The sequence below is a fragment of the Meleagris gallopavo genome, chromosome Z, assembly GCF_905368555.1.
Source record: "Meleagris gallopavo chromosome Z, MGAL_WU_HG_1.1, whole genome shotgun sequence".
NCBI classification, from domain to species: Eukaryota; Metazoa; Chordata; class Aves; order Galliformes; family Phasianidae; genus Meleagris; species Meleagris gallopavo.
This window is the reverse complement of record NC_139435.1, coordinates 25,159,038-25,425,595: the sequence shown is the minus strand read 5'-3', so window position 1 is coordinate 25,425,595 and position 266,558 is coordinate 25,159,038. Positions and strand designations below refer to the sequence as shown.

The following is a 266,558-nucleotide window of genomic DNA, read 5'->3' as shown; positions in this document are numbered from 1 at the left end:
TCATACTGACTTTCATTTATTTTGTCAGATTAGAAAATGTTAGAATATAAGAAAATTTTATACAACTATCATTGTCTCATGAGTCATGGTATGATCAGAGTATTCTCACAACTGTGTGCTTGTGCAACTAAATTTAACTCTTTCATCTAAATCCTTCTGATATTTTTCTATCAGGTAGCATATAATCAACATTTTAATGAGCATTTAGTATTTGTAGACTATAACCACACTGTTTGTTGCTCTGGAGAGAGAAAATGGAAATATGAATTAAGAACAGTTTAAAGAAGAGGCCTTTCCTGGTAGTAACTATCTTACTATAATTTGAAGTGGCCTATATAACTCATCCTAGGCAAACTCATTTCTGATAAATGACACAGTCTGAAGTCATCTGAAGAATTGCTTATCTTCTACCTTGTTTGTAAGCATCACATCTACTCTTATTAAGACATTATAATCAAAAACCATTTTAAAATAAGATAGTATGATAAAGAGCATGTGTTTGCGTCTTCTAGCATGCGTAAATTTATGTGAGCAGGACTGCAAGCATTCTTCAGGTCAGAGGTAGATGAGAATTTGACTCTGGTCTATATGTCTGTATTGGGTGTCGCATCAACAAAAGCATAATGTGGAAAGATGTCAAAGAATCTACCAAATTTTTTGGTAGTTCCTCAAAGCTGGCCATTTATCCACAGTATAAAGCTGCATTCTATCTTTATTTATACTGGGAAGTAAATACAGTCCTTCCTGGTGTTACTACTTTTTTAAGAATGTTCATGTACTCTCATGTCCACTAAGTATAATGTAACACCTGAAACTACCTCACGTGTTTACAAACCTGAAATGCAGAAAATATGTTGGCCTTTGGAAACTTCAGAAAATAATGAGAAATAGATGGTTAATATGTTTTTCAAGTGATGCTTCTTGCCTTGTTAGCTCCTGTAATACATGATTTCTTCCAGAAGCCTGGCAGTACATTTCAAAATGAATTTGAGAAAAATTCGAATTTATCTTTTTATAATCACTCTGCAATTGTATTCCTTTTTATTTCAGGTATTTCAGTCACCAAACTTGGCTGACATATGCTCTTTAGCTTATATGAAGTAAAATAGTAGTAATGATTTTTGAAATACGCTTCTGTCCCTTAGTTTTTGATATTTTTCCCAACTATTCAGTCTTGGTCAGATTTTGCTAAAGCTGAAGTTCTGTGGGCATTTCAAAAAGGTCATTTCTGGTAGCAAAATAGAGACACTGAAAACCCAACACTACCGTTACCATGGAGTATATGTGTGATCTATAGCTGCTGGTCTGTGGATCCAGAAAGGCTCTTGGGAAAACTGCACTGCACATCTGCATGAATAATGATAAATTGCATCTCTAAGTCTTTTACTCTTTCTGTTCCTAAGAGAAAGAAAGAAAAATTACTTCAATCTGTGTTTAGGTTGGGGGTTGTTTTTTTTTTATTTTTTTTTTGCTTGCTTCTTTGGGATTTCTTGTATTTCACGGTTTGTTTTGCTCCCTGGCACCAGAGAAATACCAGGCAGATCAAACGCTGTGCTCCTGCAATCCTTGTTCATTGCTCCTGCTGACTGCTTAAGATTTCCTCATAGCTAGAGATAATTGTGTTAGGTCCCACATGCATTAAGGGTTATTGTCAGAAGTCAATGCAAACAAATTGACTGAATGTGACATAGCATTGGGACTGACACATGAGCAGACACACAAAGTATTTATCAGTTACTAAAAAGTGAGTGTTAAAACATCTAACCAAGCATAATTAGGGGAAAATAAAAGCAGAGCTCTTAGATCTGTTTGATTTCCTCTGATCTTCAAAAAGTTTAAAAGAGTTCTGGTTTTAGTTCATTCTTTTTTATTTTATTTTAGCTGAGATTGCTATTGTTTTGTAGAAAAGCATTTGTTTATAACTAAAAGAGCAGGAAAAAACCCCATTTACAGGAAAAACCTCAGACTACACTAGAAATTTTGCCACTGGGATTTCTTCAGCTGTGCATTTCCCTTTTGCTCATCAGGACTGCTCACTTTGGTTCATACACCAAAAGCAAACCCTGTACACACATAACGCCAGAATATCCCTGCTGAGATGTTATTACTCAGTAAACAGTGTTGCATGGTTCTGGAATATTTCTGGATAAATGATGTGTGTGTGTTTGTAGTGACTGACATCCAGTCATTCTGGGGGAATTTTAATATTTTTTTAAAGTAGGTGAGGTTTTTTTTTGATTAGCAACATGTGGTGCCAGCGTTATTAAAAAGGTGGACGGAAGAAAAAATGGAGCAGAACTGAGGACTGTGATTACAGAATAAGCATTACATCTGGACTGTTAGGCTTTCAAGATTGTGCTTTCTGTGGATTTTTGTCTCCTGTCAACTATGTAGACTTGAATGCTGAACATCTTCTCTTACTGATTGAGGTAGAGCACTGGAAATGGACTGTAATTAGAAGTGCTGTTCAAAGCGATCCTCTCCATACTCTTTGCTGCCTTTTGCTGTCATCCTCAAAAAAAGAAGTACTTCATAAAATATGCTGTTAGGTCTGATTTCTTTATGCTGTTACAAGACCTCTAACTTGGCTAGCTCATTCTTATTAATGCATTAAACCATTTTTCCATTTTCATAGGGATAGATTAGCCCACTGTCACATAATCTCTGGTGCTGCGTGGCTTCCTCTTCACTGGACCACTGAGAGACTTTCTCAGCACTGCAAACTCAGTCTAAAATTCTTTGGAGTAAAATGTCCAATCGTACTTTCCTTTCTTGTACTTTGTTTTTGGTGGTGCTTGGTTAGTTGTGTGTTGATTTGTGGAACTGAAGTTTCAGGTAAAGAATCAATCTAGCCCCCACATCCAGCTGTGTAGGCTTCTCCCCAGTCCTGACACACTCTGCCTGCATTCCTTTCCTGAGCAGGTGCAAGATCCAACCACACAGCAGAACAATGAATCCAGCCCTGGACAGAAATTCAGAATCAGTAGGCATTAGCCTATGGAAAATTACCTGGAGGCTGAACATTCTGTCTAGAGACAATGTTGGCCTTTTCAGTTTGTAATATAGCATCTGACAGTGAGTAGGTTAATAAGCTGGAGAAAGAGAAAAGAAACTCAAATGAGCTCCTGAGTCATCCCTTAGCGTGGGGAAACCATCAGACAAGCCTGTTGTTCCATTCTCAGACATGCTGTTTGTCTTTCTTCTATTTGTCTCAAACCACCTACACTGCAGAGATTGGTAGCTTGCATAATGAGGCAACCTACATTTGCCAGGCTGTGAGCATGAGAGGAGGAGGAGAAATGGTGTGTTCTCTGCTTGGCAGCTGTCCCATCCACAGAGGTATATCTGCACAGTGTGTGCCTAAGTGCTTCCAAATCAGATGGTTAAGAAGAAGCAATAGCATGAGCAACTGGTTTCTTCTCTGTTCTTTTCTTAATAATTATAATGCCACAGATCAGGTTGTAGGAGTGAATCAGCACTCTCAAGACAATTCTGTAAATAGCTGTCAACAGGGTGCAACTGGTAGTCAAATTATCCTCGCACTTGGTGCAATATTGCTTTTGTTAATTTTCCACATGTAAAGTTATATTGTGGATTATGATTTTTATAATTCATGGCAAGATTCATTCCAGCCTGCCCTATATAACTGTGAAGCTGATCTTAATCTCTTATATCAGCATGAATCCTTTGAAGTCAACTGAAGTATTTTGGATTTACTGAGTATTTTGGGATTTATTGTGCTACTAGAGAATTGCAAAAGCCATCACCAATTGTTTTTCTTGTAATTATCGTTTCTTTCTACATCTCAAGAAGATAAAACCTCAGATTTTAAAAATTATTTTATATGGCAAAAATAACATGACAAGAAATTCAGGTTTTCGCTGGCTCTTGACCTGACTGCTTTTTAATAGGGATTTTTTGGATCACTTATGAAATTGTTCATTTTTATTATTTCAGTCTTTAAGTATACGATGAGCAAAAATGTAAGTTTAAATTGCTAAAACATAAAGATTTAAAACTTCAGGGTTGTTATACAGACTTTGCCTCCTAAATTATGTGCATTTCCAACCAACAGCCTGAGCTTTGATTTTGTGCATGAAAGAGGGATGTGTGGCCACTCTGGAAGTCAATTTTTCTCAGTCATTGAGCTTACTGAAAAGCTCTGTGCGCTGCTCAGCAACTTCTAGCTTGTCTGTATGCTGGGACGCAGAGCAATACACCCAGTCTTCCTGACTGCTCACCCACTCAGAGATCACATTCAGGATGAAACCAAATCAGAAGCAAAATGCCTGATTCTGGTTCTGTCTCAGTTTTCTTCACTCTTACGTAAACAGAATGAAAAAACCTGGAGCTTGAAAGGTTCAAGATGAAGAAGAGGGGAGGTCATGAGGGGAGCACACAGTTCTTGCTGATAACAGAGATACAAAGCAATATTGTTCAGAGAGGGTTTGATTCTCTTTCAGAATCTAGGAAACAGCTTTGGCTGAAAAATGTCACAGAGCAACAAGCAAAAGCAGGGAACCCTAAGTCTGAGTAAAAGGGAACAAGGTCAAAATTAATTTCCCACAATGTCTGCATAGCCACTGGATCAGTGGAGCACAAGAAAAATATCAGAGGATAATCAGAATTTAAATCTGTTACAATCTGAGACATTCTGTGAGGTGGGAGAAGGAGCAAAGTGCAGGCAAGGCTTTGTAGAGGAAAGAGGGACTGTCTTTGCAAAAGCATGTGATTTTCAGCTCTTTCCATAGAATGGCGTTTTCAGGAACACATATTGAATGTGATTCAGGATTAAAACAACAAAACAAGAGCAACAAACCAAACATGCTTAAAAAGAAGTCAATGTTTTTTTTCCAGTGTTCAGAATCATTGCGCCGAACAATGTGAGAAGTGGAGAATTGCAGTCTTTGAGGGATAGCTGCCCATGATGATTTCTTGTATCCACACAATACAAAGGCTGACCCACTCCCTTACTGTCTGTCATGGCCAGCCGTGGGAATTAGCACATGCTCAGACACCGTAAGGATGCCATGGTGTGTCTATGTAAATGAGGGTCCCAACTCAGTAGCAAGGGGCAGTCAGGCACCCCAGGCACTTTCAGAGGAAGTTTGGTTAGCCATTTTTACACCAGCAGAGCCAGGAGTACATGATTACTGAATTTCAGTTGTATTTTTTTCAAGTCCATATACTTTTCATTGTTTCTCATGTTAGATTAACATTTATCTTCATTTATTTCAGAAGTATTAGATTAATTAGGTACACTATGCTTATGAATCAGGTTTTGTGTCATGTATTAGTTCTTACAAAATCCAAAGCAAAAATCACCTTTCGGTGTCATATTCATCTGCAAAATATTTCAATAATCTTTAGGTTTTATAAACTTTTATGTTATTGCTTTAAGAGAAATAAAATTTGGATTTGAAGTACCCATCAATTACTTTCAACATTTTTATTGTGACTAGCAAATAGAACGCTCCTATTACTTCTTTATTGCACTAATAAAAAAAAACAACCTACAAAATATGAAGACATTTTTCTTTCCTACTCACTCCCACACAGCTGAAATACAGATTCTTTTTCCATGTTCTTTGCTAGCAGCTGACACTAAAACAAATACATGCAGAGATCAGCCACACAAAGATCCTCTCTGTGCGAGTGTTAATAATTTGCTCCCATAATCCACAAAGCAAAGAGTTGTCTTAGTCTCAGGTGTGTCCCATCATTTTCACAAGCTGCAAAAAATGCAGTGTCACTACAGGACAAGATTTTAAGCACCCTACACTCATAAAAGGGAGAATCACAGACTTGTAGAAACTAGCATGGTTTGGATTGGAAGGAATCTCAAGAATCATCTAGTTACAAAGTACTGCCATGAGTAGGGTTGGTGACTGCAAGATCAAACACTAGATCAGGCTGGCTAGGGCCTCTTCCAACCTGGCTTTGAACACTTCCAGGGATGAGGCATCTACAACCTCTCTAGGCAATGTGTTCCAGCAACTCACCACTCTCTCAGTGAAAAATTTCCCCCCAACTTTTAACCTAAATTTCCTCTCCTTTAGTTTAGAACCAGTCCCCCCTGTCCTATCATTATCTACCTGTGTAAAAAGTTGATTTCCTCCCTGTTCATAGTCTCCTTTTAAATACTGGAAGGTCATAATGAGGTCATCCTGCAGCCCTCTCTTCCACAGGCTAAACAAGCCCAGTTCCTTCAGCCTGTCTTCATAGGAGAGCTGCTTCAGTCCTCTGATCATCTTTGTGGCCCTCATCTGGACCCATTCCAAAAGCTCCACATCTTTCCTGCATTGAGAATCCTAGACCTGGACACAGTACTTCAGATGGGGCCTTACAAGGGCAGAGCAGAGGGGGAAAATCACCTCCATCTCCCTGCTGGACATCCTTCTTTTGATGATGCCCAGGATACTATTGGCCTTCTGGGCTGCAAGAGCACACTGCTGGCTCATGTCAAGCTTTTCATCACTGGACCCACAAGTTCTTCTCTGTAGGGCTGTTCTCTGTCAGTTCTTCTGAAGACATATCTGGGATTGCCCTGACCCTAGTGCAACACCTTGCACTTGGCTTTGTTGAACTTCATTAGATTTACATGGGCCCACCATTCAAATTTGTCAATGTCCCTCTGGATGGTATTCCTTCCTCCTGCCATCTCAACTGCACCATTCAGCTTGGTGCTGTCTGCAAATCTGCTGAGAGTGCACTCAATCCCATCAACTATGTAAATGATAAAGATGTCAGTGAGTACCAGACCCAAGATGGACTCCTGGGCGACACCACTTGTCACCAGCCTCCACCTAGACATAAACTCATTGACCACAACACTTTGATTGTCACCAGTTTCTTATGCACCACATAATCCACCCTTTGAACCCACATCTCTCCAATTCAGAGAAAAAGATGTGGTGTGGGACCATGTCAACAGTCTCGCAGAAGTCCAATTAGATGATATCAGTTGCCTTCCCTTTGTCCAACAGTGCCATCATGCCAGTGCAGGCCACCAGATTGGTGAGGCATGATCACATTCTTGGATATATCACATCCTATTAGAGAATGAAGCAGAATCTAAGCACTTCATAAATACATCACCCATTGCTGGTGTGCAGGTCTTACTTTTGTACTTTCTTTGCCTTTGCTACAGCAGTCTCATGAGTCCCTATGCTCCCTCCTTCTCATGGTAGGGATTGGAACATCGGGATGGAGAACACCAGATCTTTTCTATACACACACAAAGTTTCCCAGCATGATTCCCTCTGCTTGCAATCATTCTCCTAGGGTAGTGGACTGCACACATTCTGCAGGGCAGAAAGAGTCCCACAGGCAGTGCTGAGATACCAAGACTGAATTACACAGTTCCACTCAGTGAGTCAGCTATCCCAAGGGGGGAGAGTAGTGGTCTGTGTTTGTTGGTCACCTGGAAACAGCAGCATCGCCATGCAGCACCCAAAGGGAGGAGGTACACTTGCTTTTTCCACCCAAGATGAAATAGTCAGCTATATTTTACACTGTTACAAACGGGAAAGAAAAGACAAAGCAATGAAACATAATGTTATGCCTACCTGACCAAATGCCAGAGTCTGACACAAGGGAAGTGACAGGAACATGGGAGGAGGGAAAGCACAGAGCCACTTCTGCCAAGGCTAGCATCACCTTGGATCAGCCAAAAACTTCACCTCCACGAGGAGTTATCCTCTTCCCCCCTGTACCATCTGCAGTTGCCAGCTTAGGGTTTTCTCCATGGGTCTTCTCAGCTGTCTAATCCAAGGTCAGTCGTGGTGTTCTGCTATCTGCACTGGCACATCTCATAGAAATGCAGGGAATTCCCCTCTCTGACAGCTCAGCTTTTCTTTGTTTTCATACCCATTGTATTTCTTAATTATTTTAGATTCCTGCTACCTTCTTGTGCTTTCTTACAAGCAAAACAGATTTAAATTCCATACTATATTTAGTATGATGCATATTCAGAAAAAGATGGGGGAAAGGGACAAGAATTGGTGGATATTCACCTTAACATCTGTAGTTTTGTCCAAATGACAGCTAAACAGGATATCTGGAAATGACAGAAGAAAACAACCTGAGGATGCTGGGCTTCAGCCTCTGTAACACTGCTCTCATATCAAAGCCGTATGGCAGGAGCTTTACAGTCTGGAAATTCTGCTTCAAAACCTCTTCACTGCACCTCACCAAATTACAGCTCTCTCTGCTCAACCCATTTGGAAAACTCTTTGCTTTTACAGTAGCCATAACATTGCAAATTCACAGCAATAACTCAAATTAATTATTTTAATATATTCGTTCTTTTCATCGTGTCTCTTCTTTATTATGTTGTTGGCTCAAAGATATTAAAATATGATTTTTATTTGTTATTGCAGAGCAGTAAGCACTCTGCCAACATTAAACAAATAGTTTTGATGATTACATTTTGAAAAACACGTCCTTTAATGAACACTCTCATAATCACATATTGCAGTTTTTCCATTTATATGCTTGTTTGCCAAAGTAAAATGAACATATTTTGTCAAGACGTACCAGGGGTGCACTGTGCATTATGGTACATTCCCTAATGAATCAGTAAATTGTGTTAATGTGCTTTAGATAAAACCCTAGCTAAGCAGGCTGCAGAAATGGCCCTAGTGCTTACTCTATCAAAAAACACAAATTTAATTCTGTTTAATCAGTTCTCCAGCTACAATTTTCTAGAGGAGTGTTTTCTTTACTTTGCAGCTGATTACAGTAAAAGATGACACTGAATATTACCCAGTTCTCACCAAGTGGTGAATTCCCCAATCCCTACTGAAAAGAAGAAGTGAGGATGTTCAGACACTTCTTTGATAGGAGCCTCTGCAACTCCCGAACAAGGAAACTGTTACTTGAAGAGTCATCCGATGGATTCAGTACCCAGACATGATCTGCTGTCTTCATATCCACAGCAAATGCCCCTGCTTAAGGTTTTGCATAGTCTGGTTCCCAAAAAAAGTCCCACTTAACAGCCTTCAAAAGATGTCCAGTTTGTGATTTGACAAGTGCTATTCACATGATTGTTTATCAGAATACAGTAACATATTACGTACAGATGTTTTTGTATGACTCTTGTGCCTGTTCTTCCAGCCTCCAGCCTGCCTCTGATCACTTGCCCCATCTGCCTTATTTTAATGCGTCACTTTGCTCTACTCTAGATGAGGCAGGTTGAGGAGCAGGCCTTCCAACTGTGGCTCTCAGCTGGAGCAGCACCCAGCCAGCCCTACGCTCTGTGAGCAGGGTCTGTGCTCCATCTCCCATCCTGAGACATACACCTTGCTGCAGCGTGCTCCCAGATCAAACTTTCATGGCTATGATGAGCTGGGAGAGATTGCTACCCCATTCTCCCCATGTGCCAATTGCTTGGAGCTATTCCACTTCTCCATGCCCTGCTATATGCAGTGTTTGCCAGGGCTCTGCGTCGTGCACTGCTTTTCTTTGCTGTAGCACAAAGAATCATAACTGTAAACAATGTTCTGTCATCCCCTGTACAGATCTATGTTTCAGCAGTCTATATTTGAACTATGCCTATATACTTCTATGTCAATAGAATTTGTTTGTTCATTTGTTTCATGCAAAATATCTTGAAGTTTAATCACTTCACCAGTTACTTCACTGATTCACAATCAAAGCATTATATACTAGCAATATTGCACAACTGTTCTTTAGAAGGGAAATGAAAGACAACACACTCAGCTTGAAACTACAGGAGAGCTAAATGTCAGTCCAAGAGAGGTAAATCAGAACTTAAACAGGATAAAAAGAACAATCTTTTGTTATTGCCAGAAGTGCCAAATCTACAAATTCAGTGGCTCTTATCATCACACCTGATCATTATTTCCTATTTTGAGAGGTAACTTACTATTACTAAAGCCTTGGAGTAACTTGCTAAACACTTAAAAAACAGATAGAGCAGTCAATCAATAATACAAGAAGCCCCACAAAACAGTGGGAATAGTTAAAGATGACTACATTTTCAGAAAAAGATGTCACACCGTATCTTTAACATGGAATAGCACTAACTGTTCTTAAAAAAGCTTTAAGGTAGTGAAAATCCACTCTGCCTTCTATTTGTCTTGAGCTGCTTATTTGTTTTCAGTTCTGTTTCACGTTTTCTACGGCATCTGCATTCAAACGAAGTGCACATATCACATATATTCATCATTTCATGTTTGAAGTGAGGATTTTTAGACAGTTACGTGGTTCTGCATTTATCACACAGCGCAAGGATACATTTGGGTTCCTGTCTCTTTTCTCAGCCTCAGTCCTCAATCTGGCTTTGGCTGTGGGAAGGAATTATTTACATTTAATTAGAAATAATGAGATGAAATTAAGAGAAGGAAATTTTAGGATGAATGTCAGGAAAACCTTCTTGACAGCAAGATGTTTTAAATTGTGAAATAGTCTCCTAAAGGAAATGGTGGAAACTCCAGTACTTAGGATGTTTAAAGGTGACTGGACAAAGCAGTGGAAACTATAATGTAGGAAACAAGCAAGCCATGCAGACAGAAGGGGATTAGGCATGACCAAAACTTATCCTCTAGTAATAATATTTCATTGTTGAGATCTCCAGTAGCACAATGAAACATGCCAGCTCCAAACCAAAACAATGAGGATCCATCAGAACGTGAGCATAAGAAATCTGCAGCTGTAAAGGCTTCATTACATAGCTGGGGCTAGTGCCGATGCAGAAACATCAGCCAGACCATCTCCATTGTTTCTTGATCACCATATAAACCAACAGGTCTCTCTTCACATTGTCAGACCCGTACTTCCACAAAAACACATATTTCCTGTAGTCTTTTTCTGCCATGTAGAAATGACAAAAAAAGTGTTATGCTACACCTATTCCACACAGTGTCATTATCTGGTCTCCTGGATGTCTCCCAGGAGTAATGTCCAGGTGCTTTGTTGAAGTCAGCTCTATTTTATAGAGACTTTAGTCGCTGAAAGTTAAAAAAAAAATGTGTTAGTAGACAGAAGCTTAGTAAGACAACTGGTGTTACTGTCCCTAAATCAGGTCCTAAACGAACTTTGTGCATTTCCCAAGATCATCTTGACTCAACAACAGAAGTATTGTGCCCCACTCTTCCTCCCATGGAATTGGTGGGGCACTGAAAATATAAGAGGGACCGGTCATGTACCCTGAAAGGTCTGTGCAGGAAAGTTCTCCTCTAGGGAAAAGATAGTGCTATTCTAGTGCTGCGAGCATGTTTTGAGCCTTCCTATCTTGTTTCTGAACTCAAAGTGGAAGTACAATAATACAGGAGCCAACCCAGCTCTCCAGAGCAAGCCAGCATTTGCACTGTATACTACTAAAATCACTCCTGTTCTTCTGTGAATTGTTAAACCTTCATAAATCACTGGTGAGAGTGCATGGTTATTTTTTCTTCTGGATGAGTTCTATAATATGTCAGTGGTTATCTAAATATGACCCCTAGTGTTCAACCTCGATGACAATAATTTAAAAAAATTAAAGCCCTTGCTAGACTTCCCTTAAGCAGAAGGCTATCTTTTCTGGTTATCCTCATAATCTCTCTTTCAAAAACACAAATCAAACAAAACAAGCCAACAATCCAACCAAACAAACATGGTTGTTCTTGCCTGTGGAGGAAAATCTGCTGAAAGCACACTGTATTCAAGGCATAAATGAAAACAACAAAGAATCACATGGGATTATAGAGGCAATTATTACAGGCAGAGAATAATCTACATAGAAAAATTTTATTTTAATATTACCCTGTCTTCAGAAAATGAAGATGTTAAGCAATGAAGCTATTAATAGCAGAGCATCAGTGTAAGCAATCATACACTGCTATGCATTACATTAAAAAGCCAGTGATGATGACTGGTACAATGGCTGATACAAGAAATGGTGAGATAGGGATATTTATTTTTGTTCCATTCCTGATTTTCTACTAATTTTCTGATATACTTTTGAGGAAACCATTTAATTTCTCTCTTATTTTGCTTCCATCTTGACAAAATTCAGGGAGACTTTTTCATTGGAAGGTTCTGAGGTTTAAAAGCCATCTACAAAGTTGTGTCAAATGCTGGATAAAACGCACACACACACAAAAAGAATTTCCACCAGATTTTTTTTTTTTTTTTTTAAGTATAGGACAGGGCATAGAGACAATCCACAAATATTTTATTTGGTATAAATTATTAGAGACATGGTCTGGCACAGTCTGTAGCAGTGCACAGGCTATCACGTAACACTTCAAGTTACATGATGCTAAGGGAAGAAGTGCAGTGCCTCAGCTGCAGAGGACTGCAGATGTCTAGCTCTAATTCTACTTCAAGAAAGAATGAGCCTAATTAAGCTAATGCTTTGGCTGTGTATCTTTATTCCTGTTTTGATACTTGCTACATTGCCACATTTTTTTAAAACAAACAATAGCAATATAGACCAAAATGTGGTCACTAGAAGTTTAGAGAATTAGCAGTGACAAGTTGGTGTAGAATGCAATCTATCACTGATTATTTTAAGGTATGTCAAACTGTGGATATAAACTAGTGATTTATCACATCATGGTATAAAGCAATACATATGGCATGTATTGTGTAAACACAAAATACAGGGCCTTCTACTTCCTGGTAGTGTTCGTTAGCTAGGTATGCACATGTATCTTGCAAACTTAACATCTTGTTCAGTTACTGAATAGCTCCCATAGACCCATTTCTTCTCTCATCTCAATGCCTTAAGCATTAGCACGTAACTCAGATGAGCTTGCATAGCCCTGAGGTTTATTAACCTGAGTAATGGTATCACAAGAAAAATATCACTGGCACTTTAGCTATGGCCTGCAGACCTCTTTTACCTTACACTGCATCTTACTCTCTTGTTGCGAAAATGTTTTATTGAGCTTATTTTCATTTACCTTACCTGTTGAATAGAATGCATCTCTAGGAGGCAGAAATCTGACATTATTTCTAATTTCAGTGTCACATTCCATATAATGCTTTCAAGATTAACAACAGAGCACTACCAGTTTCCGTTTCTTCCAACATAATTGCCCTTGCCAATGAGACAGGAACCAGGTCCAGCCTGCTACTCTGAGAACAGTTTGTCCCTGTAAGCTGGTAGACGATGCAGAGGGATTCTTCTTTACTCACCTTTACAACTTCCTTCTAGATTGCTCCTGCAAGAAGTATGGAAGTAACATAGGAGCATTCAAATGGCTTGTGTATCATTGTGTGTATGTTTATGCTTACCATCAGAAATGGTACAGCACCCAAGGCTGAAGTTTATTTCCCCAGTCAGAATAACCAGTGTCATTTTTGTCCAAAGGTAAAACTCATCCCAGAAGTGCATGGCATGGAAATTGTGCAACTGAAGGAGCACATCTCCTTCAGCACACATGGAAGGAAAGAAAATTACTAGGAATAATCAGTGTGGGTTCCCCAAGGAGAAATGATGCATGACCTATCTGGTCGCCTTCTACTCCGCCATGACTGGGTGGTTAGATGAGGGGAGAGTGCTGGAGTTTCCTCTAGAGATATTCAAAATCCACCTGGACACTTTCCTGTATGACCTGCTGCAGGGAACCTGCTTTAGCAGGGGGTTGGATTAAATGGTGTGCAGAGGTCCCTTCAACCTTTATGATACTGTGGTCCTGTGTGATCTCTTACACTGCTATTAATGGCACCAGAGCAGGGACCTGTCACCAAGGACACTACTTTTGGTAGCTTTCCCTGCAAGGCAACTCTATGCTACAGGAGCAGTGTTAAGAGGACTGCAGGGAAGACAGTCCAGCCTGGTGATTTCTTTTGACCTGACAACATATTAACACAACCAGTGTTGGTACCCCCGTGTGAGAATGAAGGTACAGTGCCACAGACAACAAAGAGGGTATTGCCACCAATGCAACATGTTCTCTGTAGGGAGTGACAATGGGCGAAGGAGTACCATTTGCTTCAGTACCAGCTCCAAAACCAAAAGCTGTCCTTATGGAGCCACTCAATTCTTTCTGGCAGCCATGACTCAGATCCAGCACTTCAGGGAAAAGTTGGCCAGCTGCAGAAACACAAAATCGTTTGGTCAGGTACAGATCCTGCTGGGTGGCTGTTGAAGGGAAACCTGCTGTAGCCTTCACTTCGAAAAGCAGGAAAAGGCCCCTCTTGTCTGTCTCTTTGGATAAGGATGATGAAAAACACCCAAAGACCAGCAAAATCAACATATTTAGAGAATAACAGCAGAATGCGCCACTCTGCATACCTGCTCCTGGGCAGGCTGGCAGCCAGCCAGCAGGGGTTTTCTGCAGACTGAACACTCCCAGACATCGTGGAAAAAATCTTCCCATCCTTTCTTTTTCCATAGGTGCTTTCTTTCCAAAGGATCGTTGTGTGTCTGCTGGGGTGTGGGCAGCCCCATTTGTGCCATAAGCTCTGCAAAGTGATAGGAAAGCTATTTTAAGTCCAGAGATCCAGGTTTTACTTTCTCTTTCTTCAGAACTTTCACTGTCAGTTGTTGAATGCATTGTGGGTATACTTATTTGCAAAAGGTCCCAGCTAGGTGCTTCTGTATAGAAACGCTGAGCTTTGATCTTTCCCAGTTTGCTATACAGCTTAGAGTTCGGGAATTTTCTGAACATACATGTGTTACTTACCTCTTACTTGTCTGCACCTTTCTCCTAGTGCTGAGCCGTCCTAAGGTTCTTATCTCACCCTTTCATGAACAGTATGATCACAGCATCTGTATTCTGCTCATCTTTGCTAATCATGGGACCACAGAACAGTTTGGCTTGGAAGGGACCTTAAAATCCAGAACCTTTGCCGTGGGCAAGGACATGCCTGATAATGCCTGATAACAACCATAGCTGTCACTCTACATAATTTTAAGGCACAGTGAAAAAATTTACAGCAAAAACAAAAACAGAACACCTTAAGTACCTACCAAAAGCCTTGTACTCTCTTTCTTGTCAAATGACTGGGACTGCATCTAGCATTGACTCAATGTTTAGGCCATCTCTATCTTCAGATATATGCCTTTTATGCACCTTTTTTTGGAGACTTGTGCTAGGCCCATAAGAAAATACCATGGAGGCAGAACAGGTACTTCATTGTGACATCCTGCCCTCAAAGAAAAACAAAGGGAATTGTTACATACAGACTGCTGCAGATGCTTTAACAACCTCAGGTATCTGAACAGAAATTATACAACAAAGCAAGAAAGCTTGTCGTTGTACTAGTGAAAGAGCCAAGAGATGACTGTTCTTTGAGTCCAATCAAATATCCATTTTCACATATATAAGAGAGTGAGCTTAAACACCAACAAGCAGAAATACTCAGCACATACATGAGTTTTTGGGAAGACCTGGAGATTAATATTGTGCTAAAAACAATTTAATGTGTATAGGCAGGCAGAACATAGTAATTCATATTTAAGATATATGAGAACTTCTTTTAAAAAGAAATGTTTTGCTTTTTTTGTTTGCTTGCTTTTTGTTCACACTCTTAGAGGCTGGAATACAACTTCCAAAATCTGCACTTTGGTTCTGAAACTAGAAAGGAACGCTCATTTGGCTGGATGAATTTGTTATTTCAAATTTGATCAAAAGACTCTACTGATGTCAGTTAAACTGTGCTGACTTATACCAGCAGAATACTTGGCCCAGTAATTTAGTATAGCATCACAGATGGCATATTATCTCTGGTTTGACAGTAGCTTGCAATTCCATTACAGTGTGAACCACAGTTCATTAAATAAGACATAAAACCTACATTTTTCTCAAGTTCCAGAAAAATGAACAGATGAATTCAGAAAATAATGACTACAAAATCAAAGTGGCTATGCTTGGCATTAATAATGATAAAAAAGATTTGTACAGTCCCTTAAGCATAGCTTCTGTATGTCTTCCTACTAGAGACTGATGGTACAGATAAAATTTAATGTCACACAGAGCAGGATTTCCTCAAGGGATACAAACGTAGAAGATATGTTATTAGCACTGCACTGCATTTAGTCAGAAGGTCAAGCTCAGTGTAATGTTTTCCATTAAATGATACCAGAAGTCGTATTGTCCCAAGCCTGTACATTTCACAAACAACTTTAAGTTCCACTGGCACATGTTACCTTGCGTCTCTTTATAATGTAAACACTTCCCATAGGCCAAATACAGATCTGAGGAAGCCAGAGGACTTAGTAGTGAAGACATCTGAGATGCCATCAAAATCTAGGTCTGAGCCCAGCTGTTAAGTGCCATAGACTAGGGGAACATAGGTTTGTAAAGGGACTGCAGAAGCTGGGGACCAGGCAGCAGGAATTCAAGTGAAGATTGGGACCCATTCCTACAGTTAATCGCTTTCTTGTACTTAAATCTAACATGAAACCTCATTACTAATACTGGGAAAATGCAGCAGAGGAGTTCAGGTTGGTGAAACTTCAAGATGTGGTTGCCCACATCTCCCAGAAGGTCACAGCCTTATATAAGCAATGTTGGCAGAAGCTCAACCTCTTCATACAGAGAAAAAAGAGGCTACTTCTTATGTGTCTGGCTATCACTGTCCCTGCCCCAGCAGTGGTTATAGTAACTATAATTACTGCCATGCAGGCCACAACAGACCTCCCCTTTCTCGCCTAGGTGACACTTTGGTCAAAGTCTCTCTTCACAGAAATACAGACACACACTGCAGTGGATGTGGGGGAGGAAGAATGTCTTCTGTTTCAGATCAAAATGAGATGCAGGGAAACATATGCTAGAAAGTGAAGGCTAGGTTAATGTTTTCCTTGACAAAGAAGCAACAACAGTAATCAGGAATTTTTTTTTTCCACTGGAATGTCTTGGGTAACACATTCTTCTGTTACATTGGAGCACGTTCAGCATAAGTCCATTTAAAACAACAGTATTTATTATTCTCTGATTCTCTGATTGGGAGGGGGAAAATTGTCCTTGTTCTTTTCTTTTCACTGCTTGCTTTTTCTTTACTTTTCTATATGCTCCTTTCTTCAGTGCTGTCTAGTCTGATGTGAATCCTTCAGATCATTTTTTCCTTTATTCTCCCACTTTCTCATTTTCAGTATTATTTCTACAAGAATGTCAATAAATGTCTAAGAGACACACATCACTTTTCCTTCTTGATTTTCAAACTTTGCCATCTTCTCACAGTACCTGCACATAGCCATAGGATTTGCAGGTTAGATGAAGTCCTGTATTGACTTCAATGAGTGTTGCATTGTGTCAAGTCCGAAACTTAATCCTTTGATAGATGGACTCTCAAGTTCAGTTTTAGGCAACTCTGAGTTAGAAAAAAAAAAAAAAAAACAACAAAAAAAACCATGTTGGATTATTTTTCATTTATCTTGAGACTGAAGTGAAAAGAAGGAATGGGAACACATATGAGGAGTGCAAGAATTGGGTGAGTCCACATTTTCCCTTCCTACCTCTAAATGTCTGACATTTCCATGGAATTCACTTATCCTGTGGAGGACCCAAATAAGCAGCATCTTCCCAAGAATATCTGCTTCCAGTTTTCTCTCTTCTTGCCTGGGAATGGCACTTAGGCCATCAGAGGCAATGTCTGCAAGCAGTCTTGGGAAAAAAAAAAACCTTCTGATTTATTATCTGATTGTCTTAATGAAGCATTTTGATAAGGGTTTTGTTTTGATTTGGCTCCCAGTGTTCAAGTGAGGAAAACTTATTTAGGTGTTAAAAAAGAAAACCAAGAGTCAGGATGTTAGGGTTCTGCTTCCCAATCAGCCACTATCCCAACTCACATAATTGATATCACTCTTCACATTTCAGTTTCTTCCATAGAGCATTATTTTACTTACTTCCAGGCTGTGTCTGTAATGCTTAATTAATTCATGTCCATGAAACCCTAAAATATCATGAAACAAAGGGGGATTTATTGCTGTGTGTTACTGATATTTTTCTTATTAATTATTTATTATTCGTCCTAACTGAGGATGGAAGGCTGAACAAGTTTGCTGAAAATTTCAATGTTAGGTTTAAATTGCATTGCTAAAGAAGACAAGAAATGTATTTCTAAAACCATCATTTCAAGGTTAGCTATCCTGTTTTAATACGAAGAAAAGATTTGATTTATAAAATTAGGGCCTGACTTAGTCAGTCTTCCCACATGTGGGTAAATTTAGTGTGATTGGATAGCTACATAGATGAGGAAGGGACTCCTTCAGAATCAGAACCTTAATATTTTTACTTGTAATTGCCTGCAGTAGGGTTTACATTTCAATAAGTTACATTAATTTAAATGTCTTGCAGAGCTTCTCTTTGAAGCATACATAAATAGGTGTTAATGAAACCTGAGAGCTCACACCACGAAGATACTACAGGCTCTTATCTTTGCTTCTAATGTTTCATTTCAGTATGATTTCCCATTAAAGAGTAGTATATTATATGTTTAATCTAACCACACTGTTTGTACAAGAATATATTATTGATTCTCATGTAAAATTTCTCTGATTGCCAACCATTCCTATTCTGGGAGTTTGATGAAGAGTGGCTGTTAGAGTCATGCAAGATTCACATCAAAAGGTATGATGGATATGTTGAGAAATTGTTATCAAGTTTAGACTAAATAGTATGTTTTATCTGAAAAGTTATCTGTATTTGACAGTAGAGGAAGAATTTAACTAGAGCTGTTTTATTTTGGAGGAAGGAAAAGGCAGGAAGATTTCTGGTATCTACTATGTATCTTCCCAAGCTGATCTGATGTCTCTTAAACTGCAAGCTTATTGAGTGTTGTTACCAAAAAAATAGAAGAAACAAATAGCCATTAATATGGTGGTGGGTCCATGCCCTGAAGGTAAAAGGGAAAGGTAAGGAGGCTGAGACTGTGGTCTGAATAGGAAATTTTGCTGAGTTTGTATTTGGAACCAGACACCTTTTGTTCTTTGTCTCTAGCAGTGCTGAAAAAGGACTTGACAGTTTCTGGAAAAAGGCCTCCAAAACACATGACCCAGAAACAGATATGCTACTATGACAGGACCTTCTCTAGTAAACTGGTCCAAAGATGTTTTCCATGTGCTTTCTCCTACAAGACAGCTACAGTTGAGGGCGGGTGCTTTGCATCTCTTTTCCTCCCATTTAGTGAGTCTGTCACATATAACTGCAATTCTGCAGTGAAATTGAGGAATCTTTCCTTCACATCTTCATTTGAAATATTTGATTGGCTTTTTGTTTTGATTATTCAGTGTATATGAAATGTTGCTGTGGTATGAACCTAAATGTTTTTTTGTATGTTGCTTTAACTAAGAAGCAGAAAAAGGTTGAAATGTGAACTGTAAGTACATGGACAACAGCTTCCCACCAAGGCATTTTAACCATATCATTCTGCTGGCATCTCCCCCTCTACCATCTAGAACATAAGTTGCCCATCTTTCTTTTCACAGGACTTCTATATCCTTCCTCTCTCCTTTTCGGTATAAGATCAGCTGCCTTATCTGCGATTTGATCAATCACAGTGACGTCTTACATTTCTCCCATGCTGACTCTTGGGCTTTATATTTTTTTGCTCCATTCGTTGTTCCATTTTCCAGGTGTCCTCTTGCTCTGCTACAGATCAGACTAATAAACCATCTTCTTAACTCTGTTATCCACCAGAACATCTGCCTTCCTTAGAGCTAAGTTCCTTTTGCTCATCAAGCTGTTTTTTGGGATGTTGTTTCTTTTTTTGTTGTTTTGTTTTGTTTTTTTTTTGCTTGTAGTTCTCTCTCTATCTATATCCATCTGTTTCATTTGTGTCCCACTAAGTATTGCTTTATGGATATTGAATCTCACTGTTTGTATTGCAGCTAGCTGAAGGTTTTGGATCATCTGCTTAGTTTTAGTTCCCTAAACAGGAACATTAGTCACAGGAACATTACCTATAAGCAAAAGAACTGGAGTACCAAGGTGTAACACGTGTCATAGGCATTATTTACTGCAAAAACATGTGGTGAGACTTTAGGAAAATATGTGATATGTGAGTACACTGAGAGCTGCAAAGGAAAGAGGGGCATGAGAATGAAAGAAAGAGAGACAAAAGGGTGAAATAGAACAGAGGTGAATAAGGAAGAATGCAGGAGAAGTGAAGAGAGAAAATACAGATATGGGAAGCTGGGGGCCTGAAAATGAAGAACTAGAAAGAGAATGGGGAAGGAGCCTCTAAGATCTCTGGCTGCTTATTTTACTGATATATTTGAATGCCTGCCACTGGGTTAAGTCAGGCTTATGCATAAATTAGATTTCCTGCCACCTTTTCCTCTTCCTTGTAAAGATACAGAAAACTATTTCTGTCCACACAAGAGTATTTTTCCGATCAGTTCAGTCTGGATCTTGGAGCTGAAAGCATCACGTCCTGGTGCTGAAAGCCAGGTCCTTTGAAGAACTACTGTGTTCTATCATCACATGCATTTCTTGGCATTGCAAAGTTATTTTTTAAGAGATTTTGTAGTTCAGATGTTCCCATTCTTTCTTCCCCCTTTTTTTTTTTTTTTTTTTTTTCTGTACAAACAACAGATTGCATTGCATCTGACGTGTCAGTTTGATCTACAAAGGGAAAAACAAACCAATAATGCTGCTTTTCTGTTCCTTCTGTCAGGCCACCTATGCCTCCCCCTTTTCCCAGATGTTTATTCTTGGACTTCCGCCTGAAGTTTTCTGTTTCGTTTTCTGTACAATTATTTAACTTGTCATTCTGTCATCTGTCCATGTTTTAGCACTTCTACAGGTCCTTACAAATACCCTGCTAATTCTGCCACTCTCTTTAGACCACAGAGATATTACTCTCATTTCACATACAGGAAAAAATGAAGGAGAGGGGCTATGAAGTTCATGGAAAGTACTCTGCTTGCACCCAGACCACAAAACCACAGAATATTCTCTTACTTATGCTCTAACCAATTCTGTGTTTACCTCTCATTCCCAAATTTCCCCTTCTGAGTAATATGGACTCAAAGACTGCAACGCCTAGGTACTGTGGTCACGAACAGCTTAGTCTTAGCACAGTGATCTTTGCAGGTCTGGAGGGACTGTAATGAATCTCCTTCTGCCTGGCAATGCAGCTACAAAAGCAGAAACTACAAGTAGCATGCCCAGGGGAACAGAATACAGGCTTCTCTCTGCTTCTTTGCTACAGCCTTGCAATCTTGGAAGTTATAGTAGATTCTTCTTTTGTTTTGTTTCTTTGTTTTCTCTTCCTATTTTTCCTTCTACCAAAATGGAAGCAGAAAGAGTTTTCAAGAAACACGATGAGAGAGCAAAAGCTGCTACTTCAGCTTTAAACACTTGCACCTAGAGCTAATTCTGGAGAAGATAATTGGAAGCGCTAACTCATAAGGCAATATGCTTTTGCAGGTCAAGTAATGCACTTGCTTTTTGCCAAATCTTGTTCCAAAATGCTATTGTAGCTATTACAAGATTACTTTGCTCTCATCTTTCTAAACGCTCCCTCTCCTCTCACAATACAGGAGGAGGCAAAAAACAAAAAATCATACCTAAAAAAAAAAAAAGAAAAAAAAGAAAAAAATCAACTACATTTTTATTTGAACCAAACTGAAAACGTACCTTTGTTTACACATGGATAAATTTATCTTTATATGTGCTATTCTCTTTGTATGTGAGATTGCTTTTGGTGTGCTTAACAAAAAACAGAATCTTATGGCTGGTATCAGAAAGGCTCTCTCAGCTGTGAACAAAAAAACAGCTAATGCTACGACTATATAATTCATAACAACTAAGAAAAATGGTTAAGATTTAACTTGCTTCTGTGTGATCCCTAAATCAAATACCACAAACTAGAATTGAATAAACAAGTCTGAGAAAAAAGCATTCCTGAACATTTCAGAAAAAAAAAAAAAAAAAATTCTCTGACTAAATTGCTTGGTCTTATAGGTCCTATACTAATATGTATTCAGAAAAATCCTCCTATATGGAAAAGTACACAATTCTTATTCTACTCACAGTCATGCACATTCCATCCTTCTCTTCTAACTACATGCAGAGAAAAAATACTTGCCCTACTGAAGTACTATTTTTTAAAGTGAGGATTTTTAATTTTTTTTTCAATATTCAGTGCTGCATCATGGTAGAAAAGACTCCTTTGCATCCAGAAACAGTACAAACACTTTGAACAGCAGGTGATTTGATCTGATGACCACTACCAAAGCAATAAGTCATAGATAAAGATGATTTTTCTCAGTAGTTGCTCATTCCACCTTAATCAACAGCACCTGGTTTTGCATTATTATGCAAATAAGTTCCATTTATCATATACCTAACAATATATGATTGAATTAGTTCTGTAGTAAAATCGCCATTAATACTGATAGTCAGTGAAAAATCCTTCTAAATAATAATGATGAGTGCATTTTCATTCATCACATCTAATCACAGTATGTATTTGCTGACTCATCTGGGCTCTAGGAACATTTGTATCCTCAAAATATAGATCTTCTTTTTCCATGTTGTGTAAGTTGAATTTATAAAATACACACGCATAAAATAGTGTCAGATCCAACCACCTGAATTGGGAGCACATCCCTCTAATGCAGCTCTGCAATGTATCAGTGTACAGAATGCTCAGAGACCTCAAGTAACTGTTTTTGGCTGTAGGAGTGTACTGACCTGAAATCTCTGTAGTTTGCAGAGATTTCACAAGATTAGGTAAATTGAAACAAGAAAATAGTGTGTTTTCTAAGTGAACATATCATTTCAAAGATTCAACAAACTAGCAGAAGGACTTGGAATCCTGCAGCATTCCCTGTCTTCTCTGCTACAAATGCATCTAGTTTTCCATCTGTTCCCATCACTGTTATTGTATCCGTTATTCCAGAGGACTGTATAGTTAATGCATTTCAAGCTGATATTTTCTGTGGGGATGTTTTAATTAAATTTAGCACTGAGGATTTTCCTCTGTATTTAAATCTTACCATATTGTTAGCTGAAAATTCAGCGCCTTATTGCCATCTTCCAATAATTTCCACATCAAAAGAGCTTTTGCAAATTTCCACCAACAGTTTGACTGCATAGCAATCTGTACACTTTTACCTACCTTTGTTCATGCAATTATCTCTACCTACACTCATGCAAAAGAGTGAAATTCTCTAATGTTATTGCCCTGAAATCTGATGGCATTTATCACCCTGCTACGTCTCCAATTGAGTTATATCCTCAGAATGCTCAAAGCCACAGTAATTCTTGCCCAGACCACTAATGTGTTGAAGCTGGTACTACAAACAGCATAAAGTCTGTTAGGCTAGGTTATCCATGAAATATTTGTTTTGGTCTCCACAAATCTGAAGTTTCATTCCTTGATGCAGATGGTTATCTTCCACATTTTATTTTACTTAAATTTAAAAATTCTCGCAATTGTTTGGAAATGAGGCTGTACTTCATACTAAGATGCTGTGTTGCTCAAGTGTTTTGTACTGATGAGCCAAAGTGAAATTCTGGCTGTTGTTTTGTGGTATGTGTAGTAGATCTCCACGTGGGTCAGCTGCTTCAAAGTGGAAAGGGACCAGCATGGCCATGGTGCCTGGGTGGGTAATGGCTTCACCATGATAAGATGATGAATGATATTTAGAAGGTGGCAGTAATGCGCCTGCCTTTCCAGTCCTTTCTCAGTTAACTGTCTTCTGAGCACATCTGAAAAAGAGGACATCAAAATTTTTCCTGGTTGTTATTTCCTTCTTTTTATTTCCCAAAAGCTAATGAACCTGTTGGGATCTGCAGCAGGATCCCCATGGATAAATAACTTACTGTGTAGAGTGCCTATGTTGAAGTATCCCCAGAGATCCAAATGCATGCTAGCCAAAATGTTTAATTAAAGACCAACATCTATCTATTTATTTATTCATTTTTGTGAATCCTAGGAAGGTTGCTGGAGTGAAGCTTTTATGTCTCTGTGCAAAGCTCTTCTTCCTCATCATCAGGCTTCCCCTTTCTAAGCCCTCTGGCTGTTATTCTATTTATTATTTACAAAGTGGCTAAAGTGTCTGAATCATCTCTCAAACAAATGGAGACATAGCTGCTCACATGAGGAATTCACAGTCTAAATAATGAAGCCTTGGGGCCAAATCCATTGCTGACATAGGCAGACAGAGTTCCACTGAGTTCAACTGAGTTGTGCTTGAGTATTTGAGTACCAAAAGATTAATCTTGTGTTTGCAAAATCAGATGTTGCTACTGAAACAATTTTGATGAATTTGATCAAGCAATTTTATAGTAAGATGCAACGACTGCTGTACCGTGTAATTTTCCTTGCATATTTGAATGGAGTTTGACAATTAGTATATGAAACAGAGAGCTAAAAACCTGAACAATTAGGAATTCACACCAAGAGGGTTATGTAACACAAAAAAATTATTTATATTATTATGATTTTTAATTTGAAAAGTGAGGTTCGGAGATGTAAGGTAAAAAATAGTGAAGATAGAAAAGTGTAGTCTATCACTTCAGGTGAGTCTGTGAATCAAAGAGCACTGTGCAATGATTTAGATCATTCATTTTTCCTGAGCAGCTCCAACCATCTTGATACATCTTTCAGTATCATAGAATAGAGTCATAGAATTGCCAGTGTTGGAAAAGACCTCCATGATCATCCAGTCCAATTGTCCACCTATCAACAATATTTTCTCACTAAACCATGTCCCTTAGTACCATATCTAAACATTTTTTTAACACTTTCAGGTGCAATGATTCCACCACCTTCCTGGGCAGCCCATTCCAGCACCTGACCACTCTTTCAGAAAATAAATTTTTCCTAACGTTTGACCTGACCATCTCCAGGTGCAACTTGAGGCCATTCCCTCTAGTCCTATTGTTAGTTATGTGGGAAAAGCAAACCCCCACCTCATAACCTCCTTTCAGGTAGTTGTAGGGAGCGATAAAGTCTTTCCAGAGCCTCCTCTTCTCCAGACTGAACAATCCCAGTTCCATCAGCCATTCTTCATAATACTTGTGCTCCAGACCCCTCACCAGTTTTGTTGCCCTTCTCTGCATATGGTCCAGGGCTTCAATGTCTTTTTTGAAGTAACAAGCCCAAAACTGAACATAGTACTCAAAGTGTGACCTCACCAGTGTTGAGCACAGGGGGACAATCACTTCACTGCTCCTGCTGGCAACGCTATTTCTGATACAAGACAGGATGCCATTGGCCTTCTTGGCCACCTGGGCATGCTGCTGGCTCATGTTCAGCCGTTCATACAGAGTCTTCCAGCCACTCTACCCCAAGCCTGTAGCATTTCCTGGGGTGGTTGTGGCTGAAGTGCAGGCCCTAACACTTCGTGTTGTTGAACTTCATCCCACTGGCCTCAGCCCAGCTACTCAGCCTGTCCAGACTCCTCTGTAGGGCCTTCCTAACCCTAAGCAGATTGACACTTCCCTCCAGCTTGGTGTCATCTACAAAATTACTGAGTGTACACTCAATGCCCTCGTCCAGATCATCAATAAAGATATTGAACAGGACAGGCCCCAGTACTGAACCCTGGGGAACAACACACAAGACCAGGTACCAGCTGGATTTAACTCCATTCACCACCACAGCATATCCTTCTGTCATTAACCAGACAAATGTAAAAGCACTTTTGGTTCCTTATTACCCATCTATTATTGCTGCACCTTTAGTACTGCAACCATAAGCATTAAACTTTGAAATATGTTGAGAGTTGTAGATATGAATCTCTTCTAAGTATCTATACAACTGAAAAATAATAGATTTTAGGTATTTCTTATTTGTAGTGGAAATGTATAACCATAAGTTTCAGAACTACCGTCTACTTGTGAAAAACAGAATGAAGACCATGTATTTTTTAGATAAAATCTTTGCTGTTTGACAAAAACTCTTCGACCGTTTTGGACAGTTACAGTGCTTGCTTTGTTCATAAGCACAGCCTTTGTCTTGACAGCAGATTTTATTTTTTCTCTCTGCATCAGATTTTGTACTAAATTCACATGCAAAAGGAAATCTAAGTCAAGTCTAACCTGAACTATTAACTAGGTTTTTAAGAATAACTATCATCATCTACTTCACTGTAGTATAATGGCTTGGCTCTCTGAAGAGACATTTGGGAAATCAGGTGGAGAGGGGGAGCCCAGGGTCAGACATAGTGCTGGGATGGGCAGGCAGGGCCTTGGGGACAGAGGTAGCTGGAGCTGGTCAGGGTGGGCACTCATGTCAAGTGCGGGGCTCAGGAACGTGCATGCCACTGAGAGGCAGTTGGGTAGTGAGCAGAGAGATGTTGCTTGGAACAAAGGAAAGCACTCTTACTTAAAACTCACCTTTTTATAATTAATACGTTTTGAATAATTTTGTTGTAGAACAATGGCAGAACCAAAACCACACGGCAATCTGAGTTCAAGGGATGGAGATTTTTACCTGAGAAATCTGAACTACAAAATCAAATTTAATGCTTCTACATAACATGCAGTATTTTCAGGTATCTTTCAGGCTGCTGATATTCTAAGCATACAGACATTGGGTCCTTTCTTTAGTAGTTACATATGAAATCAAGAGTGACAAATGTAACCTCCAAGTTACTTCAGATTCATCTATCATTACTACCCCCATGATTTTTGTTATTTTTTCACTAAGCATGAAAGTATGAGACTAATTATGTAATGCAGCACAATACACTAAGCTAAGTTAAAAACACCACTAACAGCAATTTTTGTTCATTGTTTTTAATTACAAAGAGCACAAATTTATTATTCCGTGATCCACCATTTACATTCTGTCAGCTGTTACAACTGGAGACTTAACCAGACCACACAATTTCAGAGCCTTGTGCTGGTGCAAACACTCCCAGCTGCCCAGTGGCTGTGCAAGTGGCAGCTGGGCTGCCTAGCCGGCAGGCAGGACTGCCTCCCCACCAAGCTGTGCTGCACTGGGAGGTGTGCGGAGCTCACGGCTCAAAGGAGTGCCCTTCTACATTATCCATCCATTGAACTTAACAAAATGGAAGCTCGAGGTGGGGTTACTAAGTCCAGGCAAGTTCAGCAAAAACTTCTCTAAACAAGCACTGCATCATTGAGTACATTCATCACAGACCTTTCTGCATCTCCAAGGAATGAGTTCGCCTTGTAGAAACTCCATCTGCCAAAATCGGTCCTGTGCTCCCTCACACAGTGTGAACTTGGCCCACAGTCACGTTCTTGTTTTGTCATAAAGCACAGATTTCTACATCTGCAGCTGAGCACAGACTATCCCACGGGTTGATGAAATCATCACATTCCGGACAAGTTTTTATATCATTTCTTTTCAAAGGTTTAACATACTTGGCATCTCAGCCGCTGCAATTGGTGTTGTTTTGTTTTTTTTTTTCCCCAGTGTTGAATTTAGAGATTAACTACTGCCAGCATGATATCATTTAGACTAGAATCTCATCTATTGCACCATCATGTCTCCAGAGTAATTCTAAGTGAGCTCAGGGGGCTTAAAACTGTGCAAAACATGCGTATGGAAGAACATTTATATACATTCTGATGAACATGCATTTAAATCATATTAGAATTCAATTCTCTTACTTGCATTCATAACGTGGCTTGTGGATGCAGTACATAATTAGAATTTTATTTCAGGTTTCTCTTTGATCTGTAAATTCCTTCTCCTGCAAATTAGATCAAAGCTAGAAGGATATTAAAAAAAAAAAAAAAAAAAAAGTAGAAAAAGTGGACTGATTTTGCTAAGATTTTTCCATTATTGTTTCTACAGTAAATTTATTTGAAGAAATGGGGAGATGTGGATTGCATACACAAACAATGTATAGATCCAACTTACTCATAATTAATCGTGGTAGAATCTGGTCCATGAAGCCAAGGAAAACAGCAACACGTAAAGATATGTCTTTTATTTTATGAGTAACATGTTGTACTTTCTGTTCACTCCTAAGGAAACAAATACTGTTTTCCTGCAGAAATCTTGATGGACTGGAAAAACAATGGAGGGATGATCAGAAAAGCAAACAAATTCCACAAAGTGGATGTTGATTTTACCTCTCTCTGAACTGTGTCCAGGAATTAAATAACTGAATCATGATGTTACAGCAAGTAGCTGGAACTCCTGGTAACCTACGGTCATAAATTAAAATGAATGAATAAATGCAGTTGTTCACAGCAATGAATTTGTTATTTTTTCTAGCAATACTTTCAATCCATAGTCAGTGGACTCTGGGGATCTGTGGGGCTATTTCCAGATTTCTTGAGATAAGGATTGAAAGATGGCCACTCTGCAGTTTGTAGGTTTATAATCTGTCAGCGTTCCCTGGGAAATTGTCTATGGATCCTGAAGCTGCACCCAGCTGAACCGTAACTCTCTATTTTATGCTATTCTAGAATGAACGTATCCAGAAAGTCCAGAAGTTTTTTTTTGTTACTTACCAGAAGTAAGTAACAAAATAATTATCATTTGGAGTATGGGAGTGTTAGGGAAGTTTGTGTGTTTCCTTTTTCTAAGAAAGGATGCTCAGATCAACGTGCCCAGCCCTAGGGCAGGTTGCACAGCAGTATGAAATGCCAACATCCTTACACAACCCCTACTTACTGGCGGCAGGCTGCACGCCACTGCTGCACATGCTGCCGGCTCCTCCACACAGCCAGCTGCAGCCCAGAGCTCTATGGGCCTTCCTCAGCACATCAGAAAGGAGAAAGTTTCAGCTTGCTGGCTGTTGCTGAGGTGTTGATTCACGTGTTATGAATCCAGAGGTTAATTGGGTTGCAGATCTAGCTCTGTTGATGTATGTGGTGCAGGGATGCCTGCTGTGGAGAGAGAAATCCTCTCGTGCGTGTCTGAAGCATATGACTTCTGTGTTCTGCTGCAGCTCAGAGATGCGTGGCCTGGCCAAATGTCAGAGAACAGTGTATAAACAAATGCGCAGATGAAGGGTTTTTTTCTCTTGCAAGGGAGAACTGCAACAGCTGTGTTCATATTTGCTTAGTACATGTATGACAGGGCTGCAGTGGCTTGACATTTGGGGGGTTGGTTCCTTCTTTTGCTGTTCTTTCCTTTTCTTCAATAAAAAGCTAACTGCAGTTTTAACTTTCCCTCTATACTAATGCTTATCATGCATTACCATTAGATTTTTAAGCCTCTTTACACACGCCATCAGATTTCTAAGAAAATAGCATTGTTAGAACTGCATATTTTCCCAAAACACAAAGGGTTTCACAGCATCGAAGCATGGGATCAGTGTCTTGAAAAAATAATGCTTTCAGAGTCATCCACTGAAATGGAAGGAGAGCATTCTGTTGCACACATATAGTGCTCACACACTACTGGCTTCATGGTACTACTTTTTAATCACTTGCTTGTTACACTCCATTAGCTTTTCTTAATGCTGAAAGTGAAAGAGAAACCCATGCTACTCACATTCTGTCACAGAAATATTAAGCCGTTCCCAAAAGTCCTGTTGTCTATGTTGCTCATTTTTCTTGCATTGGAGTTAATACACAGAATACCACCGAGGAACAGGCATTAGCTGAGAAAAGTAATGGAATTCCCAATTAAGTGAGTCATTTTATGGTAAACTTCAGTCTCCCCTGAGGACGATGCTGTAGAATGTAACACCAGCCTGGACAACAAAGCTGTGTAGAAAGTCAGCCCCATGAAGCACAGTAAAATTCAGTTGACTCAGGTGCATCACCACCCTCTCATCACATCTTTATCTTTAAAGAAAAAGAAAGCTTTTGCATACTGAGCTCCCTCATGGGAACCATGCAGCTGGCATCTCCTCTCTGAGTGTATATTTTTTTTTACCATTCCCATAAAGAGAAGATTGTAGAGATCCATTTTTTTTTAATTAATTATGACCTAAACTGAACTCCTGCTGCTTTATGTTTCTGAAGTATTCTCATTCACAGTGGAATCTCTTTAGTCTATATTTACCTTATCAGCAATAACTTGATAATTTCAGTGAATTTTCAGATCAGGTCATATATTTGATCCCAGCTAAGAATTAAGTTCAAGAAGGTTAGGCGGGCAAAATAATTAGTATCTGCTCCTAGAGGGCTTCTTTGAAAAAGAAGTTCAGTTGTTCAGGTAGCCTATGTATATTCTTTAAATTAATTTCTAATGACATGTCTGGAGCAATTGTCCGAAGTATTTCTATTCCATCAACAATTCCAGAAAGAATTTACTTAGAGAATGTTATTTGAAAGTCATAGCATTTAAATAACATCACCTTGTGCATGATAAGTGAGTGACACAGGAACAGTAGCATCAGTGCCTTCTATTTATTCCAGTGTCTGGAAGGTTTTGCCCTCCATGTCTTATTTAGCACGGGTACCTGCAAAGAATATTCACAACGTAATCTGATCAAATAGAAGAGGTCTCAGTACTACAGAATCCACACAGATATATATGAAATTGATAACTATTTCATTTGGCTATCACACACACACACACAAGAATGTTTCTGAAATCATGTAAGATTCATTGGATCACTTTGTAGAGATTACTTTAACTCTCATTATTAAAAGGATGTACTTAAAACTCACAGGAAAAAAGACCTTTACAGACCTAAAAACAGAAAATGTTTCAACTAAAGGAGGGAATAATTTTCTTACTGTAGAAAGGAAATGCAGTATTTTGAAGGAAACTGATCAACTCATGAAAAATAAAGCCTGCAACTACAAAATGTGTGTCTCGAAATCAGTAATGAGTTTATTTAAGGGGAAATTATATTAGCAAAGTTCATAAAGTGGCTTACAAGGTGAAAGTCACTGTACATGTAGTATTCCAGAAAATCTGGGCAGTGGCAATTGGAATGATGCTTGGGAGACTATTGCAGTATTCTGAGTTATAACATCTATGATCTACTTGTGACTTATTTATGTATTAATTTACAGGGGTTAGGTGTATGTGTTATCAAGGAGCTTATATCAAATTCTTGTGGAAGTGATTTGTGTTATCAGTAAGACTCTACTTAGAAGCCCAAGTATTTGCATATTTGCGATCTTTCTTTTAAATTATAAAGACTGGTAATAAAACTCAGTCTGTCTGACTAAATGCTCAGCCTCCGGACTGTTGCTGTGGCTTTTTCTCAGTACAAGGGTGCTTCCTTAACTTCTCTGGCAAAATTAAACCACGTAATGTTACCCTTGATGTAACACAAATGTGACCACAAGGGGAGCCCAAGCACAAAAACCGTGGCACCACTCATTCTGGACAATTTTCTTTAGCAAGGCGCCTGACTGATGCATACAGTGCTGCAAGGCAGTGCAGCAGCAATGCTGTAGTTCAAAAGGTAAGACCAAAAGGAGATGAGCAGGGCTCCGCAAAGTGGAGTTTTGCTGAGCCAAAAGCATTCCCAGAGAATGAAATGGGAAATAGGATCTGTCAGCTGAGGCGAGGGACTTACATCCCCAGTCACCCATGGAGGAACTTGAAGGAGCTGTGGACTTATTGCCGGTGGCTCACATTCCAGCCCACTTATTTCTGTGATGCAAAGGGCTATGGCACTGTGTGATTCCTGTTAGGGTCTGTTGTCTAACAATTTTTGCTGGTAAGTCTCCAAGATACGAGTGCACAGAAAGCTGTAGGTCTCCTTCTGTGCCAAATTTGTGTAGTCCTACAGTCCAGTCTGAACTTGACATAATCCCCTTGTGGTATTTTTGGGCAATGAAGAAAAAATTCTCACTGGCCTATAAATGGTATTTATACTGTCAAAATACTGCAAAGATGGAATCTTTATGGGGGTAGAGAAGATGAAGAATGACAGTGCAGAAGGTTCCAATCTTAGGAAGAATGTGAAGATAACTCAATACCATCTTTATCAGGGTGATTTCAGCAGTTCGTGCCACCACTTCTGCTCTTCAGCAGGGGAAGGACTTCTGCAACTAAGGCACTTCATTAGGCCTTGCTAGTGTTGGCCCAGCAAAGCTGAGCAGAGATTCTTTCGTAACACTCAGATGATTTACAGCAGCAGCAGTTATGACTAAACTGGACCAAATCCAGAAAGCAGTTCTGAAACCACCCAGTGTAAACGGCAGCCAAATTCCACATAGCAGTTAGAAAATTCACACAACACAGTGATCATCCAAGTGCTTAACTTGAGTGTTCTGATACTGACAAATATATTCAATTATTCCACTTTAATTTGCTACAAAATCTTGGCAGAGCTTGAAATATATTCACTTCTAGTCTCAGAGTCACTACAGCCTGAGGTATACAGCAGATTATGCTCTGCTCACGGGGTACATTTCAACACCATCTATATATTATCTTGAGTTGTGAAGATATAACTTGACTATAGTCTGAGAATAACTTGTTGTTTCTGATTTTTAATGTACTGTTTATTCTGTCTGGAATAAGACAGATTCTCTGCTCTTACTTAACTGTTTTCATGACTTATGTATAAATATATGTCTAATATGTGTATATATTTTGTATGTATATCTATACGTAAATATATGTTCTATTCTAATAATACTCTATGATTCTATGTTACTGTTACAAAAGTAACTTCATCAGAATTTCACCATTGTTAACACCTGAACTTTTAATTCATTGATTACCAGACAATTATTTTAGACTAGAAGCACGATATAACTTGTGCAGTGTTCATGTCATGCAATTACAGAGAGCTCTGAAGCTGTGATATGCACTTGTTCTCTGCAGGAGTACTCGCAGCACTTGTACTTCCCTTTTCATTACTATGAAAGGAATTTTTATTATTTCCATGTCTTATTGTCCACGCAGTCTCAGATTCAATGTACATAGCATTATTCATTTCAAACAGACTCTGTGTGTAGACTAATTCAAAAGAGAAAAAGATTTAATTTTTGTCAGACTTTTGTATGCCAGCCAATCCAGAGGCCTCATTACATCTTCATACTTGTTCAAATGGGTAGGAATGACTTCTATGGAGTTGTGTGCTTGTGAACTAGTGTGTTTAAACATTAACTCAGATATAACCATTTAAATCTGCAGTCAACAAATTCATAAAATGAGCACCTTCTTGTCCTTTTTTACTGTGCAGCTAACAGGGAGTGCACTTACATAGATTTACAAGCCTCATTTAAGAGGCCTGCATGGAATGTTGACATTGGAACCATATTCTGATGGCTGTCCAGGTGTGGCACGATGGCTGTGATTGCAAGACCTATTACATTACAACAAAATTGAGCTATATTCATAGTTGCGTATGCATTTACCTACTATTATATGAATACATATATGTGTTAATATTTTTAAACAAAAAATGCCATCCTCGTAATTCCTTAGTTAAAAAAATTAAAGTTTGGTAAGGGCCATTAGAGTAAGAGAGACTGTTGAAATGGAAGGGATTTGCTTAAAGATCGAGCAACTTTTTGATCTAGTTTCCCAAAAGGCAACAATCACACACTGAGCTATTTTGAAAATTGGGCTCCATTACATAAGATCTACTCTAGTAGGCTGTAGAAGTCTTTGCAGGTTTACTTCATGCAGTGAGCGAGTGCAGACATACCAGCATTTATTTCCCAAGTCAAGAGATTTGCTTGAGAGATGTGAAAGTCAGGATGCCTCTGCTGTCTCACGGCATGGGTGGAAGTGTGCTTCTTGTCCAACCCTCTGCTCATTAGAGGGTCACCTGCAGCAGGCTGCTCAGGGCCACATACATTCATACTTTGAATGTCTCCAAAGATGGAGACCCCACAAGCCATCTGGGCCACCTGTTCACTGATCTGCACCTCCCCTACAGGCTTTTTTTCTGTCTAGAGGTTCCACTGTTGTCACTAGTGTATTTACCCATAATTCCCACTGACGTGAGGCAGAAAATTGTGCTGACGGCAAGCTGTCTGCATTAATGCACACTAGCTGGAGAAATGGAATAATCATACATAGTCATACATATTGATACTAGATTTTGGGAACCAATCTCAGATATTAAATGCTTAATATTAGAAAGGTTTTTATAGAGGCTGAGTGGGAAGGTACCTTTGTAACATATAAATGTAAAGTACACTGTTACTATCATTGCTTTTTATTGGCATTTATTGACAATTATCTATATCACTAGCTTTAACTATTTATTTTCTGATGTTCTTAATCTTTTCCAATCTGTTTCATCCACTGTCCAGCTAATTCTTGATTAGCTGGAAAAAAACTGCAAGCCTGTTCTCTACTAAGAAGCATATAATATGCGATCTCAACATTTAGTCTGCTTCTATACCTTCAGCTTCTTCAGCTTTAATGGCTATCAAAGCAATTTTCTGGACAGGGCAAGTGGTACTGTTGTTAAACACACTGTCCTTAAAAGCTTTTCAAAACCAATTTTCTCTGTTATCGAAGTCCTGAATTTCACAGTGCTTTGCAATGCCAACTATGCTCTACCCATATTCTCAGCCCCATAAAGGAAAGTTTCATAGTCCATCGCTATAACTCCCGATAATAGCAGCTTAGTAGAAAACACCAACTCCTTCTAGATATGTAGTGCTTATCGATTTTAAATGCAGTGATTTTTAAGAGTCATTAAAGTTGAGATTCTGTCTTTTCTGTCAGCTTTTAATGTCAGTATTTTGTGTCACTGCTAGGAACGTTCAGCTTCAAGTGCAGCCAAGTACTTCTGATAAAGCTGTTTTAAAATAAAATTTAAACAAAATATGAATAACCAGAAAGGAATCCCTTTTTAATAAAATGGATTGTTTTTCTTGTGAGTAACAAGAAAGGGATAATTCTCTGAATTCTTTTGTGTAAAATTATGTGTGAGCTGACTTCTTCTAGTTAAGAAAAGAAAACAAAAAAAACTGAGATAATATTCTGAAGTGGCTAAGCTGGTTATATTTTCTGAATATGAAAAAAGAGTAACAGCATAATGGAGAACAACTTTCCTTTTTAGTGGCAAGACGTAATGGTGGTATTTTTTTCCAAATGGAGATGTACTTGGATATATACACCCATACTGAGACTGCTGTTCACAGCACAAATGTGTCTCTACAGTAAGAAAACAACTTTCACATTTTCAATTTCACTAAAAATAGGATCAAAACACAGTCTTCTGCTCAGCTATCGCAGCTTCTTGTAAAATGTCTGCTGATACCTGCAGATCTGAGCTCTCTGGAGCAGAGCAGCAGTATTCCAAAAGAAGAAGTAACTACCGTGGCATAAATCACACTTAATAAGTCCAGATAGCAGGAGTATGATTGTATTTTGAACTAAATTTCCAGCCCTTGAGGGGAAAATCCAAAGTTTTGAAGTTTGTTTTTATGGAGGCATAGTATTCAAACTTAGCTTTTCTAACTAAAGCTTCAGTGTTCACATCCAATGTAATCATTTATGGACAATCGCTATTACTTTGTAGGTCATTTTTTTTTTTGTAGCTTTGGAATATGGTGAGGTGTCAACCTTAATTTTTCTCACAGCTCCTTCGTGCCAGTGGTGTGCAGTTAGAAGAGCTATTGGCCTGAATCATTATGCTACTCTCAACATCAAAATGTACAAAGTGCTGTAAGGGATCCTCCTCTTCAAGCAAATTACAAGTATTTCTGAGAAATGCAAAATGGAATGCTTCAGCAGCACTGAGTGCCACAAAGTTCATGGTTGTTGTGTTTTATACTGGCAGAGGTATTTTGTGACAACTGCTTGTAGAATTTATCAAAAGTTAAAGTCCCATTGCAATGAAAGAGGAATGTGAGCCACACATGACTTGTTGTTGACAACGACGTGTAAGCTTTGAAAACAGTTTTGGCAGATATTGGTGACTCCATTGTGCAGGCAGTTTTAGGGCTTTCATCCAAATTATGGTACTTCCGAGCTGCAGCTGATGGAAGGCCAAACTGCAGGAATCTGCAATGTCTGTGTGCGCATGTGAGCTCTCCTCAGGGATTAGCAGAGAATCAGGCACGGGGCTGCCACACAGTGCCACTGCTGATTGCTGGGACAGTGACCTGGCCTTGCACAGCTGCATCCCCTCCTCTCACCAGCACTTGCCACCTTAACACCTCTGTGTGGAGAGGGGGAAGCCACAGGCAGGTACAAATGACAGTGAATGTCTCAAGCCTAAGGAAAGCTGAGGGGAAGAGTGAGAGGTTGGGGTGAGAAATCATGGTGGGAGGAGGAATGTTGTTACTCCTTTGGTATGCAGATTTTAGGTGCATTTAGTATATCAAGAAGCAATTTTTAAGTTGGCTTCAAATACTACATTTTCATCTGCATTGAAAGAGAGAAAGAAAGAGAGAAAGAGAGAAAGAGAGAAAGGAAGAGAGAAAGGAAGAGAGAAAGAGAGAAAGGAAGAGAGGAAGAGAGGAAGGAAGGAAGAGAGAAAGAGAGAAAGGAAGAGAGGAAGAGAGAAAGAGAGAAAGGAAGAGAGGAAGAGAGGAAGGAAGGAAGAGAGGAAGGAAGGAAGGAAGGAAGGAAGGAAGGAAGGAGAGGAAGGAAGGAAGGAAGGAAGGAAGGAAGGAAGGAAGGAAGGAAGGAAGGAAGGAAGGAAGGAAGGAAGGAAGGAAGGAAGGAAGGAAGGAAGGAAGGAAGAGAGGAAGGAAGAGAGGAAGGAAGGAAGGGAGGAAGGAGAGAGGAGGAAGGAAGGAAGGGAAGGAAGGAAGGAAGGAAGGAAGGAAGGAAGGAAGGAAGGAAGGAAGGAAGGAAGGAAGGAAGGAAGGAAGGAAGGGAAGGAAGAAGGAAGGAAGGAAGGAAGGAAGAAAAATGTAAATAATGTAAACTAATTCATTGTCATCTCATACCAAATGCCTCTCAGGTGCTGGCTGAGTAACCAGAATAGAGGATTTCAATCTCTTCTGATTGTCCTAAAATGCTGTGTATTGTAACTCTCATGCCATCAATTACACATGTAAATGGTCAATATATTTTAAAACTGCATGAATTATGAATTCAGTTTTATGTAACAGAGAAAATATATATTGAGATTTTAAGGTATTTATTATTGAAATACACAGACAGATACATTACTTCTTTACCATTTTCAAGAATGCTAAAATGGGAGTTTCTGTATTCACACAGCTGTGTATCTTGGCAAGTGCAGCATCACAAACTCTTCTTGTAAATAATTGCAAGTATTAGTGTTTAACCTATGTAGCACTGTTCAATAAAAATACAGAGAAAGATCCTGTTTCTAGGGGATAGCACCAAGACTCTTAAAATGCTCTTAAAATGCTACTGCTTTGAGTGCTTTTTTCCTTATTACTTTGTAGACAGAAAGACAGATGAAGTTACTGGAGCAGAAAATAAACAAGAAATAGAAAAGTTTAAAAGGTAATATGCTATATTCTCAAAAGAAATAGTAAACACATAGCTTTTTTACATGAAAATCAAACTCCATGGGCAAAGAATTTGATCTACGCAAGAAAGTATTTAAAAATTTGTATGGGAATATGTTGGTATGTGTCTACATGGACACACAGTCACGAACATAAACCACATGTAGAAGCTTTTCACTTGATGAGATGCAATTTGACCCGCTTATCTTGATGAGATAATGTGCTGTGGTATAACCAATAGTAGAAGGAAATTCAGCTTTTCATTCCTGGCCCTGCTCCAACACACTTCAAAAATTACTATGTTTTCTTCTTAGCCCTTGTTTTCTGTGAAAATAATAATGTAAATTGCAAGCTTTCGAAAGAGCATGCTGCATATCTGCAGAATCTGAGGGATCTCAAGCTAGTTGAAATTTCTAGGCTTTGATGTAATAACAAGAGCAAATAAACCCATAATATAATTTTCGTAAATGCAAGCATATTTTCAAGAACTAAAAGTCATACTTTCCAGAGTGCTTTGCAGATGAGCTGCAGAATACTACCAAATTTAGCCTTATGTGAAACTGTAGATCCATACAAGACTGCAAATAAAATCTGGCACAACCTGCAGTAGGTTAGAAGAAAGGCTGAACCAAATGGCCAAGCTCATACCTCAGGTGATGGATTTCTGAAGACTTGTAAAATAAATGATTTAGACTGTTGCCTTTGGATCCAGTTTTTGCTACTTCCTTTTACAAAATTTTCACTGGAACCAACAACAGAGCTATAGAGAGCAACATATCATAGAATCATAGAATCATAGAATCATAGAATCTTAGAATAGCCTGGGTTGAAAGGGACCTCAAGGATCATGAATCTCCAACCTCCCCGCCACAGGCAGGACCACCAACTTCCCCACTTAATACTAGACCAGGCTGCCCAGGGCCCCATCCAATCTGACCTTGAACATCTCTAGGGATGGGGCGTCCACAGGTTCTCTGGACAGCTGTTCCAGCACCACACCACTCTCATAGTAAAGAACTTCCCCCTGACATCTAACCTAAATCTTCCCTCCTTCAACTTAAAACCATTTCCCCTTTATCCTGCTGTTATCTACCCTTTCAAAGAGTTGATTTCCCTCCTGTCTGTAGTCTGTAGGCTCCCTTTAGGTACTGAAAGGCTGCAATAAGGTCACCCCACAGCCTTCTTTTCTCCAGGCTGAACAAGCCCAGCTCCCTCAGCCTGTCTTCGTAGGGGAGGTGCTCCAGCCCCCCGATCATGCTTGTGGCTCTTCTCTGGACCCTCTCCAACAGCTCCCTGTCTTTCTTTTACTGGGGGCTCCAGACCTGGACACATTACTCCAGATGGGGCCTCACAAGAGCAGAGTAGAGAGAGACAATCATGTCCCTGTCCCTGCTGGCCACCCCTCTTCTGATGGAGTTCTTTGTGGTTCCCTTGATGGCTGTGGAGTCATGGGTTTCCACCAGGAATCAAGCAAGCAGCAGCAGTGTGGGGCCTGTCCCTGGTTGGACACAGAGGATGAAGACTTCTTCCCATCTCAGACTTAAAAGAGGGAAAGAAAGCTGTTGGTGATACAGCCAGAAAATTCCTCCTGGGAAGTGTAACCTGAGCTACAAGTTAAGCAACTGGATGTAAACATACAGTCAATGATTAAGGTTTAAAAAGAACTTTTAAGGCCTACTGATGACAGTAGGCATATGTTAAGAAAGCAGTCTTTTCTCGTGAAGGTTGGTTGCAAATGGAGTCACTTAAGGAAACCAGTGACACAGACATGTACAGGAAATAAAGGAAGCACAGTAAAACTCTGGTCTGTTGTAGATGACAGCACACCACATCTTTGAAGCAAGTATCACAGACAGTGAAGGCCTGGAGGAGAGATCATAAAGAGATTCAGTTGATGAACCACAACAAAGCCTGGCTCAACAGGTCACTGGAACAACTGTAGGAAGCAGAATGGAGGCCTTCATACCAGGTGAACTATTTAACAAAATGCAACTTATATCTCAATGATATTCTCCCACCAAAGTTAGTAAGTATAATGATAAAGGTAAAACTGATACTCTGAACAGATTTCCTTGACTTGGGCATTTCATTCTCTGAGCTAATAGTGAAGGATATGTGTCTTCTGAAATGCCTATTGCCCTTAACTGGCCACGTGGGGGGCGAAACAAGGCAATATGATTAAAATGCAGACTCAATATAATTAAACCAAATGAAATTAACTGATGAAATGAGGGGAAAAGAAAAGGCAATAGGAAAAATTCTTCAATGCCTGGATTTGCATATTCAGAGCCTTAACTGAGGTGGTAAATCCTTAACAGCTTTTGTGTAGCATCCTGGACAGAGTTGGAGAAAAGTTCTGTAAAGGAGACATTCAATACATTCAGAAACAGATTGTCTAAGAACAAAATCCAAATGTATAACTCAGTAACCTCAAAGTAATTGCCTTCTTTTCCACCTCACACAAAATTTAACAAAATTGGTTTATTTAGATTGTTTGAAAAATATCTTCACTACTGGTGTCACTACATTATTAGATTTGACATCTTGTCTCCAAACCAACCAAGATTTAAGGAGTTTGCATTTACATCTTCTCTTTGCATGGGTTTTCCCAGTGAGAAAAAAAAATACCCTTGTCTAAGTGTTTAATACAACTTCAGCTTGTGGGTGTTCTTATTTGGGTGAGGGCCGGGAAAGCTAACTCACAGCTTTCTCACAGAAAAATGCATTTTCAAAGGCAATGTGAATAACTACATTTGCAGAAGAAAGAGGAAGAAATACTGGAGGAAACTGTTCCATATGCTGGCTTTAATGTGAGACTTGTGTCATATTGCAGTCATTGGCCACTGCACAGCTTGACAATTCATTCTTAGTCTTCCTGTCTAATGCCACATCCGACTGTAGACATCAGGATAGAAAGATCTAACAGTTCATTGCACATTGCTGTCTCTACTTTAAGATTTGTTTCATTCACAACTCAAAATAAAGCAGGACACAAGTGTGCCTTCTTGTGAAGGCAACTACAGGGTTGAGTAGCCTCAATCTGTAAAGTCCCTATAGGCATAAGATGGGATCTAACTGATGTACCCAGTACTCTGGCCTCCAACCAGGGCACCGTGCATGTGTCACTGTTCAAATGAGGGGAATTTTGTGAAATGCCATGGAGCACAGCTTCTCACTGACATGTTGTTTTGTAATTCTGCAGGAGTTACTCTCAAAGAGCACTGTGTTGCACAGTGTGCCTTCCCCAAAGGGCTGTGAGTACATGCAGATCAGGCACATTAAAACCACCCTTTGCATTTCACTTGTTTCCATCTTTCTTTCTCTGAGTGGCTATTCTGTTTTATCCATTTAATTATGTGGAAGTTCCCCATGCAGATGTAATCTGCTGCTCCATAAAGCTCAGGCCAAGATTTAAGCTATGCAATGCATACGTTCCAAATGCAGTGAATTTCTCTGTTGGCCTCAGAAGTTCAGGGGTCTGGCATATGTGCACAGATAGGCAGTGGGAAACACCAGGCACTAGGAATTAGATATAGGCCAGTTGAGCAACGAATTAAAGCAAATTTTAGCTGGTGAGTGTGGCCAGAGCTCCTGCAGTGATTTGGCTGTACCATGTATTAGTGACAGAACTAAATTGAGAAAAAAATGTTTATTTGAGTAATTTGTCACTAAGTCGTAATGTTACTAACTTCACTGCCACTTCAGTACCAGGTAATTGATTCATCATTTAGGCTATGAGCAAATGGCTTTTTGATCTATTCGTTCCAGTTGTCAGAGAGCCAGCTGCTTTGGTAGGCATGCTGTAGTCTCTGTCTCCTAGAACAGCACAATGCCCTTTGAGGTTATGGCTGGAATATAATGAGAACAACCAATGCTAAATGAGCCCCAATTACAGATTACTTTCCATTAAATTTTAACATGCAGCCTAGAGGAGGCTAATCCTCAATAGCACCTTGTTTGGTGTGGGAGTCTTTTATCAGACATGAATAGCATTTCAAGACAAAATTAAAGAGAAAAATGAAGAACTGGGTAAAGCCTTGTCTCTGGGCTGATGAAATGCGAGACATTTCCATTCTCAAAGCTCTACTGGGCTGACCGTTCTCTTGATCTGTTACTGCTGACGCTGAGACAGGCTTGGCCTTCAGAACAACATAGCCCACTGTAAACGCTATTCTGCAAGTTGATTGTGGCGTTGGAGCAGCTGAGTGGCTGCCATAAAACCTACATCTCTACAACTGTTGTGCATGTGTTAGAAGTTTTAGGATCGACCAGACAAACTGTTTATTGCTTTCATCCACATGTTACTCAAATTAAGTAGCAGTTTATTCTGCTGTTTTCAAGGGGCTAGTTATGAGGTAACTGCTACTCGCAATGAGTAACACTGGTTTGGTATTCTATATTGAGTGACATTTTGCAGCTTTAGTCTTAATAAAGTAATTCCTTATAGTTAAGCTATGCATTTTTAGCATGACTTCACTGTGTGGGTATTAAAGAACTCAACATTAAAGCAACAACATCCAAAATTCTCCATGAGCACCTTGACTAAGAACTCCATCTCACAATGTAAAACCAAAAATATTTAAAAGAATATTCCCCCAGGATGTTTGAAAAATTCATCTTTAGATTCTTACCACATATGTTTTATGAGTTATTTTATTCAGCTGCTTCTTGTACAAGTTTTGACAGACATGTGAAGAAATTTGCGTTTCTGCCCAGAATGCAAAATAAGTCCCAGCTCTTCGACTGGGTTTCTGTGACGACTTGAAGTTTTTTCTCTTTGTGACTGCTGTTACAGTACCACATCACAACTTTTTATGTGTATATGTAATTTATTTTAAGGAAGGTCTTTACAAACTACTGGTTAAACTACTGGTCTGCTTCTAGACAAATTGAACATGTGTACTATTGTTGATGGATTTTTAGTGTTTTCCTCTCTCCTCAAAACTTGTGTCGCTGACTCTTGCTGTTATGTTCCTGGACGGCTCTCTATAGCACAACATAATATCCTACCAGTATAAATTTTGGAGTACTTAGAAGCTGCCAGAAAAGGAGAGCACAAGAGCTCCTACAAGGAAGATGTGTATTTTGTTGTAGATCTATGAGCAGAATGGAAGTAATTCCTTACTCCTTCCAAACAGAACTTCAACAGATGATTGATTTCACAGAAAGGTTTCACAACCTTTTTTTTTAATGTTATAAATTTTTTAATTAATTAATGTGGCCTAAAGGATACTGTAAACTGACGTTCTGCTCACTTAATTACAGGAAATTAGGTTTAAAGAGAAGCATTAACACAGTTAATAAACAAAACAGAAGATAGATAAATAGACAGATAGATAGATAGAAAGATAGATAGATAGATACATACATACATACATACATACCTACCTACCTACATACATAGACAGACAGACAGACAGACAGAAAATTGCAACACTTGCAGTGGAAGACTCAAATTAATTCTTAGTATTTGCAGGGACAATTGAGGTGTAAAATGCAAGATTTCTGATGAAAATTCATGTGCAAGGTACCTTTGCATAGGTCTAGATTTTGCTGAAGATATATAAAATGGTATAACATTCTATCCAATTCAAAATGTCAAGTTCATGCATTGGTTCTTCCTGTATACACTGATGTCAGGGTATATATCATGACTGTAGGATTTTAGGTCTCTATTTTGATCTTTGGAGGACAAGTCCAGAAATAATATGTAACAATTCACTTAAAGAAATTCTGTAAAAGAATGGGACTGAAGAACAACATTTTGTGCGTGGCATACTGAGAAATTTGATTCCTATGCCCAGTCTATCTCTGATTTGTTGGATATGAGCAGAGACTATTTGATTGAGCCTCTAAGCACTGCGTTATCACAAATAGACAAGACTAGCAGCTGGCGCTGTCTGTTCTCTTTATGTGCTTCAGGAATAAACATGATATTCAGAAAGCTTTTTTGTGCTAGTCAGATACCTTAGTATGCCTAGAGCCAGAGCAGAAAGCACTTACCAGCAGCTCAGAGAAAACCATGAAATCATGGCAATGGAGGGTCAATTTTACTCTCCTACCAGATGAAGTGAGAAGCAATAAGGAAGAACATTCCCAGATGTCTTCTCAATCTTTTCTGCCTCATTCTTACTGTTGAATTTCAAAACCATCTATCATAGTTGGAGCTTCTGGAACATTTTTTGTCTTTCGAAGAATTTCATTTAAATTCTCCTGAAATTTTTGATATGTCTTCAGCTTAATCAGTGAGCCGAGAAATGATCATCAGACAGTACTCCAGTCTAGTCCAAGATTCAAACACAATTCTAGTACATCTCTAGACTACACTGGCAAAAATGTGATGGGATGCCTGGGTGTGCAGATGTGGCATGGACTAATGCACTGAAGCCTGGAGGTGGAGGAGACATAGTAACTTTCAAAAAGCAAACAGACTTCAAAGGACACGAACAAACTACAGCTTGGGAGACAGATTTCCTGAGTGCATTAATAACTTCTGTTTGTTTCCCCCACCACAATATTTCTTATTATACCTCTATGGAAAAAATAAATAAATAAATAAATAGTTTTCTACCTCATATTGAATTTTGTTATTCACCGCATCCATGTGCTGCTGTTGGATACACAATTACAGATGACTTTTATTCCCTTCTCCAATTCTCTGTCTCTCTTGTGACGTGCCGCCTTCTTCTTCTTCTATTTAGATCTCTTCCTGAGACCTAGTTTATCTGTGATCTCACAGACACATTAATCAGCTGTCTTCACCACCCACACATTTGAGATGAAGCAAGTGGTGACATTTTGTATGGGAGTGTAAGAATATCCTACCTTTCTTGCATTTATTTCTTAAATAGTTCAGACAGAGAGACTTGAGTCTGTGTGTCTGCTACCTAACAGTATGTAAAGATAAGTAATAGTAACTGAGTTGCTGCTTAATTCAGAAAGTTCTAAAAGTATGTTAGCATGTCAACAATATGCATATTCTATTCATCTATGTTGAATACATACATATTCCTATGTACGTTCCTATTCATATACGTATTTATGCATACCTATCCTGTGAATATACAAAGGAATACTTATAAAGAAGCTACCAGCCTCAGAGAGCTTATAGTGTGAGACTTGTAGGACTTCTTAATTATTATTATTCCCTTACATTATTGAAGGGAATAAAATCCATAGCTTTAACACCAGCCTACCAAGGTTGGTTGGTTCTCTTTCTTTTTTTTTCTTCTGAGAAATAGGAGCACTGGGCTGGCTGAGGCAGCAGAGACTTTGTTATCTAATCACTTTGAGAGTCTGAGAACCTCTGAGCACTCAATGCCTGCAAGTCAGAGTAACTTTCTAAGAAGAGGGCAAAATTTGACTCTTTCCAGAGAACATTATCATCATTTCTCAGAACCTGCTGACAAGATTACTGCTAGTAAGTAAACCAGTTCACTATAATTCCTGCTCCAAGATAAGTCATCATCCTACTTTTCTACCTGTTGGGGATGGCACGTGCCCTTTGGAGCCAGGCATTTCTGATGACAATGCAGAAGATCATTGATTTCTAGCATCTCCTATTTCAACAACTCCAGTAAGAATGAAAAAGCAAGGCAAACAAAGCAGCTGCACATAAAAATCTTAAAACATGCAGTTGAAAATACTGTAACTTACTTGGAAAGCTCTTTCTATTATGGCAAGAACTTAATGTTCTATTCTGGGAAATAGCTGCTTCCCCAAAGTGTTCTTGTTTGCCTAATGCACTCGCTGAAGGATAGGACATTATCTGCCTACGCATAAAATGCAGTAGCAGTGTTATTTCTCCAATTTGCATTATTCATCCAGAACAAAAAAGCTTTTCTTGTCAAGAGGAGTCTTGTTGGGCTGGCTTGCTCTGCCTATTATTATTAAATAACTGAAACACCCACCATTTTAGTCATCTAAACATAGAACAACGTGTTTTGTTCATTTAAAAGCTAGAGTGAATTGAATAACTAAAAGTCAATTTTGGTAGAAAAATGCAGTAAATTCTACAAATGAGGAAGTTTGTGACAACACATTTTCACGTGCAGAAAGGCAAGGGGAATAAAAAGAAAGATGAAGGGCAACAACAAAGTGCTACCTCTGTTTAGAGCACTGAATCAATACTTCCAGAAAACAGCCTTTGTGGAAACAGTAGGGCTTGAAAGGCTGACAGGAGAAGAACAGGATCAAGCCAAGATAGGAGTAGAGCCAGGTGATCAACTGCAGAGTAGGCTCTCAATTATTCATTGTCACATCCCTAATGCTGGAATCCAGCAACAGCTGGATCCCAAGCAGTTCAGTACACCATAAAAGATTGCAACATTTGGCACTGGGCTTAATATGCAGAGTGTAATTTTTACATTGTTCAGAAACAGAAATCAGTGATATTACTCAGCCTGCTACAAAAACTAATTACACAGAATTTAAATGCTTTCCTTTCTGGCGCTACATTTTAACACAATTTTGGTATTCTTTACCTAATTAATTCAGAGCTAAAGCTTGAAGGTGTGGGAAGAAACCTTCTGAAATATAAAATGCAACTCTTCTTCAACATTAACTGTGGCTTTGCTGGTAGTCAAAAGAGACTAGTGAGGCTTTTATGCTTTCACTTGGACCCATTTACATGACATAACCTTTCCAGCACAGCTGCAAGAGTCACAACTGTAACACAAATTTCTTGAAGTGAAGGAAGAACTGGACTATTTCTATCAGCAGTGGTACTGGCTTGGAGAGTTTATCACATGCCAGTCTAAATTTCTGCCCGTCTCAATTCTGTAGAGTTATGAGTATTTATTTTATTTCATTTCTTATTTTGTTTTTATTTTATTTCATTGGCAAAAGTGTTTGATATTAAAGAGTTTTGCAAAGGAAATGTATTTATAATTACTATTTGATACCTAAATATGCAAGTTTAGCATAAACTGTGTTGGCCAGTAATTTTGTTCATAACATATCCGTCTTCTGTATTTCCAACAATCTGGTGTACATATGTGCTTTTGCAGCTATGCTAGCAGCTATGTTGCAGTGACATTATGCCTGTTAACAAGTTTTTTTGCCAGTTTTGCATGACACACATGACAGCCAATGATGGGATAGATGAACAGCCTGCCTAAGCCTACTTGTACCAGCTTTCCACTGGAAAGTCCCTTCTGTTTGATATTAATGTCACAGTGATTTACCACGGCTTTGACAGTAGTTGTGAATATTCATGGACTGTAATGTATTTTTTCTTTAGAAGGTGCTGAACTCCTGGTCTATGAGGATTACAGGTGACTTGGTTTTTTTATTATTATTTCTGATAAACAACGTATTAAGAGAAATGGCAAAATATGTGATGCATTCATAGAAATTCTGCAGAGTAAGACCAATTTAAGCAGTGGTTTGAAAAAAAAAAAAAAAAACACAAAAGCAGTTGGCATGAATGTATAAAAACAGGAGCTATGCTATTGCCTAAAAATGAATACAGATATTTTCCTCAAGTCGATACATGATATTCAATACCTTTTAATGAAATGCAAAATATGGTATTTTTTTATACTAGTCATAAAGTCATAGAAGTTGGAAGGAACCCACAATAGTCATCAAGTCCAACCCCTGGCTCCAAACAGGACAGTAGAAATCAAATCCTCTGTCTGAGAGTGTTATCCAAATGCTTCTTGAACTCCAGCAGCTTGGGTCCATGACCACTACCCTGTGCAGCCTGTTCCATGTCCACCACCCTCTGGTGAAGAACCTTTTCTTAATCCCCACCTGACACTCTCCTTATACAGCTCCATGCCATTCCTTCAGCTCCTATCATTGCCACTAGAGAGCAGAAGGAACTCCACTAATGAGAGGTCACCAGCCTGATGTAACCCCAACTACTTCATTTACTTTGGGTTTGACCCATCACCCAAACGTTTATTTATTATACTGTTTAATTACCTAGCTGGACATTTTGTCCAGCATACTGTGAGAAACACTATCAGGATCTTTCCTGAAATTCAGAAAGATGACTTTTATTATTATCCATGCATCACATGCATATTTCAATGCATTGAGAGGAAATGAGACAATTTATATATCAAGAAAGCAGAAATGAATACAGGAAAAACATACTGCAGTTCCAAAATATATAGTGTTTGTAAGAAACCTGAAAAATATCAAGATGGACTACAAAGAGCTGGGAATAGCAGTGAAGGACTTGGGAAAACAGGTAGTCTTTTCATTAGTCCTCCCAGTAAAAGGGATGGGGAGGGAAAGGGCAAGAAGAATTACAGGCATGTGCATGCCTACAGGGCTACGATGCCACTGGCATTACTGAGGTGTGGTGGGATGGCTCTCATGACTGGAATGTAAGAATAGGTTAGTATAAACTCCTCATGAAAGACAGGAAGGAGGAAAGGAAAGGGAGCGTTGCCCTCTACACCAATGATTAGTTGGAGTCCAGAGAGCTCCATCCGGAGATGACTGAGTAGCTGCCAGAGAGCTTATGAGTTTGGGTTAAAAGGAAAGCAGAGGATGGAGACAGTAGGGGTCTGCTACAGGCTATCTGAACAGGAGAATCAAGTGGATGAGGCCTTCTATGAACAGATAGGAGCAACTTCAGATTCACAAAACATTGTCCTCATGGGGAACTTCAACCACCCCAGTATCTGTTGGAAGGACAATACAGCAGGGCACCAGCAATCAAAGAGGTTCCTGATGATTTCTGATGATTTCTTCCTCTTCCAAGTGGTATAGGAATCCACAAGAAAGATGCTATGCTGGACTTTGTCCTCACCAGCAAGGAGGAGTTGATGAGTAACATGAAGCTCAAGTGGAGCCTTGGCTGTAGTGACTATGAAATAGTCAAGTTCAAGATCCTCAGAGCATCAAAGAGGGTGTGCAGCAAGCATGCTACTCTGGACTTCAGGAGAAAAGACTGACCTTTTCAGGGAACTGCTTGACAAGGTGACATGAGATAAAGCCCTGGAGGGAAGAGGGACCCAAGAAAGCTGGTTAGTATTCAGGGATCATCTCCTCCAAGATCAGAAGCAGAAGCAGCACATCCCAAGAAAGAGGAAGGTAGACAAGAATGCTAGGAAGCCTCCATGGATCAACACAGACTTATTAGGCACAAAAAGATAGGGAGTGGAAGCAGGAATGGGTTACTAGGGAGAAACTACAAAGAATTTGTCTGAGCAGCCAGGGATCAAGCTAGGAAAGCTAAAACATAGACAGAATTAAATCTAGCCAGGGACTTAATGGAAAACAAGAAGATTTTCTACAGGCAATTCAGTGATAAAAGGAAAATCAGGGAAGATGTGGGCCCTCTCTGGAGGGAGGCTGAAGGCCTCGTCATTAGGGATCCAGAGAAAGCTGCGGTGGTCAATGACTTCTTTGCCTCAGTCTCCACCAGCAAGGGCTCTAGCTGCACAGCCCATGTTGCAGAAAGCAAAGGTAAGAACTGGAAGAAGGAAGATCTGTCTGCTATACGTGAAGATCAAGTTCGAGGTCATCTAAAGAATCTGAATGTACGCGGTTACATGGGACCTGGCAACATCCATACATACATTCTGAGGGAACTGGCGGAAATGGGGAAACATAACCCCATTTTCAAGAAGGGAAAAAAAGAAGATCCTGGGAACTACAGGCCAGTCAGTCTTACCTCTGTGCCTAGCAAGATCATGGAGCAGGGCCGTGCTAGGGCACGTGGAAAATAAAGATGAGGTGACTGGTGGTAATGAACATGGCTTCTCCAACAGCAAGTCATGCCAGACAAACTTGGTGGCCTTTTATGATGGAGTTGCAGCATCAGTGGATGTCATCTACCTGCACCTGTGCAAAGCATTTGATGCTGTCCCGTATGACATCCTAGTTGCCAAACTGGAGAAAAACGGATTTGGTGGAGGGGCCACTCACTGGATAAGGAACTGGCTGCACTCAGGGTGTTGCGGTCAATGGCTCAGTGTCCAAGTGGAGAATGGTGACAAGTGGCACTCCTCATGGATCAGTGCTGGGACCAGCGCTATTTAATATCTTTGTAGGTGACATAGACAGTGGGATCAAGTGCACCCTTAGGAATTTTGCAGATGGCACCAAGGTGAGTGGTGCAGCTGACGTGCTACAGGGAAGGGATGACATCCAGAGGCACATAAACAGGCTTGAGAGCTGGGCCCACACCAATCTCACAAAGTTCACCAACACCAAGTGCAAGGTACTGCACCTGCATTGGGGTAATCCCAAGCACAGATACAAGCTGGGCAGAGAACGGCTTGAGAGTGGACCTGAGGAGAAGGATTTGGGGGTGTCTGTTGATGAAGGCTTAACATGAGCCAGCAATGTGCACTTACAGCCCAGAAGGCCAATCGTATCCTGGGCTGCATCAAGAGAAGTGTGACCAGCAGGTCGAGCGAGGTGATTCTGCCCCTCTACTCTGCTCTTGTGAGACCCTACCTGCACTCAGTCCTGGGGACCCCCAATACAAGAAGGACATTATGCTGTGGGAGCAGGACTAGAGGAGGGCAACAAAGATTATTAAGAGAGCTGGAGCACCTCCCCTATGAGAACAGACTTAGAGTGCTGGTGCTCTTCAGACTGGAGAAGAGAAGGCTCCAGGGGGACCTCATAGCGGACTACCAGTACCTGGAGGTGGCCTATGGGAAAGCTGGGGAGGGACTTTTTGCAAGAGTTGTAGATACAGGACAAGGGGAAATGGCTTTAAACTGGAAGTAGGTAGATTTAGACTAGATATTGAGAAGAAATTCCTTACTGTGAGGGTGGTGAGACACTGGAACAGGCTGCCCAGAGAGGTTGTTGTGGATATCCCTTTCCTGGAAGTGTTCTCAACCAGGCTGGATGGAGCTTTAGCCTGGTCTAGTGGAATTTGTCCCTTGCCTGTAGCAGGGGAGATGGAACTAAATGATCTTAAGGGTCTCTTGCAACCCAAACCTGTCTATGCCTCTATAATTCTATGGTTCTTTGATTCTGTGATGACTGTAGCATGATGTCTTATTTTAAGGCACATTAATTCTCTGAGGAAAAAAAAAAAAAAAGTAAAATAAATATGGCTATGTCAAAAGTCCCTCTCACAAGTCTGTACAGGTAAGCATTTCTGTTCCAGCAAAGGAGAATACCTCTATGTGGTCAACTGCTACAAGATCCTCATGGCAGTACCCACAACTCCAGCTGGCAATTCCAGGGAAACAGATCGGTTACTCAAAGGAAGTATCTCTGCTCACCACAGCCAAACCACTACAAAGGGTTGGAAATACTCTTTTGAAACTGTTCTTAGGAAACAGCTTGGAAATTTTCAGTGTCCCAATCCCAAAAATTCAATAAATCTTTTCATGTTTCAGACAGAGATTTAAACTTCTGTATGATCTTGTGTATTGCCTCACAGCATATGTAATCATAAGAAACTTTGCCTGTTCATTTAAAAAAAGCCAACTTGAATTAAGAAGAAAAAAAAAAGTGTTTTTCAGACTCTAACTACAATTTCAAACTTTCATCAGGATGTATCAATCCCACACACAGATACTCTTAATCAACCTCATAATGCATCTATCTGGATAACTTTAGACAGCTTCTGTCTATAGTGAAAAAGACCTGGCTGAAAAGAAGTGTTCCACTGACCATTAGCATTGGTCACAGCTGTCTTGTGCTTCATATTGGAGCCAATTTTGTAGAACAGCTTTGTAGCTGCTTCACCTTCAGCCTTGCCTCTGACCATGGCTATTGCGTAAGTTCTTAGAAAGGGGTAATTTTCTTTGATTTCTTGCCAGGATTTACCCTGAGTTTTGGCTTCAGGTGATCTGTCTCGCTCTAATATGGTTCTATTAATTGTCCATGACTAGCCATTTCTAGAATCATAGAATCACAGAGTGCTCCAAGTTAGAAGGGATCCACAAGGACAATTGAGTCCAGTACTACCTAAATATTGTCTTGCAACAAAAAGTACATTGTGGTGTTAATGTGCAATGTCAAAAATGTTGTAGCTAATGCTTTCATTCTTTCTTTCTTCAAATGTAAATTCCCATCCAGCTCAAGGTAGCTAAAGGAGTCAGTTGCTAGAGCATCTGACACGATGTGGAGTGAAAAGCAAGTGTTGACAGGCCAGGAAATTATCTGAACTGTTGCTTTTGTTTTTTTTTTTTTTAACACACCTCCATACTCTTCAAGGCAGAGTGGGAGTTGTGATGCTTTTCATCACTGTCAAAGCCCTAAAATGGTAGTAGGAACAGATCCTTTTTCTTTGCAGCAGCTTTATTACCTCTCATTGGCTCTTCAGCTCTATCAGATATTTTTGGGAAGAGAACTAATGGAGAAAATAAATGAATAGAGAATGGTAATTCTGACATAAACTCAACTCAACAAATAGACTCTTATGGTGATATGACTACAGACATCATTCCCAAGGTCTCTCAAACAGAAGTAACCTCTGAGATGTTTCTGAAGGCAACCTTATACATCAGATCTGTTTTCTCATTTTTCTGCCTCCCAGCTCTCCTTACTTGATATCAGTGGATTCTTAATGCAGAAGCTGGCTGATGTGAAGATGTGCATTTCATCACAGTGTGGGTAACATTCTGCAGCCTTGGTAGTATAGTGTTCACTGAGTGCTCAAAAGAGCATAGCAAGTGCATGCCAGGAAAACTTACTGGCTCAGAATCACATTTACCCACTGTTAACCTGTTACCTGACTAATGAGAACAGACAGAGCAATGGTCAGGCCAGATTTGTCTGCGATCCGGCTGACAGAAGGTTCATAAACCCAAAGAGATTGTATGATTTACTAACAGATTCTTACCAAAGCAATTTAGTGATGAGAATGGAGTGCATTACTGCAAAGTAAAAGTCTTCTTTTTCTGTACTTTGTGCAATACAAGCAAGTGTAAGTGAAGAGGAAGAAAAAAGTCCACACTGTCTGGCAATCTGACACAGCACTGATGTGTCACTTTTTGCTGGTATCCCTAGAGAAAGAACTTTGCAAGTGTAGGTGTGTCAGCAGTAAGCAAAACAATCTGAATTTACTACTCTGGTTTTTGTAAAGGTCTGGGCTATCAAAAGCCAGTCTCCCGTACACATAGTACCTGAACCAGTACCAGCTTTTCTTTCATAAGCCAGACCTTGCTGTGCTCTTCAGAGCACTTGTTTATGATTTCCTGGGATATCACAGCTGGAGGAAACTTGGGAAGTTTTTAGGAAGACATTTCCTCAGAGTTTCACTACACACAGGCTGGCTCAGAATTGGCATCATGAAGTTTCAAAAGACAGGAAGAAGATAAGGGTAGAGCTGAAGGAGATAGAAACGGACTAGATGAATGTTGCACAAAAGAAAAGAAAGTGAAATAATTTTTTAGGTAATTAACTGTACCTGTTGCACTAATCAGCTTCATGTGGTTCATTCTTCCACTAACGCAAATATACGCCTTCTTGTTCTATTGAGTCTATGCAATTATGTACTCTTGCTTTATGGTTTGTCTAATTTATTCCCAACCATTTCCTTTCAGATGGGACTTCACGTAGTTGAATGGTTTATAACTTTAAAATTTTCTCTTTGGTTTCATTCAATACCTCATCAACTCATATTTCACTGCCCCAAAGCCTCACATTAACTTTTTAGTACAGAGCCAGTGCAAACATTTTAAGCAAATTAACTGAAAATAAAGTAAAGCCAAATTGCCTGAGACTGCTTTTCATTCTTATGCTCTAGAGAAACTTTCACAAATGATGGCATATTATCATTTTATTAAAAAAACAAAAACAAAAAAAAAAAAAAAAAAACACCCCCAAAACCAGCCATTTTAGTATTCAGCCTCAATTTGGTTGCCAGATTAACTACCATTAAAATAGGGGAAAAAAAGCTCTTATTGCTGTTTGGAATTTCAGACTTCACTTCATGACGCACTGTAATTTTCTATGCCAAAATTAGCAACTGCTATTCATCATTACCTTAAGTCACAAAATTTCAGCGCTCTGGTAAACTGAAAACCTCTTTCTTATCATTTTATTATTTTCCATGATACAGTTCTTTGGAACGGGGTTATCCTTAGGTGTAAGTCCGTGACAGGGGGGCACAGGCGCCGCTTAGAAGAAAAAAAAGGAGCACCAACGGTTTGCCACGAGCCGGCCGGCCCCGGGCCGCGTGCGCTCCGGGAGAGGGGGAAGGACAGAGAGCTAGCAGATGGTTTTAACGAAGAGAAGACACAACGGCAACGATCTGAGGAGGAGCCGTAATTTACTGAATCTAACCAAATCAAACAAAACGAGAGAGACAAGAGTATCCAAAACGCGAGTCAAACCACGGCAGTGCGAGGGAAAACACGTGCTTTTCTCCGCGGCGAGCTGAGACGGCTGAGCCGGGCCGCACGGAGAGACGCCCACGACCCGGCCCCGTCCGGAGCTCCGCCCCACTGCCTCTGCCCGCCAGGTCCTCCGGAGATGCCGCCCCTCCCCTCCCATCAGGGTACTCAAAGTGCCCATAAAAGGCAGTAAACGGAACCAGAACATTAACTCGTTAACTCCCGCTGCTCCTCGCGGTGTTCTGATGTGGAATACTGACAACAAAAAAATCACAAAACCACAGCAACTTTCTATATAAGCATTCCTTTAAATGTCTCAGGTGTCTGTTGGAATTAAGTTTTTGAAAAAGTAATTGAACTGTCTATCCAGGAAACAAGCCACAAAAGCAAGCAGTAAGATTTGATAACTTAGATTATTGCAACCAGCAGGAAAAAAATCTGCTTAAAAATAAAACAAGACATTTTAAAAATTATAATGTCGATATATTTTAGAAAATAAAATAATGCAATTTTCCTATATTAACACATTGGTTTCTCTTCTTGCATCTTTTTCATTGACATGTTCCTAAGCACTGTTTTAACAGTTAGCTTTAAATATAAATGGCAGCCATTTTATTTTTAGGAGTTAGAAGCAATCCAAGCAGTCAGAATATCTGAGTTTTGAACACCTTGGTTTGAAATGTTTTTTTTGTTTTGTTTTGTTTTGTTTTATATAAGATATTTCTTATACTATGGCCAAAGGTTCTCTTCACCCACTCAAAAAACAAAAGAAGCACTAAGCAGGATGAAATATGCTGTATAAGTAAATGTGGCATTCTTCTGCTGAAGAAATGGGACAAGGAGCCCCATTATAAATAGAAAACATCAATACAGTTATGCGGCTATCATCTGGCCTTCACTACAGGCTACTTTTAGGATTTATTTCATTGATTTATAATCTGTGTAAATCTATTTTTTACAATTGGAGAAAGAAGCTGTGCCTTTTTATTTATAGTAAAGACTGTTTTCTTAATCATGTTGTTAAAAATAGCTTCATGAATGGACAGGGAGTACAAAATATAACACAGTGCAGCCTGGGTGAGGGTCATCAACAGATTACCCCTAGATTATCCGGATTATATGATTACTCCTGTGAAATGTAGGTGTTTTACAAATTAAAAATTAATCAGATTTCACAAAAACTATTATTAAGTCAAGATAACAACTGTTGGCCTATGTGTAATTAAGTCACAATGACTTTTGGTGTGGATTTCATAATTAATACAACAAAGTGTGAACAGGCTATTAAAACTCACTCACTTGAAAAGGCTGATTATACCAAGCAGTCTTGGTGAAGGAATTTTACTGTTACCCAGTTTGCATCCAAATGAATTTCAAATATGTTCTTATCTTGACCACTTTCCCCTCCTCCAACATTCCTCTGACAGCTTTAACAAAGCCAATTTCATTTGCATTTGGCAAGTAAGAATCTTGTTCTTCTTGGAATATAGTACAGAAAAAGGCCCATGCATTTTTCCAACTATATGCATTCAGCACAATGAGTCAAAACTGCAGCAAAGGGCAGTGACTTCTCTGGAAATCCTTTTGTGAACCAAGATGCCCCTTCTGCATGATCTCATGCTCTGAGCAGGGGAAGTAAGCCTATTTCACAGGATTCTCAGAGAAGATCTGGGCACAAGAAAAAACCTCTGCTCAACAGCAGAGAACTACTAAAACCACTGTGTTTCTTGGGAATAAATAATTCCAGAAAATTACAGGGAAGACACAGTTCTGTGCAATACACACATCTCGAAATCCATACACATTGACATTGAAATCCTGCCTATATCTATCACAAAACAGAAGTTATACTGCAGCTAGTAGGCTTGAAATAAATCCAAACATGCATGCAGAATTAAGTGTGAAACTTCCTTGCATTCATCACCAGGAATACACTCCATATTATGATGGTAGCCTCAGATTCCCTTATTTAAAAAGGATATGTACTGGAAAATGTAAGCACATAAATGGATGTTGTTGCTCTGAATACATACTGAGGACGCTATTTTAGTTGGAAAGCATCAGATTTATTTCAGTCAAATTTACATTAAAACAAGTGTGAAACCAGTGGAACCTGATGTAAAAGCAACAAAAGTAGAATGAAACACAAAGTAGATTAAAATAGTATATTTCTATTCTCAATCACTAAATAGGCCACAACAAAGGAACTGTATTTCTCCTGACCAAATAATGGCCTTCTATATTCTGTAGATTAACAAGATTAATGTGCTAAAGGATAACAATGGAGATGATTTGAAAATTTTTCTGTGCACAGCTAATAACTATTTGTTGCTTGTAACTTACCTGTGGGTGATCTAGGATTTCATTATTTGTAATGTGATCTGATTAATGTTTACATATTCACCCCAGAGAATTTCCATGTTGCTTGTTTTACTTTGCATACTACCTATGTTTATGGTGAAATAACAGTCACATCCTTAGGTGTGATCATTATGAAGTACTCTGTCAAAGGTGACAGCTGTAAGAACAATCTCAGAAGGTCTGGGTGAGATTGAGAACAGGACAGGTGGTTCAGGATGGATTTGTTCCTGTAAGAGCCTGGTAACAGAATCTATCTATTATATTCTCCAAAAAAACTTGTCCTCAACACTTTTTAACTTATGTATTTGCAAAGAGCATGCAACTTTCTAGTTACTTAAGCTTGGAAGTCATTAAAATCTGTGGATTTTAATGAGTTATGAGTCTTTAATCTACAGTGCAATAAATTGCCTTGAGACATTCTGGTATATGCAAGTAGCTCTCAAATACTCCCAAGAAGTTTATGAATGCCAGTACATTAGTGGACATATGAAGCATCTTTCAGGATTGCCTCTTTGGACATAAAAACATCAGGAGCTTGACTTTTATTGCCATATTAGTATTCTTTATGTTTTAGCTATTATGGAGGACAAAGGCAATTGTCTGTTATGAAATACTATTAACTGGAAATAAAACATCATTCATATATAAAAATGTCTAGCTTTTATTTTGTGTTTTTTTCTTGTTGTTGTTGTTTGTTTGTTTGTTTCCTTAAAAAGAAAAATACTGTTAGATTTCCTCTGTAATACTTTAATTGTGACTGTGGATAGGATTACTGATATCATTTAATAGTACCAGCATGTACATCTACAGGATTTATAACTTGGTTCATGTCTGCTCTTTTGTGGATTTCATCCAAGAGATGCTCGAATGCCGAGCTCTTGAAATGTCTTCCTTGTGGTGCTTTAACTGCACTGAGCTGCATCAGCAAATAGCATTGACACATAGCAACTGTTACACTCCAGCACAGTTTGATTTAGTGCTGAATTTTTATAAATGTATTCTGCTTTTTATATCCTTTTTATATCCATTTCTTCGGATGGGCCAAGTCTAAAAATCAGTTTCATGGAGTTCCAAAGACTCTGGTATTCCTCTGGAATTTTATCTTATTAATATGGTAAGTATCAGTACAGAAAAATACAAACACACACATTTTTTAAAAGTCATGTTTAATTGTTTATAATAACCAGGAAACCATACATAACCAGAAAAATTGTAAAAAAAATTAATTGTAGCTCAAAAAATATTTTAAGTATACTTAAAACACTTAAAAACAAAAATCATTTATAGAAAGCGAGGTATGTGACCCATACCCAGTTGTGATTGTGTATCTGCATATTCAGTTTCAGTAATGAAACACAGAAATTGAATATCATTTAGTAAGCAAGCCTGAAAGCATTTGTGAATGAAAAAAATAGGGTGTGGAAACATAAATATTTGGATCTAAGCATTAAACTGGTATGTCAACATGCAGTGAAAAGGAGGTTAGAGGAGAGCTGGTTCACTAATCGGACACTGGCCTCATACCAAAAACAGCTCTCAAATCTCATTAAACTACTCTTTATCTGTGGGGGAAGAATACACATCAGCTGTCTTCACTGAGGGACAAATGGCATAAGTGTTATGGCTTTTTCTGCTCTCAGCATGGAAAGGAAGAACAAAAATGTAAACACAAAGAGCATGTAATATCTTGAGTGCTAAATAAAGCACAACACTTGAAGAAAAAAAGAAGGAAAGAAGAAAAGCGGAAAAGAAGAAAAGACAGTGGGAGAAGTCTGGTGCCAGAATAAGAATGAAGAATTTAATGGCTATAAAGCATACTTCTCAGAACTAATAGATTTAAGTGACACTGGTAGCACTCCCGAAGACTTTTTTGGACAGTGTTGCCAAGTTGACTAGTCATCTACTTTCAAACTTTCAACACTAAGACAAGTTTGAAATTGTTCTCGTTTCACCTATAACAGAGTTGACTTTTCCTTCATAGTGTCTGGTATGAAGCTATGTTTCGACCTTTAAGGGAAAAATAATGTTGATAACACACCAACGTTTTAGTTGTTGTTGAGTAGTGCTGCACAGTTTCTCAGCACCTTGTGCTGCCCTGCCAACGAGGACTTCAGGTGCACAAGAAGCTGGGAGGGGACAAACACAAAACAGCTGACAGAAACTGGCCAAAGGGATATTCCAAAATATATGACATCATGTGAAAATAACCTGAAAAATAATGGGAAGTTGGTCAGGTGGGCAGCCACCAAGGCACTGGCTAGGCACTTATTGGCAGCTAATGAGCAATTGCATGGTGCATCACTTACATTGTATATATTATATATTTTTCCCCTTCCTTATCTGTCTTAGTAAATAGCTTTTATTTCAACCCATGTGTTCTATGTTGTTTTTTTTTTCCCATTCTCTCCCTGCTTCCACAGGGGGAGAAGGGCAAGAGGATGACTATGTGACAGTGAATTGCCTTCTGGGTTAAACTACAACAGAAATAAAAATAAGATACAAATTATCAGCAGCTCATGATTGCTCTAAATCTCTCAAATAAAGTCCACAAAACAGGAGGTCTCCAGTGCACTGAAATCAAATGGACAGTAAATAGAATCTCTGTTACCTGAGGTAACATCTCAACATCCCCATTTGCAGATTGGATGCAGCTTCAGGTTAACATACATGGAACAACAAACATTGCTGGAACTGTCCTCACCTTCTGTTCCTGTAGCATCTTTCCACTGGATCTGGTTCATTTCACCTCCTATTGCTAAAATAATCCTTTTATTTTATTTTAGAAAGGTAATTATTAAAAAAATATATATATTCCCATCACACTGTTGCTTGAAAAAATCACAGAGATAGCAAAATTAAATGTCTTAAATGATAAAAAGGTCAGAATTCTTTGTCTATTTTCTACAAATAGTCTTATAATAAAAATAACACAAGAGAACAGTTTGTTCTCCTTCTCTTCTACTCTGCACCAGTGAGACTTTATCTGGAGTGCTGTGTCCAGCGCTCCGGGTACTAGGGATATGGGCATACTGGAGAGATCCAATGGATCAAGATGATGGAACGACTGGAGCATTTCTCCTGCAAGGAAGAGCAGAGAGAGCTCAGACTGTTCAACCTGGAGAAAGAAAGCTTGGAGGAAGTATCATCTGAGAGAAGGATGCAGAGAGGAGAGAATCACACTCTTTACAGTGGTGCACAGTACCAGGACAAGAGGCATGACCTGGAAAATGGGAGGTTTCCTCCAAACACCAGGAACAAGTTCTGTGCTGTGTAAGTGGCTGAGCACTGACACAGGTTGCCCAGAGAGACTGTGGAGTCTCCTCCTTAGAGACCCTCAGAATTATCCTGAACACAGTCCTAAGCACCCTGCTCTGGGTGTCTCTGCTTGGGCATGGGTTGAGCCACGTGGATCCAGAGGTCCCTCCCAACCTCAACCGTTCTTTGTACAAGATGGTTTGGAAAATAACTGCAAAAGAAAATTAGTAATTTCTTAAGTTTACGTGGAAATGTATTCTATCACCTCTTTAGAAAAGATATTTCTCTTAACTAGAGTGCCATATGCCTCTTTCCTTGAGAGCAAATGATCTGTCCGTATTTTTTAAAACTGACCATACAAGAGGAAAGAACAAGATAAATACTAAGTTGACTTCTTGTACTTAAACACATTTTCTGCTGCATGGCACGTGATTTTCTCTACCATTATGTGTCTTTTTTAACTTTTCAGAAGATAGAGAACAGTGGCAAATATGTTAAGTCAGTCTTAAAGAATTATATCTGGAAATAAATTGTTAGGATTTGGTTTTAAACAAATGATAAAAAACTTTTCTCCAATTGGACAGTAATATAAACAAGAATGTAAGATGAAACTTCTTTCTGTGTCCTTTACATCAAAGAAGAAATAGATTGTGAATAGCTGACCATGAGCCATGAGCGAATTTAAAGCTAATGGGTGAGAGAGACTAACAAATGAAGCCTTGTGGTTGATGTCTACTACAGGCCACCTGATCAAGCAGAGTTTGTTGATGAAGCCTTCTTCCTCCAGCTACAGGATGCATCATGATCACAGGCTCTCGTCCTGCTGGGGGACTTCAATTACCCTGGTATCTGCTGGAAAAGTAGCACTGCATGCCATAGGCAATCCAAGTAGCTCCTGGGAAGTATCAAGGATAACGTCCTGAGCCAGGTAATAAACAGCCCCATGAGGGGGAATGCAGTGCTGAACCTCTTACTCACCAATACAGCTGAACTGATTGGTGACCTCAGCATTGGAAGCTGCTGGGGCTGTACTGACAATGCATGAGTGGAATTCACACTCTTGAGAGATACTAGATAGGCAAAGATTAAAATCAGGAAGCTTAATTTTAGGAAAGCCAAATTCCAGCTCTTCAGGGAGTTAGTCAGCAAAACCTTTCTGGGTATCTGTCTTCAAGGACTTCAAGAGAGAGGAGCAGAGGTGGCAAATCTTTCTTTGGTGTACAAGAACTCTCTGTCCCAAGTGGACAAAGTCAGGAAGGGAAAGCAAGAGACCACATGGCTGAACCAGGGCCTGCTGGTCAAACCAGAGAGCAAGAAGAAAATGCATAGGTAATGCAAGCGGAGAGAGGTAACCTGAAAGAATAGGGATGCTGCTAGGCTGTGTAGGGATGGGATCAGGAAGGCCACCTGGAAATGGACTTGGCAAGGAGCATAAAGAAGAAACACTTCTATAGGTACATCAATCAGAAAAGGAAAGTCCAGGAGGGTATAGCCACTCTGGTGAGCAACACTGGCAGGATAGTAACAACAGACAAGGAAAAGGCTGAGGTATTCAGTGGTTTTTTACTTCAGTCTTCACTAGTGACTGCTCTACACACAGCCCTCGAGGGGATGGTTCTGAAGATGGGAAATGGGGGATCCCCTCTCACTGTAAGCAAAGATCAGGTTTGTGACCATCCGAGGAACCTGACCATCCACAAGTCTATGGGTCCCCAATAGCATCCCAGAATCCCAAGGAAACTGGCTGATGTTATCAAGCAGCTCTCAATGATATTTGAAAAGTCATGGCAGTCAAATGAAGTTTCTAGTGACTGGAAGAAAGGCAACATCACACCTATTTTTAAGAGGGATAGAAAGCATGAGCCAGGGAACTGCTGACCTGTTAGCCTTACCTCTGTGGCAGGAAAGATCATGAAACAGATCCTCCTGGAAACTATGCTAAGGCACATGGTACAGGGAAGTGGTGCAGGATAACTAGCATGGTTGCACCAAGGGCAGGTCCTGCCTGACCAGCATCATGACCTTTTATGATGGCGTAACTGCATCAATGGACAAGGGAAGAGCCACTGATGTCATCATCTACCTGGAATTCAGTAAAGCCTTTGACACGGTACCTCACAACATCTTTCTGTCAAATTGGAAAGACATGGATTTGATAGGTTGACTGTTAGATCGATGCGGAACTGGTTATGAGATCATACCCAGAGAGTGGTAGTCAGTGGCTCAATGTCCGGATGGAGATCAGTGACAAGTGGTGTCCTTCAGTGGTCAGTGCTGGGACTGGTGCTCTTTATTATCTTCATCAATAACATCAATAGTGGGAATGAAGCAAGTTTGTGGACGACAGCAAGCTGTGTAGTGTGGTCAGCATGCCTGAGGGATGGGATGTCAGCCAAAGAGATCTAGACAGGCTTGAGCAGTGGGGCCCAGAAGAATGTCATGTGGTTCAACAGAGCCCAGTGCAAGGCCTTGCACCTGGGTTGTAGCAGCTGCTGATATCAATACAAGCTGTGGGATGTGAGGATAGAGTATAGCCCTTTTGAAAAAGACTTGGGTGTACTCGTGGATGGGAAGCTGGATATGAGCCAGCAAAGGGCCTTCACAGACCAGAAAGCCAATCATATCCTGGGCTACATGAAGAGAGGCATGGCCAGCAGGGTAAGGGAAGGTGATCCTGCACCTCTACTCTGCTCTGGTGAGGCCTCACCTTGTGTATTGTATCCAGCTGTGAAGTCAGTCAGCTGTGAAGTTCAGGAGAAACATGAACCTGTTAGAGCACGTTCAGAGAAAGGCCACAAAAATGAACCAAGGAATGGAGCACCTTCACTATGAGGTCATGCTGTTCAGCCTGGAGAAGAGAAGGCTTCACAAGGAGCTGAGAGAGGTCTTTCAGTATATAAAGGAGTGCTACAAGAAAAGAGACAGACTTTTTTAGCAACACAATAGAAAATGATTCCAAACTAAAAGAGGGAAGATTTAGGCTGGATATAAAGAAGTTGTTTTTTACAGTGGGGGTGGAGAGGCATTGGAACAGATTGCCCAGAGAGGTGGTGGAAGACCCTTCCTTGGAGACATTCAAGAGCAGGGTGGACAGGGCTCTGAGCACGCTGATCAAGCTGTAGGTATCCTTGTTCATTGCAGAAGAGTTGGACCTTTAAAGGTCTCTTCCAGCTCAAACAATCCTATGATTCTATTAAAGAGACTGGTAATTACTCTTTTTCACTGCTAGGGAAGCTAAGATATTTGAAGAATACAAATCAAATGTTATTTAAAAAAGACAGGCAAAAAGGATACATATACAGAGTTGAAAAAAAATATTCAAGCATTATAAGCAAGTTTTTTTTTTTTTTTTTTTTTTTTTTTTAATGGAATAGAGGTGTTGGTTGTCAAGCTCTGTTACCAGCTGCTATCTAAGGAACTCATTTCCAATCTGAAACCACTGATGGTCCATGTGGACACGATAGCTGGGCATAGACATGCAGGGAGAAATATAAAACACAACATCAACAACAACAAAGTGTTTTTTAAAAAGGGAATGTTAAACTGTGCAAAAGAGCCTGCAAGAAAATTTAAAGGCTGGAAGAAATCTGTCAGCTTGTAAGGCTGCAGAAAGAAAGAGTCTGCAGTAATGCCAGGAGATTGATACGAAGTCCAAGCTCTGCAAAATTTGTAATAAGCTCCAAAGTAACTTGATATCCATTTATGACAATGGGAGATCAATATAATATAAATGCACTGTCTGAATACAACAGAGCATGGGAATTTCTCTGTATAAATCCTTCTGGGACTGTTAAGGACTTAGAGAAGAGTAATAGGTTTCACAGTCTTGGGAAAATTCAAACTGGAAATTTCAGTATATACATTTTTCTTACTTTGATATTTTTAATAAAATATAATGCAAAACTGTAAAATCTTGCCAGCTGTGGATGTTTGTTTTTCTTTTCAACAATGAACACTACAAAATACCACTGTATAAAGATCAAGGAAGACTTTTATTGCAGGCAAATAAGAGAGAGCCACTGACACTGTATAAAAATAGTTCAAGAGTATAGACTTTCTCTTTGTAAATGAAAACATCATCTAATAAGACAGTGTTACTAAGACTGAAAGATACAAACAGCTGACTTTTATCCCTTACAGGGCACATTCCTATTCCCAACTCCCACATCCCAGACACAAGTATGCCTGGGGTAGCACGAAGTACCTTTTTAATGCCCCTAGTTGCCTTGGTGGAAGTATACTTTTCAATCCACAGGCTTGCAGAGATATCAGGGAGAGTACTGTGGCTACCATGCCTCCCAAATCATCGACCTTTCAGATAGAGGTGAGAATTAGACAAGAATAAGCAAAAGAACTAAGAGGACATCACATAGTATCACCTCTCCTTTTACATCTGCAATAAGATCAGACACAGTTTAGTTTGTAACAGTTAAATTATTATTGCTTTTCAGCACAACAGAGTGTGAGTAAGAAACACCTTGCAGTAAGTGCCTTTAGTAATCTCCAGGATGATTCTGGCCAGCAGTCAGAATGCTTCTGGGGATCACAAAGAAATACATGGCAAGAGCTCTGCTGCCACTCAACCAAAGTCAATACCTCAAATACTGTAAATTAACTTATCTCAGTTAATGACTGCTTAGAACTGCAGGTATTTTTCAGGATCATCTCTACTTACACTTCTTAGAGAAGTTTAGGGGGATATTTTGTCCAGGAAAGGTCAGTTAATGCTGTTCTAAACATTTTTCCTAGCAAGAATGTTTACAACTGGTACCAGAACACTTTCCAGGGATGTTTGTTCTTTGACAAATTTGCAGTATACAAGTAAACACAAGTCCAATTATTCATTCTTCCTTTCTTTTTTGTCAATTTTTTCTCTCATGCCTAACAAGTTCAGCACTCCATGTTCTGTTTTGAAATCAGCTTTGAGTTCATCGTGTTCAACAGCTATTTCTATTAGGGATTAAATAAAGTGATGCTATTTAAATTGTATTGGTAATTCCCTGTCCAAGAAACTACTACATTTTTTCAAAGGTATCTGTCACTGAAGAATTTTTAATTGCCCCAAATAATACTTTTTAAGCCATAGCTGTAAAAGACACACAACTTCTTCTTTATACCTGTAAGTGCAGCATAAATATTAAAAAGAAAAGAAAAAAAGAAACCTGGCCTCCTGTTCATAATAATGAAATGTTTCATAACATTGAAGTTCTTACACTTCATGCAATTTACACTTGTCATGTTATCATTTTGGCTTTTGGTATTAACTTACTTACAAATATAACTTCGTGGAACCAAGTTCTAGAAATCAATTACTCTTTTTATATCATCATGGTTGAACACTTTGGGATTGTGTATCCTATTAGATCAGTAATTGTATTTCTTCCTAAGTATATGGGATGAGGGGACAAATAGAAAACATAGCCGTGTCAAAACTAGCACAAATCTAGCCAACTTGATTATAGACAGAACTCATTGTTTGTTTTCATTCCCTAGATGAGGATTTTATGACATCTCTTTGAGTAGAGATTTCAGAAAGAAAAATAATTATATAATTTGAGCAAATTACTGCAATACACATTTTCATCAGGACATTCTTCTTGCATATGGGTGTATCCTTGGGTCTCCTTTGTGTGCAGATTCTTGAAACTATTCTTCATTATTTCTAAAGGATTTGGTTATCCCGCTACACCCAACAGAAACTGCATTCTTTATGTGGGGGACCTCCAGCTATCAACAATCTAACAATTTCCAACAATTTCTCCAAGTCCTAGACCAGCCTCTAGCAAACTCTTCTAAGCAAAAAAACACTTTGAAAAACAAGCATATCCCCTAAACTGCTGTGTTCAGCCTTCCAGATGCATTAAATCTTCTCACTAGTCCTGCTGCTAGTCCCAGCAGGGCTCTCACCAACCAGGCTCAGCGGAGTGCAGTCAGGCTCTACCCTGGCTCCTCAGCACCAGGAGCACCAGAAGTGATGCCCAGGTTGTGTCTTCAGAGCAAAGACAGCTTCACCAGGAAAGCAACACAACTCACCTGGTTTTTACACCTCACTGTTTCAAAGTTGTCGCTTTAGGACATAGTAATTTATAATAACAGAAATCAAGGAACAACAAAGAAGGTTCTACCATACCTTGTTCTAAGAAACAGTTAGATAAACTAAAATGAGAAAACTGGCAATTGTCTTCCTCTTCATCTTCTCTAAATCCTTATTATTCCTAATTGCACTGCTCCTGTATCTTGGATCTACCTGGAATTCCCAGTATTTTTTTCTCTATTTTATCACTCTCCTTTTTTTTTTTTTTTCTTCTTTCATTTTCTTTCTTTTTTTTTTTTTTCATTAAGATTTTTTCATCATTTTCAAGTCAAGGAAAGGGAGGGGAGGGGATGGGAAGGGAGCAGAGGGGAAAATGGGAAGGGGAAGGGAAAAGAACTTTCCTGGTCATTACTTACACCTTTTCCACTGGCTCTACTATTGTCATTTTTCCACTCAAAACAAATGAAATGAAAACTTTTGTAAAACACAGTGCTAATGGCAACAAATTATGTTGTCAGTGTGACTCATTCGACTCCTCCAGGCAGTCTCCAAAGATCTCTTCACCTTATGAATCTCTATTGTTTCCAGATGGGCAACCACTGGCTTTATGACACAGGAATCCAACAGGATATGATGTTCTATTAAAAAAAAAAAAAATGTCTAGCCAAGAAAGAACAATATTAAGATGATATACTTGAGTGTTAACAAGAAGTTTCTGTTAATGAGAAGTTTCTGTTAACTATGGTACCTGGGCATGATGAATAATTTGTTTAATGTGTAACTGCCATCAGTTTACATGTTGATAGCCTGCTGCACACCTTTTCCTTATCCATTTATTTAATATACTAGCTTTTAACCTTTCCAAAGTTCAATCTGTCCAGTGAAAATATATCTTTAATGGTTTGTTTCAAACACATTAATGTGTTTTGCCTTTTAAAGTGCTACAGAGCATTTATATTTTAAATTCCACTTAAAACGTATTTGGCATACTATGATTACTCTTGGAGAGATGGCTGGCGCAGATTGCTTGAGGCAATAACTACTTTAATTGCTACTGTTAAATTTACCTTCAATTGTGTGTCCAAGGTTTTAGGAGGGCATCTTAGTCCTTTGTATGATACAAAAAATAACTTGAGACAGATTGCCAAAAGCTAACACTAAACACCGTCTTGCCTGCACGTAATTGAAAAAAGTATTTTTAGCTTGGGAAAAAAAAAAAAAAAAAAAAAAGTGGATGAAATTCTCACAAGCAACAACCTAAGTGGAAACGGTTTTCATGTCATTTCCATCAACAGTGAGCTAATTCCTTAACCTAACAGAGACAGGTTATGAATTTAACTAAAAATAAATGCTTTTCGAATAGGTAAAATAGTGGTGATATTTTCATATTCTTGTAGAATAGGAATTGGTGAGGTGAGTCATTTTGCACATATTGAAGATCAGTGGAAAATTTCCTCTATGAAATTAATTAATCTGTGATACTTTCTGTCTGAGAATTACCTCCAGTTGATCATTTGTTTCTTATCATCAATGACCAGGTCTTTAACATGTTATGCATCTTACTTCCAAAAGATGTAAACTGCACATTGTTGAACAAATCTTGCTACGTGTTGTTAGCACAATTAAGTACACACAAATCCAAACATTAACTACCTAAATCTTCTGTCCTTCTTTCCTTCCTACGTTCTTGGCAAGACATCAGAAATCAGCAACATCTGAAACAGATCATTAAGGTAGAATTTTCTTGTGAAAATGTACTTCTGTCTTATAAATATTTTGTTTTATTAAAACAGAGAAATCTAAAGAAAGTTAACAGAAGTCTAGTACTCTGCACTTGCCTGAGGTTGGTTAAAATCAGACAAAAGTAATACAATCTTTCATTCCCTCCTCCTTCGTTCTCCATCCAGTGAAAGGCCACTAATTGCAATAGACTTCAAAAAGGCTATTCTGGTAATTGTGGAATGTGAAGTACATGGGCAATGTGGCCACAATGGCTTTTCAATTACTTTTAGCATGAATATCTGAGTAGCTGATTATGTCAGTTTTGTAGCTTTCTTGTATTGTGGACTCATTAAACATACCTACAGCAGGAACCAGGATACAGCAGCATAACTTGAATATTTCTAGGTCCCTCTCACAGCCACTAAACTCTCTGTGTTACTGCAAGCTGCTTCCCACATCTCTGCACTGACAGCAGGGCCAGAAGCAGTATTACGAGGTTGATTTCAAATTATATATATCAGTACTGATGTACTGGCAATATATCAAGCAGACAGAAAATATCCTTTTCTTTCACTCCTTCCAACATCTCCTCCTTACTACAGCTCCTTTCTTCCATCCAGCTCCCTGCCATATGTCAGAAGATTTGAACTTACATACCTTTTTGAGTCCTCCACTTGTTATTTAAACTTTATTGCAGCCGACTCACAGGTTGAAAACTGTTAGGAAAGGAATAACAGAAGACTGGGCATCAAGGCAGACACCAAATCATATAGCATTATGTCATAAGGAAAGCAGGCCAGGACTTGACTGGTGCTATACGAAATTCAGATAGGTATCTTTTGTAGATGAACCACAGAAGTATGAAAGCTGCGCTTCCCTGATTTGAAACAGTTGCTATATTTGCAATGTTTACTTACGCTATCTCATGTGTTTTGTTTTGCTTGAAATCTAGAAAATTAAAAATCCAAAGGGGCCCATTTAACTTACGTACGTGTGAACCATGTAAAAGTGGACTACATATCACCATGTAAAGCATACAGTATGTATGGTACACATATATTGTAAACTCATTTTTATTGCTGTATGGTTTAACCACTTTTTTATTGGAATTTTTGTTCCCTTTCTTTTACATAACAAAGCTTGTTAAACAACTTCAATAGCTTCTATGACCAGCTTTTACCCTGACCTATCTCATGTCTCATGATCTGTCAAGTTTCATCATGAGGCTCCAGAATTTGGCTCTCATTTTCTTTCTCTTGGTCACAGCAACTGCAATGAAGGCATTTGCATTCTAGCACTACAATTGCTTGCATGTCATAGCTGTGAGTGGTGTGTTGATCCACGACACTGAGGGGGAATTTACAGAACTTAATCTCTGCACTCAGAAAAGCTAAACTGGAAGACAAAGACACATGTATGCATCTCCATGTTCACTGAAAGCTTAGATTTCACGGTGTCTGTGGATATATATTGATAACACCACATGTGTAAGCACTAAGCTATTAGTACAACGCAAGTAATCCATAATGACAACACAATGTGCTCTGAACACTATGCGTGAAGATAACATCTAAAAAAAAAAAATAGGTCATTAACTGGACTGCGCGTGTAGGGCTTTTTAATAGTGGGAAGCATCTTGGGTGTACACAGATCCTTCAGCAAGATCCTTCAGCAAGAGATTGTTGGCATAGCACTTAAGTGTTAATACTTCCTGAACACCAGACAGCTCTCACGGGAAGCATGGAGCAGGCCAAACGCTGCAGTGAGATGATGGACCTGTTTATGTGTACAAACTCCTGGTGTTCCACCCAGTCAAGGATTCCAGTTTTCCCATGCAATAACTAGCGTTAGAAAATGACCTTTAAAGTAAATTAGTGAGACATTTGGAAGCAGCCTGGCACAGCGCTGGGGCTGAGGTAATGCAGCCCCACCAGGGCGCTCTCTGGAAAAACAGCCGGCTGAGCGCCTCTGCTAGCCGAGACACAACGGCGACGTGCACGGCCCGAAGCGTGCGTGCAGACAGCACCGTCTGCACGTGCAGCATGTGCAGGAGGGGACGGCTGGGGCGGGGACACCTGAAGCATACGGCCCCCGGCCGCCGGGCCTGCCTGCCTGCGCCCTCGGCGTGGCAGCACGGCGAGCCTGGGCGCGGCCGGTCGGCCATTTCGCTGCCGTCTCCATCCCGCCCCCGGCAGCGGCCGCAGGGAGGCCGCCGTCGCTATGGTTACCGCCCGGAGTCGCCCCCGCCCGCCCCCGCGCGCCGCGCCCCGCCCCCAGCCCGCCCCCGCCGGCCAATCGGAGGGGCGGCGGCGGCTGAGCGAGGTTCCCTTTGTTCAGCCATTTCGGGGTTCTCCGCGCTTTCGGGTGCAGAGCTGCGGAGGGAGAGGACCGGCCGCTCCCTCGCCACTCCCCTTCCCCGCCGCCGGGCTCTGGGATGGTGTGGGTAGGTGTGCGGGCTACGAGGGGCGGGCTGGGACGTCCCATCGGCGGCGGCTGCCGGCGGGCGGGCGGGAGGGAGGGGGCCGGGCCCGAGGTCAAGACGGTGTGAGCGGGCTGAGAGGCCGCGTCGGGGTGCCGCCTCCCGCCCCGCGGGCTCCGCGCCCCATGCCCTGCGGGCTGCGCTGCGCTGGGCGCCTTCCCCCGGAACTACGGCGGGTGCCGCTGCCCCATCGCGCCGCCGGGCCCCCGGCAATGCGGCCAGCCAGGGAAGCGAAAGTTGGCTCGTAGAGAGCGACGTGGCCGCGTTTCGTGCCTCGGTTTCTGCAGGGCGTGGGCTGCGTGCTGCCCGCATTTGGCTAGCTGAGGGCTTCTCCGTACTTGCGTCTGCTCAAGGAATGCCAGAGGGAAAATATCTCCTTCCTGTCTGGGAAGGCCCTTAGATCAGCCGCCCCGATGGAGCTGGCGAAGCCCGTGTGGGTTGGCCGTGCAGCGGGCCCGAGTGCTTTCCGTGTCGGTATGAATGCCTTGCTTAGCTCGCAGGCTCCTGTTCATCTGTCGTAAAGACAGTAACTCCTCTGTCTTGATTCTGGGCTCCAGACCCAAGAGATCCTCCTGCTGTGAGGGCTGTTCTTTGCCGTCTGGCGCTGCAGGTTCACAGCGTGTTTGCTTTCCCTCTTGCGTGTTTCGATAGTTTTCAGTGTGTGGTATTTGAATACTTCACAGTTACACTCGAATCCTTACAGCACCCACTGAACAAAAAGTGGACTTGTCTCCCTGTAGTGCACAGGTATGTGAAAAGAAAAAAAAAATAATCACATGCCTGAGACCGTGCACAGACCCTTTGGTAGAACTGTAAAGTAAGCCCATATCACTAATCTACAGCCTCAGCTATATTTAAAAATAACAGTATGTAACCTGTTTCTAAAAGTTCTCGTTTTGCATCTGCTGTGTGAATTGTGGTTATTTTTGAGCTATACGTGGGAGGAGGGAGGCAGGTTGTTCACAGTTGGAAATAATCGTTTTCTGTTTGATTAGAATTTCCTTGGAATACATTTCTTTAAAATAGTTCATACCCAAGGCAGTACGCTGCAAAGAGAATTCTATGATCTAGCAAAACAAACGTTAAAAATACAGTTTATTCTGCCTTAAAGTAGGGGATCTGTGGTTGAAATTGTCGACAAAGGACTGTGTTTACTATTGCTTACAGATAGAGACGCGGGTTTCAGTGATTTCACAAACTGATACAGATGTATGCACAGCTGCTAAATTGAGCTAAACATGGCTTGTGATAGGAACATGAGAGTAACATTAATTATGTGTTTACGAATGCCTGACATGCATTTTTTTAGTATATAGTCTTTTAGATTCCAGTGTAGGAGCCTTTGTGTGTGTCATTATTCTAGAGAATGCAGCTGTGTGTGGTTAATTTCGGGAGCTGGGCTACTTTGAGCATCCATCACCTGATCACACAGAGCTGTCCAGCATACAGGCAGAGCTGGGGCATAATCCACTCAGATTTCCTGCCAGCTCCTGCTTTGGGCACACCAAGATGCCATGGCAATACAGGAAGGTGGCAGGAAGTCCACTGTCATTCTCCTTCATTGCAACTGATAGTCAGAATCTACAGAGTGAAAAGATCAGGGCTGAAATCAGTCCTGAGATTTTATTTTTAAAATATCTCATTGGTAGAGATATCCTTCTGTACAACCAGTTGCTACTAACATATAAAAATTTGGGGCACAAGTTTGTGTACCTGGTATGCACTGTATCAGTCTGTTACTATCAGTGGAGTTTGTGCCAGTGATATTCAGTGGGATAGGATTTTTCTTTGATTTGTTTTTGAGAGGGCTAGCATTGCTTTTCCATGGTCTTCACTCTTTAATTTCATTGTGACTTTGATTTTTTTTTTTTTTGTTTTGATCACAGAAATGAATTTTGTCAATTGACTCAGTTCCAGATTCTATGAATGCTGAAATATGTGTAACAGCATGTTTTTGTGTTTTGTGTTGTGTTTTTTTTTTTTACCTATTCTACTTCTTTCCACTATTTATTAGTATTGATTTGGATAATTAAGATTGAATTTCTGTATCTGTTTATGGATTTCACTCATGTGTAGTACGCAAATGATATAGGGCCCACAATCAAAACTACATATACTTGTTTATACACAGTGCTGTTGGATTTATGAATATGATATATACATGATAAGTCAATGTATCTAAACAGCTGTTTGTGCATGTACACGTGGATGCAATGGATGGTCGCATCTGCTAATGTTATTGAAAGGTGCCTTCTAAATGGCACCTTTATCTTCCAAAGTGTGGTTTAATAAATTGGGGGGGAAAAAAAAAACAAAAACTAGTTAATTTGTCGTGGACTGAATGTTTTTGAAATAATGAGGCTTTGTGGATGTGTGTTGGTTTTTTTTTTTTGTAGTTTTTTGTTTGTTTTTACTGAATTAAATCTGACATAAGGCATAAAATCAAGTAGAACTCATTTAATGGAGTTTTACCTTTTAAACCTTGAGTACGGAATAGAAAGTTACTGTTAAATGATTCTCTATTAAATAATTAAATTTTATATAAAGCTTTTCTTTACAAGCCTTTGTGAAATATTTTTAAACATACAAAATATGATATTTATAAGGAGCCTGGTGTTAAGTGTTTTAATTTAAATAATTGATGCTAAACATAAAGCCAGAGGGAAAGACAAGACAAATTATTATTTTTTTTTTTAAATCAGAGACTTAAAAATAGTAGGAAAGTAGGTACAGAAGTTCAGGAAAACTGTTACTATATGAAAATCTGAAAAGAAAATATTTGCAGAAATGGTAGAATAGCACACACCGGGGGTTTCCAAACCTACTTACAGGGTATATCGTCATCAGCTGTAACTGCTGTCATCCAGTATCATGTGGCTTTCTAACTGTGCAAAGGCAGTGTTCCTACTGCAGATTCCTGTCTTCCAATCTAAGATTGCAGGCCACTGCTTATGCTTACTTCCCCCATCCATTCATGCACATGCAGATGTTTATGCTAAATTTGAACTTCAGCTACTTCCTTTCTTCAGCTCACACCCAGATTGCAAGTCTTCACTTCCATCAAACACCAAGTGGAACCTTCCGTCTGTGCTTTTTATATCATTTATCTTGCTCTTCCAGTTTTGCCGTGTCTTGGTATTCTTCCTGTAACCTGAATTGGAGGTGCCAGCTTGCAGTCAGCAGGGTTGCTCATTGCTGTTCTATGTGGGTGTTGGCCACAGCAGTCCCTAGTTGCCTCTACAAAGCCTTCACAGGACCCAGGATGCAGTGACTTTTCAGCCTTTCTGAGAGTGCTGAGAGCCAGGAACTGCAGCTCAGCTTAACACTGAACAAAAAAGTAGACATGACTGGTAAGTGTACTTCAGCATGGACACTTTTAGAGAAACAAGGAAAGTCAGCAGCAGACAAATGCAGAGGGACAAGAGTCTAATTTTCAGCTGAGGCTAAAAGCACTGATCTGCTTTTCCAACTGAAGAAACTTAAGTGCAAAGATGTAAATAGATATCTGTATTTTGCTCAGTTGAACTTTAGTAAATTTGTTTTTTATCTGCTTGAGTATTGTGTTCACTTCGGAGCCTCTCAATACAAAAAAGACATTTAGGCCCTGGAATATGTCCAGAGAAGAGCAGTGAAGCTGGTGAGGAGGGTGGAGCGCAAGGCTTATGGGGAGTGGCTGAGGGAGCTGGGTTTGTTGGATTTGGAAAAGAGCAGGAGGCTTAGGGGAGACGTTATTGCTATCTGCATCTACCTTGAGGAGGAGATTGTGACAAGGTGGGTGTTGGTCTCTTTTCCCAGGTAGCTAGTGATGAGAGGTAATGGCCTTAAGTTGCACTGGGGGTATTCAGGTTGGATATTGGAAAAGATTTCTTCTCTGAAAGAGTGGTCCAGGTTTGAAGCGGGCTGCCCGTGGATGTGGTGGAATCACCATCCCTGGAAGTGCTCAAGAACTGTGGAGGTGTGGTGCCAAGGGACATGGTTCAGTGGGTGTGGTGGATAGGTTGATGGTCTTAGATTATCTATGAAATTGTAAAAGCTGGCCTGTGAGTTTTTGATAGTCAGAGTTGCTATTTTCATAACTGTCAAATAATAATTAGAAGCATTTAGTTCTAATATAAAATCATACATGCAGGGGGAAAATATATCTTCTTCATATGGTTTTCTTAATTCTTTTGTTTTATCAGCGGTAACTGAAATAGCAGAAACCATAAGGAAATGTTTAAACAGAGATTTGTGATAAAGTGCTAGGTAAAAAGATGGTGTTCTGTTTAATATTACACAGTAGAGAAGAATTTGATAAGTGTGATTGAAATTGTGTCAGAGGAAATTCTGAAAAAGAGGCTATAGCATGGGCTTTTGAACATTTATTAGAGCATCTCCCGTGGAGATTACAGGATGTATCTCAACATCAGAGGATGTTTATCAGTGTGGTCATATGTAGTATGATGTCCCCATTACAATCTAATTCTTGCCTTTTCCAGGGGATGATATGCTGTTAATTAACTCACAACACTGTTGTAGCAGTATTGTAGAGATGAAATTACTTAAGCTTAAGTAGATGCAAGACGTAAGTGAAGGCAAGCAAATATATCCTTTTATTTAATCAAGTGAGGCTATTCTGTCTATGCTTCAGGGAAGTGTGTATTAGGGAAAGCTAGTATTACGTAGATGTCCTTCAGATTATACTCATTTTGTCATAAGCATGTGAGGGACTGAGCTCCACTTTCCTGAGTTAGTAATCTGAAGTATATTTTTTAAGTAAAAGATTGGCAGAAAACACCCCAAATATATTTTTTTCAATTGAATAAAATATTTTACATTTAATTTTTAAAATACAGTAGTTGTGCGTAGGAGGTCCGTGTATGAATAAAGGCTCTAACGCTTTAGGCAAATGGAGGAAGTAAGTCTTTTTTGCTTACGACTTGCAACTGAGTTACAAAAGAAAACACTAGTGTTCTGCATTGGGCAGTTACAGGGACAATGAGAGCTTTGAGTCAGACACAAAGTATCGTAAACATTGCGCCTATGGAGAATTTCTATGTAGAATTTGAGGAAAGGCGGAAGGTATCTTGTAATGCCTTTTGTACTATTACTTTTTTTTTTTATTAAGGGCACCAGAGAAGAAAATGTGCTGCTTTTAAGTAAGTTTATACCTGAGGTGAAGACCATTAGTATCACCAGCAGGAAGGGGGGAAAAAAAAAAAAAATAAGGCCAGATTCTGCATCTTATTAGTATGTAAGATGTATTTCATAGATTGGAGATGATTATTTGTTCCATTGACTGTAGTCAACCTAAACTGACCATGTTTTCAACTCTTCATAGTTTAATATTTTGACTGGTGATTACACTGTTATTAAGACAAAGATTGTAGATGGGATGCTAGCAAACCTATTCTGTGGAGGTGTTTAAATTATTTTTTAACTGAAAAACATATTAAAATAGGCCTTGAAGCTATTAGATGACCAGTGCATTTAAGGTAAATAACTTTACTTTAAATCACGACTTTCTGAGTAGATAAATTTCCTATACCTTTGAAAAAAGAAAAAAAAAAAAAAAAAACTTTAAAACCTCAAAATTCTTGTTTTGTTTTGCTTACATTTGTAGTCACATTACAAGGAACTTCATTTACATATGTAGCTATTTAGGCTAATAGCTAATCACAGCTGGGATCTTTTCCAAATACTGTTCTGAACTTTCCCAAGTGAATTTTAAAATTAAATGCCTGAATATTGATAACAACTGAAGTAAGAATGAAATTCCTCATCAAATTCATTTTATGTCTTCCAAATTTGCAAACCTAACTGACTTTTCTAAACTGGCTGAGTAGTCTGTTAATTTTTATTGCTTCTAATATTTCTTTTTTGCCATGAAAGTGCTGTTTTTGAAGCAAAATGAGATAAAACTCTGCCCGCAGCAGAAGGGTTGAAACTAGATGATCTTTAAGGCCCCTTTCAGCCCAGACCAATCTATGATTCTGTGATTCTGTGAAAATGTTTGCTAAGGAGACTGGTGGTTTTTTGAGATTTTTTTTTTTGGGGGGGGGAAAGCTGTATTCTTCCCTAAGCATTTTACCTGATAATTCACACAAATACCTCTATGTAGGTAGAAATAGTAGTTTAGCCACTTTAATGTACAAGCTAATGCTTAGATACATTACTTGCATTTCAGACTTGCTTGTAATATCTATTATACTGGTTCTTTATTGCTTTGAAAGCTTGCAGTCTTATACATACAGTTGTGAGAATGCTCTTTTGGAAAAAAAAAACACAGAATAAAAATGAGAGAAAGTTAAAAGTGTACATTAAGAATTATGCATATATTCATATGCATATATATGTATAATATACCTATTATTTATGGATTTTATTACTTCCTGTATTTGTGCTTTTTTTTAACTAGACAGTGTAAGGCTGTTTGTTTACCGTGTTTATTCAGTGACCTCTTAACACCTGTTGCTGAAAAGGGCCATGAAGATCTGTGTGGAAGAGTTATATATGCTTTCGTCTGTGATGCCTGGCTGTAAGATACAACAATTTGAATGTGCAGTTTAATTGAATGTCTCAGACTTGTCTTAGGTTTTGTCTTCAGGTGTCACATCAGAAACAATTTAGAATGTGACTGAATGTGACTGAATATACTTGAATGGGAAAAGCTGAAGCATTCTTCTGTTGAAATGTCCACCTATATTACAGATACACTATGTATTTTTAATTGAAATAGTCTCCATTGTTATGCTGTTTTCCTTATTTGATCACTGTACCTGGTGAGCTTTATTGTTCTAATCAGAATTTCTAAATGAGATTCTCGTAAACTAAATTCTAATAATGTTTTAATTTCTAAATATATTATTTTAGATTTGTCTCCCATAATTCCTGCTGAGTTAATATTGAAGTGCTTGGATACTATTGCTTTTTATAAGAAGTAGAGCTAGTTTCAACTCTTAGTTTTATTTGCCATTTTAAAATGCTGATATTCAAAAAAAAAAAACAAAAAAAAAACCCAGAAGCAATTTAGTGATGGTGGTGGTCAATTTTTACCATCTCCTTCATTTGGGCCTTAGAAGACAATAAATATCTGCAGTCATTTCTTAGGTAGCCTGGTGAGATCAGCTAAGTGATTTTCTTACTTACCCTGAGAGTTTCACATCTTTGATTAAACAGGTTAGAGCATCATTCCTTTTGTTCACATGTATAATTGGATTAGCTAATTCTCCTTGCCGATGTTCACATTCATGACTTTGTCATCATTTGGAAGGAACTCCACTCCAGATCAGTAATTATTTGCTCGTTCTTTTCCAGGAGGATAGAATTTCAGTATATTTATCTGACTTTAGAGGCTAGAAAAGGTCAGACAACTACTGGGACTCACAGGCAAAAGATTGAATTTCTGTTTTGGGTGTTTCCAATGAGCCTCCCTTTTCTGTGCCTGCTAGTTCATATGTGACTCCTGTTTGTCCCTGTGTAGGACAGATACCAGCTTTCTAGAGTGATGCAGGTACTAATAGAAGCCTAAATATTTTCATTTCCTTGCAACTTTGGAACCTTAGATAAATCTCCACAGTAAGTGATTAGCAGAACATGATTACATACAGTAAGTAAATCATCAGTCATCCAGAGAACAAAATATTGTAGCTTTCTAGTAAAATGATCAGTGATGCTGGTTTTCTCTACATTACTGTCAGTAGTGCAGATATCTCCAAAACACCATCATTATGCTACTACCATTGTACAGTAGTGGTGGTTTTACATGCAATTATATGTTTTGATTTGCAATCTGTATGAGAATGTTTTAATAAACATAAAGTATAGGGGGGGAAAAAAGGGAACAAGGGGAAGGAGAAGATGTGTATTGTTGTTTTTTTTTAATACTGAATTCTGTGCATCCTGGATGAAACACATTTTGTCAGGAAGTAAAAATAAAACACTAACCATATCTTTGTGTCCCAAAAACACAACCCTTTACTTGAATTCCTAAGCTTTACTAAATTCCAAAATTCCTAGCCTGAATTTTTACTGGACAAGAGTCTTCACTTCTTCAGACATACTTTATGACCAGTGCCAGTGCACGCTGTGAGAAGACAGTAGTCTGATTTAAATATTATAAAATAAATATTTCTTTAAATCAGAACATTGAAAACCTTAATTTTGTTATTTTGTTTTAACCTTGCATTACATTTGTAGTTTTTTCTGAAATTATTCTCTCATTAAGCATCAAAATGTACAAGTAAATACACTGTCTGTATATATTACTTCGTCCTACTAGCAACAAAAAGGCCTTTTCCTTTATATATTTGTTTAGTGTTTAATTAGATGTATAATCTTTGACGTTTCTTACATAAAAATATAAAGATGTTTCTATTGAAGAATATTTGTGGCTCTTAAGGTGTAGTTGTGCATAAATATTTAAACTATTTTGGTTAAACTGACTTATGATGGATCTATGATTTCTGTATTTTTTGCATTAAGATTTCCTTATTAATTAAAGTATATATTAATGGTAGTTAGAAAACAGGTGTGTTCTGTTTCATCATGGCACAAATGTAGCTTAAAAACAGAGTAATTCAGTTGGTTTGTCAAGTTTGTTTGTTTTAAAAATAATGAATGTCTTAGTTTTAATGAAGCAATTTGCTGTTTTCAGATTCAAGAACTTCTCCAAACTTGGCACAATGCCATAATGAGGTCTGCTGTCCTTAGGATTTGCTGTGGTGTGCTTTTTCACTGCTGTCTGAGCGGGAGAGTACTTCCTTTCTGAAAGTTTTTGAAAAAGGAGAGATGTCTGCCACATGGCTAGGTCACAGGACCTCCCACAAAGGCCCTATCTGTCATAGCTGAACCGGTCTTAAAGGAGCAATGTACCATGAAGTCTCTCATTCCATTACCCCTTGAAATAGATCTTGTCTGTTACAGTAATGAGTGGGGCTTGTTACACAGGGCAGAGCCTTCCACTTTGACCTCCTCGTTCTTAGTTATTGTTTGTTTTCCACACTTTCAAAAATCCCTTTCATGTTAGTCAGTTAAAGAGGTTAATGCAGGAAATCTGAAGTACAGTGGAAAATTTGGAGAAAGAAGAAACTTGTGTCCTGCAGGGAGAGGGAGGGAGGGGAAGAAACAGATGGGTCTTGTTTTATTGTACACTTCAGCTGATAGATGTAACATCACCTGTCACAAATTGAGAAAACCATCACCTCCTGAAACAGCTATTCAGTCAGTTTAAGATTTTTATGGCTATTAGGATTAAGAGTTAAGTACGTAGTATGTATGTTTACAGTGAAGGAAACGAATAGCAAGAGAAGCATTCTCCATTTGGTATATCTAGCTACAGAAATGAAATAGAGGCATTATCTCTTCAATTGTGCTACTAAATGTACTCTTTCTCCAAAAGACTAGTTGATCAAAGGTGTTTCAAATCAAGAGACTTTTGCAGTTTTTCACTATGACTACCACTTTTTCAGTCAGTTGGAGTTTTTAATTAATGATAAGAGCAGTGTTTTGTAGAATTCTCAGGGTTGGAAAATACCTTTATGATCATCTAGTCCAAACATCAGCCCATCACCCATGCCCACTAAACAACATCCCTCACTGCTCATCCTATCAAAGTAGAATTCAAAGCATTCCTAATGATTTCCAAGTTGATGAAAACTTAATAGGTTTCTGTCTTTGCAGCTGATGAGAGCCATATGATATGCCATCTTCAACAGACTTTATTTTCAGTTCTTACTTGAATGTGAGCTGGTGTTGTGTGTTGATGTTTCTAAGACAAAGAAATCTAAAAATCATGAAATGTTCATACATGCTGTGCCCAATCACTTATATGCACAGCAGTGCAGTAGTTTGACTCCCTTGTATATATGGAAGGTGTATTCCTCTGTCCTTCTGTGCTGGTTGAATACATGAAGAATAGTCAGAGGTATCCATTAAATAAAGGAACATACTCTTGTCTGCAGGGTGGAATTACAAACTGTCAGGTTATCAGCCAAGTGCAAGATCCAGCACCTGAGTTGTGGCAGTCCCAAGCACAGATACGGGTGGGGTGGAGAATGGCTTGAGAGCGGCCCTGAAGAGAAGGGTTTGGCGATGTCTGTTGATAAAAGACTCAACATGAGCAATGTGCACTTGCAGCCCAGAAGGCCAATTGTGTCCTGGGCTGCATCAAGAGAAGCGTGACCAGCAGGTCAAGGGAGGTGATTCTGCCCCTCTACTCTGCTCTCATGCAACCCCTCCTAGAGTACTCATCTGGTTCTGGAGCCCCCAGAACAAGAAGGACATCAAGCTATTGGAGTGGGTTCAGAGGAAGCCCACGAAGGTAATCAGATAGCTGGAGCACCTCCCCTATGAGAACAGACTGAGAGAGCTGGGGCTTTTCAGCTTGGAGAAAAGAAGGCTCCAAGGAGACCTTGTAATGGTCTTCCAGTACCTGGAGGGGGCCTATGGGAGAGCTGGGGGGGATTTTTTATAAGGACATGTAGTACCTGAACAAGGGAAAGTGGTTTTAAACTGGAAGTAGCTGTTATTTCCTTATTGTGAGACTTCATCTCTAGAGGTGCCCTTTCATTCTGGCCTTCCTTTGGAAAGAGGATTCTTCTGATGTTGGAACTAAATGATCTTTAAGGTCCCTTCCAACCTAGGCCATTCTATGATTCTAGATATTACAAAGACATTCTTTACTGTGAGGATGGTGAGACATGGGAACATGTTTCCCAGAGAGGTTGTGGATGCCCCCTTCCTGGAATCATAGAATCGTAGAATTGCTCAGGTTGGAAGGGACCTCCAGGATCATCAAGTCCAACCACAGTCTAACAATAGTACCCTAACTCTAACAACCCTTTGCTAAATCATATCTCTGAGCATCACATCCAACTGGCTCTTAAACACATCCAGGGACGGTGACTCAACCACCTCTCTGGGGAGCCTATGCCAATGTTTAACCACCCTTTCTGTAAAGAAGTGTTTCCTAACGTCCAACCTAAACTTACCTTGGCGCAACTTGAGGCCATTTCCCCTCGTCTTGTCACCTGTCACCACTGAGAAGAGATCTACCCCGCTCCCCCTGTAAGCACCTTTCAGATACTGGAAGAGAGTAATTAGGACTCCCCTCAGCCGCCCCTTTCCCAGACTAAACAGCCCCAGCTCCCTCAGCCTCTCCTCATAGGGTGATTTTCCAAGCCCTTCACTAGCCTTGTTGCCCTTCTCTGGACCTACTCCAGTACCTCTACATCCTTTCTGTACGAGGTGCCCAAAACTGAACACAATACTTGAGGTGAGGTCTCACCAGTGCCAAGTACAGGGGCAAGATGACTTCCCTAGTCCTGCTCACCACACCATTCCTGATACAAGCCAGGATGCCATCGGTCTTCTTGGCCACCAGGGCACACTGCTGGCTCATGTTCAGCCAACTGTCCATCAGAACACCAAGGTCCCTTTCCATCAGGCAGCTTTCCAGCCACGCCTCCCCAAGCCTGTAAGGTTGGCTGGGGTTGTTGTGACCAAAACACAGGACCCGACACTTGGCCCTATTGAAACTCATGCCGTTAACCTTGGCCCATTGATCCAGTCTGTCCAGGTCCCTCTGCAGTGTCCTTCTCCCCTCAACCATGGTCCTAAAGAGGTTGAAGTCTGCCCTCTGGAAGTCCAAGGTGGCAGTTCTGCTGACTCCCCTCCGTGGTTCAAAGGATAGAGAGGTCTAGCATCTCATGATCACTTTGCCCCATACGGCCTCCAAGCTTTACATCCCCCACCAGACCTTTTCTGTTAACAAACAGCAGGTCCAGGATATTGCTTCCCCTCATCGGCTCCCTCACCAGCTGTGTCAGGAAGTTATCTCCCACACACTATAGGAACCTCCGGGACTGTTCCCTGTCAGCTGTATTGTAGTTCCAGCAGATGTCTGGGAAGTTGAAGTCCCCCACCAGAACAAAGGGGAGTGACCTAGGGACCTCACCCAACTGTTTATAAAGCATCTCATCCGCCTCTTCATCCTGGGTGGGTGGCCTGTAGCAGACTCCCACAGTAACGTCAGTCTTGTTGGCCTTTGCTTTTATTCTGATCCATATGCTCTCAACCCTATCATCAACATTATTAATTTCCATACACCCATAGTCTTTTTCAACATAGAGAGCTACACCACCGCCTTTCCTACTCGTCCTGTCTCTTTTGAAAAGCTGGTAGCCCTTCATCACTGCACTCAGCCGTGGGAGTCGTTCCACCACGTTTCCGTGATGGCAACTATATGATGACTTTCCGAACACACAACGACCTCCAGCTCCTCTTGTTTATTACCCATGCTGCGTGCATTAGTATACAGACACCTGAGCTTGGTCTCCTTGCGAGTGGCTGTAACCCTAGTACCCTCATGACCACACTCAGGTGTTTCCACAGCCACCAACCTCACACCTGCCCTTGTGTTCTTCCTACAAAGGGGTGAGTCATTCAAGGCCAGGTTGAATGGGGCTTTGAGGAATGGTTTAGAGGAATGTGTTCTGGCCTACAGCAGGAGAGTTAGAACTAGATGATCTTAAAGGTCCCTTCCAACCCAAACCATCCTATGATTCTATGATCATACACACTGTTTTTATCTGCTCAGTAGGATTCTGCAGTGGAGTCTTTTACAGATAATATCTGTAAAAAGAAATATTGTTCGTCATCTTTGAGGAAAAAAATCCACAGAATTGTGATGGTGATGCCAAAATGTGAGCCTGCTCTGTGTTTGCTGAAAACAACAGTCCAGCAGATTGCCTGACTAGCTTCATTATCATAAAGGTAGGTACTGTCAGATGAAGCCCAAGCTCATATTCCATGGAGTGCAAATCATGTTAGACATTTATTTACCTTCAATACTGAAATGTCTAGTGTTAAAGGAAATTTTTGTTTTCTTCATTACAAAGCGTTGTATTGTGAGATTAATTGCACACGTACGCAATTTCTAGTATGACATGCAATATAAGACAAAACCAATTATAGCTGAAATTGTCTCAAGAGGATGGGAAGCTAACACAATTTCAATTAGCTTCTTTAGCTTCTTACTGTACTCTAGGCTTACCAGCTGCAGGGAGTGAATGACAGTAAGAATGGAAGTCAAATAACTGCCCAAATCTGAGTTATTATCTGAAAGTCTGATAGTCATCGATCAACAGAAAAAGGAGATTAGTTCAGTACATTCTGCCTTTTTTTCTTTTTTTTTTTTTTTTCCTTGACTTGAGCTCAAGGCTTACAATTGTATGTTGGATCATGTTAGATTTTTTTTACAGTCCACTACGTGGATTTCCTACAGGTACTATCTTAGCTTCCTCTGGCATGAAGAATCTATGAAAAAAGCATGTTTCTTATGTCCCTAGTTACTAGAAAGAGTATCACTCCTGCATGTAGGAACTAAATACCTTCTTTTGGAGAATAGTCATCACATAACTTCATTTTGTACAGTGGAATTAATTAGTGTTGCATTGTTGCATACTTGTCCACAAATATAAATCATTTTGAGATCCCATCTTAAAAACATTTTTCTAAAGTTTCTTCAGATTTCTCTTTAAAACAATCTATCAATCTACTATTGTTCTGTTGTAATTACCAGTGGGCTCTGGAAAGGTAGAAAATTAACTTCCAAGACATTTCAGTAATGGATAGGGAAGTCCTTTCAAGACTGTCTTTCAGTCTATCTGCTCAGTAATCTCTGGACCTTCACACAGTCAAGCAATCTTCTAAAAACTGTTCAAGTAAATTACTGCATGATAAATTCTAATCTTCTATCATATAGCTGAATTCAGGAAGACTGCAAGAAATGTTTTAGAATGAATTCTCCTTTGGTACATTCAATTGAGGACTACCAGCATGTTGTTTTTGTTCTTAGTGAAAGCTTAGGATGTGTCTCCAGGCAGAAGAAATTGCAAAGTAATGTAATGATAGCTATTTGACATGAGTTCCTTTGTATACACACTTTTATTCTGTATAATGAGAGGTTTTTTCCTGCTTAGTTTAATCCACATCACTCTTAGACTGAAATAGGAGGATTTTATACATAGGGCTGTTATGGAATATCATTTATTTCCTCTGTGCATACAAATCTTCTATAAATAGAGGTACAGAGAGACACTATAAGCTGTCTGTGTGGAAACTTGGAAGCCTAGATTGTAGCAATGGATTGGATGATTGATTCCCATTATTAAATATCAGCTTTACAGATAGCAATGCCTGTACTTTGTGACAAGAAGAAAGGTAACTTATTAGAATTCTCTGCCTAAAAGGGGAAAAAATACAACACAGGATTTCTAATGTAGTAAAATTGAAGACAGGGAAAGATTTTGTAAATGCTAAAGTGACTGAAGCTGTCAAAAAATAGTCTGAAATTAGGACAGTGTAGTAGTTGTCATTAGAGAATATTTGAAATCAGTTTTCAAACTGCTAGTAGCAATAAATTGCAGTTCCCAAAGGTACAGCGTGGTGGCTAAGGTATTTGAGGGATGTGATATCTTCCTACTAGTTCAAATCTTTTTTGGCTAGCTGTCAGCAGGGATTTGTATCAGAGTCTCCTATTTCTCTTTTCAGTGCGCTGAGACTGCTGGAATGGTGGGGGAGGTATTCTGTTAAAAATTTCCAAACTATTGGCACTGCCTATTTTTGTATTTGAAGCATTAACTGTCAATTATTTTAAAGAATACTGGTTAGGAAATAATTTCTAATTCAGTTTCCCATTAATATCTGTTCATAATGCTATGGAAGACACTACAAGATTAAAAGACCTAGTGCTAAGTACACTGTAATGTGATGGCAAAGAAACTTACAGAAAAGTTTAGATTCATTACACTAGAAAAAAGAATGAGTTGAAGCCTGCCTCATGCATTAGTTGCTAGTACTCTTAAGTACTGGATTTTGAATGAGATATGTTACAAAAGTGACTCAAGACATTTTACAGATGTAGAGGAAACAAGACCCAAAGGCAAATGTTCAAAGTTTTTACTGAAGTTTAGCCATGATCACAGGACCCCTGCTCCATTAGGAAAGGAGAGGCACACACCTGGTCCCACCCCTGCCCAGCCCCAACCCCACAGACCGTCTCCCCTGGGCCACGCACAGCGCAGCTCCTGGTGAGGGGTGGGTGCAGCCCTGGGCAGGCTCCAGCCCTGTCTGTGCTCCTACACACCTTGTTCTTCTGCAGAGCTGAATTTTTCTCAAAACAGCACTGCAGGTGTTTTGTTGAATGAGCAGCGTGTTGTTCTTTGTGTATCCTGTGAAAGTGCTCAGGCCTGAGATTACCGCTCTGGTGCTGACAAAGTCAGTGTCCATCTTCTAGAATAAACAGCACTTCCTTGCTGAGCAGGGCAGAACAGTTAGCCCTTTCCCTGCAGTCCTCCCCCCTTTCTCCCCCCCCCCCTCCTTGTTTCTTGTAGCCATCCAGGCCTGTGCCTTCTTGGAAAACAAATTCTTGATCTGTTGTGCATTTGCTATCTAACTGCTGTTGCAGGTCTAGAGGTCACAAAATCTCTTCGTTTCTGCAAGTTTCTTGTAGCATAGCAGATATCAGAAGTGTATTTCAGGTCCGAAGAGATGTTAACTTTCATTCCTTATGCTTCCCTGTAGGCTTCTGTCAGGGCTATCAGCTCAGCTGCTCAAGTACTTGATTTGATAGAAATAGACTGTTATTAGTACCTAACTCTGAGTCACAAAGTCATACTCTGTTGCTCACTTTCTTTCCCAATCCCAAGATGTTCCATCTACAGAAGTCAAGTCTGGAGCTGGCAGAGAAGAGAGAGGCTCGATCAAAAAGTGTAGCAGTAGAACAAGGAGTAATGGCTTTAAGTTAAAAGAGGGTAGATTTAGGTTAGACATTAAGAAGAAATTCTTTACTCAAGTAGTGAAGCACAGGAGCAAGCCACCAAGAGAAGTTGTGAGTACCTCATCCCTGGAAGTGTTCAGTGCCAAGCTGAATGGATCTTTGAGCAGCTTGATCTCGTGGAAGGTGCCCGTGTTCATGGCAAGAGTTTTGTTATTGATGATCTTTAAGGTCCCTTCCAACCAAAACCATTTTTTGATTCTTTACCTGTAACGTCTGCTTTTATCTTTTCTTGGTTTTGTGTGTCTCTCTGCAGTCATGATGTAATTCTCCTTCATCTGGTAATGGTAAACTGGGCAGCTACGATTAAGGCACTGCATCTTCTCCAGAGGATTTTCTCCTCTCTGCAACAACAGCAATAGGTACTTCTGGAGTCTGAAAAGTCAAAACCTGTGATAATTCATTTAGTTAACTCAGTTCAACATTATGTGGGTTATTTACAATCAGTAGATGTCCTAATTCAATCTTCTGATGTTTTTCTACCATTAGTGCTGCTAACGGTATCATTCTAATACATCTCTTTTTCCTTTTTGTAACTGGGTGCTTGAGGGCTGAATGGTAAGCAGCTGGGTGCTTCTGCTCTCCCAAAGTTTGCAAAGATCCCACAGGCAGTAGCCTTTCAGAGACAAGTAAATGGAATGGCTTACTGTAATTTGATATCACAAATGTGGGTGCTGTCACCAAAACTTTCAACATTACAAGTGCTTTCTCCCATGTCCAAAGCCTCTGGCTCTTCAATGTCTCTTCAGTGTCTGTTTTTGAGGAAGCCACCAATACTGCAGCTGTTTCTCCAAAGGCTGGGATCTGAAATTTGCAAAATATTACAACTCTTAAAAATGCTCTACGCTGTTTCTTTGTTACAGGCTGAAGCATATCCTGAATGGTATTAATTCACTTATTAGGTATTTTCCTGCCTTTTTCAGATAATGCATATCCTATATGTTTCACTTTGTCCTTATAAATGTGTACTTTAGTTGGGGAAGCTCAGCAGTCCTTTTCAACAGAAGAGCACAGTAAAGCCTTTGTATTTTTTCAAATTTTTTTTTACCTGTGATCCGAACCAGCAATTAGCAAATGATCAGCATATTGAGTGCACATAATTATTTAGTAATTCAACACACTACCAGTCTAAGATCTTTGAAAATACTGGAGATGATCCCACAAATGCTGGTTCATGTCATTTTTTGCTCCTCCCAAGTAAAGGCAATTATATGTTGAAAATCCTCTTGTATTGAAATACTAAAAGAAGCTGCATGGAAATAAATTACAGAAAAATATCTTACATTTTTCATTATCAAAGTTTTTCTAATTATGGATCATGGACTACTGAGAGAGATATTACTCCCCATTTGTTAATTGTTTTTAGGTGTTAGACAAATCTAAAAACTGTCTTTCTCTCTGGGCCAAGATTTGGCTTCTTTGTGGTAATAATGGTATATTACAAGGAGTGAAAATTCCCACCTTCAAAAACTCAGTGATTGGCCACATTCTCCCCTTAAGCTTTAGTGACAATGGGTATTTCTTTAAGAAAAGAGATTCCTCTGCTTTCATTTCCAGTGTAACTGGGGTTGCTGACTTTAATAGTTCCTCATTTTTTGAACACCATACCCACCAAGATGTCAGAATGTCTTTCATCTCCTGAGGGATTTTGTTTATTTTCTCCTGACCTATAACCATCATTATTTTTTAATCTATTGGAAGTTTTTCAATTATACCTTCAGGGACACATACCAATCATCCTGCTCACAGTTTACACAGTAAGTCCAAGTGTAATAAATTCGCAGGTGCTAATTTTCATTTTAAAAAGTGATTATCTACTAATAGTAGACTGTCTGTTTGTAGCATCACTTCTACCTGTGAAACATATCTCTGCTTTCCTTCTATACCTACTTCATTTACTTTTCCTACTACCTTTACATTTCCTTTTATCTTTGAGCTCACTAGGAAATTGGTTAGGATGGAGTTAGTTGTCCCAATATCAACTGAACTGTGTATAAATCTTATTTCAAATGTTTAATATTTGTTCCCAGGATCTTCCTGGAAGGTGTATTCCTGTGTTTATTTCCTCTACTGGAGGCTGGGGACCTGGAAACTGTGCACAACTTCTTCATGTTGTTTCCTGCCCTATTGGGCTTCCCTAAACTGTGGTCTCAGTCCTCTTCTCGGTAACTGGACATTCTCCTCTCCAGTGTTGTGATTGCTTACAATGACTGCAACAGTTCTCTGGTCTTAATTGATCTCTGCTATGGTCTCTGCTTTTCTGATTTCTGTTGCTTCTTTGCCTCCCCTAGTAAGGCTGCTGCTAGAAAGCTTGCCTTTTCCTTCTGCTTTCCTTTTTGACTAGCTTTCTCCTCATCTCTTTTATTATATACAAATGTTTCTGTGCTCATTAGTTCTCTGGTTTACCAATCCTGGGAATTGTTTAGTAAAAGCCATCCTGGGAAATGTTTAGTAAAGGATTTCTTGATGTTGGGGCTGCTTGATTGACAAACAATGAGGGTGTATTTTGTATGCTTAGGTTCTATTCCCACAAACATTTGCAGCTGTTTCTCCAACCTTGTTAGAAAAGCCAAGGGGTGTTCCTCTAGCTCTTGATGACAGTCTGTTAACTTTGCCCAATTTAGCACTCTTTATCCTGCTGCCTCTGTTGCAGACCCTAGCACATTTCTGCATGTTCTAAGCATATTCACCCCTGCCCATGTCTCAATTCCAACCTGATTCTTGTTCTGGCCTCACTGTTCAGTCATCTTGGGCTGCAGTCTGGTCTCTGTTCTTCTACAGAATTAAGATTGTTTCATTTGTAGTAAACATAGCGTCTAGCAACTGACAAACGTCCATCCATGTCAGATCATATGCTCTAAAAATACTTCTAATCATCTGTAATATTTTTTCAGGGTCCTTCTGTAACCGTGGCATTTGCTGTTGTCACGCCACTGAGCCTGGTGGACTAAAAGGCACAAGCACCCTGTGCACTGCTACCACAGCCCTGATTTGGGCAGAGGACAGACAACCTCCTTTAACAAACTTTAACGGAGCTCTGCAACATGATAAGCAGCCAGGGGTGCAGAAGGGGGGAGAAAAAAGAATCCAGAGGCAATAGCAGGAGCACTGTCAGCTTTAGCAGCAATTGGTGGAAGTCCCCTAGATGGAAGGACATAAGGTGACATCATTTTCGTGTTTCCATTTAACTTAGACCTTTTTGGTTCAGCTGCTCTGTTCCCCAAACTGTCCAAACATCCCAAAGATCCAGATAAGTAGAGAACTGTTCTTCCAATAATGATCACAAAAACATTAGGCAGTATGGCATTAAAACTGCCAACTTCTGTCCACCTTTTTGTCTGCCATACCAAATGCAGTCATAGCATGCCGAACTTCTTGACACGATTCCACTGCCTTTTTCTTAAAGGTGCACTGATTTTATTCCATTTTTCCAAAACTTACGCTATGGGAACACCTTCCTCATTTCCAAAGTGCAGGATTTGTGGGCACTTACAGTTTTTAACACACCACCACTGTGCAGTATTTATGTGGATTTACAATTTTCACACACTGTCTAGTCAATCCTTTATGGCTGGCTTCAGCACTTCCAGCGAGAGGCAGAAAACAGGTAAATTCACCCAGTTCACAGCCTTCTTCATCCTGGAAAGCTTCAAAGCTGACCTGTCAGTAGGATCCCACCTGGGATACCATATTCTGTTACAAAATTGGCTTGGGACAGTCTGCAAATATGGATGAAACAAGACCCAAAAGCAGCTGTACAAGGTTTTTACTAAAGTTTAGCCATGACCACAGGATCCCTGCTCCATTAGGAAAGGAGAGGCACACACCTGGTCCCACCCCTGCCCAGCCCCAACCCCACAGACCGTCTCCCCTGGGCCACGCACAGCGCAGCTCCTGGTGAGGGGTGGGTGCAGCCCTGGGCAGGCTCCAGCCCTGTCTGTGCTCCTACACACCTTGTTCTTCTGCAGAGCTGAATTTTTCTCAAAACAGCACTGCAGGTGTTTTGTTGAATGAGCAGCGTGTTGTTCTTTGTGTATCCTGTGAAAGTGCTCAGGCCTGAGATGACAGCTCTGGTGCTGACAAAGTCAGTGTCCATCTTCTAGAACTGATAGCTCATTCCTTGCTGAGCAGGGCAGTTCTGCCTTATCTTGCAGCTAGCTTCTGTATCCTTTTATGAGTTATGCCTGAAAAGTGTCATTTTAGCCTGACCCAGTAGTCAAGCCTGAGGACTTGATAAGAGGAAGGGTATTTTTGGCAACAAAATGAAAAATAAAAATGTACCTCTCCACTCTTTGTAGATATTCAAACATAACAAGGTAGATATTATCAAGAAAGATCAGACTAACTCAGTATTTTGGTTTTATTTTGGTGGGATTTTGTTTTGTTTGGATATGTTATTTTTTTTAATAATACAATGTGTTTTGATACCACTGGATTCTGTCTAGAGTGCATCTGAAGCTTGGATAACATAGAAATCAAATTTTGGCTTCAGTGTTTGTGCCAATCTCCTGTCTTTGGTGAGCTTCTGTCTTGTTAATGTATGTAGATGTGGTGTTTTAAGTTTATTTCTGGTGCTTTCTACTGATAGAGTGAGATGAAGTAGGCCATCATATGTTTTGATGGGTAACTTTCATTCTTGTGACTACGTTTTAACACTGATCCTGAATTTCTCTCTATGTGAGAGAAAGAAGCAGGTCCTAGGAAACAAAACAGAAAAATTATATGGAAAGAAGCAATTTTCTCACTTTTTCAAAAATATTCTTTGCTTTCAATCAGTGTTTTTTTCTTCACTCAGTTAAATTATTTTCTTCTTGCCTGCTTCCTCACAGAACTGAAAGGATTAGAAATGGGTAAGAATAACTTCATGGTGATGATCAAGGAAAGAAAGTCTCCAGCAGGTCCTTGCTTTGACACCTATGTTGACTGAATAGTTCCCAGGGGCAAAAGATCCTCTGCAAGGCCTAAGGAGGAACCTACCCTTGAGGGCAAACATATAAAGTTTTCAGATGTCTCCCCTAACTGCAACAGCTCCCATTTCTAGTTTGATTTTTAGGCTTTTTTTCTCTCTTTTTTACAGCAGAAAGACATGGAATTAATTCTGGTCACGTTCCTATGTCAGTTTTTCTTAGTTACAGACCCACAGCCTGCTTCTCTTCTTGGTTTTTCCTGTTGTCTCTCAGCTTTCCTTTCTAGTTTCTTCCCTTGTTTCTCATGTTTAATCTGAGTTTTGTCTAGTGCATTTGGGTTTTCTGATCAAATTAGAAAGATGTAATCCTTGTGTCATACATTCTGAACAACTTTTGAAGCTGTAATCAATTTCACCCAAATTTGACAGTAAGCCAAATATTTCAGAGATAATCAAGATTCTGAAACCTTCCTAGTAAGGCAGCAGTTTGGGGAATGAGACTGAAATGAGCATTTTGTTGGTTTGTTGGACCTCATCTTTTGTTTGCTTCAGCTGTGTAAGCATCACTATAAGCTGCACATATGTTGTGAACCACAAGCTTAGTTTTTAATGGCCTGAGTCTTTGCTTGAGACTTTTCGGTGCCAGAGGGAAACTAGTGGGAATTCTGACAGATTACAAAAATCTCCAATAAACTGTTGTGCCCATCCTTTCATACTAACTAGTGGCGAGCCTTTACTCTCCCATTTTATAACTGTAACTTGTAGGCATCTCGGTCTGATAAGCTCCCAAGAGGTGCACTGCTTTAGCAATTGTTCTCCCTAACAGCCTTGTGGTAACTGTGGCAATTTCTTAAGCAGAAGATACTTAGAAACACGTTCGGTTTCTTTCTTTGTTGCTGTTGTTTTAAAATATATTTATGAGCTTTGCAATGGCTTTGTTCTCTTGCATGCTATGCAGCATATTTTTCTGCTGTTTAGCTTTTCCTGATTCTTATTCCTGTGTGCATGCATTCATGATTGACTGAATACTGTCCTCATTATCCAGATACGTAGATGCTGTAAGTGCACTTAGGACAGCCTGCTTTGCTTTTTTGGTAGAGACTGTGCTGCGGGTGCTAGTTTAGGCTACTGCAAGGATGGTGGCTGACAGTAATAGGAGGAAAGTTAGTCCAAGACACAGCACCTGAGACTGGACAGCTGATTGTAATTTAAATACTGTTTTAATGAAAGCTCTGGGGTGGCAAGACAAGGAGTCTCACAGCAAATTACCTAGGGTATGCAGCACTCAGAAATATTCCATCCTCTGTGCCTCTGAGCAATTACCACTGCACTGTGTGCCAGCAGCACTCATACCCAATGTTGTGCTAAGTGAGTTTCCGTTTCTAGTTTTCCGTTAGACAAGCAGGATGCTTACAAACACGGTGTCTGAAAATAAGATTGTACAAGCTGAGGAATTGTTTTTCGTTTTCATATTTTAGACTACAGTCAAGTCTAAATGTTTGTATTCAAGTCTGTATTATATTAAATTCAATGCTGTGTGTTTGTATTTTGGCTATTAGCATATGTATAACCGATATAAATAGCGATATGTACGTATGCATGATGTTAATACATATATAAATTGCTGATTTTGACCTCAGATCTCCGCTGATACATTTTGAGGCTAAAGATAAGATATACTTTGTATTCAAAGGGGTTTGTTTCATGTCTCCCTCCCCCCTTCCCGCCTAGTTGGCCCTACTCCCTTTTCGCACGTCGGACTGCGAACGTAGCCGGCGCGAAACCAAGTCACGTAGCAGAAAGCAGATGGCGGGCAGGTACCCCGTCCCTCGCTGCCGGCTTCGCTTTCTCGCCTCGCTTCTCCTTCCTCCGTGGGCGGCCGCCTCCCGGCCCGCCGCCAGCCACAGCTGTCCCGTGGGACCGGGCGCCGCTGTCCCGCGCGCCACGAGGCTGCCGGGGCTCTCCCTCCCCCCCGTGCCGGGCTTGGGGCCCCGACGCGGTGCCGGCCGGGACTGAGGCGGGCACTGTTTTGTCGCCGGCAGGCTCCTGGCGGCGTGGGACGCACCGTGGGAAGGCTGACGGCGGCGCCGGCGGGCCCGAGGCAGCCCGGGCGGGCGGAGGCGAGCCCGGCACTAGGACCCAGAAGACGCGCGGAGGCTCTGGCAAGATTACAAATTGGTCGTGACTCAGTCTGTCGGCGGGTGGCGAAGGGAGCAGGTCGGTGCCGTCCGCCCGCCCGCCCGGTGCGGGGCCGCGCTGGGGCTCGGGGCTGGCGGGGCGGTTGGCGGCCGCGGGGGCGGTTGGCGCTCCGCACGACGCCCTCCCTCCGTTCTCGTCTGCCTGTCCGTCCGTTCGTCCTCCCGCCCGCCCTTCCTTCCCCTCCCATTTTCTCCCTTCCCCTCCTCTTCCCTCCCTCCCGCGGCCTGGCCCCACTCACCACGGCCCGCTGCGCCGCTCACCACGGCCGCCTGTTGTCTGCTGTTTTCCAGGCAGCCAAGATGGAGTACGAGTGGAAGCCCGACGAACAGGGGCTCCAGCAGATCCTGCAGCTGCTGAAGGAGTCGCAGTCCCCGGACACCACCACGCAGAGAGCCGTGCAACAAGTATCCTTGGCCGGGGCCTGCGCCGGGCGGGGCGAGCGGGGCAGGGCAGGGCAGAGCGGGACGGCGGCCGCGGCCCGGGCGGGCGCCGGGGGAGCCGGGCGGGGAGCGCGGCTCACGGAGTGGACTGGAGGGACGGGACGGGATGAGGTCTCGGCCGGGCCTGTCCTGCCCGGGGTCCGCCGCGATGCGGTGGGCCGAGCCTCTGCCGGAGCGGGTGGCCGTGGCGCGGCGTTTGAACCGCCGGAGCGGCCTGCGGGGCTGTAGGGCCGCCGGGCACCTGTTGCGAGCCCGAAGCCAAGGGCCGCTTCTGCTTTTTAAAGCCCTCGCTCCGGCGCGGCCGCTTTACTGGGTTACCCCGCGCTGGGCCGCTGCCAGCGCCGGGCCGCGCCGAGGCGCGCGCGTGGCCCTCGCTGCGGCGGATCCCGCCAAGAGCGCCCCGTGTCGCCTCCCTCATAGGGCTGCCCGCCGGCCCCGGGGCGCGGCGGGGCCTCCCGAGCCCATCCCCCTCCTGGGCTCGAGGCGAAAGTCGGCGCTGGGGGCGGGAGGGCCCCGCCGGAACCGTCGGCGGCGTGCTCTGGGCGGCTTGCCGCCTCTGACGCTACGCGCTTTGCTGCGGGTGGGGACGTTCCTGCCTGCCGGGAGCGTGAGCCGGCGTCGTTAGACTGTGAAATTGGCGAGAAGGGGTGATTGGCTGTCTGTGTCTTTTTGGGCCGATTTGCAGGGCGTTTTGTGTTAGTTGTTTGTGGTGGGATTTGTTTCTGATTCTTTTTTCTGCCCGTCAAGTCCCTTGGTTCTAGAGATGATGAAATGGCACGGTTTTAAGGAACAAAGAGAGAAGAAAATTTAGGTTAAGACTAATAGAAACATAGCTCTTGAAAAATATCTGTTGTTTCCTGTTTCCTGAGTTGGTTGTGTAAGTGCTTTGGAAAACCAGGGAGTCCTCCTGGCATTCTCCGAAGGATATGAGTTTATTATCGTGATCCTTTTTGCTTAAGGCGTGTGCTTCAAGGTCTTTCCAGACAGCATCAGAATTTGTTAATGTAAGTAAGAAGAAATGTATATAAAGTTATTTTTAAAAATGAGTCTATCCCGAGGTCAAATTTACTCAACCCATAGGCTTTGCTAACAGATGCAGTCAAACGTGGCACAGCTTCTGTTATTGTTTAAAAAGTGAAGTTATTTTTCATCTTGATCATCATGCTCTTTGAGCTGTGTTGTAGATTTTTGAGATGCTTTTGCTGCCTTGGGAAAATCCTGCACAGTGTGGCTAAATAACACATCAAACTTGAACAGGCATTCTTATTTCAGATATAAAATTGTTTATAGCAACAGTAGTTTTAGTGCAAAATAATTCTTTAAAGCTCTGCTTCAAAAAAAAAAAAAAAGAAAAAAGAGGATGATAATAACTTTTGCTTTGTTTTTTGAAAAATAGCAGTGTAGGTGTAGGATGGGCAACATAATGGATGTTGTGTGTCTGAATGATGAGCAGAAATTAAGTAAAAATGCTTTTAACTGATGTTTGAAATAACAGCAATAACTCCCTGCTCTGGTCAGATATCTGTGCTGGCCTGTAAAAGTTAGAGAAGTGGTACACTACGTCATCGTGTTACACATCCATTTAGGAAAAATTTTGATGTCTTATTCACAGACAGCATACTGTAACTTTAAGTAAATCTCCTTTGAAACTGTTTTCACAAACCTCTGGGATGGTTTCTTGTATTATAGGATGCTGCTTAGCAGCATGTCAAAGCAGGATGCTGGATCAGAGGTTTCAAATTTAAAGCACTTTCAGTCATTAATATAAAATTGTCGGTGTGCTGTCTTGGACTTTATGACACAGTTTTGACACATTTATGCGATTAGAACCTAATTGTAATGAAGTGGGGAACATAGGTTAATCGAAATCCTTTGTTAATAAAGTTATGAATCAGGAAGACTTTCAGATGTTTTTGAGATGAAGAAATTAATTGCTTTTTGGAGGGGAAAAAAGGAAAAATGTAGGTGAAGAAGTTACTGAGGAAAATATGGCCTATTAGCTCTTACTTGGTTCACTGACTGATTAATTAAATTCCTATTTAATACTCCTCTTCTAGTTCTTTCTGTGTTTGCTGCTGCTTTGTATTTGAATTGCTACAATTCATTGCTGTTGGTATTATTTGACACTGTTTTGGTGGTCATGTTTCTGAAGCTTGGAATAGAAGGGAAAAAAATTACAGGATATGATACCCTACTTTTTTGCTTCTTAAATAGCTTTTTGACATGGAAGCTAAAAAACAATCTTTGGGTGTGTGTTTTATGTTTCTTAGGGGCCATGTGAGATCATCAGGACTGTTTTCACTGGGCTATCTATAGTAGGTGTGCTTTACTCTTAAGTCAGACAGGCTTCTCTGGCCATTGCTTGATGTAAGCAGCCTAAATATCTAAAAATGAAGTTTCTTAAGTTTTCTATTCGGACTAGATGAACTGGTTGGTCAGTGGAGGGAATTAGATTCTTTAGAACTGGAAGGAAATTAATGGGCCATCATATCCCGATGAATGCATGTGGTTTTTACTTTTAGTGCTTAGCAATTCGGCTAAACAGCTAATAAAGTCAATGCATGTGAAATAAATACTCTTCTTTGAATAATATTTTTTTGCTAAGTGTCTTGTTTAACTCTTCTAGATATCATCAGTATGACTTGAAGATGATGCTGCATGCTTATGACTCAAAATACCAATTAATACCAGCATACGAAAACAGGTTACAAAGAGAATGCCAGATGGCTGTTGCAGCCAAACAGCAGCAGATGATATAGTAAATGTTAGTAAGAAGCTCATTCAGAGAGCCAGCACTCTAGAAAATGGATATGTATGCAGAGGAAATGTTCCGTACTACTTGTTTTAAGAAACAATAGATAAGTTTCTGATGCAAATCATCTTCTCACTTACAATTATACTAATTCTCACTATCAAAATCATAAATCGCTGTTGTACTTTAATGCTGGAGTGCTTTTATTTATGACAGGGAAAAAGAAAGATGTATTGTGAGATTCTGTCTCAGCTCCTGAGTGTAGACATTGACATTAAAAACTATGCAGAAGCAGCATTTTTAGTGTTTTTAAAAGCACTTTAAGGATTCTATTAATTTCTCTTTCTGTCTTTGGATAATTTTTTTTCTGTATTTCACAACTAAAAGGTATTCCCTAGAGTACAAGGACTGCAGACTAGGTTTTCAGTTTGTTTTTACTCTTGAGTATTTTAAGCTTTTACAATTGTACAATTGTATGAAGTGTTTGGAAATTTAATAATAATTTCATCCAGAAGGCTGAATGCTGCATGTGTAAGATTTGACTTCTCCTTAACAGTTTCTCACTTCAGAAACTAGAGCAACTCAATCAGTATCCAGATTTCAACAACTACCTGATTTTTGTTCTTACGAAATTGAAGTCTGAAGGTGAGTTTTTGAGATATTAACTCTTTAATTACACTTTTATTTTTCTCTTGTTTGTTTGAATTTTTTTTTTTCCTTTACCTTTAAAGAAATAGGAAGCTGAGTCATTTTGTTGATTTGTTGATCTCTGTAGTTGTTGAAAATTCATTTACCTTTTTGGGAAGATTTATGGTAACACATCTGAAATTTTATTGGTGCATGTAGTTTCAAAGTCTTAGCATAGATTCTGCTCTAAGTATCCTATGAAATTTTCACAGTACTACAGGAGCATCATACTTCTGAGACTGCTGTGAAACTGAAATAAATTTGGTCCATAGTGGTGAAATGTGACTGGAGATGTTATTAAATATTCTGATAAATCCAGTTACAATCATAATTGCACCAGTAATCAGCCTGATGAACTTTTTAATGGTCACATATCAGAATCGTTCAGAGAGAATATCAGAATCTTCATCCCAAAGTCTTAATTTTACTAAAATGCAGTTAGAAATCACTTACAGTTTATCGTTGGTTTATTCTTATGTACCCTAGTACATGCTGTGTACTGTACTCTGTAGCCTCTGAGTAAATTCAGGTAATTCCTTAGTAATGAGCAGAATGTGAAAGATTTTTATTTCAGTGTTCTACAATGGCTGATTTGTGAGATCTTTGCCAGTGAAGGAGATTTACTTCAGGATCTATTTTGGCACATCTGGTTCTTGTATGTTTGTCATTAATATGTTGTATTGTTTGGGATTTTGTTTTTTCCTCAGTGTCTTGCTACTAATACTTTTTCTGATTTCTGTTGTTTCACCTCTTGGCTTTAGAATGCTTCCTTTTTTTCAGTTTGAATTAGATCTTACTTACAAGTGGCCCTGTAACGTTCAAAGCATCAGCAAGATTCTTTATCTTCTGTTTGAAGTAGTGTTTTGTTTGTGTTGTCTGCGTACCTAGGGAGGATGGATGGATAGCAGAGTATAATATGTTTTTGTGTTTGAAGACTGGGATGTATCACAGTGGTTTTGGGTCTTCTATGTAGGAAGTTTCCTAATAATGTTTAAGATCTTGGGAAAATCTTTGAAATCTGAGAGAGTATTTTCAAGACCTGAATCAGCCAAGATAATAAGTTACTGAACAAGATGATAGTATAGGTAGAGAATATACAGTACTTTAATATTGATAAATATAGTATCATACTTCAATTGCTAGTGTGATTTACACTATTAACAGGAAGAAAAAAAAGAAGGTGTTTATGGTCAGACTGCACCCATATCTCTCACAGGTATGTCATGTAGATCTTTTATGAGACTGCAGAGAAGTAACTCTTGCTTCAGGGAAGATTTTCTCCTTCATCAGTGACTGAATTTTCAGAGTCACACTCTTGTCTAAGACAGCTGTTCTTCAACTTTGTGTTTCAAGGTCAGCAAATCTTCAGAACAGGTGGGACATGGTCCTGATGAACCTGCTGTAGATGTCTCTGCTCAAGTAGGGGCTCAAGCAGGACCTTTGACCTCCAAAGGTCCCTTCTAACTTCAACCATTTTGTGATTCTGTGTCACAGTGAGTCAGTCCAGTATTGGTGCAAAAAATTACTATGTTGCTTCCTGGTTAACGTCCTCTGTTCAGCTTTGAAGAGAAACTAGACTGAGAATTAATAGTACCTGCAGACTATTCCTACTCAATTTATGCTTACATCCATTATTGAATAAGTTCTTCATACCTCAGATAACAAAAAGGAAGCTATCTTTATAATATGGCAGAATTCATGTGGTATTCTACATGGCTTAATGCAGCTTAAAAGATGCTGGATATTTTATAAAAAAATTGCAAGAACAGAAGTGGTGTCAATGCTTACCAATGCCTAGGTAAGAAAAGACAGACCTAATACCCCTTTATCTTGGGCAAAAAGGCCACAAATATAAGTGCTGTTCTAGTTAAGACAGACAAACAGTTCCTTTGTCACACTTATATATTTTTTTTAATCTTGCTTACGCGAAAGATAAAGTATGTTGTTTATGAATACTTTCTGTAAAGCCTTGATTCCTTCTACCTTTAAGGGTGCTGCTGGACTTTTTGCCATAATCTAGGCTAAGATATATTGAGACAAATAGGCAATGGTACTGATAATTTTCTGCTGGCCTGTCTGGACGTTGTGTAGCTGCAGCAAGACAGATAACTAAGTCTTTTGATTCCGATCTTGGATCGTGTTTTGATGACCCACACTTCGGGGAACTCCAGTCTGTGGTCTCACTAGTCTCACTCAGTAGACAGATCGTAATCTTGTGTGAAGCTGTTACTCTCAAGGAACATAGTTCTTGAAACAAATTTATATTCTGCAGGTGAATGAGTAGGGATTGAGAGCAGTGCTTGAGTACTATACTGTCTTTCTGGTCGTTTTTAAGAGTGGTCTTTTAAGTTCACTTCCAAAATGTTTAGATTTTGTATAAAGCAATCGAAGATCAAAGAGTGTCTCTACTACTCTTGATACTTTCATGTGATGACTTAGTCATTCAGAGTATTTTACTTTGATACAGTTTTTCCATGAAATTTTGTACTTTTGTTCCATTCCTTCCACCTCCTCTCAACCCCTGCACCCTGCAAAATCTTTTGTTTCATTTGAAAAGTCAGCACATGTGATAACTTATTATAACAATTTAGTCATGTCTGCAAGTGGATTTTGAAATGGCCTTTTATAAACTATTACTAGGATCCAGAGTAGCACTATGGATTTGATGTGACTATTTTCTGATAAGTTTTGAAATTTGAATTTGATCTGGGCTGTGGTTTTCATAAGATCTTTCCACTGTGGAATACTTCTTTAATGGTATGTTGATGTTGAAAGACATTTGGAGCTGAGCAAGAGAGAGACTGTGTGAGAATCACACTGTGCGATTAATCAACTTGACTTTTCAAGAACATGTTTTTAATGAGCAGGACTAAACCAGAAAAGAAGTTCACAAGCTTTGGCTGTGAAATTAAAACTATCTCCTCTCCCCTTCCATCCCCCTTTCCATTCCCCCACCCCCCTTTACAAAATAAATGATCTAGTCATTATCAAAAAGACTAAAATAGCTGCCAAGGAGTGAATCTGATATCTGATGGGATTACAGTTCAGAAGTAAAGTAAGGTTAATGTATCCTTTAGAAAGTAAAGCTTCAAATGTTACATAGCATGGGTGGTGTTCTTCTAGTGAAACAACAGCAAAATATTTTTTCTTTCAACTCTGCTACATTAAAAATGAAATTAAACCTAACTCAGTATTAGTAGTCAATGCAAGAAGTAATTGAGATTCATAGACTTCTTAAGGGGAACCAAGTTCTGAGACGATTGATTTTTGTCAAATCATACCATTAAATCTTCATGTTTGTTTTTTTCTGTATGGCAGCCAATTCTTCCATTCCATCCCCCCCCATAGGGATGTTATAAAGCAGACTTCAGTAAAATTCTTTGCCTAAGTAGTTTTATGGAATACATACATGTGAGAAGTGACAGTTATTTTTTCTTTTAAGAGTCTTTAAAGAAACATTGAAATTATCCAGTGGATGGCGTTTTGTGATTCAGTGCTTCAGGAATGCTTTCTTGGAAGTCCTTATTTTGAGAGTATGGGATCTCCATTATTATCTCTTTACCTATTCCTGAAACCCTAGAAGGAAAGCATTCTGAAAGAATAGGTACAGTAGTTCTCTAGCTTAGAACCTTCATTTACTTATTTAAGTTGATGTAGGTTCTTCAAAGGTGCTATTCACTGTAAGTAAGACCATCTGAGGAGTGAAATCTTACAATATCTGTGTTGTCTGAAGTGACAGGTCAGAATTTTTCAGGCTTTCCCTTGGTTATTAAAGTTATCAGACTTCTAAAATTATTCTTTTGAAGTTTAGGTAACATTTGGTAAGGTGTGTTTTAACCCCAAAGTAAATGAAACTATTTTTTAGGTAGGTTGGAGGTCTTTAGGTAGTTCTTTAATGCCTTACCTTAGTGTATATTTTAATAGGTGAATGTAGTCTTCTACAAGGGGTATTCTTTGTATAGGTTTGTTAAGTTGAATTCACCCACTCAGTTTTGTTGTTTCTTGTGTTAAAATGTATTTAAAAAGTCAGTATCCAGCATCCTTGTGGGGTGTTTCCCTAGAGAAAAAGAAAGTCATTGCTGGTGTGATTTCTAAATGCACCCAAGCAGAAATACTTGATTCAGTGCAGTTCAGAGGTGCTTGAGCCTAGAACGTCTTTAACTGTGGACTTTCTTCCTCTATTTCCAAGAATAAAAATGCATGGATTTTTGAAAGAACTAAATGACTGAGATGAAAGTTGTGTTTATCCATTCACAGATGGTGATACAGTGACTATGAACGTGGTTCATATTTTGTACTGTTCTTCTCCTTGTGTTGGCAAATGTAACTTTTAGGATAAAACTTCTTAAGGAAAGCTGCTCACTGTGCTGATTTCACTCTCAAAGCTATTCAGAGCATATTTCTAAAAAAGCTTTATCCTGTGTGTTTTAACTATTGGTATGGATTTAATATGTACAAATACAAAATGTGATAAAAATAATCCCTAATGTCACTGTTCTTGAGAATTCCTGATTCATTATTAACAAATGGGTTGTCTCAGGAGCTAAAACAAAAAGAAAAAAAAAAATCATTCTAGAACAGTGTATATGAGAAGCACAAGGGGCATGTTTTCTTTAGAGTAACAGGTACACAGACATCTTCATGAACTTTCCAGCAGAAAAAAAAAACACTTTTTTTTCCCCTTTCCCTCTGGAATTTTAAGTAACCTTAAGTGTAATACTTCAAGCTTAAAATTACATCTTCAGCCTTGTTTCTGATGTATTTCAAGGCATTCAGTGTATCTGAATATATGAAAAATCTTGAAATGTAGTGGCTAGTCTGAAATTAATCAGTGATCAGATGGTTTATATGAATGACGGAAAAAAAAATTTGACAGGACTGCCTGTTTATAAGAACATCATACAGGCACCAAAATAAAGCTGAAAGTGTTCTGTTGACATTAAGTGTTGTGTATTTATTGCTTCAATAGCAACAGCTACGCTTCTGAATACCATGTTGTAAATAAAACTGGTGGGTAATACGGAAAGGATGTTGAACTCTTGATCAAAAATTAATTTATTGGTTGATAATTCAAATTTTTGTGTTTTAACAAATGATGGACACAGATCAATCAGTGCAAACATTTGTACATCTCTACGAGCTTGCAAAACCACAGAACGTTTAAACAACTCTTTCAGCTTCTTTTTTTAATGCCATTCTATATATTGCCTCCTTATCCCACAGTTCAGTCAGTGCTAGAATCTTACTAAGAGCAGACGATTCGTTAATAAGAAATGGAAATTCACTGTAATGATAGTATGATTTGCTACAGTGTCCCAAACTGTAATAGCAAATGCAAGCTATTGTTGCTCTTTATCATCTCTATAGCAGGCATGTTCAACCCACTGGCACGTGCAGCCCTGGGCCACTAGTAATGCTGTCCCAGAAGATCACAAATTTTTAACATGATGTGATTTTTAGAAAAATTTTTAATGAGTCAGTTGTGCACAGCTCAAGCGTTGACTGTGTAGGGGAAAACAAAGAGGGCACATTACAGTGCTGACTCCACTTCTCGTGCCTGCCACACACACAGTCAAATCAAAGCTTACCATGTGTTGCGCATTACAGGTGCTTGTGCTGCTTGGCAAGTAAAACTTTGAAAACCACTTCAGCCTACCTGCATGTGTTTGTGCTTGTGAAGACACATGTTTCTTGTTATTAAGCAGACATGCTTAATTATTAATTAATTATACACATTATACCTACATTTATTCACTTTTTCTTAGAATTCATAATTTTGATGAACTGTGCGTATCATGGAAGTAATATATTAAGTTAAAGATTACATGACAAAATCTAGAACACAGATACAAGTAAAGTAAAAGAAAAAAGCCTGTATTTCAAAACATTATAACTGACATATATTTAAAATTTAGATGTAATTTCAAAACATTTGCATGTAACCCTGACTTTATAAGTTGCCAAGAAAGTAGCAAAGATAAAATTGCAAAACAAAACCTGATCAATAAAACTTAAATGCAGATTGATAGAGTATCATCTACTAATAACACGTCATATGCTGCATGGCAATTTTAAAACAAAATTCTTGGAAGAGTAAGAGTGACTGCAACATCTGTGATGTATGCACCTTGGCACAAGGAAATAATAGTGTGGCAATCAGACATTCAACTTAGAGAACAATTTGATTAGGTCTCTTTGCTATACTTTTATGGGACCTATCTTACCAGAGAGGAATATCCTTTACTTCACAAACACGCCTTATTCATGTCAGCACTTTTCAGTAATATGTACATGTGTGAACAGCTATTGTCAAGTATGAAACACAGGAAGAGTAAGAGATCAAAAATCTCTGATAATCCCTATCCCTAACCTTGAGAACTCACTGAGAATTGAGTCCACTGCCATTGAAGCAGATTCTGATGCATTAGTGTCACAAAAGCAAGTTTTATGTTCTTTTTTTATATTAGAAATAAATAAATAAATAAAAGCAGTTTTGCTACTCATACGTTAACTATATTATGTATTTTATATGCAGCCCAAGATAATCCCCCTTCACTCAGTGCAATCCAGGCAAACCAAAAGTTTGGACTCCCATGTTTAATTGTGCAGAAACCAGAGGATGATGGTCTAACAGAAATGACGGAGAAGTACCTTAGTGTGTTGGGGAAGGAAATGACAGGTGCTGTGGTGGGAGCTACCTATTTGACAATGAATGAATTCAGAAGTAATGAATTTCTCTGAAGAAATGTCTTGGTTAGATGAATGGAAGTTTGTTCACTCTGAATATATTGAAGATGAATGTTGTATTTTAAAATGAACTTTAAAATGAGAGAATCCATCACGCTAAAAGCTGGTGGAACACAAGGATTAATTGGATAAGTGAAATGAGGCCTTGTCATCAGTTTGAGTAATTCAGAATACTGTTCAGACTACTCAGTGAGTATTGGGGAGTACAAAATAAATGACTCCCGCCACCACTGGTGGTGTATAGGTTGCTGTGCACTGGAAGTTTTCCCTACTTCTGCTGCTGACATCCTGTAGATATAGCTTAATAAAAGGTTGTTTCTTCGGTTAGGTGTATTAGGTTGCATTCTGGGAAATGGCAAGATATCATTTTGGCGCTAGTGGAGGTGTTCCTGAAATAAGAAACTAGAGAGTAGTTACATGCTTTTAATTAAATACTCATCCATACTATTTCTTTTTTAAATTACTATTATTTTTAGAAATATATTTTTTCCTTTTATTTACTTCACAAGACCTCTTTCTATGAGCAAAGGACCAATCCTCTTCTACTTAGAATACTAGTGAAAATAAGACTATCTAAGAAGCTTTGGTATGTGTCTCTGATGATTTTGTTTTTAAAGTCATTTGAAATCCATCTTCAATCTGTTTTTAGTTTCTGCCTCAGACTTCCTCAGTCGCCTTTCCCTGGGGAGGAAGGAAAAAAAGGGAAAGTTTGGGTGCCTACCATTTAGAATAGAACAATTGGAAGGAAACTACAAAGATCATCAATTTTGACATGCATTGACAGGCATGGGGCATCAGCCACCTCACACCTCACAGAAGCCTGTATCCTCACAGCTCAGAAATATTTGCCAGTGCCCAGCCTGACCGTCCCCCTGGCAGCTCTGTGCCATTCCCTTTCTGCCATCAGTTCCCAGGAGCAGAACCCAGCACCACCGCTGCTTCCCAATGGTAAGGGAGACCTTATTGCTCTCTTTCAGTATCTGAAAGGTGTTTACGGCACGAGCAAAATTGGTCTCTTCTCACTGGTGACAGGACAAGGGGAAATGGCCTCAAGTTGTGCCAGGGTAAGTTTGGGCTGGATATCAGGAAACGCTTCTTTACAGAAATGGTTGTTAAGCACTGTAATAGGCTCCCCAGGGAGGTGGTTGAGTCAGCATCCCCGGATGTGTTTAAAAACCGCTTGGATGTGGTGCTCAGGAACATGATTTAGCGGAGGGTTTTTAGAGTTAGGGTAGTATGGTTAGGTTGTGGTTGGACTTGATGATCTTTAAGGCCTTTTCCAACGTGAGTGATTCTATTATATTCTATTCTATTCTATTCTCCTCCTCAGGGAGCTGCAGGGAGCACAGAGGTCCTCTCAGGCTCCTCTTCTCCAGGCTGGGCAGTACAAGTGTCCTCAGCCTCTCCTCACAGGATGTGCCCTCCAGTCCTGTTACCACCCATGTTCCCTCCTCTGGGTGCTTTCAAGTATCTTAACATCTTTTTTATATTGTGGAGCCCAGAACTACACACAGTACTCAAGGTGAGACTGTAACAGTACTAAATACAGTGAGAGAATCACATCTGGCTACACTGTATTTGATGCACTCCAAGTGCGGTTTGCCCCACGGCTGCCAGGGCACGCTGCTGGCTTGTGCTGAGCTTGCTCTGGAATGCTTAAAAAACTTAAAAGGCTTAAAGCTTGTCAATCAGAATTACTGTGCAGTAGCAGATATTCTGGTTACGAGAACATCCATTCTGATCACTTAAATTTATGTGAATGCTTGTTCCTTGGAGATATTGAAATAAATATCTGTACTATACTTGCTTGAATGGTCAATCTGTGCCGCTTCTGATGAAGGAGGTAATTTCACTAGGGAAGAATAACTTATTCAGGTACTGCAGGGCTAAGCTGCCAGTCATGAGTGGAATGCAATCTTCAGCCATTATTGGTATGTAAGAGCTCGGTCTTGGTGTTGTTGTACCTCAGTATCTTCTAAAATTAGAAGCCACAGCAGAGTAAAATCTTCTTGTGGTTCTGAAGAGCAAAGATTGTCATTTGAAAAAAGGAGAAGGGAGTTTTAAAATGCTTTTCAAAAGCAGGAGTTATTCTTAGCTAGTTATTGAAGTCAATTCTTACTAGAATTAGGTATCTGTGGGGTTAGGATGCATTTTTATATGGCTTTTCAGATTGCTTTTAGGAAAGATACTCAGCTCTAGGAATAATACTGTAGATACCGTTATTGGAGGCAGTTTTTCCTAGGTTCAACTCCAACTTTGTGCTAAGGGAAAGACATTCTTATTTGCACATAACTATTGCAAGTGGATCAAGATAAGTGATTCCTTTTCTTTAAGGCTAGATTTGGCTTCATGAAGGTGGTGAACTAATCAACTGCACTTGTTTCATCACTACAGGGTAACGCACTGAAACTGTTCTGACATCATTGTTATGTTTAACGGCAAGTCTGCTTTCTGACAGTCTGCAAAGAGGTCATTGTGTCTTCTGACACCTACCCTGATGAATAGGAAACACCATTTTTCAGCTCTTACTCTTACAATGGATGAAATAAACATCCACTGATACTTAGCAGCATGACATCTTTTCCACTCAAGTAGGATTCTAACCTAACATCGTGGCACCCATGCCTACTGTAAATATTTTACTGAAGGGAGTAAGAGATTATACATGGCTTTATATTGTGAAGCATTTCATATGTTTTCTGTGCTGTTGCCTTTTTATTAGCTTGCTTGGACTTTCAAGTGTACTACAAAAGACTCACTGCTTTCACATATGTACTTACATCATACAGGCTGTGATTAGAGAAGGTAGGGTAGTTTGAGAATGCTCTGTAGTTCTTAAAGTTAGCAGGTGTGCATCAATTCTGTGAGGCATTAAAACCTTGAACTAGTGCTAAGGCCTTTAAACAGAGCTGAAAATCTACTGAGGATCGCATGACGTTTGATTGATACAGTTTTATTGTAAAGTGAGGTGTGGTGAGAGGGGGATTCTTCCACTGATTAATTTATTTGGCACCAAAGATGCTATCAAATGTCAGAAATCTGCTTCACTTTCCTTTTTTCTTGTACATTCCTTTTTTCTTGTACTATATGTTCTTGTCAATTCTATACTTTAAGGTTGACTAAGATAGAAAGAGGCAAGACTGTGATCTTTTTTGATGGCTGAAACATATGGCTGACAGAATTTATCACAGAACCTCAGAAGACTAAAGAGTGTCTTATTCAGCTCTTAGGCCATCTGCCTGTAATATTGATGTTACAAAAAAAAAAACAATCTAGACCTATATTACTGTTTTCTGATAATGTAGCTGTTAAGCTGTTAAGCACTCTGGATTCCATAAATATCTTTCTGCAGTCATGTAATACTCAGATTCTCAAACTCAGATTCTGACTATGGTGTGGTTTTAGAAATGCCCGAGTATCATGTAGTTTGAGTTTAATTAGCAGTCTCTTTAGCCTATATTCGTGATCTCTGCTCCCTACTTCAGCAAGGTGGTGATTCGTTTGGCTTTTTGTTTTTAATTTTCTTCCCTTTTGTTGCTTCTTGAATTCTCTGTCATTTGCCAGGAACATAACTTTCAGTATGAATCTATTGAGATCTTTGTTGCAGGTGGATTGAACAAGTACTCATTATGGAATGTAGTCTAGTATTCTAGTTAGACCTTTTAATCATTTTTGGAGGATTGGATTTTTTGCAGATGTGTTATCAATGGATTAGCTAAAGCAACCAGAGTTTGGCATATTACGTTGATGTAATAGTAGATGTAGAGATTTTCCTTCTAGTTCAGTGACTGAACTGGACTGAGACTGATCAAGCATTCAAGTGAGAACTTCTTTCATTTGGTCATTCTCCATCAGAACCTCAGTGATGGTAACTTCAAAACTTTGAATAAAAGAATGAAATTATTCAGTTTGGCACTGTTTAATACTGTTACTACTGTTTGCCACAACTCATGAACAAGTTCTGATTGTTAAAAGTCTGTCTGCTCATCCAGTTTCTAGCACTTTAGTTTAAAATAATAACCCCTTTTAACCCCTTTTTTTTCCCAATCTTCCAGAAAATCTGTTGGCCCTTGAAATATAGTTAAACAGTGTTTATTTTTGCATTGTTCAGAGTTTGATAGGTATTTAAAAAACATACTATGGATGAAATTACAGAATTGTTTCAAGTAGAGCATTGCTTCCTGGTTTACAAAGCCATTCAATTTTCAGCAAAAGCTGTGTTTGTAAACGACTATGTTTATAGTTATGGAATGTGAAAAACAGTGCTTCTTTAAGAAAATATGAATGTAGAAAGTAGATTAAAGAGTACGTGATGGCTTTTTGATTTTGGAGCTCAGAAAAAATCAGCTGGTTAAAATGAACTTCAGTTTCTGAACAAAACCCTCATTTTTCAGTACTGCTTTTATTTTGACTAGCCCATATCACAACAGATTAGTTTTCCTACTGGCAGTCAGACACCATGGATGTACTGTGAGTCCTAGTATTTGTGATGCAGTAACTTCAGTATTGAAATACCTTATTTTTGAAAGATGCATCTCTTATTTTGCTTAGCATTACTTTTGTTTGGATATTAATAGTTTTGAAAGCTTGAAATAGATCTTGTGCAAGCTGTAATTCTTGATGCAAAGGAAATTTGAACATCCTTATTTCTTGCCCAGATTAGAGGTCGGAGAACTTACTGCGCAGTGCCTACGTGATGTGTTGGCTTTATTTTGGTGAAAGCTGGGTTGTCATCAACTTTTACAGTAACAGTATTACGACAAGCCTGTCAGTATAATCAAAATATTTGAATATCTTCAGTTAACCACTTTCTTGAGTCTGCTATACCTTGCAAATTAAGATGTATTCCTTGCCTATAGAAAACTTGAGTATGTTGACTAGGTAGTACTGATATTTCAATTTTGAATAATCAGAAATACTGAATTCTGAACCTAAAAAGCTTTGTTACGTGAATTGGCGGGTGTAGTTGGTGGGAATGTAAGGAAATAAAGGTTGATATCTCACTATAAGTTTTATTCTTGTTGCATTGCTGTGCAAATCTACCTTACTCTATGAACTAGTCAAAGTTTGAATGCAATTTACTTTCTGTTGCAGATGAGCCAACACGTTCCTTGAGTGGTCTTATCTTGAAGAATAATGTAAAAGCACATTTTCACAACTTCCCGAATGGGGTAACTGACTTCATCAAAAGTGAATGTCTGAACAACATCGGTGATTCCTCTCCCTTAATTCGAGCTACCGTAGGTAAGTTTGCCCTTGTTAATATCAGTAACATTTTCAATATATAGAATGTCTAAATTGGAGCTGCAGTAGTGAACTAAAGAATTATTAAACTCCTAAAGCTATTTGCTTCTGATAATTGTTGCAGTTCCACAGTGTTCCGATGCTGATGTTCATTTTCAATATATGAAAGTCATTTTTGCTTCCTGTTAAGTTGATTTACCAATTCAGTTCATGTCTATAGGAACATAACTAAGTTTTCTTGTCTCTATTAAAACTCTACTTTTTAAAACTCTAATTGTTGCCAGTTTTTGTACCTGAAAAGATGAATAGGGTAAGAGTTTGACTGCAGAATTACTTCAGCATTTCACTTGCATCAATGAAACATTTCTGTCAGATGCTTTCCTTCTCCCTCTTCCAAGTCCACATATACACATGCACACACTGTCAGGGGAGTTGTTAAAATTACTGTACTGTATATGACATGCATTCGGATAACGAGTTTTTCTTTTTAAACATCTTCTGTCAGAAAACAGTAAATAAAGCAGATCAGAATATCAGCTAAAAGAGTGTGTTTAGGTTTGTTTTTTTTTTCTATTTTTTTTTCTACATGAAGTTTTGAATTCCTAGCAGCTCTAGTGCACTTCCAGTGTAAAAAGTGCAAGTTTGCATCATTGTTGTTTATTTCCAGGTAGAGTTGCTTTTCTACCTGTTCAGTGAGAATATGATTTCTACTAATTACTAAAATCATTGCAGTAATTTTCTCCGTTCTCTCCGAAAAGTAGGAAAAAAATGTAGGATAGGCAGTAGTGTCATACTTGGTTACAAAAGGAAAAAACAGAAGAGGGTTCCAGTTTAAAAAAAAAAAAAAAAAGTCAGCTCATGTCACCCAAGTTCTGCTGGCTTAGAGTGCAAAATAGTCTACCAGTTGCTCCTTTAGAATTCTTTCTTCGCTTTTGATTCTATGTAGGATTGCTTCTTTGGACATCTGGATTATTTACTTTGGCCTGTTGAAAAATGCCCATCTCTTAGGGTTGTTTTTTGTTTTTTTTTTGCTGTCTCATAACTTTTGAAACTACTGTACTAGATATTAATACTGCATAATTTCTTTAGTAGCTGTAGAAGAAGTCTGCACATATTTTTGAACTTTTCGATTGAGGAGTCGTATTTGTCAGTTCAGTGGAATTGTTAGTGGAGTACAGTGGAACTGACCAAGGAAAATATTCTAGCACCATTTGGATTGCTGTCTTAGGGTTGTTTGGTGACTTGGTGGTTACTGTTACTGTTAGGTTTTTTTTGTTTGTTTTCTGTGGAGTTATTTGTTTTCAAGCTATTCTTCTTTGATTTCTTCTACTAGGAGTTGTTTGTGGGTTGTTTAATTAGTGTTGAGCTTTAAGTGATCCTTGCAGGGAGTACTCAGACATGAATGATGAACTCAGAAAATGTGCATCAACAGTTGAACTGTATGCTTACATAAGGATTCCTATTTACTGACTGCTGTGTACATTCCCATATGAAATAAATGTTGGATCCTCCTGACTTCTGTCCAGTACCCACCAGCATTTTGATGTCACCTACATGTAAATGTTTTACTATCTATCACATTGCTTGTTGGCATTTTCTAGTCAGAGGTGCATACAGGTTTTTGCTGTTGAGGCACAGTTAATTTAATGGATCACCCATAAATAGGGTCTCTGGAATTCTGAGAGAAAGACAAGCAAATACAGCAGCATTGAAATAGCATCAGAGAAGAAGTAATGTGGCCTTTGCTCTTTTTGTGGTCTCACATCTGCTGCTATCCAGACAAAAGCTAACACCTTATGACCAAGATGGAGGCAAGCTGATCAATTTCACTGTTTACCATTTCCCTGTTCTTAAGCCTAAATGAGTAATGATGCGAAACTTCTCTGTGTGATGTGGCACAGGTTTTAAAAACCCTCATGCCAGTGTGGATTCAAATTTTAAAATGAGAGCTACGTGTGTTGAGGATTCACAAACTTGCTAGGAAATGAATATCTCTGTTTTGGGGATGCTTATGACAGTTCTTAAATCTTCACAGAGATTCTAGTTTGGGCAGACCCTGCCTAAAAGTTAACAGGCAAAATAGATTGATGAGAGTAGTGGCAGGACTGAAGAAGCTTCACTGCAGAAGGGAAATGAAGGCAAATGGTTGTTAGCAGGGGTGTGAGTTTGCCATGAAATTAGCTTTTTAGACTAAGGATTTTAGAAATAAAATTTTAAGAGCTACAGAGGCAAAGTACTACCTAAAATAAAGCAAAAAAGAAGCAACCCATCCTTTCCTTGCTACTTTTATTAAAGTATGGAGCTTAGCTGCTTTTTCTTTGTGGGTTTTTTTTTTTTTTTTTTAATTTTAAAGTTGATGCTATAAAGTAGAGTTGCCTGTAATTGAAATAGTGAGGAAAGAGGTGACAATGACACTTATGTTTTTAACAATTTCTGACATTCTTCTGGAGTTTCTCACATGCTTGGTGCTCTCCTAGCTGAAAAACTGTGTTTGGCAGGTTTCCCATTTGTCAAGTGACATAGCAAAAGATTCTGTAATATTGATTTGAATTTCATTAGACATCAAAGAGCACATCTGTAAAGATTTTTACTTTCAGATTTCTAACCTTGCTGCTTAGGTTGTTGGTGAGAAGAAAGGGTTCCCTTAGCTGTCAGCTCTTGCTCAAATACATCAGAAGTCAGAAACTACTAAGCAGAGCATTTATTTAATTTGGTTATTCACCTGGTGTCCACATTTCTGTGACTTAGTGTCATAGAGGAGTGACTAAGGCTAATGTCCGGTGTCCTCTGTTCCCTAATGGCCAAATAAAGCAGGAGGAGCAGGAGGCATTTTCACATTGGAAAAGAGATAAAATGCATCAGAAGTCCACGTGGATTTTGTGTGATATGAGCATAATTATCTAAAACTTAACTCTTATGTCTGTTTCCTCATTATTCTTAAAACCTTTTGCAAAACTTCAGATGTTATGTAGTCTTTGCCTACTTGATAGCCTGTTTTTTAGTTTGTCCCCGCTAGCTTCCTTTTTTCATAATATAAAAAAGGAAAAACAAAACCAAACTTCCAGAACATTAAATGGCTTCTCTGCAGACCCATACAGAAAGCTCATAATGAGACGAATGGTCTGAACTATGTGTGCCCCTATTGTATGGAGCAGTGGCCTTAAATTGCTTCTTTCCTGCATGTCTCAAAGTATTTCCTCTTAAGTTATCCCTATCTGGAATAAGCCTTTTTGAAAAATAGTTTTCCATTTGCTTGCTCTCTGAAAGCACTTCTGGGACCTTTTCAAAACTACCAACCCATTTAAGGCTTGACGTGTGACTTTTCTCTCTTGTTGGTCCAGTGGAGTTTCAGGAATTTTGTTTGTATGTTTGCTTCTGAACCCATGTTAGTTCTACTAATCTGTGCCAGTTCTAATGTAGGGAGACAGTTTTGCAATGTAAGTACTTTCTCTGGGTTCAAGAACATTGATGTATTTTGTTCTTTTTGTGAGGCTCAGTTTAACTACGTGAGTCAGCAAGTTGACCATGCAGAAAAGAAGGCTAATAGTATCTTGGGCTGCGTTAGTCAAAGCACTGCCAGCGAGTTGAAGAAGGTGATTCTTCTCCCTCTATCCAGGACCTGGAGTGCTGTGTGCAGTTCTGTACCCTCTAGAACAAGGCAGACGTGGACATATTGAGTACAGTCCAACAAAAGGCCAAGAGGATTAAAGGGCTGGAGGAAAGGGAAAAGACTGATCAGTCTGAAGAAGAGGAGGCTCAGGAGGAATATCATCAATGTATATAAATAGCTGAGAATGTGAAGAGGCTGAAGCCAGGCTCTTTTGAGTGATGCCCAATGTTAGGACAAGGGGCAGTGGCTAAAATCTGGAACACAGGCAGTTCCTACTGAACACTAGAAGCTTCTTTACTGTGCTGGTGACAGAGCAGTGACTCTGGTCTCCCAGAGAGGCTATGGACCCTCCTTCTTGGAGATCTTAGATGTTCCCTGGGTATGGGCATCCTACTCTGGGTGTTCCTGCATGGGCAGGGGTTGGGCTGGGTGGACCCAGAGGTCCCTGTGCAGATTTACAGGAATCTTTTCTCTTCAGCTGCAGTTATGAAAAAAAACTGTATATAAATGAGTACTGTGAGCTGTATAGTTGTTTTTTGCCTCTCACAATTCTTATTTGCGCTGTTGCCTTCTTAGTTTTTCCAGCCCTATTGCGTCCATGGAAGCATGATGCATAATTTCTTCAGTTACCTTGTGTCCTTCCCAGAATATCTTCTGCTCTGTAAAATTGACCTATGTTCTTGTCTACTGAATAAGCATTTTAACATATTACCCAAAGAAAGATGTTATATGGTTATTAGTTCCATTGAAGTGCTTAGGAAAGGAGAACTTCTCACTTGGAAGACTATTAGTTACAGTAATACCATATTCTTTAGTGCTTGTACTTACTAGAGATAAATGTCTGTGTCAGTGAAAATTATGCTACCCGTTTATTTTGTCTTGTAATAAGACAGTGCCTAGGGAGCTTTCTGTGTTCCTTTCTCCAATTCAATTTTTTTCTGAGTTTTCTGTGTCTGCTGGAAATGGAATTAGTGACTAATTGGGCTGTCTCGTTTGCTTGCTGGATCTGAATCAGCCAACCTGTAGAGCTGATCAGGGGATGACCTGCTATAGTGTGCAAGCTCTTAGTAAATATTTTAGTCTTAGCATGTTTCCATAATTTTGGTGTAAATGTGCTTAAGCTGTGTGTTCTCAGCTTCACTACTGGATTTTAAGTTTACTGAATGACAACAAATCTGATGCACTTCCTGTGTTCATGCTTTTATAACATAATAAAAGGTGCCTTAAGTGCATACTGTGTTTAGTAAATTTACAGCCAAACCTGTCTTAGTGTTTGGGCATGATTGTTTCCTTAATTGGAACTGCTCTCATGTCTTGAGCCCTTTGTGGTGAGAGGAAGGCACAACTATTCTTTGCATTTCAAAGCCTTTCAAATACTATTTGTAATTAAATGTATTTCCTTTTTTTATGCTTGCTGTTTTTTAATTCCTTTGTTCTTCTAGAAGAGAAAAAATAAGTATGAAACCTGAGAAAATTTGATCTCATTTCCCTCATTCCTCTTTTTCACTTAGGTATTCTGATAACAACCATTGCTTCAAAAGGAGAATTACAGAATTGGCCTGAACTTTTACCAAAGCTTTGCAGCCTCTTAGATTCAGAGGACTACAATACTTGTGAGGTAAGAAGACTTACTCTAAAACATATTGTCATCTGAAATTGATCATTTTTATCTCTTCACAGTGTATATTAACAATATTTTATGCCTGTATGTGCATACATCTACAATCTCTTCTGATAACAGTGGCTCATGTTAGACACTTACTCTACTTTTCATGCCTCGTTAACATTCATTAAAATGAATTTGTTTGTTTTGCATAAAAGCAAAATTAAGGATGTAGATGAATTGTCAAGACATCTGTAAGTGTCCTGTCTGGGGTGCCTAATAGTTTAAGTAAATCTTCATCACACTTACCTCGAATTTTCTTACTTAAACAGATAAATTGTTCATTGTTCATACAGCAACATCTGGAAAAATGATCTGATATTCTATTTCAGGCTAGTGAACTCTTTTTTTTTTTTTCAGTATGTATGAAGGAAAATAATTGAATACCAGCCTAACTGTTTTAAACTGTGGAGGAAAAAAAGTATTCTCTGATTTTAAAAAACGAAAATCTATGAACTTATAAATTTAGTTAGTTCACGCTGTCTCCATAAGTGTGTGAAGCATTTTGTATAAAATAATCCCTTTGATGAAAAGACTGGTCCGGTGTGCCATGCTGTTATGTAGTGTTTTGATGCTGTTTTCATAATAAAAAAAGGATCTACCTTTTAAGCATTTTTAAAAATACAATTGAACAGATGAGCATTGAAAGCTAAAATTAAATTAACACTTATCAGCCATTTGACCATCTTGACATCTTACAGATTAAGGTGTAAAATATTAAATAAAATGCCTATAAGTATGTTTCAATTTTGCTTCAAATTTAGCTTACTACAATTACTGTAGTATTGTGCTGAAATTGTATATTCTGAAATGTTGCTTTCTACAGAATTAGAATATAGCTTATATATGGCTTGTTTTTTAAACAGGGTGCGTTTGGCGCTCTTCAGAAGATATGTGAAGATTCTGCTGAAATTTTAGATAGTGATGTATTAGACCGACCACTCAATATCATGATACCTAAATTCTTACAGTTCTTCAAGCACAGCAGTCCAAAAATAAGGTAGGTTTAAATGTTGTACTATAGATCCTTGTTAAAATATTATTTACATGAGCAGAAAAATCAGTGTTTTATAGATCTACTTAAATTACTCTGATTTTAAAAAGCTAAGTGTATTAAGTTCTAACCACCACATTAAATTTTCATAATATTCAAAGTGACTTTGTTATGGAATATCATACACTGATGATAGATTTGAAAGATGTTTAAGGGAGTGAAGAGGGTTGATCTATTAACCAGGTAGGTCAGCATGATGGTTACTGGTGCATGGGATCTCTGTGCCTTCTTACATTTACTTGTTCAGGATCATTAAAATATATATATATATAAAAACAACTATCTTACATGCTTCTTGTGTTTTGTAATGATTGCAGCAATGGGAGAGTGAAAATACCTTTTTTTTCTTTTTTAAGCTGTCTGAAAACTTAGAAAACTGTGCCTTCTACCACAATCAAATTAAATTGGAGGTTGGACCATATTATGTCCAGAGGTCCCTTCTAACCCCTGTGATTCTGTAATTGCATGAAAGGAGTTCATCTTTTCACTTGAATACTGTTAAACTGTTCTAAATAGCAAAAAAATATGACATAGGAAGTTGCCAGAATTTACTTGCTACTGCTATTGTTTATCAACAAAAACAGTGGCATTTACCCTGAAATGAGCCAGCAATGTTCCCTTATTGCAAAGAAGGTAAGTGGTGTTCTGGGCTGCATTAGCCAAAGTACTACCAGCACATAAGAGGCATGATCCTTCCTTTCTATTCAGCAATGGTGAGGCCACATCTGGTGTACTGTGTCCTTTTCAGTCTTGCCTCCAGGTAATCTTTCATTGTGTGATTTGATTCTGAATGATTTTTTATATCTATGTACAGTTTAGAAAATGTCTTTAAGTGACAGAAAATGTATATTCTAACTGCTCTTTTTCTAGATCTCATGCTGTTGCATGTGTCAATCAATTTATCATCAGTAGAACTCAAGCTCTTATGATGCACATAGATGCTTTTATTGAGGTGAGTGAGCATTCTTTGTTGGGAGAGGCAAGATTAAGTCCTTTTGCATGCTTGTGTTCGAAGTCGATAGGTCTAAATACTATCTCAGCATAAAAAGTAATATTTTGAAAGATATTTCCATTTTGTAAGTGGAGGAAGTGTATTCATATAAAGATGCAGCAGTAACGGTATCAATCTGTCACTACCTGTGATGGAGGGTTCAGCAGTGGTATCATCATGTCATTTAGTCTGTCTGGGTAATCTGTGTCTTTAGGTATTAGTACTGAACATGAACTAGAGTGGTGGTAGTTCAGTTATCTGAAGTATTTGATGTGCAGCTGTTGCATCTTGAAGCATGGCTTTAAAACTTTTAGGAAAAGAAGAAGCCAGGAAATAAAGTTCTTATGCCAATATCTGCCATTACCCAATGTTTCATCATGTGCACTATGTGCATCGGGAGTCTGAAAATATAGTTTGCTTTAAAGAAAATATGTAAGAAGTAGCAAAGGTGTGGGAATGGATGGTGACAGTTATATATTTATATACCTTAGTTTGCCAGTACTGTAAATTTAAATGCAAGATGAACTAAGTGAATTGAGACTTATAAAATGATACTGCTTTCCAATAGAATCTTTTTGCACTGGCTACTGATGAGGAGCCTGAAGTACGCAAAAATGTTTGCCGTGCTCTGGTAATGTTGCTGGAAGTTCGCATGGATCGCCTTCTTCCTCATATGATTAGTATAGTTGAGGTAAGTCTTACTTTCTTTGTTGCATGCTGAAACTAGTTTGGGGTTGCAGAAATAAGTACAAATAAAAAGCACTTCTAAGGAATGATTGGAAAAATGATAGAGCAGCTCATCCTGGAAACTGTTTTCAGGCACATAAAGGACAAGAAAAAAGCTGTGTAAACGTTGTTCTGGGCAGCCTGCTCCTCACATGTTTGAGGAGATTGACCTAATAGTATCACCACACCGATAATCCAAGATTGTATTCTTATTATACCTGGTATTTTGTTGTTGAAAAGACTATTATTTTATTTCCTTTCTGCAAAATACAATAGTAGTGAATTTATGTTCTATAATAAAAAGACCAGACTTTTTTTTTTTTTTCAAATGTAGGACTACCATGTACAGTTATTGATTTTATCAGTTATGTACACATCTAGATGAGTGCAGATGTAACTATGACTATTTTTTTAGCATTCAGGTGTAGTTGCTTTTGCCCCTTTGAAGGTTGATGGTTTTTAAGCTGAATGCTGTGGATAGAGGCTGCTTTGATTAAGTGAAGGAGGTCTTAAAAAGAGACAAACTTGTATGCACGTAATGGTCTTCCATGTTAATGGCAAATCAGTTTTTTGAACTATTAAGAATATTAATGATTCAGTAGTGGTTCTAATACAGAAGATCTTGGCCAGTATTGTGCTTTTAAAACAGGCAAGTTTAGTGCTAATTTTTATGCCAAGTTCCTGGAGCATAAAGGAATGAATGGTTTTGTTTGGGTTTGGTTTTCTTTTAGTGTACACTTCCAGGTGCAGAGGCAGATGGGAGGGCTATTTCTCTTGTTTTTTATCTGAAAACTTCATAACAGATTTTGTCAGGAGTAGACCTTAGGTTTTCAGTTATTAAATTATACTTACATGCTCAGGACTGATATTTATCCAAGTATGTGGATCATAGGATCTCTCTCAATAGAAAGCCTGATTTTTTTTATCATATAAAACATAATGAGATTACTTGTAATAAATGAATAGTGTATTAATGATATGAAGAGATAATGAAGAAATGTACTGCAGTCATAAGATTACTTGCATCCTGTTGCTTTCTTCAGATAAAGACGTATCTGTTAACACTTGGGGGGAAAAAAAATGTACCCCTTTCTATTTCAACTTCTATGAGGCTTCTAGAAAGATGAGTCATAGAATAATTTCTGGTCTTTCTCAACCTAAAGACCTTCCAGATCATCAAGTCCAACCAGCTACCTGACATTACAAAGTCCACACCTAACTCACCTTCCTATGCACCACACCCAAATGTCTCTTAAATACGTCCAGTGATGGAGACTCCACCACTACCCTAGGCAGCCTCTTCTAATTCCTTTCCATCAGAAATTCTTCCTGATGTCCAATCTAAATCTTCCCATGTGTGACTTGATACCATCTCATTGCATCCTATTGCTTGTCACCTAAGAAAGGAGACCAAGACCCAAGACCAACATCCATCTTACTGCAACCTCTTTTCAGGTAGTTAGAGCAAAAAGGTTTCCCATCAGCCTCTTCTTATCCAGGCTAAGCAGCCTCGATTCCCTCAGCAATTCCTCATAAGTTTTGTTTCCAGTCCCTGCACCAACTTCATTTCTCTGAGTGTGTTCTTGCAGCTGCATTTCTTGTAGTGAGGGGCCCAGAGCTAAACACATATTTGAGGTGGCATCTCATCAGTGCTAAATACAGAGGGACCATCACTTCCCTAGTCCAGCTGGTCACACTGCTTCTGATACAGACCAGGATGCCATTGGCGCTCTTAGCCATGTTGGCAGTCTTCTGACTCACGTTCAGCCAGCTGTTGAACAGCACTCCCATATCCTTTTGTACCAGGCAACTTCCCAGCCACTTTCCCCAAGCCTGTACCATTGCATGGGGTTGTTATGCCTGAAATGTAGCACCTAACATTTAGCCTTGTTGAATACCATTTGACCCAGCCTATCCAGATCCCTCTGCAGAGCCTTCCTAGCCTCAAGCAGATCAACACTTTCGCCCAACTTGATATCACCTGTGAACATGCTAAGGGTGCACTCAATCCACTCGTAAAAATCATTGATAAAAATGTTACAGCAGGCTCTAATACTAAGAAACCAACCTTTTCAGAAATAAGTGGCAGTATGGAAAATCGTAAGAGTTACTACTTTGGCTGTTGCAACCGTCTTCTGACAGTTGTCTGTAAGAGACTGATTTAGTACTGGTATACTTAGACATTCTGTTTATGCTTGTAATTCATTATATTTTTATTTAAGCATGTTTGAAGTTTCATTCCAAATTTACAGATTTGATACTGAGTGTATGAATTACCATTCATGCTAGAAAACTCTGAGACTTCGGTTTATTGATTTGTTATCATGTTGGGACTTATTCAGATTGTCACATTGTTAGTTTTTGGAAGTGAAAGTACTGGAATTTTTAGAAGTTTTTCCATTTTAAACACATACTTGTACCTTTTTATTCAGAAGTGAAGGGGAGGTCGTTTTATGTTCACCAGAAACTTCATTAGGTTGAGTCTCTTGTCTGTATCTTCTTTGTAATGATTTTCTTACTCAATGCGCAAATTCAGTCTGAATCATATAGGATTAAGAAGTCTCACCAGGTAGTCTCCTAAGTCTTTCTTCCCACCTTACTAACGAAACAAAAATACTGTGGTGGCAAAAATACTGTGGTGGCCATGTGGTGGTTCTTATGGGCACACTTTCCAACATTAGTAGTTTCTTTTGATCACCTAGAACTTACACAAGTAATTTCTTTTTGCACTGTGTAGTACATGCTTCTAAGGACCCAGGACCAAGATGAAAATGTGGCTTTGGAGGCCTGTGAGTTTTGGCTGACTTTGGCTGAACAACCCATTTGTAAGGATGTTTTATGTCGGCATCTTACTAAGTAAGTATTAGTAATTACAATTGATTGTTTCTGAAATTGTCATCTTTGAAATTCAATGAACTTGTTCCAAGACAATCTTAAAAAGACTGTATCTAGCCTAGTCTATGCTTAGAAGAATTTTCCTGTAGCTAGTTCTTGTGCAGAGTAAAAATGGTTGTGGTACAGAGTTACTTTAAAGGACTTCTCTTTCGTACTTAGCTAGATGTAGAAACAACCTAACTGTACTGCTGGAGTGCTTTACCTCAAGCTTAAGTTTGTTAAATATCGGATGGATACTAAGATATACTGTTGTGTGCTAAACTCAAACATTCCACATGACATTTTCTTTAATATGTAGTATACCATGGTGCACATGAAGAAGCAGCTTTGACAGCTGCGAATTTGGGGATTTCAGTGCAATCTTTCTGTGTGTATAGTCATGCCAACAGTTGTCTGTTCGTATAAAGAACATAACAAAGTGACTTAAGATCACTTAGATTTAAGTTGAAGGAGGATGAACATCCATGTCTGAGATTTACATGTCTACATGTTTTGTAACTTTTTCTAGACAAATCTTAGAAAAACCTTCTTTCTAATAATTAACAAATTTTTCACCGCTCCTGGTAAATGGAGATCTTTTTGTGCTTTATTCTTTTTCTGTATACACATGGAAGATTTTTGAAAATACTACAATATTCTATCTATGATTTTTGTTCTTCTGGTCAAGATGCGAAGGGAAGAAAAACTCCCTTTTCCGTAGGTAGTGGCATTTGTATGTGAAACAATCCATTAAAAAAATAATAATTTTCATAAGCAATTGGAGTCATAAGAGATAAAAACACCTACCATAGCAGTAGAAAAATAGGAGTTGAAACCAGGAAAACTAATGTTATGATAAATGACTTTAAATGTTAAAATGGTTTTATTTAATTCCTACTCTTGTAGCTCAGACAAAAAAGAGTGATAGTAAATAAGGAGCTGGACTCAATGATCCTTGTATATCTCTTGAACTTTGGATATTCTATGATTGAAGTTACTAGTTCTACACACATCCTTTCTGCCACGCATCATATTTACACTGAAAAGTTGACTAGTGTTACATTTCTTCTGACATAAATGAACACTAACATTGCAGCAGCTTCATACTACATATTTGCTTTATTTTCCTTTAAGAATCTTCTAAATTTCTGGGAAAAAAATGGATGAAATTATTAGTATATGAGGACTGCCTGAAAATAATGCCTCCTACTTTATTATGCTGGCCCATAGTGTCAGAAGCAGAATGTTAGTAGTATGGCAGTAAGGGGCTGAATATTCCCAATATTTCATTATATTTTGTTGCCATAAGACAAATGGCAGCAAAGGGATGGTCTGACAAAATGGCATCTGACATGGAAGAAGTGTCACCCACTGACATTCACTGATGCTTGCTGAATGTTTCTGGACACCAAACAGTGGATGTGAGCGCAGAGAGGTGGTGGGTGGTGGATTTCAACAAGGGCGACAGTGGGGGATATTTTTATGAGTGTAGCATGCAGGCTCTTGGTCATCACTAATGAAAATGCATAGGTAGTGGTGGATGTTGAAAAAGTACATGTTTTGTAGTGAGAATTTGCTCTATCAAATAGTGTTACTCTTTTTATCTCTTGTAGTTTCCATAGAAATAAATAGGAGGTATTACTTTCAGACTGACCAACGTATTTCTCATGATCTCAACATGCTTGTTGAAAGCAATTTTTCTTATTACTCCCATTTAAATGTGGAGCTATGCTGTTAATTAATTTCAGGGAAAAGAAAAAAAAAAAAAGCCCACAGAAAGCCCCAACATATTAAAGTAAGGGTGGGACAAGCTCTTTTAAAAATCTGTTTATATATCTAATAAAACATAATATCTTGTTCCATTTTCCTGTAGGCTTTCTTATAAAATACATAATTTTTGCATACTTCATGAAGTATGTTACAGAAATGCCAGTGAATTGGTGTTAATCAGAATGCTTACTACTCTTTCACTAAAATATTAGAAGGTAACATGCCACTGAGATGCATGAATATTCTACTGTCCTAATTACCTTCAGGATGAATACTTCTCAGTTGCAGATCATATGTGGATGGGTGCTGGTGCAGTATTACAAGCTTGTATTAGCTTTTCATACATGTTTGGTTTGGTTGGCTTTGTGTTTTTTTTTTAACCTATGTTAAGAGGGTTCAATGTAGCCTTCCATCTTCTGGACTTAGCAAGGTGGGGTTCACAGACTATTGGTGATACCATATTATGGGAGTTTTGAACTGCTTTAGACTTATTTTAAAGCACCTTTCAGAAGTTCTGTTTCATTTTATGAAACAACAATGTCCTGTTTTTAAGGTGAGAAGCCCACTTGTTAGAAAGTTTGGGAGGTGGAGTTAGTACTATTTCAGAGTATAAATACTGATGAGCATGAAATGGAGCTTGAATTTGTATCAGGTTTCTGGGTTTTTGGATTTCTGTTTCTTTTGTGAGGAGTTGCAACCAAAGTTAAGGCTCAGGTAATTGAAAATCTTTTTTTTTTTTTTTTAATTAAAGCATTGTTATGATGTATATCAATATCCCTTTGTAGGCTGATACCTGTGCTGGTGAATGGTATGAAATATTCGGAGATAGATATTATTTTGCTGAAGGTGAGCATCAATTTCTTTCATTCTATGGAAATACCTTGCTAACTTCTGAGCTGTGAATCAGAATGATTTGATTGATAGGCCAAATCTGGTCTGCCATCTATTCAGTGGAGAATTAGATCTCTGGGGCAAGATGATGTAGGGACTGCTCCAAATGCTAAATGCTGTCATTACTGGGTTTGCTAGAAAGTAATCAGTGGGTTTTCCAGATTTGCTCTTGTCTGCTCTCATCCAGTTTGGGTGCTGAGATACTGTTACCCATGACCCGTTCCTGCAAGGAAACATTTAAAAAAATAAATAATTTAAAAAAAAAATTTCAGCATCAGTTCTAATACCCTTCTAGGTTGAATTAGAGCTTTTTCTATCCCAGCATTTTAGAGTATGTCTCTGTGCCTTCTAATTCATTCCTTTCAGTTGCAGCTTCTTAATAAGAAAGATACTTAATACTTTTACATGAGTTTACCTTATTTATGTTTTTCTGTAATTTTTCAGTTAAACATTGCAGGAGAGTGCAGGAACAATGGCATTTTTAGTTAGCCAGGCAGCACAAGTGAGGTGTGAATCTTTCATATGGCTACAAAATCTTGAACTGAAATTTACCATGCATTCTTAACTTCCTTGAGTAACGTAATTGTACTGATGAAACCATTTTGATGACAGGGAGATGTTGAAGAAGATGAAGCTATTCCAGATAGTGAACAGGACATAAGACCTCGTTTTCATCGTTCACGAACAGTAGCTCAGAAACACGAGGAAGATGGCATTGAAGATCGTGATGATGATGATGATGAAATTGATGATGATGATGCTATTTCTGACTGGAATTTAAGTATGTCAAAGTGATGTGTAAAATGTGTTAAAATACAGTTAATTGTACAATATGAGAACTGCAGGAAAAAGATCTTGTGTATGGAAATACAGGGGCTTTGCTTTTGAGCAGGAGGAAAATAAATTCTGATTTAATTAGTGGTTTGGGTAGGTATAACTGGGGTGATACTGTATTTTGGGGGGTGGGGAAGCAGGAGGTTATTTCAGATGGCATTATTGTTACTACCAATATTTATTTTTATATGAAAAAAGTTTGCTTCTGACCAGAATAGAATGCATGAGCTATCAAGAGCAGACATAGCAGTGAGGAGCTGCTGGAGCAGGGAAGGATTTGTCTTCTTACTATATTCCACATGAGATAAATTTATAGCTGCTACTCTTTTCTCTTTGTTGGTTCTACTCCTGACTGCCTGAAAAGGAAGAACAGATTCTCTAGCTGATTATTCCTTATCCAGGAGCAGATTTCTCAGTTATGAACCTGAAGACGTTGGCTAGTAAAATGAGGAAATACAATTTCTTGGGGACAATAGAGATTAGTTTAGTGGATTAATTGGATAAAATATGTATTCTTCTTTTAATCTAGAAAGTCAGCAATTTAGATTTACTTATATAAATAGGAAATCACACTAGGTAGGTTTTTTGACAACTTCATTACGTGATTTCTGGCTACTTCATTCAACTCCTGAGTAGCCATAAAAATGAAATACTTGATTTTATGGGCTGCCTCACTTCTGGTTCAAAAACTTCTCAAATCGTGCTCTTACTGTTTTGTTCTTCTCACTACAATAATGAAACATACATTGTAGAAAAGTTTGTTCCTATGGCCAGGGGGTTGGAGTTGGATGATGTTAAAGGTTCCTTCCAACCCAAGCCATTCTATGATTCTATTAGAGAGCTTTTTCATCAGTTTTGAGATTCAGACATATCTGCATAGAGTTTTGTATTTCTTACGAAGCCCAGAGTTTTAATCACAAACAAAAAAGTTCTTTGAAGCTTAGGCATGAAATGTTTTTGAGGCTTGTCTGATTTTTTAGAATTATTATTACTTGTAAAGAAAGTAAGGATATAAATAAACTCATTTTTCATAAAATTTCTTATTAAAAAATAGATAGTTTTGGGTTTGTTATGCTGTTTTTGTCACTGTTGTTAGTAGAGATTGCACTATTAAATACAAATTTTCTGATATTCTTCAACTATGAAAAGCACAGCTGAAATTGACAGAGTACCTTGTGGTCCAGAGTTGTAGTTAAGATGAAGTTGTGGAAGAACAGAACATTTGGGGAAATCCTCATTGGCATGTGTCATCTGGACTTGAGATAATTTGGATTATCTGAAATTCAGAATCGACCCCTATTTCTTTGTAGTGTTCTATGTTTAACTTCCAATTTTAACAGAGAAGAGTCAGCAGTGCAGCCTGACTTATTAGCAGCACTGGTTTCCATTAAGACTCGTTATTTTGGTTCCCTTCTTCCCTAGTAAAAGCCGAAAGTCTTACCTGATGGGTGGAAGTGCAGATCTTTGTTGGGAGTTTGTGCTGTTAATTATTGCTTTGCAGTTGAGATCTGCTGTAAGTTGAGGGTTCCTTTATTTCATGCAAACATTTTGAACTTCATCTAGAAGCAGAGAGGAAAGTCTTATATTTATTCTCTGTTCTGGTAGCTATTACATCCCATCTAAAACTTTTCTCTGTCCTAAATGGGCCCGGTAGCTTTTAGATCTAGGTTAGGATTTTTTCATACTACCATATGCTTTGTATATTTTGTCTGATGCCTATCTTCTATATAGTTCTGTTCCCTCTGGAACTTTTCTGACAGATTAGTAAGGAACTGAGATCATAATGAGCAAAACAGTACAATATAAATTTCATAATACACCCATTCTTCATAAAATAGCTTTAGTGTTATTTTCTAGATACGACAACACTACAGCAGAAAACAATAATTTCTGAATCATATTTTTATGACATTCTTGATTTTTCTTTTATGAGCTTTTTTTTTTTCTATAAGTAAGAGATTATATACTTAGCACAAGGTGCTCTTATTTGTATGAGTGTACAGGAATTTTTTTTTTTTATACAGGAGTTCAAAACAGAGGCATGCAGGTTGCTTTCGTTCTGTAGGGATTGATGTTGGTTGCCTTGAGAGATGGATCATGTTGTTTTTGTTCTTTTTTTTTTATCAAATGCTGTTATTTATTTATTTATTAGGTAATTTCTCTCTAGTTTCTCCAGTTGTTACATTCACATCTCAGACCTTTCTGCTTCCTTAGTGTTATGCGGTCCTGAAATTATGTAGTATATAGAATGTTGCATTATGATGGTGTGGTTTTTGTCAGTGAGCATTTCAATGTCACTGCAATATATGTGTTTTTAGTGGGTATGTAAGTGCTGCAAAACTGGATTTCTAAAAGCTGTACCCTCATACCAGAGGAAAGGGCCGCACTATATATTGTAATGAAACTAAAGTGCTTTTGTTTTTTTTGTAATAATGCCCTGACACTCCACTGACAGCTCAAAGTTAAAATGAGAATTATACTGGCTAACTGCAAATGAGATTAACGCTGTTATTTCCCCTTAGGGAAATGTTCTGCTGCTGCTCTAGATGTTTTGGCCAATGTATTTCGTGATGAACTTTTGCCACACATCTTGCCTCTTTTAAAGGAATTGCTCTTCCATCCCGAATGGGTAGTTAAGGAATCAGGTATCCTTGTTCTTGGAGCGATTGCTGAAGGTAAGGCAACAGTGAATATAAACTTAGTAAACTTATTGTCTGGCTCTGAGGCAGGTCTGTGATTCCTTCTAGGTACGTTTACTTGTGCAAACAAGTAAGTGTTCTTCATAATCTAGTTTCCTTAATCTCTACATCTACTTGTTGGTGACTGGTGTTATTTAAATTTTCTAAATTTGGAAGATTGAATAACTTAAGTTTTCTTTTACTCCCACTTTCTTAACTCTTCAGTATATATTTATTTGTCACTAATTAGGTACTAATTTGATTTAATAGAAGTAAAAATAATTTTAATAAACTCAACCCTTACATTTTATTTGTTGTTTTCAGAAACGAAAAAGACCATTCTTCTGACTTTAATGCCCTGAGCCACTTTTAGTGGATCATTTTATGTTTCACATATGATAACTTAATTTTCTCTGTACTTAAGGCTTTTTGGCCTTTTGTCTGCGTTTACAGCATCTTTGTCTTTTTGGCAGATGGAAGAAATATGTTTGGGTCTGTGTTTGCCTGCATTATCTTTCTTTTTCCCATAGTGCCTACATTTTCTTTGTTCATGAAAAGCTTTTTTGTTGGCTTTGATTCCACTTCAAGCAAGGTGAAAGTTAGTACTTCTGATAAATCTTAATAATGTATTGTTCTTAATGACATGAAGGTCAGCTATTGCTGATCAGAAGAAGGAAATTAAATTGCTGAAAAAATATCCTTTTTAATGATGTGATTATTTGTTATCAAGGTTAAATCTTTCTGTACTTGGTGTTTTGGTCACTCTTGAGTAGTCTGACTTAGGACATTGAAGCTTTATAAACTCATTTTATGTACTTGCTTTACTCCATTTAATAAAGCAGAATTTCTGGAAATTGGGGAAGCACTGAAGCGGAAATACAGTCGCGTATAAATTTAATTGGGGAGGTTTAACTGTTGTTTATGATAAGGTTTCTCTTATAACTTAACATAAATTAGATAGACTTGCTTTGCATGTTGTTAAAATGTATTATTATGCAATAAGAGAATGACAGTGGCCTTTCTAGGAAGTCTTATTTCTCATTAATTCTGGTACTGAAGTAACTGGTTTTTATTGTGTGTTTTTTTTCTCTTTTTTTTTTTTTTTTTTTTCCTCTCACAGGCTGCATGCAGGGTATGATTCCATATCTTCCAGAGCTGATCCCTCACCTTATTCAGTGCCTCTCTGACAAAAAGGCTCTTGTGCGCTCCATTACATGCTGGACTCTTAGTCGCTATGCACACTGGGTAGTTAGTCAACCCCCAGACACATACTTGAAGCCATTAATGACTGAGTTGCTACAGCGTATCCTGGATAGCAACAAGAGAGTACAAGAAGCTGCCTGCAGGTGAGCCAAAGCTTTCCTTAACCTAGAAGCACTGTCAGTGATATTGCTTCTTCATTGGAAATTTTTTAATGCTTTACTGCTGAATGCATGACCTCATTTTAGCATTTTTTTCAAACTGGAGTAGATTCAGCTTTACAAATTATTGTAATAAAATTTTAAAAGTTTATTTGTGTTTCCTTGTACAGCTCGTTTTCAGAGTATATTAATCATCAAGCTAAAAAACGTGCTGCAGTAAAAGCAACCATCTGTGTGACACCTGTTTATTTTCATTATTTGAAGTTTCATTGGCTGGATATCTGTTTTTTATATGCCTTGGAATAAGATCAATACCGATAACAGTAGAAAACTATCCTAACATGACATTGTTTATAGCTGTCTCGGTATTACCGAAAGATTTGAGTTACTGTTACAGGGGATGTTCCTTTCTCTCTTGAAAGGAAGTCCTGTGAGATAACATTTTGTTCTCTGTCTGATATTTTAGAAGGAAAACAAAATTAAGCTTTGTTAAAGGATGCAGTGTTAATGAAATGAGAATTGCACACGTCCACGAAGCTCATCTATGTCAGTGTATGTGTGGGGCAAGAATTTACAGAGCAGGCTGAAAAGAAGGCTTCTTCACAAAGTAGAATTAGATCTCCTTGTGATTGCATGCCTAAAACTTGGAGAGTTGTTGGGTGCATTTTAGATGTTTGGGTCTTCATTTGTTTGGGTTTTTTTAGATTTCAGCAGTGCGTATGTCAACACTGAGGTTAGAGTTCCTGTACTAAGCTTTGCTCAGGAGTTGTCTGAGATAGATATAATTAATTTAATGAAATACACTAAGTAAGTTTTGCATATTAAACACAAGTTCATTTTTGTCTCTAAAACTTTTCAAACATTTGGCTAGCACATTTCCTCAGCTCTAACTTCTGCTCCTATCCACCTGTCTTTTACAGTGATGACCTTTTGTTCCTTCCAGAACAAACAGGAACATGAAAACAGTTCTTTCTTCGCAAATTTTCAGATCCCATGAATCAGAGTTACTTACAAATTCTACTTGGGTTGGGGAGGGGAAGAAAAGAAAAGAAAAGAAAAGGGAAAGAAAAAAAAAAAAAAGCAGAATGAAACAAAGAAAAACCTTTCCAGATTCCTGCGCGCCTTGTCTAAAACCATGGTTGAAATGTGTGTGTAGTTAAATACAGCTGTGCTGCACTTGTTCAATGCCCTTATGGAAAGTTTATGAATGATGTAATATGCAGTGGAAACTGTTAGAAGAAGCAAAAGTATGTCTCCTTTCAGTAGAGCTAAAATGGAAATATTGAAAACAATGATGCACCTGATTTTTTTGGTGTGTATTTAGCCAGTATTAGATTTATACTCCTACTATTTAAGTTAAAACACTGTAACTTGTATACAGTAATGCTTTTGGCAGCACAGTAGGCTTTATGTGTATACATTATAGTTTTTACAGCAATTATTTGAATTTTGTTCATCATAATACAAGATCCTTATGTATTCAATCACAGTATTACTGCAGTAATCTCAGTCTTAACAATTCTGAAAACATACCTAGGATGAATAAAGTTTTATGTTAAAAAGAAATGGAGAATGTGGGGTGTTTGGGGTTCTGTTGTTTTTGGTGTAGATTTTTTTTTTTTTCCCAAAGGTACTGACTAACATGGTTTTTGGTTTTTGTTCTTGTCCCTCAGTGCCTTTGCTACTCTAGAAGAGGAGGCTTGTACAGAGCTTGTTCCTTATCTTGCATATATACTTGACACTTTGGTCTTCGCATTTAGTAAATACCAGCATAAAAACTTGCTTATTCTTTATGATGCTATAGGAACTCTAGCAGATTCTGTAGGCCATCATCTAAATAAACCAGTGAGTATACCTTACATTCTATAAAAATACTCATCATACATCTGTACTGTGTTTTTACACACTGCAAACAGAAACACTGACCTTTCCTTGTAGGTTTTGATGGTACTAAATGTTTGTATGAAAAATACATAAACTGCATGTACTTTACCCGCTGGGCAAATACTTTAAATTTTGTAACAATGGATCTAAGTATACTGGCTTCTGTAATGTGCTTCTTGTCATGATTACTTTATTTTCAGATTTTTTCAGCTTAGAGATATGTGTACCAATATAAATATTAAGTCAGATTTAAGAGGAATTGCTGGAATGTATGCTAATTTCTAATGACCAGTTTCTTTTTTTTTAAACTACTTTCAGATGCTCTGTGCATCTTCCTTTGTAGTGGAGCATATCGTCAATAGAAATTGTATGAGAGTGGAACAGATATGCAACTTACAAATAAAAAAAAAATACAGATAATGCAAAGGCCAGTACTCTAGTATGGAGCATTTTGCTGTTTTTTCTTCAACGTACATTTATTAGTAGAATGTGTAGATGTCACATATTGTATGTATCTTCTTATGATGGCTGTTAAAATTTGTTTTATTTCTCTGTAGCGCTTCATGTGACATAGATCCACTAGAATAAATCAATCTGAGTTGTTGCTATGGCACTTTACTTGCTGTTCAAGACATCCCACCACGAAAAGGCCTCTCTTTTGATCTCTTTGGCCTTTTCATATAGCCTAGAGGAAGATAAATGGGAGCTCTTGTGATGGTGGGGCTTTCTTCAGTCACTTTGAATGTCGTGGTTTTGGACGTAGGGTTAGCTGACAGTTCTTGTTGGCTATTGAGCTATCTTCTGGGAGCAGTAGCTCTGACATAGGGATGCCTTGCTTGATGTTGTGACCGAACAGAGGCAAAGAAGATCAGTTTATTGCAGAGTGACTAAGTTTATCTTTCTAGATGGACAGAAAATAACTTTCTTAATGTATGGTTAGTTGCTTGAGGATGAAGTTTCAGGAACATGGGGTAATTTGTAACAGCAGGGTAATGTGAAATGATTGGGAAATGCAAGTGGCAATTGCAGTGCTGATTTAAAAAAAAAAAAAAGTAAATAAATCCATAGGCAGTTATAAGCTTGTAACAACCTAGACAGCTATGGAAAGTTGCAAAACTGAAACCAAACATGGAGGAAAAAATCCACTCTTCAGAGATGATTACATGTCTCAGTGAAAAAAAAATCTGAGAATGTAATTTATAAACTCTAGTATTAAACTACTTGTGCATATTAAAATGTTTGGTTTGCAGCACATCAGTTTTCTTTTGCTGCAAAAGTAGAAATGATTTTTAATATATCAATGTTCTGACTTTGAAATAAACCAGCTTGCAATTAAGTATTTCAACAGCTGATGCGTTTTTATCCTGAACAGGAATATATTCAGATGCTAATGCCCCCGTTAATCCACAAGTGGAACATGTTGAAGGATGAAGATAAAGATCTCTTTCCTTTATTAGAGGTAAAAGTTAAAATTTGAATATCATATATCAGCTTCTTATATGAGTTATGCTTTCTGCTCAAGAAACTACCTACTAGAATGTGTAACTGTGAAGGCTTACAGTAAAGCTTGTATCAGAAGCCACTTAGATTTATTTTGTACCAGTCTTATGTATTTTCCCTGAGGATCTCCTTATCTTTAAAAAAAAAAAAAAAAAATTATGGTTGAGCTAATTGCCACAGTCATTCTGGCTTGTGCATTCACTTAAGTTATAGATCTGACTTTCCTCCCTCTCTCCCCTTTTTTTTTTTTTTCCCTTCTTTTAATTTCAGTGCCTGTCGTCAGTTGCTACTGCCTTGCAATCTGGCTTTCTTCCATACTGTGAACCTGTGTACCAGCGTTGTGTAAATTTAGTGCAGAAGACCCTTGCACAAGCCATGGTAATTTTCTATTACTATTCCAATGTTTTCAGAGTAACTCATTAAAACAATGTATGGCCTAGATAGGTTCAAGTAGCGGGCGCAGGAGAACCTCATGAAGTTCAACAAAGTCAAGTATAAGCTGGGGAATGTAAGGATAGAACACAGCTTTACTGAAAAGGACAAGTTGGATGTGAGCCAACAGTGTGCCCTCACAGTCCAGCAGGCAAACCACATCCTGGGCCACATCACAAGAAGTGTGGCCAGCAGAGCAAGGGAGGTGATCCTGCCCCTCTGCTCTGCACTGGTGAGACATCACCTGGAGTGCTGCATCTAGCTGTGGAGTCTGCAGTACAGGAGAGACACGGATCTGTTAGAGCATCTCCAGAGGAGGGCCACAAAGATGATTCAAGGGGTGGGACACATCTCCAATGAGAACAGGCTGTTCAGTCCAGAGAAGAGAAGGGAGACTGTCAGGTCTCTCTGGGGAGACCTGATAGTGGCATTCCAGTGTGTGAAAGTGGGCTGTAAGAAGGAAGGGGTTAAACTCTTTATGAGGATCTGGTGCAATAGGACAAGAAGAAATGGTTTCAAACTTAAGGAGGAGAGATTTAGATTGGAATAAGGAAAAAGTCTTTTACAGTGAGGGTGGTGAGGGAGTGGAACAGATTGCTCAGAGGAGTGGTGGATGTCCCATCCCTGGAGACATTCAAGATCAGGCTGGATGGGGCTCTGAGCAGCCTGATTTAGCTATAGGTGTCCCTGTTCATTGCAGGGGAGTTGGACTTTAGATGACCTTTAAAGGTCCTTTCCTACTCAGATGATTCTATGTTTCTATGAACTATATAAAGTTATGGGTTGCCAGGGACATCTGTAGTATAACACTGAATCTCTGAAACTGTTTTTACAGTTTTGCATACCCCTGAGAAAATGTAATTCTCATTTTGAAAATGCATGTTTATTTGCTGCAGTTGCACAATGCTCAACCAGACCAATATGAGGCTCCAGATAAGGACTTCATGATTGTGGCTCTTGATTTACTCAGTGGTTTAGCTGAAGGTCTTGGAGGCAACATTGAGCAGCTGGTAGCTCGGAGCAATATCCTGACACTGATGTACCAATGCATGCAGGTGAGATAAGAAACTGGTTTATCCAAGGAGTTTCTTTAAGATGATTAGAAACACTTCAAGAATTGTCATATTTCTTCTTTTTCTCTTTAGGATAAAATGCCTGAAGTACGACAGAGTTCTTTTGCACTGTTGGGTGATCTGACAAAGGCATGTTTTCAGCATGTGAAGCCTTGCATCGGTATGTTTCCTTTGCACACTAAATAATTATCTTACAGACTGATAAAAGGCTCCTTTAACCACTGTTAAGCTCCTTTTTTCTATGTCTTGCATTGTCATGTTGTATATTTTCGTATTTCTTTATCGGCAAGGGACTGTGGCTTTTTTTCCTTCAAACTAAGTGTTTAAAAGATGGGTTTTTTTAGACAGTGTAAGTAATTACTTCTGCTGCTTGATTTTTACAATGTAAAAGCTGTCTGTTCTGCTGGAATATATAAAAAGATTTACTTAAACTTAATTAGAACAGTTGCTTCATTGGATAAATTTCTGAATTTGTACCTTTTACTTCTCTTTTTTAACCAGACTCTACATTAAAATTATAGATAGATATACTATATATATTGGGCACCAAACTGGCTAGCTCATCACCAGGGCTTTAAACTAGAGCTACTGGGGGAAGGGTCTCTGCTGCAGAATGACAGAGAGATAGGGAGCACAGTCACTTTAAGAAGCAGCAGGGGAAAACCTCAGATTTGTCCTGGAAATTAGTGGGAGTACTTCTCTAGAAAATAATGCATCTGAAAGCTGAGCTGAAGTGCTTCTATACCAGTGCGTGCAGTGTAGAAAATAAACAGGAGAAGCTAGGAAACTGCATTTGGTGGAAAATTATGATCTTATTGCTATCACAGAAACACGGCAGGATGACTCACTTGACTAGAATACTACCACTGAGGACAATGAGCTTTGTAGAAGGGATGGACAAGGTAGCAGAAGTGGGGTAGTTGTCCTCTATGTTAAGAAGACTGTGTTATAGACTGCAAGGAGCTCCCTCTGAGAAAGAGTCAGGAACAGAATGAGAGGTTCTGTAGGTTAAAATAAGGCATTGAACCAAAAAAGGATATCTAGTACAGTCTAATACAGGCTGCCTAATCTAGGGGGAGCCTATTGATGAGGCCTTTTTGCTTCAGCTTTAAGAGGTGTTATGATCACAGGATCTTGTCCTAATGGGAGATTTCAACCAGCCAGATATCTGCTGGGAAAACACCACAGAAAGCTGCAAGCAATCCAGTGTTGGACAGTCCCACCAGAGGTGAAGTTTAGCAGTGTGGAAGGAATTGTTAAAGAGATTAGGATTGAAGGAAGCCTGGACTGCAGAGACCATGTCCTGGTCAAGTTCATGATCTTGAGGAATGTGAGCCTGGCAGAGTGGAGTCAGGACTGAACTTCAAGGGGTGGGACTTCAGGCTCTTTGAGGAATTTTTGGACAAGATCTCTTGGGAAACTAGGTTGTGTCATCTCAGAAAAATACAGGAATGTTGTCTGGACGTATAGAGATGAGGTCAGGAAAACAAAGGCACAGATGGAACGGATCTTGGAGAGGGACATTAAAAACAACAAGAAGGGGTTTTGTAGGTACATTTGGCAGAAGAGACAGGCCAAAGACAGTGTACCTCCTTTGATAAATGAGAAAGAACTGGCTACACAGATATGGAGAAGGCTGAAGTACTTAATGAGCTCTTTGTCTCAGTCTTCACTGGAAGCCAGAATTCTCATGTTTCTCACATCTCTGAACTGCTTGATGGAAACTGGGAGAGCAACTTACCCCCCAGCATGAGGACAGAGCAAGTCAGAGACCACTTCATGAGGCTGAAGTCCATGGGGCCAGATGACATGCATTCCATGGTTCTGATGTGGAACTGTCTGATGTGATTGCCAAACTGCTCTCCTTCATATATGAAAATCTCTGGCTGTCAGGTGGCCAGAACAAGGGCAACATCACTCCCATTTATAAGAAAGGGAGGAAGGAGGACCAAGAGATCTATGGGGCGGGAGCCTCACCTCTGTTTCTGGGAAAGTCATGGAACAGATCCTCCAGGAAGACATGTTAAAGCACATGATGGATGAGCGTGTGATCTGAGACAGCCAGCAGGGCTTCACCAAGGGAAGATTGTACCTGACCAATGTAGTGACCTTCTGTGATGGAATGATGGCATCAGTGGACAAAGGGAAGGCATCTACATGGACTCCTGCGAGGTTTTTGACGTGATTTCTCACCGCGTTATTATCTCTAAGTTGGAGAGAGATAGATTTGAAGGGTGGACTATTTGGTGGATATTGAATTGGCTGGAAGTTTGCATCCAGAGGGTTATGGTCAATGGCTCCATGTCCAGATGGAGGCTGGTGATGAGCCATGTCCCTCAGAAGTCTGTCTTGGGATCGGTACTCTTTAACATTTTTATCAGTGACATACAGAATAGGATTGAGTGTACCCTCAGCAGATTTGTTGATGACATTAAGCTAAGTGGTGTAGATGGTATGGTAGAAGGGATGCCATCCAGAAAGACCTTGATAAATTGAAAAGTTGGGCCCATGTGAACCTAGAGAAGTTCATCAAAAGAAAGTGCAAAGTTTTGCACGTGTATTGAAGTAATCCCATATATGTATACAAACTGGGAGAACTCTTTGAGAGTAGTCTTGCTGAGAAGAACTTAGGCATCCTGGTAGAGGAATAACTTAATATGAGCCAGCAGTGTGTGCTTGCAGCTTGGAATGCTGATGATATCCTGGGCTGCATCTGAAGAGGGCTGGCCATCAGGGTGAGGGAAGTGATTGTCCATCTCTGCCATTGTGATGCCCCTCTTGAATATTGCATCCCCAGCAAAAAAAGGATGTGAGGCTTTTGCAGAGTCCAAAGGAGGGTCACAGGGATGATTAGAGGGCTGGAGAACATCTCCTATGAAGACATATTTAAAGAGCTGGGATTGTTCAGCCTGGAAAAGAGAAAGCAGAAGAGATCTCATTACAGCCTTCCAGTACTTAGGAGGTGATTATAAACAGGAGGATAATCAACTTTTTGCACAAGTAGATAGTGATAGGATGAGAGAAAATGGTTTTACACTAAAGGAGGGGAGATCTAGGTTAGAAGTCAGGGGTACATTTTTCATTGAGAGACCAATGAGGTGTTGGAACAGGCTGCCAAGAGAGGTTGTGGGTGCACTGTCTCTCTCTCTCTCACCCTGGAGGCCTAGGAGCCTGATCTAGTACTTGATCTAGCAGTTGGCAACGCTGCCTGCGGAAGGGGGGTTGGAACTTGATCCTTGAGGTCCCTTCCGACCCAAGCCATTCTATGATACTGTGATCTGTAGTGAAAGTGGAGAATTTGGCTAGAAGGCATGTTTTGGCTTGGGCATTGTTTGTTCTTGGTGTTTGTTTTGTTTTGTGTTCAGTAGGAATGTAACATCAATTATATGCTTCCACGATATTCGCTATCTCGTCCTTCAAATGTTCTTGATACGCACTTTGCCAAATGTATGCTTTGATAGCCTTGGGAATGCGAAGTTCGAGTAGCAGATGTTATAATGATAGATGTGATTGCCTTCTGGGTTCTTTTGTTATTAGCATGCTTGAATATGTAATTATCCAAGTGGTTCAAGGATTGATTGTTCAACCATGTTATAAAACTACAAGTGCTTGTTATTGGGTTGGTTTTGCTTTATCCCCTCTACTCCAGTTAGGGAAGGGGAGAAAAAGGGTTTATAGAGTTGCATAAAGATAAAGCCTATTAGAAGCATGTTAGAATCATAGTCTGAAAAGATTTGTTGATCTACTTGGATTCTAAAATCCAAGTTTATCTGATATATAGCAGAAATGCAGCTGTCATTAATACATGTGTAACATTTTCCAAGTATTTAAGTAGGCTCAAATGATTTTTAAAAAAAAAACTTTTTTTTTTTTTTTTAATGTTCGTTTTAGCTGATTTCATGCCCATTTTGGGAACCAACCTAAACCCTGAATTCATTTCTGTGTGTAACAATGCTACCTGGGCAATTGGAGAAATCTCCATTCAGATGGGTAAGCTTTTTTTTTTTTTCTTTTGAATCTTTGCACATTTAGAATGGTTAGTCCGTTTTGATTTTGTTTGTTTTCAGCTTTTACTGATACTTTCATGTTAAAACTTAAATTAAGGTTGAGATTTGTCATTGATAATAAATTCAATGTATCAAATCTACTTAGATTATATATATTAACAATCATTTTCTTCTAAATATTTCTTTTTGACTATTTCAGGTATAGAGATGCAGCCTTATATTCCAATGGTGTTGCACCAGCTTGTAGAAATAATTAACAGACCCAACACACCAAAGACATTGTTAGAGAACACAGGTACCCAAAAACTGAAGCATTTGTGCTGAAGGAATTACAGATTTTTATTTTAAAAATTACATAGGGGAATAACCAGAACTGATTGTATTGCAATGTATTTGACTTTTTTAAGCAAAAACAACTCTGTTTTGCAAAAGCTCTTACAAGTCTCAGTCTTGCATTAAATTTTCTATTGTATATCTGGATTCTTAAAGTTGTTGCTTTCTCACCTCTATAACACTGAGTGTAACTGTCATCTATTTGATTTTTTTTTAAGTATTCTTCCAGTGTTATGTGTGAATTACATATAACATTATATATACAGTAACACTTATAACCTAATATTAGCCTTATTTAAATATATGCAAGTCATTACACATGTGCACTGTGTATGTTTATCTCTAGTGTTTGAAACGAATATGATCGGTGTATATAAAACAAATAATACATTATTTGAATTTAAAACAAAAACCCAAAAACCAAAAAATAACACTTTTTTTTTTTAAATACTGATTTGTGTATTTGTCTATTAAAATAGATCTGTGATGGCATTTTTACTCCAACATACCTGAAGTCATGTACAACTTTTATTACCTAGTCACAATAAATAAACAAGTAATTCTGAAAGCAAGCCTAAAATTGGCACACATGATTTGTGTTCTGGCCAATAGCTATGCCTTCCAAACTGGAAAGAGTTCCCAACTGTGCTGGAACTTCTGAGGCTTGTTTCTTTTGCATTTATAGAGTGCACGTTCTGGTAGGATGAACACCTTCCATACTTCAAACAGAATTTTATTAATAATCTGACAGGTTTCTCATTTACTAATTGAGAATCCTTTTTTTTTGTCTGAAAATTTATTGTTCTGTAAGAAGATATTAGCTTAATCATTATAACATGACATGATTGAAAATTATGCAATTTTGTTTTATGCTTAGCATGAAGTAAATTGGCAACAGATTTTCAATGTGTATTTCTCCTCCAGTGTTCTCTTAATGTAAAAGCTGTGCTTTAGCTACATCTCTCCTACTATTCTCAGTTTAGTATGGAAGGTGAACTTAAAGGAAAACTTCGTAGTTGTGGGATAAAATAAATACTGCCTTTTGAAAAGATAATTTTGGAGCAAATATGTACTTGTTTTCAAATAGACCATGAAATAGTACGTCAGCATAGATTCCTTCTCCCCACACTCCTGGCCCTTTTCCTCTTCACTGATGGATGTGTAATACCTGTAACTGGGAGGCATCCAATGCTTAAACTTTTGCTTCTATCACTGTTGTGGAATTTTTGGAAGCATCCGAACACTGACACTTTCTTTATTCTCTTAATAGTTACTTTAAATGTGGATGCATAACTGCAGATAAATGTTGAGTGTGGTGTACTTATTATAAGTTTGTTGTGGGATATTGTGCTGCATATCACTGGTACGAGCAAGTGTATTACTGTTTTCTGCTTTAGCTTGCTATGTAATGAGCCATGAGCACACTTTTATAGAAATAGGAGACTATTTTAAGTAAAAGCAGTGGTATTCAAAGTGAGTACGTGTCAAAACTTAATCTTTGACAGAAGTTTCTATTCCTTGTACAAACTGTAGCTGTGAAAACTTATGGATAAAACTTAAGTGTATTTTAACTTGAAACTTGTACTTGAAAAGCAATTAAAATACATTTTAATGAGTTAGATCTGCTGAAAATTTTAGATCCTGTGTATTGAAGTAGTATATTGAAGTGAGCAGCAGGTTTGTGGAATTGTTAAAATTCGTACTACTTGTATATCCTACACCAAACTTTTATTGGAGAAAGCATCATCTGCTTTATTGCATGTTTCATGAAACTGTTCACAATTGCCTGTTTAATTAGAGTGTTGCATAGTATGTCCCTTGAACATAGGTTTCCTTTCTCTGCTTCATATAAATCTGCTGGATTTTAGTATTATTCATGTATTTTGCTTCAAGTAATCCTGATACATTATTCCCCACCCTCTCCTTTTTCTAAAGATTAATCTTTTGTGAGTTGAGCAAACACCATTAAAACACAGTTATAAAATATTTTTTTCAGTCTGTCCCTTCGTAAAGGACTGAAATACCAAATCATGCGAAGAAGCAATTTTGTATTTATGCCTTTGCATCAGAAGTCAGATTATTATATGGCTGTTATGATGAAGACTGTTGTGAAAAGAATTAACTTTGCCGTTAGTTGCTCTAGCAACCACTTTAAATTATCTAAAAGATTATAAAGAGAACAATTTTTTTGTTTTCTTAAAGAATTTTCATCTATTTAGCATTCATAGACAGATCACAGTATATTTAATGTAAACATACTTCTAACGATATTAGTCATAGATAAGCATATTAAAAACTTGAATTCTAAATACTGAAAAAATGTTTGGGATACTTTATAATAAAGCTGAAAATTCTTTTTTATTAAGAGAATCCATAATGGTACATTTGAATACAATCTCAGTAGTGCATGGTAGGTAAATTTAACGTAAAGTAAGAGAAGAGGGCAGAATTACTGCATACATCGGAAAGCCTTTTGTTTTTAAATTGTGTTTTTGGTGTTCTCTCATTTACTTCTTTAATTTTTCTTTTACCCTGGAAAGTATACCATATATGTTGCTGCCTCTTATTTAGGGGGTGGTAATAAACAGCACTGGTGAAATCTTATGTTTATTATCATACACAGATTCTGTTGGTTTCTGTTTCTGAGTTATTTGTTGTTTTTTCTTTATTTTTTCTCCTCCCCCCTCATTTGCTCATGTCTTGGTTGGCGTTTGGTGGTGTATAACCGTGATTGCGTTACCTTAGCAATAACAATTGGTCGTCTTGGTTACGTTTGTCCTCAAGAGGTGGCCCCCATGCTACAGCAGTTTATAAGACCCTGGTGTGTATTATTCAATCTTTTTTTTTTTAATTCATTTTTCTTCACTCTCTTTCTTTCTTTCTTCTCTCTATCTCACTTTTAGATATATTTTCAGTTGGTTACAAAATCTCAATCCTTAATCATTGCCAACCATGTGACTAATCTTGTCCTATCAGGTTTGTGAGTTTTTAGTAGCACCGTCATGTACATATTTTTTTTATGTTGTGGCTAACGACTAATTTATGCATGGGATAAGATTGTCACATGCTTGCTGTGTTAAAGCTTGACTATGAGAGAGCGTTTTAAAGTCCACCAGAATGATACTACAATGCATGCCAATACTGTAAAATTTAAACTGTGCATTACTTTACTTAAAAAAAATCAGTCCGAGGCTTCAAATGCTGTAAGGAATATATGTTTATAGACCTGTTTTATGTATAAAATAGCTTGCTTGCTGCTGTAAAAGTTAAATAACTGTTCTGTAAGTGGTATCTGACATAATTCATACTGTGATAGTATTATATGTTCTGCTTCTAATAATGACAGTTACTATAAATATTTCAGATACGTGTTTCTTTTGTATTTAATGGAATAGAGGTCACACTTTATAAATGGTGCAACAGAACAACAAGGTTCTGAAGATGGTAGATAATGGGAATATGCTAGTAAACACTGCAATAACTGTTTTCCTAACTGTTCACAATAGTATTTCAAATCATTTTATCTGTGTGGCTTATTCCATCAAATACGTTCATCTAGATCTGACTTGATGGAGTGAAAGCGGGATAAAACTAGCTAAGATTTTCTCTAACTTACTAGGTGCACCTCTCTCCGGAACATAAGAGACAATGAGGAAAAGGACTCAGCATTCCGTGGGATATGTACCATGATCACAGTCAACCCCAATGGCGTATTCCAAGTAAGATGCATGAATAGATCTGATTTTTTTTCGTTTATTTGCGTAAAATGTATTTTAAAATGTATATGAAATACTAAGAGGTTTAGGTTGATGCTGATTCAGTGCAGTACACAAAATGCTTTTTATTTTGAGGCCAGAAAGACCAAAACGTTTACATTGCAGTGATATGTATCATAATTCTGGATTTGTTCTTCAATGAAAAGGAGGAAAAGAGGTGTTAAAAGTCTTTTTTTTTTTTGTCTTCTACTTAAAATGTGTATCTAAATAATGAATTCTGACTAACATTATGAATGATGCAATATTTCTGTCAGTGTTTTGTGTAGAGGATCTCTATGAAAATATAAGGCAAAATCTGATTAAATCCTATCGTTCAGCTGTAATCTAGGCTTTGAAGAAGTAAAAGAACAAAAATGATAACTACCCCTTCATTCTTAAAACTTGAGAAGGGAATATTGTTTCAACATCAGATATATTGCTTGAATAGTTAATGTGACTAGGAAGATGCTCTTTAGATTTATGTGTCAAGAATAGAATGGTCAAGAATAGAATGTTACTTGCTCTTTAGTCTCCACAGCTCTGAAATTAAGCTATACCGATGTAACATTTCATGAGAGGAAAATAAAGATGAATTTCCTTCTCTCCCTGAACTCCCTCTCTTTGAGACACAAGAATTGAGCCTCTTTCTTGTTCTGAACTTTTCAGATGATTTCACTTCTGTCTTGTTCTATACTTGCCATTCCCCTTCTTTTCTGCTGTCCATTTATTCTTTCACACATAAAGAGAGCAGAAAATTAAGAACTCCTCTCATTTTCCCATCTCTCTTTCTCTGTAGTAGTTATCTTCGGTTCTTATCAAAACACACGTGCACTGTCAATTATTGAAGGGTGGTATCTTAGCAATATAGTAAGAAATGTAGTGCATAACAGCAGGTGAACTATGTTGCAGGGATTATGATACAGTTTTGTTTTTGAATGTCATGTGTGTCCCTTAAATAAACTCTAGCTCTGCTTGAAGAAATACAGCTGCTTTTTTTCCAGCTGGAAGTTTATGAGACAAAGTTGGTCTTATGGTCTTATTTGTTGCTTGATGGTTAAAATGGTTTGTGTTGGAATTTGTACGATTGAACTGAAAGAATTTGAGTTAGCTAGTTATGTTGTGAGAGGAAAGGTGTTGTGGTTTTGGTTTGCCCTTTTATGCTGTTGTGTGTATGACTTTGGCTTTTTAATTAAATAAACCTTATCAAACAAAGATGCCCCAACTCTATTTATATTTCTGTACATCTAAGTGTAGACTAGTTTACCATTATTGCCTGCATTAACTGGAAATAAAATCAGTTTTTGAATTAGGATCAGAAATCTTGTACAGTTAATAGAATGAGTTGAGCATTGTTTCCAGACCTATAAATTAGGGTTTCTAACCTATGTGATTATTTAATCTTATAGGACTTTATTTTTTTTTGTGATGCTGTTGCATCGTGGATTAGCCCAAAAGATGATCTCCGAGACATGTTCTGTAAGGTAATGTTTCTCATCTCTTATCAATATATCCTGATTATGGTTCGGGATCTTCTGTTTCTTTTTTGCTGTGTATTTCAGTCAGTACTTCTTGCATTTTGAAGCTTCTTTGCAAAGTCATGAACTTTAGACAAAACATCAAAACAGTCTGAAGGTTGGGTGTTTTTTTTTTTACTTATATTTACTTAAGTGCATTCAAGTTACTACAGACTTCTTTTTAATGGTATTGAAAAGTTCATTTAGGATTTTACTTTAAAAAAAAAAAAAATCATCCTCAGAGAGCTTTTCATAAATGTCAGTCTACAGCAGTTTGACTGCATTTTGAAAAACAAGGTTTTTTATACCACATTTAAGTCATCTTTAGAAAATGATATCTGTATAGTTCAAGATTTTTTCTTTTGCCATGAAGAAGTGCACTTTATTTAACAGAAATGTCTAGAAGAATGCAAATGAAAAATATGACAGTGCCATCGTGGTCTCTTTGTCTTCTATCTTGGGTGAGCAGATCTTCAGGGAACCAGTGTACGCTGAATGTAGGACATATATCCTAGACAACTTGTCATTAGAGATTAAAGAAAAATGAAATAAGCAACAAGCAAAAAACCCACCACCCTGAAATTATCTGTTCCATGTCTTAAGTTAGGAAAAATAACTAAATAAAACCCCTAATTTCAGTTTCTTGAACAGATGCTTTTACTTGTTCAGTAAACATCTTTGTTTTAGGAAGGATGTATGTCACAAGTTAATGAAATTCCTCTTAAAGCTGAAATAGACTGTATTTCCAAGAATATATTAGGGTCATGGGCCAGTATTGCATTTTCTCTTGAAGTAACTCAAAGTGTCAGCATCAGAACATAAATTGGAATCTTCAAATCCCATCTTGAGGAGCGAAAACAAAAAACTCTGCCTCCTAAATTAGCAGACTAGTTCTCTGAGGAGCTAGAAAGAAGCATCGAGTTCAGGAAATATGCAGTGGTGAGTATTCTAGTGTCAGGAGGAAATAACAAATATTAAAAGCTTAAAAGAAAGTCCAGGATGCTGTCTGTGATGACAGTTTTAAGCATTTTCAGTACATGTTTCTGCACTGGTCCTTTAGCACTCAATACTTGCCTTAGTAAGTTAAACACTTCTCAGATTCTTTCCAAGATATTCATGCAGGATCTAATGCATCCAAACTTGACACAGTGGGTTTTGACCACTTTGTATGAGGGTGTGCATGGCTTTTTACAGTGTATTCTTTTGCCTTTCTCCATGCAAGAATGGAGTCAGAACTTTCATCAAGCGATGGCATATGATTTTTTTAGATTACTTTCTCATTAGACTGGATCCCTTTGCCAACTGAACAACAGATTGTGCCATTTAGGAACTGTGGGATAAAAAACATTTTTCACAGTTCCCTGGAGTCTTTTTGTGTGATTTTTTGTTAATTGGCATTAGAGCTGATAGAGGAAATAACCCTTCCAAAAGCACGGGTAAGACAGCTGTCAGTGTTGAGATGTCTCACATGCTCCTAAAAATTTTATCTTTTTTTTAAAGATGAGACATCTAAAGACACTAGCTGAAGTTCATCTGCTAAAACAATACTGGAAGAGGATTTATTTAATTATTATTATTTTTTTAAAATGTTCGTTTTGTCATACCTAAACATTTTTAGATCTCTTTTGTAGTTTTGGTGGCTGGCTAATCTGTTAGGGTAAGGAAAGAAATCTGTTTTTGGATGAGCTCCTTAATGGAAAAACACAGTTAAATTAATTGTGATGTCTCTACTCTTAAATCTGGTTCAGTGACAGCTCTGTTTGAAAATGATGTATTGAGGGTGAATTCTATACTATCAGCTCTGAATTTGACAGTGCCTTTTTTGTAAAAATGTTTTCATGACAGGCCATTCCATAATTAGGTATAGTTGAGTTTAAAAAAAAGAAAATTAAAAAAATGTTGAGACTCTCTAGTAGTTTTGTTGTGAGGAAGAGCTTTTGCACCTGCTTTTGTTCTTTCTGATGTTTAGCTATTAACCTAATGTTTTCAGAGCATAAATTCTAAGGCCCTTTTCATATAATCATTTAATTTTCATAGTTTTCAGTTAAGTTACTATATTAAAGAGTCCAGACTGAAACCAATAGGTGAGGACGTTTTCTTGTCTCTTATGCTGGCATTTTTACTGCTGTAGATCCCTGCTGTGTCAAAGTACAAAAGATTTTAACAACTTCTGTTTTAGTTACAGTTGCCAACAGGTTCCATGGGAAAACACAGCTTTTGTAGGATTGTTTTTAATTTGTGCTAGAAATTAAAAGGCATTAATCCTGTAAAGTACCGGCTGTGGTTCTGACTCACTTTTTCTTGCAGAACCTGTAACACATTTACAAATGGAATACATATACAGTAATAATTAACAGAAAGTGTGTAGTTTGACAAAACAGTTAGCATTGTGAAATGGGCTACCTCTAACCTGTAAGTCATGTTAATAAATAAATACTAATTTGAATGGCTAACTATATTCTGTACATTACGTAACAGATCCTTTTTTTTTTTTTTCTTTTAAGGAAGGCATTAAATATTACAGGAAATCTAGTTAATGGGACAGTTCAGCTATACAACTGAGAATCTAGAGGATTGAAGGCTATTACATATATTGCTTGTATGATGATCTTGTGTCTTCTGTTCATTGATTACTTTTACTTACCTCTCATTGCTTTTAGATTCTTCATGGGTTTAAAAATCAAGTTGGAGATGAGAATTGGAGGCGTTTCTCAGACCAGTTTCCTCTTCCTTTAAAAGAGCGCCTTGCAGCTTACTATGGAGTTTAACCTCGTGCATTGTAGCTGCAGTCCCATAATTAGAGGTAAACACATGAATCTTCCTTTCAAAATAGTTGTATTGTGTACTTTCTTCTTATTTCTGCCTTATGAAAATATTAGTGGACTAGATTAAAGTTTTGAGATGAGCTCTATCAGATATCTTCTGAGAAAAAGAAAGGGGTAATGTTGAACCAAAATCCTGGTAGCTATAGCAAAAGTGATTGTCTTTCTATGGAACAGTATAGAGTATACTTGGTCATGTATCAAGGTTAGAAGACTAAGTGTAATTGTATCTGTTCACGTTTGATAAGCCAAGTAATAAGTGTGTTCCAAAGGCAGCATACTAGATACAGGCTCCATGTGTGTCTTATGGGTTAGGGGATAACAGATGTAATACAAGGTGAATATTTCTCTAGGACAAGAAAATAAGTTTAAGATACTTTATCCATGTGAAATCCAACACATTCCTATGTACATGTTGGATGGTTTTGGCACTTAGTCAAGGATATTACAACACTCTCCACCTCTGCTGTTTGTAGAGGTTGATGTTTTGAGAAGGCTGATGTGTAGAATGATGTAGAATGACTATAGTGTACCACTTTGCTCTGTATACTTTCTGTGCAGACTGTATAAACAAAGCACCTGTGTATAAAGTAGTGTGATGCTGTGAAGAATTTATTATACTACCCAGAAAAGAAAGCAGGTTAATTTCGTTCATTGAGTCATTGTATAAATGTGGTAATTGCTCTAGAATATTTGCACAGAAATATAGGAGTGTATCACGTAATTCAGTTGTATTGTTGAATGAACATCCATTTAAAAATCAGTCTAATGTTTTTCAAAGTTGGTGGCATAATAAATTTTCTTTGAATTGCATATTTCATGTGAACAATTGATTAAAAATAAACAAACTTCAAACACTAATCAATGAGGGCACTTTAGTTTTGATATACAGTTGATTTTTTTTTTTCTTCCTTCTAATGAAGTAGAAGTATAATGCCAAATTGAAAAAAAAAAATAAAAAAAATCTCAGTTACTCCCCATTTCTGTTGAGGAGGCAATATGGCTATCCTGTTGAATCTACCTAAAAGTGAAATTGTTATATTAGTAGAAGGTAAGTTTAATATCCTGAACATCATGACTGCCTCATAATTTTGTACTGAAAGGGCAAAATCTTTTTGAAGTACATATAGCTGTTTTCATCTTAAATCTAAGCTTAGATGCAATATTGGAAATGTCATTGTAGCTTTAAAGCATACATTGTTGTAAGGAATAATAGTCTTCCTGTTAAAAATTGACTCTTTGGTTAAGCAGACTTATAAAGGAAACATCTAGATACAAATTCACTTTTAAGCTTAGATTAGCACCTACTGCTTAAAAAAAAAAAAAAAAAAAAAAAAGGCTATTTTTTTATGCACAGGTCTGTCATTCAAATTTCAAAGTAAGGTTTGACTACGCCTTTATCTTTTCCTTTACAGGTCCTTCAGTCTGGGAGACTATGAGGGAGCCTCTGCACCCAGGGAAAATGTTACCCTTTACTGGGGGGAAGGGTAAACCAGTAGGGAATACAGTACAATCCCAACCCTACTGGGAGGGGCGGGAGGGAGGTGTTGCCGTCACTGTATTAAGTCGATGTTGGGAAATGTTTTAACATCTGGAGCCTTTGTGGGTGGAAATCTGTCTCCTATTACAACTCTGCACTGGATGTGAAGAAGAAAAAAAAGAATCTTTTCACAAAACAGCACATTCTGGAATATTGTGGGGATTTGTACCAAAATAAGAACCATATAATTGAACCATAGGGATACGTAAAGAGGAAAACTATTTTGCGCACAATAAAGGAAACCTAAGAATGGGGGTCACAAACAGTAAAAGGCTTTCTTTTTTTCTTTTTTTCTTCTTTTTTTTTTTTTTCTTTTTTTTTTTTTTTTAGTAAGGATTTTCTACGTTATTTCATCCTGCTTGATGAGATTCCTAGGAATTTGCATGTTAATGAAGAACTACACAAATGAAGTTAGTACAGTTAAAATGCAGCTTGTGTTTGCATTAGGAACAGGCACTTGCAGTAGATGATATAGAAACACCAATTAATTAGGGTTAACTTAGGCAAAATGAAGCAACCTGCAAGCTGCCAAATGAGTCACTCCTTTCATTTTTGGGATAAAGGGAGGGACACTTCAAAGGAGAGATTGACATCTTAATTTTTACATTAAGAAGAATTTAAGGTAGCGGATATGATTTGATTATTGTACTTCATTAGATTTAATTTCTAGAGTAAGGCATTATTCTTAACGTGCAGTTTAAGGTTCAGGCATGCGTTCTGGCTCATAGTGATCAGAAGTAATTTAAATTAGTGGGGAAGTAGCATGCTTGCATCACATAGAGTGAAATTGGTATACATTTACCTATGTTGCGCCAGTTTTGTGTTGCAGTTTACCAATTCAGTATAGCCCTGCATTTAAAGTTCCTTTTCTAAGATTCTGTGGATTTTGTTTTTATTAAGAATATAGATATAAAGTACTGTAGTTAACAATTAGGCCTTGAAATATCTTTTAGGATCTGTTAAGAATAAGATTGATATTGTATTGTGTGTAACCTGCACAATGTGGAAAGCTGATATAGCTGTGCAAAATACTTGCCTCTGTGCTGTCAGTGTGATGTGCTTTCTGCATGGTTATATACTAGTGACTTTATCAGAATCTCTGAAAATGAGTTACATGGTAAGACCTGTTAAAGGCTGCATAAATGTTAGTTGGCACGTAAAGACAGTTGTAGAAGTTGATGACATGATTGCTATATTTGTGTTTATTCCCACTCAACATATTATCTTCTATGCTTTCTTTTTGTTCAAAGCATGATCTTAATGAGATGTTTAAGTTAATGGATGTAATAATGCAGGGTATCTACACTGTATCGGCGCATGTTGGTGGCCCTTTGTGATGTAGTTAAATGCACAAGGGTGCAAGTTTAAAGCTACAGAGTGAAAGTTGGTTTGGATCCTCTTCATTTCATTTGTTTAGCTTTTCTGTTGTGTTTTTTTTTTTTTTTTTTCCTCTACTTACATGTATTCCTGTGAATAAATCCTTGTTAAGTTAACCCTTTACTTTTCCTTCCATGTGTATTTTCTTATGTACTGTGAATGTGAAATTCTAACTGGTACACTTGATCTTGTGTCCATCTGAAAGTGGCAAGTCTTTATTAATTTAGATTGCCTACAGAGTATCCCATGATGATAAAGGAAAATGGAGAGATTTTTAACTCTGCTGGTCAGAGGTGAAGCCACACCTTTCCATTTTTCAAGTGCTGCATAATTAATCTGCAAAACAAAATTAAGCCATAACAGCCTTTTTATAGATTTAGTTTCTCACCTTTGCATTGCAGAATGGATACTGGATAACAGGTTTTTTTTCTTTTGTTTTGATTTTTTTTGTTGTTGTTCTTTTTTAAAAATTGCTCTTCTTTGCATGGTTCTATTCTCTGAGTGCTGAATGATTTAGCTATTGCACTGAAGCTTGAGCTGTGTGAGTGTGAACTTAAAAATTATGTTTAGAGAGAATTTTTTTTTTAATGCATGATAGCATGAACATTTTACATGCACCTCTACCCCCCACTTTGTTCTTCTTACGCTTGAAGTTCAGACATGTACTGTATGAACTACATTCAATGATGCTAGTACGTAGTATTTTTTGCAAAATTGCATGTGATAAATTGCTTTCAAATTACATTGCTAAATACTAAATACTAAATTTAGCAAATACTAAATTTCTTCTGAACTAATAACTGAAGTAAATTAGAAATAGTTTTAGTCACTGAAAACAATTAAAAACCCAATTCTAGAAGAATAATTTAATAAGATGGTATATTATTTTAGACCCAAACTTGCTTTAATTTTGAATGTGTTTAAGCATTAGGTACGAATTTCAGAGAAATGGCATTAAAAATTTCATAAAATAAAAAACAATTAAGTAATATATAGCCTTACAACTAGAATCTGAGTTTAGTTAAACATTAAATTTAAGAAAGCCCCTTTAACCAAATAAAACCACCTCATCTCAAATTCATTTAGAATACCACTTTTGTACATACATATTTTAATAGGTATTTGTATAGATGTGAGCTGATCTGGCAGAACAGCAAGTAATTAAAATAAGACAGGAATTAACATTACTGGCAAAGTAGACTTTTGTATCAGTAAGTTTTTTCATGGTATGTTTAAAAGCAAGTAAACCATATTCCTTATGCATAATATAGTGCAGGAATTTGCAGAAGCCATTTAAGGTATAATGGAAGGTAAGAAAAGTTCCAAATCTGCATTAACAGTTATAATTCCATTACTGCATCATGGGATATATAAAAAGCATCTTAATTCTTGTGGTGTAGTCTTGACAGTTTTTGAATGTTGACTGAATGTTTATACTGGTAGAATTGTGAGTTTGTCTTTGTTACATTCCAGTGTTTTCTGCCTCTTGGCATGCTAAAAGCACGGCTTACTTCATTTGCTCCTTACACACTGAATAAAGTGCTGTTAGTGTGCTAAACTACAGAAATAGCCGCTGCTAAGTAATGGTGTAGATTTTCTACTTGAATATTTTTGTTGTAGAAACCTCAGGAGGTCAGTGTTTACTGTTTTTATATATGCCTTTCTCCTGTTTTGAGTTTCCCTTTTTGAAGGATTCTAAGAATGAACAAAAGCTGCTGATCAACCTAAGTTGGTAACAGAAAGTATATTTAAAATCCTTATAAAAGCATCTTTTTGGCAGTTCTAAATTGATATTAAATTATTCTTAAGTAAAGTTCAATTCCAAATTTGTTTCATTACACATTCAGGAAACTGCTCTTTTCATTTAGGAAAAAAAAAAAAAAAAAAAAAAAAAATGATTATAATAGTTCATTTTGACCAGTGCAAGCAAAAATAATCAATTTTGTAATTTTTTTCCAAAGCTTGATTATTTTCTAAATAAATGAATATGTATATATTTAAATTGTAATGAGCTGATTCTTACGCTTTAGTTTATTGCTCGTTAATGCTCGTACTCAGAAGATACACTTCTAGGAGAATGGGTTTAAAATTTATAATCATAATTTTTTAAAGTTACAAAGTAGCATAAATTTTGTAACTAACAATATTGATACACTGTGATTTTTTTTTTGTTTGTTTTGTTAGGACTTTTATGTTAGCATCAATCTTAATTAAACTGCATATATTGTATAATAGTAAAATGTATATTTTAAAACTTCAAGTGGCTTTCCTCAAGCGAAACTCATTGCTACTTAGGAACACTCAAATACTAGCTTTATCTCAGGTGAATACTCTTGTACCCTTTTTGTTCAGAACACATGCTTATAAAAATGTGTCTTAATTATATCAGTTCATGTATTTCATGGTAGGCAGCTTCTCTGTCTTAAACTCACTCTAAATTAACCTTCTACTGTGGGACAATAATGACTTTTGCTTCACCTATTTTATTCATATTGAATGTATTAACAGTAAAGGTGCAAAAACATTCTTCCCTTGAGGAGAATGCATCCATATTCGAACAACTGAAATATTTCTTAAAAAAAATGCTTGAAATGCAACATCGTATTGGAAATCTTTTGTTTCAGATTTTGTCAAGAAAAGAATTTGCAATTTAACACTAATTGCTTCAGTACTTCCATGGGGATAATAGATGCATAAAGCTTCTATATAGGGTCTGAAGAGTAACTTTTTATCTCAGATAAAGGTTAAGCTCAGCAGTGAAATGACTGCCATAAATTAAAAAATAAGAAAAATAAAAAGTCTTGCAGTTATCTCACATAGATGCTGATGTAACTTGCATATGTATTTGTTATATATTACATAAATACTTCCAGTAACCTCATCTTGAGTAAATGAAGCTTGATCAGTAGCTGTGTATTGCACTCACCTATGCATTCTCCAGATGACTTGCATCCATCAGTCTAGTAGGTGTTCTTCTCCAATAGAAGCTGTTTTTTGTCTGTCACTGATGCTTGTTCTTTGCACTTACGGTTGGAGCAAGCCAGTTTTACATTATTTTAAATGGGGAAACTCTGAGGTGAGTACTCTTGTTGCTTGCCTTACGGAGTATATTCTGTTAAAATAATAAGGATGCTTACTCACTTGAATGTATGTATGTGAGGGAAGTTAAAATGGCTCTATAAAATATGTATCCCTTTGTGGTGTTACAGTATACTTTTTAAGTAAGCCAAATCCACATCTCTAAGAATTCAGCACTTATAGTATCATTTTTCTATAATCAATTCTATTGTGCTACTTTCACCTTAGGTATCTCTTTACTTACGTTAGGTGAGAAACAAAACAGAGAAGGCCTGGGTGATTTTTTATGGGGATATTTAAAAATATTAGTATAAGTAGGTATATTTGGCTGGTGAAGTCTCTAATGTAATATTATCTTTTTTTCGTGGGAATAGATAGGTAGGTATGTTGTATGCTGTCTGACTTACTAATACTAAACACTTCCAAAATTTTAAATTGGATGCAGTATATGAACAGTTTAAAGTGAAAGATGACTGAATCTTTCTGCTGACAACTTAGGTTGTATGTTTTGCTTGAAAGCTTTAAATCTGATGTTTCTGTATCAGCCACAATGTTGGAATGTTTCCTTCAAACATATCCTGCAACTTCTCAAACTGTACTAAATTGAGTGATCTTTCTTGAAGTCTGCCTCTGTGCTAACAAAACTTCATTTTGAATAGAATATGGTTTTAATTTTTGATAAGCTGCTGAATTTTAAAGAGTTTTTGGGGCCACCAAATATTTTGGATCATGCAGAGAATATATATTGTACTGTAGTAATTTTGTATTTACGTTTGTATGATGTGACATAATAGATGTGAATGTTAATCACTGCTTGACTATGTTAATAAAGTTCTTTAAATATAGATCTTGCATTCCAATTTTTAATGAAAAATGAAAATTTTGCGTTTTGTTTTATATTTCCTGGGCCATAAGTGCACTCTTTCAGTTGAGATATGTTAGTTCTGAAATTTGTTCTTTAATTAGGTGGATTTTCAGTTTATCCAATCTTTTCAATAAGTTTTGGTCAGTTCAGTTTAAATGCTTCATGCTGCCTAGGGGCCGATCAGAGCAGACATAAGAGGTTTACCTGCTTGAATTAGTCTCTTTTGGGTCATAAGAGTTAACTGCTTTACTGCTGAGAAATTATGTGATGAATTCACTTTTATTTGAAATAGCAGATGTTCAGGAAGGGAGTGGGGGGCAGGATAGATTTTATGACTAATTGTTATCAATAATCTGAATAAAAATAGCAGAAAAGTGAAAATTAATAAAAGTTAATCAAGACTTTCAACCAAACCTTGCAGTGGATTTAATCTAATTTGTCTAGCTCTTATAGGAATGTCATCATGCAAACAATTTAAAGATCTGGTCATCCATATCTATAACTTCTCGGTACAAGAATATAAAAACAAAGCGTAAGACTAATGGTGATATCTAGTGGGGCAAAATCCATATAGGTTGATTTGAACAACTCATGCTCAATATTTCACACTTTACATATTGACAACTTGATTATGCATGGTTAGCACCAACAGCTTTGATAGTGTAATGATTAAATTCAATAAAATAGGTAGTCTTGACATTAAAAAAAATAGCTGAATATGTAGAAATTAATTTCAATTAAAATTCTGTTTAACATACAGGTGTAGATTTCTGCCTCAAAGAGAGAAGAAAGCCATGGAATAGCTATTAACAGCAGTGTTAGTGTCCAGTTCATTAGAGAGGTGAATTCGTCCCAGCTGTAAGATCTGATGCACTTAGGACTTCACTGAGTGGGTGTGACAGAGGAGTGTTTCCTTTCAAATAGCCCCTCCTCTCCTTTTGTTATAGGGTACCTCTGGTTGAACCCTGCTTGTCGTCAAGGGTACACACACTAAGTATTTAGCTCCATTGACTCAGAGCCTGATGTTTAGCTGTGGCCTCTAATTTTGAGTCTGGGCTTAATGACTATTTTGCACATACAAGAGATGATTAAGTACTAGCATCTTGAATAGAAGAAATGGCTATGTTTGCAGTCGGATTGCAAGAGTGCAAAGGATTTTCCTTTTACCATCTGTCATGCCATTCCTCTTTTTTTTAAGTGAAAAATAAAGCATTTCAATCGGAATATTTTGTTCATAAAATATTATCTCATGTTCACAGAATGGATGTTATTAGCTTCTGTTATCCCAGCACGACTCAGAATGAAGCATGCTGCTTATATATATACTAACACGTAAAGCCCATTTCTTTCAGAGGCATTTGCCCTTGTTCTACATAAAAAGAGCAATATCTATCTCTGAAACCTTCCAAAAGACTCTGAAATATTGATCTGTATGCTGGTAGACTTGATGCTTTTTTCACTGATCAGTCTACTTTAAGGAAAATAGATGTAATTACACTGCATGCTTATTTTAGTATGTATAAATGAAAACATACGAGGATTCACTTTAGAATCACGCAGCCTTGAGGGGTTTTTGTTTGCCTTTTTGGTTGGTTGGATTTTGTTTGTTTTTGCTAGGCTTACATTAGAACTGTGAAAGTGAACACTTCAGCATTCTGTTTTGTAGCTTCACGTACAAATAATTTTTTCAAATCTTAGTTGACATGTTTTATTTCCGTATTTTAAATATGAAAGTGCTATGTTGACAATCTTTTTGACTTTTTCCTGTTGCCCCCTGCTAAGAGGGGATAGTTGTAAATTTTCACTACCGAACTTTAGCCTTCCACTTTGCTTCCAGCATACGTTAACTTGAATGTGTAACTATTGCATTAATACTGTCATTAAGTTCTATTTATTTAGCTGTTCATTATTCCAGTCTGCTCCCCCAGAACTTACTGCAGATGCCAATTATATTACTGTACACAATGAGAAGCAGTGGCATTGAGTTAACCTTTTTATCTTGAAATGATTGTTACGGAATGTCCAATGTGTTAAACAAACTCAATTCAATGTTTTGTCAATATACTTACAGACTTACATTCACATTGGCTTATTTAGATGATTCTGTGTCTTTCAGATAATGAAACTGAAGGATTCCTCAGTTTCAAAACTCAGAATGCGACCTTTAAATTGGAAAATATTTAATTTAAATTTTATGACTCTGAGCTTTTCTGTGTTTTCCTTTCTAGAAATGCATCTTGACACAAGACATCTTGTATTGCCCTCTTTTAACTTGATGGTATCTGAAAAGAAAATTGAAGTCATTTTTCATATTTCTGGTCATTTTCAATATGGAATATGCTTGCTGGAATAAACATTTTGGATCTGTATCCAAAATAATCCCAGGTCTGTAAAGACCTACACCTTATAACATCAGAAGTACTTAGGAAGAGCAGATGAACTACCTGACTAAACAAGAATTCAAGTGTTTCTTTTGATTCTTTACATGCCTTAGCACAAGAAAGCTGTGTTGCTTTCTCTAGCACTCTTCCTAAGAGAAATAGCCAGTGTTCGTTTTCCTTATTCTCTTGACTTCTGAAAGCTTTATACATTAAAACTGTTGTCTTAGGTAAAAACCATATAAAAGCTGGAACCTTGTACCACATCTCTCACTTTCTGCAAGCATTCATTCAGCTGTGTTTCTCAGTCTGTGAAATGGCAGTATTTAGAAGAGGTGTGGGGAGATCTGAAGAGGCCAGAAGCAAGTAATTGGCCACTGGTATAACTCAGAGCTTTGTCTAATTACGAGGCATCTCGCAGATGCTCTCAAGCAAACACACCAAAAAGCCCCTTCATAATCTTAATTTTAAAAATGACAACAGGATGTGTCATCTCCACACACGTGTGGAGACAGGAGGCCCTGTAAATTATCACTAATACCCGTCTGCATGTACTCATAAACATTTATGCTTTAGGATTTTTAATCGACGAGTTAAGAACACTATGAAGTTCAAGTCAGTTTTCCAACTGATGAAGTTGGTACTTTCCATTAGTAGATGCTGAGATGTCTGTGGATGCTGTAAAACAATCAAGGGCTAAATTTTCACATAGCATGATTTCATCCTAAACACAACCTGTTTACTGCCTATCCTGCCCACTGCTCAGATTTTTAGCATGTAGCCCTACTTCAGTACCTGTACTTGTTTATTTTTACCTCTTTCACAGCATTCTCAATGACTGGACAGCAAAAAATCTCAGTCCAGATTAATATTTTTTTATTATTTCATTTACTGTACTTCATGAATCTCATCCCTGAGACTTTACATTTCCTGTTTTGTTAGCGCAGTAATAATTATGGGCTATCTTTTCTACTTCTGCTGTATTTCATAATCAAATTGGAAAAGATCTTTGACTTGAAGATTGCAGCTTGCTTATGTGTAGGTGCAATAGAGATTTTGGTATGAAGTGAGGTAAAGCAGAACTTGATCCACTACGTACTTCAGATTTGTTTGCTTTACATTTAATTCAGATCTTCTAAACAATTAAGTCGTCTTTTCATTTAGGTCATTTTTCATTGGATTGCAAGCTGCTCCAAGTTCACTGATTAACGTATTTTTCCAGGTAAGTCCTTAGAAAGTATGCATGCAATATCACGTACTTGACAGTGTCACAGCATAGTAGTTCATCATGTTATTGCCCAGCACTGCAGAGAGTTAGATGAGAAAACTCAGGATGGTGAATCTCTAGTAATGCATCTTTTAGTATATTAGAATTCACTCAAAACTTTTCATTCAGGGCTAAAGACTTCTTGGAGAGCGTCAAAATGAAGTTTACAGCCTTTGAACTGCAGCTTATTAGTTACTGGTGTTAAATTATGCTTCCGTCAGATTTAGCTGATCTGATGAAACAGGATTTTGGCAATGCAAGCGGAAGACTAATAAAGGTGGAGTATTGGTACTCAGTTACTCACTCTGAAACAATGCTGTTGGGTTCATAATTCAAGTAATTGAAGTAATGAATGGGATGCGATCAAGCGTGGTGACTAAATCAATAGAGGTGCGCTTTTAAGTATACAGTGAGTCGGATGATGCAGCCTAATGGAATACATCATTCCAGTGATGCTGAAAACAGTGCAGTTGAAGCTTGGTAGTGAATGGTTCAACAGAGTAGAAAAAGTCATTATTAGATCTGAAAGAGCCATTGCCACAAGTTGGAAAAAAACAAACTAACATTCAGCTGATTTCTTATTGTAATAAATGTGATTATCTATAGCTCTGTATGCACAACTCTTGTTAAGTTCAGAAATAATAGAAACATCCATTCTGCCCAGAACTGAAATCTGTGCCATAATCTCACCTTGATTGCTCATCAGAGGAGAACTTCAGTTCATGCATATGTTTCAGAAAAGGACTGGGTATATGTTAAGACCAAGAATTTCCAGTACTTTTTGAGTAACTTACCACTGGCCAGATCTTTTTTTAAGTTTTTAAGTTTTTCTAGCTTTTATTATTGTCCATGAAATTTCACTGCGGTTTTTGAACTAAAACAAACAAACAAAAAAACAAACAAACTAACAAACAAACAAGCAAAAACAGGCTGCAATAAATCTCTATCAGTTAGGTCATAAGCAAGTGAATTATTAAGCTTTCAGGTAATGTCTGCAGCCAGCCAGGTACAACTGTGTGGTTAGAATATAGTCCCGCTGATTTTTAAATCCTACAACATAACTTAATCCTTACCACAGTTAAGTGATCCATGAAGGAGATTTTCCTAGCAATTCACTGTCTTCCTCATTCCTCATCCATTGTTCTCCACTACAGTGGTAAAAAAAAAAAAACAAAAAAAAACCACTAGTGTTTTCATATCTCCTTCTGGTGCTCATATCCTTTTGTAATCTGTCTGAACTCACAGTGTAAATTCTTGTTTCTTATGAAGATCCTTTGTGGAATATTTTTAGGAAAGAAAAGCAAATGCATTCCAAAGGTGTATTTCAATCTGGTATGTATTTGACTGGGATAAGATAACTCCATCTTCACTTTCTCTTTAAATAGTAGCACAGTGTGAGATTATGTATAATACCTGTATTGGTTTCTTAGTAATTTTTAATGTGCAAACACTAAAATATCAGCTATCTCTTTGGTATTTCATTATGACATTAAGTAATGTAACAATTGCCTAATTTAATTCTAGTTATTTGGTTTCTTCATTCTGTTTTCATCTTCACTTGTAGGTTCATGTACCAAGGGTATACCCAATAATTGCATGCAGTTATTCTGGCTTCATAATCCAGTTATTCTGGAATTCATAATCTATTTTCAAATGGCTTACACATAAAGCAAATTAACTTAGTTTCCGTGGTAGAACGCAATACATAACTGATATTAAAGTCATTAGTCTAGATGCACCATAGCTTTCATATTGTATTTTGGAAGTTCTTCCAATAAACCTTATCTATTATACTATGTTTTCTCAGATAATCTGTAGTCCTTAAAAAGACCATATAAAATAGTTAGCATTAACACACAAAAAATCAGAAGATGGAAATACAAAAGGATAGGTAAATTGAGATCAAGAAAGCAATCTGTGGAATCACAGATGCTTCTCTGAGAGAGGAACTATAAGCTGAAGACCTGCTTTCACATGTATGTAACCTACATTAATGCCAAATGGTATTGTTTTATAAAAGTGAGGATTGTATGAATGAAAAATAACTATTCATAGTATCTTAAAATCACCAAGGTTGGAAAAGACCTCTAAGGTCATCCAGTCCAGCCATCTACCTACCACCACCATTTCCCCACTAAACCATGTTCCTCAGTACCACATCTAAACATTTCTTGAACACCTCCAGTGATGTTGATTCCACCATCTCCCTGGGCAGTTTGTACAAGGGCCTGACCACTCTTTCAGAGAAGAATTTTTCCTAATTGGATATTAGGAATATCCAATTATATAATATAACTGAATTTTCCCTGGTGCAACTTGAGGCCATTTCCTCTAGTCCTACTGCTACTTACTGCAGGAGAACCGACCAACCCCCATCTCGCACAGTCTCTCTCAGGTAGTTGTAGATAGGAAAAAGTTCTCCTGTGAGCCTCCTCTTCTCCAGACTAAACAATCCCAGTTCGCTCAGCTGCTCCTTGTAAGACTTGTGCTCCAGACCCCTCACCAGCTTTGTTGCCCTTCTCTGAACATGCTCCAGGGCCTTGACGTCTTTCTTGCAGTGAGGAGCTCAAAACTGAGCGCAATACTTGAGGTGCAGCTTCACCCGAGCTGAGTGCAGAAGGACAATTACTTCCCTGATCCAGCACTATTTGTGATACCAGCCGGGATGCTGTTGGCCTTCTTGGCCGCCTGTGCGTGCTGCTGGCTCATGTTCAGCCAAGTGTTGACCAGGCTTCCAACCACTCTGCCTCGAGCCTGTTGCATTGCCTGGGGTTGTTGTTCCCAAAGTGCAGGACCCAGCACTTGGTCTTGCTGAGCTTCACCCCATTGGCTTTAGTCTAGTAATCCAGCCTGTCCAGATCCCCATGATGGGCCACCTCGTAGCCAAGAAATCTGCTTGCCTCTTCATATTGTTATGGTACTTTAACCTTATGTAGATGACAAAAATGAGAAGGGAAGTGCTTTTTTAAACTCTGAACTATAAATACGTATATAATATTAATCCAGAAAATTACTTGAACCTTCCATGAGAGCTTGTGATAGTATGCAATGGGAATATTTGTTTTATTCTGCACTACTCATATAGTTACAGCTATCAGAATAGCATTCTTTTTTGTCCACTCCCATTATGCTATAAGAACAAAGGAACAATTGTACTGGGACAGCAGCTAACTAACCCAATATCCTTCCTTGGCAACCACTGTAAACCAATACCTAGGGAAGAGATAAGAACTATAAGCAATATTTTTGCAAAGTTTTTTTACAGGCTTTCAGAACTGAGTGACAGCATTAGGTTCAGTAGTCAGTAACCCACTATGAATTTCTCTGAGAAAGCTTGAAAATTTGTCCAGTTTCCTTGCAGAAAGATCTCAATAAATTGCCTCATTACTGAAACAGTGCATAAAATCTTCCCACCACCCCACTAAATGTGTTTTTATACCAAATTTGTAATTGAATTTGCAAGACGCTGACTGCTTACTTTTGCTAATAACTTTCTTGCTGCTAGGTATTGGGCAAGAAACTTGTCTGATAAACTGTAGAGTGACTGGATATTGACATGGTAGCACGAGCTAATTTTTCACTCACGTTCACAACATAATACTCAGCAGCTCATTAAGAAAAATAACAAAAAATCTTGGATTTCCTTATCCAGCCTTGTCTCTAAACAAGTAGTGTGTTTAACAGGCCTCAGCAAGCATTTTTTGAGAAATGCTACTGTAAATATACAATAAGAGACAAGATCTGCAAGTAAGTTGATAAATTTTGAAAACAGCCCTTTGTTGCTGTTAGAGCTCATTTTGTAATTTGTATATGGAGTTCAAGAGAAAGTTCACTTGTGAAGAAATCAATTTTGTTGTGGAGAATTTCAGTGTGCCTTAAGAACAGAAGCACTGATCTTGAACTTCAGCTTTATGAAAGTGGTCTTCTAGATAACTACCTATGCTGCAGGAAGCCTTGAAGTTTGGTCTAACGTTCTGCGTTTTACTTTTTGTTGTTGTTAATAATTTGTAAAAAGCACAGATAGATTTGATGCTTGTTGATAACAGATTGCTGCAGCACAGCAATAGTTGCTTTGCATCTTGCTGCAGCAATAGATAAGGAATTATTGTGTACCTTTGAAAATGTGGAAGATGAAGTCTCTTCTTAAAACTATAGATGGGAACCTGATTCTCCTTCCATCACAGCACAGTATGTATTCCTGTGAGAAGATACGTTCCATGGAAAAACAAAACCTTCAGCTCCGATCATGCAGCTTTTACTTCACTGCTTATCCCAGTACACATTCTTACAGATAGCAATGCACAGTGTAAAAAAAGAACTACATTCATATCTTTAGGCCAGGAACATCAAGGCAGCTTACTTCTATCAGCAGACACATGGTTTATCTTAATTGTAGCATATGCTACTTGTTTAGAATTACAGTGCACGTCCTTGGAACTATTATGAAGATATTTAGATCTAACAGCCTTGGGACTTCTGAACAAGTTTTGACTACAGAAAGGGTCTGGAGGTCTTCTGTCTTGGCACCGGCAGCTGTAGGAACTTTGCATGTACTGGAAGTACTGGATGCTGCTGGAAGGAGAAGCACTGAGCAGAGCTGTAGGGAGTGATGTATGAAAGCTGCAGTTACCAGGGGCGGTTACCTCAGTAAAAGGAGCTGAAATTTTGTAAGCTAGAATGAGTTGCAGCCACTTGTACAGACACAAGTGATACTAATTTAGGTGTCTTGTTTGCCCTCGTGTGTTTTTTCTCCCTCCTAATTAAAGCCTGTGTTTCTATAATCTTCTGCACTATGTTTTTCCTAACCATTTGGATTTGATGGAGGTCTTTAATCAGCAGAAAGACTTCAAAAAAAGACTATCCACGGTGTTGCGGATGCATCGGCTCCTGAGCAAGCTCAGGGTTCGGCTGTATTTTTGGACAGAAGGCAGTAAGACGCGGGCGGGACCACAGGTAGCCGGGACGGAGCACCGCAGGCGCGCCGCCTGACAGCACGGGTGCGGTCACCGCCCCCGCTCGAGGCCTCGCAGCGTTTCGCTACGCTCCCAACGCCGCCCCGAGGCGCCACTTTACCCCGCACGAGCCCAACCGCCGCAACGTTTATCCGACGCCGCGTTCCGCGCATGCCCGCCCCATCCCGGGCGCGGTCCTCGGCCCGCCTCGCCCCCGCGCGTGCGCGGTGGGGCGGTTGGCGCCGTGCGGAGGGAGGCGGAGCGCCGTGACGGGAAGGGCGGTGCGTGGCGGCGGCGCCTGCTTCCTCCGTCGCGTCTCGGCGGTTGGGGCCGGGCCGGGCGAGCTGCGGCCGGGACGGCGACGGCGGGATGATGATGGCGTACTTCGCGGAGAGCTTCTGGGTAGGGAAGCGCCGCGAACCGTTCCCGCGGCGAAGCGGGTGGGCTCGGCGGGGGGCGGGCGAGGTGGCGGCCGCCGCCGCCGCGGCTGGCTGGGCTGTGGGGCTGCCCCGGGGACGGTGGTCGGGCCTGGCGAGCGGGCCGGGCGCGGGGGAGGCGGGTACCGGCGGGCGGCGCCGAGCCTTGCCGAGCTCCTCCTCGCACCGCGCTCGGGGGCTCCCAGGCGGGGCCGGGGAGGCGCCGTGCGGGAGACCCCGGACCGCGGCCCCGGCTCCGGCGTCAGTCCTCGCCGGCGGTCCCGGACAATGCCCGCGCCTCCGTCCGCCTTTGTACCGGCGTGTCCGGAGGGTCGGCGGGCGGCCCTGTGCGTGACACGGTTTGTCGTTCTGCTCCGTCTGTGTACTTAGGGCTATGGGTGCGTTTCCGTGGGGAAAACGCGGAGAAAGCATTAAACGCTGAGTTGGGATTGTTGCTGAGCCCTTCTTCCTAGCTCGGTCAATCCGAAGTCGTTGTGGAACGGGTCTGAAACATCGCAGCCGCCGTTCCCGTAAGCCGTCAGCCTGCTGATGGAGCTGCTGCTCGGCTGCCCATCGGATTTTACCGTGCGTCTCTGCTGACGATCGGGAGAAACCTAACAGCAAACGTTTGTCGAGACAAAAAAGAAAAAAAGAAAAAAAAGTCTTGTAGATCCATCTGGTTCTGCATAAACAATGGTTGTTCTTAGCGTTTGGAGAATGCTGACTTCACGAAGCGTACGCTGCGTGGAAATAAAACAGAGCTGCAGCCTGGTCCCGTGTTCTGTTCGCAGTGTTGTTTAATTCTGACTCTAAAGTTTTGCTTTGTGCAGGATATTAAAAGTCAGTGAAGCGATCCACGATATGCTTTCTTGGTACACAAGTGTTTTAGATTTGAAGTTTTGGTGTGGGAGATAAATGTTAAACAAATATGTGGCGTATTTTTATCTTGGGTAAAAGTAATGTTCAAGTTAATGTAAAAAGTTAACTTTTCATTTGAAAAGCCAGCATTTCCTCTTGAGAATAAACCACATGTTTTTATTCTGTTCTCTCCACTGAAATAAAATATACGCTATGAATTTTTTAATCTTTTAACTGTTTCGTTGGCAATGGTTCACCTTGGCAGTAAGCAGGTGTGTTAAACCAGTGAAGACAGTGCCGTTCTAATACATTCCTTTTCTCTTTGTACCTTTGCGCATGCTGCCAACAAACACAAGGCAGGTGACACCTGCTAGAAGTTTTGCCTTCTCCGTTTGCCTTATGAAGCCTCTGCCTGCCTTACAGCGCTGGCCAGACACTAGTGTGGGTTTAGAAACCAGTGTCAAGAAAGGAAGATTTCTTTCTGTTGACACAGTTTTTTTTCCCCCCCTCCAAAAAATGACAGAAGGCAGGACAAGAAGTGTATTCTTGCTTGTTTTGCAGTGATGGCAAAGACAGTAGGCAGGATCTTGAACTTACAAAACTTGGCTGAGGAATCTTTGTAATGCTGTTGGCAGTTTTGTGTAGAAATAAAAGGGAGTGGGGACTTCTGCTTCCTTGCTGATACGGCCAAATATCTTTCAAGAAAAGTACAGCAGTGTCTAAATATGCACTTGTTTTAATGTCAAAGGGTACTGCTATTGTCAGAAACAAGCATAAATACAGGTTTGTGGATGCTGAGTGATGAGTCTTGTCTATCTTTTTGGAATGGGTTATTGTTCAGAATTGTTACTGCAAAATTTTGGAAGATCTTTAGCATGATCTTTGTTTTGACGTGGTGAAAAGGTGAACATGGAAAGGAGGAGATGTTAATTTGCACTGAATGCATAGTGACAAAATACACCAAAGAAGAATCCATAAATAGGAAGAGTTCTGCATTGAACTCTGGAAGAATTGTCATCAGTTTCTTGCTTTTTCCTTGGCCTTCTAGGTAACACCAGGCAAAATATTTTACTTTCCATTTTGCTGGTTTGGTCATCGATGTAATGGAATATTATGTTTTCTAAAGCACTGGTGTGAAATAAATCCAAAACACTGTAGAACTGTAGAATCATTAAGGTTGGAAAAGGTCGCCAAGATCATCCACCAACTCATCCCTACCATGTCTCTCAGTGCTACATCTGCACGGTTCTTGAACACCTGGGATAGCCTGTTGGAATGTTTTACCACTCTGAGAAGTTTTTCCTAATATCCAAACTGAATCTCCCCTGGTGCAACTTGAGGCCATTTCCTCTAGTCCTACTGCTACTTACTGCAGGAGAACAGACCAACCCTCATTTCGCACAGTCCCTCTCAGGTAGTTGTAGATAGGAAAAAGTTCTCCTGTGAGCCTCCTCTTCTCCAGACTAAACAATCCCAGTTCGCTCAGCTGCTCCTTGTAAGACTTGTGCTCCAGACCCCTCACCAGCTTTGTTGCCCTTCTCTGGTCTCACTCCAGGTTCTCAATGTCTTCTTGTAGCGAGGAGCCCAAAACTGAACACGGTGTTCAAGTTGTGTCCTCACCAGTGCTGAGTATGGAGGGAAATCCTTAATTATTTGATGCATTTGTTGTCATCAGTTCACAGCTGAAATGGCACAGTAGAAATGGAGCTCTGGTTCTTGTGCTTTGGAAAGCTTTCTCTGTTTCTTATCTTTAAGTTTTTGATAGGAGTAGACATAGGGAACCTGAAGTGATTTATTTGGAAAAATGGAGTGCTGTGTGTGTGTGTACGTTTCTTGCACAGTATTTAGCTGCTGTCTTCTAAGAACCTGCTAAAAATGTGCTCATTTAAATAAAACAAGTTATAACTTCTTTACTGTAAAAGTCTTGAAGGTCATCATTGGACTCCATGCGTCTCTGCCCACAGTACAGGGTTGGAACTAGATGATCTCTAAGGTCCCTTCCGACCCAAGCCTTTCTAGAACTGAGTGCATGTACTACTTTTAAAAGCAGGTGAGTAGATGTGATTGTATTTTTTAGTGGAGAATGTGAGGAAAATGTACTTTCTCTGTGGTGTTTTTGGGCCTGTCATGTGCTGGCTGCAGGTGTCTGCTGGTCATTGAGAGATTATTTTCAGGATGTGAGGTTCGGAGACCTATATTGTTGCTGCTAGAGTTGTGCTTGCAGAGTGCTGTTCACTGCAGTTTTCATGTCAGTTGGGTACGGTTTGGGGGATTGAGTGGGCTAGTTTGTTTGTGGTATCAGAAATTATAAATGAGTAGTATGGACTATAAATGGCTTTGATTCTTATGACTGAGTTTCAGGCATTCAAGTCACATGGCCAGACATTCTCAACTTCTAATTAGGATGTTGTCATAAAACATTGGGTGCTTGCTGCTGAGTATGTGTTATATCAAAACAGTGATGTAGTATGGAGGGAACACTTTCCTGCAATATTTCCACTATGAATAACTAGGTTTTGTCACTTTGAAACTCCTATGCTAATATAGGAAATTAAAAAGATTTCGTTAGAAATGAATTTCTGTTTTCTTAACACGATGTAACACATGATGGTCTCTGTGTAATGCTATGCATGTTAAATTTTCGGGAACCTATGTGACATAAAAACGCATGTTTAAATTGGCTTTGACATTTGCCTTTTGTTACCTCTAGCTTGTCGGAATGATTGTGAGGAAGATTCCTTTTTTTTTTTTTTTTTCCCAGGAGTTCTTGCAGTGTGCAAGGGCTGGCTATATGCAGGGTTAGTAATCTCAGCTTTGGGGAGGCTCTTGCTCTAATCAGTGTAGGATGCTTTTTCTTGCGCACCTACAGGCTGTGATTGATACTGAGACTCGTCATGCTTCCATCTGCAGTCCATTCATATGTTTATGCTTGGCCTGCAGTTGGATGCTCAGTTTTGCAATATTTGTGCAGTCTCCTCCCTCTTTGTGTATACTGTATTTAGCGTGAGTTGGCAGTTCTCCATCTTTTTGTCCCGGAAATATTTTTAATTACCGAGATGTATAGAAGAATGTGTATCCTCTGTCATATGCATAGAGCTTCTCTGGAATTGGTCTTCATGTGATTTATTGAAACTAGAAGAATGAAATTGAAATTGCTAGGTCGCTTCAAGCTTCTCAGAGCACTCCCAACTGAGGGAGATAGGCCACCTGTATCAACATTAGGTGACCACTCTTTGGGTGTTTCAGTGCACTTGATTCTGCGTAGCTCTGTCAGACACTCAGTTGCTCGGTAGCTGGCTTTCAGAAGTGTAACACCCTCACGTTAATCAGGGGAATATTTTTGTGTATACTAAGTTGCCTAGGCATAATGTGTGAAACATGTTAATGGTTTGAAACTGCGCCAGGCCATAACTGCTAAAAAAAAAAAAAAGTAAGTATTTATCAGAGCAACTAAAATTACCTGGAATTAGGTTGCTTTATGGTGTTGCTCTGTTTTTTTTTTTTTTAGAGTCCTACTCTTTTCTTAGTGGATGAAGTCAACAGTATAATGGGCAGACCATAACAAATAGCATATATTTAAGTTGGTGGATGAAGAGCAGGATTTTTTGGTTGTTGTTAGTATTTGGAATTTTCAATTTAGGATTAGAGCAATGATTAGACAGTTTCTTTTGTTGCAATAAATTATGTAAATTAATTGCTAAATGGAGTATCTTCTAAGTTGTTGAAGAATTTGAGACTACTAGGTAGTAGTAGTGAAAGTTGTGTGTAGTTTCAGCAAATATGAAGGCTGCTCCAAAAGTAATGCAACCTATTTCATTTTGTTGTCCCACATCACCAGAGGCAGATGTTGGTTGTTTGGCAGTAGAGGTGGAACCTTCCTGACAATATCCCATTACGTGTTGTTGGTGTGTAACAGATGGCAGCAGAGGGGACTCTGACGCATCTGATGGCGTCTGAAATGGAAATGTGTATGAAGCAAAGGTGTGTCACTGAATTCCTCCATGCAGAAAAAATGGCACCCATTGACATTTATTGATGCTCGCTGAACGTTTCTGGAGACCAAACAGTGGGTGTGAGCACAGTGAAGTATGGGTGGCGTGTTACAACTGTGGCTGCAGCAATGTGAAAGACAAATTGTGTTCCGCACAGCCGTGCACAGCTGTCACATCTCAAAATGAAGAGCGTCTCAATCAGCTCACCTGCATGAATCAGCATATTATGGCAAGGGCGCTGTGTACAGAGCTGACTGTTGTTGGAAACAATGGTGGTAAAGTTGTCATCTCACAGAGTTTGCGCCTGGTGCATCCCATGAGTGCTCACATAGGAACTCCGTGTGTAACTTTGTCTGGACCTACTGAACTGATATGGGGCTGACGGTGACAGTTTCCTGGATTTTGTCATTACTGGTGATGAGATGTGGTGCCATTGCCACGAGCCAGAGTCAAAATGGTGGTCCGTGGTGTGGCAATATGTGAATTCCCCATCAAAGAAAAAGGTCAGGCTGCAGTCCTCACTGGGTAAAGTGATGTGCACCACCTTTGGGATAGGAAAGGCCTGGTCCTTCTGGATTTCCTGGAACCTGGATAAATCACCAGCTCTGACTACTGCATCACAACGCTAACTAAGCTGAAGGCTTGAACTTCCAGATTCAGGCCAGAGAAGAAGCTATCTTTCTCTTCCAACACAATAATGCCCGGCCTCACACCAGTTTGAAGGCTCTGGAGCACACTGCCAGTCTTGGCTGGACTGTCCTACCACACCCACTATAAAGTTTGGGTTTGGCTGCTTTTAACTTCCATCTGTTTGTGTCAGTGAAGTACAACGTTTTCCTAGCAGTGTTGCCATTATAGCAGCAGTGAGTTTCTGCTGATACAGATGTTTATGAGGATGGTGCGCTGGCTGTTGTTCACTGCTGGTGAAAACGCGTAGCTAATGGTGGTGAACATGTTGAAAAATAGCTTGGTAGCTGAGAATTTTTCTATCAGATAGTGTTACTGTGCTCCTAGTATCTGTTGTAGTTTCCGTGGAAATAAGTAGGAGGCATTACTTTCAAAGCAACTTACATACTTTATTGAGAGCTGAGCTTTTCCTGCAACCAGACATCAGAATGCCTGCAGTCAGTATTTGGCCTGTCACTGTGGTTCTGAGAGTTTGATACAAAGTTTTTCTTCCAGAAAGATTTACAAGCCCTTGTGATTTATCTATACAAGGGGTCTTTTAGGCATGATGTTTTATATTCAAGAGTGTGATTTTTCAATATTCCTGTCTGGCAAAATAGTATGGGCATGCTTCTAAGTGTAAAAGTAGCTGCAGACCAGCTTCTCTAGAAATGACCAAATCAGGAGGCAAAGGATACAGATTTTCCTACTTTCACCCGAGAAGTTGAAGCAGCGGACTCTATTTCTCATGTTCTATTCATACTTGTCTTTTTCTTTTTTTTTTTCTTCTTTAGCATTTATTCAGTGTATGCCATCGATCTATCATGTTTATCATATGCAGTTGTACAATTTAACTAGGTTTTGGAAATTTAATTTAGGGATTACTCACTTTTAATTTCAAGATAATCTGAAGTAAATTAGAGACCTAAACTCGGGGGGGGGGAGGGGGGAAAGCCTGCCTTTAAATCTGCCTGTAAGAGAGGAATGAGCTGATTATGATTTGAATCACTTACAGTTAAAAGCCTAGTTTTCTTTTTGTTCCATTCCTTAGGTGTGCTACGGTAATGTGATTGCATTTATAACTTTAAATAGGGTTGAAGGATGGTTATGCATTCTCAGCCACTGCTAATGGATGTTGTAAAAGCATAGGTGGAAATGGTTAATTGTCTTGCTGGGCTTAGTCAGATAAAGTTAAACTTTGTCCGATCTTGTCTTAACAAGTTTCTAAAGCTTGATCTAAATAAAAAAGTTCCGCATGTGCCTTTTATTGTCTTAGCTATTCAGTATTGCTACGAAGGCAGCATTTGCAGCCATCCTCTTCTTACTTCTCACACTACCTTAACCACTAGTAAATATCTAACTAATCATGAAAACTTTATGGCATTAATAGTTGGGAAACATTTGTTTATGTAAGGTAAAAAGAAGGTGTTATGGTAAAGCGTATTAGCTTTTTACACTGATACAGTTACACACATTAACATTGAACACTTTTAGTCCAAAGAAGACAAAGCTTGCACTTAGACAGTGTGATTTGAATCATGGGAGTTAAATACAGCTACAGATGATACAGCTCAGAAATTACTGGCTACTTTATGAAAGGAAGACTTTAAATTCAGAATTACTCGTATGTGCAGTGAATCATTTATTCTTAAGATTTTTTCTAAGTCTGTCAAGCAGCTTAGTAAAACAGAGTTCCTGTAATCTGTTTCCTGTTATGCACAAGTCCTGGAAATGCTGAATTCTGACTTCACAGTTGCTGACAGGGTTACTTTCATTTCCATGAGAAAATCGTTGCAGATAGTGCACTGTGGAGGGAAATGGAATGCTTGTCTGCCCTGGGGTTCTGTGGCTGCAGTTTACTTTGTATACGGTTGCTCAGTTGTGGACTCCTTGTTATGGGCTTAAGCGAAGTGTTTGCTTGTATTTGAAGTCTTGCTTTCTCTTACAGCTTACTGTTAAGAGACAGCTATGCTCTAACTAAAAGAGAGCTCTCTTATGGCAGCATAAAATGAGAAACCAACAAGAACACCAGCTTCGGAGGAGAGAGTTCTGTTAGGAGAAAACTACTAGTAATTAAATGGGGTCTATATGGATAGAGGACCACTTCAATTTCACATTCTCCTATGCAGTTTTGCAGTTATCGTCTTTTGAGAAACAATGGGGTCATTCTCAACAGATGGTATTTTACTCCCAAAATGAAATTCAGAACAGTTTTCAAACTGATCTGGAACTCTTGCATGTGGTCTGGTATATTACACATGATAAAGCAGTTTCCTCTTTTTTTGAGGTCTGGTTCATAGAGAATCTGCCTCTGATTTGATGGGCAGTCTGTCATAGCAATGGGTGAGTGGTGATTGCTTCTGAGCAGAAGTCAAAACTCCTTCTGCTGTCTGTTGCGTTTATTTGTTTTCAAGACAGTTCAAGCTGGGATTCTACTGATCCTAGCTATTACTGTTGGCATCAGGAAGGAGCAGGTGGAAACATTTAATGAAGAAGAATTGGCTATAAATACAGTTTTATGCAACATCTGCGCGTGTTGTTGAGGAAAAGCAAGCAAAGCGGAAACACTGTTGATGGCATGTGTATGGTGTGTGTGTATATAAGCATGTAGAGCATACATACTTAGATTTTTGTTAATTGAGATACATTTGTTTCCTGTTAGCAGCAGCGTACACCTCCATTCTAAACACAGAACTTTTGCTGCAATGCTCAGTACATGAATATTTGGGCTCCGTTCTTAAAAAGAGCCACTAAATGAAATGGTTGTGGGTAGGTCTTACGGCTTTCCTAGGTAGAACGATGTCTTCTCTATTCACTGAGGTAGCATTCTTTATGTCACATAGGTAAGAGTATGTCTGCAGATATGGTTAGAAGACATTATAATTAGAGAATTGTCCTCAAGTTAACTTTCGAAGTCTTGATTATATCACTTGTAATTAATCTAGCAGTTTCAAAGTCTAGGTGTTTGTGCTTATAGGTGGAGCCTGATAATGGTAAGACTTACTGCACAAGTGAAAACATCTTTTTGCTGTGTTTGACTTAAACCACATAGGACTTGTCTAGGAGCCTGCTTTGGACTTTCTGCTTCTTTTAAACCATAGTAAATTTTTTCATATAGACTCTTAGCCTCTGATGACTATTTATAATGCTAAAAGATGTGGCTTTTTTTTTTTTTTTAATTTAGAAAACTATTGCTGTTTTCTGTTGCACTGTCAACTATTCAGCATGAGAGCAGGAACAGATCTAGGACTGATTAGAAACCTTTATTTAAGTGGAAAAACAAGTTTCCTCGCATCTATAGTTTAAACTTTACACTTAGGGAGCAAATTCCTGATGGGAATTGGTTATTCTGGATCATGCAATTTTGCAAAGGTTGCAAAGTTTTATTTCTGGTGGATTGTCAGCACTCAGGAAAGCTGCAGCCAAAGGTAGGGTCATGGCTGTGCTACCCTTCCTGTATTTCTAAACTGGCAGGAAATTTATGGAGCTGCAGTATAGGAAAGATTAAAAACATTGTGAACAGCCATACTTAAATGTTAAGCAGCAGTCTGTGCAGCACATTTTGTTCAATTTGTTGGTTTAGGTAGGGGGAAGGCATTAAAAAGAAAGAGAAAACACTCCATCACAGATGAATTCCTGCATGATGTCTTCTGGAAAATGTGCTTAGTACTTATTCATCAATCCTTACCTCCAGGTCTAGCATTATAACTGTTAAATTAGAACTTTATTTTGTATTCCAATTGGAAATATCAACAAGATCTTAATTATAGAGTTATTCCAGTATTTTTGTAATGTGATGGTGTTTGTTGGGATTTACGTTTTGTAAATGCTCCAAGTTAATAAAGTACATATTAGTGTGCAGAATTAGAAGAATTCTGTAATCAGAATTCTTCTGAGCTTCAAACTGCGAGAAAAAGTAGTTAGGTAAGGGTGAAACTGTTTACTTCTTGCAGCTGCGGATATCTGGCTTCCTCAAAACTAATTAGCTAGTTTTTAGTTCTTAGTTGTGTTCCACAAGCACAGAGTATTTAAAAACCGGTTTGTGTAGCATTGTATCTCTTATCATTAGTTACTCCAGACAGTTTAATAAATTGCTGTGATCAGACTGGTACTGAAGAGCACATTTTCAAAAATGTGACATTTCCTACTGTTGCCGTTCCTGAGCTTTTATTTTTCTAACTTAAAAAAGGCCCTCTATACATAGCTCTTTTAAAGTTGGCTGTATTTTTTGAGTGCTCTCTTCTGCTTGCACATTTCAGAGACTTCTCTGCAATTGCATTTATGCTAAACTGATCTGCATTTTGATGAACATTTTCAGATTACAGTTTACCGAAGCCTTAGGAACAGTCATTTTATACATGTTTATTCTTGCTGCTTCCTTGGCTTTTGCTTGTTTCCCCCAGTGCTTGGAAGAAGTAAACAAAGAATTCCAATTAGTAATCTGAATGAAATTACCTTTCAGTCATTTATTATTTGTGGATCTGTGTAAATGTTTGGTGTCCTTTAGGAGAACCTGCCGTGTTAATGATAAGATTGATGTCTGATCCGGTGCCATTAAGGCTGCTCGGACGTGGGCCTGCTGCTGCAAGGCTCCTCCATCTGCCTGCGGCTGCTGCCACTTAACTCAGGCTGCCTGCTCCCCACTGCTGCCTTCTCACTCCTACCTTTTCTGTGTCAGTGCAGCTGATCACATCTTCCTCATGGTCTGCATCACCGACCTTTATTTTTAGTTGCCAGCTTTATTTTTCAGATGCATAACTTTCCTGATTAAGTGTGCCTTAAGGCCATACAAACAAATTTTGTTTCTGAGCAAAAAGTACAGAAAAGATGGGAGAGATTTATGACCAGATCATGGGCTCCTCTTACTGGAAATATAGAGCTTCTGTTGAGAAAAGTCCAGGATTTTACTTCAGTCCTTCTTTCCTTTCCATTCTAAACATGCATGCAGCATTCCCAAGGGCATACTACTGTGTTTTTAACAGCAGTGATATGGATCTGAGGCATTTGGGAAGGAGGAGGGGGATGGATAGTTGACAGGAAAAGTCTTATAGTTTCTGTGCTATTTTACCATGCCTTGCCTCACCTTCGTTTTCATTCCTATTGTTGCTTTCTCCTGCTCAGGGGAAGTTGTGCGAAAGGCGAAAAGCTGGCTCAGTTTACTAATCAGTGTTTAGGGCAGTGTCTCATTTTTAACAGTGAGGGATGTCTTATTGAGTGGAAAATAATTTAAATTTTAAAACTAAACTTAAGGCAAAGAGAAGATACCCCTAAAATTGAAGAAATTTGCTATTTTTACTCATTTTTACAAAACAAACAAAAACCTACAATGCGTAAGAATTAAAAAGGTGTTAAGTATGTGTTTGATAAGATGGGAGTCAAAAGAATACAAGACCTCTAGAAACTGAGAAACGGCTTTGAATAGAGCCTAGAAATACTGGATAAAAGAGTTGTCATTAGAAAGGTTGTAGTGGCTGCAGAGGTTAATTTTGTTCATTTTACATGTAAGGGATTGAAAAGAACTAACAACAGTTGGTAAGAAGCTGAACTGTTAGAAATCATTCAGTTAATGAAACATGCTGAGTTGTTAAAATGCGTAGGTTCTGTGCTTACGTTCTGTGAATGCTTTAGCATTTTATGATTCATGGTTCTGCTTTCTTTTTATTAATCTTCAGGGGGAAAGGAACAATGGCTTTGACGTTCTCTATCATAACATGAAGCATGGACATTTGTCAACAAAAGAATTAGCAGACTTTATTAGAGAAAGGTAGGTATTCATCCTTGCCAATTCTGGGTCTTTAGTATGTGGTTTGTGGCTTTTAATTCAGTTTGTCATTACATGTTGTTTTTGACCTTGGATATTAGAGCTAGCATTTTAGCAATTGCCAGTATGATAGTAAAAAAATTGTCCTTTCAGGATTACAGTGCTAAGAAAGTAAATTCTATTCCTCTTCCCCTTTCCCTTCCTCTTCCCTTTTTTTTTTTTTTTTTTTTTTTTCCCAAAGTGGAGATGTCATATATATTAGGATAAGAAAACATACGCAGAAAATAAGACAGATTCTTCTTTATGGGACAGAAGGGACAGGAATGAAATCTGCCTGTGTGACAACTTCCTAAACAGATGAGCTAATGCTGTTTTCAGTCTTATTTTACAAAGAAGACTGACTATTCAGGATACAAAAATTTCCATTCTGGATGATCTGTCTGGTTCCCAATGTTGTCTTATTCAGTTACTGACACCAGATGACGTGGAAAAATCTTGTAAGAGGCTAGCTGAGAAGTTCTTTTAGTAAAGGTTTCTTTAGTAAGAGCTGTCCAAAATACATCCTTTGTTTTCTGGAATTTGACATCAAAATTCCGATTTCTGCCTGAAGTGATTGCAACAAAATGTCACCGCTATGTATCTGGCAGGTACTTAGTGACATTGATATTTGCATAGTTTCACAATGACTTGTGGAGAAAATGACAAAAATCTTTCTGCTAAGTAGAAACAAGTGAACTTCCAAGGCCCTTTGTGATGAAGAAGTTCCTGACCGAAGCTGTACACAAACCAAGGAATTTTGCGTTTTGAGAACCTCTTCATCCAGAAAATACATTATAAAGCCAGGGTTGTGGTGCAGCCTTGCTTTCGAGAGATGTCAAACTGTGCTAATCATAGAATCATCATAGAATGGTCTAGGTTGGAACAGACCAGCTAGTTCCAATCCCCTGCTATAGGCAGGGACACCTCTATAGACCAGGTTGCTCAAAACCCCATCCAGCCTGGCCTTGAATGCTTCCAGGGAGGAGGCATCCACAGCCTCAGTGGGCAACCTGTTCCAGTGTCTCACTACCCTCACAGTAAAGAATTTCTTTTTGATAACTGGTCTGTACCTACCGTCTTCCATTTTAAAGCCATTTACCCTTGTCCTGTTACGGCACACCCTTATGAAAAGTCCCTCCCCAGCTTTCCTGTAGGCCCCCTCCAGGTACTGGAAGGCCGCTTTGAGGTCTCCCAGAGCTTTCTCTTCTCCAGGCTGAAGAATCCCGACTCTCTCAGTCTGTCCTCGTAGGAGAGGTGCTCCAGTCTTCTGATCATCTTTGTGGCCTTCCTCTGGACCTGTTCCAACAGCTCCATGTCATTCTTATATTGTGGGCCCCAGAACTGGACACAGTGCTCCAGGTGGGGTATCACTGCAGAGTAGAGGGGCAAAATCACCTCCCTTGACCTGCTGTTCACACTTCTCTTGATGCAGCCCAGGATACAATTGGTGTTCTCGGCCGTAGGAGCACATTTCTGGCTCGCATTACATCTTTCCCTCATCAACCCAACACCCCCAGATCCTTCTCTTCAGATCTGCTCTCAAGCCATTCTCCACCCAAACTGGATTTGTGCTTGGGAGTGCCCCAACCTAGTGCAGGATCTCACACTTGGTGTTGTTGAACTTAATAAGATTGGCATAGACCCACCTCTCAAGTCTGTCCAGGTCACTCTGGATGACATCCCTTCTCTCTAGTGTGTCACCTGTACCATTCAGCCTGGTGTCATCTGCCAACTTGCTGAGGATGCACTCAATGTCACCTAAAGGATATTAAATAGTACCGGTGCCAGTACCAGTCCCGGAGGAACACCACTTGTCACCGGTCTTCACTTGGACCTTGAGCCATTGACCATAACTCTCTAAGTTTGACCATCCAGCCAATTCCTTTTCCAGTAAGAGGTCCATTCATCAAATCCATTTGATTTAGCTACCAGGATGTCATGCAGGACAATGTCAAATGCTTTGCACAAATCCAGGTAGATGATGTCAGTTGCTCTTCCATTGTCCACTGATGCTTAGTATTAAATGTTTAGAGCTCCTGGAACAGAAATTTATGATATCTTCAGTCTACATATGTGAAATGTTTTTCCTGTGAATTTACTAAAAATCATTTTTTTCTTACTAAACTTCTTACCTCGCTTATCTTCTGTATCTTTGTTGCAAAGTACTTAAGAGATTTTGCATAGAATTATCTGTTCCCTCCCTTCCTCTGCAGAATATAGAGTATTACTTTGCTGTTATCTTTTCTGCTAAAAATATGAAAACAGGTGAGCAAGAGTCATTAGGTGCCTTCTGCATGTAGTGTTTTTATGCCTTGCTTGCACCTGATTTTCTGGGCTCTTCCCTATGAAAACTGAACTTACCCATTTGTACTGTGTCCCTCCTTCTGAACGTTAGCCAGTTTTATTCAAATGTGGAGAGACAGGAGTATGAAAACTGAAAATTCCTGGGTAATTCACAGATTGTGAATTACTGATGATACTTGTAATAACTTAAATACTTGACTATTGTAAATATGTTTGAAATGTGCTCATTTCAAAGAATGTGTATTTACTGTATCTGCTGTTAAAACCCTGTACATTTCTAAGAACAAAATGTTTCCACCTTTGCTGGTTCCTGGATCTGGTGAGACGCATTGGAAACTACTAAGACCTGTGTGGCCCTCGGACCTCATCCATGTGGGCACTTCATTCATCATTACAAATGCAACTCTAGGCTTGCTAGGGTTAGATAATTTTTCTAGGCTGTGTTTAGTTTATCTGTACTAATTCTCTTTTCAACACTGTTGTTTCATGGTTTCATTTTTCCTTTTGAGTATTTATTAATGGTAAAGTTGTTAAAGACCTGAGGGTCAGTTGGATCTTTGGACAATTCTTTACTGCCTTTTGACCAAATATTCTGAAAATGTGAATGGGAAAGACTTATGTAATTAGCAGTAACTACTTTTGAGGTGGTTCAGAAGTATGTCTGACAGTGAACCGTGCAGCAGGCAATCTGCTCACTGCTTCTAAATCTTGGATGGTGCAAGATATGTTTCTTCTGAAAGATAAATATCTTTGCTCTATTCTTGATAAAGTGCACAGGCATTTTGCTTTTAAAGAAATGATGACATAAAGATAGTGTTGGCCCACAGTTTTCTTTTCTTTTATGAAAAAATACAGACTTTACATGCAGGGAAGATTTGGTAGGTAAATTATCAGTTGTGTGTCTGTGTATTTAGCACCTAAGATGCTTGCATGTAAGTTCAACTAAGAACTAAGTAGGTATTGTGTTGGGTTTTCTTCAGAAGTCTTTCAAATGTTTTTCTGCACCAGATGTCTGTAAATGTAGAAAGAAGCTCCTTAATTGGAAGAAATTGGCAATGCACCTATTCCCATTTCAGTTTAAATGCTTTATGAATCCCAAGCAAAGACAAATCTTTAAGCAAGTGAAAATTAAACAGGCATTCATGGTCTGTACTGTGAGAGAAGAGCTCTAGGAAGTCAGTGGACACAACAACTGAAGATAAATGTGCCCAATTAGTCAGTAGCATCTTTGGGTCGTTAGCATTTGTTACGTGCTGATAACACGTAGCAAGTTTTGTAACTCCCAGCTTGTGAAGGTTGTTTGCTGAAGTATTCTGCTAGTTATTCTGAAGAAAAGAAAAAAGAAGTAAAAGCACTGAGCTATTGTTGGTAATTTATCACAACTCACTGTTCATTATGGTAATTAAAAACATCAGTGCTTCATTTGTGTCTGTATCACTGCTTGTTACAGTGAGTGAAATTTACCAACAGATCGTCAAGAATACTTACATCTTTCTTACCAAGAATACTTACACATACTTACAGGAGGAATTGTTTAATTTCATATAGGGGATACATTTGTAGTTATTTGTGACTGTGATTTAAAATGTAGTTGAGTTGCTGCATTTTAAAACTTCAGGATGGTTGCCTGACCGTTCAGCATGTCATGTTAAAGTTTAGTAGATTTAAATACATCCTACAAAGTTTCAGGTGACTATTACTACCTTGTTTCATACGTTCATAACCATTGAATATTGATTTCGGATGGAAAATTTAAACTGTGTGTATGTTAACCTTAATTATTAGGATGGTGAGGAAAGCTGATGGGAGGAAGACTTGAAAGGAGTCACTGCTATTATATGTTGTGTGACTACGCTCCATGGCAGTTGCGCCAGTAAAGGAGGAAATTAATGTCGACTCCTGGATTTTGAGTCTCCAAAAGAGAATTAAAAATATCATTATGAGTGCAGGAAAACTAGTGAAAATTTTTTAGGGAAGAGGTTGTCCTGAAGAAATCAGAATATATTGAGATCATTCTTTAAAAAGTAAGCATAAACGGTGGAACACAGTACATTTTGCTGCGTATTAAATTGCTGCTTTTCAAACTTAAAAGCCACTCTGCAAAGAACCTAAAAACACACACACACAAAAAAAAAAAAACACCTAAAACTGTAAAGACAAGATAAGACCCCATGTTATTGATGATGATCAAATATGATTGCTCAGTAAGCATTCAGTTTATTTAATGGTTTTCTTACAAATGCATTTGATCTTTTTGTTATATAAATGTCTAGTGTTAGGCAGGTGATCATTATGTGTCTTTGTTCTCACTGTTTACCAAAGAATGTTGAAGACAAAGAAACACAGAGGATGTAAGAAGGAAGATGTTATATTTTGCAAGTCTCAGGTCCTTCAATTTTTCTTATTTCAGTTCACTTCAACATTCTGTCACAGTGTTCTCAGATTTATTTTTGTTTGTTTATTTACATACTTAGATGTTTCTGCATGTAGTTTTTGAAGGATTGTTAAAATTGAGTAATTTTCAGCTGAAGGAGAAACTCCTATGCTTTGCATCTTTAGAATCCCTGTTAGTCTGTCTTCAGATGCCTTCAGAATTTTAATTATGCTTTTGATCATTTTCTTTGACAGGGCTACAATAGAGGAAGCATATTCAAGATCAATGACAAAACTTGCCAAATCAGCAAGCAATTACACACAACTAGGGTAAGTAAGTGTATATGAAAGACAAATGATTAACTGTGTATGTGGTGGTGGTAAGAAGCCAGTTTGATTCTGAGTATTTTATCGATGATGTTGAAGGCAGCATAACTTTGTCACCTTTAAAAATCATTGTTAATCCTTCAACTACTGTGCAATCATGCAAGATATTGTGCAGCCATGACAAGAACAAAACACAGTACAGTTCTTTACTCACTGAGGGGAAAAAAAAAAGTTTAAAAAGCCCTAACCAATTGTAGAGAGGCTGTTTGCTCCTCTGTGTTCAGGGCTTCAAAGTTAAGTTCTTTTCAGACATAGTAGAGAACTTGACTTAGTGTTATATGCTTCTAAACCTAATAAATTTGAGGATATAAAATTTCGTATTTGAGTGTTTTATAAAAGAATAAAATGAATAATGGATGAGAAGTTTGTTGTTGTTGTTAGAAATATGAGCAATAGCTCAGACTTTCTAGATGACGGGAAGTTTCTTTTTATTTGTAGTAATCAGAGGCTAGAATCAGAGAATAGTTTGATTTGTTGCTGCTTTTCGAAGGTTCTCTGTCTGCATTTGAATAGGAACATCATTATTTTAAAGGCTATAAAATGATACCAATTTTGGAGCAGCTTTAGTCAGAAAACAGGTAGGAGTGCATCTTCACACTAGCTCAATACATCAATGCAAGAAATCTTAATTTGGGAAATGACCTGTCCCCCATTTTCCTGATCTTCTTGATCAGTAGATCTCTTCTAGTGGCAGATCATCTTTGCCAGTACATTTCTTCCTGCATTTTGCACCTGTAATGATTTAGAACAATCAGAAATGTAGCTAGTCAAATAACGTTACGTTTCTTTGCACTATTACAGTATGCATTTAAAAATGCTTGCACATGTTAAATTTTTGAGCTGATCATGTATCATCTTTAGGAATATCATTTATTATTCTGATGTGTTGATGATTGAGAAGTAAACCAACTTGTACATTTTACCTTTATTGACTGTAATGAGTAAAAACCAGAAAGTACTGAAGTTATTAGATACAATGAAGGGTGCTCCAAAATTAATGCCTCCTATTTTGTCATGCTGGATAATTGCATTAGGGTGGATGTTGGTGGTATGGCAGTAGAGGGCTGAACCTTCCCACCTGTATTCTATTAGATTTTGTTGCTGTGTGACAGATAGCAGCAACGGGGCAACCCGTTGATGTTCATCAACACTTACTGAACATTTATAGAGACCAAACAGTGGATGTGAGCACAGTGAGATTATGACTGATGTGTTTCAGTATTTGTGACAGTGGGTCACATCCGCTGGCGCAGATTTTTACAAGTGCAGCATTCAGGCTTTTGATCATCACTGGTGAAAATGTGTAACTGACTGTGGTAACTGTGTTGAAAAAGACTGTTTTGTAATTTGCCCTCTCAAAAGATGTTATTGAGCTCCTTATATCTGTTGTGGTTTCCGTGGAAATAAATAGGAGGTTGTATAATCAATGGATATACAGATAGCGTATATATATCTATATCTATCTATCTCCAGGAGTTTGGCTATTATAATTTATATTGGAGTAATGAGAGAAAGTCACTCACCCTGTCCTGGGCTCGCGAGATGAACTCCGATGGAGAGATCCTTCCCCGCTGGCAGTCAGCTCTTAAATGGATCTAGGATAGGTAGAGCCAGGCTCCACCCCTTCCTGCAGCACAGGTGATTTGCCTTCACCTGTGCTCCCGTGGCTGACTCATTGCTCGCCTCAGGTGATCAATCAGAGGTTCAGGCCGTGATTCAGCAGCCCCATACAGAGTTGTTCCTTTCTGAGTGACCTACTGTACATCTGCAAGATTTATAAACTACATAATTTATAGCACTTGTTGTATTTGCGTTTGTTTCAGTTTAGGAACTCAATTTCTGTAAAGATATTCATTATGCTTTAGCACTATTAAGAAAAGTCTAGCTGATTTAAAGGAAAAAAATCCCAATGAACATTAAATGTTTTTTCCTCAATCCAGAACATTTGCACCAGTTTGGGATGTTTTCAAAACCTCAACAGAAAAACTAGCAGGCTGCCACTTGGATCTTGTCCGGAGATTACAAGAGCTAATAAAAGAAGTTCACAAGTATGGAGATGAACAAATTAAAGCTTATAAAAAGGTGATTGATTTTTTTTTTTTTTTCTTAAGCATGTCCAAAGACTTATGAGCATTGAAATTCTAATTATTTGTTTTTGACAACTGTGTAATATTTGGCAGACTAAAGAAGAAGTTTCAGGAACACTGGAAGCAGTGCAAAACATTCAAAGTATAACTCAGGCATTACAGAAGTCAAAGGAAAACTACAATGCAAAATGTCTTGAACAAGAACGTTTGAAAAAGGAAGGAGCAACACCAAGAGAAATTGATAAGGTAGTTCTGTGACATCTTTCTCAAAATTCATTATGTTGTCAATCTAATACATTCATATTAACAAGTAAAATGCTCTGAAAGGGTTAAAAATAGGTAAACTATGATTATTTTATAATATGAGTACTTTGAATGCCTTTTTATGTTTTGTTTACACTTCCTTATCTGTTCTAACTTCACTGCAGTTCTTTATTCTATGATTACCTGCATCATACAATAATTTTTCTTAGTATCCTTTACAGATACTGTGTATAGTTGTTTCATCATCTATTACCTTCTTGGACACATTTTCTTAGACAAGTATGCCAACACTCAATGACTGTACTTGTTTTTGAGTTGAGGAGTAGGAACCTCCTGAACCAGCTGAGACAAAGTAGCTAATTATAGAAGTATTTGAAGTCTGTTCCGTTGAATAGAAAAAACAAGCTAATGTTACTTTCAGAATAAATTTAAGTGACATGGACTAAAAGTCCTAGGTACGAATATCCTGATCCTGTTTTTAGCTCTGTCCTTGTGTCATGGGAGAGTTTGATCCATTCACAGAATCACTGAGTAGTTAAGGCTCACAGAGACCTCTGAAGTCATCTGATCCAACCCTCCTGTTCAAGCAGAGACCACCTGGACCCAGTAGCCCAGGACCATGTCCGTATGGCTTTTGAAGATCTCCAAGGAGAGTGTTCCACAATCTCTCTGAGCAACCTGTGCTGGTAGTCTCTCACTCACACAGTATAGAAGTGTTTTATAGAAGTGTTTTCTGTGTTGCAGTTTGTGCCTGTTGCTTCTTGCCCTGTAGCTGGGCACCACTGAAATGAGCCTTGGTCTGTCTGCTTTCCACCCTATCTTCATATACTCTGTTGAGATCCCATTCCCTTGAGCTTTCTCTTCTGCAGGCTGAGGAGCCACATCTCTCTCCTCCTATCATAGGACAACAGAATGGCTGAGGTTGGAAGGATCCCGTAGGTCCAGTATGGCTTGCACTGAAAGGCCGAGCAGTGAACATAGCATTTCAGATGCAGCCTCACCAGTACTGAGTAGAGGGTAGGGAGCACCTGCAGGAAACAATGAAACTTTTTGCTGTTTTAAGGAGACAAGGTAGTAGTAGATGAAATAGTTAAGTTTCTCTGTCTCTGTGTCTTTTTTAATCTTGATACCTCTGCCTTTTTCTGTTTCAGTTATATGATCTGTACAAGAACCTGTTCTTAGTTGAATGATCTTAGGCCTTTTTTCTGCTATCTTGGTGGAGCAGATAATGTTGGTTCACTGATGACCAGTTATTATCCTGTTGACCATGTTCTGATAATTTTTATCTCTAATATAAACCTATTTATTCTCCTGGTTTGTGTTTTGAATGCCAATCAGTGGTGGACTCTAGATATAAATAAACATTGTGTGAGACCATTGATGTTTTCTTGCAGTCTTTTGAAAATGCATGCTTTTGCAAATAAATTGAAATTTTTCAGTAGGAGAAGTTGACTTAATAGAAGGCTTGCTCTTGACATCTAACTGCAATCCTTTGTCCAGTCAGAAACAATTAAAAACAAAAAACAAAAAAAACCTTGTCTCACTTAAGTCTGTTTAGCTGCAGAAGAAAGAAAGGAGAAACATCATAGGACGAAAGCAATTTTCTACTGCTTTGTATATCTTCCATGACTACTTTTTTTTTTTTTTTTTTTTTTCCCCAAACAATTAGAGTGTGGTTGATACCAGATAATGTTTCAAAAAAAGTTTCTCCTAGGAACCTGCAAATGTGACTATCACATTGTTTCTGTCACATCATTATTCAAATTTACTCTTGTAGTTTCAATAACATGATAAGGATTGCTTTCATTTATTTTTTGTTTGGTAGAGGATAGTTTTATTATGGTTAGCAGTACATGAAAGATGTTTTTATCAAAATAGTCACTTTATCACAAAGCAGGGAATCTGTGCCAGCATGCCAAGAGCTTATCATAAAGCTTAACGTTTAGACAGATACTTTACTGAAGAATCTAAGGAAGTATGAAAGCTTGCAATTTTGCTGCAACTGGTAGTGGTAGCTTGTGTAATAACTTCCTGTTGTTCTCTGGCATGTTAACTTCTCTGTTTATAGTGACTTGACAAAAAATTATTGACTGATCCTTATTCTTTCAGATAGAATTCTAGCAATTAGTGTACCTGAGAATTGACACATCCTGTTTTCAGAAAAGATTAGTAGCTAATCATGAAATGTTCGTGTGTTTCATCATTTTGTCTGCCTTGCTGAATGATTGTTTTCTGTAGGTGCTCTTAAGCACACAACACACATGATTCTGTTCGTAGACAGACAGTATCACCAGAGGCAGAGAATATTTTGCTTGTCTCAAGATCCCAGAGTTCAATTACATAGTACTTTATAGAAGAAACTTTAAACTTTCCCCAGGTGAACAAATGCTAATGCTATACTTACGATTTTCAGTTATTTTTCATTGGAAGTTGCAGATGTTGCTATTAATTCGTTGGGAAATTATAGCTAGTGCTCAGCTCTGCAACTCACTGCAAGTGAGTGGTAGTTGCTTTTTTTACTCTGAAAGCAATAATATTCATTTGAAAGAAGATTTCAGAACTAGAATAGCAAACATGCAGTCTTTACTGGTGTCATTAACTGAAAGTGATTTGTGAATTGTTAAAATTAGGGAGAAATTTCAGTGCAAAAAAGGCATACTGAAAGAAGCCAGCAAATAGGTGATGAGAATAATATTTGGCTTCTAACTTGGAAACTGCAATTTCAAAGGCTCAGAAAAACTTAATTCCATATTGTACTATGAACTTTGAAAGTAACTTCTTTTACCAGAAAGAATCATTTTGTTGTTTTCTGTCTATGTAATATTGGGATTCTCCTATATTTTCTTTTGTCTTTTAAGACAATAACGTACACAGACAAGATTTGGTTAATTACCAGCAAATGATGGCAAAAAAATCAGTACCTTATAAATTCAGAAAGTACTACTTTAAACAAGTCTGAGCTGCATAAATCTGTCCCATCAGTATATTCTACATAAATTTCATGTTGAAATATCTACTCTTAATCTATTTTCATTATTTTTCCACATTCCTTATTTTCCTTCTTTCACTTCTAACAGAGAACTATACCTTTTAAATAAACAAAACCAAAAGCATTTGATACTTTCAGAGCTGCACTAGTAACTGTTTACTCTGAATTTTATCTTGGCTTTCTTCCTGTTTTTCTGTATATTTGACATATCAGGTAAATAGTTAATTTCAGTAATACATGCTCTGAAATACTGATTTAAAAGTAAGTATATTATAAGTTAGTCTTTGATGATAGGGAGAAAGGATTTAAGTTAGGTAGTTGTTCTGTTGCCTTTCTACATGGCTTATGAGAAGTTTTAAACCAGAGATCTGTAACAGCTTGAATCTACGTTATTTTGTGGTAAAAATTTGTTACGATACTTTAGTGTTTTAATACATCTCAGTGTTTTCTTAGATCATCTTAGGCTTTCACTTAATAGTGACACTATAAACCTTGGATTAAATTGTGTGTGTGACATTTGACATTTTTTTGTACTAATCTATAGGCAACAGTTAAATCGAAGAAAGCTACAGATACGTATAAACTGTATGTGGAGAAATATGCTGCAGTTAAATCTGATTTTGAACAAAAAATGACAGAAACTGCACAAGTAAGTGTTGTATTAAATGAGGTGCTTTTGAAATAGATTTGTATGTTCTGTTTTATCTCTCTGAAGATGTCTGAAATGAAAGCTTTTGAAGAATTGTTTCAAAATAAAATGATCTCCTCTGGAAATTGGTGTAAGCTGTACTGTCAAAAGTAATAGGTTTGAAAGACAAACAGTGACAATGTGCATTTTGATGGAAGTGTTCCTGAATGACGCACTGGAATACTAGCACTCCAGAGAGAATTTCTGAACAAATTTTTAGAGAGAAAAGAAAATTAGCTTCTGAAACTATTGTAAATGCATTGTGATCACACAGAAAATCCTTTGAATTACTGGTGAGCTGGAATTCATTCATAGGAGTTATAGTATTGGGACCCATCATGATATTCTCATTATCATTCTGACAAAACATTTCAGTAACTGCTTGATAAAGTGTTTTCCCTTAGGGGCTTAGCTGAGGTGGTCAAAAATCCTTACATCATTCCAACATCAAAGAAATATGTAGAATTTTAAGGAGTTTCACTATATTACAGAGGATGTTGAGTTCTCTGTATGTTTGCTCTTCCTGCTGCTTGTTAAAATTTCTTTTCCAAATCGTCACAGATTTCAGAAAACATAACTTACTGTTTCTGCTCTTAGTTATATTTATTTGACATATTTACTTATTTCTTTGTTCTTCTCCTTAGTTTCAAAGTTTAATTTTTAGGCTGGATGAAAGTATGAGGGAAGTTAAGTCATACTTGCATTACAAATGTAGAAGTAGAGGAGCGTTAGTATTTTCCTTAACTTCTTAGAAATTAAGATTTTACAGTAAGAAGATATGCGTATCCTGACATAACAAAAAATTCTATTCTTCTAAATTACAAACCACTTTGCTGCTTTGAAAACTTTGTTAGAACTTGGTCTTACTGGTATCTGCATACTTATTCAACACAGATGTTAAAGAAAGGATACCAAATATATCAGAATTGTTCACTACAACCCCCATCTAGAAAAAAGTAAATGAGAAATAACTCAAAATGAGAAATAACTCATTCTCTGCTGTTCCAGTGCAAAATCAGTTAACTTAAATTGTCCTAGGCAGTTCAAATAAAATTATTCTGAAAGCGTCAGCATCTTGAATTGCTGTAGCTTTGTTCTAGGTAATCAGGTAGTAATGTCCTCACTTAGATGTCCTGTTCTCTTAGTCAGTCTCCACTAAATTTCTTGCGTAAATTTTATGTATTTTTCCCTCGTGTCATTTATTATCTTTTCTGTTAAAAGTGTAAAAGTCAAATGATGTGTACTGCATGATTTTGAGAAGTTGAATTATAAGTTGTATTTTTTGCTGGAATAAACATGGAAGGTTGTATTGCAATTACAGGGGGATAAGAATACAGTTTGGTTTGTCTAGAAATTGGATTTTACAGGTATTCTTCATGTTGAAAGATCTTTTTTCTGAGTAAAACTAGTTGTACTAAACAATTGCTCTGCAATTGCAGAGAAAAAATGACCTTGTTAGAAGCTTTTTTTTTAAACATTGTATTTTTAAACATTTAAACACATTGCATAGTCTATTGGAAACAATCAAAATAGCTGGAATTGCTAAATCATTTTTCTTTGACAGCCTTCTGTGTTAACTAGAATTGAATACAGTTGATTGTTTAAACAATTTCAGTGTAGACGAGTCTGTATGTAAATAAAGTTCAAGAATAAATATTAATTCTTCATATTGTAAAACTTAAAGAAAAATAATGTTTACAACTTAGGAAAACTTGGGTGTGTGCTGAATTGGACAATTACAGATACTGTCAAAGATTTTTTCGTTTTTCTTGTAGCGTAAGTGACTTTCACTTGAGTCTTAGCATTACAGATATGTTTCACTATATCCTTTCAAAATAGACTGTTCTTTCAAATAAACAATTTGGTTAATGACTGTTAATGATTCTACCTGTGATATGAATTATATAGTCATATTAGAGTGTTCGGATAGTCCTTGATCAGAACATTTGTTAAGTAATAACAAGGCTAAGATGCCTTCTCCTTCCAAGGCTTTAATTATTGAACATCAAGTAGTAAATAAGAAAGAAGGGAACTGTGTGAGGTGTGGGGAGCAGGAAGGAGATAGTGCTGCCTGCTGACATAATAGGCAAAGATCTCTGAATGGACAGCTTTGTTGCCCTTCTCTGATCTCAATCCAGGTTCTCAATGTCTTCTTGCAGTGAGGGGCTCAAAACTGAGCGCAGTACTTGAGGTGCAGCTTCACCCGAGCTGAGTGCAGAGGGACAATTACTTCCCTGCTCCTGCTGGCAGCACTATTTGTGATACCAGCCGGGATGCCGTTGGCCTTCTTGGCCACCTGTGTGTGCTGCTGGCTCACGTTCAGCCAAGTGTTGACCAGGCTTCCAACCACTCTGCCTCAAGCCTGTTGCATTGCCTGGGGTTGTTGTTCCCAAAGTGCAGGACCCAGCACTTGGTCTAGCTGAGCTTCATTCCGTTAGCCTCTGCCCAGATCCCTTTGATGTACCTTCCTGTCCTCAGGCAGATGGACACTTCTTCCCAGCTTGGTCACCTGCAAACTTACTGAGGGTGCGTTCAGTGCCCTCATTCATCAGTAAAGATACTGAACAGGACAGCCGCATTACCAACCCCTGGGGAAAGCTACTCATGACTGGTCACTAGCTACTTTAACTCCATTCACCACCACTCTCTGGGCCTGGCTCATCAGCCAGTTCTTTACCCAGCAAACAGTGTACCTGTGCAAGCCCTGGGTTGCTGGCTTTTCCAGGAGAATACTGTGGGTGACAGTGTCAAATGTTTTATTGAAGTCTAGGTAGATTACAGCAGCAGCCTTTTCCTCATCCCCCAGATGGGTCACTCAATCTTAGAAGGAGATCAGATTGGTCCAGCAGGACCTGGCTTTCATGATCCCAGGTGGCTAGGCGTGATCCTCCGTGATCTCCCTCAAGATGATCTGTTCCATAATCTTCCCTGGCACTGAGGTCAGGCTAATGGGCCTGCAGTTCCTCAGATCCTCCTTACAATTCTTCTTGTAGATGAAAGTCACACTGACAAGTCTCCAGTCCTCTGGGACCTCTCTAGTTGACCAGAATGCTGATAGAAGGTGGAAAGCAGCTTGGTGTAGATGCACTTCAGCTGAGCCCCTTATCTCACCTCTAATCCCATCATCATTCCCCTAGGCTTATCTCTATCAGGCCTGGTTTAATCCCCTTCACCTTCATACCTAGTTTAAAGCCTTGTCAGCAAGTACTACCAGCTCCTGTATGAAGATCCATTTCCCCCTCTGAGACAGGTAAGACCCATCAGCAGACATCAGGCCAGGTGTTGAATAAACTGCCCCATGGTAAAACAAAACAAAACAAGATTCTTGTGATTGCACTAGCTTCTCAGCCACGTATTTATGAGAAGGGTTTTCCTGCTCCTCGTGGTATTGCTCCCTGCTACTGGAGGGGAAGTATGACCTATACACCCACTCTTTCCACTAACAGCCCCAGTTCCCTGAAGTCCTTTTTGATAGTCCTCAGAAAAGAAAATGTTTGAAGTGCTTTTAAAATGGGTATCGGATAGAAATCTGAATATGGTGGAACAGTGGAAAAAATCGCAAACAAACTGCAAAGGTTACATGTAGTCAATTTAAAGATTAAATGAATGAGGCAAAGTTGAAGCAAAGGAGTTAGATTTCGCTGAAGGAAAAAATAAGAAACCCATATCTGTTGTGACCAGGAAGAGAATGAGGGTGCTGAGGAGGTGCAAAACAATCTGGAAATAGAATCTCTGGAATCAAATGAAAAAGCAGATGAAACTTTTCAGTAATGCAAGTAACAGAGAAAATACATTTTTTTAAAGCAACCTTCAATCCTATTTCTTTTTAGTAAAAATAGTTCAGATTTTTTGAAAGACCAAAATAGTTGAAAGTTTAAAAAGACAGTGGAAAAGCTTGGTAGTGGTTCCAAAAGGGTATATTAAGAAACACTTTATTTTACTATTGTTTGGATTTTGCACCTTCTTTTGTTAAACATCATAATAATTCTGGTAATGATCTGAAAAAATAGTTGATTTTTTTTTTTTCCTGTTTAGAATATTTAATTATTGTAGTTTAAGGCTTAACATTTCAAGAAATACTTTATTATCAATAATGACTTGTATTGGTTTACAGAAGTTTCAAGATATTGAAGAAACACATCTACTTCATATGAAAGAGATTATAGAATCATTGTCAAATACCATAAAGGATATTCATTTACAAATCGGAGAGGTAATTTTTATGTTATCATTTGTTTATTTGGCTTAAGCTATGTATTTTTTCTTAACTACTGAGCAGAACTTTCCTTACTGCGTTGTGGATCACATCTTTAAAACAGCAGTAACCTTTTAAACCATACGAAGATAAATAATAACAAAGCAGAGGATTTACAATACTTTCAAGCAGTTTTGGTTCTTTTTATATATAATATAATTTAATATATATATATATAATATATATATAATATGATTTAATATGTAAAACGCTGAATATGTGCTGAACTCGTTTTTCAGCTGTTTGAAGGAAATTTGAATGTCTGTCAAATAGCCATTGAGATATTTTGAGATATGTGTATTTTCTTATTCAAGCATTTCTGAAATTTCTTACTGAGTGGATCATCTCTAATTTTGTTTATTGTACTAGAAATCTATTTTGTATCCAAATTCAGCATGAACCAAAACTATTACGGCTTTCTGCTTCATGTGTAAGTTTGGGATCACAAATTTCATAGTATTCTGTAAAAACTTCCTAAGCTGAATAATCAACAATTGATTAAGTTTTATGCTAACAAAACAGAGTAGATTTTGATGATTTGAAGAATGTGGTGTATTTCTAAATCTTGTTCGCTAGATACTAAATCAGCAATCATTTCACATTTCCTTTACCTAGAACTTGAAATTGTATCAGTCAAGAGCTCCAAAATGTTTTATACAGCTAGGTTTTTGTGTGCAAAAGGTCTTTGGTTTTAAAAGAATCTCTTTAGTACGTTTTCTTTAGATGCAAATTTGTTTAATAATCCTTATTAAAAAATCTACATTCTTATGCATTGCAATGCAAGTTTATTTGAGTGCTCTTCATTTGAGTCACTGTTTTTTTTCAGTATTCAGATTTTCTGCTCATGAATGGTAGTCACAGGGGTCATACTATTTATTTTTAAGGCAAATACGTATTGCCTTGCTTGAAAAACTTATTAACAGCATGTGGTTGTTCCTTTGCCAGACCGAAAACATTAAAACAGTAGTGCTTTTACTGAAGCAGGTGGGACGTGTGATAATACAGCAGTAACCGTTCACACCCTTAACTGGTGCTGGCTTAAGGGACATCTTGTCTTCCTGACATTGTATGGAACATGTTGTTGACAAATTCAGAAAATGGTATGTAGACAAGTAGCTTAGGTAGAAGAGGTAGAAGTAAATCCATTATCTGCCATCTAGCTATATTCTTTCATTCCCTGTTGGTGTCTGTATTGTACACAAATTTGCAACTCCTAAAACATTAAAGGGATTTCCTTGATAAAATGCCTGTTAATTTCTGGAAGTTCTTTAGTATATTTTATAGGAAAATTATTATGATATTAAAACTAGTGTTAAAACTAAACACTATTTAAAGTGAAAAATTATAGTAATTAAAATAATCTAATTAAAATTCCCATTGTGTGTGGGATTCTGTTGTTCTTGCTTTTTTTAAGGTACATGAAGAATTTATAAATAACATGACAAATACTACAGTTGAGAGTTTAATACAGAAATTTGCTGAGTCAAAAGGAACTGGCAAGGAAAGACCAGGTAAGAGAAATTTGATAGCACATTATTATGCGTTTGTAGGGCTTATGTTCAGAAAGCATGGCAATTTGTAGCTCTGAGTCTCTCAATGAAGCTTCTTTGAGGAAGCTTTTAAACCACACTGTTCCTTGATAGAAGCTGCTTTGTGCTGAATGCTTCTGCATGAATTTTATTTCTAAAATGTGATCCAAATTTATTGATAGATTCAGAGCAGATGTGTGTGAAGCTGGTTATAAAACTTTAACAGTTGATCTGGTTTCTTTGGTTAGCTTATAAAATCATGCTTTTTAATAGATTATATTTTGGTGATTTGTTTCTTTATCTAGTATCAGATTGAGTAGTACTTTCTGAAAATATTACTTGTTGGATGTGTTGTATAAGGCTTTTCTCAGCTGGCAGAAAAAGACAATCTCTCCAGACTGTGCATCTACGTTATAGGAGAAACACCGAGTTCTGTTTAGTATTCAGACATGGTCACTAGTTATGTGAGCACAGGAATTCAGTTTTGTTGTGCGGAGTCCTGTCCAGGATCTTCAGTTTTTTTCAGAGCAGGAATGTGCACAACAATGTGCATCTTGAGTGTTTTTACGAATTGTTGTACATGGTGACCAGATATAACATTGTTTCATATTCACTCTGTGATGCTGATACCCCAGTGGGCTGAGGTAAGACTGTGTGTGGAACAATACTCAAATGTTCCCCATGGGTCTTGTAACTTTTAGACAAAGAATAAGAAAGAAAAAGTACGTGCTTCAGGAGTTCATGTTTAGTTGGACTGAGGTTAAGATAAAGGTGAATGTTCACTATTGAAGCCTGTTTGATGAACTGTGGTGATGTCATGGCTAGGGATCTCTGTCTTGCATTCAGTATCATGACTCCCTGGATTATAAAGACGTGTGCTAATGTATTCCACAGCACCGTGCATTTCAGACCATACACATTGTTAGTGTGTTTTTCTGTAGGACAACATAATGATCATAGGCAAAGTAGAACTTTATTTTTTAATTTAGTGGGAGAGAGAAGTTGCACATGCTGTGTGGCTTATTTGCTGCTTTGTAGATTTCGTCAAGTGCTGTTTGGATTCTCCTGAGTTAAATAAAAGCATTTACTGTGTCAAATTTCATTTTTTCCATTAGTATTTTAAGGAGGGAGCATATTTTTAGTGTGCAAATATTTGTATGCACCTTGAATTTTATTTATTATTATTTTTTTAACAGAGTGAAATTATTTTATTTATACCAACTTTGATGTAGGGGGAAAATATTTAAAGAATCTAAATTCACAAGAAGCTATGAGATGTTAAAGATAGGAGACTGGAAGCACAAGCCATTATTGCTCTAAATTGTAGTCATATAACTCAGAGAATGAAACAGAAACATCGAGTGGGGGAAGGAAAGCTTTTTCTCAGTTCAAAACATGCTTTTCCACAAGTTAGTGCTTTCTTGGTGGGAAGGTATTTTAACCCGTGATGCAAATGCTATAAGTCTTTCCTTGACGTGTTGCTCTGGAAAAGGAGAAGTCTTTTCAAAGTATTCACTGTATAAAAATGATAAAGACTCAGAGTACAACACAAATGTAGAAAAAACATCTTACGTCAGTTGCTTTTATGATTCTGATCCTGAGTACTGATGAAAGGAATAATTTAATAGACTTCAGCAGTATGTAGGCATTCTCTATCCAATATTATTTTGAACCCAGTGCACTATTGAATTAGTTGGTGGAACACATTCTGAGATACTGAATATTAGAATAAATGTTATGCATAACAATATTTTAGTTTATTTCAGTATATTGTAATTATAATACCTTATGGCAGAGTTCACTTTCCTATTTCTACAGATACAAGTATGAATATGAATCTAAGAGGAAGTACTATAGGTGGCTGTTTTATTGTGTGAACTATAAACAATTTATAATCTTTTTTTCTGACAATTACTGTCTTAAATTCTCATCAGCATATATGTAATTTCTCACTGTGCAATACTGTCCCTTGTATAGGATTATATGAGCTCCCTCTGGTGGCTGATTTCTGTTATCTGAAGTCTTAATATGCAGAGACTTGAAGGAGTTTAATGCACTGGTTTTCTAATCCAAACATAATTTCTCTCAAACACTAATATTTTGTGAGGTTTTTAAACTTGTTTATGGACTTCCTTAGAAGGGCTTTTTTTTTAACTGTTACCTAAGTAGCTTGTCCAGTGAGCTTTATCACCTAATTCCTTCTTAATCTACTTCAAATTTATTTTAAAAAAAGTACAATATCTGAAGTTCTATTTATTATTTGTCTTCTACTCTTATTCAGTGTTAAAACGTTGAGTTGCACTTTTTAAAATTTAAGTTATAAGAAAAATCACTTAAATGTAAACTTCAATGAAGAGAGAGAAAAGTCAGGACCTTCAATAAACAGTCAGACTTGTGTTCAGAATTTAATACATTCTGTGAACCATGTTCTGAAATTTATTTGTTCCTATTATTAGGCCTAATAGCAGATTTGAAGTTGAACTCAGTTGGAAGATACTTTTGTCTTGCAGTGTTTTTCAAAACCGTTGCTGCCTACTTCACATGAATTTATTTTCCATTGGAGATAAACTGCTGGTTCGTGTTCTTTGGAAAATTTGCTTATGACATGTCAAAAAATGTCTGTTTCCAAGTAGATGTTAAATTGATACTGGACTCTATGTAAATTCCATATTTGTGGAATCTATTTGTCACACAAATCATATATTTATATTATGCCAGATTTGTGATATATCATTGACTTCATTTACTTAATGTTCTTACCTTCTATAAAAAAAATGTATTTTTTCCAGAAGCGGAAGCTTCTGGAAATTCTTCCAAGATTTTTTGTCTAAAATAGTTAGGATAGTACATACTGTGTGTAAGGATAAAGTCTGTATAGTTGTAGCTAGTCATGAATGTTTTTCCATTTTTATATTGCTCTTTTCTCGTTTGTACAAAACACTCTGTATATGTTTGTGCCTGTATTAGATTCTGCTCACTACATATTTTATCCAGAAACTCGCTTTGAGAGCCAGAAGAGAAGACAGCTGTACTACATTGTCCAAACAAAAGCTAAATTTAGCTTTCTTTCATTAATTTGTTCTGATCTTATTGTTAGCGGTTGTTGGTAGTTTATTGTTATTGTTCTTATTTTTGCAATTTTCTTAAAACTGAATAAAGAGAAAAACAAGAATTGTATTGTAATGCAGACAACAATGGAAAGCCAAAATCCTTGCTGGCTGCATAACCATCCAATAAAACAGTTATCCGCAGATGGCAATTACTACATTTGCTGTGCTATTACTTAGTGTGAGGGAGGTGCTGGATCATCTCTTCACTATAGTAAAGAAATATTAATTGGTCCTCTACTAGTTTGAGCCATCTTGCACAGTCAGAATTAGCTTGAACATGATTTTCTTTCCAACTCTGTGTCCTAACCCATGTGAGCAGACAGTGAAAATCTGACAAAGAGAAATCAGCCACGTTGTATTCTAACCCTTCCAGCATAAACATCTAGAATTTATTCTGTGAAAAAAGCGACGTCTATAAAAATACTTCCCATCTGTAAAAATACTTCTTTCACTTACTATTTACCCAATAAACTAGAACTGTAGGAGGAGTTAGAAATCTGCATTTGCTGAAGTATTGTAAAATTGGCGCCTGCAATCCGTCCACTCTTTCTACAGAAGTAATTGAGAATATTCCCTGTCCACAATTGCTGTGGATCAGCCATCACTGGCTCTTGCACATTTTCCTTGTCCCACTCATCCTTTTAGATACTGGGAATAACAATATAAGTTCTCTTAATTAAATGATTATTCCATAGATAACAAGATTCAGAAAGAATCTTTGCTCCTTTTTCTTCCTTCAACAATACCAGAAACTCCAAATTGGAGCAGTAACTGAATAGTAATCCCAGTAAATTGATGTTCAGTCTGTATCTTTTTGGAACTAGTGAAACCTATTTTGCTCTATTTACCAGTGCGGAAAAAAAAGTGATCTTAAGGATCCTGGTTACTCCAATCATCAGGAAGTTTAAATAACAAATGTAGACATTAATTCAGGATATGTATATTTTTAAAAATCATTTTGAAATTTATCTCTCAGGGAATGCTTTCAAGTAGTCTAGAGTGACTTGTAACAACTATCATGGCAAAATGATCAGTACCACTAAAAGTGGAGAATATCAGAAAAATGTGTGTTTGTCAATATGCTGGTGATCCTTTCCTGAGCTGGGAGCTCTGATTCTGGAGCGTTAGCCAAGCTTGTATCTTAAAGTCTTAAAAAAAGTAATCATTTATTTAGGTGTGCTGTTCCTGCTGAAGGCTTGTGGGAATTTCAGAGATTATGAAACTGTTGACAAACCATTATGTTTACTGCTTGGATTGTAATCAAAGCAGTTTAATCTGGATTCCTTACAAGCTCATTATTGCTGCTGGCATTGCCTGTTACCAGAATTGTACAGCATCAAAGCTTCAATTTAGTAAACATTTAAAAAACAAATTTTACGTAGGCTTTAATTCAACTGATTCAGTTAACTGAACTGGGTTGTAGATCATTTGATGTTTTATGTTGCTATCTATTGGCTATGGTGGAGATTAGTGCAAAGCTCAAGTGGAGTTTATGACATGCTGCCAGGCCTTCAGCAATTGCTTATGTGGACATTTTAAACCTAGATGCCTGTGAAACACTACTTTGTTATTTTTTCCACGGTGAATGCATGGAAGAGCATTGAAGTGAGTTGCACTAGAGCTGCAAAACTAGTGCAAAGTAATGAGCATAGTATAAATGCACAGTTTTGCCAACTTCATATTAACATTAAATTAGTATTTTGTGTTAAACTAGTGGAGAAATGAACAAGACGCAAAGAGTAGACAAAATGACATCAGTAACAATTGTATTACTTCTACAAAATTTCAGAAACGTTTCAGTTCCCAGAGATTCTGAGAAGCAAAACAAGAGCTGTGGAGTGTTGAAACTTATTTTGATTAAAGCTGCGAGCTTTTTGTGTTCTTCAATAACAAACTGCTTTGAGAGAAAGACTTGAAACATTGCTGGGTGTGGCATTGGTGTTTTCCGTAGGTTTGCTTGATAACGTAATAGCTTACAAGTTTTACAAAACACTTTTCTCGGAAGTTAAACAACAACAAAGTACATGGAAATGAAACGGAACATGGCAAAACTAATTTTTGAACAGCTCTGCACGACATCTTTGAGCTTCTTTTCCACAAGAAATTACAACAAAGCCAGTATTTCTTTTATGCTCTTACCATTTATTTTCCTTACATTTTTCTGTAAATATTGTTAATATTATAATGCTGACAACAGTACTGAATAGGTGCATAAATAGCCAGAAGTGTCTTGGTTTTTCAAAGCCTGTATTCACACACAATTCTGCACAGGAGGCTAACAGAAGAATTACTTTACTTTAGTTTTCAGCAATGACAGTATCCAAGAGATTCAGGAAAATATTTTCTGTAAAGGAGGTGGTCCTTTGCTTTGTTTCAGAAGTTAATGGAAGAAGTAAAGTGTGGATATCTCTTAGGATTTCTCTAAGAAGCATGAAGTGACTGCTTTTCTCCCCCCCCCCCCCCCCCCCAAGTATGTATATTTTTTAGTTATTGAGCATTGTTTTCAAGGAAGAGGTGAAAGTTCAGTGCGTCTTCGTTCCTGTCCTAGGGGTGTCTTTTTGCCTGCTACAACGAGGTCCTTTCTTTGACAAAAAGTCTACTGCAGCTGCTGTGGACTTTAGGAAACCCCATCTATCAGCATAGGTTTTTAACAATTATATATACCTTACTTGAAAACTTCTTTTAATTGGAAGAGAATAAATCACTTCTTTTAAATGATCTGTCTGGAGAGTTATGAACGTACAGGTTTTGTTGTGAAATTCTCTCAGTGCCTGTGGAAGATTGGTGGCATTGCACTGAATTTGTCAACCGACTGGAAATCTAACATCATTTGACAGGCTGAGCTACAAATGCCGTGCTCTGAGGAAGTTAGATAAGGTGTTTGCTTTAGGGTGATTATGTTTTAAGTAGTATCAAGGACAATTCATATCAAAACCAGAAATTATTCCCGTTGTAGCATCTTCACTGGGTATACAGTGTTCTTATAACTTGTGCATCTGAATTTTAAAGCTGGGTGATCATTTCCAGCTGTGTGAAAAATTGTACCCATTCTATCCACGAAAGAGGAGTTGATCCAGTTGGGTGAATATCCCTTTCTCCTGAAATACTCAGGGAATTCAGGAGCTCTAGAAAAAAAAAAAAACAAACCCTGAAGAATTTTGCCACTGCTTTTTTTTACTTATTGTTGGCATATGTATGGAAACTGTCATACATTAATCAATACTTATCATTTTATGGTTGGGGTGGAGAGGTGACTAAGCTTGCATTCTTTTCTTTATTGCTTCAGTGCTCCTAACTATTCTGTACAAGTAAATAGGAAAGCACTTTTTAATAATCCTACAGAGCAGGAAAATGTTGTATAATCACCATGAAATTTATTTTCTCTACCTGAAAAGTAAAAAGATCTCTCTATCAGGAAAAAAAAAATCTGCATACTATGCAATATGTTATCCTTTTTTTAATTTGTTATTTTTTCTTTTTTCTTTTCCTCCTTCAATTTGCAAACAGATCCAGTCTTAAACCTCCTGTGGTTTCACAGTTTTGAGTTCAGGACTTCAGTAAAAAGCCTTAGGCTTCTTGGTTTACAGGGACTATGCATTGCGCAAGAGTTAGAAATAAGTGATTCTTTAAAGATGAAAGATACAATTTAATGTACTTTATGTCTAGTGTTGCAGAACCTTAGTTGACTCTTGTGTAAGAAAAATAGTGTTTGTATGTATCTGTTTCTTTCATCACTGCATACCTGCACTTCCTACCTGCAAGCTGAAGGCACAGAGCTGCGTGTTGCAGATACTTCACATTATAGACCAGGCACATGCAGTCCTGCCATTTCATTTTCACAAAATGTTGCTATTTTCAGCCCAATTTGATGGAAAACTACAGGTTGCAAAGATTTGATAAAAATGAAGGTACAAGTAAGGAAGTAAACAAGTTAGGCCTGCCTACAACTGGGTGACAGTTGTAACAATGTTGGTTACTCATTGGGCATCAGCAGAGAGCTGAGTGTATATTTGTCTGCCTGATGGCCATGCACATCTCACATCCAGTTGTTTTCCAAGCCAATAAGAAACTAAAGAAAGAAGCGTGTGTGCAGATGCAGAGTCGAGCATGAGGGTGGAATAGGGTGAGAAAGAGAGTATGAGTGCTGTCAAGAAAACATTGAGAGCATTGCACTCTGTTGATTGATCTCCTGGCTGAGGATAGTTTTTCTGCTAATTTAATGAGTTTCATGAAGCTGCTGAAATTTCCTGTGTTTGTTGTTTTTGTGTTCAAGCACTGCAGGGTAGCTGAATCTCAAACTTTGAACTGCTTTGAATGTGCGCTTAGTGTCTCTCGTTGAAAATTCTTGTGTTGTCTGAGCAGTAAAAATGATTTTCTTTATAACTGAAGATGTTTGTCAGTTTAGAGAAAAAAAATCTACTCTCTTCTTGCTCCTAGTAAACATCCTAATCGATAGTAATTGTTTTAAAACTATGAAGGTAATGATTCTTTTCTTGTTTGTTGTTTCTGTATAAGCCACAGGGAGATCTTGCCCCTTGAGAGTAGCGTGCTTAATGTGTTTGTGGAGTTGTATTCACAGTACCTGAAGAGCCTGGGATGAATGCTTTTTCCTTTGAGCAGATGAACGGGGTGCAGGGCTAAAAGCTTTGCAGGAGAATCAGGGTAAGAATAGATTGCTTGCTCAGAGCATACAGGCAAAGTTTGCTCTCCTTTTATGTTAATATTTTCATTTAAAGAGACATTGTTTGGAAGTGCTACCCATTTTGCTACTACTTGTGAGCATAATTATCTGTGTTGTCGTTGACAGCTATCTTTTATTTTTTAGAAAGAAGTACTAACATTCTACTGTAGTTTTGGGGGGGTTCTTTTTCTTTTTTTTTTTTTTTTTGCAAAATAATAAAAAGTAGGCTTCAGTCAGGTGTTAAGCAACTCTAGAAAGCTAAACTGATACATAAGTCTGAGGACATCAAAAAAATTAGTAGAACATTCAGTATTGTAGTGAAAACCTTATATAAATTATTGATAGATTTAAGCTATGTCATCATTTTTTCAATATTTTTTCTCAATCTGGTCTGCTTTCAGGCCATTTTTTCTATTTTAAGTCATTTATCTTCATTTGCAAGGTATAGCTGACCAAATCTATGAACTAAAATTTGCTTGAGACTTCCTAGTATGATAAATACTAGGGCTGCTCTGAAAGTAATGCCTCCTATTTCATGATGTTGACCAACCGCATCAGAGGTGGATGTTGGTGGTTGAACCTTCCCACCAATATTCCTTTACACGTTGTTGCCATGTGACGTGTGGCAGCAGAAGGGCACTCTGACAGAATGGCATCTGGGATGGAAGTGTGGATGAAGCAAAGGTGTATCACTGAATATCTCTGTGTGGAAAAAGATGGCAACCATTGACATCCATCAATGTTTGCTGAATGTTTCTGGAGACAAAACAGTGGGTGTGAGCACAATGTGGTGATGGACACTGTGTTTCAGCACACAGCGGGTAACAGTGATATGAAAGGCAAGCCACGTTCTGAATGGCCATGCACAGCTGTCACACCACGAAATGAAGAGTATCTCAATTAGCTCAGTCAGTGGCAACAGTGAGTGACAGTGCTCATCTCTGCTGGTGCAGATTTTTACAAGCACAGCATACAGACTCTTGTTCATCACTCGTGAAAATGCACAGCTGGTGACTGTTGAATTTGCTCGTCAATTAGATATGTGTTGGTGTGCTCTTTCTATCTGCTGTAGTTTCCATGGAAATAAGTAGGAGGCATTACTTTTGCCTGTACAAAGGTGTTTACCTCAAAGGCCATTCATCTGTATATAATGCATTGTTACAAGTAGGCTGTGTTTAATTTAGTTTTACTCCTTTGCTTCTTTTTTTTTTTAATTCTTGAGTAAGAAGTTACTTTCCGCAGAAAAATAAAATTCTCCTTATCTTCTCAGAAATAATGCTTCTCTTTCTGGAAAGGGCAATAAAAAAGAGAAGTTGGTGTTAGAAACTGTAATATTGAAAAAATATTTCTTGGTTTCCTGGCTTCTAAATTTGAAAGCTTGGATCAAGATCAGATAATGGCAAGAAAAAGATTGCTTGTGTGTTTGTGTACATACAAAATTGACCTTTGTGATGCAGCTTAACATCTAAACACTAAAAGCAGTCATTTGTTTTGACAGCAGAATTAATTGAGGCTAAAACAGTCGAAATTCCACTTGTATCAAGCTGTTCATTAGGAATTGCTCTCTGGCTTTAGTGCTGTCAGAAAAATAACCTGTTCTGCTATGATTAAATAGCAGAATGATGGTCGGTCCACTGAATTTGAGAGAGAGGTTGAATAAACTTTCTACTGCGGAAACAATTCAGAAGTGACACGCTGCAAGGGGGGTCAGAATGTGCATTGATATCCAGCTGAGCTGTCAACTGGCACTGGGCCAGGCACGCAAAGCTTTGCCATTTGAAGCAGTATGTGAAGCATATGCAGTTTTAAAAAAATTGTGCTCCCTTCATGCATGATTTACTGTCAAAGGGAAAAACTTGTTTTTATCAAAAACAAGCGTATTGTTTGTTAGTATATTTGTTACTACGAGAGCAGATTTACATTTTTTTTTTTTTTTAAAGCTTTTGGTTGAAACAGATATGTTAATGTTTGTATGTGTGCATGTGTGGGGTGTGAACTGATTCCTTGGACTGGGGGGAAGGGCAGAATTTATTTTTTACTTTCTTAAATGCCTGAGTGTTTTGAGTTACTGAAAATTAAATGTAGTTAATAAAAATACATGCTTCAGTGGGGAAGATTTTCTTCCTGTCAGACATAGCCTTCTTTAACTAGAAAGGAGTCTTTTCAAAATCAGATACCAACATAAAACAGTTTTTAAATGATTTGTTCACTACTTAATTTGTTTACCTTTTTAGCTTGGCAGGATTTTCCAGTTCATTGGCATACTTACTGTGGGCTCTTTACCAGAGTATGACATAATAATGTTTGCCTTCCTAGTAATGATACTAGTTGACTTTCGTACCTGCCTTGTTTATTTAAGAATCCAAACAATAAAGCTTTTTTCTTTTTTCTTTTTTCCATTTTTCACCTCTATTAAGCAAATTACTAATGATTTCAGTTGTTCAATCTTAGCAAAGCCTTCATTTTTCCAATTTTACTTCCTTCTATGCTACAGATGGCTGTTAGGGCTGCTTTCAAGGTAGTTAAGAAAGAGCATGACTGTATTCAAAACAATTAGCATTACTTTGTAGATAAATCTAGGTGTGAAGGTTGTTACTTAGAAAAACAAACCCTCTTCAGCTGTTGCCTTGTGTATACTCTGAGAATACTGTTCTCACAGATAGAAGCTAAGTATGCAGTAGATACTACATTGTACTTAACAATGCAGTTACATCAGCATAATTACATCTTCCCCGTTTGTCTTTGAATAAGTATCTTTGCAGAATGTGCCATCCATTGTCCTTTTTATTTTCATGAAAACTTCATGTACTCACATGCCTCCTGTAACAAGAAAACTTGTACCTGTGTTTTCCAAATAGGCTAGAAGATGCATCCCAAACTACAGGCTGTTACTTAATTTATGTTAGTGTCACTTGCTGTGAGCTGTTAGATTAATTAAATTGCAAAATGTCCATTTATTCAAATTATGCTTTTCTGTTATAGCAAACTATAGCCTCCTCATTTTCAGGAACCATGAACTGATTCTCTGCTGATCTATTTGCTTCAATCTCTTGTCAAGTAGCACCTGTTTGTTTCCATGTGTCTGTAAAACCATTGCCCATTTGCATTTTCTTCCTATCTATGTCTATTCCTGTAGGTGGCACGCTGTGAACTATAACAGCTTGGATTTGAAAATGTTTTAGGATACTTGATGGGAACATTTATGTACAATTAGAGTAGCTTACTGAATTTTCTGGCTCCCTCCGTTGTAGGAACTAATTTCTCATTTCCATCCTGCTAGCTGGTTATGTATACTTCAGTGATTGAAATCCCACGGGATATTCGTATCTCTGTTGTAAAGGCTAATCTATATTTAGACAACACATATTATTTTTTTCTACCCGCTATATGTACCATATCAAATAAACCTATTAGTTTTAAAGTTTCTGAGCAGGTATTTCAGATACTTAAGTCACTTCAAGAAAATTGTCTGGTGCCTTAATCTAGTCATTTCTAAACTAGAACACTGAGGCAAAGTCTTTCGTTAGAGGTGGGCTGGATCTTATGTGTTAATTTTTACTTACTTAAAATGTCTTAAAATATATATTTGATTTTCACAGTTTCACTTTAGTTCTAATACTATGCTTGAGAATAGGCTTACTTCTCAATTCACGTTATTTTCTTTTTATGAAAAAAGGAACAGAGGAAATCACTGTGCTTTGATTGTAGTACTGCAGATTATTATCATTATTATTGCAGTTTAGTAAGATCTAGAAAGCTCTTTTCAATGCTTTGGGCTATCATGTGGCAAACATTCCTGAGACTTCTAGAAAAATATCACCTTCAGGGAATGGCTTTGGTCTCTGTCATCACCAATTCCTGTTAAATGTGAAATTACTGCTTTTCTTTCTTTGAATGTTGCAGTGGAAAGTCTGTTGGTATCCTTCCTTTGGAAATTTCAGAGATTAGACTGTGAAGTGTTAGGTTCTGTAAGCAAAAATATCAGTGCTGTTAGGTCAGTCATATGGGTTTGGGGGTGAAATCCTCATTGGAATTAACCTGTTGTCTGTGCTTCAGTGTTTGGGCACAAGTGTATTAAGAAGACTACTTTCCTCCTGGGAAAGTGGTTGCGCATCCACATCACCATGTAGCTGTTGTGAAGGTTACCGTCATACCCACACGTGAGTTTTCATGCTTTGACATGCATCTGTATACTACACCTGCTTGGAAATCTCCATTCATTTTTTGAGACTACTAACTAGTGATTAAGAAAGCGGGATTTAGAAAGCTAGAGGATTTGCTTGTTCAGAGGAGAAAGTTTTTTGAAGGTTTTTTGCAGTGGTGGCACAGATTATTTTGTTATCCAGACAGACAAATACAGTGGACATTGGGGTATTCTTAAGAAAGCTCTGAAATCCTTATTGATGCTTTTCTTCCATAGCAACACGTATGCCTACGACCTTTAGACTGGCTGGGAGACTGCATCTAGTTATAGTGGGAGACAGTGTAGCCACAGTACATACTGCTTTCTAGCTGGATGACAGTGTTATTACCTCTTGGGCTCAAAGCCATCTGCTCGCAAGAAACTCCAACTATTTTCTAGCTACCAAAAGCTCATCACAGCTATTCTGTTTTCTAAATTGGCTCACCATAGAGTACCACATTAAATGTCTATTTCTGAAAGTTTAAGAATGCTACACCCCAGGCACAGTGTGCTCTTTACAGCAGGCATATAGGGAACAGAACTGTTGGGAAATCTGAAGTTATAGAACAAAACTTGAGAAGGAAAACTTGAAAATTTAGAGCTACTGCAGAATTCAGTATTCTGCTCAAAAAAGCAAATGTGTGAATTTGCCCTTGCTTCCCTTTGCTATAAGCAAATAATACAACGTGGCAGGAGCAGATTAAATACAAATAAATAAAAAATAGCAAACATCCTTGGATACTGGAACAAAACTATAACCTTTACTTCTTAGTCTGTGGATTCATTAGTGATATCCATGAGTGTTGTAAACGTATGAAACTCCAAAAGATGAAGAGCTATACAGAAATTTGAATTGGATAAAAAAAAGTAAGTTAGGATTAAATGTTTTTTTAGAACTTTAGGTGTTTCACACAATTTGTTGTAAGAGAAAGCTGTTTTCATGATTGATATTTTACTTTCTTGCAATGAAGCAACTAGTAGATACAGAGTAAGGAATGAACATGTGGGGAGAAGGGATTGAGGGAACATAAATCCAACTGGTATCATTAGGAAGAAAGTGCATTTAATATCTCCATGTATAGATCTTTGTGAATCGTAAGCTCTGCTTGCTGAAATTCATTGTATTTTTATCTTGCTACAGTCTGTAACAGTTCTTAAGTGACAAAAAATATTTCAAATCAATTTTTACAGTAATCCATGTAAAGAAAGCACACATTGTTGAAAGACTGATGTGAACTAGGGGAGGTGTTTCAGTACTAAACACATGTATCTCTTGAAATTAAGACCTTAACAAACTGAAATAAAAATCTACCTTCAGAGACAAATGTGTATAACTTCGATGTGTTTTAACACTCAACATATTAATCTCTGTTCTCTACTTGTGTTGGAGTGAAAATAAAAGATACCTGAAATAAGGATGAGCTTTGCAGGAACTTGGAATATTTATCACAGAATCACAGAGTTGTAGGGGTTGGAAGGGACGTCCAGAGATCATCAAGTCCAAACCCCTGCCAAAGCAGGTTCCTACACCACGTCACACAAGTAGGTGTCCAGGCAGGTCTTGAATATCTCCAGAGAAGGAGACTCCACAACATCCCTGAGCAGCCTGTTCCAGTGCTCCGTCACCCTCACCGTAAAGAAGTTCTTATGCACATTTGTGCGGAACTTCCTATGCTCCAGAATGTATTTTCATCATTTATGTATTTTAATCATTAGTGTGGAAGTCTTAGCAGTCTGAAGATCAGTGGTAGTAACTGGGATAGGTAAAGAGAAAAGATGGTATTCTGAAAAGGCTTTAGTATTGTTTTCCTCTCAAAATATGTTTAAGACTCTATTGTTTACAGTTTTTCCTTGTGTTTCTATTTTGGGAAAGAGTATTTGGTTGGCTTGGCTTATGTATTTTTCCTGGCCAAATGGAGTACCTGTAGAAGAAACAGTTGAATCTCTAGCAAACTGATGGAAAATGTACCGTCTGTAGTACTGAAGAAGTAATGGATTTGTTCTTCAGCTTCTATGTTTTTTGCTGTTTTTCTGCATTTCTTTCTCAATATGTTTAGAACAATATAGCTAAAGTAAAATGCTGGTGAAATCATTATAGGTATGTAGATGTCTGCAGTTCCCTGAATCCGTGTTTCTTCCTTTTTTGTTGTTTTGCTTTGTGAGGTATGCAGATTTGCTGACTTGTGGAGCACGCTGACTTTGTGTTACTATGAATTTAAGAACAACAAAGGATGAGTGTCTGAAAGAAGAGCAGCTTAAAATGTCCATGTGCTTACAGTATATAGTAGAATGAGAGATCTGTTTGGAATTTGCATTTTGTCTGTCATACTGAATAATTAGACTTGCATTTGAAGTTTTTCACTAATTTAAATGTAAAGAGCAGTTAGAGCAATTAAAGATTGATATTTGAAATTGGCCTTCTGGTATTCTGCTTTCAGAAGCTTCATTTGGAGGCTCAGTAACTACACTATGATAAATCGGGTATGAATGATACTAGATTCTTGTGCTAATGGTGGTTCTACACCTATTTTTTTAACTGTCAAGGAAAAAAGATGTAGACTTATTATTACAATAAGTACAGATACCTGTGAGATTTCAAGTAAAGTACCTGGCAGATTTAAGCTAATAACTCAATTGTTTATCATTGCTGAGCGTGGATTTACATCAATTTCTCAATTGTCTATTTTTGCTTGACATAAGCATAATTCTTTTTTCGTTTGAGAAATGTTGTCAAAATGTGCTATTTATACTGATTTGAATGCAGTTTTACTCTTCGAGAGTTAAATATACGTTTTACTGGTTACATTACAAATATAACCAGTTGAGGTAATTAACCACACAAATCAAGTGCAAATAAATTCCAGTTGTGCAATTCACAATTCTAATTCATAGCTGAATTATTTTTTTATTTTTATTGTGGCATTTTTCATTGCAGTACAGTGATTTGCTATCTTGTACTATTTAAATAAATCTTCTTCATCTTTCTTCTAAGATCTGTTTATATCAACTACTTGTTTTGAGACTCAGAATTACCAATTCGTTTTGAAAAGTGTACCAGGGAGAACACTGGAAAGTGCTTGCAAGCACACCTTTTATTTGATATGAACATCTGAAAATTGCATAGCCTTTGGCTTTTTAGCAGTTGTTCTGGAATAGCTAATTTCACTAAAAAGATAAATTGGAGCGTTTACTGTCACATTTGTTTAGGGGTAGGAGTGAAAGCAGTTTCTATAGATAAAGTTTTCACAATTACTTTATTTCCAGTTCTTTTAATCAAAATTTTCAACATTTCAGCCTCCCTTGCAGTACTGAAATATGTAAATTGCTCCAAAAGTAGTGCCTTATATTTGTTTCCATGAAAAACTGCAACAGATACAAAGAGCATAATAACACTATGTGATATAGCAAATTCTCAGCCACAAAACACCGTTTTTCAGGAGTCACACCTATTAGCTATGCATTTTCACCGCTGATGAACAAAAGCCTGCATGCTGCATTTGTAAACATCTGCACCAGTGTGGGTGACCTGCTGTTGCCACTGCCAAAATGCACCATGCACTGCCTCATTGTCCTCACATTCACCATTTGATCTCCACAAACATTCAGCAAGTGTCAGTGAATGTCAGTGGGTGCCATTTTTTCCACATGGAGGAATTCATTGACGCGCTTTTCCTTCCTGTGGATTTCCATGTCAGACACCATTTAGTCAGTGTCCCTCTGCTGCCATCTGTCTCATGGTAACAACATGTAATGGAATATTGGTGGGAAAGTTCAGCCTCTACTGACAAACCACCAACATCTGCCTCTTGAGGTAATTGTGCAGCATCATAAAATAGGAGGTGTTACTTTCAAAGCAGCGCTGGTAAATACAATTAGAGAAGAGGTTGAAAAGGAAAGATTGGCTGCCTTACAGAATTGGAAGCACATTGTTCCATGATGCATGTACCTATGCATGTTAAAATTGCCCTTTGCAGTGACACCTGTCTTTCACCTTGTGTCAAATATAACAGGAAATTATAATAGCGAACTTACTTACATACTGCACTTAAACAGTACTGATTTTATTTTGTTTTGTCTTGCTCAGTCTTTGTGATTTCTTTGAAGTCTTTATTGCTCTGTTTAAGATTCTCTACATCGCTTCTAATTGTCCAGGTAATTGGCTACGAAGAAGAAGCAGAGGAAATAAGTTAGGAAGAATGTGAATCTCAAGATTAGGGCTATAGCTATCCTTTTTTCTCTTTTTACTTTTCTTTGCATAGCTCTTCTTCTATTAGAAGAAGATAAATCTAACGCTTTATATTGGTACTATGTTACAGAAACAATTCAGACTTAGAGAAGGAAACTTGGTTGTAATAACGTAGGATATTAAATTATATTTGGACAGTGTGCATTAGAATTATAATTTTTCATTCTGAAGGGAGCAAAAATATTTAATGATATGCCTTATGTGTAAGATTTTATCAACTGTTTGACCGTTAGCTGTGCCATTGAGGTTTTCCTTTACCATTTAAAATCCTAAATAGATTATCTAATGTTTTCAGGAAATATTAGCAGTGGATAAAATATTTTAGTGTTTGACTTCCACTTGAAATTGAATTTAATCTAATGTTTATTTTCATTCTAATTTATTTAAGGTCCTATTGAATTTGAGGAATGTAATACGTCCAGTGCAGTTGAAGGTGAGTTATTCTAGCAGTTATTTGTAGTACATAGTATCTGAAACTGAGGAGCAAACGGTAAATGACTTGTGAATGTATTTAACTTGAAAATATTTTAGCAGGCTAAAAAGCAGTTGTTATTTTGAGAAACAAATTTAAAAGAAAATAAGACCTATAGTAATTTTTTATAAGCCTAATGCATCATTGCCAGAGAATGTTAATGTTTATTATAAATGTACTTTTGCTAAGACCTTATGTTTTGAGAGGTTTGGATTTGGTTCAGTTATGTCTGTGTAACTTAATTTACAAGAGTCAAAATATGGCTCTGGCTCTTTCCATTGTTGTCATGTTAGTTGTACCAATTTTAATGCAGTGTTATGGTCACAGATCCTTCCTTTGTTGGTGTAACTTATTTTACTTAGGGAATTGTTTAAAGTGGTTAAGAACTGTTTTATTTGCATACACTATGTATTTAGTTTTGGAGCAGAGGAGCTGGCAGAATAGCTGTATTGGCCGAGAGTTCTGAAGTTGCCAAGGTTGCAGCTGAGACTTAAAGCTTTTTTTTTTTTTGACTGAAATAATGGGAATCCCTGTCAAGAAACAATTCCGATATTCTATTTGTTGTTGTCTGGGGCTGGATATGAATGTCAGACTAACATTTTAAAATAATTTTGGAGCTATTTGTGCCCCTGTGAAAGCAAGATACAGCTAAATTTACAGCTACCTGATTTTGGAAATTTTGAATTATTTCACCCACAAGTTTTCCAGGAGTGGAGAGATTCCTTATGTGCTGTGTACGTAAGTCACTCCAAAAGTAATGCCTCCTATTTATTTCCATGGAAACTACATCAGATACAAAGAGCACTGTAACACTATTTGATTTGGCAAATTCTCTGCTACAAAACACCGTTTTTCAGGAGTCACACCTATTAGCTATGCATTTTCACCACTGATGAACACGAGCCTGCATGCTACACTTGTAAGCATCTGCACCAATGTGTTAGGTTATCCATGATGTCAAGACTGTTGCCACTGCCAAAATGCACCATGCACTGTCTCACTGTCCTCACATTCACTGTTTAATCGCCATAAACGTTCAGCAAGTGTCAATGAATATCAGTGGGTTCAGCCTCTACTGACAAACCACCCAGCCTCTGATATCCTGGGACAACGTCATTAAATAGGGGGCCTTACTTTCAGAGCAGCATTTGTAGTGTATTTCTATGAAGGAAAATATAATGTTGTTTTAATGATACACTTGAATATCAGTTTTTAAACTTTTAGAAACCAAATTGTGTCCACCTTTCTGCTCATAAGTTTGGTGCAGACAGTATATTAAGTCAAAACAAAACTGTAGACTCACTGGATCTGATCTTTGCACTTAGCTGTACATTTTGTTTAAAGTGAGACAGAATACTTAGCTACAGCAAAGAAACGAGAGAAGCAGAAATGGCAGTGATGGAATATTTAAATGTGTTTTGATTTTAGCATGTTAAATGGTTATGAAGGAAAACTTTTTTTCTGTACTATAGTTAGGTATATGTAACCATGCTAAAAGTGAGGCAAAAAAAGACAGGAGAGTAGGCATGACCCCAGACTCTGTACTAGCAACAGCGCTGGAAAGACGAGAAGTCAGCATAAGCAGGAAAGACAAGTGATGTTCACTTTTTTATGGGACAAAGATCTACTTCTTAGGAGAATCAGTGGCTTGCAGCAACTAGGATCATTCAGGGAAGTAAGAACTGGGTGTTGAAGTGCACTTGCTGATAGGGGCAGATTTGACTTCTGATCCAAGTGCTATTCTGTCCATGATTCTGATCTATTACTGTTCAGCTGGAGAAATAGCTCTTGTTGAGTTTCTGTGAGCAGACTCCCTTTCTTCATAACTAGCAGTGCTTCAATCTAAAAGAGTTAACAGTCTAGTATACTAAACATTGAGAAATGTACATACACTGCAAATCAGTTTTATAATGACTCACAGTAGTAATGTGTTGTCTTAACTGTATTTTGATTTTTTTATTTATTTGTGTTTTATTAACAGCACATGGGAATAATATTACAGATATTTTGTGTTTCCTTTGTTTCGCTCGGTACAATTTCCATCGCTATCTGTTTGTATGAATCATTATATCACTGTTTAAAAGGTATTCATATTGAGGAGCATCAGTGTTTGGCGCTGCTAGACATCTACTCTTCTCTTTAAATGATAAATGTTTTGTTTTGCAGGGATAAAACCAAGGAAGAGGAAGCCTTTTGGTTTATCAGGAATAATGAAGAAAGAAAAAGATACTGAATCTGTGTAAGTGTGTTTCCAGCTTGAGGTTCTATCTTGTATGAAAACCTGTGCAAGTATGGATGTGAGCTGATGTTTAATGAATGTTGGTGTTACAACATGTTTAGAAGAGTGCTGATATGAATATGAAAATGTCATAGCTATTTACAATTTTTGTTGCTATTTAAACTTTTCAGGAAATAATTTTTTTTAAGATAGTGCTGAAAAAATTAATTACCTAAGATTTGATTTTTTTACCCATATGAAGTGTCTTACAGACACTTTTCTTATTTTTCTTTTTGTGTTTAACAGTTACATACTTCAAAACCGTGTTTTTTCTTCTTGTTGTGAAGATGTAGTTAAAGCTCCAGGCTGTCACATGTTTTAAGTCATTCCTCTATATATCCGTTCTGTGATTTAGTCCTTCTTCTGCACTCTCTTCGGTATTCTCTTATGCTGAAGTAAATGCTGAGATAAGTATATACAGTATGATTTTGGTCAGCAAAAATTTAAGAATACAATTACAAAGTATGAAGGGTTTTCTTAGAATACTTAAATTAGAGTGTTATAAATACTTGATTATATTAGTGTTTTTAATAGTTTTTGTACATGTTTTAGAAATTATAATCTCTGTAAAAAGTGATTTACTACACATTTTTGGGATGCTGGACTTGCAACTTTGAGCAACAGTATGCTCATTCATTTGCCTTTTGTTCTTTGCATTTACTTAATTACAAAGTTGTGATTCTGCATATTGAGTTTTGAATACTATTATATGATTGAGTTTTGTACTTTTCCAATAACAAAAAAATTGCCACTAAATGAGTTATTACACAAGCTGATCTCTTGTCATGTATGTCATTAACTTGCTAGCAAACCAAGCATCTCCTTCCATTCATTCTTTATCAGATAATGAGATACGTTTAACCTGCCTCCAGGAAAATATAAGACTCGGTGTTATTTTTCTGGAGTCAGTAAAGACCAGGAAGCTCCAGATTCATTTGCCTCAGATGTATCCTTGATCTATAACAGAAGAAAATTTTCTTGGTTCAGATTGCTTTTATAAAAGCTATCTTTTCCCAAATACATTATATTTAACATAGAAAAATAGTATGTCTGTCTCCTTCTGGGAGAACTTTTCTTTTTCATTACATAGTGATGTCATCAGACAACTAAAATCGGTGCAAGCACTCTGAAATGGGAAAATAACTTTCCTTTCTTGCAACAATTTGAAGTTGAACTTGATTTGTATTACACTTTTTGTTTCTGTTTTTACTCACAATGCAAAAATGAACAGATGCTGAGGTTAGTAAGAAAGAAGTATAACTGCATGATACTGACAGACTGTATAACACATGCTGTAGATTTTTACAAAGTTAAATCCCTAATTTATCACATTACATATTTAGAACATCATGTATTTTAATATTTGGTTTCTAAGTTAAAGAGGATCCATTAAGTTCTTACATAAAATATTCTACTGTTCATTTATCATCTCCTTATTGCTTGTCTAAATTTTGCTTGATTTCATCTTCAGTTGATGTTCTGCTTACAGACTCTGCATGATAGAACTCTATAAGAAAATTTTCTGCTCAGAGAGGTCAACTCCTTTCCTAATCTATTAAGTTGGACTGGCAGCTTATTTTGCTTGTGTAGAGCTCACTGTCCAAACCTAGAATAAGTAACTCGAGGTTTCTAGGCTTCTCAATTTATCAGTAAAGTGAGAAATTTATCAGTCTCTGAAGTGCTGACACATAAGCTGGGCATTGTACCTAGCAGTATTTTTGCACAGGTAAATGTCATACACATTATAATGATGTATTACATTTTGCTGTACAGGTTCAATCAAGTATTTCACAGCTATTCATTATCTGCTTGAATTAGTTATCAGCTAGAATCCTTAGATTCCCTCACACAGTTCTAATTTTCTAAAATATATTACCTCGTAGTAAAGGCATGACCTGGTCCTTTAATCTTAAAAGGTGATGCGTCTAGCAACATAGAAGTACATCCATCTAAAACCTGTTGTCTTTGTTTTCCACCTCACCAGCACTTTGAATCTTGTGGGTACTTTGTCTCTTGAGGCTGCGAAATAGCTTTTAAAATAGCGTTTTCTGTTGCTCTGAATTCAGTTTAACCAGTAGGGGGAGATAAGACGTAGGACGATTAGACTCACATGTGTTTTCTTTTGTGCGCAGCCTTTCAGAAAAGACAGAACGCTTCATCTCACTGTCAGTACCATAACAGGCTGGACTGAACTCTATATTCTTCCTTCCGTATTAGCAAATTGTCACACCTGTTTTGAAAGATGCTGTAGCTTTTACATTTAACCCATTTAACCTTTCAGGGAATCACAGAATCATAGAATCACCGAGATTGAAGCAAACCTCCAACATCATATAGCCCAGTTACCACTAATATTGAAATAATGAAGGATAAGCTTTTTCTTCAGTAGTAATTAATCAGCTAATACAAAAATAAGATAAGCTACATTAACCGGTTGTACAACATTTAAAATTTCAACCTTAGTTATCCACCTTGAATCTTATGAGCTAAATCTTACTCTAAAACTTAAGATGCTTAGTTAAGTAAAGCTTGTGGTGTAGTATACATACAATAACTATAATGTAAGATACATCATTTCCAAATCTGGAATTTATTTGCCTGATTCTGTCAATGGCATTGATTCTTGGCATTTATGTGGCATGATTTTGGCTAAGCTTTATGTGCATGTTTCTTGCTGGAGAATATCTAAAGCAATAACAACAAAAATAAGCTGTGTTTTTGCATCTTTGTTCTCCTCTTTATGCTCTGTGGCATGTCTGGTTGTTTTCCTTAAGTTGTTTTTGTTTTTGTTTTTAATTTGACTGCATCAAAATGCTGTTTTTCAATTGCACTTGCACTTACAGTGTTACTTGTCAAGGTGCTGATTAGAGAGGGCCTGTACGCTCCTGAAGTGTTTCCACATTCTTTAAATGTAATTCCTTCTCTTTCTGTGTACTCTCTCTTACTGCTTTAAGTTAATGTTAAGTTTAATGTTATGTTTAAGTTAAGTCCAAATTAATGTGGAGGAATATAACATATATAAATGTTTTTGTAATCACTGCCTTCCTGTCAAACACTTTTTCAAAGTGTTTTTAAGATACTTTTTGTTTTTTCCAGCATTTTCTGGTGCTTGACTCTAACTGTACTTAACAAACATGAACTAGGAATGAAATTCCCAAGGAGGAAAGATCTGAATTCCTTCAGGAATAGTGTTAGTTGCTTTAAGAGCTGGTTATCGTACAAAATGTTTCATTAGGATTGGTGACTTTTACTTACTGTGCACATAATCTGCAGAGACTTGACTCCTTAAGTGTATTCATCCAAAATAGAATGTGGAACTCCTGCCTTCCATTGATTCTTTTTGTCTTCACTATGATGTGAGTTTGGTTTTTCATCATTTATTGTGAATTTTTCTTCTGTAGAGTTTCCAGCATAAATTTTTAGAGTTTTTTGGGTTTTTTTTTCTTTTAAGTCTTGTCCAGTCGTGTGTAGATAATATAGTGAAAATTTTAACAGACTTTGTGAGGCAAAGGAGTCAAACTCAATATTCCAAATTAATTGAAATTATTAAAGGAAGGAAGTCCTGGGACTATATGAATAAACCCATTTATGTGTTTTGTAATTGTACCTTCTCTTTATTTTTTTAATAGGGAGTGTCCAGATGCAGACTCAGTTGTAAGTAGACTTATTTCTTATTTCTATTTCTATGTGTATGCTAACATTATCAGGCACTGCAATGTAAATGGAACATGATTTACATACAGGCCCTGCTAGGTGTTATTTATGTGATAGAGGATTTAGTATTTCACTAACATAATTGAAGTGTTACTTTCACTCAGAACATAATCTTTCACAGTACATAAAGACATTCAATTTTAATATGTTTGTATTTCCATCCATTTCAGGTTTTAAACAGAATGTTTTTACAACAATGATTTGCTACTTTATTTTGTGAGTTAGTAGTTTGAACTGCTTGACTAATACATTCTAAGTGAGTTAGAGGTTCAATATGTTTTCATGAGGATCCAGTTTTGCATCATCACATTCCTCTGCATTATTATTATCTCCCTGAACAACCCTTCTGAAATTAATGGAGTTCTGCTTGACTGCTTGCAATAGAGTATAGCTGTATACTTTTAAAAATATTGCTTTAAGCGTAGTATTTCTAGCTGCGTTTTTTTCATGGTCTGTTCTTCATTGCTCTCAGCACCATGACTTACTTTTTTCTTTTTTCTTTTTTAATAAAAATAAGTGGTAATTGTAAATGTTAACACTTTTTATGTACTTAATTAAGCCTTTTGTTTTTATTGAAACATGTCAGTTGTCTTGAATTATATGTAATGGAGATCGGAGCTTCCTGTAGCTATGGTTGGTAGTAATTTACAGAATGGTTTAAGTGACTTTCTAGAGACTTATGTTTTTTGGTTCATTTTCATGCCAACTATATTAGGCAATTTAACTCTCCAAATTCACCTGTTGTAGAAATTTTTTCTTTGCATATAGTGTCTGTAGGTTTTAGTACATAGTAAAAAGCTTTTTTTTTTTTTGAGTAATTTGGTTTTTAAAAGAAATCTACTATGACCTTTTTTCTAAATAAGGAAAGGTTAATTTTGCTACGTAATATAACTGTCTGTCTATGAAGAGCCTTGTAAGCGTCATATGAGACAGTTGTTTCACCCTATACAAAGTCATCCTGGTTTAAAGCATTTTTTTTTTCTTGGGTACATTTAAAGCTATGTAAATTTAGAATTATCCCTATAATTATCAGGCTTTTCAAGGAAATAATTTCTTTTGACAGTTCGGGTTGAGTCACTGGAGTGAAACGCAAGTGGGTTTGACTTGCAGTGTTTATTTCTTCCTTGCTTATTTTGGTCTCTACATTTTTAGAAAGTAATTAATTCAACTGTAAATGAATCTGATGTTCTTTCTGGCTGCATGAGGAAGACCATTACAATCATTTAAGTTAATTGATCTGTCTAAATACAGTTATTTTGGAAAATTAGCTTTCGTATCATCTAACGGCAAGACTAACAGTTTCTCATCCTTCTCTTCTTTTTAATGCAAAATCTTTTTTTCATGCATTTAGAGTTTAAAATTTGGTCTGTCGTTTCTTCTTGCTTTTTACAAGCAACATTGTTATTTGAAGTGGTAGAATGCAAAAATATAGAATAGCAAAAATGTAAAAAAAAAAAAAATGTAGAATAGCAAAAAAAAATAAAGTAAAAGAAAATAGCATTATTGTTATGAAAAATTATGCAATGTACTATAGAAGAGATTCATCTCACCCCTTGCAATCAAGTTATCCCTAGAGTGGTTTAATGCTTAGGACTGGCATCCTCATTCAGAATGTCACATTTCACTCATTTTTCTCTTTTTCATGTCTTTTGCCTAGAGGTAAGGGTCTTTTCTGTTTCATTTTTCAAAATTAAAAACAGTTACTGCTATCCATATTGTTATCTCAGTGTGGATTTTTTTGTGTACAAATTTGCGATAGATTATGAATTTCAATAAATTGAACTTGGAATAGTTTTATTAAAAAAAGAAAAAAAGCAGTTGTTATTTTTTATTTGATTGCTAGAAAATGCTGAAGATGAGTTCTCAGAAAATTCAACTTACTTAAGGTGCCCCTTAATTATAATTAAGATTGTGAATTTCATCTTTGGTCGCTCAATCAAATCTCATTGTCTGGATTTTATATTAATGTTATCTTTTCTAAAAGGTGGCATTTATTAATTTGTCAAGGATTTTAATTGTTTTTCTCTTTACAGGAAGGGTTGTAGGAGGTAACCGTGCTGCAATTATGATTGTACACACTGTACTACATACATTGTATTTTTAGAAATTAAAGATCAAGTAAGAATTGACCTAAACACTTGATCTACCAGTCCTATGTGATACTGTGGATCTTTGGACATATATTAAGTGACAAGTTTCATCTGGCTTTTCTCACTAGTGCAAAATGAATAATGCAGATTAAAAATTCCTGCATTGTTACATGTCAGTCTTAACATGTAACTTCCGTTAAGTTTAGCCTTGATAATTAAGAAACTAGCACAGCTAACAGTGTGTATACAAGAAAGAGATAACAGCTGAAGTTTGGCTGTGTATACGTGTTCATTACCTAGCAAGTTGCTACATGGGCAAAACTAATTGTCTTGTTTCCCATTGGTTTGGCATGTTCCTAGGTCTACAGGAAGTTAAAAGCTCTAGCAGAATCTTTTCTTTTGGTAAAGTGTTTTCAGGATTTCAGTTGTGTCCAGTAAGGTCTGAGTTTTGATTGCAGACCTTCCCGTCTGGAATACTAGCAGATCTCTCTCTCTACTACTTCTATCTCTCTTCTACTTCACTGCCTTTTTTCATGAAAACTGTAGTAATGCAATTATCTTTGAGTCATCTGTTCTGTCAAATCCATTTGAAAATGTCCTGTAAGTTCAAAAGTAATTAAGAAGAGAGTCACAAATGCACAGAGTGCGATGCTGGACCTTTTTATTATATAGGAAACTATAATGAAAACAAATACACTAAGGCATCCAAAAGTTTCCATTAAGCTCGTATGTATAATAAAATTCAGATTATCTAGATTTATAGACTTTTTATTGATAAGAAGTTGCTCAATTTGGAAGTATTGTACTCTTAATTTATGGAGAATAAGTGCAACCTTAATTATATTTAAATTTTTATATTCAATCTTTTTTTTTTTCTTACAGTTTGTAATGTTTAGTTCCAACTAACATAGTTATTACATGCTATTACAGGATATGAGCCTTTCTAACCACAGTGCAGGTGAAACACTCCGAATATCTTGTTTTTCTTCTTGTGTCTCTGTCAGTGGGACAAAATGACTGGCTACTCTTTTCTTCCATGTTGCTGTGGGGTTTTGTGTGTGTATGTGTTATTAGGTATTCTAAAGAGAGGAGGCTGAGAATGTAATTAAAACCTTTGTACTTCAGGGTTTACCTGGGTCAAATTTGCATCTCAAATTTATTAAAAGTGGAGAGTCTCCTTTTCCTGCTCTTTCAGGCTATAAGCTTCAACTGCTTTGAGTTTTCTCCGCCTAAATGTGCAGGAGGAAATCAGCCTTCTTCAGTAAAGTGGCAGAGAATTCATACAGAAAAAAAAGAAATAGTAAACTGTTCAGCTCGGTGGTAATTTGCTGCATACTTTGAGGAAGATGACGTAAGAAGCTCTCATAACCACTCTAGATTGCCAAGAGGAGAAGAAAGGCAGAAATCTTGCTGAAGTTCAGTTAAGGTTGTTTTTTGGCCCAATGACTGACCTATGAGCAGTGCTTCCATGAGCAAGTTGCTTATGAAGGGACAAAGGAAGTAGCTAAACTGCAGAATACTTCAAATGTTCTTCTCTTTTGCTTCCTATCTACCTTGAAGGAATCGGTAACATGGTAGCAGTTAGGTTTCTCCCATTGTTTTTAGATTATAGGTGGGACATAACATTTAATTAATTAACAAAGTGCTGACTAAAATTCTGAAAATGAGTTTTGGCCATAGATTTCCAAGCCCTCCTACTTCTTGTATTTGCAGTTTTACTTTGTTACTTGTTATGTCCTTTTGTTACATTTCTTCCAAAAGAAATTCAGCCCAGAAAGTTTGTGAAACTTACTAAGGCCAAGAAAAAGTTATAAATGTGTTTTTGTTAAATGCATGCTTTTACCAGTATGCATACACATACATAAAAATGTATATGTACGTGTATATATACTTGAAACTATATATGACGTGAATCAGTAGTGTATTGTATCACATCTGCAAACATCCAGAATTCAAGTCATACCCATACTGAGCATTTTTTTATTTCCTGGAAACAAATAGAGTTATTATGGAGGGGCTAAACCTGAATTCCTAATTGTACTAATAACAGCTTCTTACGGAAAACCGAAGTTTGCAAAGATGATCTTCCTCTGTGATGAAGTTCAGAAGTGGACGTTGTGTTTTTTTTCCTCATTTCTGCATGGTAGACAAATCAGGACTTGACTATAGCATGCCTGGTACTTAAAAGACACACCTGACATGCAGTTCTGTCTTTGAAGGAGTTTGGAGGAGGCTTATCAAAGTAAATGCAGATATCTTCCAGAATGTGAAATTTGTGAATGTATGATTTACCCAAAGAGCTGTATCTTCTGCTGCTGTTAAGAAATTTGATATCAGCAAATAATAGTCTCACGTTTTAGAAAATAAGGAAAGCAGTTCTCCATGAAAACAGTATTTTCAAATTAATTTGTAAGATTTTTAGGTAACATGCTACTCATATATGACACAGTTGGTACCAACCCTTTTTTTAATAGTTTATACAAAAACACAGTTTCAGTATTGTAGAAAGCAGAAAATGCTTTAAGAATGATCAGAATTTTTTACATCTGAATCATTGAGAAACCTGGAAACATAAAGGTAATGATTTCTGATTCTGCATACACTATATAAGGTCCATAACTTCAAATTATATACTTAAATTTCAAAATTGGAAGAAAGAATTACAAGTCAGATTCTGTTATGAGCATATTAACTGATTTTTTGCCTAAAGTTATGCATACAAGCTATGTGCTGAAGTCACATTGCTGATAAATAGTTGTTACAAATATTTTTGCTAGATCAGAAGTAGTTAAGGCAAAAATACTAAGAAATTGAATACTTTTAAAAATATTAAGATTTTAGTACCTTTGACAGATACAATTTATTATAGAGAATGGATTAAAATAGTGCAAAGAGAACATTTTCTGCAAACAGAGTTGTTTTTTTTTTTCCAATTTTAAATCAAGGCAGGCATATTTGCCAGCTCTGTTGTTTGTGTTGCATCTCCCCAGTAATAATATCTTTTACATATATGCCCAGGCTGGAGGAAAAACTGAATGTTGTATGTTTAAAGACTTTTGTAGTTTTTCAATTCATCTTAACCACGAATGATCTTTATCTACTGAAAATTTACTATTACAATAAACTATTACTAAAGTCACTGCAGAATTCAGAAGTTGCAGTAAAAACATGTAAGAACCCTCTAGCAATATGTTTTTGTTCTGTTTACTTGGATGTCAGATTTCATTAATGTTTTGTGGCATATAAACAAGGTCGGCCTGAGGTCAAGCGTAGCTAAGAACCCTGATTCGAGCAAGTAGAGCTAAGGTACTGGACCGTGTGATCCTACTCTTACTACATTTTTTTCTCCAGTTCTTCTTTTTTTTTTTTTTTTCTTTAAATCAGATAGCGGTGTGGCTGTGTCTTAAAAGTTTGAAGAAATTACATCTAAATTTTCTATATTTAATAGTACGAGTTTATACAGTTTTGCTGTCTTTAGTTTAATGTGCTTTCTAATTAGGTATGCTATCACCTGTTGTTAAGAGTTTCTTAATCCTTTGGGCAAAAAGTTTGATCTTTATTTAAATTAATTTAATTTAATTCACAATTGCTAAGTTTAGAAGGATGTATCAGTAAAATATAAGATACCCCATTTGTGATTTCTAGGGAAGGACAGCAATTTTATGCTTATCTATATCTATTGAAGCTGAATATGTCTTTAAACCCAAGTTCAAATTTTAGATTCACTGGCTGTTTTCTAGCTCACTTGAAGTTTCTAGTATAAGTCATGTTCTTATATCTCTTGACTTATATCAGAAAGATGTATTTTGGCCATAATGTAAATTTCACTTTCATTCAGATTGCCTCCCACTACCTGTTTTCAAATTCAATACAGATAAACTGTTACATTAGAATAAATGTCTTTTTTTTTTTTTTAAACATTAATCTTCATGTTTTTATTAAAAATTGAAACTGATAAAATCAATACATGTTGAAGATGTCTGGGTTCTGCTTTTTATATAATAATCTTATTTGTGGCATCTCAGTTCACAAAGTCACTCACGGTCTTTTCATTTATTCTTCTGTTTTGAATGGGATAATTAGCCGTATATGAAAATATATCAGTCAGTATATAATAAACACAAGTGTGACTTTTCTTTCCCCATATAATTAAAATTGAGATTAGCGTATTAGAAACTTGTTTCTCTCTGTTCCAAAGTTCTTTTATGAAATAAAATCCTTAGCTGGCATTTTAAATTATTTTTAGTGTAATTTTCTCAATTTATATTTAATTATCTGCAATACCTGAAAAGCTGAAATTCCTGATTGTTCAGTAGCTTTTAAAATCCAGCACAATGCTTGAGATGCCTTTTAAATTTCATCCATGCTTTTTACTTAATGTAGATACCTTTTGCTGATGCACCAGTACAGTCTTGCTGACTTTTCAAGGGGGAGAAAATTTGCAAGCTGTATAACTTGGAATGCTTTTACTTGCATACTGAAGTTTTGACTCATACTTAGTAAATGTTATGTTCCTGCATCATCAGGGCCTTCAGTGGTTTAACTGAAGGAATTAGAAGTAGAAACTGGGAAAATATTTAGGGCAAAAAGAATTGTAAGCTTATTTACCTAATATACTTCTGTTGTTTTCTGGCCTTTTTGGTAGCAAACTGGTAAAAGTATATGATTAAAACTCACGGGAAATGTATTTTCACAGGAAATGAAGTGGAGGTTGTTTTGTTGCATTTTCTACTTTTGATCTATAGAGAATAACTTGAAATAGCTGCAATAATTAATATTAAATAGTGATTACTTTAATTAGCCATCATAATCAAATTTCAGTTCGTCAGTTATATAAGATCCAGTTTTTTTTACTTACTTGTCAATACCTTTGTTGTTGTTGTTGTTGTTTTTAGAACATTCCTGACGTGGATGATGAAGGATACAGCATTAAACCAGAAACAACACAGGATATCCTTTTTACTATTACTGTGCTAATTTATTTGATCTTGTAATAATTTTTTGAAGAGGGAGAATACTGCTTAAACAGTTAAGCAGAGGAAAATGTCATGATACTTGTGTTTCAAATTTGCATTCTTATGTTCATAGTTTCTGCAAACTATGTTGAATTTTGTCTAGCCTCGATTCTGTGTGTGTGTGTAAACGTTAGAATTTAAATCTGATGTATTAGGAACAGTAAAAGATGTTCTTTGTCTAAAGACAACAAAGATGTGAACAAAAACTTTAAGGTAGCCTTGCAGATCTTTCTCTGTGACAAGCTTTCAGAGAGTTCATAAAGTAGAACTATCTTAAGCATGGTAAACAGTTACTGGTTCTATACCTGCACCCTCTCCACAGTTTTATAACATCACTAGAAAGAATAGGAATGCCAACAGTGCAGAAATAGAACTTCTGTTTCTTAGTGAAGTCATCCCAGCACACGCAGTTTTTATTGTATGTTAATAGTTGTTGTGGTAAGTTGATAAGGTTTTTGCCATGAGTCATTTTTCATGGAAGCTCATGATTTTTTTCTGCTCTTTCTTTGAAGAAAAAGACTTTTTCCTCTTTCTCCCACCAGAAACAGGTTGTGCGCAGGACTTGAGATCTGGCTAGTGATAGGTCTATGCAAGCCCTTAGTGAAATCACTAATTTTTGGGAATGCATTCTGCTTTTCTGGGGAGAGACTAGAAATAAAAGGTAAACTTAGACTTGAATTTACCTTAAAGAGTAAAAAAACTATTTGGTTGAAAGCACCTTACTGTGTGTCAATCCCTCAGAGCTTCTCTGCTCTTATCAACTTGCAGAATATTCTTCTGTTTACCCCAGGGAAGTTTGCTTTGCTGGTAAAAACAGTCACGTTATTTCTTATTTGCAAAACCAATATAAAAGTGAAAGACTATTATCCAGTTCTGGGGGGAACATCATTACTTTATGCTTTATATATAGTTATGAAATGGAGACAGAAGTGAATACTATTCATTCTTTGTAAATGATTCACCCAGACATTCTTTTCTCCATTATCCTTTTTGTCATGAGGAAATGGAAAAGTCTGTACATCTAGTGGCAAAGCTTAGTGATTTGCAATCCTTGTCAGCTAGGTTATACCGCAGCTTCAGAATCTCTTGGCCAGATTCAGGAAGTCATCAGTTTTCTTCTTTTCCTTCCAATAGCATCCAAGGATGGTTATTTATTCTGCATATGGGAACTCTTAAGATGATTTGTTGGCAGTCAGGCTTTGTAAGGCCAGTCTTAAGTGTTGAAAAATCTTTCATGAAGTGACCTTTCATTTCATGGCATTCACATCTAAACTGATCTTTGCCAGTAACCATTTAATAGACTTCAGTGGTCAGCCTATGCCACTATACAAAAGCTGTATACAACATCCTGATGGGTAGGCAATGAATCTTGAAATTCAGAACCTTTCAGAAGAAAGCAATTTTCTGGAATAAAAAATGGCTTGTCTTTAAAATTGTGCTTTCCAGATGTGATCAATTTTTGAGGATGGACAGACTAAGATGGAGATATCTGAATATTGCTTCACCAGATCTCAGGGAACCCATCAGTTGAATTGGATTTAGAATGCCGTTAGGGCTTAGGGTTTTGACATTTGTCAGGGAATGCTTTGAAGAGATTTTGTTCAAATGGCTGTTTTTTTTCAAAGTGAAAATAACAGAAGCAATATATAGATTATGTGTTCTATGCCCAGACAGCAAGGTACTTTTTGTCTTAGAGTACAGGAAAATTTTCAGTTTGTTTCTTGTAAAAATAAACGCACTTTTAAGGATTAGAATAGACCTTTCAGAGCTTTTTGCCCAATGGAGTTTATATGCATAGGAAGAACCATGTAAAGAACCACTGCTACATATATTTTGCTAGTTTTGAAGGCTGTGATGTCACTGTGATTCCTTTGTAGGCTGGTGGTAGTGTTTCATTTACTGGACAGCCTTCTTTGCAACTTCTGTGAAACTGTCAGCGCCGCTCGGCAGAAAGGGCAAGTTGTAATGGCTGCTGCTCCTGCTTCCTCTGCAGTTATGCTTGGCAGAAGTACCATGGACACTCCATTGTCATTTCCACCTTAACTGAGAAAAACATATCAAAGAGAACCATTTCTATTCATCCAGTGATTCTGACTCTGAAGATGATGAACCCAGGAGGTTCCATATAGAAATAAAACCTGTACAGCCAAATAATAGTTCTCAATACACTATGCCTTCATTGGATGAATTAAAAGTTTCTATAGGGAACATTGCTCTTTCTCCAGCAACATCTGTAAGTAATTTTGTTCTTTTTATTTTTAATGAGAAGAAAAGTCAGAATCTTTACTGTAAATATTCAATTTACTAGAATTGAATATTCAATTTATAGAATTTATTCTATATTCAAGTTCTTTTCATTGCAGAGTAAGTTTCCCTTAATGCAGTTTATTGCAATATAAAATAATTCCCGCTTAGATTTTAACTTTCATGTAAGTCTTAGGAGTGCTCAGACTTTTAAAACTGATAATGTAACGCGAATATAGGTCGTTTGTAAGGTGCAGCTTTACTGTGTGCATTCTGCCTAGTCGCAGAACGATCCTTCACATCAAGCCGTGGTACTACAAATAGTTTTGAATTTATCTAGTACAATATTTAGATCGGAATTATGATGGCTTTGATAACAAGGAAGATACTATACATAACATTAAATTACTAATGGTGATTTTTCTATTTTTCCCCATGTTTTGAAAGCAGAGACACAGTCCTGTAAGTACAAAATGGCTTTTTATTCATCTTTTTAATTTAAAATCAAATGAGTGTACTATGTCTGAGAGTTACTGAGAAAAGCTTAGGAATGTTTTATCTGTCAGATGTACAGTGCAATATGAAAACTGTTTAGTCTTATGACCTAGCCTGCAAAGTTGTTTAGTAATACTGCGGACTTTATCAGCTCCGCAGTCTTCTTTCCTGCCTTTTCTTGTCCCACGTCATGGGTGTGCATTAGTTCTGTCACGGTCATGTTCTGGTTTACCATAAACTCCAGAATGTTTTACCTGGCATTGAAAGCAAAATATCTCATAGAAAGTTGAGTGGAAATACGAGCCCTGAGACTACTAAGCATTCTGTTTGGAAATTGATTAATTTTTTTTTTTCTTCTGTTTCAGGCACAAATGAATCGAAATTCATCCAGTAAGTGTGACTGTTTAACTTCTAGTCTGTTTATGTTAGTTTTTTCATGTAGCATGAAAATAGACTTTTTATTGCTTAAGAAATGAACTCACTCAGTATTTTAAGTAGGAAAATATTTGTCTTATCAATTCTGGATACCTTTTTGATATTTTCCTTCAAACGAACTACTCACAGTCAATTAAAGGACAAAATTAGCTTATCTGGTCAAAATTTCAAAGCAGCTAGTAATCTCCAAAGATCTCTTCATTTTCTGTATACTTAACTGTTCCCTGTGCTGGGAATCAGATGATACTGTCTGTGACTATGATGAGAAACAAGTCCAAGAGTCAAATGGAGATTACTCTTGTGTAAGTTCTTGGAGCCCTTCTACCATCTTAAGTATTATTCACAAATTTGCAAAGTACTGTTTTAAAACCAAAATACAAAACCTGACCATGAAGGCAGAACGTGTGAGTCTCAATCCTCTAGGTTGTTTGGTTTTTTTTTTCAGTGAGAAAACAAGCCAGAATTACTGAAGAATAAAATTGATGTAAGCAGTTTAATTTGAGGCAGAAATTTAAAGTGATTTAAAGAAATACTTGCTTCCAAAATGCTTTGCTTTGTATAGTCCTCTTCCTTCAGAAGGTATTTCAGGAGCATCTGAATTTACGTTATTCTGAAATAATACATTTTCTTAATAATTCATAATTAGCTTTGAGCAGCAATTATAAACATTTACTATCTTTTTATAATGGATCAGAAATATTTATATTTTAGCATACCATACTTTGGTCTTATTATTCCATCTTTTATTTAGGTGAGGAGTTAACAAAATCAAAGCTTTCGGCTCCGACAAATGAGTAAGTTCAATTTTTAAAATTATGTCAAATTAAGTTTGTGGGGTGGCGGGGGGGAAGATTTGGTCTTATTTTTCTCCAGTACTCAGAAAGTCATTGGAATTTTCAGGTGACTGCTATTTTAAGCATCTTTTGCATTGTAAGAATTAAAGAGTAATAATGTAACATTGAAGATTTCTGTTTGCTTGCTTTTCCCTTTCTAATGCATTTTCTTCTTTGTGATGTCTCAATTGGTATTTAAAATTGCATGATGAAAAATTATTGTTTTTTTTGTTTAGTTTCCATTGCATAGTGTTCTACTGCAAAGTGTTTAAGATCACAAGCCCAGAATTTGGACAGTTTATATATTGCTTATATACATGAGCCGAAACAGATCAGTTTGTAGATGTACGTATTGCTGAAAGTGAGAATACATACTAGCATAATGACATATGTCCATACACAAAGTTACACAAAAGTAATAAAGGGGTATATGCGTATAGTTTAATTATGTGTAAACTAGTGCTACAATTTGTAAGTGCATTTACTTTTAGATGCAAAAGCTAATGAATACCACAGATGAACTATCAATGCTGTAGTTTGATTGTTTTGAGTATGTGTGCCTTTCATTTGTATTCCAATTGTAACTCTTACTATAGAAAGGGGAACAGTGACCTTCTGGCATGGGATCCACTGTTTAGCAGTTCTCTCGAATCTTCCTCTTCAGCCTCCTTGGCTTCCTCATCCTCCTCAGGTGAGATATTCGATAGCAGGAAAATGTTTTTTCTGCATATTCTTCAGGATGTTCTGTGGTTACTTTTTTAGTAATTGCATGTATTTAAATTGCCAAAATGAAAGAATTTTTAAAGTGGTATCCCATGTTATGAATAATATGGAAGGTATGATATATCAGGCTTTTAAGCTGGGGAGCAAACGGGGAGGGGGAACACAAGTAACCTTTGGAAAATTCTATCTTGCTTTTGGTTTTTTCTCTCCTTCTCTTCCTTTCCAAAATTGATTATCTGTGCTGAAGGAATAATTTTTTTGCTGATGGGGCTGAAAGATTAAATGGAGGATATTGCAGCAACTGTGAACCATTTTGAACAGGAATGGATTTCTTCGTTACAGAGGAGGCTGCTGAACTATCTAGTACAAAGCCTCCATAACACTTTGCAGTGAAGAGTCTGTTTTCTGTGTGAATTCATTATTCTGTTATGAGATGTGTGGGCATAACTGGAGGGCAATAGGAGAAAAGGGCAGGACTGAGACTGGATGAGGGGAAAGTTGTTGTACCACCTAAGAGGAAGTGAATTGTATTTATGTGAGTGAATTATGCTGAAAAGAAGTTGTGTTTTCTCAAAATAATCTGTTTTTCTAGCTATATTATTGCTTTGGTCACAGATCATAGCCCTGTAACCGCACACAAATCTCTAAATCATGTTTATTCCCCATACTTTGTGCTTTGGTGTACATGCACTTCATAGAGGTGCCTGAGCTTGAAGAGTTGGTAGAAAGGGTTTGGGAATCTCTCCATGATATTGCTTTGTAGACATTTCCTTGCTTGCATGCAAGTGCTGAAGATGACTCCACTTAAGCCCCATATTGTTGATTTTGTGATTTCTTCCTCTGCTGTTTGCTCCACAACTATCACCAGCTCCCTTGTAGGACCACTGGTTACTTTTTCCATACCCCATCATTCCTATGAGGTCAGCTATGCTAGTGGTAGAAACATCTTTGCTGTGTAACAAGGTGTATCCAATCTTTCCCAAGCAGATGCTGATCTATGTACGAGGATTCCTGGTCACAGAACCCCAAACCCTGTCACCGCCACCAGTTTTGCAGTCATTTCCTGGCCTGTTTTATTAGTGCCCTTCTGTTGCTTTCACCAGCAAGATTGCCTAGAAGACAACCTAAGCCCCACGCTATTGACTAGTGCTCCCAGCAGAACTCTGTAGTTAGTGCAGATATTGTGAATTAGAAGTATTATATATGCTTCACAAGGAAGAATGGAGGGATTAGTAGTTACAGAGTTCAGCAGTCAGCTTTAGCAGTTCCTCCACAGTATCCTTGATTTAGGCTCCCAGCAGGAAGTAAACTCTCTAGTTGATAGCTTGAGTTGATAGGTGCATGTCTTTGTCCTGTATGGCAGGGAGTCACCCTTTATATGACCTTCTTTTTCCAGGTAGTCTTCCAGCTGGCACTGTTAAGGAGTACTACATTCACTGCAAGTAGGCTCATGTGTCTTCTCTTCAGCTGTGAGGGCAGTGAACCTCCTCAATTGTAAGCCTTTAGGAGAGACAGGAGCTTTCCTTTTAGTGCCTGAAGTCATCAGCTTCTGTCCTTTCCCTCTGATGTTACACAGCCTGCTCATTTCCTCCTGTAACTCCTCCACTTGGTGGCATAGCTTCTTCAAGACAGCCAACAACTATCCTGCAGGACAGGTGATCATCTATCCCGGTGTTAGACAGAGGCTTACATACTGCCTGGGACTTGGAGGGCCACATCGATCAATTGAAGCTTGGTTTGTGATTAGTTGATTTTTTGCTACTCATGGGTAGGAGAGTAAAGCAGGTTAGAAAGAGTTCATACAGTCCCTCCTGTCAGCAGAACTGTGGAGAGAACAGCCTCTGGCTGATGAGCAGTGACAGATTGTTGGGATCAGTAGCCAGACTTCAGGGGGAGTCTGCACATGGCTTTGCACCTCCTAAAAGTGGCTTATGTGCAGATCCCTACATTTGATTGAAATTGGTGGAATACAGTGCCTTGTGCGCATAAGTCAGTCTTAGGTATTAAAGTCAATTTTAGATATGAGAAATATCTAAATATCTAGATATTTTGCCTTTGTAATGTTTCTCTGCTAAATAATTATTAAAAGGATTGTTGTTCTAGGAATTAGCTAAGCTGTTTACATTAGTGAAATGACCTATGCAGTTAAGTAGAAAGAAAGTGTTCTAAAATGTATCAAAGTAGTAATATATTTGGATTTTTTTTTACTGAATTGCAGTTCGTATTGTTGTTTAAATCAAGTTAGCTTCTGATGCTCATTAACCTGTAGCTTTTAGAAGTACACAACTTTGATCTGATTCTCTTTTGAAACCTATAGAAATCAATGTTTTATTTCCAACTTGAATGTTAACATAGATAATGCTGCTGTTGAAAGGTTTTAACAGTTTCAATCCAAAACTTAAATTGCTTAAATATACAATGAATTGTTTGCTTTGTATACAAAGTATGATCTATCATGTCCCATAGATATTTCTGTCTTTTTCCTGTTAAAGAATTTCTTAAGATACTGTTTCATAACTGTGTTAATCATTGAACACCTAAACCACTGTGGTATTCTTGCAGGCTGTGGTTTATGCAGCATAGAAGTAAACTTTGGTCATCCATGAACAATCCTGTTTTATTAGACAGTTAAGCTAATTTTTTTATCTTGAACAAACCCAACGTACAATTTTAGTATCTACTGATATTTTATAAATGCTTCTTTTATTTATCTTCCCCATTTTTATAAACAGGCATTTTAAAAATAATCCTGCACATTTCCCCATAGTTTTAGTATGAGATTTACAGTTGCATTTCAAAGGCTTTGAATGATGTTTTCAGTACCTAAGTACATACAAGACATAAAAATGTCAGAAAGAAAAACCTATATTAAGTACATGTTTATCTAGTCTTAGATAATGTACTTGTTCAGGACAGAAAGAAAACTTTGAAGACCTATGCTTCTAATGTGAATTTATTGCTCTCTTTAATTCTCTCTGCCACTCTGCTGTTGCTCTTAGCTTTGCCAATCTGCAAAACATTAAAGAGTTGACTAACTGCATTTGCTGCTTCTGTTGTCCTCTACTCCAACAGGCAACAGCCAAATGCAGGGAAAACATGTGGAAAACTCTAATTTTCTGGCAGGTTGAAGATTCTGGGATGAGAGAAAATAAACTGGGGTAGATGGTGCCTCATGCATACTGTGACTCACTAAAAAAGGGGTTGATAGGATCAGAAAAGTAAGAAGCAAGCAACATCTCATGACTTCATTGTCATCATTCATTCACTGAACAGTCGTTTATGTTGGGCCTTTCCATTACAGGTGTGGGTAAGAGCATAAATGTTTGGAAGGAAGAGTAGATTTGATTAAGTTGTTTTGAAAGAAGTTGAAAGGAGAAAGCTATTGAAAGGAAATAAAAATGGATTAGGACACCAAAAAGGAAAATAAAAGGACAAGAAGAAGTTAAGCTTAATGTGATATAGAAGAAGTTAGAGATTAAACAAAATCATGAGAATTCGGGATTTAAGGAGAAAGAAAAAACATAGATAACTTCTTGGCTTGCATAAGGAATGGAAAGTGATGTGTTTGACAGTGTGGACAAAGCCGATACGATATATGTTTTGTTGTTTTTTTTTCTTTTATGTGTAAGTGGTGTGATTTTTAGCCTAATAGAGCAGTTATTTTTCATGCTGACTAGTAATAATGCAGAGGATATTGATATTGAATACACCTTTTAAGTCTGGATTTATATTTTATCATTTCAGTATTCCATCTTGTTTCAATTCTTACCTTTTCCTTCAGCTACTCTAAGAGAGCACAATAGGAATTCCTCATCTACCAGTGGCTTGCCTGGATGTAGAGCATCTCAGTCTTTGCTTGGACTCCAGACAGATTCTGGGTCTGGAAGCCCATCCTCACCAGACTTCATAATTAGCACTTTGTGCAAATCTGGTGTAGAAGTACCATCAGGGAGTATCAGTACTTTATCCTCTGTTTCATGGTCTCAGAGTCAGTGGATTTCCTTCGCTGATGAACTTTTTACAATTAGAGAAACCAGCACAGACGAGAAGGAGCAACAAAGATTATATTTTAAAACTGAAAATGCCTGCCTTGCCTCTTCTGCTTTGCTTGGGGATTCTTCCAACTGCTGTGCTTCTGAGGATCAAAGTGACCTTTCAAATAATACTATATGCCATGAACAATTATTCACTGAAGAAACTGGCACTGCTGCCGAAATTTCTTCCACATCATCTTCAGCACATCTGGACTATAGTTTAGTGTCTCCTTGTGTTCGTTCAAACAAGGGTATGGCAAGCATGCATTGTGTACTGCTCTTTGCTAATAACTGACTCCAAAAAGCAAGCTTTGGACTGATTTTTCATTTCATTATTCTAGCTTACCTTAAAATTAACTTTTTAACTTAGAATGTACTAAATTGCTTGTTAGCATCAGTTTCATTGAAACTTAGGATACTGAAATAAATATTCAACTTGACATACGAGGAAAAATCAATTTATTTAACTGTAAAGGCATTGCTTTTTCTTAACTGTACGCAGCTTAGCTTTTCTGGAAATACACATGTACTTTCCTGGAATGTCAGAGAGCAATGAAGTCTCTAAGATTAAATGCTTGATTTCGTATAAACAGTTCCATTCTTAAACAGATGTATTCTGAACCTGCTTTCTATAGATCAGATTAAATAAACTTAAGTAAATTTGACTGAGAACAGTTTCTCCTTAACATCCAATATTTTAAAGAGCGGATCGTATTAGAATAATGCTACATACTGAAAGAGCAAAGCAACAGGCATTGGGCTTGATTCGCTAAATATCTGTGATACTGAAGCAGATTACTGATGTTTAGCATGTATTGTGTAGCTTGAGCATATGGTTGCTATAGTCAGTATTAGGCAAATTTCTTCCCAAATCAGCAATGAAACTCCATTACCTCAGTGAGGGCAGAGTTACGTTGGATGCCTGAGAAAATAAAAACTACGTAACATTAATAAAATTAATATTATCTTACTTAATCAAAAAAAGAACTATCCAGAGTAATTTCACAGAATCATGGGATGGCTTGGATTGAAAGGGACCATAAAAACCATCCAGTTTCAACCCCCTGCCTTAGGCATGTTTGCTACCCACCAGCTCAGGGTGCTCAGGGCCCCATCCAGCCTGTCCTTGAATTCCTCCAGGGATGGGGCATCCACAGCTTCTCTGGGCAGTCTGTGCTAGTGCCTCACCACCTTCTCAGTGAAACACTTCCCCTGACATCTAATCTAAATCTCCCCTCTTTCAGTTTAAAGCCCTTTCCCCTTGTTCACTTCAAGGCCGCAGTGAGGTCTCCCCAGAGCCGCCTTTTCTCCAGGCTGAACAAGCCCAGCTCCTTTAGTCTGTCTTCAGAGAAGAGGTGAACCTCTCCAACAGCTCCACATCATTCCTATGCTCGGGGCCCCAGGACCAGATGCACTACTCCAGATGGGGCCTAATGAGGGCAGAGCAGAGAGGGACAATGATCTCCCTTTCCCTGCTGGCCGCTCCTTTTCTGATGCAGCCCAGGATACTGTTGGAGTTCCAGGCTGCAAGCGCACACTGCTGACTCATATCCAACTGTTAGTCTATCAGGGCCCCCATGTCCTCTGCAGGACTGCTTTCAAGGAGTTCTCCCAGTCTGTACACATCTGGGATAGCTCCCATCAAAACTCAGCACCTTGCCTTTTTTTTGAGGGAGCTGATAAGATACGCAGCAACGATAACGATGTATTTGGGTTTCTATTTTGAAGTTATGGCATACTCATTGGATGGCATTTAACATTTATTTTCAAATACAATTCTCTTCAAAAAAGTGACTGTGTAAAAGTGGCATCTTTATACTGCTGCCATCACCTGTTGGTTGTGTCTACTAGATTTAGAAGGACATGGGGGCAGTATTTTGTACTGCTTTTAAGATCTGACAGGTTGGCTAAAAGAGATAATAAGGAGCTACTTGCTCCTTATGTGTGTTCTTGCAATCAACAGAGTAATTTGCTGAATTTTTTGTGTTAAACTGACATTTACTTACTGAAATTAGTGGAATTTCAGAAGGCATGATTTCATATTAACGGTTAGGCTATATTATCAGCCAGGACCAAATGTGAATTTGCACTGAATTTTTCATTTACAGTAAGACATGAAAGATTATAGATTCTATATAGAATATACACAAAAATGAACTCAGGTAAAATCTTCTTTTGCATAAGAAGCTCTGAGATTAGTTGATAGGAAATCATTTGAGAGCATTGAGAAATACTGTGATGCCATTTTTAGAGTCACTTTTCAGAGTATCTCATGGCACTTTTAAAAATAATTTTTGATTTGTGGTGAATCTTACAAAAAAGAACTGTAAAACGGGAACTTTTAATAGAAACATTCAGTTTGGTTTTATTCAGTTGGTTTTATTCGACTGACTACCTATTTATGTTCACTGTGACATTTCTAATTTTGATTTTCTTACATTTGCTTTCTTTCAGCAAGACCCACTACTCCTCTTACCATAGGCACCATTGTACCCCCTCCAAGGCCTGCGTCAAGAACAAAATTGTCTACAGGGAAACTTAGTGGAATTAATGAAATAGTATGTATTGATTTTTTTAGAAATTATTGTTTATAAGTCAATTTCAGGTATACCATTTGTTTGCATTGTTACAATGGAGTTACTTTCCAGTCAGGGCTCAAGAAATCACATACTCAGATTTTCACCACTGCCGGATAGGTATGGGCATTATTTGCAATAAGTGTGTTACTGTAACAAAAATAATTCTTAACTGATCTTGGATTGTTTTTAATTGAATAAATAAATAGTTTGAAAATGCATGGATAGCGTGTGGGGGGGATTAAATTATTCACAATTCTAGCAAAATTATTAGCAAAGCTTCACTGATGTAGGAATATCACCAAAACTTTGGGGAATTAGTGGCATTGAGTGGGTCATTATCAGTGATGATACAAGTAGACATGCTGTGACTTCACCCTGCCCTTGGTGAAGGTGATCGGTGAAAGGAGGTAGGGGATTGCAGCAGCTGCCCATTCAACATAGAGAGAGGTTGTTTCTGCTCCCTGCCTGCAGTGCAGGTTCACCTACTGATAAGGAATGTGGCAAAGAATGCACATACTCAGGCAGCATATCAAACCAAACCGTGCTTGATCTCTTCTATGAATATTACAATTCTTCGGGTTCCATTTGACTTACTTGAAAAAAATTTTACTATGGTAAGATCCTCTCCCTTCCTGTGTTTCAAATTAGCAAGATACTATGTGGCCTAGCAAGCCTATAGGAACAGGCTGAGAGAGATGGTACTCTTCTGCTTAAAGAAGGGAAGGCTATGAGGGGACCTCATAGTGGCCTTCCAGTACCTGAAGGGGGCCTACAGAAAAATTGAGGAGGGCATTTTTGTGAGTGACAGGACGAGGGGAAATGGCTTTAAACTGGAAGAGGGTAGATTTAGTCCAGATATCAGGAAGGAACTCTTACTGTGAGGGTGATGAGACACTGGAACAGGTTGCCCAGTGAGGTTGTGGATGCCCCCTCCCTGGAAGCATTCAAGGCCAGGCTGGATGGGCCTTTGAGCAACCTGGTCTAGAGGGAAATGTCTCTGCCTATAGCAGGGGTGTTGGTACTAGATGATCTTAAAGGTCTCTTCCAACCCAAATCATTCTATGATTCTACGGTCTCCAGGGAAAATTTGTCTTCTCTGTTTTATGCTGGAAAGTAGGATATACAAAGCATTAAAAGATCTGAGAAGCACTTTGACATTTAGACATTTATTGTGAAATGAAATGAAGATCTCTTCTATTTACAGTTCTTTTCATGTTTGTAAAATTAATTTTTTAAGTGACTTCCTGCCTGTTTGATACTCTTGTTATCTCCTTTGTTCAGCCTAGGCCATTTAGCCCTCCACTGACCTCTAATTCAAGTCCACCACCTGCAGCTCCCTTGGCACGTGCTGAGAGCATCTCCTCAATATCCTCTTCTGCTTCCCTTAGCGCAGCAAATACACCTACAGTTGGTAAGTTACATTAACCATATTAACTTATTAACCATTTTAACTTGCTAGTGGTGGCCTAATTCTACCACTATGTTTTGCTTCTTAGGAAAACCATTCCTTGCATTTAGTCATTCCATGTGTAAGTCTAGTCTGGATACCTCAAGAATCCTTTGAAATACCTACCTGCAATTGACAGGACAATGTTCTATCCTGTTAGAACAGTTTATTTGATTAGAGTAGACCATTGATCAAATTTTGTCTTATTCTTTAGTGAAAGATTTTTCAAAACTGAAATACTGTATAACTTTGTGTTTTGTGTTTCTGTGTATGTGTTCATCAAGCACAGCATGTTATCGTGTACTTGTTTGAAATTTGTTATAAGTGCAGAAATATTTAAGGATGCTTATAGACTTGAATGAATACAGATGTTCAAAACAGAATGTATATGCTATTTGTATTTGCTTTTTATTGTTGTAATTGCAGTTTCCAAAAAAAAAAAAAAAAAAGCCACAAAAACATGCATCTTTTCAAATTATAGAAGCATATTACCTAAACAGAGCTTATTGATAAAAACATGAAAAATAGCCCAAAAAAATGAAGATGAAAAGCAGATCAGTCTTTACATATTGTCACAAATTTCAGAAGATTTTCTCATGTTTTTAGCAGAAAGTCCTTGAGGTTTTATATTTGGTTATAACAAATAGTAAGGAGATTTCAAAAGCGTTTTGTTTGCTTTTTTTGTTGTTGTTGTTTTAAATACATTTTAACTTGCTTCTTTAGCAGAATTGTAGTATTTCATTCCTGAATGGTACTAAAGTCAGACTTTCAGTTAACAGTCAGTTATCTGTGAATGTTACGTGATACCAAGGATTTCTCAGACAGTCTCAGCATCTCTGGAGAGCATCCAAACAGCTTCCTAGGGAGTATTTCACCTGGAAGAAAGTACCACAGTTTTTTCCTTCTGCAAAACCTAAGCTAGTAAGCGTCAGATGCTGTGGTAGCAGCACAGTTCAATGTTTACTAATTACCAAATGCTGAGAACCATCACAGAAGGATAACTGGTATTTTATCAGTTTTTTATATTTATAAAATACTTTATACTTTAACTGATATTGTAACTGATGTGGTCAAAGTCCATCCATGCTCGCTTCCTCAGGCCTTAGCAGGTAGTAGCAGCAGCCTCAATAGCCCCAGTTCTCTGCTTGTGCATGTGTGTATGAGGAAAAGGGTAAGAAGGTGTGTGCTGCCACAGGGATTTGGCATGGTTATTAACCTGGTCTAGCAGAAATAAACAGGCTCAGTTCTGTCTGCTTAGTGTGTGGGAATTAAATAGTCCTGGAGAGGTGGGTGCAGAATGATGAGTGATGCTGGGGCATGAGGATGCTCTACACTGCTGTCTATATTCTTTCAGATTTTGCACAGTCCAACGTTTGCCATACTCTATTCTGAATAATGTAGAGGTGAATTGTAGGCATATTTCTTTTATGTGTCAGGATTATATTCATATGCAGAGAATTTATATATGTAAATTAACATCTATTTTTGCTTGAAATATTTTGTTTTCTTGCAATGTTTTGTTTCATTTAAACATAATAGAGGATGATCTTTTGATTGGAACACTCTCTACAATAGAAAAGCTTTGTGACACACCACCAGGTATTGTATTAGATGCAGATTTACATGTTAACTAATCATCCTAATACAGTGCACCTAATAAAATTGCATTTCTTTCAAAAAAAAGTTTCTCCAGCCATTTCTGGTGTCTGGCAGATACAAGTAGCTTGAAAACTCAACTACTTATAGTTAGATATTATCTAAATCACCAAAACTTGGTATAACTATCTTAATATGTTATAATCTTCTATCTATCCCTCCAAAACAAGCTGAAACCTGGTCTTTTGCCTTCAATTTTGCATTACAACTTTCGTTCAAGATAGGAGAATACATTTTAACTCTGATAATCCTCATTCTCTTCAGATCAGTCAGGTAATTTTTTTTATATTTTTTCATATAATACAAAACTATGAAGACACAAATAAATTAGGGTATACTTTTTTTTCCTAAATAAAAAAAAAGCTTAGTCAGTATTAAAATCATCCAAGTCTTCATGCCTAAAGCGATCTGAAACCACTTGATCAAATATTGTCCTATTTGTGACCAATGATGCAGTCTTTTTTTTTCTGCAGTTTGCCATCCTTCTTGTCCATGCCAGTGACATTTCATGTCAATATAACAGAGGCTGTTATTGTTGATCAGGTTGAGGCAGATAGCAAGGCAGCAAGACCAGCTTAGCTAGCATTGCTGAAGGTCCTACTCCTAAATGCTTGAGCTGCAATCCAGGATGGCACAATTTTGTGGGATCCTGTCCCTCTGAGGTTGCAGCTAACTTGGAGGGCACTGAAGGCAGGATATTACTGCATTACATTTTTAGGCATATATTTTGAGCTGCAGGGCAACAAAATAATGATATCTATTGTTCAGTTAGCCAGGTATATGTCTTTCAGTTTATTGGTTTTTAGCAAAGTGCTTAGATTATCATTAATAATAAATGATCTTGAAGAGTAAGGGCTGTACAATTAAGTAGTCATTCAGATACATCTCAGAGAGATGCATAAATGTTTGTGTTTGCTTTGATATTACCAGCAAAATGTAAAAATAAACTTATTTTCCTAACAAGTTTCCCTATTCTGTCAATAAATGAATATTTTTCCTTTACTGATAGGAAAATAATTTAAGTATTCACATTACGTAATTTTCTAATATCAATATAAAGGTATTTACAAGGCTACTGTAAATTTTATATAGAATGGATAAATCTGTGAATAGTCTGATAATAAATAAATAAATAATATACAACTGCAATTGTTTGTTTTCCATCAAATGCATATTTTGGCTTGGATGTAGAATACTTCTGGAGCTTAGAGTTTCATCAAATATAATTTCTTGAATAGAATGAACCTGATTGTTACAATTTTTTTGAACTCATCACTTTTGGATTCCTAAGACTACTGAGAATCACAGCTGTTTTTTGCTACCTTTCAGGAAGAGACGTAAACACTGGAAACTTTACCCATGTGTACTGTGAAAGAACCAAATAAATAATTATTAAACAAACAAACAAACAACAAAAAAAAGGCAGCATCATATTAATTCATTCACTGAAGAATTTTTTGTTTTCAACACTTGTGGCCAGAGCAATGCTTTGCATCTAAGCAGTCCTGAAGCTGCTCTAACACTTTTTCATAGTGCTAGGAAGTATTCTGAACATTTTAATACCCTAGGGAATAAATCTTTATGGAGAGCAAGTTAGGAAAGTATCAAAATTAGACCAACTCTCCTATCTTTTCCTATCCATTTGTTTCACTTTCCAGTTGTTGTATCTGTCACTTATCTCTGAATTTAAGTGTAAAATCTCATATTAGACCTTCGTTGAGGAACAAGATCCCGACTTCCTTTTTGTTTATGGCAGAGCTCAGAAGGCACAGATGCTAAGGTAGAGTTTGTAGGATTAATATGCCATTGGCAGTGTTATACAGGATTTTGTTTCTACTTTATGATACGAAGTTAATTTCTCATTTTGCTCATGACATGGCAAAAAAGCATACCTTCCTTTTGATAGATACAGTATGTGATATAAACCAGTTCAGTAGTGATACAAAAAATGATTAAGATTCTCTCTAGTATGCTGCTGCACTAGTAAAAAAGATTAAATTTCCAGTTTTACGGTTTATATTAAGTAGCTGGCTCCACATGGAAAACACCAGGAAAAAGTAAAATCCCATGACAATCAGTTTTGTCTGTTGCACAGTTTTAAAAAAGCTTCAGCATGAGGTCTAAGTTGGTTTTTGTACCTCTACATTTTAACTCTGTTGTGTATGCACAGGCACCTATGAAGCCTGATACAAGCCTGATAATTACTTTTCTTGTGAACTGCTGTGTGTGTCCAGGTATTTCCAAGATATTCCTATAAATGTTAGAAAACTTAGCAAAATACTTTTACAGTAATTTCTGCACAGAAATTCTAACCTTTGTTGGCTGAAATAGTTAAAAGGATATTCAACAATTCACTACTGTGGGGTAATATTAATGTGTTTGCTTTTAAGTTCATAAAAACTGTAGCTGAATTCTTTGCATTTCCCTGACCATTTTATCGTACATTTTTCCATGCAGTAAGCATACAGTAGGTTTTGTGTTTTGTTTTTTAACGTATTGTAGCTAATGTCTAATGTCCTTTGAATCTGCTGACTTTGGTGTCATTGTTAGCCATTTTAATGCAACGTTTTCTATGTCTCATGTATATTTCTGTATGTCTGTCCACTGACAATATGTCATACCAATAGTCCTCTTTTCTTAGGCTGCTAAGCAGTGTTTTGATAGTGTGATTGTACTCTACGATGTTTTTTCCTAATAGTGTTCAAGTACTACTTCAGGCTCTACTGTGACCTTGATGGTAGTAATATCTTGTGAAAGTGACAGATGTCAAACGTTCTGAGATCCATTGCTAAGCTTTTATTTGTTAAACCTATACACTGTATGTATTCTAGGTGTTTCACGTGGTCCCAGCCCTGTCAGCCTTGGAAACCAGGACACCTTGCCTGTCGCAGTAGCCCTTACTGAATCTGTTAACGCCTACTTTAAAGGAGCAGATCCCACAAAGTTAGTTAAATAGTGAATTGTTTTGAATGTAATAAGTTACAATAAGAAAACACACTGTATTTATTTATGATGTATTGGGGAAAATATATATGCGTTGGTAAGGGGTTTCACCAGGCTTTTTCTCCTATTGTAAGTGACAGCAGTGGCTCATTGCTCTCTATTGTCTTGCTGGGAGTTCATTTATATCTGCTTTACAAAAATGTGTTCAGTGAGAATATTGAAAATGACAAGGGTTTTTGTCACAGTCGTGTAGATACTGTGTGTAATTTCAGGCAGCTGTGAAAGCACCTCATTCGCCCTGTCATATCCCTTTCTATGCTACATAGGCCTTGCCTAAGCAAAGCTGTGCCATGTTTTCAAAGTCTGAAAAATATCCAGAGACTACTGTATGCTTAAGCAGCTGTACTTTTATTTTCACTTACTTCATCTGATTTTCAATTTGAAAGTGATAATACATTGTCACATGTGATAATTACAGTGCCACATTACCCTCATTTAAAATTGATTTTCTGTTATGAATTCAGCTTACCAGATTATGACAGTATGGTGATTGCTTTACAGTCAGCATTAAAATTAGGAAGTTAATGAGTTGCAATAAAAACAATATTTTTATTCTCCTAGATGTATTGTGAAGATCACTGGTGATATGACAGTATCATTCCCAAGTGGGATTATTAAAGTCTTCACCAGCAACCCATCTCCAGCTGTGCTCTGCTTCAGGGTAAAAAACACAAGCAAACTAGAGCAGATTCTTCCAAATGCACAACTTGTATACAGGTTTTGTATTTTTTTTTTTTAATACAGTAGTAAATTACATGATTTCTAAAATGTAAACTGTTATATACATGTCAGAGTTCTCTACACTGTTGTTCATTTGTTTATACTTGATTCAATTTCATTAATTAATCTTGTTTGCCTCATTTTTTCTCTGCTGCCACCACTAAAATTCTCAGTAATTCACTGGTCCTGAAACTTACACTGGGTATAACAGGAACCATAAAAAGTAGTTTGCAAATGTAGCTGTGTTTTTATACATTTTATAGATGAAATGATTTCATAAACAATTTTTTAAAAACCGTTTTTTCTAGTCAAACTACATGAACTGATTACAGATATGAAGAAAAAATGTCAAACTAGGATATATGGATTTCTGTATGCAGTGACTACAGTAACTTTAGATGATGAAACAGTAGTTGAATAGTAGGAGCTATGCCTAATCTCAATTGTCGGTTACAAGTTTATTTCTTAAACTGTATCATTTTTACAGTAGACCAAAATAATTACATATCTATGTATTTCAAGTGTACAGCAATGTGCTTTGTAGAATTCTTAAGAAAAATATGCTCCTGAATGAGCAGAATAATTGTTGAAATCATAGCATTGTGATTTCTTTTCCAAAATTTAGAGCAATTGTAAAAATTGTAGTTATTTAGCAGGGATTTCTTACAGCTGAGCAGTTTCTGTTTCATTGAGTAGAGAAATTATTTGAAAAACAGCTAATCATTTATCAGCAGTACATTTTTTTAAATTACTGAAATAACTGAAAGAATTAAGCTGTATGCATCACTTCTTTTGTATTTAATTTCATTTTGATCACTCATAGTTATATTTCAGCATATAGAGTGAATTGTACTGAAAAAGTATATTTTGAAAATAATAGGAAAATGTCTAGTATTCTTTTCTGTGTGCTGTAACACTTCACTTCTAATTAGAAATAATGCATGTAAAGGACTCTTAGGAAGCTTAAGCCATGTGGAGCAGTATGACTTTTCATCATATATTGTTAGGCTATCATTTGCTTAGTATTTGTAAAAATGGCAGATTTTTAGGAGAGTGATATGAGATATATGAGACAGATACAAGAGCGAGTGGAAACATTAGAATTTATTTTGGATTGCACCTAACAGTAGCTTTCATCGTCTAAGGTTCCTGTAGGGATAAGCAAGTGTTGATCTGTATTTTAGTAAAGATTGAAGTAGCAGGAATGACAGTACTGTACTGAGAACCAAAATCAAAGTAAATCAAAGAGACTACTGGTGTGTAAGACACTGTCCCAGAGTCAAGCCATTACACTCATATTTTCTGTGTTCCAAGTGTTCACTATCAGTTTCAGTCTGCACGTGCGTTCTGCAGATCTCCTTAGCAGTGAGTGCAGTTTCTCACTATATCCACAAATATTCAGTGCAGCAAAGAACCTATTTAAATTGAATTTAACAGTAAGTACCTGAAAGACAATTGTTTATAATAATTTGGGAATTGTTTTCAAAGTAAAAAATTTAGGGAGCTTACATTTTCTACAAATGTGAAAATATGGTAACGCATACAGCACATTTTCTAGTCCAGATTTGATAACAGTTCTTCTAGAAGACCCCTTTTACATGACCTCATGCACATTCTCACAGCACCTGATAATATTGAGAGTGGATTTTACTAAATATAAAATCTGAACCTGTCTGCATCCTGTGCTGTCAGTCATCTGTAGAGAAAACTCATTGCTCCATGACTGGCAAGACAAGCAGTTAATTTCCCTTAATTAATTAAGAAAAGCACAACTACGTGATATAAAGCATTAGAACAAACAGTTGCATTAAACAGTGAATAAGGGGAAAGATCTATTCTTAATTTTTAGACATTTTTAGAAATAAGAATTTTCAGTACTGATTCCTACCTTTCTTTTTCTTTGTAGTGATCAGTCGCAAAGTGACTCCACTACGAGAGATTTTTGGATGAACATGCAAGCTATAACTCTCTACCTCAAGAAATTATCAGAGCAGAACCCATCTGCATCCTATTATAATGTGGATGTTTTAAAGTACCAGGTAAGCATTTTTTTCCTTTTGGAATTTTTTAAGAAATGCTGGCTGATTCCATATCTGTTCAGAAATTAGAACTGTTCTTTGCCTGATAGCATGCAGATGAATTGTCATCCTGCGTCCTGCAGTTGTCATCTAGATCAGTTTCTGGATACATCAGTGTCTCTAAAGCATAGGCCTTACTCTAGCTGAGTACGTTCCTGTTATGGCTTATGTCATTCCCTTCCATTCATGACCTGTTTCATCTTGTTCAAACTGCTTTGCAGTTCAAGTATGAAAATGCTGAATGGTGCTACTTTTAGGTGTTTGTTAGCAAAGTTTTCCTTGAATTTATACATCTACAGGTTTTTGTTTGAGTTTGTAGTTTAATTCTGTGTACTTTTGTAATTGCATAGTTTTGGGATGCTGTCATTGATCAGATGTAATACATGAGAATATATGATGTTCCCTCTCCTCACGATAAAATCAAACAGCTCATCCTGGAAACTGTTTTGAGGCACATAGAGGACAGAGAGATCAGGAGTAGTTATCAGACTAACTTGATAACTTTCTGTGATGAAACAGCTGGCTTAGTAGATGAGGGGAGAGAAGTGGATGTTGTCTGCCTGGACTTCAGTAAGGCTTTTGACACTATCTTCCACAAGATCATCACGGAGGAGCAGTTGAATTGTCAGCTGGCTAAGCAAACGGTGAGGTAGATTAAATGGCTGAATAGCTGGGCACAGAAGGTGGTGATCTGTAGTGCAAATTCTAGCTGGTGTCCTATAAGTAGTTGCGTATCTCAGTGGTCAGTAGTGGATCGTGCCTTGGTTTGCAGTATCGTAGTGGTTGGAAGGGACCTCTGAAGATCATCTAGTCCAACTCTTTGCTAAAGCAGATTCCCCACACTAGGTTACACAGGAAAGCATCCGGATCTTCATTAATGATTTGTATGATGGAGAGGAGTTCACCATCAGCAAGTTTACACATGACACAAAACTGGGAGAAGTGGTTGATATGCTAAGTGATCGTGCTGCCATCCAGGAAGACTTAATTTGACTGAAGAAAAGATCTGCCAGGAGCATCATTAACTTCAACAGAAAGAAGTGCAAAACCCTGCGTCTGGGGAGGAACAGCCAGGTGGAAAGCTGCTTGTCAGAAAAGACTTGGGAATCCTAGTGGACACTGTATTGAACAGGAGCCAGCACTGTGTCCCTGTGGAAAAGAAGGCCAGTGGTATCCTGGGCTGCGTTAGGAGAAGTATTACCAACAGGCTGAGTGAAGTGATCCCTCCATTCTGCTCAGCAGTGATGCGACTATAGCTGGAGTCCAGTCCTGGACTCCTCGGTATGAGAGAGACTTGCAGATATTTAAGAGTCCAGCAAAGAGCCACACAGATTATGAAAAGGAAAGGGTTTGGAGCACCTTTCCTGTGAGGAGAGGCTGAGAGAGCTGGGACTGTTGAACCTAGAGAAGAGCAGCCTCAGGGGCAGTCTTACCAATGTATATAAATATCTGAAGGGAGGGTGCAAATTGACCAGAGCCAGACTCTCTTCAGTTGTGCTTGAGGACAGTAAGAACTTTGTTGCCCAGAGAAAGGACAGGGAAAAGGTTGAGATATTGAATAAGAACCAATGAGAAGTTTTACCTGACGATATTTATTACTGCAAGGATGACCAAGCAGTGTCACAGATTATCACAGATTATCCAGAGAGTTTGTGGAAACTTCCCTCTTGCCATACTTCAAAACTGTCTGGACATGGGCTACTGGATCTAGGATGCCCTTTTTGAGTCAGAGAGATTGAACCAAGTGATCTCCAGAGGTCCCTTCCAACCTCAGCCACAATGCGATTCTGTGGGAAGATGTTCTGGCTGCCAGCAAAAAATCTTCATAAAAATTAAGGAACAGTGCATTCAATTAAAAGAGAAAACAAGAATTTCCTTCCTCTGCGTTGAGATGATTGAATTTCTGAGCCAATTGCCTTTACATTAAGAAAATAAATAAATAAAAAATTCAATGCAGCTATTAATACTACTGTAGCTTTCTGTATCTTCCCAATATCCTGCCAGACTGAATTTATGAAAAGTATGATATTTCTCCACAGAGAAATGTTGGAGGAAAAGAATTTTTCTTTGGATTACAGAAATGAGCTCTGTGGGAAAAGGAGAGTTACATAAGGTCTTTACCATTGGGGTAAAATGAGACACAGGCATAAAGAAGCCATGGTGGATGGAACGAGTCCTGAGGTGCCAACAGAACAAAATGGGAAATGGAAAGTTCCTCAAGTAGATTAGGATGATAATAGGAGTGTGTTGCAGGGCAGCAACATGAGCTCAACTACAGAAGCAGCAGCTGTCAACTCTCCTGCACCAGCAAAATAATGTTTTTAATACTTTAGAACTGTTCTGCTGGCAACATGTCCAATGATGCGTCCTTTGCTGCTTGTTGTTGAGACATCTGAAAAGATGTGCCACATAACTGCTAAGGATTAATTAATTTTGGTACAGGCAACTCTCTTGTGTGAGGTAGAGAACAAGACTAAAACAAAACTATTTTGACCCAAGAAAGCCAAAACAGGAAAAAGTCTCACGGGTCGGAAGGAGTTTAACTCAATTTTTAAAATAATTTAGTTTAAATTGAAAAGAATGGGAAATACTGTAGGCTATGACAGTCTTCAGAATTCTGAGATTAAAGGCTCAGAGGTGAATTGTTCTTTTGATCTTTTGTCAGAATTTATAGCTAGTACAATCATTCCATAATTCTACCCAGAAAGGGAGAGACTTTAATTAAACTGCTTTCAATGGTTTATTTTTTTAAAGGTTTCTTCAAATGGCATCCAGTCTACTCCCTTGAATCTTGCAACTTACTGGAAATGTAATGCTAACACTACTGATGTGAGAGTGGATTATAAATACAATCCAGAGTCTATGAATGTGCCTAGCATGCTGTCTAATGTACAGGTTGTGGTACCAGTAGATGGAGGAGTAACAAACATGCAATCACTTCCACCTGCAAAATGGTAATGTTTATACTTTTCTTTCTAATATTTCATATTCTTTTCAGTGTACTCAGTGTATTTCAATGTATTAGTTTCATAGCTGAAAACAATTTCACTGAAGGAAACAGCTGTTTGTTCTTTTTCCTTTTTGCAAAGAAAACGTGCAGGATGTTTTCTGGTCCAAAGCAGACCACATGCAACCAATTCATATAAACTGAAATTAGACTATAAGCAGCCATTCCAACCTTTGTGAAATTTCCAATGTTTGCTTTCTTTTGCTCCAACAGACAGGACAGTTATTTTAATAATGTGATTTGAAACCAAAACATAGAATTGTACAGGCTGCTGTGGGGAAAGTGAACTCCATGCCAGCCAGATCCAGCACTTCTATCCCTCAGTCCATAACATTTATGTCATGCTCAGGTTCCACATGCTTTATTATATTTGTATCCTCTGATAATCATTACATCTAACATACAGGTTTATACATTCTCATCAGCCCTGCTCCCCATCTCTTAATAGATACATGGATATATGTACCTCTCCCAAAATATCTATGGGAACCAGAAATGACTTAGACCTCATCCCTAGGAGGTCACTCAGGACAGGAAAAGCAGCATGTTGGGTTTCTGGATACCAGGAGCTTAGCTTGAGCCATTGCTGCTTCCTTGCAAAGATGATCTGTCAATGGCTCTGCAATGTCATTCTGTAACATGTAACATTCATACAACATACAGCATCATCCTAATTATCATCTGCCACCACCTTCTCAGCTTGCAGACCATTTGCAGCTGCACTTGAAAATGAGGCATATACATTAGATTTGTACAAATTTGTGCAAACAAGCAGAAGATAATGGCAGAGGGCAGAGAAGTACATCCATGGATTGAAAAGTGAGCAGAATTCAAGCACTGCACCTGTAGTTTGGCAACTTGTATATGCTTGCCCTTCTGTAATTTAATTCCAGGACAGTTTATGTCCCAGAGTGACAAGAGGGACTTATTAACTGAGGAAGACATGGAGGTTAAGAGAGAGAAGTATACCAAACTGAAGGGAGTAAGATCCTCTTATAAATTAAGTTCAGAGGAAGAATAAATCATAATCAGATAGGTTTTGATGTTTCTGGAGGCAGTCCTCTTAACTGTGTTACCTGGAGAAAGTGATAACACAGTATCATTTTAAGTGGAAAAAACTGATAGCTGATACTGTATTTTGAGAGGGTGAAACTCTTAACCAAAACACCTTAAGCTTATTCTACTGCAGCAGATTCAGTACACATGCAAAACATGACCAGTACTTCTGGTGAAGCTTGTTTCCCCTCCTCCTGTCCAAGCTTCTTCCACAAACCCATTAGTTGTGAAACCTAAGTCGAAGCAGGAATCACAGAATCACAGAGTTGTAGGGGTTGGAAGGGACATCCAGAGATCATCGAGTCCAACCCCCCTGCCAAAGCAGGTTCCTACACCAGATCGCACAAGTAGGCGTCCAGGCGGACACCTACTTCTCCAGAGAAGGAGACTCCACAACCTCCCTGGGCAGCCTGTTCCAGTGCTCTGTCACCCTCACCATAAAGAAGTTCTTGCACACATTTGTGCAAAATTTCCTGTGCTCCAGTTTCTGGCTGATTCCCCTCGTCCTGTCTCCACGTACTACTGAAAAGAGACTGGCCTCACCACTCTGCCCTCCACACCTCAGATATTTATAAACCTGGATCAGGTCCCCTCTCAGTCTTCTTTTCTCAAGGCTAAACAGACCCAGTTCACTTAGCCTTTCTTCACAGGGGAGATGCTCCAGGCCCTTCACCATCTTTGTGGCCCTCCACTGGACTTTTTCCAAGAGATCCCTGTCTTTTTTGTACTGGGGAGCCCAGAACTGGACACAGTACTCCAGATGAGGTCTTAGCAGGGCAGAGTAGAGGGGGAGGATCACCTCCCTTAACCTGCTGGCCACGCTCTTTTTAATGCACCCCAGAATGCCATTGGCCTTTTTGTCTAGCAGGGCACACTGCTGGCTCATGGCCAACCTGTCATCCACCAGAACACCCAGGTCCCTCTCCGCAAAGCTCCTCTCCAGCAGCTCATCCCCCAGCCCGTATTGGTGCATGCAATTATTTCTCCCTAGGTGTAAGACTCTACACCTGCTTTTGTTGAACCTCATCCGGTTTCTTACTGCCCAGCTCTCCAGCCTGCCCAGGTCTCGCTGAATGGCAGCATAGGCTTCAGGCCTGTCAGCCAATCCTCCCAACTTCATATCATCAGCAAACTTGCTGAGGGTGGCCACTTTCCCCTCATCAAGGTCATTGATGAAGATGTTGAACAAGACCGGACCCAGCACAGACCCCTGAGGAACACAGCTACTTACAGGTCTCCAACCGGATTCTGCCCTGCCTACAATGACCCTGTGTGCTCTGCCAGTCAGCCAGTTCTCAAACCACCTCACTGTCCATTCATCTATCCCACACTTCCTCAGCTTTGTTGTAAGGATGTCGTGGGAGACAGTATCAAATGCCTTTCTAGAATCAAGGTAGACTACATCCACTGCCCCCCATCCACCCAGCCAGTGACAACATCACAGAAGGTTACCAGGTTGGTCAAGCACGACCTCCCCTTGGTGAACCCATGCTGACTACTCCTGATAACCTCCTTTTCTTCCAGCTGTCTGGAGATGGCATCCAGCACAAGCTGTTCCATCACCTTTCCAGGGACAGAGGTGAGGCTGACTGGCCTGTAATTACCTGCATCTTCCTTCTTGCCCTTTTTGAAGACCGGAGTGACGTTGGCTATCCTCCAGTCTTCAGGCACCTCCCCCATTCTCCAAGACCTCTCAAAGATGACAGAGAGTGGTTCAGCAATCACCTCTGCCAGTTCCCTCAGAACCTGTAGATGCATCCCATCAGGTCCCATGGATTTATGAACATTGATGTTGCCTAGGCGCTCTCGGGCTGCCTCTTTCCTGACTAAAGGGAAGTCTTCCATTCCCCAAACCCTCTCACTAACCTCCAGGGTCTGGGATTCCTGAGGGAGAGCTTTTTCACTGAAGACAGAAGCAAAGAAGGCATTCAGTGTCTCCTCCTTCTCAGCATCCCCCATTAGCAGAACACCCCCCTCACTTAGTAGGGGAGCCACATTCTCCCTAGTCTTCCTTTTACTGTTAACATACTTAAAAAGCCTTTTTTATTATCCTTTATCGCCTTTTCCAGATTCAATTTCAGGCAGGCTTTAGCCTTCCTTGTCGCATCCCTGCAGGCCCTGACAACATTTCTACATTCTTCCCAAGTGGTCAGACCCTTTTTTCACATTTCATGGATCTTCTTCCCTTTGGTTTATGCACGAGCTCCTTGCTCATCCACACAGGTCTCCTGCCACCCTTTCTTGATTTCTTGCTCACAGGGATGCACTGATCCTGAGCTTGGAAGAAGAGCTGTTTAAATACTGACCAGCTCTCACAGGCCCCCTTACCTTCTAACAACCTAGCTCACAGGATAGCTCCAAATAGATCCCAGAAGAGATCGAAGTTGGCTCTCCTAAAGTCCAGAGTAGCAATCCTACTTTTTGCTTTTTTCCACTCAAGATCTTGAACTCCACCATCTCGTAGTCACTACAATCCAAGCTGCCCCCGACTGTTACTTCCTTGACAGTCCCTTCCTTACTAGTGAGAATAAAGTCCAGCAACACTCCTCCCCTCATCAGTTCCACTACCACCTGCATCAGAAAGTTGTCTTCAACACATCGCAGGAACCATCTGGACCACACGTGCCTGGCCATGTTACTTATCCAGCAAATATCTGGATAATTAAGTCCCCCATAAGTACCAGTGCCTAGGATCGTGATGCTACTTCCAGTTGCTTGTGGAAGGCCTCAGCAACATCCTCCTCCTGATCAGGGGGCCTGTAGTGCACACCCATGCACCCCCACAACAGTGTCACCCATACCAGCCTGCCCCTTGATTCTCACCCACAAGCTCTCCTCTGATACACCACTTCTTTCCTAGTTTAAACACTTTTCAATGAGTCCTGCCAGTTCCTGAGCTAGGATCATTTTATCCCTTGCAGACAGGTGAGTTCCATCTGCAGCTGTCATGCCAGGTGCCGAGTAAATTGCCCCGTGGTCAAAAAAAACAAAATTCTTGCGTTTGCACCAACCTCTTAGCCATTTATTTATGAGGAGGGTTTTTTTGATCCTCTCAGTATCCTTCCCCACTACTGAAGGGATAGAAGAGAAAACCACCTGCATGACCGCTCCATCAAGTACCCTCCCCAGTCCCTTGAAGTCATTTTTGATAGCCCTCAGGCTTCTCTCAGCAGCAGCATCACTGCCGACCTGAGCTACCAGTAAGGGATAGTAATCAGATGGGCAAACAAGGCCGGGAAGCTTTCCATAGATATCCCTGACCCGTGCCCTAGGGAGGCAGCACAATTCCCTATGAGTGGGATCAGGCTGATGTGTCGGGCCCTCTGTCCCAGTCAGAAGGGAGTCACCTACAACAACCACCCTTCTTTCCTTCCAGGTGGAGGCAGTCTTGAAGCATGGGGCCAACTGCTTCAGCCTCCCAGAATAGCCTCCCAGAACACCTGGTGCTATCTAAGAAGATTCAACACTTAGTGACAGTTTCAGAGAAGATTCATCAGAGTAAGGGACTCAAGCCAGGCTATTTTGCCTCCCACCGAGGGAACAACCAAAGGCTAGAATTTTGAGCTTTACAAGTTGACAGAAAAATAACTAGTTATATCCCAAACAGCTGTGTATTGTTTGTGTCATCCTACATCTTTGTTCTAGAGGGTTGGGTGATGAGCTTTTGTTTTTTTTTTAAGAATAAATGTTTTATAATTCTGCCTCTAGCATGTGACTGCTATCATCTGTTCTGCTTGCATGAGCATTTCACTCCTGCTGTACCAATGCCAAAGACAATTTCAAACCTCTCAGCAATTCATGCCGCTTACAGCTTTAAATTGGCTTTCCACTGATGAAATGATGCAAAGAGTTCAAAGAGATCAAATGTCTGTCTAGTTTGGAGACTCTAGTGCTTGGTGCCCTTTTCTCTTTTGCCCCTCTGCAGAGTCAGAAGTTAAAGTGTGTCATAAATATAAACCATGTGTCATGTATGCCAGCTATAGTTTTATTAGAATGAAAATGTTCCCATTCATACAGCCCAGTCTTGTATAGGTGAAAACAATCATCATTGTTCCCACTTCTACCATCGCCATCAAGCATAAAGATTCAGCTTTCAAACTTCTTCCAATGTGTTTGGCCTGTCCCTGCTCCTTGAGACCACGCAGGCTTTGGAATTGTCACATGGAGCCACTCCTGTGCAGAGTACACTAGTGACTGTATAAAAAGGTGGCATGTACATCTGAGCTCAGCTGCAAGCTCAGGTGCAGTGCACATGTTTGGTTTGCATAGCTCTCTACAAATCCGTGTTGAAATGATCAGTATTTTTATAAACTTCCATTTAGAAACATAGGTTATGTGTGCATGGCCTTGTAAAGAACTTAGGTAAAGTTAGGGAAATAAAGTTCTGAAAATTGATGCTTGTAACTAACCAACCTTTCCCTCACAGGAATGCAGACCAGATGAAAGCTTACTGGAAAATATCTAGTATTTCAGAGAAATCTGAGAATGGAGGCAAGTTGAACTTTTTTTTGTTCTACAGAAAAATGGTAACAGTAAAAATGTAATCATTTAGCTTCTGCACCCTCATGCATGTATACACTTTATCTCATCTTGTATCCTGTTAACCAGTTCAACTTATTCTCAGTGAAGTTCCTCCTGAAAGATTCTGTTAAAAGTGAGATGCTAAAATATAAATAGTTAGTTAATTATAAAATAAAAGTTGGTGAAACCCTGGGAGGTTGCTAGCTGTAAAATGGATTTTAAACTGAGAAAGGAAGTTACTGCATCAATGGTGTTTGAAAATGAACAGTTTTTCAAAGAAAAAATACGTTAAATATTTAATAAATTGTACTGGTTTTTTTCACACACTGACAATTGAGATGAAATGGAAAGAGTGGAAGAACTGGAATGAAAATGCTGTGCTAAGACAGGCTCAACTACAGATTGTTCTTGAACAGCATTTTGAGGCTCTTTGTTTTGGCAACCGCCTCCAAAAACAAATAACAACAAAAAACCCATGCTACATGCTCACAGCAGTAACTTATATAACATTATTTTGTAAGGAATCAGTAGATATCTTCTGTCCAGCTGCCTTTCCCCGAAGTCCAGTTGATATCCCAGTCCTTAGAACTTTTGTAGATATGATGTTTTTCCGAATTAGAAAAGCAGGGACAAAAGGGAAGCCTGGGAAGGGAAGACCTCTTCTGTTGCTGCAAAGACTGCAGATTTGTAGTGGTCATTCAAACAAAATTTGAGAGAATTTCATCTGCCAGAGGTTGTTGCTGCAGTATAGTATACTTCAATCATTCAGTGACCTCCCAGTATGATCTTGTTTGCTTCCTGTCTTCAATCTGCTTTGACTCTGTAGGGATAGCCTTCTTATTTTTCATTTTTGTTACCAAATCTTTTAAAAGAACGAAGTCATAATAAAACATGAATGCAGCCAGATGAAGAACTACTCCATGCCTGCAGAGCAGCATAAAAAGGGCTCTCATTGATGCCGATCACAACTTGTGTGTGTTCAATAGATTTAAACATATCTCACTGGTTCTATGACTTTATCTTCTCTTACTGACATCTTTTTCTTGAGCATAAATACTTTGTACTCAGTACAAATACAACCCAGTAAGAATGTATGCTTTGAGAAGTTACAGAAGGACTGTTACTATTAGGACAAATGGCTTGAAGTACGCTTTGTTCTGGTGTATATGGTGGTAAAATGTGTATTTTTTACAGTCCAACATTATGTGAGCTGTGAATTGCAGACGTGTAAAACACAAAGCCAACTTTGAAATACTTGAATATATGAGTATCCAGTTACCCAAACTATGATACATCATTGAAGAAATGAAGTGGACTTTAAGGCAAATTTATCAGGAACAAGTCATTGCGTAAAACAATTTCATTCATTAATCCCTATTTTTAACCCAGTAACATTTTAGTCACTAACTTTTCTCATCAATTAGCAGTTCCTACTGACTAGGAATAGCAAGTTATTTTAAAGAAGTAAAAATTCTGGACTTTTACTATTCCATTATTATTTAAATCTCATTTTATTCCCACTAGATAGTGCAAGAACAAGAAAACACTTGGTTAAGAACTCAAAAAAGGGAGAAATAACAGTGTTTTTTAATGCCTTGTGCTATCCTACAGAAGTGTTACTAAAATAATTAAGAACTATTACTGCTGTATAGCAACACTGAACTGAGCTTCACCCCTGTCTGTAAAAAATCAACTGAAGTGTTTTGGGAATTGTATTTAGTCAGATCTTGTCTTTGTTAGCAAACTGAGATTTTCTTTCCTTACTGTTTTCTATAGGTTCTGGATCCCTCAGGGCAAAATTTGAACTTTCAGAAGGACCCAGTAAACCAGCAACACTTGCAGTGCAGTTCATAAGTGAAGGAAGCACTCTTTCAGGAGTAGATGTAGAGCTAGTAGGCACTGGCTATCGGCTTTCCCTCCTTAAGAAGAGATTCGCCACTGGTAAGATGCTGACATGTTTATATATTCAAATTAATATTACATATTCTGTAGTGCTATATTATAGAACATTAAACTGTTGAACAGATGGTGCACCTTTCCTTAAAACATGGCTGAAAACTACTTTGTGGTTTTTCATTTCTCCATAGTTAGTCAAACTGCTCACAGGAAAATACTGACAAAATCTGTTTTATCAACTGACTACAAGAAAAACCCTGTCTTTATTTTTCAGGACGGTATATGGCAGATTGCTGATGAATCTGTGAAAGTCATGTCATTAAAGGAGTACAAGAAACCCACTCTGTCCCCTCTACTTTTCAAACACTATTTTCACATGCTTTTTTTTTTTTTAAATGTTGACCTACCTTAAGGCCAAACTACAGGACAGAAAATGCACTTTCAAAAGTCATTTTGCAGAGCTTGTATTACTTTATAATAGCACTGAAGTTAACTTCAACACTGTCTGTAAATGATCAACTGCAATATTGGGGAAACGTTGTTAAAATTTTGGTAAATTTATATAGAAGTAAAAATAGTAATCAATAGTTGTAATGAAAGTATGAAATTGTATGTTATACTGTAAACATTAAACATAAAAATGTAGGAGAGCAAGTAAGAATATTTGAGCTTTCCATAATACTCATTTTTCAGATTCCTTAATTGCCAGTTTTTAAAGAAAACAGGAGCAAACTTTTATGTAGTTCTTAATACACTTGTGCCATAAAAATATTTGAGTTAGAGATGTATAAAAAATGTAACTTGATGCCCATGTATCATATATTATTAACATGTATGTTGTTTTATATAGTGTTTTTTCTCCTAAGTGCAATGTGTTACAAAATTGCAAAAGACAGAAAAGATTTACTTCTGCAGTTAGTGAACTTTATGGGTGTTGTGATTGTTTGAATTAATGCTGTAGATTTAATTTATTTTTATATGAATTTCATAACATTTGTGCCTTTTAAAAAAACCTGTGCCTATCCAATTTGTTACTCATGTGCCTCACTTCCTCTTTCAAAGTTTGGCCATTCATGAAGAAAGTGTGGTGTTTGTATAATAGAACTTCATAAAAATTCTTTTGATGGGGATTTAAAAGGGAGATCTGCAGAAGCTGGAGGTTGTTTTAAAGGAGATTAAAACAGTGGATTACTCCCTCATGGGGTAATTGCAATAAATGCATCCATAGTAAAGGGAGATGCATCATGCAGGACTTTGGAATTTTGATATACTAACTTTAATGTCACCAAAGATGAGGATTTTGAAAGATGGTAACACATGCTTTTAAAGGAAACCAGCATTTCCCTTTACAATGACTGCATTAAGTGCTTTTGGAATGATGTGAATGTAAACAGTACTTTGGGAGGAATATCACTTAAGAAGGGGATATTATGGCAGCAAGATGACTGTACTGCCATTTCTATTAGATTAACTTTTTCTCTGTAACTAGCAGTTTTAATATTTCTCTTCTACTCTTCTTGCCGCAGCCTAAACACAGAAAAGTGACACGTTAGTAACGTTTTTTAAAACAAATGACTAGTTTAGAAAATCTTTTATGTATTTGTATTATCAAATGATTTTTTTCAGTACAGAAATCAAAAGTATTGGGGCAAAGTAACGTAATAACCTTAAAGTGGGAATTTTATATGACCATTCTGAATACTGATATCTATTTCAAATTCTCTATTAAGACAGTAAAACTTGCTTGAATTAATTCATGCAAAACCAGTGGTGAATTGGACTGCTGAAGCTTTACAATAAATTAAGCTTTAGAGAGGCTACATAAAATCTAATGTATGCTATACACTTGGCAGATGAGATTTCCATTATTAGCTCTAAGGATATCTTGAATTTTACACCTGATTGGAAAAGTATATCTGGCTTTTAATTTGGTGATCTTATTGAGTGGACAATTTCTAACGGATATAAAATGGTACAGTCTTTTTACTGGAATCTTAATTGTAATCTGCTTTGCAATCAAACTATTTTTAACATGACAGTGTTTCATTAATGAAAACCCAAAACTGTACAGCTGCTCTTAATGAACTATTATTTCCATTTCTAAGTTAAATGAAGTAGCTACTTTTCAGCACTTTCAAACTAGTCTTCATTCGGTGATTATAGATACATTTGCATTGGGTGCAGGTTACAATTTTGAAGCCATACAAGTTTATATAGACTTTTTGTAAAGCAATTCAAAAACAATGTAAAAACTACATGTAGCAATCTGATGGGGAAGAGAAAAAAAACATGTAGCAAGCTGGTTCTTGCTTGTTTATACAGCAATTTCCTTTGTAGCTGCCTCTGAAAAAAAAATTGATTTGTAAACACAACTCTAAAGGATCTGAGTTTTTGTGGATTATTACTACGTCAGACTGTAAATTAGAGCACACAAGTTTATCTTACAAAAATTGTAAATACTTCTGATTTTTCATAAAATGTAAATTTAAAAAATGTTGCACCCGTAATAAACATGTAATATATAATTTAAATACTGATTTATATTGCTTATGCTTTTGCAGTCAATTCCACCGGGTTTCCAAGTGATAAAAAATATGATGAAACTGTGTCTGTACTAAATGTTTGTCAAGTGTTAAGTGATTTGTAAGTCATACATAGTAGAGGTAATATATGAACTGTTTTCTATACTTAAAAAACAACACAACAAAGCTGGGTGGAAAGACAACTGCGAAGAGCTGCATCTTTACTGTGCTTGGGAAAATGTCTAAAATGTCTTGTGCCTTCACTGAATGGATATTAATAGTTAGGATTATGCAAAACTGCAGAGACGTTTGTCACAAAAATATTGACTTTGTAGAAGTGAGCTAACTTCTCGCTGCTGTCTCTTAATAGAGCTACCAAGTGCTGCACATTCCCTAACTTCTTTAATAAGCATATATTTTGTCAACTGTGCAGTTCCACAAAACAGGAGGTTATTTAAGTAATACTGTTTCCATGGTCTGAGAATAGTTCTTCAGAGCTGCAAGGACAGAAACAAAAGTTGGAGCTGAACAAACATACGTTAGAGTCTGTTTCTTTACCACCGGTCTCACACTCTGTATAGTTTAATAAGTAATGACTTATTAAATTGACTTTCTCAGCTGGTTGGATATCATTTCAGTAAGTACCATTCTTGTCACGCTGGAAAGTAATAGTCCCAGGGTTTGATTATTATCTTCTGCTTTGTGATGGGATGAAGGGAATGATGAATGGGAATGAAGAATGCAAGATGGGAATGAAGAACGCAAGTGCCCTATGGCCACTGCCCTGTGGCCTGAATAAATGTCTGCCTAGCTCAGGACTGTCTTCAGCAAAGGCAGAATAGTGAACTGTGGCAAGGAGAACTTCAGAGTCTTTTGCTTTCTACTCACTCAGCATCCGCAGCCATTGGCTAGGGACGTAAAAGGGTGCAGCTCTGCTCAGTCCCTCTAGTAGTCATTTAACTCGCTGCCCTGGCATTTCTGTTAACATTTGACTTGTTACTGTAAGCCAGTGCCCAGGTACTACTCAGAACTGGATTTATACTGCTCAAGCAGGGTTGTCATTATCAAAGTGCTTTATCAGGTAGTTTTTTGGGGATAATGGACTACTTTTACAACTGCCAAATAACATTTATGTAGAGTATTTGAAGAAGATAGATTATTTGATAATCAGCTGTAACTGTGGGAGTTACAGTATAGTGGTTTTTGCCATCTACTAGAAGAGGAGGTCTTGCATCATGCCTAAAAGCATTACATTTCAAGTTTCACATGTTTGAGAAGTTTAAGATGCATATCTTAATATCTGTATACCTTTTGTTTTCTTGACATTGCTAGATAATTCGTCTCCATTTCAGTTGTCATGAAAGGGCGGTTTTACTGTAAAGCACATAAGAAAAAATTCAGATTCCTGCAAGGACAGAGTAAGCTAAAAACAATTCAAGGAACTAAAGCAGCAAATAGCACACTTACCACAGGGTGCCCTTGATGGGACTGATTTCCAGGACTCTCTGTCGAAAACCAGATGTTTATCTACAGCTATGCTTATTATTACACTACAGTGTATTCCTTCTCAATGCTGTTTGACCTCCATGTTTCCTAATATGTTGATTTTTAAGTTCTCCTTTAGTTAATACCTGTAGAAAGCATCTAGCCTTTAAAGAATAAAGTAATCTTAGAAACACCATAGGCCTCTTCTGAATTACTTACAGTTACTACCCAGATTCTGCTTTTCTTCATCTGCTTTCACTTCAATTTGAATCCATTATTTCTGGTTTTAAATCAGAGATGACTATTTTAATTATTATAACCCAAAGAATTATTCGGTTTGCTACTGTCCTAGTCGTATTTCTTGCTAAAACTTTTGTTCTGTAACTTAGCATGTTTTTCATTTCCAACCTCAGCTATTTAAAAGCACTTATTGATGAAGGCATCAAATATAGAATCATACTTCATGTTAAGCTGCCTGGCTGGATGGCAGAACCACAGAATTACAGAATGGCCAGGGTTGGAAAGGACCTCAAGGATCATGAAGCTCCAACCCCTCTGCCACATACAGGGTCACCAACCTCCCCATTTAATAGTAGACCAGGCTGCCCATGGCCCCATCCAATCTGGCCTTGAACACCTGCAGGGACGGGGCATCCACAACCTCTCTGGGCAGCCTGTTCCAGCACCTCACCATTCTCTCTGTAAAGAACTTCCCCCTGACATCCAACCTAAATCTCCTCTCCCTCAACTTAAAACCATTTCCCCTTGTCCTGCTGTTAACCACATAATTCTGGCAAGCGAGTCCCATTACTTCATTGAATTTGTTGTTCATAGTCAGTTCAAACTAATTCTATAGGCAGGTGGTACTTCAAGGTCAACTTGAGATTTTGTTCATGCTTATAAAGCAACAAACCCATGACTGACATCTCTATGCTAATTAAAAACAACTAAACTCAGTTAGAATACAGCTTCACAATGCACCAGCTGGGCAGTCTGGTACTGCCAAAACACAGAAGCTACGCTTCTCTTCACTCACTACACCTTGCACTAGCTCCAGCACACTTTGTACCTTCCTGGGAGCCAACTCCACTCACCAACTAGACATAAATCAAATATATGCTAGGCTAGCCAGCATCAGAGTCTGGCAAACACCTCATCTAGGAAGGGGCAGGGAATGAGATTTTGTTTTTGCAGCAACACATTGTACTCCTGGCTCAGATGCTCACTAAACCACAACCAGAGAGAACTGAAAGCAGCCAGCTCAGGTGACATAATGGAAGACTTTTCTTAATAATGGCTACAAAACCAGAAGTTTTAAATTGTAAGAGATTGATAAGAAAAACAAATAAGCGCTGGGGATGAGGAAGACCATGTAGATAGTTTAATCGAAGGTGATGGATTTTATTTCAAAAAAATAACAAAAATCTTTTCCACTATTTTACTGGACCCTTACTAAATGAAAATGCCAGAATCAGTAAGAACACAAAATACGAAAAATAAAAGTGCCTAGCAATTATTTTGTCACATTTGTTAAATGACACCTAAATTACATAGTGAAAATACTTTGCAATCCAACAATATCTAAAAGAATGTGAACAACTCTTCTACTAAATATTTTTAAACCTGCAGATCAGATGACATTCAAGAATTTAGGAAGATGGATAAGTTATATTATAGACCATTAATTTTCACTTCTTGAGTATTTAAGAAAGCATAAGGAGATTGGAAGAAAGCAAATACCATATTAGTGCAAAAAAAGAACACGGAATATCCCAAGCTGGAAGGGACCCACAAGAGTGATCGAATCCAGCTCACACACCACCACCCAAAGTCCAACACTGTATCTGAGAGTGTTGTCCAGATGATAGAATTGCCAAGATTGGAAAAGACCTCCAAGAATATCCAGTCCAAGTGTCTAAATGCTGCATGAAATCCAGCAGCTCAGGGCTGTGCCCGTTGTGTGCAGTTGGCTCTTTGGGTTGCCTGGGCACGCTGCTGGCTCCTGTTCTACTTGCTGTAAATGAGTAACCCCAGATCCTTTTAGCAGGGCTACTCTCAGTCTCTCATTGATCCAAATAACTGTAATATAGAACTTAGTGAGAAAACTGAAACACAGTTAAGACAGTATCTACTCTAGCTATTTGATTTTTAAACATAGGATCTACTAATTTTTAAGAAATATATTCTAATTTAAGAGGAAGTGATATGGAATTGTCCCAGCCTGCACTTCACTGGTTGTATAAGAAAACTGCAGTGGTATATATAGCTCGTAATTTCAAACAGAACTTCATGAGAACTGAAGTCGTAGCTGAAACTCTGATTAACAATTCTCCCTGGTCTATAACTTCTTAAAAAATATTTTTTTTTCTTTGTTTTTGAAAACTTACATATCCTTCAGAGTACAGTTCATTCTTCTTTTAAAACTGAAGCTGTGAAGTCTTTACTCTTTAAACGTTACGCCAAAAAGACAGCTTGTAAGCTGATACCATGATAGTAGATTGGGTGAATCGTCTACACAACAGGAAAACCTTAGAGGTAAAAAAGGTCATATGCTCTGCACAATCCATCTCCTTTAGATCAAATTAATCAAGAAAAAATGTTGAAGAGATGGACACAGTATGTCAAAGTTGTATTACATGAGAGTAAATAGCATTTTAATAACAATTTTTTCCTTTTCATAGAATCATGGAGTCAGAGAATGGCTTAGTTTGAAAGGGACCTCAAAGATCATGAATCTCCAAATCCACTCCCATGCTGCAGGCAGGGCCACCAACCTTCCCATTTAATACTAGACTAGGCTACCCAGGACCCAATCCAATCTGGTCACCTGCAGGGATGGGGCATCCAAAACCTCTCTGGGCAGCCTGTTTCAGCACCTCACCACTCTCTCTATAAAGAGTTTCCCCTGACATCCAACCTAAATCTTCCCTCCCTCAGCTTAAAACCATTTCACTTGTCCTGCTGTTATCTACCCTTTCAAAGAGCTGGCTCCCCTCCTGTTTATAGGCTCCCTTTAGGTACTGAAATGCTGCAATGAGGTTTACCTTCCGCACTGAGAAATTTTAAATCATGAACTGTGCTCAGCCTCCCTTAGGGTCTTGTGCTTTCATTCATACATTCATAGAATCAGAGAACAGTCTGGGTTGAAAAGGACCACAATGATCATTGAGTTTCAACCCCCCTGCTAAATGCATGGTCACCAACCACCAGACCAGGCTGCCCAGAGCCACATCCAGCCTGGCCTTGAATGCCTCCAGGGATGGGGCATCCACAACCTCCTTGGGCACCGTGTTCCAGTGCGTCACCACCCTCCATGTGAAAATCTTCCTTTTAATATCTAACCTCAACCTCCCCTGTCTCAGTTTAAGACTATTCCCCCTTGTCCTACCACTACCCACCCTCAGAAACAGCCATTCCCCCTCCTCTTTATACGCTCCCTTCAAGTACTGGAAGGCCACAGTGAGGGTCTCCCCCTCTTGGAGCCTTCTCTTCTCCAAGCTAAACAAGCCCACTTCCCTCAACCTTTCTTCATAGGAGAGGGGCTCCAGCCCTCTGATCATCTTAGTGGCCCTCCTCTGGACCCACTCCAAGAGGTTGACTTGTTAATAGACAGTGCTTTAACATCTACTAAAACAAAACAAAACAAAACAAAACAAAACAAAAACAAAAAAAAAACACTCAATTAGTTGTGTCTCTGAAATTTTGTTATGGCGAGGATCTGCCACAGCATGGTCTTGAGAAACCAAGTATAACCAAGGACTGTTTTCCTTATTCTTTATTTTTTTATTTTTTGTTTTGCCTCCCGGCTGGCGTCATAGCCCCGGCCTGCCAGCCTTGACTGGCTGGTTGAAGTCATAGCCCCTGCCTGCCCACCTTGGCTGGATGGCTGAAGTCGTGGCACCTGCCTCCCTGCCTTGACTGGCTGGCTGAAGTCATGGCCCCTGCCTGCCCACCTTGACTGGTTGGCTGAAGTCGTGGCCCCTACCTGCCTGCCTTTATTGGCTGGCTGCCTTCCATCACAGCTGGTGTTCTGTTGTCAGGGTTCCCATATTTATAGCTGTTGGCAAGGAAGTGGCTCATGACAGCATAAAGCCATGGCAGTGTGTCCCTAAGAATGTCCCTTGAGAACCAAAACATGGCTGTATTGGGTGACTGGTTTCTTTGTCCTGACAGTTGCCCTGATTGTCACCACTGGGTTTCTGCCCGGCTCCATTGTAAGGCCATTTCTCCTTACTGCTTTTACTGTTGATTCCAATAAAGATTTGGAAATAGTATCAATCACTTTGTGGATGATGCTAAGCTGGGAGGAGTGTTGACTTCCTTGAGGATAGAGAGGCCTTGCATTGAGATCTGGACAAAATGAGGGTGGTCCCCATCTGCACAAAGAAGAGCGAGCGCTGGGTTCTGCACCTGGGATGGGGTGCCCCTGGCTCTGTGTGCAGACATTGGTGGTGAGGGGCTGGAGCGCAGCCTGGCAAAAAGGGATCTGGGTTGATGGCAAATGGAATCTGAGCCGGCAGTGCGCCCTGGCAGTCAGAAGGGTCAACCATACCCCGGGGTGCGTCAGGCCCAGCACTGCCAGGCGAGGGAAGCGGCTGTCCCGCTCTGCTCTGCACTGTGCGGCCTCACCTCCAGCGCCGGGTGCAGGTTTGGGTGCCACTACATAAGATGCTATTTGAGAGTGTCCAAAGGAGGGCTACAGAGGTGGAGAAGAATCTGAGGGCACAGTGTTTGAGGAGCAGCTGAGGTTCCTGGGTGTGCTCAGCCCAGAGCAGGGCAGGTTGAGGGCAGCACTCATGGCGGCTGCAGCTCCTCACAGGGAGCGGAGGGCAGCGCTGAGCTGTGCTGCCTGGTGACAGCGACAGGGCCTGAGGGAACGGCATGGAGCTGTGCCAGGGGAGGGGCAGCTGGGGGTTAGGGAAAGGGTCTGCACAAGAAAGAGGTGTGTATGGAAACGCTTCCCAGAGCAGTGGGCACGGCCCCGAGCTGCTGCAGATGGAGGACTGTCTGCATTTGGGTGGTCCTCTGTGGAGCGAGGGGTTGGACTTGATAATCCTTGTGGGTCCTTCCAACTTGAGATATTCATACAGTCATAGAATCATAGAATGGCCTGGGTTGAAAAGAATCACAATGATCATCTAGTTTCAACCCCCCAGCTATGTGCAGGGTCACCAATCACCAGACCAGGCTGCCCAGAGCCACATCCAGACTGGCCTTGACTGCCTCCAGGGATGGGGCATCCACAACCTCCTTGGACAACCTTTTCCAGTGCATCACCACCCTCCGTGTGAAAATCTTCCTTTTAATACCTAACTAAACCTCCCCTGTCTCGGTTTAAGACTATCCCCCTTTGTCCTACCGCTGCCCACCCTCAGAAACAGCCATTCCCCCTCCTCTTTATACGCTCCCTTCAAGTACTGGAAGGCCACAGTGAGGTCTCCCCCTCTCGGAGCCTTCTCTTTTCCAAACTAAACAAGCCCAGTTCCCTCAACCTTTCTTCATAGGAGAGGGGCTCCAGCCCTCTGATCATCTTAGTGACCCTCCTCTGGAGCCTCTCCAACAGCTCTCCTACTTGTACTGGGGGCTCCAGTCCTGGATGCAGTACTCCATGTGGGGCCTCGGGAGTTCAGAGTAGAAAGGGACAATCACCTCCCTGTCCCTTCTGGCCATCCCTCTTCTGATGGAGCCTTTACCTTCATATATACTTGATTAAAACACCATTAAGCTTGCCAGGGATGTGCATTTCATGGTAGTGTGCCCTGTGTGATGAGGTTCACAGCCTGTTCTCAGTCTCAGAAGGCATACTGAATGTTATGGAACCGATTTTACTCATCCAAAACAACCCAACTGATCTTGCACAACAAAACCCAGTGAGATCTGGAATTCCCTGCATAAGTTTTCCTCTTAAAATAATAAGTAGGAAGACCTCTGCCATCAGAAAATGCAGCAGCTCTACAGCAATATACTCTCCATGTCCTGCTTACAGTCATTGGTCTGGAACAGTCAGGATAAGATTAAGAAAGGAACAGTCTGGAAAACAACTGAATAAAGTTTGTTTGAAGTTTGAAGGACATAGCATCTCCCTCAGATCACACTCCCATGCTTCCTCCTTCACATTAATGGGCTGCTATGACCGTGGGGCATCTCAGTGGTATCCCACTTCCACTGGGGATCAGGGGGACACAGCTCAGCAGCGCTCACAGCTTGAGTGCCCATCCAGACACAGCTGCTGCTGTACACCTCTAGGTGCAGACAAGTTGCAGTCTTCAAGAGAAGTTAAAGCAAATTCAAAGTTTTTTCCCCTGCGTGAATGCAATTATAAAAGCAAAGCTAAGCACTCACTTGGAACACAATAGTTACTCAGAAAATGAAGGAATTTGTTAGACACTGAAATGAAATCTAGAAAAAAAAATTCTAGAAAAAAGAGACGCTATTTCCAATTCAGTGCATTAATCCCAAAAGAGTATCCTTATCTCTGATACACAATGTCACTGTATCTCCTCTGTCAACACTAATCCTTTTGCTAAAATAGAATACTGTATTCTGACCATCCAGTTAAAGCCAACTTTTGTCAGTTGAGACCTGAAAACAGCAGATCTTATAATGTACTTACAGACACTTCCCAGCTGCACATTTCATTCCAACTGGAATCTGCCCTCAATCTGACTAGTTCAGGATTTCTCTCATGTTCAAATTTTGTTGTAATTCTAAGAGTGAATACTACAACCTGTACCTATGGCTCCAGAGAATTCATAACATGGGAGGGCAACAACTTCCAACAACTACGGATGTAAGAAATCTGCCAGACCAAAGCATACAGCTCTGAGCAATCTGAGCTGGCTGCTAAGAAATGAGCCCTTGGAGTCTTTTTGCCTGGACCAGGACAGCTAATTCATGGACAAGTTAACTGAACACAGCAATCACATATAAACTTGCATTTTCTCCTGATTAAGTATGTATCCAGCTACTGACCTGGTTTTCCTTTTGGAAATGGCTTTGACAATGAAACCTTAAAGAGAGCATTTCAAGTCCTGCAGGACTGCTTCAGAAATGTTCCACTTGGAGTGGCATCCTGTGTCTGTGTGTGCACCAGTGGAAGCAGAGGGAGGCAGAAAGAGATCACTCTCTTCTCATGAAGGATGACCACCCCATCACCACATCACTCTGTGCTTTTGCTGCCCTCAGGCTGAGCTCTGGCCACAGGGGCAGCAGGCCTGGGTGCATGCAGGGCTGCCCTCATTCCTCACCCCATGCCATGACTGTTTGGTGCCATGGGCTCTGAGCAGCACTAGCTGAAGGACCCAACAGATAAAGATGTGGATGCAAGATATTGGACTGTCTCTACTGGCCAATGCAATGTTATTTTTGTTGGGTTGTTATGTACCTCCTCTTAATTTTAGCGATTTTTAACCAAGTCACCAAAGAGCCAGCCTAGCTATAAGCAATCCCAGCTGAAGAAAGAAGCCTCGCTGGCTGTGTTGTTGGGGCCTTTCCTGTCCTCCCACAGAAGGTATCCTCATGGGGCAACAGGACAATGCCACAGACCCAGGGTGCTGCCCTGGGGGTGTCAGTGTAAGGCTTCCTTCCCTCCCTGTGCCACCAATACAGTACTCTGTTCTGTGATTCCTTTGTAACTCTCTGCCAAGAGGCTGCAAAGGAACACTTTGGGGTTTGGTTGTGTTTGGATCAAAGCTGACTGACAGTGGGCACCAATGTTTTTTGTCATTCCTGTGCGTGTGAATTGGCAGTTCTAACAAAACAAATACTTTTTTATCCTTGTATTTCTAAGTATAGCTCTTTTGAGTCTAGCAGAGCTCAAATAAGCCAAAACACAGTTCTTTTCCATTCAGCTTAGCTTTGCAGTAACCACACATACTGCGTGCTTGCTGCGAGTAGGCAGTTGAGAGATCAGCGTGGGCTGGAGAACTGGATCTCCGTCATCCTCTGTGCCACCATCTAATTTGTTCTGCACTGTCAGAGTAAGCAAGCTACGATCTATGAGGTACAATTCACTGCACATTACCTCCACATGTTTTTCAACATATCTTGCTTTAAAGCACACCAAGGTCTTACTGACACAGAGCAAGTGTCCTGGTTTTGACTGGAAAAAGAGAACTGTCCTCCTAGCAGCTGGTATGGTGCAGTGTTATTGATTTAGGATGAGAATAATGCTGATAACACAGAGATGTTTTGGCTACTGTGAAGCAGTGCTGCACAGAGCCATATCTTTGCCCACAGGCTTTACGTTTTGCCAATTCTCTCCCGCATTTCTCTTAGGGAGAATGAGTAAATGTCTGTGCGGGGCTCAGCTGCCCACCAGGTTGAGACACAACAGCAAGTAGCACCGGCATCCAGCCAAGGAACGAGTCTGGTTTCAGGAGTACAGAACAGCAAAGCTTCCAAGTGTGCTGAAAACTACAAGAGCTGCATGTTTCTCATCAGGCCACAGTAGCACAGCTTGGCTTCTCACACAATTTCATCTAGACAAGTTGTGCAGATTATATTTAGCGTTTTGAACTGAAGCACAACCACAACACATTCTGTATTTCACATGAATAGTCTTTAAAGAGGCAAGATTTCTCCAACAGCTGTAATTTTACTGATCGGTCTCATGTTGCTCATAACACAGTAATTCACCTTCTGCATTGAGGAATTTTAGAGCATGAACTTGCTCAGCCTCCCTTACAGTCTTGTTCTTTCATTCATACAATCATAGAATCAGAGAACAATCTGGGTTGAAAAGGACCACAATGATCATTGAGTTTCAACCCCCCAGCTATGTGCAGGGTCACCAACCACCAGACCAGGCTGCCCAGAGCCACATCCAGCCTGGCTTTGAATGCCTTCAGGGATGGGGCATCCACAACCTCCTTGGGCAACCTTTTCCAGTGCATCACCACGCTCTGTGTGTCATAAGTCCAAAGGGTCAGACGGGCTTCATCCTGGGGTGCTGAGGGAGCTGGCAGGAGTGACTGCCAAACTGCTTGCGGCCATCTACCAGCGCTCCTGGTAATCTGGAGAGATCCTGGAGGATTGGAGCCTTGCTGATGTGACCCCCATCTACAAGAAGGGCCGTAAGGAGAATCCGGGGAACTACAGGACTGTCAGCCTGATCTCGGTATCAGGGAAAGTTATGGAGCCAATCATCTCAGGTGAGAACACACAGCACGTGCATGGCGTCCAGGGGTTCAGGCCCAGCCAGCACAGGTTCATGAAAGGCAGGTCGTGCTTGACCAACCTCATCTCCTTGTATGACTGGGTGACCAGCCTGGTAGGTGAGGGAAAGGCCATTGATGTAGTCTACCTAGATTTCAGAAAAGCTTTTCACACGGTCTCTCACAGGCTTCTGCTGGGGAAACTGGCTGCCCATGGTCTGGACAAACATACGCTTCTTTAGATAAGGAACAGGCTAGAGGGCCATGCCCAACAGGTAGTGGTTAATGGAGTTAAGTCCAGCAGGTGACCCGTTACGAGTGGTGTCCCCACAGGGGACAGTACGGGGGCCCATCTTGTTTAATATCTTTATTGATGACCCAGATGAGGGGATTGAGTGCACCCTCAGTAAGTTTGCAGATGACACCAAGTTGGGAGGTGGTGTGGATCTGCCTGAGGGTAGGGAGGCCCTTCGGAGGGACCTAGATAAGCTGGATCGCCAGGCTGAGATGAATGGGATGAGGTTCAACAAGGCCAAGTGTCGGATCCTGCACTTTGGCGAGAATAACCCCATGCAGTGTTACAGGCTTGGGGATGAGTGACTGGATGACTGTGAAGAGGAAAGGAACCTGGGGGTGCCGGTTGATGCTCGGCATCATCAACACGAGTCAATAGAGTGCCCAGGTAGCCAAGAGGGCAAACAGCATCCTAGCCTGCATTAGAAATAGTGTGACCAGCAGAAGCAGGGAAGTAATCATCCTGCTGTACTCAACAGTGGCCTCTGATGAGGCCACACCTTGAGTATTGTGTTCAGTTTTGGGCCCCTCACTACAAGAAAGAGGCTCTGAAACGTATCCAAAGAAGGGTAACTAAACTGGTGAGGGTTCTGGAGCACAAGTCTTAGGAGGAGTGGCTGAGGGAGCTGGGATTGTTTAGTCTGGAGAAGAGGAGGGGAGACCTCATTGCAATCTACAATTTCCTGAAGGGAGATTGGGGTGAAGAGGGGTTTGGCCTTTTCTCCCGGGCAACAAATAGGACCCGAGGAAATGGCCACAAGTTGTACCAGAGAAGGTTTAGGTTAGACATAAGGAAGATCTTTTTCTCTCAGAGAGTGGTCATGTACTGGAATGGCCTGCCAAGGAGAGGTGGTGAAGTCACCGTCCCTAGGAGTATTCAAGAGGCGTCTGGATGAGGAGCTATGAGATATGGTTTAGTGCTTGTGGTAGCAGTGGCAATGGCAGGATGGTAGGACTAGATGATCCTGCGGGTCATTTCCAACCTTGCAATTCTATGATTCCATAATACTATGATTCTAATCTATCTTCTAATATTTAACCTACACTTCCCCTGTCTCAGTTTAAGACTATTACCCCTTGTCCTACCACTACCCACCCTCAGAAACAGCCATTCCCCCTCCTCTTTATACGCTCCCTTCAAGTACTGGAAGGCCACAGTGAGGTCTCCCCCTCTTGGAGCCTTCTCTTCTCCAAGCTAAACAAGCCCACTTCCCTCAACCTTTCTTCATAGGAGAGGGGCTCCAGCCCTCTGATCATCTTAGTGGCCCTCCTCTGGACCCACTCCAAGAGGTTGACTTGTTATTAGACAGTGCTTTAACATCTACTAAAACAAAACAAAACAAAACAAAACAAAACAAACAAAAAAAAACCACTCAATTAGTTGTGTCTCTGAAATTTTGTTATGGCGAGGATCTGCCACAGCATGGTCTTGAGAAACCAAGTATAACCAAGGACTGTTTTCCTTATTCTTTATTTTTTTATTTTTTGTTTTGCCTCCCGGCTGGCGTCATAGCCCCTGCCTGCCGGCCTTGACTGGCTGGTTGAAGTCATGGCCCCTGCCTGCCCACCTTGGCTGGATGGCTGAAGTCGTGGCACCTGCCTCCCTGCTTTGGCTGGATGGCTGGAGTCATGGCCCCTGCCTGCCTACCTTGACTGGTTGGCTGGAGTTGCCTGCCTGCCTTTATTGGCTGGCTGCCTTCCATCACAGCTGGTGTTCTGTTGTCAGGGTTCCCATATTTATAGCTGTTGGCAAGGAAGTGGCTCATGACAGCATAAAGCCATGGCAGTGTGTCCCTAAGAATGTCCCTTGAGAACCAAAACATGGCTGTATTGGGTGACTGGTTTCTTTGTCCTGACAGTTGCCCTGATTGTCACCACTGGGTTTCTGCCCGGCTCCATTGTAAGGCCATTTCTCCTTACTGCTTTTACTGTTGATTCCAATAAAGATTTGGAAATAGTATCAATCGCTTTGTGGATGATGCTAAGCTGGGAGGAGTGTTGACTTCCTTGAGGATAGAGAGGCCTTGCACTGAGATCTGGACAAAATGAGGGTGGTCCCCATCTGCACAAAGAAGAGCGAGCGCTGGGTTCTGCACCTGGGATGGGGTGCCCCTGGCTCTGTGTGCAGACATTGGTGGTGAGGGGCTGGAGCGCAGCCTGGCAAAAAGGGATCTGGGTTGATGGCAAATGGAATCTGAGCCGGCAGTGCGCCCTGGCAGTCAGAAGGGTCAACCATACCCCGGGGTGCGTCAGGCCCAGCACTGCCAGGCGAGGGAAGCGGCTGTCCCGCTCTGCTCTGCACTGTGCGGCCTCACCTCCAGTGCTGGGTGCAGGCTTGGGTGCCACTACATAAACTGCTATTTGAGTGTCCAAAGGAGGGCTACAGAGGTGGAGAAGGATCTGAGGGCACAGTGTTTGAGGAGCAGCTGAGGTTCCTGGGTGTGCTCAGCCCAGAGCAGGGCAGGTTGAGGGCAGCACTCATGGCGGCTGCAGGTCCTCACAGGGAGCGGAGGGCAGCGCTGAGCTGTGCTGCCTGGTGACAGCGACAGGGCCTGAGGGAACGGCATGGAGCTGTGCCAGGGGAGGGGCAGCTGGGGGTTAGGGAAAGGGTCTGCACAAGAAACAGGTGTGTATGGAAACGCTTCCCAGAGCAGTGGGCACGGCCCCGAGCTGCTGCAGATGGAGGACTGTCTGCATTTGAGTGATCCTCTGTGGAGCGAGGGGTTGGACTTGATAATCCTTGTGGGTCCTTCCAACTTGAGATATTCATACAATCATAGAATCATAGAATGGCCTGGGTTGAAAAGAACCACAATGATCATCTAGTTTCAACCCCCCAGCTATGTGCAGGGTCACCAACCTGGTCCCTGCTCATCACCCCAAATGACAATGTTTTTGTGTTTTTCTCACATGTGCTCCTGACTTCCCACAGTTCTGGGCTCCCTATCACGCTCCACTTGTGAGTGCTCCATACCTTTCCATGGCTCTAGGACAGAATTTTGTGCCAGTCCAAAATACTTTTCTCTATTGGCAACAGCGTCTAAAATCAGTCCTGCAGCAGTGTACAGGCTTTGCATCACTAACTCTCTGGGTGCTTTCTGGTATGGAGAAAACAAACTTAGCTTCATTTTTGCCAAATATTACTGCTTACTATCTGGAAATAAAATATGTATAACTGTGATCAACTCACAGTTGAACAGTTTCTATGTTAAAAGCTAAAATAATTCCTATCTGAAATCATAAGGTCTGACTCAAGATTGCAATTTTATGACTACAGTCATACTACAGAAATCAACATCTACTCAGTCCACTGGGAACTGAAATAAGGCTGAACGAGGAGCTCATGGCCTGAAGAACAGTATTCTTGAAATCATCTCATCATTTGATGATTCTCGAGGTCCCTTCCAACCCAAGCCATTCTATAGTTCTGTGATCACTGGTGTCAAGTCCTGAAGTTAATACTACAACAAGCCCAAGCGGCAGATGAAGGGGAAGAGCTAATTAAAAGTTTTGGAGAGAAACACTGTCTGCATGTACATGCTAACCAATAAGCTTCCTATATTTTGTCAAAAAGACAGACTTCCTTTTTTTTTTTTCTTTTGTATTAAAAAAATAATAATTTTTAAAAGGTGTAATTTCTAGATATGTTAGATTTGGTACAAGAAGTATTTACACAATAGGAAAAGAGAGAGGTCTTGTAACACAGTAGTAATCCTCTCATTTAATTACACCAAGCAACAGAAGAAAGTTCAGCCTGACAGGACAGTACAGAACTGAACACCAGGAAAATGTTTTATTAATAAAGCTCTATATTGGAAGAACAATAGAACTAGAATCAGATAATAGAAAACTGGCACATAAAATTAAATCTCCATGTGGCACTGTTGTAGTCTGATTTTACACTGTGACACCCTTTTTCTCTTGCAGCTCTTCTTGTGTTCACAACAAAGGGTCTTCATCCTCTTTGCTCTCCTCAGGCATTTTCTCCCTGCTTTTTTCTTCACGGAAGGCAAAAACTACTTCCTCCCTGTCTTTTCTTAGTGTGTCATGTTTCACAGCCGCATCTGAGCATTTCACATCTGATGCCCAAGTTGGTGGCAGCTGAGCTGGGACACAGGGTAAAATCCTGAATCCTGAAGCACTAGAAACTTGAAGTCTTTTGCCCCATTACAGATTCCTTCTTACACCCCACACATATTCTTACACTTAGTGAGTCCTATCTTTTTTTTTTTTTTCACTCTGCTTTTCCAGTTTTAACCCAAATTCAGAGGCTCTCCAAAACCACACATACCTCACCTTCCCCAGTCTCTTTGCCTAACAAACTGTCTCTCTATCAAGAAAGGCCTTACCTTGCTCCCTTCCCTCCTGCCACCTGCTCTGCATGCACCGTTCCACCTTTCACCCCACACTGACTCCTCTCCTGACTCACACACAGCCACACTCCCCTCACAGCTCACCAGCCACCAGGCTGGCCCCAACCAGTGGAGCAGCATCCATCTCATGGTTATCCAGGTCCAGCCAGTGGCACGTGCTTACAAGTGGCACATCTTCCTTCACACTTCATCCTCTTGCAGAGTTGCTCCCAACTGTCTGTGCCTTTGCCTGCCCAACTTACTTAGCCTTTCTTCCTGTTCACTGCTGTTCTCTGACCCTGTACTGCCTGTTCAATGCTATA

General features: G+C 38.4%; 2 protein-coding genes and 1 long non-coding RNA gene across 7 annotated transcripts; 2 read left to right on the top strand and 1 right to left on the bottom strand.

Moving 5' to 3' along the window:
* Nucleotides 1-63,197: 63,197 nt before the first annotated feature.
* LOC109363804 (uncharacterized) lies at nucleotides 63,198-68,999 on the bottom strand. The gene is made up of 3 exons (XR_002109629.2): nucleotides 67,461-68,999; nucleotides 66,735-66,796; nucleotides 63,198-65,719 (listed from the first exon to the last, which is right to left on the bottom strand). It is a non-coding gene; the product is annotated as an uncharacterized LOC109363804 (long non-coding RNA).
* Nucleotides 69,000-69,071: 72 nt separating this feature from the next.
* Nucleotides 69,072-150,686, top strand: TNPO1 (transportin 1). Of its 2 annotated transcripts, none has more exons than XM_085212590.1 (25): nucleotides 69,072-69,246; nucleotides 92,495-92,608; nucleotides 95,966-96,041; nucleotides 107,925-108,074; nucleotides 113,196-113,302; nucleotides 114,214-114,347; nucleotides 115,272-115,353; nucleotides 115,961-116,083; nucleotides 118,856-118,974; nucleotides 121,548-121,608; nucleotides 122,266-122,434; nucleotides 125,010-125,162; nucleotides 126,286-126,511; nucleotides 128,200-128,371; nucleotides 129,783-129,869; nucleotides 130,181-130,288; nucleotides 131,239-131,397; nucleotides 131,488-131,575; nucleotides 135,307-135,405; nucleotides 135,622-135,717; nucleotides 138,501-138,576; nucleotides 139,375-139,474; nucleotides 140,917-140,991; nucleotides 143,685-143,827; nucleotides 145,262-150,686. In XM_085212590.1, exons 1-24 carry the CDS (start codon nucleotides 69,238-69,240, stop codon nucleotides 143,790-143,792), a joined length of 2,691 nt encoding a protein of 896 aa, XP_085068716.1. In that variant the 5' UTR covers nucleotides 69,072-69,237; the 3' UTR covers nucleotides 143,793-143,827; nucleotides 145,262-150,686. The 2 variants fall into 2 exon arrangements, with proteins under 2 accessions (XP_085068716.1, XP_085068717.1); XM_085212591.1 differs by lacking the exon at nucleotides 69,072-69,246 and adding an exon at nucleotides 92,083-92,222.
* Nucleotides 150,687-159,537: 8,851 nt separating this feature from the next.
* On the top strand, nucleotides 159,538-251,566 carry FCHO2 (FCH and mu domain containing endocytic adaptor 2). Of its 4 annotated transcripts, none has more exons than XM_085212616.1 (27): nucleotides 159,538-159,705; nucleotides 170,908-170,999; nucleotides 175,968-176,042; nucleotides 178,040-178,181; nucleotides 178,280-178,432; nucleotides 181,984-182,088; nucleotides 186,242-186,340; nucleotides 187,797-187,893; nucleotides 204,520-204,564; nucleotides 206,770-206,842; nucleotides 210,511-210,535; nucleotides 217,581-217,640; nucleotides 219,760-219,933; nucleotides 220,395-220,406; nucleotides 220,805-220,829; nucleotides 221,626-221,668; nucleotides 222,304-222,398; nucleotides 226,212-226,715; nucleotides 228,919-229,022; nucleotides 230,325-230,454; nucleotides 234,978-235,089; nucleotides 235,711-235,866; nucleotides 237,776-237,908; nucleotides 240,702-240,901; nucleotides 246,437-246,501; nucleotides 248,308-248,472; nucleotides 248,702-251,566. In XM_085212616.1, exons 1-27 carry the CDS (start codon nucleotides 159,673-159,675, stop codon nucleotides 248,722-248,724), a joined length of 2,940 nt encoding a protein of 979 aa, XP_085068742.1. In that variant the 5' UTR covers nucleotides 159,538-159,672; the 3' UTR covers nucleotides 248,725-251,566. The 4 variants fall into 4 exon arrangements, with proteins under 4 accessions (XP_085068742.1, XP_085068741.1, XP_085068744.1 ...); XM_085212615.1 differs by having other exon boundaries at nucleotides 220,392-220,406; XM_085212618.1 differs by lacking the exon at nucleotides 226,212-226,715 and having other exon boundaries at nucleotides 159,542-159,705.
* Nucleotides 251,567-266,558: the final 14,992 nt, after the last annotated feature.

Coding starts and splice junctions, on each gene's coding strand:
- TNPO1 (XM_085212590.1), top strand. Junction 96,042..107,924: donor TACGAAATTGAAGTCTGAAG/GTGAGTTTTTGA, acceptor TTTCTGTTGCAG/ATGAGCCAACACGTTCCTTG. Junction 139,475..140,916: donor ACCCCAATGGCGTATTCCAA/GTAAGATGCATG, acceptor TTAATCTTATAG/GACTTTATTTTTTTTTGTGA.
- FCHO2 (XM_085212615.1), top strand. CDS start 159,673: ATGATGATGGCGTACTTCGCGGAGAGCTTCTGG. Junction 222,399..226,211: donor GGCTTCCTCATCCTCCTCAG/GTGAGATATTCG, acceptor CTTTTCCTTCAG/CTACTCTAAGAGAGCACAAT. Junction 226,716..228,918: donor TTGTGTTCGTTCAAACAAGG/GTATGGCAAGCA, acceptor GCTTTCTTTCAG/CAAGACCCACTACTCCTCTT.